This window comes from Ranitomeya imitator, chromosome 1 (assembly GCF_032444005.1).
Source record: "Ranitomeya imitator isolate aRanImi1 chromosome 1, aRanImi1.pri, whole genome shotgun sequence".
Classification (NCBI taxonomy): domain Eukaryota; kingdom Metazoa; phylum Chordata; class Amphibia; order Anura; family Dendrobatidae; genus Ranitomeya; species Ranitomeya imitator.
In genome coordinates, this window is record NC_091282.1 from 770,155,940 (window position 1) to 770,444,297 (window position 288,358).

Below are 288,358 nucleotides of genomic sequence, written 5' to 3' on the forward strand. Positions count from 1 at the left end.
GTCACTCACCACACTGATAACTCAGCACGCCCCTGCTCCAGATGGGATGGCTGAGATGCCACTCAGCACACTGAGTGGAGGAATCAAAAAGATTTTTACATATTATCAAGACTAAAGCCCCCGTCACACATAGCGAGATCACTAGCGAGATCGCTGCTGAGTCACAAGTTTTGTGACGCAACAGCGACCTCAGTAGCGATCTCGCTATGTGTGACACGTAGCAGCGACCAGGCCCCTGCTGTGAGATCGCTGGTCGTGTCGGAATGGCCTGGACCGTTTTTTGATCATTGAGGTCCCGCTGGGTAGCACACATCGCTGTGTTTGACACCTTACCAACGACCTCGTTGACAGGACGTCCCATTGAATTGTCATGAAATAGCATCGTTGTACAGGTCGCTACAGGTCGCCGCATCGCTGCTGCGTCGTTGGGGAGATCTCACTGTTTGACATCTCACCAGCGACCACATAGCGACGCAGCAACGATCCCTGACAGGTCGTATCGTTGTCGGGATCGCTTAAGCATCGCTATGTGTGACGGGGCCTTAAAGTACTGATCAGTCCTGACATGCCTCACCAATTACTCAATAGTAAGTCTATGGTCCGTACAGCACTGTCACAGAGCGGTGTATGAACCCATAGAGTTTCTATTAAAGCCATCTAGCTCTCTTAGCGTGCGCTCGTGCAGGAGCTGTACACTTCAGAGCAGGGTTTTGAGAGATTGATGGGGGTCTCAGGACTCAGACCACAAAGATTGGCACTACTTTGCAGACTCTATAATATATGTAAATACATTTTTGGAAATCCTAATTACCCTTAACTGCAAATAAGCGATTTAACGATTGAACAATGTATTTTCCTGCATTGTATGTCACCCAAAAGTCATCAATGAGACTAAAAGTGCTCAAAACCTTAGATGGTTGTCAGGCTTCATGCATTTGTCTTTCCTTCCCTATACATAATCTCGTACATTTATGAGTGCAGTAAAGGCCGCTGTCAGACAATTATGTCTCCCTTCACACAACTATCCACCTCCACAGTCCAATGTCCCTCTCCCCTGTCCCACCCTCAATTGGCTCTGAAAGGAAGAGTTGCGGTGTAATACTTCATGCCCAGTCCTTCTCTACCCATCTGTCAGGAGGCGCTCATACACATTGGACGGTCAACTGCTCCCATCCATATCAGCAGGTTGGAACATCCTTGCTATAACATGTATAGAGCCTTTAGCTTTTACAGCACCTGGCGCAGATGGAGCCGCAGGGCATAGATCCATAATGCACAGGTTTGTCCTACATGTTTGATTTAGGGTTGTAAGGTGGTTGCTTTTGTACACAAGATCTGGATATTGGCTTCCATGACTCAGGTAACTGCACATTTACACAATCTCACGGGGGTGGCAGGCTCTGCTGTTCTTTTTCACTACTTAATCTCCCTGAAAATAGGACAGAAAAGCTTCCACAATAGCATTGCATTCCTCAGTAATGACTGGGTATTGAGCAATGTTTACAAGCTGGTATAACCATGCCAAGTATGCCACTGTATACCCAAGTGGGTGCCCCCCAGAAGCTCCTTAGCTTGTGCCATCAAATCTGCTGTGCTCTCAGAATGAGTCCTCAAACATGGCAGACATCTGGACCTGGAAGAGCATCAATACAGGTGGCCGGTCATACAGGTATGTTTGCAGTTCGCACTATTGTGGTGCCACTAACAATGCTTTGTTACAAGACTAGCAGGTAATAAGCCATTGAAGGCAGATACAAACAATTAAACCAGTGATTACTAGAGAATACTCTATTATATAGAATAGCGAAATAAAAAAAAAGGTATCTGAAAACGTTATCAGCTACACAGAAGTGCCCACGCATCATCTCCGCCATAACTCCTGGTGTCGTTTATTGTCTGCAGCACTGATGTCACATCGACAGCACTGCAGCCGGGAAATAAAACCCCGCAAGAGTAGACGGCCAAAGCCGCTGATTGACAGCATTGCAGCCAGGAAGTAATACCCCGCAAGAGTAGACGGTGCAAGCTGCTAATCGACAGCAATGCAGCCGGGAAGTAATACCACGCAAGAGTAGACGGTGCAAGCTGCTAATCGACAGTAATGCAGCCGGGAAGTAATACCACGCAAGAGTAGACGGTGCAAGCTGCTAATCGACAGTAATGCAGCCGGGAAGTAATACCACGCAAGAGTAGACGGTGCAAGCTGCTAATCGACAGCACTGCAGCCGGGAAGTAATACCACGCAAGAGTAGACGGTGCAAGCTGCTAATCGACAGCACTGTAGCTGGGAAGTAAACTCCCGCAAGAGTAGACGGAGCAAACTACTGATTGAGAGTAGACCAGCCACTGATCAACAGCATTGCAGTCAGGAAGTAATACCACGCAAGAGTAGACGGCCGATCCCACTGATCAACAGCATTGCAGCCAAGGCGTAATACCCCGTGAGCATCAATGGATGAAGCCGCTGATCATCAACCCAGCAGCAAAAAAACATGCTATGAACAGCATGAGCCACTCAGCACGAGACCCAGGATGGGTGATTAAAGAGCATTTTGTAAAATTTAGAAAACAAAAACAAGCTTCAACTGGGGACAGTTTTCGGAAGCCTGGAAAACCCCTTTAAGTCATTTGTGCCAGCTCCTTTCCCAGTTAGAGTTAGAAAGATAAGCTGGCGATACATATGATAGCTGTCAGCCAAACAGTGCTGCAGCCCATCGTTCTGACGGCTCGACCATGCACAGGAGCAGTCGGTCAGCCAAGAGCTGCTGTTTTCTCTATGAGAAAGTTAACAACTGACATTATCTCCAGAGAACAATGTGATTGGTCGTCCAAAATTAAACATATCCGATCAACATCTCCCCCGTCCATCAGTCAGCACTAGTGCTGGGCAAGCACTTAAATGCTCCTGTGCTCGTTGCTCGGGTCAAGCAATTTGTAATGCTCAGGTACTCGAACAGAACAACAAGCCCAATGTAAGTCTATGGGAGACCGAAGCATTTTTACTGTGATCACCCCCGGGGGTCCTTTTAAAGGGAACCTGTCATCCCCAGGGCATATTTAAGAAAAAGAGCCACCTTCTGCAGCACTAAGGCTGCATTCTGTGTAGGTGGCTCTTATGTTTTTGCTCTCTAATAACGCAGAAATTTTATAAATTGTGTGCCATATCTGTATTGCGTCCGGGGGGTACTTTTTTCTCCCTGGACTTAACTGCCTCCCAGCCGTCAATCATCCCCTCAGTGCAGCGGGCGCCGTCTCCTCTGTTTGTATTCATGTCACCGGCGCCTGTGCTGTGCTCTCATTTTTCGGGCATGTGCCGTGCGCGCTGCCCTGGAACTCACATCAGCTGATCTACTGATATCGCGCCTTCGTGTAGCAGAGGCCCGAGATCCCGCCCCGCAATGTGTTATGATTTATTCACACTGCGGGGCTGGGAATCTGGCGCATGCGCAGTTAGTCTCTGCGGCTGTCCCCATCTTCCTCCGCCTCTTTCCTCCAGTGCTATGAGCTATTCATGAGACAGAAGAGCACCTTCAGTAACCGGCTAATACTTCTGAGGTGTAAGAAGGAAAAATATAGGAAATCGTTTGTGCCAACTGCCATGGGAATGTACAACAATAACATTAGGGTTAAACCACCAAGGTGAATGTCTACTTATTTCTCTACATTTCAGTTCACTCGTTGTGTATGTCCTATTCTGATGTATAATGTATAATGTTCTTCTGTCAACTCCACTGTCATGTCAACTATGTAATTCCTTTATGATTTTTATGATTTAAGTTGTGCTGCTGTGATACCATAATTTCCCACGGGATCAATAAAGTGTATCGTATTGTATCATATCGTAAAAATGATGGGATGCTTATGTATGCGTTTTTTAAGCGTTTTTCCCGCGGAAAACGGCCGAAAAAAACACGAAAAAAACACAAAAAATCCTGAACGTGTGCACATAGCCTTAAGGTCTAAAAACGTCTGAAAATGATGGAAACACTACTGAAATGACACAGGAATACCATGGGGATCGCCCCTGGAAGCATTTCTAACTCCTAGGTCACAGTTGTAAGCAATGTTGTCAGAGTTTCACGCCATTTTTACAGGTGCACCAAAAAACATACAAAACCAAAATGGATTTTGTTGGGAAATATGTTAAGAAACATCCTTTCCAGGGCAATGACTTGTATATAAGGCAAAATAATTAACTCCAAACAAAAATGTTCCTCCACCACATGTGCTATGTTCACATGTAGTGTTTTTGATGCGTTTTTCAAATTTAGCATTGCTTTCAACCAATGCAAATGCATTCGCTGGGTAATGTTATTGTAACATTTAACAACCCTAGCTGGCCATGTGGTGTGTGACACATAAGGTCTCTTTCACACTTTTGTCTTTTGTCTCCGTCGATTTTTGAAAATGCAGGATCCTGCAAAAAAATTTGCAGGATCCTGCATTTTCCCATAGACTTGTTGTAACGGGGTCTACTGTGCTGTAGTACCTCTTTCAGCACCCCCCGTGTTTCAGGAGGTCCACTCTGCTTTTGCTGGATTCTGAATGAAGGACGCTGGCTGTAATTCCTTGATTACGTGAGAGCATATAAAAGCTGACTGCTACTCCACGTATTTCCAGTCTAAAAGAACACACTTTATTCACAGCACACAGAATATATAACACAGATACACAGGGCAGGCCAATAGAAAAAGCAGGCCAGACATACATTACAATAGCTGCAGGGGGCCGGAGCCTGCTGATATTTACTGTGGGAATTACAAAGGTGGGGGAGGTCAGAAGGAGAATATCTTGTCCCCTCTGACCAGGGGCGCAGCCTGTGGACTGATGCATTTCACATGGAACCTATTATACATAATATATACTGCATAACATATTCTTGGTGCTGGGGGTTCTGTAACACGGCTCCCCTTTTCAGCGACGCGATCGGCATACACAGTCTGATCCTTAACGGATCGGTTTGGGGATGACTGAAGTTTATGGGGTTGGTACAAGTTCCGTTTGTCGACTTAGTCCATCGGCATTACCGTTTTGTTTGCCGGATCTGTAGTGGATGGTGAAGTCCAGAGGTTGTAGCGCTAAACTCCACCGCAGTAATCTGGCGTTGTCTCCGGAGACCCGATTAAGCCAGACTAGGGGATTATGGTCCGTTAGGAGGGAAAACTGTCGTCCATACAAATATGGTTGTAACTTTTTGAGTGCCCATACTATTGCCAGGCACTCCTTCTCGATGGCCGCATAGCTCACTTCACGGGCAGTAGTTTCCGACTCAGGTAAGCTACCGGGTGTTCTTGGCCGTCCGGCCCGACTTGGCTTAGTACTGCCCCCAATCCAAACATAGAAGCGTCTGTGTGAACAAGGAAACGTTTAGTTGGATCAGGTGCGGCCAATACAGGGGTATTGGTGAGGGCGTCCTTTAGCTGACGGAAGGCTTCCTCACACTCTGGGGTCCAGGTTACCTGGCGGGGTTGGTTCTTATGGGTCAGATCAGTGAGGGGCTTGGCCACACTGCTGTAATTGGGAACAAATTTCTTGTAATACCCCGCTGTCCCTAGAAACGCCATGACCTGGGTTTTATTGCGTGGGGTGGGCCATTTGGCTATGGCCTCAATCTTGGCTGGTTCTGGTCTCTGTTTCCCACTTCCCACCCAATGCCCTAAATACTGAACCTCTGCTTTGCCCACGTGACACTTGTTTGGGTTCAGGGTGATTCCGGCCTTGTGGATCCTGTCTAATACTGTCTCTAGGTGATTTAGATGCTCTTCCCATGTCACGCTGTACATGGCGATGTCATCCAGGTAGGCACACGTATAGTCCTGGAGACCATCCAGAAGCTGGTCAGCCAGCCTCTGGAAGGTCGCCGGCGCAGTCTTCATCCCGAATGGCATAACTCGAAACTGAAATAGGCCAAACGGGGTGACAAATGCCGACTTGGGAATAGCATCAGGACTAAGGGGAATCTGCCTGTAGCCTTTGCATAGATCGATGGTGGTCAAATACTTTGCCCCTGCCAGCCAGTTTAACAAGTCATCCATACGCGGCATGGGATACGCATCCGTCACTGTTTTCTCATTGAGCTTACGATAGTCTACACAAAACCGTGTTGTCCCATCCTTCTTGGGCACTAACACTACGGGGGATGCCCAGGGACTATCTGACTCTTCAATGACCCCTAAACGCAACATCTCTTGTATCTTTTGTCGCATCCTTTCTCGTTCAGACTCAGGGACGCTGAAGGGGGGTTGTCGCAGGTGGGTCTGATCCTGGGTCTCAACCTTGTGTTGTGCCAGGTGAGTGTACCCTGGTCTTCCCGAAAACATCCTCTGTCGCTGCCTCAACAACTCCTCCGCCTGCTGTCTCTCCCGGGGACCTAAGTCTTCACCCCAGTGTACCTGGTCCCATATTTTAGACTGAGTCCTCTCCCCTAAGACATCAGGCAAGGGAAGTCCGGCTAAATCCTCTGCTTCAGGTGCACAGATGGCCACTACCTCTTCAGGGCGCTTCCGATAGGGCTTCAGCATATTGACGTGGAACATGCGGATAACCCTGGGCTCATCACAATCGGCGACATTATAGGTGGTGTCGGCTATTTTCCCCACTACCTGGTAGGGCCCCTGCCATGCAGCTTGGAACTTGTTCTGCCTAGTGGGCTCTAACACCAGGACCTTCTGCCCTATTTCCAAGGTGCGCTGTCTGGCCCTCCGATCGTACCATACGCGCTGGCGCCGCTGGGCCACCTGCATGTTCCCACGTACAGCCTGGGTCAGCTCCTGTAGGCGGTCCCGGAATTCCAGCACATAGGGTACAATAGGTACCCCTTCTATGATGCCCTCCCCTTCCCAGTGTTCTAGCACTAAGTCTAGGGGTCCCCTTACCCGTCTCCCGTATACCAGTTCGAATGGGGAGAACCCCGTGGATTCTTGGGGCACCTCTCGATAGGCAAACAGGAGGTGAGGCAAGAATTTCTCCCAGTCCCTGTAGGTCCTGGTAAAAGTCCCAATGAGTTGTTTTAACGTCCCGTTAAAGCGTTCACACAACCCATTGGTTTGCGGGTGGTACGGGCCGCTTCTAATGGTCTTTACGCCGCACAGCTTCCACAGTTGGTTGGTCACCTCTGCTGTAAACTGGGTACCCTGGTCTGAGATAATCTCCCGGGGAAATCCAACCCGTGAGAAAACCTGGAGCAGGGCAGCCGCCACTGTCTCTGCCAGTATGTTAGGTAACGCAACCGCCTCTGGATACCGTGTGGCATAATCTACCACTGTCAATATATACCTTTTCCCTGACGGACTGGGTTTGGCTAACGGCCCTATCAGATCGACCGCTACTCGGCTAAATGGTTCCTCCACAATGGGGAGGGGGCATAATTTGGCCTTGCATCGATCTCCCCTCTTGCCAATGCGCTGGCAACTGTCACAGGTCTGGCAGTATTGACGAACATCATAGGTTACCCCCGGCCAAAAGAAGTTTTGTGTCAGACGACGCCTGGTGCGACTGATGCCGAAGTGCCCGGCCAAGGGTATGTCATGAGAGATTCGCAGTAACTCCTGCCTATACTTCTTGTGGAACTACCAGCTGTCGTTTTATAGTGGGGCTCATCCCTGTGTGGTGCTGCTCTGTGATCCGGTAGAGGAGTCCCTGCTTCCATATAAACTGTTCCCCTTCCAGTACCCCTCTCCCCTCCTGTGCCTTCCCACGATATCCCTCCAATGAAGGATCCTCAAGTAACTCCCTCTTAAATTCATCTGGGGTGGCCCAATAAATGTGTCTGGCTATGGGAATACATGTAGGGCTGGGATGTCTTACCTGGGCCTCCTCTGAGTGTGATTCCGCCTCTGCAGCTCGAGCTTGTCTCCGGGTGGTCACAGGATATGTCTCAGCCAGAGGGGCAACCGAGAAGGCAGACAACATGGGCCCCAAGTCATTTCCCAGCAAAACGTCTGCAGGCAAATCCTCCATCAAGCCGACCTCAACAAGGCCATCCCCAACTCCCCAGTTCAGGTGAATCCTGGCAGTGGGTAGTCGATGTATGGCTCCCCCTGCTACACGGACTGCCACTGTCCGGTCCGTCTTCTCTTGGTCCCGTGTAATGACCAGAGGTCCGAATAAGATCCAGTGAGTCACAAACCAAGACCAAGGCAGAAATCTCCAACGGTATTTACTCAAAGGCAAATTAATCAAGGTAATATGGAGAATATTAAGGCAGATGCACCCCAAAGATACACTAATTCAGCAGCAGCTGAAATCACTGTGCCACTCAAAGGTCTCCTGAGAACTGAATACTACAACAGACTAGTAAGAAATTTACCTAACAGGCAACTAAAAACAGGAACAAGTGTAAATTGAATGTAGTGTTATTAAGGGAGCCCCTGGAATGGCACATTGAGTATAACTTACACAACTCTAATATAAGATACACCTCTAAAGTAACAACTTAACACTCTGAGCAGAGATACCCGGGTATCTAGAACTATGGTACCGTATCCTGAGATAGATTTCCTCTCAGGCAGGAATCCGCACAGGCTGTAGCCAGTCCATATCTTCAGCGCCAATAAGTTACAGCAAGCTCCTCTTGTCTTGTCGGCCGATGCCGAGCCCAAACGCCGGGGACTTAGTTAGTGGTCTCACGATGTAGTCTCTGCTTCTGTAGCTCCTAGGAATGCTTCCACGACAATCCGTCCGTCTCTGTATCAGCAGTCTGTCCAGACTTGTTTCTCCACTCAATGCACAGGGAATCCACAGACTTCCAAATTCGTACTGGGTTCTTAGCAAAGTCTCCGTCTTTTCTTAGATAAAGGGTTAGCTCCTCTCCAGGAAACGTTAGCAACACAAGTCTCTCACAGAGTTAAACAAAAGGTTAGCTCTTCTCCAGGGGAACGTTAGCAACAAAAAGTCTCTCAAAAGCTTCTTTTCCTCCAAAAACACTTGCAGTAAATCCACACAGTCTCTTTTTAAGATCTCACAGCAGCCTCTCCTTTTCTTCCCGCCTTCTCTCTCTCAGCTCTCACTTCCTACTTTCACTTTACACTCGAGACACTAGACCCCACCCCGCAGCACACATTGTCTCTGGGAGGTCTGTCCTCTGCTGCAACAGGCAAAAACCACAGGGTCCTAGTGCCCTCTCAGTGGGACTACAGTTCACCCTCTTACATGCCACCCCACTAGAGGTTGGCGTCCTCGACATACCTTCCCACTCAAATTCATCTTGAGCATATCGCTGAGGCGGTATTCCTGCCGTAGATCGTGTAGTTCTCCTGAGTCCTACATCAACAGGTGCGACCTTAGAGGGAGCTAGAGTCTCTTCCGTGGTCGTGTTAGTGGGCGTAAGTGGAGTTGTCTCCTCCTGCGGCTCGATGTCCTGTGATACAGCGTCAGGACCAAGCAGTTGACCTGATGCACTCTCCTCAACAACATCCTCCATATCCCCAACATTCTCATCACCCGAGGCCAGATCGGTCACAGGGGGCAAATAAGCAGGTGCAGGAGTAAGCACACCATCAAACTCGAGATCATTCAGAGCTTCCGCCCCTTGGAACATGGCCTCTGGCTCTAGGGGGGTAGGCGCCGAATCTTCAAACCAGCACCGTTGTAACATGTTACGATGCAAATTACGGGTTGGCCCCCCTGTCCCCACCGGTTCGACCTCGTACACTGGAATCTCAGGGTTCACCTGTTTTTTTATCAGATACGGTATCGCCTCCCATCGGTCACTCAGCTTTCCTGACCGTCGTTTTGTCCTCACCAACACTCTGTCCCCCGGAGAGAACAGCTCTGTTTGTACAGGTCGCGTGTCCTTATGGACCACCTGTCGAAGGCGGTCGCCCACCACCTGATGCACCACCCTCAACCGCCGCCGATGCTCTCGTACCCACTCGGATGCAGTCCGAAGGGGGGCGGAGGAGGGATCTGGCATGTTCAAATCCTCAATGTCTCAGCCAGGTCTACCAAACATCAACATGTGTGGTGAGTAACCAGTAGTACTGTGCACCCTGTTATTGTAAGCCCACATCAATTCGGGGAGATACTCAGGCCAGCATGTCTGTTGCTGACTCTCTAAGGACCTCAACATTTGCAACAGGGTCCGATTAAAACGCTCACACGCCCCGTTACCCTGAGGGTGGTAAGGCGTTGTTCTCGACTGCTCGATACCATAGAGCTGGTGCAACTCTTTCATCAGCGTCCCCTGAAAGCAGGCCCCTTGATCTGAATGTATTCTCTGCGGACACCCAAACACTTGGAAGAAATGTCGGCACACTGCCTCAGCCGCCGACTTGGCCGTCTGATCTCTTGTCGGCACCGCTACAGCATACTTGGTAAAGTGATCTGTCATCACCAGGCAATAGGAGTACCCTGACGTAGAGTACCCTATCAACACGTAGTCAATCATGAGTAGCTCCAGTGGAGCTGAAGTCTTAATAGACTGTGTGGGAGCCCGCTGCTCAGGGCTTTTGTTGAGCCCACAAATTCGGCACTGCCGACACGCGTCGGCCACCATCCCTCCCAACTCAGGGCAGTAGAGGACTCGCTGCAACCACTGAAGTGTCTTTTCACTTCCAAAATAGGCCCCCTTCTCATGCGCCTCACGAGCGACCACTGGCCCCATCCCCACAGGAATTATCAGTTGGTACCGATGCTGCAGCTCCGATGGCAGGTACACCTTACGATACAAAAGACCTTGCTCCACACACAATTTATCCCATTGTCGAAGGAGTTTCATTCCTTCCATGGACAACTGAGCCTTGTCCTCTGCACTGGGCCAGGCCTTGTTTTGTACCCAACTGCGCACAAGTGCAATGTCCGGACACTCATCCTGGACTCTTGTCCAATCTGAGGGTGTTTTACCCAGGACACAGGGCATCCCGGTGGCCACCCCACTTGAGTGTACCACACTTTGGAAGATAGGTATCTGCCCCAAAGCTGGAGTTTCAGTATCCTCAAGTTGTTCGTCAACATCTTCCCCGGATGACCCAAGGGGCACCCTTGACAATGCATCTGCATTGCCGTTCTCTCGACCAGAGCGAAATTTAATGCGGTAATTGAACTTGGCCAGTCTGGCGACCCACCGCTGCTCCAACGCCCCCAGTTTTGCATTCTCTAAGTGAGCTAGCGGGTTGTTATCTGTCATGACTAGCACCTCAGCTCCTGTTAGATACTCGGCGAAGTGTTCTGTCATTGCCCACACCAGGGCCAGCAATTCCAGCCGGAATGAGCTGTAGTTAGCCGGATTTCGCTCGGAGTCTCTTAAAGATCTGCTGCCATAAGAAATCACTCGTTCTCGGCCGTCCTGCACCTGTGCTAGTACTGCCCCCAACCCATGAAGACTACCATCGGTATACAACAAAAAAGGGGTGTCAAACCGGGCGTAGGCCAGCAATGGGGCACTCGTTAGGGCGGTTTTCACTCCATCAAATGCCTTTTTCTGTAGGGGCCCCCATGGAATGGGGCGATTTCGAGGACCCAGCGCTGTCCCTCTCAAAAGTTCATTCAAGGGACTCACCACTTGTGAGAATTTAGGCACAAACCGCCGATAGTATCCTGCTAGGCCCAGGAAGGCCCGCACTTCTCGCAGGTCACAAGGAGGTGGCCACTCTTGTACCGCCTTAATCTTACTGGCTAAAGGTAGTACCCCGTCCGGGGTCACCAGATGCCCCAAATATTCAATCTGGTTTCGTAACAGTTGACATTTTTTTGGCTTTATTTTCAGGCCGTAGCTCTTGAGCCGCCGGAGAACTTGACGCAGCTTCTCCAGATGATCTTCAAATGAGGTTCCGAACACCACAATGTCATCTAGATATATCAGGACTGATTCAAAATTTAGATCGCCCAAGCAATGTTCCATCAGGCGTTGGAAGGTTCCTGGGGCGGTAGTGAGGCCAAAGGGCATCCGGTTGAACTCAAAGAGCCCCATTGGCAAGACAAACGCCGTCTTGGCCCGATCTTTTTCAGCCATTGGGACCTGCCAGTACCCGCTTGCCAAATCCAACATTGAGAAATACTTGGCCCGACCCAGGGCCGACAGGGATTCTTCAATACGGGGTAAAGGATATGCGTCCCGTACGGTGTGGGCATTCAATTTCCGATAGTCCACACAAAATCGGAGTGTCCCATCCTTCTTGCGGACCAAGACTACAGGGGCCGCCCAGGGACTCCGGCTCTCTCGGATCACTTGGTTGTCCAGCATACTGGCCACCATGCTCTTCACCTCTTGATAGAGCGCCGGAGGAATTTGACGATATCTTTCTCTAATGGGTGGAGTATCCCCCGTTGGAATCTCATGCTCAATCGTCTGGGTACACCCGAAGTCCTCTCCATGTCGGGAAAATGTCTCTTGATGTTCCCACAAAACTCTCTCCAACTGCTCCAACTGCACAGGGGTCAGCTTCTCCCGATCCACTCCCATCTGCTCCATGATCACATGAACATTCCATTCCTCCGTAGGAGGTTCAGTCCGGCCTACCTCGACCGCGAATGTCCAGGATGACTGTTGGTCTGGTCGCAATTCGAACCCTGCATTTTCCGGCACCTTCTCTGCCGGCACGAACAGTTCAGCCAGTATGGTCCCAGCGGGAATTGCAACAGCTTCATCTAACACATTGATGCATCGGACCGGCACTCGTCCATTCTTCACAATCGCCAAAGACCGGGCCACATGTACCTTGGCAAATGAGGAACCCTCTCGGGCGGGCTCAAGTAGCACTTCAAGCCCATTCAATCTCTGTGCAGCTCCCACAGGCAGCATTAAGAGTTCCTCTTGTCTGGGTCCCAGCAGGATCGGGGCCCTCGAAGTCACTCGGACCCGGCCCACCCGGCCACCTGGGACCGCACTTTTCAGCAAGTCGCAACTCAGCACTAGACGGTGTAGAATTCTCTGTGTGGGTCGGTGTCTTGTCGCACGGGCCCAGTATCGGGGTCCTTCACTGGCATACATCTGGTGATTCAAATCTCGCAGCACGTTCATTCCGAGCGTCACTTCCATCCCTCTTCTAGGGGGGTGATCCACCAGTACTACCCCTTTCTGCCCCAGCTCTTGACCAAACATTTTTAGTTGCATCCACACGATCCCTTTGACTGACAATTGACCATTATTTGCGGCGGTCAGTCGTATCACTCGGCCATCCTCTGGAATCACTAGTCGACTGAAGTATCTCTCATATACTTCTAGAGGCATTATAGTACATTCGGATCCCGTGTCAACCAAGCACCTCATCTTCCGCCCTTCAAACTCTGCTTCTATCACTGGACTACATGCAAACAAATCTTGTTCATTCCGTCGAGGGCTTTGTGTGGGTGGGGCCGCTGCTGCTTGCCCTCTCATGGCAGCGGCCGGAAGTTTAAAGCCGGCTACGGGGTTTCTGGGGCTGTAAGCGCCCGGCAGTAGCACGAGATGTGTCCCTGGCGGCCACACTTCCAGCAGGTGATTGTTCCTCGTGGGCGAGGGCTTGACTCATTCTGATAGGACGACCTGGCCATTTGCGGGGTCACCGTTCCAGGGGGTGGGGCAGGAGGTTCCCGTGAGGGGATAGAGGCGGGATCAACTGTCAGTTGAGACAATTTCAGCTTCAACTCCTTCACCTCAGCACGCAAAGCTTGTACCACGCTTACAAGCCCCTCTCCCCCCGACCCTGATGACACACCTTCCTCCAGCTGGGCACTGTTCACTGACCCCTCGGGAACATAGGCTGATTTCTCTTCCCTTTCCACTGCAGCTCGGTAAATCTGCCAGAAAGATAACTCTGGTGCAACCCGGGCCATTTCCAACAGCTTGTCCCGGAGAAGTCTATGGGCTAAACCGGTGATGAATTGGTCCCGGAGCAAGCGGTCTACCTCCCGGAACGCCCCCATGGCCCCCGGGTCTAGTCGCTGCATCTCATTCAACATCTCTTGTAAAATATTAGAGTACTGCATCAGGGACTCACACTCTCTCTGGGGACGATTAAAGAATAGGGACCGAAGCTGGGCCACACGCGCTCGGCCCCCCAAACTCCCCTCTAACAGTTCCAAAATCTTTTCTAATGTATCCCTCTCTGATTCTGGGCGCACCATCACCATACGCCTAATATCACCCTCCAGCGCGTAACGCGGGGGTCAAATTACACATGCGCAGAATACTCCGGATTCTTTCAGCCCAATCTTGCAACGCCATATTGCACCCATCGTATTTCGGCATGTGCTGAAGTAAAGCTCCTACAGGCACATACCCTCCCGGAGTCGCAGCGGCTGCCAGGGGAACCCCAACCCCCGAGGAGGATGCGGATACAGCGGGGTCATTTCCACCCTCGCCCTCGTCCATGACAAACACTGGATCCTGCCGACTACGCCAAAAATGTAATGACCAGAGGTCCGAATAAGATCCAGTGAGTCACAAACCAAGACCAAGGCAGAAATCTCCAACGGTATTTACTCAAAGGCAAATTACCGTAATCAAGGTAATATGGAGAATATTAAGGCAGATGCACCCCAAAGATACACTAATTCAGCAGCAGCTGAAATCACTGTGCCACTCAAAGGTCTCCTGAGAACTGAATACTACAACAGACTAGTAAGAAATTTACCTAACAGGCAACTAAAAACAGGAACAAGTGTAAATTGAATGTAGTGTTATTAAGGGAGCCCCTGGAATGGCACATTGAGTATAACTTACACAACTCTAATATAAGATACACCTCTAAAGTAACAACTTAACACTCTGAGCAGAGATACCCGGGTATCTATAACTATGGTACCGTATCCTGAGATAGATTTCCTCTCAGGCAGGAATCCGCACAGGCTGTAGCCAGTCCATATCTTCAGCGCCAATAAGTTACAGCAAGCTCCTCTTGTCGGCCGATGCCGAGCCCAAACGCCGGGGACTTAGTTAGTGGTCTCACGATGTAGTCTCTGCTTCTGTAGCTCCTAGGAATGCTTCCACGACAATCCGTCCGTCTCTGTATCAGCAGTCTGTCCAGACTTGTTTCTCCACTCAATGCACAGGGAATCCACAGACTTCCAAATTCGTACTGGGTTCTTAGCAAAGTCTCCGTCTTTTCTTAGATAAAGGGTTAGCTCCTCTCCAGGAAACGTTAGCAACACAAGTCTCTCACAGAGTTAAACAAAAGGTTAGCTCTTCTCCAGGGGAACGTTAGCAACAAAAAGTCTCTCAAAAGCTTCTTTTCCTCCAAAAACACTTGCAGTAAATCCACACAGTCTCTTTTTAAGATCTCACAGCAGCCTCTCCTTTTCTTCCCGCCTTCTCTCTCTCAGCTCTCACTTCCTACTTTCACTTTACACTCGAGACACTAGACCCCACCCCGCAGCACACATTGTCTCTGGGAGGTCTGTCCTCTGCTGCAACAGGCAAAAACCTCAGGGTCCTAGTGCCCTCTCAGTGGGACTACAGTTCACCCTCTTACACCCGGACGAAATGAGGCTTCACAAGGGTCAAAGTTGCTCCGGAATCTCTTAGTCCCTGCATGCGTTTCCCATTAACCCACACGACCTGTCGATGCTGTTGTCGATTATCTGCCCGGGCTGCCTGCACGGGGTCTACTTCATGCAGCACTTCCTTCATGTCTTCCACCTCTTGGTTAGTTGTAGCCCCCAATGCCGGGTCAGCTTCACCTTGGTAGCAGTGTACAGCGGCCCGGCGGAAGGTAGCTGTTCCCGCCTTTGGCCACTGGGTATGCGGAGTCCGGTTGGGACATTGTCTTTGCAGGTGGCCCAGTTGACGGCAGGTGTGGCATCGCGCCCCAGGGGAACTGTGGTAGGCCGGGTTTCTAGCTGGTCCCCCTACAATCTTCGGTGGTTCGGGGCCCTCCAGGTCCATGGGCGGACCCCTAGTGACCATCTTTGATCCGGACAACTGAGGCCTCCTGGCATCATGATGTTCATCGGCCAGACGAGCGGCTTCCTCAAAAGTCATTGGCCGCCTGTCCCGAAGCCATTCCTGTGTCTCGGGGTTTAGTCCATTAAAGAATCGTTCTAACAAGAAGAGCTGGAGGACGTCCTCCTTAGTGGTTGCTTGGCTCCCTTGTACCCACTGTAGCAGTGACCGCCGTAATTTACAGGCCCATTCAGCGTGGGTATCGGTTACTCGTTTTATAAGTCCGCGGAACTTTTGGCGGTATGCCTCTGGTGTCAGTGCATACCGGGCCAAGATCACTTCTTTGATCCGCTCATAGTCCATACAGTCCTCATCAGGTACCGTGCGATAGGCGTCCGCTGCCCGGCCTGTCAGCTTGCTGGCCAGAATCTGAACCCGTTCCTCCGGCTTCACTTGATGAAGGGCACACTGCCACTCAAAGTCCTGCAGAAAGCCATCAATGTCTTCCTCTGCCTCCCCCAACCGTTGGAAGGCATTATACTGGATCTTTTTGTGGCTTACTGTTGAAGGTACCTGGTCGGAGGCCAGAGCTCCTCTTGCTCGCTGACTCTCCTCTCTCCGCTCTGCCATCTCGGCCAGCTCCACTTTGGTCCGCTCTGCCATCTCCAACTTGGTTAGCTCTCTCCTCGTCCGCTCGGCCATCTCTTCCTTCAGATCAGTACGCACATCAGCCATCACCTCTCGTATGATCTCTACTGCAGGGTTTGGGCCATAGAACGCCAGTCTGTTCTTTACCTCCCTCTGGAATTCAGTCTCCTCCACGTTCACATTGGGGGGCGCTGCACTGTCGTGTTCCTTGATGGCTGCTATCAAATCCGCTTTTGTTTTGTTGCTGGCGATTAACCCTCGGGCTTCCACCAGATCTTTTAATGTAGTCCTCTTTAACTTCTGGTAGTTGTCTTCCATTCATTCCTTTCCTCCTGTAGAAGGGGTATCACATCCCGCTGTCTGCCACCAGTGTAACGGGGTCTACTGTGCTGTAGTACCTCTTTCAGCACCCCCCATGTTTCAGGAGGTCCACTCTGCTTTTGCTGGATTCTGAATGAAGGACGCTGGCTGGAATTCCTTGATTACGTGAGAGCATATAAAAGCTGACTGCTACTCCACGTATTTCCAGTCTAAAAGAACACACTTTATTCACAGCACACAGAATATATAACACAGATACACAGGGCAGGCCAATAGAAAAAGCAGGCCAGACATACATTACCATAGCCGCCGGGGGCCAGAGCCTGCTGATATTTACTGTGGGAATTACAAAGGTGGGGGAGGTCAGAAGGAGAATATCTTGTCCCCTCTCACCAGGGGCGCAGCCTGTGGACTGATGCATTTCACATGGAACCTATTATACATAATATATACTGCATTAACATATTCTTGGTGCTGGGGGTTCTGTAACACTTGTATTAGCGATGTATTGTGACGGATGGCCATCCGTTTCATCCGTCGTGCACTGGATCCGTCGGAAAATAGCAGTCCGTCGTGGAGAGAAAACATTCAGAGGAACGTTTTCTCCTGCACGTCGGAAAATCAGTCAGCGACGGGTCCTGCGCTGTCCGTCGTCAGCTATAATGGAAGCCTATGGACGCAGGATTTGTCGCTGACTGTCACACACAGGAATCCAGCGACGTATCACGTTTTTTCCCTCTGAGCATGCCCGGAAGGATTTTGAAGGCAGGGAAAAAAAATCTCTTTTTCTCTCTCTCGTCCCCAGAATACCCAGTCCCATATCTACACCGGAAAAACACAGCCAACGCATCCGTCATAACACTGGATGCGCTCCCTCCGTTGTATCACTATTTATCGACATCCGTCGCCACGTCTTCCCGACGCATTAGGACAGGACACTGCCGACGGAAGTGTGAAAGAAGCCTTAGGCTACTTTCACACATCCGTTTAAATTTAGCACAACGTGGGCAGCGGATGCATCCGCTGCCCATTGCGATGAGCGGGGAGGAGGGGCGGAGTTTCGGTCAAAAATGGTGGACACGTCGCACAAAAAATGTTACATTGAACTTTTTTTGTGCGTCGCGTATGCCAAAACACGACGGATCCGTCGCACGACGGATGCGACGTGTGCACATCCATCGCGATCCGTCGCTAATACAAGTCTGTGGGCAAAAAACGCATCCTGCAATCACATTTGCAGGATCCATTTTTTGCCCATAGCGACAGATTGCGACGGAGGAAAAAAGACAGAAGTGTGAAAGTAGCCTAAGCAGACACATCTTGTTTCATTAATGAAGGAGGGACTCTTAAAGTCACAGAGCCTATTTTTAGAGGGGCATCAGGCGGCATTAATCTTCTTAAAGGGCCATTAAACAGTGGGTCTCTTATACTGTTATTGCCTATGCAGTGAGTGGCTGGGCTGCCAAAAATTAGGACGCACCCCAATACCCCTTACATGAGATGCACAGGAGGGCCTCCTGAAAAAATGTTGCATTGAATGCAAGACCTGCCTTGCACCAAAGTTACATGCACCCCAATAACCATTTCTGCAGATGTACTTGAGGGCCTCAGGACAAAATGTTTCCCATTAGAAGAAAGTGTGTCTCCCATACTGTTTTCTTATGCCCTTAACCCTGCTGTTCTGTTCGGTCTGGGGAGACCTATTTTGAACTTTGGTATTTTTTGGGGTGTTCAAGATGCGGTTCTGAAACTTGTGGTTGATTGACTTAAATGAGGATGGGTCGGTCGGCCACGGGTTTCAGAGCCGCATCTTGAATATTTTAAAGAATATTGAAGTTCAAAGTCGGTCATTTTTGACCAACAGAACAGCAGGGTTAATGCAAGGCCTGGCCTGTCCCAAAGTTACATGCACCCCAATAACCCTTTCAGCAGACGCACTTGAGGGCCTCAGGACAAAATTTTTCCCATTAGAAAAAAACTGAGTCTCCCATACTGTTAGCTTATGCAGTGAATGCAAGGCCTGCCCTGCACAAATGTTACATGCACTCCAATAACCCTTTGAAACCACGTACTGGATGGCCACATGAAACAAAAGTTCTCATTATTTATTTATTTTTTAATTACCATACATTTTGTTCATGAAGCGAATGCAAGGCCTGGCTGTAATTTGCACTCACCACAATCCTCCTTGGAAGAAACATGGAGGAAGGTCTCATAAAAATGTTTTAACATTACAAACGAGCGCTTCACCGATACTTGGAATGCCCATAAACTAAGTGCATGGGCTGACAAACATTTCCCCATGGGGGGGTAATTGTTTTACATTTTTTTACGGGCCTCAAAGACACCCTTGCAAAAAAATAGACTGGCTGTAGCATCACAGAACATGTTCACCCTGGCGTTCGAGTGGTGGTGGATAATGAGGATGAGGCGAACAAGGAGGACACCAAATAGCCAAAATCAGGAAGCGCATACCCAGGTGTGGGTGTGAAGAGGTGCATGGGAATACACCTCCCAAAAAGACACTGTGTTGGAGGTTATGTTTCACTGTTATCATTTGGTGGTATAGACAAGTCTAGCCCAATCGAGCCCTTGTTCATTTTTATAAGTGTCAGCCTGTCTGCATTTTCAGTTGACAGGCGAATGCGCTTTTCTGTTATAATTCCACCAGCGGCACTAAAAACCTGCTCTGACAAAACGCTAGCGGCAGGTCAGACCAGGACCTCCAAAGGGTAGAAAGCCAGTTCATGCCATGAGTCAAGCTTGGATACCCAATAATTAAGAGGCACATAGAAATCACGTAAGACGATGTTACAATCAGCAAGGTACTCCCTCACCATCTTCCCAAACATTCCATTCCTTATGATATTACCCCGCGCCTCTGGGCCAGGGCGTTGCGAGGGTGTGAGAAAACTGTCCCAAAACTTTGCCAGTGTTGCCCTGCCACTGCTGGATTGGAGTTGTGTCTCTCTCGCCTGTAATGCTTGGTTGTCCAACGCACTGTGATGTCTGCTGCCAGCGTTTTCATATGGGAATTTTTTTTAAATAATTCTGCAACAATGGCCCTCTGGTACTGCACCATTTTAGTACACCTGTCTGCCTCTGGAACAAGAGATTGAAAGTTCTCCTTTTAGCATGGGTCTAAAAGTGTCACTACCCAGTATCGACTGTCACCCAACATTTTTACAATACAAGGGTCACGGGAAAGGCAGCGCAACATAAAGTCAGCCATGCATGTGGATCGCCCCCACGTAAGGGCAATGGGGTACTCGGTACCAGATCCTTCAGTTCCCTCAGCGAGGATGTCACGGTGGCCCGACCCGGACCTTGGCCCTATGAGGGGCGCCCAATAAAAGGCAGAGTTTGTAGATAACGGTAGTGTTCGTGACGCCACCTGTGGTATTCGGTCAGGGTGACCAACGCTGCTTTGGGGTCCGCTGGGGTGATGGAATGGCAGCTAGGTGGTATACATTCCCACAGGTGAAGTATATCCCCAGGGCTTCCCAAAAGTGTAGATGGTGATGGTGGATGGTGCAAGGCGCGGTGAATAACGAGGACACAATGGGTGCAGTCTCTTTACCTTTACTGAAGGCTTCAGCATCCACAGTCCAGAGTGCCGGATGACAGGGTAGGCAGGGTCCGACCGGTCTGATGGCAATTCCAGAGTCCCCTTATCCAGGTGGAAATCAGTAGCCTTCCCCTTGCGCACAGTAACGTAGTAGGTCCCTACTTGCATTAGCTACCATAAGGTCCTCACTCTTGTTACTTCTCTCTCTCTGTCCCCCAGATGGATAGGACATACCCGTATGACGGTGGTGGCCTGAGGTTATTTTATAGGGACCCTAGTGTCGCCCCTCCTCCGCGTTGCCACCTTGTCTGCTTAGGTGTTTAAGTCGGACAGCCAACTTGGAATCGACTGCCCTGCCGGTCTCTGAAGTAAAGAGTAGAGTCTATTACTCCCTCGGTGTTCCGGCCACCGGATCTGGGCTTCAGATGGAGGCAGCCTGCTTCTAGCTGGTCTCCCACTGATGTTTCACTCCTGTTGCTATGACGTCTGTGCTCACTCACTACGGCACACTTCCTTTCTTGTCCTTTCTTAGGAGGCTGCCGTATGGGTTGCAGGCGCAGCTCCGTGTCCTTCTTTCCTACTGAGCCGCTGATGTTCTTTCCTTTTTGTCTTCTGTCTGCCTGACAGGAATTCCCTGGGCTGAGCCCGGTCTGCTTCTCTCCTCTCCTTCCGACTCTCCCTTCCACTGACTATCTCCTTCTCCCTCCAGTCAGCTTCTGTCTGACTTCCTAACCAACCCACCAGTTTTACCCTTTGTGAGGAGTGGCCTAGTGAACAGAACCCTTAGCTCCCCCTGGTGGACTGGCGTGTGAAGTGTGTGTGTGGCTGTGATACCTGGCAGGGTGAACTCCTTTGGTGCCATCAGACGTAACATCGCTCCCCCTGGTGGAAGAACGACATTACTGCAACAACCAGGACTCTGGGGCGCTGCACTCGACCCCCGTTAAATCCAGCACTCCTGGGCTGGGAAAAGAACACAACAATTACAGCACAACTGATGTAGGGATGCCTGTCATAATTCCACTGGACCCAAATGGAGAAGTACATACCAAAAAAAAAGTGAAGGACAGCATCCAATCCAGGTGAAGTATAAAAAGTTCTTTATTGTGCCAGATGCAACGTTTCAACCTTACAGGTCTTTTTCAAGCATACAATACAATAAAAAATGGCGGTTTTATATAGGAAGTGGACTCACAGCCACCAATCACCATCTAAAACATGCCCACATGATTTACATAGTAACAAACAATGTTTACATAGACAAAATATACATAATACAATATCTCACGTAACACATATATTTAGTGATGACCAATAATATATAATATGTACAAAAAGCACAAAAAAACAAACTTAACAATCCCATATAATGTCACATAGCCGTCAGTTGCCATAGTATTCATTCACCAATCAATAAGACTGTCTCATACGTATATAGACTAACGGCCAATGAAATACCCCCTCCCCCATGGTAGCCCACATGTCAAAATCCCACCAATGTGCAATCGGCAACTCATCGTATATAGTTAAGTAAATAAGGCAGCACACTGCAGCGCTAGAATATACAAACTTGAAAAACGAAATTTGAACTACATTTTCATATTTCTAGTGCAGTAATGCAGTTCAAATTTCGTTTTTCAAGTTTGTATGTTCTAGCGCTGCAGTGTGCTGCCTTATTTACTTAAAGGGAACCTGTCACCTGAATTTGGCGGGACTGGTTTTAGGTCATATGGGCGGAGTTTTCAGGTGTTTGATTCACCCTTTCCTTACCTGCTGGCTGCATGCAGGCTGCAATATTGGATTGAAGTTCATTCTCTGTCCTCCATAGTACACGACTGCACAAGGCAAGATTGCTTTGCGCAGGCGTGTACTATGGAGGACAGAGAATGAACTTCAATCCAATATTGCAGCCAGCATGCAGCCAGCGGGTAAGGAAAGGGTGAATCAAACACCTGAAAACTCCGCCCATATGACCCAAAACCAGTCCCGCCAAATTCAGGTGACAGAGTCCCTTTAACTATATACGAGTTGGCGACTCTAGGTTCAGCACCTGTTCACACTGAGTCTATGTTTGGATGTGCCGGTCAGGTTTTTGAAATGTATTCTTTAGCCTTCTGATCGTGCACTCCGCCTCCTAGCTTCAGGTGTTTTAATTACAGCAGGTCGAATACCCCTCCACAGAGAGAGAGAATTTTAGTAAGAGGTTTTCACATGTACCCATTCAGATGGAGACGTTTATTCTCAGCGAGGTAAGGCAAGTTTAGGACCTGGTATAAGAGAGATGCCGTAACGGGGCTACCAGGTACACATAAAATTGGCCATTTTTATGTGCTAAAAGCTCTCATTTTTCTTATTTCTAGTGCAGTAATGCAGTTCAAATGTCGTTTTTCAAGTTTGTATGTTCTAGCGCTGCAGTGTGCTGCCTTATTTACTTAGCATCACCGTTAGACGTTCAAGAAATCTCAGAGATCATCTTGTGCACAGCCATTATCAATGTGAATCCAAGCCTACCTTCTTGGATGGAGGACATCCTGGGTGTGGTTGCGTGCCTTGTGGTCGGTGCGTCGCCTGCCCCAATATTGAACGTACTTCTACATTTTTCAACTCCGCAGGCACGAGAATGTATGACATTAGGAAGCATATTACTTGTACTTCTCGCTATGTGGTCTACTTTGCTATATATCCATGCAAATTAATTTATATCGGTATGACCACTCGCCAATTAAAAGTGCGGGCTCGCGAACATATATTGGGGATTCAGGCGGCGGCTGACCATGGTGACGTAACCACACTCAGGACACTACCACGACATTTTAAATTACATCATGGATGTGATAGTTCCCTACTGAAAATTAGGGGTATTGACATGATCAATCCTGGTATCCGTGGTGGTGACTTGAGCCAAAAATTGGCACGATGTGAGACAAGATGAATCTGGTCGCTAGATACTGTCCATCCTAAAGGGCTAAACGAAACAATAAGTTTCATTCCATTCTTGTAATATATTCTCTCTGGGCTTATTCCACTGGTTTGTTGTGCACGTTTGTGTTTTTATTGTTCTTAACTTCATTTTTATTGTTTTATTCAGTCATCATCCACCTTTCATCCTCCTACGCTTGAGATTCGTGTTATGGTTAAAGAAGACACATTTGCCTTTTCCTTCCGTGGTACGGATATTGTCGTGATTGACGGTTACATCCATCAAGATGTCTATAACTACTTTCTTAGTGTTCAAACATATCCAACTGTGGAATGTACGGTCAATTATATCATTTATATTGTTAAATTTTACTAAAATCTGTACCAATTGGATTTTATGTATCATCTGTACTATATACTATAATGCTATATTATTTGTAGATAATCGATGTCATTATGTGGTCTTATTGCGATCAACTCTCCACACTAAATCTGCAATATCTAGGTGCCTTGGTTTTCCAAACATCAATGCTTATGATTTCTAACTGTAGTGCATCCTGTGCCTTATCATCTTCTCTGCCTATGTTTATTTGCATCGTTGTTCTTATGTTTTTCTTTGCGGTTAGTTATTTGTTTTTCTTTTCTATAATTCTTTTACTCACCGCCAGTACGCATGCATGCTGCGGCTCCCGGCCCGTGGGATGGCTTCCGGCATCTTACATCGCCATGGCGACTGGGATCCCTTCCCCCTGGCACTTGACGCCGGCGCCGCCCGGCGTCCTGGATTTCCTCGGCGACGCATGCGTCATTAGAGGCGGACCTGGTACGGCGGTGTCACGTGCCCGCTATTGCCATAGCACCTCATCATCTATTCATGATGCCGCTTAGACAGATTAATGCTGACTGGATGCAGGATGCATACAGGGAATCACATTGAGGCATTATGAGTGGGGATTGGTGGATGCTTTCTTTTTATACCCGCACTTCCCCTTCTCCCATCACCCCTTGAAAAAGGCTATCACGCCGAAACGCGCGTCGGGGTGGGTGCACTCTGTGGTGTCCGCTGGTCTTAGCTTGCTCAGGTAATTATTTACACCATAATATGAGTTATTTCATGATATTAATAAGATTTGTGACTATCTACCTGGTAATGGATCTTGCAAGGCTGGACTTGGCGTTATACATTTGCTGATACCTGTTACTGGCAGCTCACTAGTTGAGACATATATTTGATACCTATATATGTATTGCTTTGTATATAGTTATCCATATGTGTGCACCCCTGCATTTCCTACGTGCACATCGCGGCCTGAGTCCATTTTCCTCTGTCCTTACAAAATGTCCTTTAAGTAGTCAATAAAGTTTTTTGTAATTTTTAAAAGAACGTTATTTGGGTGTTTTTTTTATCGTATGTTTTCAGTGGTTTGTTTAAAGCTAGAAGTGCATGTATATCTATCCTTGATATAGATCTTCCTCCCAGTATGTGGATGATGAAAAAAATCTCCTTTCAACATGTTGCCACAACAGGCACAACCAAGGCAGGAAAAATTCCCCAATCTTGGAGGGCCCAATATCCTCTGTACAGAAACCCTTGCAGGGCCTATAGCTTATCTAACAATCCTGTCCTTCAGATTTCATCCTCTTTTAAATGAAAAAATAGGAGGCCGGGTGAATTCATCTCTATCCGGAAAACCTTGATGTAACAAATGCCAATGTTTAGTAAGAATACCACTAGCTGTACTGTACGTAGAAACAAAGGGAATGTTTATTTTTAACTTTCTTCTTTCTTACATCAAGTCTTGTCAAGCTCTTTACCTTATTCTTGTAATTTGTCACTTCATTACCAGGGTAACCTCTGTTGGTAATTTTTTACACATCTCATCCAGTCTAGGGTCAAGCAATGAGTCATCTGCTATGATTCTTCGAACCCTCATCATTTGGCTCCAAGGCAGTGACTCAACCATCTTCCTCGGATGGTGTCTGTTAAAGTGCAGCAAACTGTTCCTATTGGTACTTTTAACAAATAAATCTGTTTTCAATGATAGCCCCTCTTTATACACCATAGTGTCCAAAAATTGGGCACATTCACTAGAGTGCGTCAATGTAAAATCCAATTCAGGGAAAACTCCATTAAGTTCCCGATGGAACTCAAGGAGCTCACTTAATTTACCTTCCCACACCTCAAAAACATCATCGATGTAGCGCCACCAGGCTCGGACATGGAACCAAAACCTGGAGTTGTATACATACTGGTCCTCGAATACCGCAATATAGATGTTGGCATATGTGGGGGCCACATTGGACCCCATGGCGGTACCCCTCAACTGCAAGTAGTAGTCATCCCCAAAGAGGAAATAATTCCTCCTGGGGAGATGTAGGGTGATGCTGAACCATAGAGAGGACAGGTAGGGTGGTGGACTGAGACGAGGGAGGAGATGTAGGGTGGTGCAGAACCATGGAGCGCTTTGTGGGTGAGAGTATTAAGTGTATATTGAACTTTGGAGTGGATGGGTAACCAGTACCATAAAGGGATGAATGGCTACAATGTTTTGGTGAGCCTACTGTTCAATCTACAGATACCAGAGGAACCAGGCTGTGCCAAGAACCTCCCCTATGCCCCCCAACAAACCTGCCATTACCACACATTTCTGCAGTGATTAATGCACCTTGCACTACGTATACTCCCATTAGCATGGAACAACAGAGATGCAGATTTATCTGACCAGTCAATGTTCCTCCACTACCTAGTGATACAATTTTTAACATTTCTTCCTCTGCTGTAAACTTAATATTTTCCCTAGACAATTGTGGCACTGGAACTTGCCATCCACCTTTTAAGAAATGTTCAGTTTTGTTTCTGCACACCTTTATTTGACATCAGTACTATATTTGGCTGCCAGGTTTGTTCATCTGAGCAACACTTGTTCATCGGAAATAATATTTGACATATTTTTCTTACCCCTTTTCTCAGAATAATTCATCAAATTCTCCTCTGATCTTTTTACAACAATTCTCCACATCCATCTTTGATCCTTTTATCAGAACGAGTCTTCACATCTTTCTTTCATTATGACAATTCTTCACATCCTCCTCTGATCCTTTAATCAGAACGATTCTTCATATCCTCCTCTGATTCTTTTATCAGAACGATTCTTCATATCCTCCTCTGGTCTTTTTTTTCAGAATGATTCTTCACACCCACTTCTGCTACTTTTATGATAACGATTCTTCACATCCTCCTCTGGTCCTTTTATCAGAACGATTCTTTACATCCTCCGCAGATCCTTTTATCAAAACAATTCTTCATATCTTCCTCTCATACTTTCATAAATTAGTTTTCTTTAACTAAAGTATCCCCCTTTCTCTGGATATTTTCTTTGATCACACCATTTTCACTATACACTCCACACCAATGAAACTCCTGGTCAGGTTAGTCCAGCACCACTGATCAGTTTGAAACAGCCCAGATCACTTGATTTTTTCGATTGTGGTATGGATTCACATTGAAATTAATTAATAGGAAACGGATCAATTGATTTATGTCGCACTTCATGGTCATAGATTTTATCATCCTGATTATGTGTGATAAAGGATGAATCTAAAGCATAGTGTCCTTTATTAGCATAGATTAGCAACCAAAGGAATACTTAGCAAATTGGTTTCATTCTCCTTTTATTCCACTTTGTCATCTACTGTACATACAGAAAAATCACTTAAAAAGAAAAAAAAACATAAAAGATGCTGGACATAGAAATACACATTACTCCACACTACAAAAAGAAGTGAATGCAAATCATCAGATAATATTAGTGTAAATGCCACCCGTGTCTAGATATTTCTCCCTGGCCAAGAAAGAATGGCAGACATGCTGAGCAAGTCAGAAAGAGGTCATCCAAGATTAACTGGCAGCTCACTTTCATCTTTTCTCTGTGCGAAAACTCCCGTAGGGCCAGCTTGTCTTCTGGCTCCAAGCAAACCCTATGGTTGACATGCCTGCTATCATTTCAAGCCTTGGAGGCCTTGCCCAATCTGTCCCATGCTGGTCTTGGAGAACATTTACTAAGTGTCAGCCTGGATGTCAAGTTAATCAGTCCTTTTACATCAAGCCGTGATCATAGACTTTCATATGCAAAACACACAAGCATTGAGAATAAACACTGTCCACAAACACTGGGAATAAACACAGGCTACAAATTCTGGCCACAAACACCAGGAATAAACACTGAGAATAAACACTGAGAATAAACTCTGTCCACAAACACTGAGACTAAACATCTGAAATAAACACTGAGAATAAACACTGTCCACAAACACTAGGAATAAACACTGGCCACAAACACTGGGCCCAAACACTGGGAATAAACACTGGGTATAAACACTGGAAATAAAACACTGGGCACAAACACTGGGACTAAACACTGGCCACAAACACTGGGTATAACGACTGGGAATAAACACTACACTGGCCCCAGACACTGGGTATAAACACTGGGAATAAACAATGGCCACACACACTGGGAATAAACACTGGGGAAAAAACACTACACTGGCCACAAACACTCGGTATAAACACTGGGAATACACACTAGCCACAAACACTGGGTATAAACCCTGGAAACAATCACTGAGTATAAACATTGGGTATCAACATTATGGGAATAAACACTAGAAATTAAAACTAGGAATAAACACTTGGCATAAACACTGTGAATAAATACTGGCCACAAACACTGGGTATAAACACTAGGAACAAACACTCAGAATTAGCACTTGGCACAAACACTGGAAATAAACACTGGGCACATACACTGGGAAAAAACACTAGGAATAAACAGAATAAACTCTTGGCACACACACTGGGAATAACCACTGGGCACAAACACTGGGTATAACCAATGGGAATAAACAATATGAATAAACACTTGGCACTTACACTGGAAATAAACACTTGGCACAAACACTGGGAATAAATACTTGGCACAAACACTGGGAATAAACACTCAGAATAAACACTGGGAATAAGCACTGTCCACAAACACTGGGAATAAACACTGTCTACAAACACTGGGAAAAAACACTGACCACAAACTCTGGGCAAAAACAATGGACACAAACACTGGGAATAAACACTGGCCACAAAACACTGGGTATACACACTAAGTATAAACACTGGGAATAAACATTGGGTATCAACATTAGGTATCAACATTGAGTATAAACATTTGGTATAAACACTAGCAATAAATAATGGGAATAAACACTAGAAATTAAAACTAGGAATAAACACTTGGCATAAACACTGTGAATAAATACTGGCCACAAACACTGTGTATAAACTCTAAGAATAAACACTCAGAATTAGCACTTGGCACAAACACTGGAAATAAACACTAGGAATAAACAGAATAAACACTTGGCACACACACTGGGAATAACCACTGGCCACAAACACTGGGTATAAACAATGGGAATAAACGAATAAACACTAGGAATAAACACTTGGCACATACACTGGAAATAAACACTTGGCAAAAACACTGGGAATAAACATTGGCCATAAACACTGGGAATAAACATTGTTTTTTCCTAGTGTTTGTGGCCAATGGCCACAGACACTGGGCACAGACACTGGGAATAAACACTGGCCACAAACATTGGGTATAAACACTGGCCACAAAACACTGGGTACAAACACTGGGAATAAACACTGAGAATAAGCACTGGGAATAAACACTATCCACAAGGGGTTGGGAATAAACACTGTCTACAAACACTGGGAATAAACACTGTCCACAAACACTAGGAAAAAACACTGGCCACAAACAATGGGTATAAACACTGGCCACAAAACACTGGGTACAAACACTGGGAATCAGCACAGCACAAACATTGGGAATAAACACTGGGCACAAACACTGGGAACATGATTGGTTTTAGAGAAAGTGGGGCCCTGGGCAAAAGTTTAAAATGGGGCCCCAAATGCTAACATATTGCACCATCACACAGAAACATTTCAGTTGTACTTACATGTTCTGAGTTCAACAATATTGAAGTCATTTGATGCTTGTTTCCTGACCTCTTTACACCGGCTGAGGAACAATGGTGGAGACAGAATGATCACTAGCATCATTATAAGCAGCATATCTTCAGTTTTAACTGGACGATGTGCTGCTGAGAATGATTTTTCTTCCAGCATCACCAATCCAATAACTTGATAAATAGGCAGCATAGTACTCCATATAGTATAAGGCACTGCCCAGATTCCTCCATATCATATAATACACTCACCATAGTCCTCCTTAAAGTGTAATACACACCCCATAGTCTTTCATACAGTATGATACACTTCCCATAGTCATGGTAGATCATGAGTAAGACTTCATAGTTGAAACGCGTTGATCCTCCTCACTGGTGTGCCAGGTGTTTGCTATGTAAAGATTTTTCTTGTTGAAGAACTTTTTATCGCTTTAGTTGTCTAATAAAGTCTCACAAAGTCTGAACTGCCTCCACCTCCAGCTGGACCATTTCTCTTTTTGTCTTCATTTGCTGTGGGCGCTCACCCCGAACCGTGCTGGGCATTGGCAGGTCTGGGGATTTCGTCTAAGACCGGTAAGCTGACTACATTCCTTTTTTCTTTACTTCCTATAGTCCTCCATATAGTTAATACACTCCCCATAGTCCTCCATATAGTATAAAACACTCCCCATAGTCCTCCATATAATGTAGTGCACCGCCCATAGCGCTCCATGTAGTACAATGCACTCCCCATAGTATAATGCACCACATAGTCCTCCATATATTAAAATACACTCCTTAGTCCTCCACATAGTATAATGCACCCCATGGTTCTTCAATATCATATACCTACCCTATATCTAAAAACACTTTTATTATTAAAATCAAGGCAAACTATACCACCTATCGTGACCAACCAAAATCAACAAAAACATGCTCAAAACTAAATACCAATGACCTTTCAGGGGGGTTCTAGAAATCCCTAGATGAGGCACCTAAAATTGCCCCTACCTAGCTGCGTAGGTAGACGCCCTAGGGGGGAACGTTATGGCGCCCCCGCTCCACGATGGCTAACCCTACACCCTGCAGTCGCTAGTGAGAACCTCTACCCACGGACTAGAGGAACCCCTACCACTAGACATACATGATACTGTGCTAAGGAAAAACTAGACCCCCCAAAAATATAAAAACAACATATGAACACATATGGCGATACACGGTGTTAAGAATGGGTAATCACTGTTGAAGGTGGACAATACTTATATAGAAGATGTGGTTAGCATTGCATATCCAACCTCCACCTGAATGTACAGCATGAAATCGTGCACCTAGATTTCCATAAACAATTAATTTGTGTCTTTGAATGTTTCTAATACGGGGATCCCCGCTTCCCTCATTCAGACACATAAATCAACAAGGAGTATTTCTTCAATGAGACCATAACCCCGATAAGAATTCACATTTAACATGGAGCATAAAGTTATATATGGAAACCATCGATACTCATCTGCTGCTCAACCCTCTTTTGTTCACCATTGATAACTAAAATTTTAGTTATCATGTATCTAATGTGACACAAGTTATCGCAGTATCAGGCCTCCTGATGAGCCTAAGGCCTCTTTCACACTTCAGTTATTTGGCGTCAGTCTAAAACCGCCATTTTCCTCAAATAACGGATCCGTCATTTTTTTTGACGGATCCGTTATTTTCCCATAGACTTGCATTAGTGACGGATTGTGACGGATGGTCGTCCGTTCCATCCGCCATGCGACGGATCCGTCGACATTTGGCGGACGTTTTCTGAAAATAGACGGACATTGGAACGTTTTTTGTCAACGCCGAAATGGCGGATCGCGACGGATCCGTCGCGTCCGCCATTCCATAGAATGGGCGCCTATGGGCGACGGATCCGCCGCAACCGTTTTTTCGGCGGATCCGTCGCCCCTATCCGTTTTTTCAATTGCGCATGCTCCAAAAAGTAGATACTTCTCCCAGACAACCCCCAAGTAACGGATCCGTCAAAAAAACGGATCCGTTAGAACCGTTTTCGCAACAATTGTGACGGATCCGTCAATCCGTAACTATGTCGGTAGTGACTGACGCCAAAAGACTGAAGTGTGAAAGAGGCCTAAGCAGGCGAAACGCGTTGAGGCGCAAATATTAGATGGCAAATGATTAACAAAAGAGGGTTGAGCAGCAGATGAGTATCGATGGTTTCCAAGACAAATACTACGTGGCCTGTGCTATATACTATGTGGCTGCTATATACATACATATTGTAGAATACCCGATGCGTTAATACAGGCCACGCAATATATAACAGTGGCCACGCAGTATATAACACAGCCACGTACTGTATAACACAGCCCACGCAGTATATAGCAGCCACGCAGTATATAACACAGGCGACGTAGTATACAACACAGGCCACGCAGTATATAACACTGGCCACGTAATATATAGCACAGCCCACGCAGTATATAGCAGCCACGTAGTATATAACACAGCCGACGCAGTATATAGCAGCCACGTAGTATATAACACTGCCCACGCAGTATATAGCAGCCACGTAGTATATAACACTGCCCACGCAGTATATAACAGTGGCCACGTAATATATAGCACAGCCCACGCAGTATATAACACTGCCTATGTAGTATATAGCAGCCACGCTGTACAGTATCTAACACAGCCCACATAGTATACAGCAGTGTGGGCACCATATCCCTGTTAAAAAAATAATTAAATTAAAAAATAGTTATATACTCACCCCCTGGGATCCACCGAAGCTCCGGCGATACGCACACGGCTGCCACCATCTTCCGTTCCCAGGATGCATTGCGAAATTACCCAGATGACTTAGCGGTCTCGCGAGACCGCTAAGTCTTCTGGGTAATTTCGCAATGCATCGCCAGGAATGGAATATGGCGGCAGGCGCTTGCGGCTTGGCGGACTACGGAGGGTGAGAATAGCAGGTTTTTTTTTTTTTTTTAATTATTTTTAATATTACATTTTTTACTATTGATGCCGCAAAGGCAGCATCAATAGTAAAAAGTTGGGGACACACAGGGTTAATAGCAGCGGTTACGGAGTGCGTTACCTGCGGCATAACGCGGTCCGTTACCGCCGGCATTAATCCTGTGTGAGCGGTAACTGGAGGGGAGTATGCGGGCGCCGGGCACTGACTGCGGGGAGTAAGGAGCGGCCATTTTCTTCTGGACTGTGCCCGTCGCTGATTGGTCGTGGCTGTTTTGCTTCCATAACAGACAGAGGCCGCTACCAATGAATATCCGTGACAGAAAGACAGACAGACGGAAGTGACCCTTAGACAATTATATAGTAGACATATATATATATATACGGTATATATACTGTATATATATATATATACTAGCTGAAGAGCCCGGCGTTGCCTGGGCATAGTAAATATCTGTGGTTAGTTATAGCACCTCACTTCTCTTATTTTCCCCATCACGCCTCTCATTTTCCCCATCACATCTTTCATTTTTCCTCTCACAGCTCTCATTTTCTCCCTCACACCTCTTATTTCCCCCCTCACACCTTATTTTCCCCCTCACTCCTCTCATTCCCCCCTAATAATTGTCATTTCGACCTCACATCTGTCATTTTCCGATCACTCCACTATTTTCCCTCACTCCTCTCATTTTGCACTCACACCTTTTCATTTTCACCTCACACCTCACATTTTCACCTCAGTATATACATGTTTGTCATCTCCTTTATATATAGTATACACCTGTATGTCATCTCCTGTATATAGTATATACCTGCTGTGTGTCATCTCCCCTGTATATAGTATATACCTATATGTCATCTCCTCCTATATATAGTATATAATTGTATGTCATCTCCTCCTGTCCTGTATATAGTATATACCTGTGTGTCATCTCCCCTGTATATAGTATATATCTGTGTGTCATCTTCTCCTGTATATAGTATATACCTGTATGTCATCTCCTCCTGTATATTGTATATACCTGTAGGTCATCTGCTCCTGTATATAGTATATACCTGTATGTCGTCTCCTCCTGTATATAGTATATACCTGTGTGTCATCTCTCCTGTTTATAGTATATACCTGTGTGTTATCTCCCCTGTACATAGTATATATCTGTATGTCATTTCCTCCTGTATTAGACCTCGTTCACACCTTATTTGGTCAGTATTTTTACCTCAGTATTTGTAAGCTAAATTGGCAGCCTGATAAATCCCCAGCCAACAGGAAGCCCTCCCCCCTGGCAGTATATATTAGCTCACACATACACATAATAGACAGGTCATGTGACTGACAGCTGTCGAATTTCCTATATGGTACATTTGTTGCTCTTGTAGTTTGTCTGCTTATTAATCAGATTTTTATTTTTGAAGGATAATACCAGACTTGTGTGTGTTTTAGGGCGAGTTTTGTGTGTCAAGTTGTGTGTGTTGAGTTGCGTGTGGCGACATGCATGTAGTGACGTTTGTGAGATGAGTTTTGTGTGGCGACATGCATGTAGCAACTTTTTGTGTGTCGAGCTGCATGTGACAGGTTAGTGTAGCAAGTTGTGTGCAGCAAGTTTTGCGCATGGCGAGTTTTGCGCGTGGCGAGTTTTATGTGTGGTGCCTTTTGAGTATGTGCAAGTTTTGTGTGAAGCAACTTTTGCATGTGTTGCAACTTTTGTGCATGTGGCAATTTTTCCACGGGTGCAAGTTTTGCGTGTGGCGAGTGTTCCCATGAGGTGAGTTTTGCATGTGTGGCGAGTTTTGCGTGAGCCTAGTTTTGCATGTGGCGAGTTTTGCGCGTGGCGAGTTTTGAGCGGCGACTTTTGTGTTTCGACTTTTAGGTGGCGAGGTTGGTGTATGTGTGGTGAAATGTGTGCTGAGGGTGATATGTGTTCAAGCACGTGGTAGTGTGTGGCGCATTTTGTGTGTGTGTTCATATCCCAGTGTGTGGTGAGTATCCCATGTCGGGGCCCCACCTTAGCAACTGTACAGTATATATTCTTTGGCGCCATCGCTCTCATTCTTTAAGTCCCCCTTGTTCACATCTGGCAGCTGTCAATTTGCCTCCAACACTTTTCCTTTCACTTTTTCCCCATTATGTAGATAGAGGCAAAATTGTTTGGTGAATTGGAAAGCGCGGGGTTAAAATTTCACCTCACAACATAGCCTATGACGCTCTCGGGGTCCAGACGTGTGACTGTGCAAAATTTTGTGGCTGTAGCTGCGACGCCTCCAACACTTTTCCTTTCACTTTTTCCCCATTATGTAGATAGGGGCAAAATTGTTTGGTGAATTGGAAAGCACGGGGTTAAAATTTCACCTCACAACATAGCCTATGACGCTCTCGGGGTCCAGACGTGTGACTGTGCAAAATTTTGTGGCTGTAGCTGCGACGGTGCAGATGCCAATCCCGGACATACACACACACATACACACATTCAGCTTTATATATTAGATATATATGTATAGTGGAATAATAGGGAGGCAGCACTTCATAGACTTTAAGTGAAATAATGTGGATTTTATTCAGGCCCACATGGCATGGTGACATTTCGGCTCACACTGAGCCTTTTTCATACCTTGTTGCCATGTGAGTCTGCATAAAATCCACATTTTTTCACTTAAAATCTATGGAGTGCTGCCTCCCCTTTTTTCACTTTATCTGGATTGTGGCAAGTATTGGATGTTTTGCTGTGGAGGCTTGTGCACCAGCTTATTGGATATTTATATAAGAAAAATGGAACAGCACATATCCAATAAGCTGGTGCACAAGCCTCCACAGCAAAACATCCAATACTTGCCACAATCCAGATAAAGTGAAAAAAGGGGAGGCAGCACTCCATAGATTTTAAGTGAAAAAATGTGGATTTTATGCAGACTCACATGGCAACAAGGTATGAAAAAGGCTCAGTGTGAGCCGAAATGTCACCATGCCATGTGGGCCTGAATAAAATCCACATTATTTCACTTAAAGTCTATGAAGTGCTGCCTCCCTATTATTCCACTATACATATATATCTAATATATAAAGCTGAATGTGTGTATGTATGTCCGGGATATATATATATATATATATATATATATATATATATATATATGTGTGTGTGTGTGTGTGTGTGTGTGTGTGTGTGTGTGTGTGTGTGTGTGTGTGTGTGTGTGTGTGTATACTGTATACAGTATATATGTGCATATACATCTATATATAAATACTCACCCCTCCTCGTCGTGATGAGGTGACGTCATCGTGCGCTGGCTGTGTCAGAGGCAGAGGGGAATTATGGGGGAAGGAGCGTCATCTGATGCATTCTCCTCCATCATTGCTTTCAACTATGATGCTGATAAAGTTGAATGCGGTGCATGGAGAGTGATGCTGGCACCAGGCCATCCTGATCCACAGGCCCCTCAGCGGCCGCGTGGTATGTCGCTATTTGCGACACGCCACTGGCTGGGGGGCTCTGGGGCCGGGGGCCCTAGGCAGCTGCCACAAACACTGGCCACAAACATTAGTCACAAACACTGGCCACAAACACTGGTCACAAACACTTGCTGGCAGGGGCCCAAGACGGGCCCATTTGCTTATGCTATGTAGTTGCCACATTTTATTCTCCTTGTCAGCAGGGATAAATGCTGTAAAACATAATGACCCTTGAGCTTTGGAGGATAATGGTGTCCAGTTTGCAAACAAACTAGAATTACAGATAAGTCTGTTATGGGGATAAGGTGATTGAATAGTCACGTGTCTTCATAGAAAAGTCCTGCGTGATACTCAAAAAAACATCTCACAGACCAGAAGAAGCTCCAGAACCCTGTAAACACATTCCTTATCTACAAGCTGTATCTCATCGTCAGCACCTTTCACATTCAGCCACCTCATCTGGCGCCAGACATGGCACTAACATGTGACATAACCCATGTCACCTTTGATCACTGTTGTATAGTTTATTTATAGATATCATCTCCATAAAAAGTTGAGTCTCTATGTACGAGAAAATTATGCCATTATGTTGTACAAAGTCACACTTGTCTCGTAGGCGGATGGGCTCATGCCCTGAGAACATCACATTTATATGCAAAGTAAATATAGCAGTAATTAAAAGTCAAGTATACATATACAATAAAGTTTTCAGATGTCTTGGAGCTTGCAGATTGCGGCTGCATCTTTGCAGTCGCAGCAGTGAACACCTGCACACTTCACAACAGTTGGACGTGCCAAGTAGCTGCGCTCTCTGCATTATACATTTGGGGTGGTGACTGCCTCTGTAGGGAGATGGAGAAATTGAGCTCATCTCTGACATCTTCAGATAGGAGCCAACACAAACAGGCTCATTTATCTTGGCCCTTGGCCTCCAAAATGAACTCTGCCTTTGATGGGAAGGAGTGCACGTTCATGATGGAGGTGTAATGAAATGGACATATTGTCCACGTCCTCCCTTGAATACTAATGCAATGTTGTATTGTATAATGTGAATTGTGACATGTCGCACGACAGTAGGGACAGTTATCGTTAATGACTAGGACTAGCCCAGAGTGGGAGGTGCTATTGGAGACAGGCCCTGGGTCAGGGTGCCTAGCAGTATAGCCCAGAGTTTATAACACCAAGAGGCAACAGGCCAAGACGGGACAGAACATGAGACATGAAAAACACAAAAAAAAGGAAAAATTCAAGAAAACACACCAAAAACAGGCAGAGATGCTTACCTGTCTGAATGGGCCTCAATACAATTGCACAGACAGGGTGCAGAGGACCCAAGTAAAATGGCAAATGCACAGGTGCAATACCTAATGAAACAGCCAGCCTTCAATCAGGGATTGGCCGTGTGGTACACCAATGCACTAAGATATATACTCTGTATGTGGCGTGTTCACACAAGGAATGCAGAGCGTCTGGCTCCAGCCTATTAATAACGCCCTATGGCGGGCTGCCCAGTGCTAAAATGCATCCTGTGTGAACAGAGGCCATAGTATACAGAACCATTTGGGCCCAACTGCACCCTGCAAAAAATACAACGTGCAAAACAAAACATATAAATATATGTAAGGTATTAGTTGATATTCTGGCCATAATATGTAAGCCGGCAACCTGCGTCAATTAGTGCATTGGTGTACCACACGGCCAATCCCTGATTGAAGGCTGGCTGTTTCATTAGGTATTGCACCTGTGCATTTGCCATTTTACTTGGGTCCTCTTTACCCTGTCTGTGCAATTGTATTGAGGCCCATTCAGACAGAACATGAGACAGCAAGAGTGCCCCGGGCAGGAGTTACAGAGAGTGTCAGAGACAGAAGATAAGCACCCACCATATTGGGAATATAGTTCCCCTGAGTGGAAAGAAGAAGCAGAATCACAGGTTGAGAAGAGGACTCTTACTAACTGGGCTGTGGTCCTGATTGAGGCTGTGATACTGATTGGGGCTGTGGTACTCAGCTGGGCTGTGGTATTGATCGGGGCTGTGGTGCTGAGATGGGCTGTGGTACATAGTTAGACTGTGATACTAATCGGGGCTGTGGTACTGATCGGTGCTGTGGTACTGATCGGGGCTGTGGTACTGTTCGGGGCTGTGGTACTGTTCGGGGCTGTGGTACTGTTCGGGGCTGTGGTACTGTTTGGGGCTGTGGTACTGTTTGGGGCTGTGGTACTGATCGGGGCTGTGGTACTGATCGGTGCTGTGGTACTGATTGGGGCTGTGGTACTCAGCTGGGCTGTGGTATTGATCGGGGCTGTGGTACATAGTTAGACTGTGATACTGATCGGGGCTGTGGTACTCATCTGGGCTGTGGTACTGATCGGGGCTGTGGTACTGTTCGGGGCTGTGGTACTGTTCGGGGCTGTGGTACTGATCGGTGCTGTGGTACTGATTGGGGCTGTGGTACTCAGCTGGGCTGTGGTATTGATCGGGGCTGTGGTACATAGTTAGACTGTGATACTGATCGGGGCTGTGGTACTCATCTGGGCTGTGGTACTGATCGGGGCTGTGGTACTGATCGGGGCTGTGGTACTGTTCGGGGCTGTGGTACTGTTCGGGGCTGTGGTACTGTTCGGGGCTGTGGTACTGATCGGGGCTGTGGTACTGATCGGTGCTGTGGTACTGTTCGGAGGTGTGGTACTGAGCGGAGCTGTGGTACTGATCGGGGCTGTGGTACAGATCGAGGCTGTGGTTCTGATCGGGGATGTGATACTGATCAGGCCTGTGGTATTGATCGGGGCTGTGGTACTGAGCTGGGCTGTGGTACTGAGCGAGGCTGTGCTACTAAGTGTAGCTGTGGTACTGATAGGGGCTGTGGTACTGAACCGTGCAGTCGTACTTTGTGAGGTTGTGGTACTGAGTGGGGCTGTGTTACTGATCAGGGCTGGGGTACTAAGCTGGGCTGTGGTACTGATCAGTTCTGTGGTACTGATCGGGCTGTGGTACTGAGTGGGTCTGTGGTATTCATTGGGGCTGTGGTACTAAGCTGGGCTGTGGTACTATGTTGGGCTGTAGTACAGAGCTGGGTTGTGGTACTGACCTGGGCTGTGATACCGAGCTGGGCTGTGGTCCTGAAACTATGTGTGGAAAATGCTTCGTATTGCGAAGGAAACGTCCATCAAGCTGTGTGCTTGCTGTCCAACAAGTTATCATTTAATAAAAAGTTTATTTTTGACTGGTGGTCTCCCTCATTGAACTGGTTAACATCAGGTCCTGGCCAGCTGAAGTCATCAGTAACATGCGGTCTGCAAGGGTGTAGTGCCCTCGTAGCACCAGTCCTCACACCCAGCCAGGACACAAGAGATGATACCTCGCACATGACTACCACCCCGTGCCACATTACACTTGATGTACTCGGCAGGATCGGGTCTTGCTGTAAGAAGAGCAGAGTCATGCGGTGAAGACTCTCACTCTGGGCTAGTCCCAACTTTTAACTCCAACTTTGCCTACTGTCGGGAAAAACATATTACTAACATTATTAATGCATGTCAAAGCTCACATTACACAATTCAAATTACACTTATTTTTTTTCAAGGGAGAATGTGGGCAATTTGTCCATCTCCTTACACCTCCATCATGGATGTGCTCTCCTCCCCTTCAAAGGCAGAGTTAATTTTGGAGGCCAAGGCCCCAGAATAAGGAGCCTGTTTTGTGGTGGCTCCTATCTGAAGATGTCAGAGATGGGTTTAATTGCATATGGTAACAGCAATTCAAAATCAGGCTATACGCAACTTGATGGGTTTAACACTTGCAGAGCCTGCAGCATATTTTGTAATTCTTTGCTTTTGCTTGGCAGCTGCAGCAACACGAGTCAGGGGATTTATTTCACCGTGTTTTTACTGTGGACATGATGTCTGTTATGGGGCAGGAGGTTGAGGGGCCACTTGAATGTTGCTCCAGTCTAAGGAGAAGATGAACATGTTGGTGTGTTTCTTCTACATTTCAAGGAAGATGAGATACACAGTAGCAACGGACTACACGCCCACTGTGGTCTGATGACTGTGAACCAGGGCCCCGCACAGATACATTACGCCATAGTGTAGAATATATGGCCCTGATTCATCAAGGCTAGCGTTTTGTATGACAGCATTGCTAAAGGAAGGACTAGAGCAGTGTTCTCCAACTCCGGTCCTCAAGAGCCACCAACAGGTCATGTTTTGAGGATTTCCTTAGTATTGCACAGGCAATGGAATTATTGCCTGTCTAGGTGATGCAATATTCACCTGTGCAATACTAAGGAAATCCTGAAAACAAGACCTGTTGGTGGCTCTTGAGGACCGGAGTTGGGGAACACTGGACTAGACTAAGGTTCGCCACATTCATTAGGCCTGAGTTTTCTTCTGAACATGTAAGGTGCAATCTAACATGAAGATGCAAATTCTCCTCTAGTCAAGGCGGCTCGAGGTGGCGTCCTGACGTGCTGGCCCAGACTTCCTCTGCAGCTCGCACCACTCACAACATTACAAATAGTCGTAAGTAATTGAAAACAGGGAATGAATCAAAGACTCCTGACAGAAAACGTTTACAGAAAGTGCAATCCCACTATCATAACAGTCCGTCTGTTTACTACTGCAGATTTTCTGGGAACACACATTGGCAGCTCTTCTGCTAGACTTTATAAGGCATGAGCCTCCCACACACTACGTGAAGATGGACAGAAAGGGCAAGAATAATAAAACATGCTGAGATCCAGAGTATGATCAGCTCTCCAGAGACCTCAGCCTAAAATAACAACAACCAAAAAATGCTGAAACACAACAAAAAGTCACAAGACGCCGACACAACACAGAGACCATTTACAGATTTCAATAGTCAAAACGTAATTAAAAAAACTGTAAAGCAAATTATGCAAAGCGAAACTCTGAGAAGCGTCAACTCCATTGTGCAATGTCCTGGTCTACAATGGACCAAGTTACACAGTTATTACGAATGAAAAAAATACCAAATATCCTTCAAGTCCAGCTACAGGATGGTAAAGTATAAAAGGAAGGGATATACATGCAACCGCCCCAGAAGAGATAATTCTCCCCTCCCAATTATCCATCGAATGGACTAAACATCCAACACCTTTACCTAACTATCTATTATTTTCTTCTGAGAAAACATCTAAGCCTTTTTGAAACCATCAATGATTCCCACTGTAACGATTCGTGAAGTCAACTATTCCCCAGAGTAATAGCTTTTATGGTAAAGAAGCCTTGAGAGAAAAGAAAAATCTAATAGGGTGTTATCAAGGTGCAGGAGAGGGACTTGCTCACCTCACAAACAGCTACTGCAGCACCCTCAAGCCAGGGAATCCTGTTGTGTGGAATAAATAGGAGAATAGGGGTGGTAGTCTGTGCTACTGATGTAGGACTCAAGAAACCAAGGATGACAGGGGAATTGGACCAGTGGTTTATTCTCTACACATTTCAAAGTTAAATTAACTTCTTCATTAGAAGAACCAACCACAGTGTCCTGGACTGGAGAAAAGGGTCCTCCAACCTGACCCACATCACATTTATTCTCAGGGAACACTTTGGCACCCAGAACGGTGACCTCAAAACACCTTCTCTAGGAAATGTTCCAGCCGCAATTACAGGTCATTCTCACAAAATTAGAATATCATCAAAAAGTTATTTTATCTCAGTTCTTCAATACAAAAAGTGAATCTCATATATCTCATATATTATATAGAGTCATTATAAAGAGCAAAGAGTCATTACAAACAAATGATCTATTTCAAGTGTTTATTTCTGTTAATGTTGATGATTATGGCTTACAGCCAATGAAAACTCAAAAGTCATTATATCAGTAAATTAGTGAGTGGCTTGACACAAGGAATGCGTCACCTGTAGCCCATGTCCTGGATACGTCTGTGTGTGTGGTGGCTCTTGAAGCAATGAATCCAGCAGTAGTCCACTCCTTGTGTATCTCCTACAAATTTTTGAATGCACATTTCTTAACAATCCTGCGGCTATCCCGGTTGCTTGTGCATCTTTTTCTACCGCACTTTTTCCTTCCACTCAACTTTCCATTAATATGTTTGGAAAAAAGCACTCTGTGAACAGCCAGCTTGTTTAGCAATTACCTTTTGTGGTTTACCCTCCTCGAGGAGTGTATCAATGACTGCCTTCTGGACATCTATCAAGTCATGAAAAACACCAAAAAAGGACACATTCAAGAAAAAACACCAAAAAACAGGCAAAGATGCTTACCTGTCTAATTAGGCCTCAATACAAATGCACAAGCAGGGTGCAGCGGACCCAAACAAAATAGCAAATGCACAGGTGCAATACCTAATGAAACAGCCAGCCTTCAATAAGGGTTTGGCCGTGTGGTACACCAATGCACTAAGATAAAATACTCTGTATGTGGCGTGTTCACACAAGGAATACAAAGCGTCTGGCTACAGCCTATTAATGACGCCATATGGCGGGCTGCCCAGTGCTAAAAATGCATCCCGTGTGAACTCCTTGTGTGAACACGCCACATACAGAGTATTTTATCTTAGTGCATTGGTGTACCACACGGCCAAACCCTTATTGAAGGCTGGCTGTTTCATTAGGTATTGCACCTGTGCATTTGCTATTTTGTTTGGGTCCGCTGCACCCTGCTTGTGCATTTGTATTGAGGCCTATTTAGACAGGTAAGCATCTTTGCCTGTTTTTTGGTGTTTTTTCTTGAATGTGTCCTTTTTTGGTGTTTTTCATGTTAGAGTAGGACTGGCAATACGTAAGGACCCTTGGCGTGGGTTGCCAGCTTCCATATTATGGCCCTAATATCAACTAATACCTTACATATATTTATATGTTTTTTTGCACGTATATTTTTTGCAGGGTGCAGCTGGGCCCAAATTGTTCTGTACACTGTGGCCTCTGTTCACACGGGATGCATTTTTAGCACTGGGCAGCCCGCCATATGGCGTCATTAATAGGATGTAGCCAGATGCTTTGTATTCCTTGTGTGAACACGCCACATACAGAGTATTTTATCTTAGTGCATTGGTGTACCACACGGCCAAACCCTTATTGAAGGCTGGCTGTTTCATTAGGTATTGCACCTGTGCATTTGCTATTTTGTTTGGGTCCGCTGCACCCTGCTTGTGCATTTGTATTGAGGCCTATTTAGCCAGGTAAGCATCTTTGCCTGTTTTTTGGTGTTTTTTCATCTATCAAGTCAGCAGTCTTCCCCATGATTGCGGAGCCTACTGAAACAGACTAAGGGACCTTTTTAAACACTTAGGAAGCCTTTGCAGGTGTTTTTTGCTAATTATTCTAATTTATTGACATTATGACTTTTGGGTTTTCACTGGCTGTAAGCCATAATCATCAACATTAACAGAAATATACACGTGAAATAGATCACTCTATCTGTAATGACTCTATATAATATATGAGTTGCACTCTATGTATTGAAGAACTGAAATAAATTAACTTTTTGATGATATTCTAATTTTGTGAGAAGCACCTGTAGAAGATAATATTGTAAAGAAAGTCACAATGTAATGATGACTCAGTCTTGCAGCATGGGTGCTGTGGGGCACCAGGCCATCCGACCTGCTGGTGCATTGCCGCTGTGGCAGTGGTTGGCACACGGCTCCGCTCCATTAGGGCTATAGGACCCACTACGAGGTTTGACGTGACGTGGCAGTGGGCTTCATACAGTCTGATCAGAATGTTAAACTAAGAGCCTCATGTTCAGTTATATAAAATTTTGCCTAGCAGCTTTAGATCAACGTATGATTTTTTAAGGTGCAGTTCATGCTCTTTTTTTGGTGTAATGATGCCTCTCCCCGCACACATTATTCTCGGGCAGCCATGCCCAGGTGTTCTGGATGTGGAGCCACCTCCCTAACACAACAGCTCATGGTAAAAGAGGTGGTAGAGGCAATCAGCCATGGATAACGAAGCTAGGATAATGGATGCAGAGTAGGTGCTCCACGTGGAACAGTTTAGTACTCGGCCACGTAAATATCATTTATTCCACAGCTCCACAGATATGGCCCACAATCCCATCAACCCAAACTAATCCATTGATTGCCATATAGTTACTACAAGACTTACGTTATGGATCCAGGTGCCACGTTTTACCAATTAGAATATAATTTCCTGTACATTTATCTTCAAATGTTTCTATGTAATAATATTGTACAACCTGCAGTAAATGAGTAAAAAACATTGCCCTCTAAATATGTTGCTCAGCTCTCACAAAAGGACAACTATCACTAGGACTGACAACCATAATATGCTCTACAGAACAATAGCTAGTGGAGTGTCAGGAGAGAGTCCGCAAACAGCCAAACAAGCGTGACACTGCCGCTTTCTAGGCACCAACACAAGGTTAACGTCTCATGCCAAGGACCAAAGGTGGAATCACATCGGCCCCAATTGTGTAGGATGTCATCTTCCATTAAGTAAATGCTGTAAGTTAAAGTTCCTCTGCCATATGTTAGACCTTGTGACAGATGCAGGTAATGACATCCTGGGCCACAAATTACAGCCAAACCAACGTGAAGAGAGTCATTGCACAGCACTTCTACCCTGATTCATCAAGGTCTTTGTCCTTTTTTCGGTGGTAAAAATGGTACAAAACTTTTAAGTACCTACTGGGTTACTTAATATCTAAAAATTTTCTGACTAGTTGGGGACAAATGTGCGACATTTCAATAGATTGTGCAACATTTCACAAAAAAGTAAATACAAAAAAGAGCATCTTTGTTCACAAGATGCATCAATCCTCATGCGTCATGTTGAAGAATTTTGTGCAGAAAGCAGCAACTAATACCACAAGACAAAAAAAGAAAAGTCACTAAAAAAACGACGATACTGATGAATTGGGGCCTTTTACTTTTAAAATAATGTGCGTCATTTAGCCTTAATAATCTTGTACTTAGGGCACATTTGTCTTTAGAAGAGTCCCAAGATTAGAGATTTGTCTACACCTCTCATAAGACCATGGTGAGCTGGTCACTGAGAAAAGGACAAGGGTCTCTCAAGTCCAGTCTCTGAAAAGGTGAATTAGAATGACACTGTTTCTCGAAGGCTTCAGACTACACTTGTCACACAAAGACTGCCAGCTCTAGACAAATCCAAAGCAATCTGAGAGCTGTTGTGCCCAGGGCAAGCTGGCATGACAGAAAGGAGCCAAGTCTGACGTGCTTGGAGCAGGGAGGTTCCAGCTGCACGCAAGAGAAAAATGTTGGCTTCTCCGATCTCTTGAATACTTTGTATTCTTAGAAATTGGAAAAGGACAATTGAGCCAGGATCATTACGTAACATTATGTTTTGCACTTGTTAACCAGCACTGATGTAAGAAACGTCCATGGGAATGAGAGCTGCACAGAGTCCCAGGGATAGACGATCTGTGTATTGTGGGCATTGTATGATCTGGGCACGGTGTATTCTGGGCTTTGTTCATACCGTTGTGTATGGCACATTCAGGCACTGAAGACGATTGTGTCATCCATCCCCAACCGACTCTAAAAACATCCAGAAAATGACAGAAATTAGTCGCCTCCATAAAATAGGGCTATTATATGCTCCCGATATTTGGTGGAGGCTTATCTATGTAGTATTTATACAGAAGTGTTCAAAATAATAGCAGCAAATAATAACAGTGTGTTAAAAAACATGAGTTAATCACAAAACCTTTATACTAGTATTTCCAGCATTGGGAACGTTGCACGCTGTTTTCTAATTCAAATATGAAGAGAAATGTATATAATTTATAACTACAGAAAATAACAAAAAATGAACATTGGGCTGTTCTAATAAATAGCAGTGCCTGCATTTGTCTTTACAAACTCACAATATGTATTTTTTGAGGATTTCTCATTCCTGTGAGTCACTGACCTAATATTTAGTTGTTTCCCACAGTTTTTTAGATCTGCTTCACATCTATGTTGCACAGTCACCAACTTCTGTCCCATGTCACCTGTTATTCCAGCCCAGGATGATTGGACGACTTCCCACAATTTTTTGGCATTTGTTGACTTTGCCTCAGAAACGGCATTTTTTCTGTCACCCCACAAGTGTTCTATCGGATTAAGGTCCGGGGATTGGGCCAGCCATTCCATAACCTCAATTTTGTTTGACTGGAACCAAGATTTTGCTCTTTTACTGGTGTGTTTAGGGTTGTTGTCTTGTTGAAACACCAATTTCAAGGGCTTATCCTCTACAGCATAAGGCAACATGACCTCTTCAAGTATTTTATTATATGCGAACTGGTCCCTGATCCCTGGTGTGCGGTAAATGGGTCCGGCACCATAGTAAGAGAAACCTGCCCATATCATGATGCTGGCACCTCCATGCTTCACTGTCTTCATACTGTAATGTGGCTGAATGCAGAGTTTGGGGGTCGTCTGACGAACTGTCTGCGGACCTTGGACCCGAAAAAAACAATTTTACTTTCATCAGTCCACAAAATGTTTCTCCATTTCTCTTTAGGCCAGTTGATTTGTTGTTTAGCAAACTGGATCCGCTTCAGTATATGTCCTTTTTTTTTTTTTTTTTTTTTTTTTTTTTTTTAACAGTGGGACTTTGTGAGGACTTCTTGCTAAGAGATTAGCATCACACAGGTGTCTTCTACCTGTCACAGTCCTCACAGGTAACTTGAGACGGTCTTTGATCATCCTTGAGCTGATCATTGGCTGAGTCTTTGCCATTCTAGCTACTACTCCATCCATTCAAATGATAGTCCTTCTGTTTTCTTCCATGTCTCTCTGGTTTGGCTTTCCATTTTAAAGCATTGTAGATCATTTTAGCTGAACAGCCGATCATTGTCTGCACTTTATAAGTTTTTCCCTCTCCAATCAACTTTTTTAATCAAAATACGCTGTTCTTATGAACATTGTCTCGAGCGACCCATATTTCTCAGGCTATCAAGGAGAAATGCATGTGCAACATGTCCTGTCTTCACCCCTAAAGGGAACCTATCACCCCCAAAATCGAAGGTGAGCTAAGCCCACCAGCATCAGGTGCTTATCTACAGCATTCTGGAATTCTGTAGATAAGCCCCCGATGTATCCTGAAAGATGATAAAAAGAGGTTAGATTATACTCACCCAGGGGCGGTCCCGTAAGCCTCTCTGACCTTTCCCGACACCTGTGCACTGCAGTACTTTGCTCTGCCCTCAACAGGGCAGACAACATACGCCTGCGCCGGAGCCGCAGCGTGACTACAAGAAGAGGACGTCATCGTAAGAAGATGGGAGGCCTTGGACTGGACCGCGACGCCTATCGGACCGGACCACAGCGGGACCGTCCCTGGGTGAGTATAATCTAACCTCTTTTTATCATCTTTCAGGATACATCGGGGGCTTTTCTACAGCATTACAGAATGCATTACAGAATGCTGTAGATAAGCCCCTGCTGCTGGTGGGCTTAGCTCACCTTCGATTTTAGGGGTGACAGGTTCCCTTCAAAAAAAGGCCACCCCACACCTTGTTCTTCACAGAATGATTGACCTCACTAATTGATCTCCTCACTGTTATTATTGTGAACACTTTCCCCTTTCAATTAATTATTCTAATACTCAGACTCAAAAACATACAGATCATGAATGAGGAATCTGGTGTTTTTCTTAGAATATACTACACCAACTGGTAAATTGTTTGACATGTGGTAATATAATTTATACCAAAAACAGTGATTAATCTGGTTAGCAGGGCTGGCTCCAGGCTTTCGTGGGCCCCGGGCGAAAGAGTCTCAGTGGGCCCCTTTAACACATACCACATTCATGATGCACAGATACGTCAGCGAAATATGGGTATAGGAAAATGCCAAAAATTTCACTTACGTCTTACATTACATGAGTGATATCAATAGCGCAGAAACCAAACAGTTTATTCCTCCACACAGTATTATGGCCACCACACAGTGCTCCACACAGAATAATGAGCCCCATATATTGCTCCATACAGTATTATGGGCACCACATAAGTGCTTCATACAGAATAATGAGCCCCATATATTGCTCCATACTAAATAATGGACCACATATAATGCTCCATACAGTATAATGAGCCACATATATTGCTCCATACAGTATAATGAGCCACATATAATGCTCCATACAGTATAATGAGTGCCATATATTGCTCCATACATAATGGGCCCCATATAATGCTCCATACAGTATATGATGGGCCACATATAATGCTCCATACAGAATGGCACCATATAATACTCTATACAGTATATGATGGAGCCCATATATTGCTCCAAACAGTATCAGCCCCATATAATGCTCCAAACAGTATCAGCCCCATATAATGCTCCATACAGTATATGATGGGCCCCATATAATGCTCCAAACAGTATGAGTGCCATATAATGCTCCATACAGTATATGATGTTCCCCATATATTGCCCCATACAGAATAGGCCCCATATAAGGCTCCATATAGTATGTGAAGGGGCCCCACATATTGCTCCAAACAGAATGGGCCCCCATATAATGCTCCATATATAATTGGCCCCATAATTTGCTCCATATATAATTGGCCCCATATACTGCTCCAAATGTAATTGGCCCCATTTATTGCTCCATATGTAATTGGCCCCATATACTGCTCCATATATAATTGGCCCCATATACTTCTTCATATGTAATTGTCGCCATATACTGCTCCATATGTACTTGGTCCCATAAGATGCTCCATATGTAATTGGCCCCATATACTGCTCCAAACAATAAAAAAATAAAAAATGAAATATTCACCTCTCCTTGTTGGCCGCTGCTTTGCTCCGGACTCCTCAGTGTCTGTGATTGTTCAGGCGTAGAGCGCACACTAGTGACGTCCTCGTGCCCTCAATGTCACAGTCAGAGGTGGAACAGGGAGAGGTGAGTATCGCAAGTTCCGGGACCCTGAGCAAGCGGAGGAACCCACTCATAAGTGCGGACACTGGCACAGCGGGCCCCTATAGCACGTCGGTGTCCCTGATGGCAAGTGGGCCCCCCGCCTGCTCAGGGCCCCGGCACTTGCATTGGTGCGCCAGGTGTTGACGCCTACCCTGCTGGTTAGTCATGTTGGACTGCTGTTATTTAGAACACTACTCATACCTCACATCCGTCTCGGATCCAGCGGGACAGTCCCGATTTTGAGACTCTGTCCCGCTGTCCCATGCAGGATCTGGACTGAGGTAATTTCTGCAGCCAAAGCAAGAAGAACAGTGCCTCCAGAAGCAGCAGTTCCTGTGTGCTCCATTGTGGCTACTCTCTGAGTCCCAGTGTACCTGCATATCATGACAGTCAGTCACGGCAGTGAAGAAGCAGGCACACAGGAGGACTCAGACAGCAGCCAGAATGGAGCATACAGGACCATGAGGAGAAGAAGCGGAGCCGCGTGAGTCCGAGGTGTACAGAGTGGAGCCGCGTGTGTTCGACGTGTATAGAGCGGAGCCACGTGTGTAAAGGGTGTATGGAGCGGAGCCGCGTGTGTACGAGGTATATGGAGCAGAGCCATGTGTGTACGAGGTGTACAGAGTGGAGTCGTGTGCACGACGAGTGCGGAACAGACTGTCCATAACAGAAGTGCTTGGTGTACGCTGCGCACAGAGCGGCGGCGTGTGTGTAATGCTTCGGGTATATAGTCCGCAGTGCAGATACTTGCTGAGTGTGAGGAGCGGGATCCCAGCAATAGTAAAACTACTACTCCCAGCATGCAGTGTTAGTAATCTGTGATAAATCTACTACTCCAGCATGCAGTGTCAGTAATCTGTGGAAAAACCATTACTCCCAGCATGCAGTGTCAGTAATCTGTGGAAAAACTACTACTCCCAGCATGCAGTGTCAGTAATCAGTGATAAATCTACTACTCCTTGTAATCCGTAATAAAACTACTACTTCCAGAATGGTTAAACTACTACTCGAGGAGTAGTAGTTTTATCATTTATCACTGACGGGGAATGGGGGTCATGTACAGGGGAATGGGGGGCATGTACAAGAAAACAGTACGGGGGAATGGGGGGCATGTACGAGAAAACAGTACGGGGGAGTGGGGGGCATGTACAAGAAAACAGTACGGGGGAATGGGGGGCATATACAAGCAAACAGTACAGGGGAATGGGGGGCATGTATGAGAAAACAGTACAGGGGAATGGGGGGCATGTATGAGAAAACAGTACAGGGGAATGGGGGGCATGTACAAGAAAACAGAATGGGGAATGGGGGGCATGTATGAGAAAAGAGTACGGGGGAATGGGGGGGCATGTATGAGAAAAGAGTACGGGGGAATGGGGGGCATGTACGAGAAAACAGTATGGGGAATGGGGGGCATGTATGAGGAAACAGTACGGGGGAATGGGGGGCATGTATGAGGAAACAGTACAGGGGAATGGGGGGCATGTACAAGAAAACAGAACGGGGGAATTGGGGCATGTACAAGAAAACAGAATGGGCAATGGGGGGCATGTATGAGAAAAGAGTACGGAGGAATGGGGGGGCATGTATGAGAAAACAGTACGGGGGAATGGGGGGCATGTACGAGAAAACAGTATGGGGAATGGGGGCATGTATGAGGAAACAGTATCGGGGAAGGGTGCAGAAACAGTGGTGATTGGTAAGGGGTGCAGACAGTATAGGGAGCGAACGGGTCATGTATGCAGACACAGTATGAGTAGTAATGTGAAAAATGTATGGGGAGTGAGGGTGATGGGATGTATGCAGACAGTGTATGGGGAGTCAGGGGTATGTGTGAGCAGGCAGTATAGAAAGTGAGGGGGTAAATATATGAGGAGACAGCATGGTGAACAGGGGGGATGTGAGAGAAGACAGTATGAGGAGGGAGGGGAATAGTGTGAGGAGACAGTATGGGGGAGAAAAGTGAGTAGGTACAGAATAGAAACTGAGTAGTGGGGGCGTGGCATGTACTTTAATTCCTTACTTGTAAATAAATTTATTTTTTCTGTTTATAATTATTGTTTATGAAACAGTGTGATCAGCAGTGCTAAATGGGTTAGGTTGGGGTGTGGATATGGTTGTGACTAGTTGTGAAATCAGTGTGGTCAGGGGCGTGGCCTAAAAATTTGCCGCACACTGCGCCGCAACCTTTGTCCCTCTTTCCCCTCTTCAAAAGTTGTGAGGTATGCACTACTGTAAGTGGTGAGAAGCTTTCTGCAGCCTCCGGATGTTAGATAAATGCGAATACAATTAATATATTTTAAAAAAATAGATAAAGGTGTTCCTGATCAGCTCGTGCTTTACTCAGACAAATTATCTTTCACAAGACCGAGAGCAAAAACAAAGTGTTTGGCAAGCAACAATCAGAGGGGGACAGGCTTCAATGCATGCTTAAGTCATGCCTATCTCCCAATAATAAATATTAATGTGCCACAATGTAAGAACAGCAGATCTGTAACAGGTGGGGTGGATCATCTGACAACAAGGTCAGAATGTGAAATCCCCAAACTGATCCCGTTCTCATTGGACTAATTAGTTGTACATTAGTCATAATCTGTGCATTGAGCATTCACAGTCTCACTGCTCCCAGGATCAGACTCCTGTGAAATGGGGACGCTCACTGCACAGCTCAGTATGCCCACACTTCAGCCGCTTCTGCATTTTTCACATGTACTCTGGTTACACTGGATTCTAACGTTGTACATCCTCCGCATGGTGCATTATGAGAGCTTACAGTGCCTATTGCAGCACACCCAGTGGACTCTTCTATGGACTAGTTTGAATGGATTCAACTTTGATGTTCAAATTACAGTAAGAAAACGTGTCAAATGCATTCTCCATTAAGGATTAGGAAGAATCCAAGAAATCGCTAAAACTTTCCACTGAGCTGGTTGTATGACATGTAGAATGCAATAATAATAATAATGTCCCTGTGACATGCAGAAGTAGTGTTAACTGCTGTTGCTTCAAAAGCATACAGCAACTAAAGGAGTTAACTAGTGATGAGCAAATATACTCGTTACTTGAGATTTCCCGAGCACGCTCGGGTGTCCTCCGAGTATTTTTTAGTGCTCGGAGATTTAGTTTTTATTGCCGCAGCTGAATGATTTACATTTGTTAGGCTACGTTCAGACTAGCGTTGTGCGCCGCTGCGTCGGCGACGCAACGCACGCAAAAACGCGGCAAAACGCACACAAAAACGCTGCGTTTTGCGACGCGTGCGACGTTTTTTGCCGAAAATCGGACGCAAGAAAAATGCAACTTGTTGCGTTTTCTTGGTCCGACGGTTGCGGCAAAAAAGACGCATTTGTCGCAAAACGCAACAAACAAAAACGCATGCGTCCCCCATGTTAAACATAGGGGCGCATGACGCGTGCGTCGCCGCTGCGTCGCCCGACGCTAACCCGACGCACACTAGCACAACGCTAGTCTGAACGTAGCCTTAGCCAGCATAAGTACATGAGGAGATTCCCTAGCAACCAGGCAACCCCCACATGTACTTATACTGGCTAACAGATGTACAGCATTTGCTCATCACTAGAGTTAACAATCACATGAGACAGGGAGTGGTTAGCAATAGCGATGTGTCGATCGCGAACGATCAGACACAAAGAGTCGGCTTCCTGCTGTGAATGATGGGAGCGGCACGCCAGCGAGAGCCACTAAAATCCCTGAATGGCTCTCACTGGGCGTAAAATCCCGGACTTTGGCAGATGTAACCCTGCCCACCTGAGCAAAACTCCACCCACTCCTCAATTTAATTGGTTCCTAGCAAGTGAGCGGAGTTTTTGTGGTGGGTGGGCGTGGTTTCGGGCGCCTGAACACAAATTCAACAAGGATCCATTTAGGATCCAAAGAGAGCCGTTTTGTGAGCCGAAAGAGCCGGCTCTTTTTTTGGTGAGCGGAACCATGAGAGCTGGATTACCAAAAAGAGCCGGACTGCCCATCACTGGTGTAACGCTCGCGCCGAGACTGGTTGGCGTGGGCACCTGGGGGTGTGGCCCCACTGGACCACAGACCGAACTTCCCTGGAAGGGGCGTAACTAAGTAGCTTCCTAGGGGTTCGCTGGAGCCTCTGATGGTGAGGTCAGACTTGTGCAATAGGAAGCTACCAGGTACCACTCCAGGGTGGAGTCGGACTGTGGATGCTGATCCCACCGGGGACAAGACACGGGCAGGCAGGCACGGCTGTGACACTGGCTGACAGACGGGTACGGCAGAGGCCCTGACGGGCGGACTGGCTTGACGGAGATACAGGCAGGCACGGCTGGCACTGGCAGACAGGACTGATACTCTGGTAGGAACTGGTATTCAGATGGATGTGTGGAAACAGGTAAGAACCTGTTCAGACTGGAGAATATAAAGGAACAGGTAGAGACCTGTAGGGAAAGTTGCAGAATTAAGATAGAGCAAGAGTGGAAGAAAAGCTGAATCGCAGGAGGCGGAGTACGAGTAGAAGGTGGAGCTATGAGCAGAAAAGGAGAAGGCAGAGCCAAGGGCGGAGCCAAGAGCGGGGACGCTGGAGGCGGAGCCAAGAGCGGGGACGCTGGAGGCGGAGCCAAGAGCGGGGACGCTGGAGGCGGAGCCAAGAGCGGGGACGCTGGAGGCGGAGCCAAGAGCGGGGACGCTGGAGGCGGAGCCAAGAGCTAAAGACGTAGAACCGCAAGGAGCGGTGCCAGGTGGAACCGCAAGGAGCGGAGCCGTAGAGCAAAGCCACAGAGAGCGGAGCAAGGTCAGAGAGCAGAGCTGAGAGAAAAGCTGAGAGACACAGAGCCACAGGTTGTGGTAGAACTGAGCAGAGAGAAGCAGAGCCACAGACAGTGGCGAACAGAGCAGAAAGATAAGGCAGAGGTACACACAGCTGAGTGGGAAATGACTAATGACAAAGAAGGAGCAGGGATGGACATAGACCAGAGTACAGACAGGAACGGACACGGATACACAAACAGAACACAGATGAAGGCCTGCAAAAGTGCAGCCCTCAGAGACAGGAAACACACGACCTGGCAGCTCAGTAGCAAATGCAAACTGAGGGGAATAGTTTGCTCAGGCATCCTCCAATGGGTGAGGATGCCTTAAGTATCAGAGGCCTCAAGGCTATTGGCCAGAAGCACCTTAGGGAGGTGCACACAGTCTCAATAAGAATCCGGAGTGGCTGGCGCCGCCCCCCTATGCACACAGCCAGGAAGTGTACACAGAGCAGGCCGCCATGAAGCACATGGCATGGAACTAGCAGCAGACAGATCTCACAGCATGGCACTGGGTGAGTGAGTAGATGTAACAGGCAGGTGGGGAATGGAAGGCCATGCAGTGATGCCGGCAGGGTTGTTACAACTGGTTAGCAGAGCCCCAGGGGGATTTTGGGAAACTTGTTGGCTGTTCTGACAGCAGCCGAAGGGATTAGTGGTGTGTGTCTGTGATCTGTCTCAAAAACGTTCATGCAAGTGAATAATAGGGACACAGGATTCCATTACAGAGTGGAGCTGGGCAAACCCCTGGACAGCTAGTTGAGAAAGTCTATCAGGAGCAGGAAGAAAAGTACTCTTAATAAATTGTGTCACAGGGAAAATCTCCTTCAGCAAACCCTCCTCCATTACACTGTGCTAGAAGGAATGCTGTGGTCTGCTGTGCTTTTGTAAAAAGTCTTGATCTGTGCTGAACTGTGCTATCAAAGAGACTGTTAGTCAATGTGCCTCTAAGAAGCAGCTGTACTGTTTATAAAGACTTAAGACGGGGTCCCCAACTCCAGTCCTCAAGGCCCACCAACAGGTCATGTTTTCAGGATTTCCTTTGCATTGCACAGGTGATGCAATTATTACCTGGGCAAGACTAAGGAAATCCTGAAAACATGACATGTTGGTGGGCCTTGAGGACTGGAGTTGGGGACCCCTGAGTCTTAAGAGACTTGATTTGTACTGAATGTGCTGTGACATTAAACTACAATGTTCATGTTCATGATGACTCTCTCAATTGTATCTGTGTGAGCAAGTGGATCTATCTTGGAAGATGTAGGACATGGTCACCCTGAGTAATGGTTCCCCCAGAGTTCCAAACAATTCATGAGACCTGTCCCACCCCTATCTGAACCTAGCGACGTACACGTAACATCCCTCAAACCTACAGTGTGTCTATGGTGTAATCACAGGAGAGGGGGTTGGCTCCGGACCCGTTAATAATTAAAAAATCGGAGATGGTGGCAGCGGATTTGTCCTGGGCGTTTGGGAGTCTTTGCAGCGACTGGTGACGTTGATAATTATTGTTCCCGCCTGAGTGGGAGTAGTTATCGCCCTCGCTGCAGTGTGCCCCTTAGCCAGTACAATTATCCTAGGTGCAGTACCCGGTCTGACCTGAGGGTAAGGGGGTCGCCTGAGACCTGTAAGTTCCAAACCGGAACTGGGAAGTGGGCTATAGATAAATCCCCTTCAGAAAGAACCAGGGGCAACCAAACAACCCCGGTTCATGACAAATTGGTGTGGGTGTTGGGGATGATAAGGGTATCCTCTCTGTGAACCGTGACAACAAGCCATCAAACAAAGAAGAACTGCTTAAATTTTTGCGCCAGAAGCAGTGTGAAAGACTGGTGGAAAGCATGCCAAGACGCATGCAAGCTGTGATTAAAAATCATGGTTATTCTACAAAAAAAATGATTTCTGAACTCTTCCTGAGTTAAATCATTAGTATTGTTGTTTCTAAATGATTATGAACTTGTTTTCTTTTTCTTTGCATTATTTGAGATCTGAAAGCACTGTTTTGTTTTTTTTTATTTTGACCATTTTTCTTTGTCAGAAAAAAAGAACGAAACTTATTGCTTGGAAATTCAGAGACATGTTGTCAGAAGTTTATAGAATAAATGAGCAATTTACATTTTACTCCAAAATATACCTATAAAGAGAAAAATCAGACAAACTGCACATTTTGCAGTGGTCTCTTAATTTTTGCCAGAGCTGTATATTCACCGATTATACACTACCAAAAAAATCTCTTGTTATTCATTGAAAACCTATAAATTCTAGAATATAATGTAAATACACCCCAAAACATGAGAACTCAAAAAGTGATATGATAAATAGAAAAAAAAAATCAAGTAGTGAAGAATAAAGGGGATCACCCTATTTGTCAACTATTCTTGTTCCTACCTGTCTGCAGAGTTTAGCACCCTTTTAAAATGCAATTGGAGCCACCGCTCCTCGTCGACTAGCCCTGGTCATCCTTGCCGCTGCCGCCTCTTCAGCCTCACCTTGTCAGATGCTGGACGCAGACTCCCCTCAGCAGCTTCACCCTGCCGGATGCAGACTCCCCTCAGCAGCCTCCCATCTCCTCACTCCCCTCAGCAGCCTCCCATCTCCTCACTCTCTTCAGCAGCCTCCCATCTCACTCCCCTCAGCAGTCTCCCATTTCCTTACTCCTCTCAGCAGTCTCCCCTCTCCTCACTCCCTTCAGCAGCCTCCCATCTCCTCAGCACCCTCCCATCTCCTCATCAGCTTCCCCTCTCCTCACTCCCCTCAGAAGCCTTCCATCTCCTCACTCTCCTTAGCAACCTCCCATCTCCTCACTACCCTCAGCAGCCTCCCCTCTCCTCACTACCCTCAGCAGCTTCCCATCTCCTCACTCTCAGCAGCCTCCCATTTCGTCACTCCCCTCAGCAGCCTCCCATCTCCTCACTCCCTCAGCAGCCTCCCATTCTCCACTGCTCTCAGCAGCCTCCCCGCCCATCTCACTTTCATCAGCAGTCTCCCATTTCCTCACTCCTATCAGCATCCTCCCATCTCCTCACTCCCCTCAGTAGCCTCCTATACCTTACTCCCCTTAGCAGCCTCTGATCTCCTCACACCCCTGAGCAGCCTCCTATTTCATTTCCCTCAGCAGCCTCCCATCTCCTCACTTCTCTCAGCAGCCTCCTTTCTCCTCACTCCCCTCAGCAGCCTCCCCTCCCCACAGCAGCCTCCCATCTTCTCACTCCCTTCAGCAGCTTCCTTTCTCCCCACTCACCTCAGCAGCCTCCCATCTCCTCACTCCCCTCAGCAGCCTCCCATCTCCTCACTCCCCTCAGCAGCCTCATTTCTCTTCACTCCCCTCAGCAGCCTCCCATCTCCTCAGCATCCTCCCATCTCTTCACTTCCCTCATCAGCCTCACTTCTCCTCACTCCCCTCAGCATCCACCCCTCTGCTCACTCTCCTTAGCAGCCTCTCATCTCCTCACTCCTCTCATCAGCCTCCCATCTCCTCACTCCCCTCAGCAGCCTCCCATCTCATCACTCCCCTCAGCATCCTCCCCTCTCCTCACTCCCCTCAGGAGCCTCCCCTTTACTCACTCCCCTCAGCAGCCTCCCCTTTCCTACCTCCCTTCAGCAGCCTCCAATCTCCTAACTCCCCTCAGCAGTCTCCCATCTCCTCACTCCCCTCAGCAGCCTCCCATTTCCTCACTCCTCTCAGCAGCTTCCCCTCCCCTCCTATCTCCTCACTTCCCTCAGCAGCCTCCCATCTCCTCACTTTCCTCATCAGCCTCCTTTCTCCTCATTCCTTTCAGCAGCCTCCCCTCTCCTAACTCACCTCAGCAGCCTCCCCTCAGCATTCTTCCATCTCCTCACTCTCCTCAGCAGCCTCCCATCTCCTCACTCCACTCAGCAGCCTCCCATCTTCTCACTCCCCTCAGCAGCCTTCCATCTCCTCACTCCCATCAGCAGCCTCCCATATCCTTACTACTCTCAGCAGCCTCCCCTCCCTGTCCTCACTCCCCTCTGCAGCCTCCTCTCACAAACTGCTCACCGTTCCCTCTGCCTGCCCGCTGCCGACTTCAGTGTCTCCTGTTTTCCACGAACATGGCATGCTACTCTGCTCCAGAATGAAGAAGATCGCATAGCGTGTCACAAAACCGGCATCAGGACCATGATGCACTCGGGCCTGCTGCTGCGACTTAATTGTATAGCAACATTTTCTGGCCGCGTGATGCATTAACAACACTTTAGGTGTATTTTTAAATCACCACAGCGTTGTTATGTATCTGGCTTGCAGCAGCCCTGAACTATTGCGCCTGGGGCCCAACGAGCAGAAGCAAGAAAGGAGGGCTTGGGCTGCCAGCATGCCTGGGCCCCCAATTTTGCTACTGCTAACTGGCGGCCCTGGATACGTTTATTATAGGATGATAGTGCAGTAATCCCTGCCCTCATCCTCCAAATAACAGACTGGACTCCGTGACCTCACTGCTCTCACCCTGTTACATCATCAACCAATCACAGATCGGACTGTGTGAACGCACTGCTCTCAACCTGTGACATCAACGGCCAATCACAGATTGGACTGCGTGACCTCACTGCTCTCACCCTGTGGCGTAGTCATCCAATCACCAACTGGACTGCGTGACCTCGCTGCTCTCACTTTCTGTGACATCATCATCCAATCACAGACTGGATTGAGTAACCTCACTGCTCTCACACTGTAACATCATCATCCAATCACAGACTGACCAGCCACAACAGAAGACGTGTGACCTCACTACACTCGACTTGTAAGATCATGCAATTACACACTGACCGGTTATATAGTCTGCAGGTACCAGGCCCCTCATTGTTTAATTTATAATTTATCTAAAAGAAAATTAAATTACATAAAAGGGGTGCAGCGTAAAGCTGCTCAATAAATGTCCGTAGATTTAATATTCTGATGACACCCAAAAATTGTCAGTCATGAGAAATTCCTGTTATGTGAACAAAGATTATAATTACACTAGATCGTGGCCAAATTCTAACGCATCGGGTATTCTAGAATATGCATGTCCACGTAGTATATTGCACAGCCCACGTAGTATATTGCCCAGCCACATAGTATATTGCCCAGCCATGTAGTATATTGCCCAGTCACGTACTATATTGCCCAGCGAACGTAGTATTTTGCCCAGCGACGTAGTATATTGCCCAGCCACATACTATATTGCCCAGCGACGTAGTATATTGCCCAGCGACGTAGTATATTGCCCAGCGATGTAGTATATTGCCCTGCCACGTAGTATATTGCCCAGCGACGTAGTAAATTGCCCATGCACGTAGTATATTGCCCAGCCACGTAGTATATTGCCCAGCCATGTAGTATATTGCCCAGTCACGTAGTATATTGCCCAGCGACGTAGTATATTGCCCAGCGATGTAGTATATTGCCCAGCGACGTAGTATATTGCCCAGCGATGTAGTATATTGCCCAGCCACGTAGTATATTGCCCAGCGACGTAGTATATTGCCCAGCCACGTAGTATATTGCCCAGCCACGTAGTATATTGCCCAGTCACGTAGTATATTGCCCAGCGACGTAGTATATTGCCCAGCGATGTAGTATATTGCCCAGCCACGTAGTATATTGCCCAGAGACGTAGTATATTGCCCAGCCACGTAGTATATTGCCCAGCCACGTAGTATATTGCCCAGCGACATAGTATATTGCCCAGCGACGTAGTATATTGCCCAGCGATGTAGTATATTGCCCAGCCACGTAGTATATTGCCCAGCCACGTAGTATATTGCCCAGCCACGTAGTATATTGCACAGCGACATAGTATACAGCACAGAGCCACGTAGTGTACAGCAGAGCCACGTAGTATACCTCACAGCCATGTAGTATACTGCTCAGTCACGTAGTATATTGACCAGTCACATAGTATAGTGGCCAGACACGTATGCAACAGGTTAAAAAAGACTTAAAATAAAAAATAAACATATACTCACCTTCCGAGGGAGCCCTTGTAGTCCTGTTGCCTGTGTGCGGTGCAGGCGGCAGCTTCCGGTCACAGGGTTGGATGAGCGCAGGACTTGTGATGATGTCGCGGTCACATGACCGTGACGTCATGGAAGGTCCTTGTCGCCTACCATCCTTGCCACCGGAACCCACCGGAGTGTCGCGAGGAGCGGGAAAGGAGCCAGAGGGTGAGTATATGATGATTTTTTATTTTTTTTTATTATTTTTAACATTAGATCTTTTACTAATGAGGCTGCATAGGCAGCATCAATAGTAAAAAAGTTGGTCACACAGGGTTAATAGCAGCGTTAATGGAGTACGTTACACCGCGGCATAACGCGGTCCATTAGCGCTGCCATTAACCCTGTGTGAGCGCTGACTGGAGGGGAGTACGGAGCAGGCACTGACTGCGGGGAGGAAGGAGCAGCTATGTTGCCACCAGACTGCGCCCGTCGCTGATTGGTCGTGGCAATGGTCGTGGGCGTTTTGCCACGACCAATCAGCGACTTGGCTTCCATGACAGATAGAGGCTGCGACCAATGAATATCCGTGACAGAAAGACAGACAGACAGAAAGACAGACAGACGGAAGTGACCCTTAGACAATTATGTAGTAGATGTCACCAATCTGGAGATGACGACATTAGTCTGGAGGCTCTTCAGTCTATTGCAAGGGTGGGAATCCTTTTTTCCACCAAGGGTCATTTGGATATTTACTACATCATTCCCAGGACAAACTAAATTATCAACTTAAAAATAATCCTGTGATCCCTATAATACAACGGCTGGAGCAGATTCTCTTTGTTGAGGTGGTATGGTGCTACTTGCAGCTTTTTCATGTTTGTGTCGATTAGTCTAAAGCGAAGTCGATTCTTTGCGATAAGTTTTAAAAAAACGTCTTGCAGCAGATTGAAATGTGCATGTGTGTTAGGAACAAAATATGTCTCCTCAAAGTGTCATATTTATCACTGCTCACTAGAGATGGGCGAACCCGAACAGTAAAGTTCGGCTTTCGTACCAAACACTTACTGCCTTCTTGAACACCAGGTGTTTGTCACGGTGTCATGTGCATGTCAATGGGGCAAACACGACTTCAAATTGCTGGTAAAATCATTACCGCCAGTCAAACAGCCGCAGTTCCCATGCTCTCAAATGACAGCGTGAGCCCACAGCTGTGACCGTAGGTAAAAGTTTACCTTCGGTTACTGGCGTTGGCTGATGGGACTACTGCTCCCATCAGTCTACTTCTGCTGCCACTAATAACCATCAAGAACAGGAGGCAACTGATGGGAGTATTCATTATTTATTTAGCGCACAGGCGCCAGCTCATGAATATTCCCATCAGCCGCCGTCTGTTCTTGCTGTTATTAGCGGCAGCAGGTGTAGGATAATGGAAGCAGTAGTCCCATCAGGCCACACCAGTGACTGGAGGTAAACTTTTTACCTCCAATCACACCTGTGGGCTCACGCCGTCATTTGACAGCGTGGGAACCGCGACTGTATTAGCGGCGGTAATGATTATACCGTCGATCAGAAGCAATGCTTGCTGTGCTGTCATGCACATGACAGCTTGGCAAACACTGTTTGTTCGGGTCCCCCATTCAAGTGAATGGGGTCCGGGTACTGTTCTAGCAACTAAACTTTTTTAAAGTGTTAGGCCGAACCCACCAGACCCAAATATCCAGGGGTCTGCCCATCACTACTGCTCACCTAACATTTGCAGAACTTAGCAGAGGGAGGTCTGAAGCATATATCACATAGGAGACACTAAGCCTGCTGTATATACATCACATAGGAAACTCTGAGCCTGCTCTATATATCTCACATAGGAGACACTGAGCTTGATGTATGTACATCACATAGGAGACACTGCACTTGCTGTATATACACCACATAGGACACCACATAGGAGACACTGAGCCTGCTCTATATATCTCACATAGGAGACACTTAGCTTGATATATGTACATCACATAGCAGACACTGCACTTGCTGTATATACACCACATAGGAGACACTGGGCCTGCTGTTTATACATCCCATAGGAGACATCATGTAAAAACATCAGTATATGCGTGACATTGGAGACACAGAGACTGATGTATGTATATGTATATTGAGTGTCTGACTGGGCTGCCAAGGGCCCACCAGTAACATTGATTTTGGGGGGAGCATTTTTCATCTGCATATGCAGCGCCCCAGGGTCCTGGTCATTGCAGTAATGTCATTCTTCCACCAGGGGGAGTGATGTTACGTCTGAAGGCAATAAAGGAGATCTTTTTACCAGGTAAAGACAATGCATGCAACATGTTCACACTCCAGACCAGAAGGGGGAGCTCTAAGCCTGTTTTAGGTGAACTCCCCTATAAAACATCCTGATCTGTTCAGAGTTCAGTTCCTGTCAGGAAGACAGAGGGAGAGGAAGGAGTCCTGGAGCCTGAAGTGCTGCAGCTCCTGGAAGAAAACACTAAAGTGCTTTCCTGCACACTCTCTGCAATATGTTCAGAGTACAGGAGAGGAATATCAGGGGGAGACCTGCCAGGAGCAGGCTGCTTCCTTCTGAGGCGCAGGAATCCAGTAGCCAGAACACCGAGGGAGTAATCGTCTTCAAGCCTTGCTCCAGAGACCGGCAGGACAGCTAATTCCATATTATCTGCCCGACCTATACCCAGGAGGCACGGTGGCAACTTATGGGGGCTGGGGTGTGCTAGGGTCCCTGTAAAAAGCCTCAGGCCACCAATCATACGGGTTGTTCCTATCCATCTGGGGGACAGAGAGAAAGACTTAACATCTAGAACACCAACACAGTTGTAAGGACCTTATGAGAAGCTCAGCAGTAAGGTACTACAACATCCAGGCACTAGAGGAAGGCTACTGATTTCCACCTGGATAAAGGGACTCTGGATTTGCCTTCAGACCGGCCGGACTCTGCCAGCCCTGTGATCTGGTGCTCTGGACTGTGGACGCTGAAGCCTAATGTAAAAGGTAAAGAGACTGCAACCTTGTGTCCTCGTTCTGGACTGTGGATGCTGAAGCCTTCAGTAAAAGGTAAAGAGACTGCAACCTTGTGTTCTTGTCCTCGGACATGCCCGCAGGCCTGGCGATAGGCACAGCCGCAGAGCGTGCCGCTCCTATCAGCCAGCCGGGCGCCGCCTCAGCTACAGCGGCCATCATGCCCTTCTCCATGCCATACATACCTGGAGCAGTCTGGCTCCCGCAATATTCCGGGGAATCGCATACGTTAGCTGACTTTAAAGAGAGACTCTGCAGCCTGCTTGAAGTTTATCCCCTGACAGAGCATCAGAAAGTTCACATTGTAATGGGTCAACTGCTTGGAGAGGCCCAGAGGGAGGTGAAATCCTGGCCAGCTGCGGATAAAGAGACTGTGCTTCGGGTCTTTGCCAAGCTTAAGACCACCTTTGACACCCGCACCGCTACGGAAATTAAATTGACGTTCTATAGGTGCAAGCAGAGGCCGCAGGATAGCCTACGGGACTATGCCCTTAATCTCCAGGAAGCACTGCGGGCAATCAGGCAGGTTGACCCTAACAGTGTGCCAGATGAGGACAAACTCTTAAAGGAGCGGTTCATTTAGGGACTCCTGTGCACCTCCTGGCCATGCAGAATCTTGACCTGGCCTTAGCGCAGTTCAAAGACAAGGCCATACAGGTGCTACAGGAACGACAGCTCAGCCGTGCCGTTCCCCCTAGGCGTCCAGCCCTCACGTACCACTAGGAGGTGGCGCCCTATCCTCAAGTCTCTGCTGAGGCCAATGCCCAGATCCTTGAAGATGATTCCCCCGCCGGACTGCGCCTCCAGCTACAGGAGCTGACCAAGAACGGTGCTGCATTAGCCCGGACCGTGCAGTCCCTACAGGAGGCCCCCAAGGAGAAGATCACGCTGGCTTCCAGACCGGAGGATGTCCCCTGGTGACGACAGAAAAGGATCCCACCGACCAGAGGAAGAGACGACGATCGCTATCATCAGGACAGACGACCCATCTGCCGCCGCTGCAATCAGACAGGCCACATTGCAAGGTACTGTGATTTAAACCAGCGATCCCTGGGGGCAGAGGGCCAATCCCCAGGAGTAGGACGACCAAGCCCACAAAACTGGAGAGCCAAGTACGTTGGAGGATGACCTGTTCTCCCCATCGTGATCGCTGGCATCCCCATGAACACTCTGTTGGACACCGGTTCTCAGGTGACCACTATGCCTTACATCCTTTATAAACATTATTACACAGACATTACTCGTGGCCCTGATGATGATTTCACCATAGTAGCCAGTAACGGTCAGCCCTTACCACAAGTCGGTACAAAGAGGTTACCATGAAAGTAGGGCGGGTAGAGTTAAAATCCCAAGGGATCGTGATTGTTGATATTGATCGACGTGAATGTAACCCTATGATGACCATTGGTACTAATGTCATAGAAAATTGTCTTGCAGAGGTTATTGTCTTATTACAACAGGTGGCCGAAACTGCTGGTTCCAGTGAGCAACGTGTTTTGCAGAAAGAAATCAGAGCTCTGGTACAGAGATAGCAGGTAGAACTATCTGGTGGAGAAATTGGCCGTGCCACAGTGATTGATCCAATCCCCATCGCAATACCCCCCATGAGTGAAATGTTAATATGGTGTCGGGCAGCAATAGGCCTCAGAGGTAAAGACTACCAGGCCTTGGTAGAACCTGTGTATTCAGATAGTAGGCCCACAATCCTGACAGCCCGAGGGGTGGTTGAAGTCCGCAAGGGGAGTGTACCAGTACGTGTCCTTAACTGTGGAGAGAAAGAGGTCCACCTAACCAAATATGCCACACTTGCCAAACTGTTTCCTGTTGATAATAATAATGTGATACAGGCAACAGAACCCTTGGTCCCTTCCAACCAGGCGGAGGACAATGGCTCTGCAGGACAAATGGAAGATTGGTGTCAGAAATTACACGTAGGCACTGACTCTACACCATCACACCAAAAACAAGGGGCTTACAGGGTGGTCTATGTGTATGAGCGGGTATTCAGCAAACACCCACTAGATTTTGGGCAGGTAAAAGGGATTCAACATCATATCCCCATGGGAAATCATCCACCCATTAAAGAGAGACACCGTCCTGTACCTCCAGTTCATTATCAGTGTGCCAAAGACATGTTGCGAGAGATGAAGGAGGTAGGGGTAGTTAGAGACAGTTGTAGCCACTGGGCAGCTCCATTAGCCCTTGTCAGGAAGAAGGATGGCACGATGAGGATGTGTGTTGATTATAGGCAGATAAACCGCATTACACATAAAGATGCATACCCTTTGCCTAGAATAGAAGAGTCATTAGCTGCTTTAAAATCTGCTAACTACTTCTCTACCTTGGATCTCACCAGTGGGTACTAGCAGGTTGCCGTAGCAGAGGCGGACAAGGAAAATACGGCCTTCACCACACTGATGGGTCTCTGTGAGTTCAACTACATGCCATTCGGACTGTGCAACGCTCCAGGAACGTTCCAGAGGATGATGGAGTGCTGTCTTGGACACAAGAACTTTGAAACCGTCTTGTTGTATCTGGACGATGTCATTGTCTTCTCCAAGACTTACAAGGACCATCTGGAGCACCTGGCCGAGGTGTTCGAGGCCCTGTCCAACTTTGGCCTAAAGGTAAAACCATCCAAATGCCATCTGTTAAAGCCCAAAGTGCAGTACCTGGGCCATGTGGTGAGTGCCGAAGGGGTAGCCCCAGACCCTAAGAAGGTCACTGTGATCAGAGACTGGCCGAAGCCCAGCAACCTCCATGAAGTCCGGCAGTTCCTCGGGTTGGTAGGCTACTACAGGAGATTTATTAAAGACTTCACCAAGAAAGCCGCGCCACTACAAGACCTGTTAGTGGGCCAATCCAAGTAAACCAAGGGTAAGAATACCCCATTTGACTGGGACGACGGACTGGAGAGATCCTTCACTCATTTGAAGTTGGCTCTGACGGGAGACGTGGTACTGGCTTACCCTGAATATGACCAACCGTTTGTGCTGTACACGGACGCCAGCAACAACATGGGACTAAGAGCCGTGCTGTCCCAGGTCCAGAAAGGCAAAGGGAGGGTAATTGCCTACACCTGCAGGAAACTTCGTCCCACTGAAAGGAACCCTGAAAACTACAGTTCCTTTAAGCTGGAGTTCCTCACCATCGTCTGGGCAGTGACGGAGAGGTTCAAGCACTACCTAACCTCGGCAAAATTCACCGTCTTCACAGATAACAATCCACTGACACACTTGGACACAGCAAAACTTGGTGTCTTGAAGCAACGGTGGATGGCCCGGTTGTCTAATTATGATTTCACTATCAAGTACCGCGCAGGGCACAAGAATGCGAATGCCGATGCATTGTCCAGAATGCCCAACTTGCCAAAAATGGGAGAAGACTCGGAAACCCTTGAAGAAATAGAGTTGCTTTTCATCGCCCCAAGGCCACTCAGTATTCCCATCATGTGACAAACAGGGGCAAGAACAGACAGGACGCCACCCCGAATCCCCTGCCCCACTGTGGATGGGCAGAGACCCAGGACAGTGACCACGCGGTCCGTCGGGCGAAAGAACTCCTGACGCAGGCAGGTTCACACCCTGGCCCAGATGATCCACAAGAGATGCAACAACTGTGGAAGGAGAGAGGCAAACTCTTTTTCCACGATGGTAAGCTGTGCCGAAGAAGCATCGACCCACGCACTCATGGGTTGGTTTGGCAGATAATGGTCCCAAGACAAGATGCGCCAATTGTTCTGGAAGCGTACCACGATGGAGCAGGACACTTCGGATGGAGGAAGTTGGCGAGTCTACTTCGTGGAAGGTTCTACTGGATTGGTATGAGAAAAATCATCGAAAAGTGGTCCCGAGAGTGTGGCCCGTGTAGCTTATGCAGAAAGGACCATGACAGTCAGAGGGCTCCCCTACAACCCATAGTTACCAAACAGCCACTTAAATTGGTCGTGCTAGATCATGTGAAGCTAACACCAAGCCGATCCGGCTATGTTTACGCTCTGACCATTGTAGACCACTACTCCAGATTCCTGGTAGTTGTACCTGTCAAGGATTTGATGGCAAGAACAGCAGCCAAGGCCTTTCAACGGTACTTTTGCAGACCACACGGATACCCAGAGAAGGTCCTTACTGATCAAGGTCCAGCCTTTGAAGCGGAAGTGTTTCAGGAGTTCTGCAACCTGTATGGATGCAAAAAGATCAGAACGACTCCGTAACACCCGCAAACCAATGGGATGTGTGAGAAGATGAGCCAAGTAGTGATTGACCTACTGAAAACCTTACCTATACAGGAAAGGAACTTATGGCCAGAAAAGTTGCCAGACTTGGTAGATTCGTACAACCACATTCCAGTGAATTCCACCAACTGTACTCCAGCATACCTGATGAGAGGAAGATCCAGCAAACTACCTGTTGATCTAGACATGGGAGTCCTAACCCCAGAAAATCCATCGTCTGATGCAGATTGGGATACAGAAAGACAGCAAAAGTATCACCAAGTACAAGAGTGTGTTGAAAGAAGTCTATCTCAAGCCAAACAAAAACAAGAGAGAGACTACAACCAACGTGCTCCTGCAGTTCTCTTGTCACCAGGCAAAGAAGTGTTAAAGCGTAAAAGAAGAACGAACAAACTTGACGATCAGTGGGAAGTGGAAGCATATACCATCTTGCCATCCAACTTTGACAATACTAAAGTGTGTCTTATCAGCAAAGATGGAGGAGAAACTTCGACGGCAGTATCTAGAGACCATCTCAAGAAATGCCCTGATAAATTGAGGAACAGAGAGCCAGACCCAGGAACATCTCCACCTATGGAAGAGAAGATGATACACACTGTTCTTGGAGATTTTCCCCAGTCTTGGACTCAAATAAATCAGGCCATTGTGATACCTGTCTTAACGTTTCCTCAGCTGGAAACACCAGAACAGAATGTGATTCCAGACCATCCTGAAGCAGAAGAGACTCTACACTAACAGGTTCAAACAGCCAGTATCACCCCAGCAGTGGAACCAGAAAATCCACCCTCTGCTATTGGTGAATCTGCCATGCCTACAGTAAGTAGAAGTAGTCCCAGAAGGGGTCCAGTATACCAGTGCTACGTAGGCTCACCAAAAGTGTAGCCATAAGACAGTGCACTACACCAGTGGTAACAAGAACAGTGAATCCTGTCAGGTAACTAGCAATCCCTGTACTGCGTAGGTCTACACGTAGCACCAAGAGTCAAATCCCAACTCGTTACAAGGATTAAAAATGTTAATAACTGCTGTTATATTTTTGAATTGTTTGCTTAGCTTTGTTACAGGTTTAAAAATAGACATTGCGGTAATGAACAATGCTTACCCAAAAACTTTCTTTGTAAATAGTTTGGCACCTCCAAGTGGGAGGAGCCTTTATTCGCTTCATCTGACTAAAGACAGTAGCAGATGTACCTTTGTATAAATATGTTATTGTTTGTGACGTTCAAGTGTCCTCACCTCCCATAAAGGGAAGCTTAGTTATATTAACTTGATTTATAGCATTTCAAAATATTGCATGTCCTTTTGCTAATGTATTGTTGTTTTCTTTTACAAGTCCAGGAGTACTGGGGGGGGGGGAGGAGTGCAGTGCTCCAGGGTCCTGGTCGTTGCAGTAATGTCATTCTTCCACCAGGGGGAGTGATGTTACGTCTGAAGGTAATAAAGGAGATCTTTTTACCAGGTAAACACAATACATGCAACATGTTCACACTCCAGACCAGAAGGGGGAGCTCTAAGCCTGTTTTAGGTGAACTCCACTATAAAACATCCTGATCTGGAGGGAAAAGGGGTTCAAAATTCAGTTCCTGTCAGGAAGACAGAGGGAGAGGAAGGAGTCCTGGAGCCTGAAGTGCTGCAGCTCCTGGAAGAAAACACTAAAGTGAACATATTGCAGAGACTGTGCAGGAAAGCAGAGTACAGGAGAGGAATATCAGAGGGAGACCTGCCAGGAACAGGCTGCTTCCTTCTGAGGCACAGGAATCCGGTAGCCAGAACACCGAGGGAGTAATCATCTCCAACCCTTGCTCCAAAGACCGGCAGGACAGCTAATTCCATATTATCTGCCCGACCTATACCCAGGAGGCATGGTGGCAACTTATGGGGGCTGGGGCGTGCTAGAGTCCCTGTAAAAAGCCTCGGGCCACCAGTCATACGGGTTGTTCCTATCCATCTGGGGGACAGAGAGAAAGACTTAACATCTAGAACACCAACACAGTTGTGAGGACCTTATGAGAAGCCCAGCAGTAAGGTACTACAACATCCAGGTGCTAGAGGAAGGCTACTGATTTCCACCTGGATAAAGGGACTCTGGATTTGCCTTCAGACCGGCAGGACTCTGCCAGCCCTGTGATCTGGTGCTCTGGACTGTGGACGCTGAAGCCTTCAGTTAAAGGTAAAGAGACTGCAACCTTGTGTCCTCGTTCTTCACTGCCCCTTACATCATTCACCATCCACTCACTGGGAGCCCTGGGGACATACTTCACCTGGAAGGTATACCATCTAGCTGACATAACATCACCCCAACAAACCCCTAAGCAGCGTCGGTCACCCTGACCGAATACCACAGGTGGCGTCATGAACATTATCCCTTTAAAGACCTTTCCCTTTTTGCAACGGATGCCCCTAGGGCCATGGACCGGGTCAGCCACCGTGACATCCCCCTTGAGAACTGAAGGGCCCGGCTCCAAGTACCCCGCCGCCCTTGGGAGCGCTCCACATACAAATATTTTACTACCCTCGGTCACAAACTTACCTATAACTCTATGTAATAATAAACTGGGTAATTTGGTTAATGAATGATGAGATGTTGCTTTTTTTCTCTACAGAGTGAATCAAGTGAATTATGCCAAGTACTGCCTATACAGTGGGTTTGGGGGCCCAGATCTGCCTAGGGTCCCACCGGGGGATTCCCCTGTTACCCTGTGGGCCAGTCTGAGCCTGTGTATATTGCTACTACTGCATAATCATAGAGGATACAATGTATGCCATACAATGAGACAGTGCTATTTACAGTGCACAGGTCCCATCTCACTAACTCATCCAGATTTTGGAGATGGGGGTAAAATGACAGGTTGTAACCCCTCTGGTTCTCACAGGAGCAGATTCAGCTCAGAGAAAATGAGGCTGCAGCGCTACAATGGCAGGAGCAGTACAGGAGAGCAGAGCGTGCTCTCTTCACCCACAAGTGTCTGACCTGGCAAGCGTCAGTCTTAGCCCGGTATTGTGTGCGCCATGGAGTCATTCAGTACAGAACACTACGTGCGTGCTCTTCAGAAAGCAGGTCAGAGGCCTACAATGCAGTTGAGCACTATACCCCACTAGTATCTGCCAGGGGGGCCGACAGTCACTACCCCTGGACTATAGGAAGGCCAAATGTCCTGTCTGTGTGCTTCCTCATTAAAAAAGATATGTTAATGAGCTGATAGAGGTGCATGCAAATATTGAAAAACTTTCCTTGTTAAGCTCACACCATGTATATCAAAATGGAACAATAAAAATGGTATATTTCACTGTCATCTATATAATAATCCATGTTCAAAACAATCGATGGATTTTCAGCCTTGCAGAATTCTAGAAATGTAATATTGACCCAAATGATGGAAATGTCATAGTCAGGTTTGGGGTATCAAAGATGGTAAAAATATGCTTGAGAAAACGACGGTCACATCCACTAGGAGGCTCTTATTGAAAATTAAGACATAATTTGAATTATGGTATTTCATGCAACCTTCTTTGCTTGTATACAATTATCCATCCTCCTCTCACGTGACAAGGAGGAAGGTTGATGGGTCTGCTTATACTATCCTTGAAAATTTCTCAAAAGACACCAATGGTCAGATGCAGGAGATGCGATCAAGATTGTATGTACATCTGTCCGAATTTCAGGGTTCTTCTAAGCAAGATGTTTCAGTTGCCTAATTAGTAGAAGGCCTCTGTTTCATCCCGTTTGTTCTAGCTTGGTGTGTGACCTTTTCTATTTTGCCATATTTTTACTTTTTTTAAAAACTTTCCTCATGTGTGCTTGTATGCACTGGTGGAATACCCAGTGCAGGGATCAGGGTAAGAAATTTTGAGAGTACTGGTTTTGGGGTGCACTTAGTTTTTATTTCTAGCCTCCTGTGAAATTAAGTAGATGGGTGGGTGTGAGAAGCTTAGCAACCCTGTGCGGCTGCAGCCGAGTCATATATGCATTTCGTGGGCGATTCGTGACACCCTCCGAAGTGTTTGAAATCCATAATTGACATAGCCCTTAAGTATCATCTCTTTACTGAGGCTTTAATCCACCATATGGGAGCTCAGGACTGAGTATAGCAGCCTAATTGTGAACCACTCAGCTTGGCCCGAGAGATTTCAGAGAAAAACTCTAGATTAGCAGAAGTCTATCAGATTGTACAAAGTGACAGCGGCGTTTCCAGGCCATGGTAAACATGTGCACTAAGAAGACATTAACATACAAATGTAATAAAACTTAAGATGTGCATATTTATCTGTTAACGTCTGTATGGGCTGATGGTTGATCCCGCCAGCTGCTCTCTATACCCTCCAAATGTAATATACATGACTTCAGCAGAAGCCGCGGTGCATCTAGTAATGAGGATGGCTTCCATGGACGCCAAGTACTGTGCACTGCCTGGGCAACTCATGACAGTAGCCACCCTGCACAAGTTATGGCAGATGTCAAAAGTGGGAAGAAACTTTCAAAACTTTTATCTTTTAGTCTGGAGCGCCTGATGGTTTCTACTGGAATTCTTGTTGCCAGAAATTCCCATAACATGAGACCTGAACTCCTGGAATAGGATTTTCTGGGGAGATTTCTGGGTGAGCGAGTTTAATGCATAATAAGTAAAATGCCTAAAGAAAGAAGTGTTCCCCCCCAGAATGCAAACTAGGAGCAGCATCTGGGCAGGCAGCAGGGTGGTCTGGGAAGCTCCAGCTCAGGCAAAAATTAAGGCCGGGTTCACTTTAGCATCTCTGTGCGCAGCATATGATCAGCATAGATCCACATGCATCATGCGTACATATCTTTAACATGGTGTACGCAGGGACATGCATACACATGCGTTGTTTCGTGGTGTGCGGCGGTGTCCGGCGAACGCAACATGTTGCATTTTTTTGAGGCAATGCGGATGATTGCGGATGAGTGTGTAAAAAAAGGCATTACCGTCTATGGGAACGCAATGGTATGCAAGGACATGCATACGCATGCGTTCGATACACATGCGTTCGATACGCATGTGTACATTAGTGTCACGCACGCGCCCAGACTGGTTGGCGCGGGTATACGGGGGTGTGGCCCCACTGGACCACAGACCAAACTTCCCTGGAAGGGGCGTAACTAAGTAGCTTCCTAGGTGTTCGCTGGAGCCTCTGATGGTGAGGTCAGACTTGTGCAATAGGAAGCTACCAGGTGCCACTCCAGGGTGATGTCTGGCTGTGGCTGCTGATCCCACTAAGGAACGGAGCGGGCACGGCTGGCACTCTGGCTGACAGGCGGGCACGGCTGGGACACAGGCAGGCAGACGGGTACAACAGAGACACTGGCGGGCAGGCGGACACGGCTGGCTCTCTGGTAGGCAGGCGGGTATGGCTGGAACATAGGAAGAACCGGTAGGGACCGGTCTGCAGGCAGGTATGTGAAACAGGTAGGAACCTGTTCAGACAGGAGTACTAAGTAACAAGTAGAGAAAGACCACAAGAGCGGATGCAGAGCGAAAGCACAAGAGCTAGAACTAAGAACAGAAACGCAGGAGGCTGAGTACGAGTAGAAGGTGGAACTAAGAGAAGAGAAGGAGAAGGCAGAGCCAAGAGTGGAGACGCAAGAGGCGGAGCCAAGAGCGGAGACGCTGGAGGCGGAGCCAAGAGCGGAGACGCTGGAGGCGGAGCCAAGAGCGGAGACGCTGGAGGCGGAGCCAAGAACGGAGACGCTGGAGGCGGAGCCAAGAGCAGAGCCGCTGGAGGCGGAGCCAGGAGCGGAGCCGCTGGAGGCGGAGCCAAGAGCAGAGACGCTGGAGGCGGAGCCAAGAGCAGAGACGCTGGAGGCGGAGCCAAGAGCGGAGACGCTGGAGGCGGAGCCAAGAGCGGAGACGATGGAGGCGGAGCCAGGTAGAACCGCAAAGAGCGGAGCCAGGTAGAACCGCAAAGAGCGGAGCCAGGTAGAACCGCAAAGAGCGGAGCCACAGAGCAAAGCCACAGAGTGCGGAGTAAGGTCTGGGTGCAGAGCTGAGAGCAAAGCCACAGAGTGTAAAGCAAGGTCAGAGTGCAGAGCAAAGATACAGAGAGCAGAGCTGAGAGAAAAGCTGAGAGACACAGAAGCACAGGTTGTGGTAGAACTGAGCAAAGAGAAGCAGAACCACAGACAGTGGCAAACAGAGCAGAAAAGGCAAACCAAGACAGATATAAACAGACAGTGGAATAGGACTAGACTAAGACAGAGTCAGGAATGAGACAAGACACAGAGACATAGACACAAGCCAGGGTATGATGCCCCTCTGGGTGGCAGACATAGGCCAGGGTACGAAGCCCCGCTGGGTGGCTACACAAGACAGAGACCAGGGTACTAAGCCCCACTGGGTGGCTACACAGGACACAGACCAGGGTACAACGCCCCCCTGGGTGCCAGAAGAGAGAGTAACCGAGACAGGACCTGGCACCTCAGCAGCAAAGAACTGACTGAGGGAGTAAGTTGCACAGGCCCAGACCACAGGGTGGAGCTGCACTATATAAAGGAGGCCTCTTGGTAATTGGTCAGGAACTGATTAGACAGATGCACCTGATTCCTATAAGAACCAGAGAGTTCAGGCGCCGGCCCCCTATACACATAGCCATGAAGCATGCAGAGAGCAGAGACACAGAACATGGAGCTGGCATGAAACAGAAACCACATCATGGCTTGGAGCAGTGGGTAAGATTGTGTGAGAGATGTGAGGCCATGCCGTGATGCCAGCAGAGTTGTTACAATTAGACTGCGCATGTCCATGAAATGATGTCACCACTTCCACCATGCGCATGCCAAGATACATTTAAACGCATGCACACGCAGTGGTTTTTTTTTGCATAATGCGTAAGATGATGTGGAGGCGTAAGCATGTGTTCGCATGCGTTTTGGCATGCGCTTGCACATGCAGATGATACGCTGCGCACAGAAACGCTAATGTGAACCTAGCCTCTTCAGTTTGATTTTTCTCTTTATAGGTAAATTTTTGAGTAAAATCTAACTTGTTCTTTAAAAATTCTATAAACTACTTACAACATGTCTCCAAAATTCCAAGCAATACATTTTCTATTTATTTTCTGAAAATGAGGTCTGCAAGCAATGCATTTTTTGTTATTTTGACCATTTCTCAAATGATGCAAAAAAAAAAAAAAACAAGTTAATAATTATTTAGAAACAATAATACTAATGTTTTAACTCAGGAAGAGTTCAGAAATCAATATTTTGTGGAATAACCATGATTTTTAATCACAGCTTTCATGCGGCTTGGTATTCCTTCCACCAGTCTTTGACTCTGCTTTTGGGTGACCTTATGCCACTCCTGGTCCAAACATTTAAGCGGGTTCTTCTTTGTTTGATGGCTTGTGACTATCCATCTTCCTCTTGATTACATTCCAAAGGTTTTCAGTGGGGTTCAGGGCTGGAGATTGGGCTGCCCATGACAGGGATTTGATGTGGTGCGCTTCATCCACACCTTGATTGACCTAGTTGTGTGGCATGGAGCATTGTCCTGCTGGAAAAACCAGTGCTCAGAGTTGGGGAACATTGCCTGAGCAGAAGGAATCAACTGTTTTTCCAGGATATCCTTGTATGCGGCTTGATTCATACATCCTTCGCAAAGAACAACCTGCCCAATTCAAGCCATTTTCCTAGAATCCACACAGACCCGGTGAAGAGAAGCTGGAGAACCCAAACACCAGACAAAGTTCTCAGCACAACAAATGATTCCACTACACGGTAAACAGCACAAAGGACTAAACAGCCCAAAAAAAGCTCAGGCGGCTGTATAAAGCTCAGCTCCATGTGGTGGCAGCAAGGCTGGGCCCAGAAGGGTGAGCTGGGAGATTGGATGGAGCCAAACGCCAGGTCTGGGTGACAGAGAAGGAGAATTGAATGAACAGGAGCCCTCCAAGAGCCCTCACGCCAGGTGATCTCACCCCAAGATCCCTCAACCAAAGTGTCATTGGAGCGCCCCCAAGGGCTAGGGGTACTCGATACCGGATCCTTCGGTTCTCAGGGGGATGTCACGGTGGCTGAGCCGGTCCATGGCCCTTGGGACGTCCGTGTAAAAGGGATAGAATTTATGTACGTGACGCCACCTGTGGTATTCGGTCAGGGTGACCGGCACTGCTAAGAGGTCCACTGGGGTTATGTTATGGCAACTAGATGGTATACCTTCCCACAGGTGAAGTGTATCCCCAGGGCTTTCCAGAGTGTAGATGGTGGATGGTGAGAGGCGCAGTGAAGAACGAGGACACAAGGTTGCAGTCTCTTTACCTTTTACTGAAGGTTTCAGCATCCACAGTCCAGAGGACCAGATCACAGGGCAGGCAGAGTCTGGCCGGTTTGAAGGCAAATCCAGAGTCCCCTTATTCAGGTAGAAATCAGTAGCCTTCATCTAGCGCCTTGGTGTTGTAGTACCTTACTGCTAAGCCTCTCATAAGGTCCTCACAGATGTCGTAGATGTTATTAATGTGATCTCTCTCTCTCTCTGTCCCCCAGATGGATAGGACAAACCCGTATAACCGGTGGCTTGAGGCTTTTTTCAGGGACTCTATCATGCCCTGGCCTCTAAGCGGTGCCACCTTGCCTCCTGGGTGTAGGGGCAGATCAGTAACTTGCAATTAGCTGTCCTGCCGGTCTTTGGAGCAAGGCATAAAGGACTCCCTCTGTGTTTCGGCTTCTGGGATCCTGCGCCTCAGAAGGAGGCAGCCTGTGCAGGGCAGAACTCCTCCTGGTATCCACTCCTTTGCTATGACTTCTTCACCCTCTCTACACTACAATTCTCTTTTTGTATCCTTTCTTAGGAACTGCCACACTTAGGGCAGGCACAGCCCTGTATCCTTCTGTCTCAGCCTCTGACAGACTCCCACCACTGTCAGGGACCAACTACCTGAGCAAAGCTCAGCCAGCAACTGCCTAACTTCCTCTCCAGGCCACCAGTTTTACCTAAGTGTGAAGAGTGCCCTAATAAATAGGAGCATAGCTCCCCTTTGTGGACTGGAGTATGAAAATGTGTTGTATGTTTGTGATACCTGGTAAAAAGATCTCCTTCATTGCCTCCAAACGTAACCTCACTACCCCCTGGAGGAAAATGACATTACTGCAATGACCAGGACCCTGGGGCGCTGCACCATCACCTCAGGAGCCCTCAACTCAAGTGAAATCACCTCAAGAGCCATGACCACTCACCCCAGGTGCCTTCACCCAAGGTGGCATCACCCCAGAAGCCCTCAACCCAAGAGCCCACCAAACATGGACACAACATCAGTCAGATATACAGAGTACCTCATTTATTTTATATGGTTGGGAACACGGCCAACAACATATGGGAAACTCCTACCAGTGTAGTCACCCTTCACCATTTAGACCCCAAAAGGGAGGGCTGCTGATCGACAAAAACAAATGCAAAAAAAAAATGTTCTCATTTTTCAGGCTTTGTTTAGTAACTTTGCAGGACTGTTTGAAATGTTTGAAAACATACAATAATACCAGATGCAAGAAAGGACATTAATAAACTGCTAAAGACGAGTGCACAGTGTAGAGAATGATCCCCACGTGCTTTGTACACGACTACATTAGGGGCTGGTTATGACATGCATGTCCACGGTGGTCTGGCTACACGTGGCTACGAGGGGCCTGCTGGTGAGGGGACACTCCTAAAGTTCTCATACCCATTCACTGACACATGTCTGTGTGTATGGGCAGAAAATGTAGTGAAAATGTCTGTTCTGACAGCACCCCTTTCCTGAGCAATCAGCTAATTGTGGGGTCCCCTGGATCAACTCTATAATAACAGTTTTGCAAGCTTCAGAGCTGAAATCTCCCTGCTAGCTGTATCAGAACAGCGCTTGTTGCAGTGTCATCTTTACAGCAGCTTATGGCCAGTCATCAGATGAAGGGAATGTTGGAAGCCCCCACATTATAGGAGGATGAGGAACAACATGAGCTATAAAGTCTTGTGGGATGCAAGCCGTGACGATCAAATATTTAGCCTTCATTAACAAAATGAAAAATGGCGTGTGCAGGGTGTGCGTTGGGCAGGGGCGGGTGCGAGGTGCACGTTGGGCAGGGGTGCACGTTGGGCAGGGGCAGACGCATGAGGTGCACGTTGGGCAGGGGCGCGCGGGGTGCGCATTGGGCAGGGGTGTGCGCGGGTTGCACGCTGGACAGGGGCAGGTGCACGTTGGGCAGAGGTGGGCGCAGGGTGCGCATTGGGCAGGGGCGCCTGCGGGGTGCATGTTGAGCAGGGGTGCGCCACATGTGGGAATTTGGCAGGGGCTTGCAGACCTCACGCATAGGGTGCGCCACAAATGGGCGTTGGGCAGGGGCTTGCAGACCTCGCGGCATGAGCAGATATGTAACATCCAATGGACTGTCTATGCCACATTTATAGTATCTTCTGCCATTCATGAGTGGCTCCAGGAGAAAGTAATGGAGCATGGACCGTGATATAACACAAAACACATGGGTGCGCCAGGCGTGGGCAAAGGGCCGGACCTCGCACGTGAGGCATGCGTTGGGCAGGGGCATGCAGATGGGGCATGCACAGGGCGTCTGCATTGGCTATGGGCGCACCACACGTGAGCGCTGGGCAGGGGCACGCACAGGGTGCGCCACATGTGGGCATCGGGCAGAGGCGCACACAGGGTGCACCCCATGTGGGCATTGGTCAGGGGCAGGCATGCGCGTAGGGCAGGGGCGGGCACGTGCGGGGTGCGCATTGAGCTGGGGCGGGCGTGCATGTTGGGCAGAGGAGGGCACACGGGGGGTGCACGTTGCGCTGGGGTGGGCGAGCGTGAGGTGTGCATTGGGCAGGGGCGTGTGCAAGATGCGCCACACGTGGGCGTTGGGCAGGGGCATACGAACCTCACTCGCGGAAGCATCTTTAGATCTTTAACCCCTTTACCCCCAGAGGTGGTTTGCATGTTAATGATTGGGCCAATTTTAACAATTCTGACCACAGTCACTTTATGAGGTAATAACTCTGGAACGCTTCAACAGATCTCAGTGATTCTGAGAATGTTCTTTGATGACATATTGTACTTCATGATAGTGATAACATTTCTTTGATATGACTTGCGTTTAATTTGTGAAAAAAAAAAGAAATTTGGGGATAATTGAGAAAATGTCGCAATTTTCCAATTTTGAATTTTCATGTCCTAAAATCACAGAGATATGTCACACAAAATACTTAATAAGTAACATTTCCCACATGTCTACCATACATCAGCACAATTTTGGAACCAAATTTTTTTTATTAGGAAGTAAAAAGTTAAACGTTGACCAGTGATTTCTCATTCTTACAACAAAATTTACAAACCCACTTTTTTTTTTAGGGACCATGTTACATTTGAAGTCACTTTGAGTGGTCTATATCAGGGGTCCCCAACTCCAGTCCTCAAGGCCCACCAACAGGTCATGTTTTCAGGATTTCCTTTGCATTGCACAGGTGATGCAATTATTACCTGGGCAAGACTAAGGAAATCCTGAAAACATGACATGTTGGTGGGCCTTGAGGACTGGAGTTGGGGACCCCTGGTCTATATGATGGAAAATTCCCAAAAGTGACACCATTCTAAAAACTGCACCCCTCAAGGTGCTCACAAAACCACATTCAAGAAGTTTATTAACCCTTCAGGTGCTTCACATGAATTTTTGTAATGTGGAAAAAAATGAACATTTATCTTTATTTCACAAACAATTTACTTCAGATCCAATTTTTTTTTTTATTTTGACAAGGGTAACAGGAAAAAATGGACCCCAACATTTGTTGTGTAATTTCTCCTGAGCATGCCGATACACCATGTGAGGGAGAAAACCACTGTTTTGGTGCACGGCAGAGCTCGGAAGGGAGGAAGCGCCATTTGACTTTTTCAATGCAAAATTTGCTCGAACAATTGGTGGACGCAATGTCGTGTTTGGAGAGCGTCTGATGAGCCTGAACAGTTAAAATCCCCACAAACTACACCATTTTGGAAACTATACCCTTCAGGGAACTGATTTAGATGTGTGGTGAGTACATTGAACCCTCAAGTGCTTCATGAAAGATTAGAACGTTGAGCCGTAAAAATTAAAAAAAAAATCACGTTTTCCCCACAAATATGATTTTAGCACAAAATATTGCATTTTCATAAGGGTAACAGGAGAAATTGCACCATACAATTTGTTGTACAATTTCTCCCGAGTACGCCGATACCCCATGTGAGGGACAAAACCATTGTTTGGGCACACGGTAGGGCTCGGAAGGGAAGGAGCGCCATTAAACTTTTTGAATATAAAATTTCCTGGAATCATTAGCAGATGTCATGTCCCATTTGGAGAGCCCCTGATGTGCCTTAAAGGGACTCTGTCACCTGAATTTGGAGGGAACAATCTTCAGCCATAGGGGCGGGGTTTTCGGGTGTTTGATTCACCCTTTCCTTACCCGCCGGCTGCATGCTGGCTGCAATATTGGATTGAAGTTCATTCTCTGTCCTCCGTAGTACACGCCTGCGCAAGGCAAGATTGCGGATTGGATTGGATTGCAAGATTCGATTTCGGAACAAACCATCAAAAGAAGCATCTGAAATTGGCAGCGACTGGCGGTTTCTAGAGAAAGTAGTGGGATTTCCATGTGCAATGTGCGGGACAGAAAGCATACTGTAGGCCAAGACAATGTTCTGTCTTTAGGACTGGTTTTAATTCTAGAAACAGCTCCCCACGTGTCTACAGGTTGTGTCTGGTATTGCAGCTGATCTAGTAATATGATGAGACTAGATATTTCCTTAAACTTGTCTTTTTCTGTAGCAAATTGTGACAGAGCTGCAGCCAGGGTCGTGTCATGTCTCCGGATACAACTCGTGTTACATCAGCGCAGATTCCCAGACAAGGAGAGCAGCAAAGTGCACAATCCATAGGACCAGCAGTGCCCAATGATAGACAGGTTCCTCCTCATCATCACTGGGTAACATTGCAACGTGCTTGTAAAACCGAACATGCGCAGCGCTTACAACAACCCTTCCAATTGCGCTTGCAAGTGCTGCTCTGATGCTGTCCGGGTCTGGCGACTTCAGAGACACAGTGCTCACAGGATGGCACAGTGCACATTTGGAAGCTGTGTTGCAGGTTCGATCTGTCAGTGAAGCAGGAACGCAGCTCCCCTGGAAGGTGGGAAGTGGAGGCTCTGTCAGAAGGGGCCGACACTACATCATGAAGTGAGAATAAAGCCGGGGTCACACTAGCGTATAATAAGGACGAGTGCTATGCAATAAACAATCGCATAGCACTCGGACCAGTGTTAATATATGGGGCCGCTCACATCACCGTTTTTTTTACTCTGGCCTATTCAGCATGCAAGTGAAATCGCAGAATGCGGCGATTGTACGCGTATATCGTCCAAGACTCGCCAATGCAAGACTATGGGTGCGAGAGAACATCAGACAACACACTGACCACCGATGTGACTTGCGAGAAATACGCACACATTTTCCTCATTTCGCCCATCGAGCCATTAAATTCATTGGGGAAAAGCAGTGAGAAATGTAAAGTCATACGCATGTCATACGGATACATAGGTGCGAGAAAATCGCATCATCGCATTGCAAACGGATTACATACGGATGACCATACGGAGAACACTTGTGCGTTTCTCAGCCGTCAAAATCGGACCGATTTTTCATACGTTGAGTGTGACCCCGGCCTTATCCATCTCCAATAGTAGGCAGAAGGATGGATACATGATACAGAACATCTGATGGTGATCCACAGCCTAGAGGAATACAATGAGAAATAAATACCACACATCATGGAGCTTCCGCTGTCAATGCTGGAATTTTCCATCTACAGAAGAAAGTCTGAACCTGTGAACTTTATGGTTTTGGCCAAAAGATTTTGCTGAGGTTCAATTCTAGAGCAAAAAGTATGAACAGAGATATGATTATCACCCAATTACCGGATGATCAGTGGGAACAAGGCTGGGATTTATCCAAGATCACACAGAGCGATAGAGAAAACCGCAGATCTGTGTAGCGGGGCACATGGGGTCAGCTCGGGGACCTAGCGCGCACTACTACTTGTCCTTTAACCGCAGGCTGAGTTGACTCTTTTTCTAACCTAATCTTACAGAGACTGCCAAGGATTGTGTGAGAGAAGAATGAAAGCAGACGTCCTGCATCTCTGGGAAGTTAAAAGGCAGAACATCTGCGCACTAAGTCTCAGGATGTGGATTCGGCCAGAAAATAAGAAGTCATTGATTTCAAAACTAAGAGAAGGAGGATTTACAAGCAGTAAGAGCTGTGGGAGAGTCAGGTCCAGCCGCATACAGCACAGGTGCAGGGCAGCAGTCAGACACACTGCGGCAAGACATGTGCTGCACAAAGGCAACCTTGATCTGTCCCCATACACTAACTTGTATCCATTCACATCAATAGCGGAAAAACAAAATGATGATGATTGGCAGTGACAGCACACAGCAGCTTTCAGAAGTGAGGGCTTAGGGTATGAGCACACGTTCAGGTTTTTTCACGATAAAAAATGCTATAAAGACACATTAAAAACGCATACATATGCATCCTTATCATTTAGAAAGCATTCTGCAATTTTTGTGCATATGATGCATTTTTTTCCGCCCAAAAAACGCATCGCTTTAAAAAAAGCAGCACGTTCATTAAGTTTGCGGATTTTTCGCGTTTTTCCCGCTATATAGGGTATGTGTGCATTAAAAACGAGAAAAAACGCATGCGAATTTCTGGCAGAAATGTCCGGTTTTTGTCAAGAAATTTCTGCAAGAAATACTGATGTGTGCACATACCCTATGTGCGCTGTGCTCCAGGTACATGGCAAAGACATGCTGTACCCAGCATCATATGGGGCCATTTTTACTGTACCCAGCATCATGTGGGGCCATTATACTGTACACAGCATAATGTGGGCCCATTATACTGTACGTAGCATCATGTGGGCCCATTATACTGTACCCAGCATCATGTGGGGCCATTATACTGTACCCAGCATCATGTGGAGCCATTATACTGTACCAGGCATCATGTGAGGCCATTATGGAGCACTGTGTGGCCATTATACAGTATGGAGCATCACGTGGAGCCATTATACTGTATAGAGCACTGCATGACCATTATACAGTATTGAGCATCATGTGTGGCCATTATACAGTATGGAGCACTGTGTGGCCATTATACAGTATGGAGCATCATGTGGGGCCATTATACAGTATTGAGCATCATGTGTGGCCATTATACAGTATTGAGCATCATGTGTGGCCATTATACACAATGGAGCACTGTGTGGCCATAATTTTTTGTTTATAATTATTGTTTATGAAACAGCGTGATCAGCAGTGCTAAATGGGTGTGACTAGTTGTGAAATGGGTGTGGTCAGAGACGTGGCCTAGAATTTGCAGCTGAGCGCGCCACAACCTTTGTCATTCTTTGCCTTCTTCAAAAGTTGGGAGGTATGATATATGAGTGTGCTGTGGGCATGCTCTGTGTAGGGGGCATTGTGTAAGGTGGAGGAGGTGAGCTACATCCATCCTCCATAGACTTATTTGGGAGTGTGCTGTGGGCATACTCTCTGCAGGGGGCATTGAACAGGGAGGGGGAAGTGAGTTGCATCCATCCCCCTTAGACTCCTTTGTGAATGTGCTGTGGGCATGCTTTTCAGGGGGCATAGTGCAGGGAGGGGGATGTGAGCTGCGTCTGCAGCGCCCCAGAGATCTGGTCGTTGCAGTAACATCACTCTGCCACTAAGGGGAGTGATGGTACGTCTGATGGCACTGAAGGGATTCTACTGACCAGGTATCACCAGCACACATTACACTTCACACTCCGGCCACTAGGGGGAGCAAAAGGCTTATTTATTGGGCCACTTCTCACATTGGTAAAACTAGGGGTCGGACAGGAAGTTAGGCAGAACGAAGCCTGGGAGAGCTCCAGGGAGGACCTGTCAGAACTGGGAAATCTGGCAGGTACCTAGCGAAAGGACAGATTGTTACGGAACCGCGCCTGCACTACCTTGCGGCGGTATCCTAAGAAAGAGACACGAAGCGAAGGATATTGTGGAACAGTGAGAAACGAGATCAGCACAAAGGAGAGCCAGTAGGAGTCGTGCCCCGAGAACGGCAACATCTTACTGAGGCGCATAGTCGGTGGCCGGAGCACCGAAGAAGTAACAGTCTCCACGCATTACTTCAAACAGCGGCAGGACAGTTGGCTTTCTACCATGCAACACCTAAGAAGGACATAAGAGGCAATCGTGGGAGAGGGGTGACACTAGGGTTCCAGAATAACTCCAGGCCTACCTGTCCTGAAGGTGTGTCCTAGCCATAACATACCTGGGGGACGGAGAAGAGAAAGATCTAGAAAGAACGAGAACAGAAGTTGTGAGGACTATCCTGAATGCTCAGCAGGGAAGCACTACAACACACAGGCGCTAGTGGGTAGACACTGATTTCCACCTGCAAAGGGAACTCTGGATGTGCCTTCGGACCGGCCGGTCTCAGACAGCCCTGTTGACAGTGCCCTGGATTGAGGATCCTGAAACCTTCAGTAAAAGGTAAAGAATCTGAACCCTGTGTCCTCGTTATTCCTCGCTCTACGCACCATCACCCTTTATTGGACGCCCCTTAGCAGGGTCACGACCGGGTCCAGCCACCGTGACAACCCCAGAACTGAGACAGAAAGGACTGGTACCGAGTAACCTGTGGCCCTGTGTCTGGGGGCGATCCAACTTGGCGTCACGAACAGGATAGTACTTAAGCCTGAAGAATCAGGTCCTGTGTGCCTTGGAACTGTGACTTATTGCAAAGACTGTATACCGCTATTTGCCGCCAAAAAAAATCCGCCATTGCCGCGCCGTGTGCAGCGCGAAGGGAGGAGCCATAGCTTCGTGGGTGGAGCCGGCTGGAAAAGCGTGCGGAGCGGAAGACGCGGTGAGGCGCCGACCCCGGAAGGAGAACCTCGACCCCGACAGATTAGCAAGGGGGAGGAACGGCCATGTCGGATCCCGGAGGAGCGGAGGCGGCGGCCACAGCTGCAGACTGGGGAGCACTTCCGGATTCCGCGGTAAGCGCAGCCACAATGCCCTTCTCTATGCCGTACCTACCAGGGGCCACCTGGCTCCCACAATACTTTGGAGAAGCTCATACTTTAACTGACTTTAAAGAAGGGATTTGTAGCCTGCTCGAGTTTTATCCCTTGACGGAGCCTCAGAAGGTTCATATGATAATCGGCCAACTCTTTGGGGCGGCATTGAGGGAAGTAAAGTCCTGGCCCGCTGCGGACAAGAAAACTGCGCAACAAGTATTTGCCAAGCTTAAAGCCACCTTTGACACCCGCACCGCTACTGAAATTAAATTGACGTTCTATGGGTGCAACCAGCGGCCGCAGGATAGCTTACGGGACTATGTCCTTAATCTGCAGGAGGCGCTGCGGGCCATCAAGCAAGGTGACCCAAAGATGAAGATAAACTCCTGAAAGAGCGGTTCATTGAAGGGCTCCTGTGCAGTAACCAAAGGGCCCAGCTACACTTCCTGGCCATGCAGAATCCAGATCTGACTTTCGCGCAATTCAAAGATAAAGCTATCCAGGTGCTACTGGAGCAGCAGCCCAGCCGTGCCACACTTCCCAGGCGGCAAGCCCTCACATACCACCAGGAGGTGGCGCCAGACGCACCTATCTCCGCCGAGGCCGATGCCCAGATCCTGGAAGACGACTCCCCTGCAGGACTGTGCCTCCAGATACAGGAACTGACCAGGAGCGTTGCCGCCCTAGCCCGGACCATACAGTCCCTACAGGAGGCCCCCAAGGAGAAGGTCTAGCTGGCTTCCAGACCGGAGGATGTCCCCTGGCAACGACCAAGGAGGGTTCCGTCGACCAGAGGCAGAGACGATGATCGTTTTCATAAGGATGAACGACCTATCTGCCGCCACTGCCACCAGGTGGGCCATCTTGCAAGGTACTGTCAGTTAAACGAGCAACCCCTGGGGCCAAGGGCCAACCCCCAGGAGTAGAACACCCAGGTCCGCAAAATTGGAGAGCCAAATACGTCGGGGGACGTCCTGTTCTCCCCATTGTGATCGACGGTATCCCCATGAACGCTTTGCTGGACACCGGTTCCCAGGTGAAAACTATGCCCTACATTCTTTATAGGCGTTATTGGGAGGACACTGACATCACCTGTGCCCCCGATGATGATTTTACCATAATAGCTAGTAATGGTCAGCCACTGCCGCAAGTGGGGTATAAAGAGGTCACTATTAAGGTGGGGCGGGTAGAATTGGAGGCCCAAGGAATTGTCATTGTTGATATTGACCGGCGTGAACGTAACCCCATGATGACCATCGGTACTAATGTCATAGGAAATTGTCTTGCAGAAGTTATTGTTTTGTTGCAGCAAGTAGCAGAGACAGCTGGTCACAGTGAACAACGTGCCTTACAGAAAGAAATCAGAGCCCTAATGCGGAGACAGCAAGTGGAGCTGACTGGTGGTGAAATTGGCCGGGTCACAGTGAGTGATTCGAACCCCATTGCAATACCCCCCAGGAGTGAAATGTTAATATGGTGTCGGGCAGCCATAGATCTCGGGGGTAAAGACTATCAGGCCCTGGTAGAACCTGTGTATTCGGAGAATAGGCCTACCCTCCTGACAGCCAGAGGGGTGGTTGACGTCCGCAAGGGGAGGGTGCCGGTACGTGTTCTTAACTGCGGGGAGGAGGAAGTCCACCTAACTAAATATGTCACACTTGCCAAGCTGTTTACTGTTAATAATAGTGTGATACAGGCACCCAGGCCCTTGGCTCCGTCCAAGTTGGCGGAGGACAACGGCTCTGCAGAGCAATCAAAAGATTGGTGCCAAGAATTACATGTGGGCACTGATGCTACTCCATCTCACCAGATACAGGGGGCCTACAGGGTGGTTCACGAGTATGAGCGGGTATTCAGCAAACACCCCCTTGATTTCGGGCGGGTAAAAGGGATTCAACATCACATCCCCACAGGAGATCACCCGCCTGTAAAAGAAAGATACCGTCCTGTACCCCCAGCTCATTATCAGTGTGCCAAGGACATGTTGCGAGAGATGAAGGAGGCTGGGGTAGTGAGAGACAGCTGTAGCCCCTGGGCAGCTCCATTAGTCCTCGTTAGAAAGAAAGATGGCACCATGAGGATGTGTGTGGATTATAGGCAACTAAACCGCATTACACATAAGGACACATACCCCCTGCTTAGGATAGAGGAGTCCTTGGCTGCGTTAAAGTCTGCTAATTACTTCTCTACTTTAGATCTCACCAGTGGGTATTGGCAGGTTCCCGTGGCAGAGGCGGACAAAGAAAAGACAGCCTTCACGACGCCGATGGGTCTCTGCGAGTTCAACTACATGCCCTTCGGATTGTGTAACGCCCTGGGGACGTTCCAGAGGATGATGGAGTGCTGTTTGGGACACAAGAACTTTGAGACCGTGCTGCTGTATCTGGACGATGTCATTGTCTTCTCTAAGACCTATGAAGACCATCTGAAGCACCTGGCCGAGGTCTTTGAAGCGCTGTCCAACTTTGGCTTAAAGGTGAAACCGTCCAAATGCCATCTGCTCAAACAAAAAAGTACAGTACCTGGGCCATGTGGTGAGTGCCGAAGGAGTGGCCCCAGACCCCGACAAGGTCACGGTGATCAAGGACTGGCCGCAGCCCAGTAACATTCATGAGGTCCGGCAGTTCCTCGGATTGGTGGGTTACTACCGGAGGTTTATCAAGGACTTCACCAAGAAGGCCGCGCCGTTGCAAGACCTGTTGGTGGGCCAGCCCAAGAAACCCAAGGGTAAGAATACCCCGTTGGATTGGAATGACGGACTGGAAGGATCGTTCACTTGCTTGAAATCGACATTAACGGGAGAGGAAGTACTATCCTACCCGGAATACGACCAACCATTTGTATTGTACACGGACGCCAGCAACGTGGGGCTGGGAGCGGTGCTGTCCCAGGTCCAGAAGGGCAAGGAACGAGTAATCGCTTATGCCAGCAGGAAGCTTCGCCCCACTGAAAGGAACCCAGACAACTACAGTTCCTTCAAGCTGGAGTTCCTCGCAGTTGTTTGGGCCGTGACGGAGAGGTTCAAGCACTATCTGGCCTCAGCGAAATTCACCGTCTTCACGGATAATAATCCACTTACGCACTTGGACACAGCGAAACTCGGCACCTTGGAGCAGCGGTGGATGGCCCGGTTGTCCAATTACGACTTCACCATCAAGTACCGGGCGGGGCACAAGAATGCGAATGCCGATGCATTGTCCCGAATTCCTCACCTACCCGAAACGGAGGAAGACCCAGAAGCATTTGAAGAAGTGGAGCTGCCCGCTTTCCAACGTCCCAAGGCAACTCAGTGTTCCCATCAGGTGGAGAACATGCGCAGAAACAAACAGGGCGCCCCGTTGAATCCCCTGCCCCACCACGGGTGGACAGAGAACCAGGATGGTGATCCTGCGGTCCGTCGGGTGAAGGAGCTCCTGACGCAGGCAGGTTTGCATCCTGGCCCGGATGATCCACCAGAGACATTACAGTTGTGGAAGGAGAGGGGCAAACTGTTTCTTCACGATGGCAAGCTGTGCCGAGGGAACATCGACCCTCGCACCCATGAATTAGTGTGACAGATTGTGGTCCCCAGACAAGCTGTGCCCATGGTCCTGGGAGCGTATCACGACAGGGCAGGACACTTCGGATGGAGGAAGCTGGAGAAGCTACTCCGTGGGAGGTTTAACTGGGTCGGCATGAGGAAGGCCATCGAGAAGTGGTGTCGAGAGTGTGGCCCCTGTAGCCTACGCTGGAAGGATCGTGACAGCCAACGGGCTCCCTTGCAGCCCATCATCACCAAACGGCCGCTCGAGTTGGTCGCGCTGGATCACATAAAGCTAACACCTAGCCGGTCAGGGTATATCTACGCTCTCACCATTGTGGACCACTATTCCAGATTCCTGGTGGTCGTACCAGCCAAAGATCTGATGGCTAGGACGGCTGCCAAAACCTTCCAGCAGTACTTCTGTCGACCCCATGGGTACCCAGAGAAGGTGTTGACTGATCAAGGGCCGGCATTTGAGGCGGAGGTGTTCCAGGAGTTCTGCAATTTGTACGGGTGTAAGAAGATCAGAACCACGCCGTACCATCCACAGACCAATGGGATGTGTGAGAAGATGAACCAAGTGGTGATCGACTTACTGAAAACCTTACCTGAAGAGGAGCGGAACTTGTGGCCTACAAAGTTACCAGACTTGGTGGACATGTACAACCACATCCCGGTGAATTCCACCAACTGCACCCCAGCGTACCTGATGTGAGGAAGGTCTAGCAAGTTACCCGTCGATCTGGACATGGGGGTTCTGACCCCCGAAAATATATCACCAGATGCGGATTGGGATACCGAGAGGCAGCAGAAGTACCGCAAAGTACAGGAATGTGTGGAAAAGAGTCTCGCTCAGGCCAGACAGAAGCAAGAGAACCAGCATGCTCCCGCGGCTCCATTGGCACCTGATGAGCAAGTACTAAAAAGAAAGAGGAGACTACACAAGCTTGATGATCACTGGGAAGCGGAACCGTATACCATTCTCCCCTCCAACTTCGACAATACCAAGGTCTGTCTCATCAGTAAAGACGGAGGAGAGACCTCAGCGGCCATATCTAGAGATCACCTGAAAATATGCCCTGATAAGCTGAAAGATGGGGAAATAGATCCCAGGACTTCTCCGCCCGTGGAAGAAGAGAAGATGATACACACTGTTCTTGGCGATTTTCCCCAGTCCTGGACTCAAATAAATCAGGCCATTGTGGTACCTGTCCTAACGTTCCGTCAACTGAAACCGCCAGAACTAAATGTGGTGCCAGGGCAGCTGGACCCACCAGCGCAGCCGACCCCACCAGAAGATGCGATGCCAACGGTCGAACCAGCGGGTCCTCCCTCTGTCATCGGTGAATCTGCCATGCCCACCACTAATAGTGGTAGCACTGAGGACGCCAGTATGCCAGTGCTGCCCAGACTCACTAGAAGTGTAGCTAGAAGACAGTGCACTACACTAGCGATAGCAAGCATAGCGGGTCCTGTCAGGCCAGTAGCAACCCCTGCGCTGCGAAGGTCCACGCGTAGCACCAAGAATCAGACTCCACTTCGTTATAGACCTTGGCGATATTAACGATAGTTGTTATTTGGTTGAAAATGTTTGTGTAAATATATATGTGTTATAGGTTAAAAATGGACAATGGTGTGATGGACAGTGAATCACTCCAAAACTTTCACAGGGGCCCCTTTGTTTACCCGGGGTCCCTGCTATTCTATGGTTGCACCTACAGAACTGGGAGTCATGGACTGTGCATGACCAATCTTTTGCAACGTTCAAGCGTCCTTACCTTCCATAACGCAACGCACTGTTATATTTATTTGTTCAGAGTATATATATAAGAATTTTTGTGTGTTTTCTATTAACATGTATTGTTGTTCTTCTTTTCCCAGTCTGGGAGTACTGGATTTAACCGGGGGGGTGGAGTGCAGCGCCCCAGAGATCTGGTCGTTGCAGTAACATCGCTCTGCCACTAAGGGGAGTGATGGTACGTCTCATGGCACTGAAGGGATTCTACTGACCAGGTATCACCAGCACACATTACACTTCACACTCCGGCCACTAGGGGGAGCAAAAGGCTTATTTATTGGGCCACTTCTCACATTGGTAAAACTAGGGGTCGGACAGGAAGTTAGGCAGAACGAAGCCTGGGAAAGCTCCAGGGAGGACCTGTCAGAACTGGGAAATCTGGCAGGTACCTAGCGAAAGGACAGATTGTTACGGAACCGCGCCTGCACTACATTGCGGTGGTATCCTAAGAAAGAGACACGAAGCGAAGGATATTGTGGAACAGTGAGAAACGAGATCAGCACAAAGGAGAGCCAGTAGGAGTCGTGCCCCGAGAACGGCAACATCTTACTGAGGCGCATAGTCGGTGGCCGGAGCACCGAAGAAGTAACAGTCTCCACGCATTACTTCAAACAGCGGCAGGACAGTTAATTACAGGTTGGCTTTCTACCATACAACACCTAAGAAGGACATAGGAGGCAATCGTGGGAGAGGGGTGACACTAGGGTTCCAGAATAACTCCAGGCCTACCTGTACTGAAGGTGCGTCCTAGCCATAACATACCTGGGGGACGGAGAAGAGAAAGATCTAGAAAGAACGAGAACAGAAGTTGTGAGGACAATCCAGAATGCTCAGCAGGGAAGCACTACAACACACAGGCGCTAGTGGGTAGACACTGATTTCCACCTGCAAAGGGAACTCTGGATGTGCCTTTGGACGGCCGGTCTCAGACAGCCCTGTTGACAGTGCCCTGGATTGAGGATCCTGAAACCTTCAGTAAAAGGTAAAGAATCTGAACCCTGTGTCCTCGTTATTCCTCGCTCTATGCACCATCACCCTTTATTGGACGCCCCTTAGCAGGGTCACGACCGAGTCCAGCCACCGTGACAACCACAGAACTGAGACAGAAAGGACCGGTACCGAGTAACCTGTGGCCCTGTGTCTGGGGGCGATCTACGTCCATCCCCCATAGACTTCTATGTGAGGGTGCTGTGGGCATGCTCTGTGCAGGGGGCATTGTGCAGGGAAGGGGAGGTGAGCGGCGTCCATTCCCCATAGACTTCTATGTGACTGTGCTGTGGGCATGCTCTATGCGGGGGGCATTGTGCAGGGAAGGGGAGGTGAGCTGCATCCATTCCCCATAGACTTCTATGTGACTGTGCTGTGGGCATGCTCTGTGCAGGGGGCATTGAACAGAGAGGGAGAGGTGAGCTGCGTCCATCACCCATAGACTTGTATATGAGTGTGCTGTGGGCATGCTCTGTGCAGGGGGCATTGTGCAGGTAGGGGAGGTGAGGTGCGTCCATCACCTATAGACTTGTAGGTGAGTGTGCTGTGGGCATGCTCTGTGCAGGGGGCATTGTGCAGGCAGGCGGAGGGGAGCTGCGTCCATCCCCCATAGATTTCTATATGAGTGTGCAGTGGGCATGCTCTGTGCAGGGGGAATTGTGCAGGGAGGGGAGCTGCGTCCATCCCCCATAGACGTCTATGTGAGTGTGCTGTGGGCATGCTCTGTGCAGGGGGAATTGTGCAGGGAGGGGGAGGTGAGCTGTGTCCATCCTCCATAGACGACTATGTGAGTGTGCTGTGGGCATGCTCTGTGCAGGGGGCATTGAACAGGGAGGGAGAGGTGAGCTGCATCCATCACCCATAGATTTGTATATGAGTGTGCTGTGGGCTGTGGGCATGCTCTGTGCAGGGTGCATTGTGCAGGGAGGCGGAGGGGAGCTGCGTTCATCCACCATAGACTTGTATGTGAGTGTGCTGTGGGCATGCTCTCTGCAGGGGGAATTGTGCAGGGAGGGGGAGATGAGCTGCATCTATTCCCCATAGATTTCTATATGAGTGTGCTGTGGGCATGCTCTGTGCAGGGGCATTGGACAGGGAAGCAGAGGGGAGCTGTGTCCATCTCCCGTAGATTTCTATATGAGTGTGCAGTGGGCATGCTCTGTGCAGGGGCAATTGTGCAGGGAGGAGGAGGTGAGCTGCATCCATCCCCCATAGACGTCTATGTGAGTGTGCTGTGGGCATGCGCTGTGCAGGGTGCATTGTGCAGGGAGGGGGAGGTGAGCTGCGTCCATCTCCCATAGACGTCTATGTGAGTGTGCTGTGGGCATGCTCTGTGTAGGGGGCATTGTGTAGGGAAGGGGAGATGAGCTGCATCCATTCCCCATAGACTTGTATATGAGTGTGCTGTGGGCATGCTCTGTGCAGGGGGAATTGTGCAGGGAAGGGGAGGTGAGCTGCATCCATTCCCCATAGACTGGTATATGAGTGTGCTGTGGGCATGCTCTGCGCAGGGGGAATTGTGCAGGGAGGCGGAGGGGAGCTGCATCCAACCCCATAGACCTCTATGTGGGCATGTTCTGTGCAGGGGAATTGTGCAGGGAGGGGTAGGTGAGCTGTGTCTATTGTTGTGAATTCTGTGGCAGAGTTCACTCCTGTGGTCACAAGTGGTACTTCGGCTGATTCTCTCTGGGAGCTTCCGTTTGTGGAGGAAAGTGGTACTGCAGCTTCTGAGTTTCCTCCCTCAGGTGATCTGGTGAGGTCGTTAGCTGCTTCTCTACTTAACTCCACCTAATGCTTTGATTCATGCTTCCTGTCTATGTTCCAGTGTTGGACTTGTGTTTCTCTGGATCATTCCTGTGGCCTGCTGCTCTGCATAGCTAAGTGCTTCTTTGCTATTTGTTGCTATTTTTTCTGTCCAGCTTGTCTATTTGTTTTGCTGGAAGCTCTGGGACGCAAGGGGTGTACCTCCGTGCCCCCTTTGCGTGGTTTTCTTTAGGGTTTTGTGTAGACCGCAAAGTTATCTTTCCTATCCTCGTTCTTTCTAGAATATCGGGCCTCACTTTGCTGAATCTATTTCATCCCTACGTTTGTCTTTTCATCTTGCTCACAGTCATTATATGTGGGGGGCTGCCTTTTCCTTTGGGGTATTTCTCTGAGGCAAGGTAGGTTTATTTTTCTATCTTCAGGCTAGTTAGTTTCTCAGGCTGTGCCGAGTTGCATAGGGAGCGTTAGGCGCAATCCACGGCTGCCTCTAGTTGTGTTTGGAGAGGATTAGGAATTGCGGTCTACAGAGTTCCCACGTCTCAGAGCTCGTTCTGTTATTTTGGGTTGTTGTCAGATTACTGTGTGTGCTCTGATCGCTATGCACATTGTGTTCCTGAATTGCCTAGCATAACAGTACAGGAGGCCAAAAGTACTAATGTTTCTCAATAGAGGGAAAAAAGAAGTTCTGAGACCATTTTTTTTCCTTTGCACTGTGTTTTGTCTTTTTTTCCCCTAGACATTTGGGTGGTTCAGGACACAGGTGTGGACATGGATATTCAGGGTCTGTGCTCTTCAATGGATAATCTCATTATAAATGTACAAAAGATTCAAGACTTGGTGGTTCAGAAGCCTATGTTAGAACCTAAAATTCCTATTCCTGATTTGTTTTTTGGTGATAGAGTCAAGTTTATGAATTTCAAAAATAATTGCAAGCTGTTTTTGGCCTTGAAACCTCACTCCTCTGGTGACCCAGCTCAACAAGTGAGAATTATTATTTCTTTTTTACGTGGGGACCCTCAAGACTGGGCATTTTCCCTTGCGCCGGGAGATCCTGCATTGGGTAATATTGATGCGTTTTTCCTGGCGCTCGGATTGCTGTACGATGAGCCTAATTCAGTGGATCAGGCAGAGAAAAATTTGCTGGCTTTGTGTCAGGGTCAGGATGAGATAGAGGTATACTGTCAGAAATTTAGAAAGTGGTCTGTACTCACTCAATGGAATGAAGCTGCGCTCGCAGCGATTTTCAGAAAGGGTCTCTCTGAAGCCCTTAAAGATGTCATGGTGGGATTTCCTATGCCTGATGGTCTGAATGAATCTATGTCTTTGGCCATTCAGATCGGTCGACGCTTGCGTGAGCGTAAATCTGTGCACCATTTGGCGGTATTACCTGAGATTAAACCGAAGCCTATGCAGTGCGACAGGACTTTGTCCAGAGTTGAACGGCATGAACACAGACGTCTGAATGGTCTGTGTTTCTACTGTGGTGATTCCACTCATGCCATTTCTGATTGTCCTAAGCGCTCTAAACGGTTCGCTAGGTTTGCCACCATTGGTACTGTACAGTCAAAATTTCTTCTGTCCGTTACCTTGATATGCTCTTTGTCATCATATTCTGTCATGGCGTTTGTGAATTCGGGCGCTGCCCTGAATTTGATGGACTTGGATTATGTTAAGCGTTGTGGGTTTTTCTTGGAGCCCTTGCAGTGTCCTATTCCATTAAGAGGAATTGATGCTACACCTTTGGCCAAGAATAAGCCTCAGTACTGGACCCAGCTGACCATGTGCATGGCTCCTGCACATCAGGAGGATATTCACTTTCTGGTGTTGCATAATCTGCATGATGTGGTCGTGTTGGGGTTGCCATGGCTACAAGTCCATAATCCAGTATTAGATTGGAAATCCATTTCGGTGTCCAGCTGGGGTTGTCAGGGGGTACATGGTGATGTTCCATTTCTGTCAATTTCGTCATCCACCCCTTCTGAGGTCCCAGAGTTCTTGTCTGATTACCGGGATGTATTTGATGAGCCCAAGTCCGATACCCTACCTCCGCATAGGGATTGTGATTGTGCTATCAATTTGATTCCTGGTAGTAAATTCCCAAAAGGTCGATTGTTTAATTTATCCGTACCTGAGCACACCGCTATGCGCAGTTATGTGAAGGAATCCCTGGAGAAGGGGCATATTCGCCCGTCATCGTCGCCATTAGGAGCAGGGTTCTTTTTTGTAGCCAAGAAGGATGGTTCGCTGAGACCTTGTATAGATTACCGCCTTCTTAATAAGATCACGGTTAAATTTCAGTACCCCTTGCCATTGTTATCTGACCTGTTTGCTCGGATTAAGGGGGCTAGTTGGTTCACAAAGATAGATCTTCGTGGTGCGTATAATCTGGTGCGAATTAAGCAAGGCGATGAATGGAAAACTGCATTTAATACGCCCGAGGGTCATTTTGAGTATCTAGTGATGCCGTTCGGACTTGCCAATGCTCCATCAGTGTTTCAGTCCTTTATGCATCACATCTTCCGAGAGTACCTGGATAAATTCCTGATTGTGTACTTGGATGACATTTTGATCTTCTCGGATGATTGGGAGTCTCATGTGAAGCAGGTCAGAACGGTTTTTCAGGTCCTGCGTGCTAATTCTTTGTTTGTGAAGGGATCAAAGTGTCTCTTTGGTGTGCAGAAGGTTTCATTTTTGGGGTTCATCTTTTCCCCTTCTACTATCGAGATGGATCCTGTTAAGGTCCAGGCCATCCATGATTGGACTCAGCCGACATCTCTGAAAAGTCTGCAAAAGTTCCTGGGCTTTGCTAATTTTTATCGTCGCTTCATCTGCAATTTCTCTAGTATTGCTAAACCATTGACCGATTTGACCAAGAAGGGTGCTGATTTGGTCAATTGGTCTTCTGCTGTTGTGGAAGCTTTTCAAGAGTTGAAGCGTCGTTTTTCTTCTGCCCCTGTGTTGTGTCAACCAGATGTTTCTCTTCCGTTCCAGGTCGAGGTTGATGCTTCTGAGATTGGAGCAGGGGCTGTTTTGTCGCAGAGAGGTTCTGATTGCTCAGTGATGAAACCATGCGCTTTCTTTTCCAGGAAGTTTTCGCCTGCTGAGCGAAATTATGATGTGGGCAACCGAGAGTTGCTGGCCATGAAGTGGGCATTCAAGGAGTGGCGTCATTGGCTTGAAGGAGCTAAGCATCGCGTGGTGGTATTGACTGATCATAAGAACTTGACTTATCTCGAGTCTGCCAAGCGCTTGAATCCTAGACAAGCTCGTTGGTCGTTGTTTTTTGCCCGTTTTGACTTTGTGATTTCGTACCTTCCGGGCTCTAAAAATGTGAAGGCGGATGCTCTGTCTAGGAGTTTTGTGCCCGACTCTCCGGGTTTATCTGAGCCGGCGGGTATCCTCAAGGAAGGAGTAATTGTGTCTGCCATCTCCCCTGATTTGCGGCGGGTGCTGCAAAAATTTCAGGCTAATAAACCTGATCGTTGCCCAGCGGAGAAACTGTTTGTCCCTGATAGGTGGACGAATAGAGTTATCTCTGAACTTCATTGTTCGGTGTTGGCTGGTCATCCTGGAATCTTTGGTACCAGAGAGTTAGTGGCTAGATCCTTTTGGTGGCCGTCTCTGTCGCGGGATGTGCGTACTTTTGTGCAGTCCTGTGGGATTTGTGCTCGGGCTAAGCCCTGCTGTTCTCGTGCCAGTGGGTTGCTATTGCCCTTGCCGGTCCCGAAGAGGCCTTGGACACATATCTCTATGGATTTTATTTCTGACCTTCCCGTTTCTCAAAAGATGTCAGTCATTTGGGTGGTCTGTGATCGCTTTTCTAAGATGGTCCATCTGGTACCCTTGTCTAAATTGCCTTCCTCCTCTGATTTGGTGCCTTTGTTCTTCCAGCATGTGGTTCGTTTGCATGGCATTCCAGAGAATATTGTTTCTGACAGAGGTTCCCAGTTTGTTTCGAGGTTTTGGCGAGCCTTTTGTGGTAGGATGGGCATTGACTTGTCTTTTTCCTCGGCTTTCCATCCTCAGACTAATGGCCAGACCGAACGAACCAATCAGACCTTGGAAACATATCTGAGATGCTTTGTTTCTGCTGATCAGGATGACTGGGTGTCCTTTTTGCCTTTGGCTGAGTTCGCCCTTAATAATCGGGCCAGCTCGGCTACCCTGGTTTCACCGTTTTTCTGCAATTCTGGGTTCCATCCTCGTTTCTCTTCAGGACAGGTTGAGTCTTCGGACTGTCCTGGTGTGGATACTGTGGTGGACAGGTTGCAGCAGATTTGGACTCAGGTAGTGGACAATTTGACCTTGTCCCAGGAGAAGGCTCAACTTTTCGCTAATCGCAGACGCCGTGTGGGTCCCCGACTTCGTGTTGGGGATCTGGTTTGGTTATCTTCTCGTCATATTCCTATGAAGGTTTCCTCTCCTAAGTTTAAACCTCGTTTTATTGGTCCGTATAGGATTTCTGAGGTTCTTAATCCTGTGTCTTTTCGTCTGACCCTCCCAGATTCTTTTTCCATACATAACGTATTCCATAGGTCATTGTTGCGGAGATACGTAGCACCTATGGTTCCATCCGTTGACCCTCCTGCCCCGGTTTTGGTGGAGGCGGAATTGGAGTATATTGTGGAGAAGATTTTGGATTCTCGTGTTTCAAGACGGAAACTCCAGTATCTGGTTAAATGGAAGGGTTATGCTCAGGAAGATAATTCCTGGGTTTTTGCCTCTGATGTCCATGCTCCCGATCTTGTTCGTGCCTTTCATGTGGCTCATCCTGGTCGGCCTGGGGGCTCTGGTGAGGGTTCGGTGACCCCTCCTCAAGGGGGGGGGGGTACTGTTGTGAATTCTGTGGCAGAGTTCACTCCTGTGGTCACAAGTGGTACTTCGGCTGATTCTCTCTGGGAGCTTCCGTTTGTGGAGGAAAGTGGTACTGCAGCTTCTGAGTTTCCTCCCTCAGGTGATCTGGTGAGGTCGTTAGCTGCTTCTCTACTTAACTCCACCTAATGCTTTGATTCATGCTTCCTGTCTATGTTCCAGTGTTGGACTTGTGTTTCTCTGGATCATTCCTGTGGCCTGCTGCTCTGCATAGCTAAGTGCTTCTTTGCTATTTGTTGCTATTTTTTCTGTCCAGCTTGTCTATTTGTTTTGCTGGAAGCTCTGGGACGCAAGGGGTGTACCTCCGTGCCGTTAGTTCGGTACGGAGGGTCTTTTTGCCCCCTTTGCGTGGTTTTCTTTAGCGTTTTGTGTAGACCGCAAAGTTATCTTTCCTATCCTCGTTCTGTCTAGAATATCGGGCCTCACTTTGCTGAATCTATTTCATCCCTACGTTTGTCTTTTCATCTTGCTCACAGTCATTATATGTGGGGGGCTGCCTTTTCCTTTGGGGTATTTCTCTGAGGCAAGGTAGGCTTATTTTTCTATCTTCAGGCAAGTTAGTTTCTCAGGCTGTGCCGAGTTGCATAGGGAGCGTTAGGCGCAATCCACGGCTGCCTCTAGTTGTGTTTGGAGAGGATTAGGAATTGCGGTCTACAGAGTTCCCACGTCTCAGAGCTCGTTCTGTTATTTTGGGTTGTTGTCAGATTACTGTGTGTGCTCTGATCGCTATGCACATTGTGTTCCTGAATTGCCTAGCATAACAGTCTATCCCCCATAGATTTCTATATGAGTGTGCTTTGGGCATGCTCTGTGCAGGGGGCATTGTGCAGGGAGGCGGAGGGGAGCTGCATCCATCCACCATAGACTTCTATGTGAGTGTGCTGTGGGCATGCTCTGTGCAGGGGGCATTGTGCAGGGAGGCGGAGGTGAGCTGCGTCTATCCTCCTTAGATTTATATATGAGTGTGCTGTGGGCATGCTCTGTGCAGGAGGAATTGTGCAGGGAGGGGGAGGTGAGCTGCGTCTATTCCCCATAGATTTATATATGAGTGTGCTGTGGAAATGCTCTGTGCAGAGGGCATTGCGCAGGGAGGCGGAGGGGAGCTGCATCCATCCACCATAGACTTCTATGTGAGTGTGCTTTGGGCATGCTCTGTGCAGGGGGCATTGTGCAGGGAGGTGGAGGGGAGCTGCATCCATCCACCATAGACTTCTATGTGAGTGTGCTGTGGGCATGCTCTGTGCAGGGGGCATTGTGCAGGGAGGCGGAGGGGAGCTGCATCCATCCACCATAGACTTCTATGTGAGTGTGCTGTGGGCATGCTCTGTGCAGGGGGCATTGTGCAGGGAGGCGGAGGTGAGCTGCGTCTATCCTCCTTAGATTTATATATGAGTGTGCTGTGGGCATGCTCTGTGCAGGAGGAATTGTGCAGGGAGGGGGAGGTGAGCTGCGTCTATTCCCCATAGATTTATATATGAGTGTGCTGTGGAAATGCTCTGTGCAGAGGGCATTGCGCAGGGAGGCAGAGGGGAGCTGCGTCCATCTCTTGTAGATTTCTATATGAATGTGCAGTGGGCATGCTCTGTGTAGGGGGCATTGAACAGGGAAGCAGAGGGGAGCTGCGCCCATCCCACATAAATTTCTATGTGAATATGCTATGGGCATGCTCTGTGCAGGGGGCATTTTGCAGGGAGGGGAGGTGAGCTGCGTCCATTCCCCATAGACTTCTATGTGAGTATGCTGTGGGTATACTCTGTGCAGGGGGAATTGTGCAGGGAGGGGGTGAGCTGTGTCTATCCCCCATAGATTTCTATATGAGTGTGCTTTGGGCATGCTCTGTGCAGGGGGCATTGTGCAGGGAGGCAGAGGGGAACTACGTCCATCCCCCATAGATTTCTATGTGAGTGTGCTGTGGGCATGCTCTGTGTAGGGGGCATTGAACAGGGAAGCAGAGGGGAGCTGTGCCCATCCCACATAGATTTCTATGTGAATGTGCTATGGGCATGCTCTGTGCAGGGGGCATTGTGCAGGGAAGGGGAGGTGAGCTGCGTCCATTCCCTATAGACTTCTACGTGAGTGTGCTTTGGGCATGCTCTGTGCTGGGGGCATTGTGCAGGGAGGGGGAGGTGAGCTGCGTCCTTCCCCCATAGATTTCTATATGAGTGTGCTGTGGGGATGCTCTGTGCAGGGGGTATTGAACAGGGAGGGAGAGGTGAGCTGCGTCCATCACCCATAGACTTGTATATGAGTGTGCTGTGGGCATGCTCTGTGCAGGGGGCATTGTGCAGGATGGGGAGGTGAGGTGCGTCCATCACCTATAGACTTGTATGTGAGTGTGCTGTGGGCATGCTCTGTGCAGGGGGCATTGTGCAGGGAGGCGGAGGGGAGCTGCGTCCATCCCCCATAGATTTCTATATGAGTGTGCGGTGGGCATGCTCTGTGCAGGGGGAATTGTGCAGGGAGGGGAGCTGCGTCCATCTCCCATAGACGTCTATGTGAGTGTGCTGTGGGCATGCTCTGTGTAGGGGGCATTGTGCAGGGAGGCGAAGGGGAGCTGCGTCCATCCACCATAGACTTCTATGTGAGTGTGCTGTGGGCATGCTCTGTGCAGGGGGCATTGTGCAGGGAGGGAGAGGTGAGCTGCATCTATCCTCTATAGACTTCTATATGAGTGTGCTGTGGGCATGCTCTGTGCAGGGGGAATTGTGCAGGGAGGGGGAGGTGAGCTGCGTCTATTCCCCATAGATTTATATATGAGTGTGCAGTGGGCATGCTCTGTGCAGGGGGCATTGCGCAGGGAGGCAGAGGGGAGCTGCGTCCATCTCCCATAGACTTGTATATGAGTGTGCTGCGGGCATGCTCTGTGTAGGGGGCATTGAACAGGGAAGCAGAGGGGAGCTGCGCCCATCCCACATAGATTTCTATGTGAATGTGCTATGGGCTGTTATGATCTGGTGGCCTTGGAGCAGCATGAGACGTACTCTGGAGAAGGTGGCACCTGTACTGACCGCAAACCCTGAACTTAACAGCGCAACTAGAAGTAGCCGTGGGGGGTACCTAACACTCCCTAGACCCCTCGACACAGCCTAAGAACTAACTACCCCTAAAGACAGAAACAGGAAACCTATCTTGCCTCAGAGAAAATCCCCAAAGGATAGACAGCCCCCCACAAATATTGACTGTGAGAGGAGAGGGAAATAACATACGCAGACATGAAATCAGGATTTAGCATAGGAGGCCATACTAGCTAAAAAGAAAGAATAGAACAGAGTACTATGCGGTCAGTATTAAAACACTAGAAAATATCCACCACAAAAAATACAAAACACCACATCTGACTAAAGACATGGAGGGTATATCTGCATCTCCAGAGACACAGCTAGGCTGCAAAAAATCCTTCACAGACAAAGCTGGACGAGACAAAACATGAAAAATGCACAGAACTATAAGGTCCACAGCAGGTGGACAGCAAAAACAAAGCCAGGACTTATCTTTGAAGAAAAGCACAGCGAACAGGAGAGACCAGAAGGGATGTGAATCCTCCAAAAACAATGGACAACTGGCACTGACTAAAGGAACAAGCAAGGCTATATAGCCCAGCCCAAATTGCAAAAAATAGATACACCTGATAAATGCTGCCATCCAACTACCGCAGCACTACCACTCATAACCACCGGAGGGAGCCCAAGAGCAGAATTCACAACAATGGGCATGCTCTGTGCAGGGGGCATTGTGCAGGGAAGGGGAGGTGAGCTTCGTCCATTCCCCATAGACTTCTATGTGAGTGTGCTGTGGGCATGGTCTGTGCTGGGGGCATTGTGCAGGGAGGGGGAGGTGAGCTGCGTCCATCCCCCATAGATTTCTATATGTGTGTGCTGTGGGCATGCTCTGTGCAGGGGGTATTGAACAGGGAGGGGGAGGTGAGCTGCGTCCATCACCCATAGACTTGTATATGAGTGTGCTGTGGGCATGCTCTGTGCAGGGGGCATTGTGCAGGGAGGGGAGGTGAGGTGCGTCCATCACCCATAGACTTGTATGTGAGTGTTCTGTGGGCATGCTCCGTGCAGGGGGCATTGTGCAGGGAGGCGAAGGGGAGCTGCGTCCATCCCCCATAGATTTCTATATCAGTGTGCGGTGGGCATGCTCTGTGCAGGGGGAATTGTGCAGGGAGGGGGAGGGGAGCTGCGTCCATCCCCCATAGACGTCTATGTGAGTGTGCTGTGGGCATGCTCTGTGTAGGGGGCATTGAACAGGGAAGCAGGGCGGAGCTGCACCCATCCCACATAGATTTCTATGTGAATGAGCTATGGGCATGCTCTGTGCAGGGGGCATTGTGCAGGGAGGAGAGGTGAGGTGCGTCCATCACCTATAGACTTGTATGTGAGTGTGCTGTGGGCATGCTCGGTGCAGGGGGCATTGTGCAGGGAGGGGAGGTGAGGTGCGTCCATCACCTATAGACTTGTATGTGAGTGTGCTGTGGGCATGCTCGGTGCAGGGGGCATTGTGCAGGGAAGCGGAGGGGAGCTGTGTCCATCCCCATAGATTTCTATATGAGTGTGCTGTGGGCATGCTCTGTGTAGGGGGAATTCTGCAGGGAGGGTGAGGTAAGCTGCATCCATCCCCCATAAACATCTATGTGAATGCGCTGTGGGCATGCTTTGTGCAGGGGGCATTGAACAGGGAGGGGTAGATGAGCTGCGTCCATCCCCCATAGACTTTTATATGAGTGTGCTGCGGGCATGCTCTGTTCAGGGGGCATTGTGCAGGGAAGCAGAGGGGAGCTGTGTCCATCCCCCATAGACGTCTATGTGAGTGTGCTGTGGGCATGCTCTGTGCAGGGGGCATTGTGCAGGGAGGCGGAGGTGAGCTGCGTCCATCCCCCATAGATTTCTATGTGAATGTGCTATGGGCATGCTTGGTACATAGGTCATTGTGCAGGGAGGAGAGGTGAGGTGCGTCCATCACGTAAAGACTTGTATGTGAGCGTGCTGTGGGCATGCTCGGTGCAGGGGTCTTTGTGTCGGGATGGAGAGGCCATGAGCTGTGACACTACTGTGTATGATGGAGTCTGTCATACATACATGGGCGATATCTGTCATTGTAATTGTACACGATGAGAATGATCTCTACAGAACATGAAGTATCAGACTATTATCCAGCTCAGTGACCGGATTGAAAACTACGATGTTTTTTAAATGTGGATAATAATTCGTAGAAATTTTTTTTACATAAAAACTGGATGTAAACATTAGGCCATTTTCTGTTGCCACATCACCTTTAATTACCTAAACCATGTATACCCTAAGATGGGATTTGTGTCGTTTCTCAGATTAAAAGATTTTCAAATTCCTCATTAACACCATGTTTAGGTTCTTTCAGCTTAGACTCACATCAGCCTCTTACTCGCATTAAATCCCCTACAAGGAGTATATACTTATAAGCAAGGGATCTTGACAGAAGCCTTCTATTGTATGCGTCCCACTATATAACGTATCCTCTGGTTTCTAGGTCACTTGCACAGCAGGAATACAGGTGTAATTGGTAGTATAGCCAGTGAACTTCAAGTGGGACACTAGGAGGCTTTTTTTTGTTTCTTCACGGCCTTCGGCTCGGTCTCAGGCCTTGACGATTTGATGGATGAACGCTCTGTAGGAAGATGGGTCTTGTGCAGACTAGGTCTGTCACTAGGGTATTCACCGCCATTATCCTGACAGTATTGAGCCATCGGGTCGCTGGTCTTCCTCTACGCCTTGTTCCTGATGTCCTGCTCCAATGATTGCTCTCTCTGTATGATGTGTCCACAAGTCGTAGCTCGGTGATCATTGCTGCGAGCGACACGTCTGGCTTGATTCGTTCTTCTTGCCATCCATGGTATTGATAACATCCTTCTCGAGCACCATATTATGAAGGTACCGATTCTTCTTCTGTCTTGTTTCTTCATTGTCCAGGTTTTCCATCCGTATGTTACTACAGAAAGACCAAACTATGTACCAGTGAAATGTTTCTCGATTTGAAGACCTCGTCCAGTGACTTCATTGTTGATTTGCCCATAGCGATCCTCCCATTGACTTCCTGAGTCAATGCTACATCGTCAGAGATCATTGATCGAAGTAGGTTGAAGTCTTTTATAACTTCCAGTTTGTTGTTGTCCATCTCGGCTGTGTCCTGGCTGCACCTGGCAGTTGTTAGAATCTTTGTGTTCCTTCTATTGAGTAGAAGTCCCATGTTTAAGCTTTCCATCTTCACACTCAATAATACTGGAAGTCCTTCATTCCATGTACGATTGTTGCCATCAATGTTGTATCCACTGTGTATTTAAAATTGTCGATGATTTGTCCGGCAATTTTGATTCCTTCTTCTTTAGGAGTCTAAACAAGGAGGTAATGTCACCATAATACAACCGTACGTCCCATGGATGTAGACAACTTTACAGCAGTTGTCTTTGTGTAGAGCACAATGTGGCAAAAGAGTGCAAGTTACACAACGTGATTGCTTCAAAGCTATGGCTTATTATGACGCAGGCTCATGAGAAAGGAATCACCAAGGTCCTTTGCTTTTTGCAGTCAATACCTCTTGTCCCCCAGTCTCATACTCTGGTTTCAGAAGTCCATTCTTCATATCTACCCTTAACAGGTGCAGAATCAAAGTGTCCAGGTCATAATAGCCAGTGGCAGGAGATCCTCAGAGGGAGAATTCAGGGTTTTCTTGCTGTAATATTGATGTGGACTTTTGGAATCATTAAATTAATGTGAATGACTGCAATCCGTGGAGTTGCTGGCTTTATCCATCGTGTTGAAGGTGTCAGACCAGTGCACAATCAGTATTGACAGCAAGTTTCTGTGACTATCATTCTATGACGTTTATCAGGTTCCTCTTGGCTTTTACTCCACATAAGAAATAATAGGTAAGAGGAGATTGATATAAAGGAAATTACCCCAACACAGACGGAGCAGATTCATCGCTTCAAACATTCATAGAGTGATATATGTGGAGCTCAGGGAAATAAAGATTTACAGGAACCTGATCACAGCATACATGACGGCATGCCAGGCCTATTAACAGGAGATCTGCCAGGAATGCCGGCAGGTTCACCGGGCTCTGGTCCGGTGGCCAGCTGTGTATCCGGTGTACATCTCTATATCCTTTCCACAATATCGGTCAGCGTTCTGGCCTAATAAGGTCACATTCACACGTTCAGTATTTGGTCAGCATTTGACATCAGTATTTGTAAGACAAAATCAGGAGGTGTTCAATCAGAGGAAAAGTATAATAGAAACACGTCATCAAATACTGACCAAATACTGAACGTGTGAACATGGCCTAACTTATCACCCACAGCAGCCTTGCGATACTGGAGAACAAGATCTGGGAAGACAGAAATGTCCTAAGTAACAAGTTTTGTCTGCAGGCTAGTCATTTTTTATTTAGATAATTGTAATTTTTAATGAAAAATTTTCATATTCAACAAAGAACAGACTTGGAAAAGTGAATAAAGATCAGATGATTACAGTGAAATAGTAAATCATCTCTGTGATATAAATGTAACATTATTTGTGATACATACATTTCTTATAAATACAACAGACCTAAGAAAGACAAATGGGGATACATACAAAGAGACAGAAGGGAAAGGGGATCAGTAAAAGGGTTGGGGGGGAGGAGATCTATTGCCTAGCGAATAAGGTGCCTAAATATTCCGAAGTACCCAGAAGGTGTCCAACGGGGACCAGATGAGGTTGAATCTCTGCTCAGTTTCATCATTCAGAGCAGTGCAATAGTCGACGTTTCTAATATCTTTGATCCTGATGTTTAAGTCATATATAGACGCGGGGAAATTTGTCTCCAGTGTGAACTATCAATCACCCGCTAATGACAGTTTACAGCACAATTGCAGCAGATTTAATTCAGTGCCATTAACCTTTTTAGTTTTCCAGTTTTGAGTGCTGATCATTTCACACAGGAACCACATGATTTAGTGTTTGCTACAACTTCCCTAACTGCCAAAAGCAACCTCACAACCTCCGGGCGTACAGCCTAAACCGCCATAAAAGAGGCTATTAGCTCTGTAACATAGAAGCTTAGTCATGAATAATTTCAATGACTCCTCCGGCCGATGACGAGCTTTGCCTTCATGGCTCTGTTCTAGTTTTTCGTAATGATTCGCCAGGTGAAACTATTTGCCAGTCTGGCTCTGGTGACGCCATTACTCATTGATTTGCCAATTATCTAGGTCATATCTTATATTACAAAGAAGCAGCACGCATTTATAGAGATATAATATATATTATCTAATATATAATTGTCTAAGGGTTTTTCCGTCTGTCTGTCTTTCTGTCTGTCTGTCTGTCTGTCTGTCCTGGAAATCCCGTGTCACTGATTGGTCGAGGCCGCCAGGCCTCGACCAATCAGAGACCGGCACAGCATCGACGTAGAAATCCCGCGTCTCTGATTGGTCGAGGCCTATCAGCAATGGGCACAGCGACGATGATGTCATAAAGGACGTAGACATCCCGCGTCTCTGATTGGTCGAGGCCGCCAGGCCTCGACCAATCAGCAACGGGCACAGCGACGATGATGTCATAAAGGACGTAGACATCTCACGTTTCTGATTCAGCGACGGGCACAGTATCGACGTAGATGTCATAATGGTTGCCATGGCGACGATGATGTCATAAAGGTTGCCTCGACCAATCAGCGACGGGCAAAGTCTGCCGCGAATTCTGGAATCATCATTGTCCATATACTACGGGGACATGCATATTCTAGAATACCCGATGCGTTAGAATCGGGCCACAATCTAGTCTACTATATAATTGTCTAAGGGTCACGTCCGTCTGTCTGTCTGTCTGTCACAGATATTCATTGGTCGCGGCCTCTGTCTGTCATGGAAATCCAAGTCGCTGATTGGTCGCGGCAAAACAGCCACGACCAATCAGCGACGGGCACAGTCCGGAAGAAAATGAACTGCTCCTTCCTCCCCGCAGTCAGTGCCCGTCGTCCGCATACTCCCCTCCCGTCAGCGCTCACACAGGGTTAATGGCAGCGTTGACCGCGGTGTAATGCACTCGGTTAACGCTGCTATTAACCCTGTGTGACCAACTTTTTAGTATTCATGCGGCCTATGCAGCATGAATAGTAAAAAGATCTAATGTTAAAAATAATGAAAAAAATAAAAAATCGTTATATTCTCACCGTCCGTCGGCCCCTCGGATCCACAACAGGCCTTTCCCGCTCGCGAAGCTCCGGTAACCGGTCCATGCTGCGATCTTGCGAGATGACGATGTAGCGGTCTCGCGAGACCGCTACGTCATCACCTCGTGAGACCGCAATGCACTCTTGGGACTGGAGCGCGCGAGGACCATCGGTCCTCTTTTTTTTAACAGGGATATGGTGCATACTATGTGACTGGCCAATATACTATGTGGCTGGGCAATATACTACGTGGTTGGGCAATATACTACGTGACTGGGCAATATACTACGTCACTGGGCAATATACTACGTGACTGGCCAATATACTACGTGACTGGGCAATATACTACTTGTCTGTGCTGTATACTACGTGATTGGGCAATATACTATGTGGCTGGGCAATATACTATGTGGCTAGGCAATATACTATGTGGCTGGGCAATATACTATTTGGCTGGGCAATATACTACGTGACTGGGCAGTATACTACGTGTCTGTGCTGTATACTACGTGGCTCTGTGCTGTATACTACGTGACTGGGCAATATACTATGTGACTGGCCAATATACTATGTGGCTGGGCAATATACTATGTGGCTGGGCAATATACTACAGGTCCTTCTCAAAAAATTAGCATATAGTGTTAAATTTCATTATTTACCATAATGTAATGATTACAATTAAACTTTCATATATTATAGATTCATTATCCACCAACTGAAATTTGTCAGGTCTTTTATTGTTTTAATACTGATGATTTTGGCATACAACTCCTGATAACCCAAAAAACCTGTCTCAATAAATTAGCATATTTCACCCATCCAATCAAATAAAAGTGTTTTTTAATAACAAACAAAAAAACCATCAAATAATAATGTTCAGTTATGCACTCAATACTTGGTCGGGAATCCTTTTGCAGAAATGACTGCTTCAATGCGGCGTGGCATGGAGGCAATCAGCCTGTGACACTGCTGAGATGTTATGGAGGCCCAGGATGCTTCAATAGCGGCCTTAAGCTCATCCAGAGTGTTGGGTCTTGCGTCTCTCAACTTTCTCTTCACAATATCCCACAGATTCTCTATGGGGTTCAGGTCAGGAGAGTTGGCAGGCCAATTGAGCACAGTAATACTATGGTCAGTAAACCATTTACCAGTGGTTTTGGCACTGTGAGCAGGTGCCAGGTCGTGCTGAAAAATGAAATCTTCATCTCCATAAAGCATTTCAGCCGATGGAAGCATGAAGTGCTCCAAAATCTCCTGATAGCTAGCTGCATTGACCCTGCCCTTGATGAAACACAGTGGACCAACACCAGCAGCTGACATGGCACCCCACACCATCACTGACTGTGGGTACTTGACACTGGACTTCAGGCATTTTGGCATTTCCTTCTCCCCAGTCTTCCTCCAGACTCTGGCACCTTGATTTCCGAATGACATGCAAAATTTGCTTTCATCAGAAAAAAGTACTTGGGACCACTTAGCAACAGTCCAGTGCTGCTTCTCTGTAGCCCAGGTCAGGCGCCTCTGCCGCTGTTTATGGTTCAAAAGTGGCTTTACCTGGGGAATGCGGCACCTGTAGCCCATTTCCTGCACACGCCTGTGCACGGTGGCTCTGGATGTTTCCACACCAGACTCAGTCCACTGCTTCCTCAGGTTCCCCAAGGTCTGGAATCGGTCCTTCTCCACAATCTTCCTCAGGGTCCGGTCTCCTCTTCTCGTTGTACAGCGTTTTCTGCCACATTGTTTCCTTCCAACAGACTTACCATTGAGGTGCCTTGATACAGCACTCTGGGAACAGCCTATTTGTTGAGAAATTTCTTTCTGGGTCTTACCCTCTTGCTTGAGGGTGTCAATGATGGCCTTCTTGACATCTGTCAGGTCGCTAGTCTTACCCATGATGGGGGTTTTGAGTAATGAACCAGGCAGGGAGTTTATAAAAGCCTCAGGTATCTTTTGCATGTGTTTAGAGTTAATTAGTTGATTCAGAAGATTAGGGTAATAGGTCGTTTAGAGAACCTTTTCTTGATATGCTAATTTATTGAGACAGGTTTTTTGGGTTATCAGGAGTTGTATGCCAAAATCATCAGTATTAAAACAATAAAAGACCTGACAAATTTCAGTTGGTGGATAATGAATCTATAATATATGAAAGTTTAATTGTAATCATTACATTATGGTAAATAATGAAATTTAACACTATATGCTAATTTTTTGAGAAGGACCTGTATGTAGCTGGGCAATATACTATGTAGCTAAGCAATATACTATGTGCCTGGGCAATATACTACATGGCTGGGCAATATACTACGTGGCTGGGCAATATACTACGTGGCTGGGCAATATACTACGTGGCTGGGCAATATACTATGTGGCTGGGCAATATACTACATGGCTGGGCAATAAACTACATGGCTGGGCAATATACTACGTGGCTCTGTGCTGTATACTACATCACTGGGCAATATACTATGTGGCTAGGCAATATACTACGTGGCTGGGCAATATACTACGTGGCTGGGCAATATACTACGTGGCTGGGCAATATACTACGTGACTGGGCAATATACTACGTGACTGGGCAATATACTACGTGGCTGGGCAATATACTACATGGACATGCATATTCTAGAATACACGATGCGTTAGAATCGGGCCACCATCTAGTAGTGATATAATGACTTGATGCTGGTGAATCATCTCAGTCACGGCCTACATCTGTGACAGGGAAATAAAAAAGAAGCAATTACCAATGTTTCTCTAATAGTTGGACAATGTTTACTTTACACATTTCTAAGGTTAAAATTGTCTCGTTATTAAAGGGTTAATTAAATTTGACCAGGTCAAATTTTACAATTCTGAACAGTGTCACTTTGTGGTTATAACTCTGGAGCTTCAACGGGCCCACTGATTGTGAGATTATTTTCTCATGATATATCGTACTTCATGGTAGAAGTAAAATTTCTTCTACATGACTTGCATTTATTTGTGAATAAACAAAGCAGAAATTTTGAAAATTTCCCAATTTTCAAACTTTTAATTCTTATGCTCTTAAATCAGAGAAATATGTCGCAAAATAGTTAATAAATAACATTTCCCATATGTCAACTTTACATCAGCACAATTTTGGAAACACTTTTTTTTTGTTAGGCTGTTATAAGGGTTAAAAGTTGACCAGCAATTTCTCTTTTTTTCCAAACAAAATTTACAAAACCATTTCTTTTTAGGAACCACCTCACATTTGAAGTGACTTTGGGGGATCAATATGGGGGATACCCAAAAGTGACACCATTCTAAAAACTGCACCCCTCAAGGTGCACAAAACCACATTCAAGAAGTTTATTAACCCTTTAGGTGCTTCACGAGAACTAAAGCAATGTGGAAGGAAAAAAAAATGAACATTTTACTTTTTTCACAAAAAATGTACTTTAGATCCAAACTTTTTTATTTTCACAAGGGTAACAGGAGAAAATGGACCACAGAATTTATTGTGCAATTTCTCTTAATTACGCAGATATCCTGTATGTGGGGGAAAGCCACTATTTGGGTGCATGGAAAGGCTCAGAAGGGAGGGAGTGCCATTTGACATTTTGTATATAAAATTTGCTTGAATAGTAAGCAGACGCCATGTTGCGTTTGAAAACCCAAAGAGTGAAAACCACCCACAAATGACCTCATTTTGGAAAACACACCCCTCAAGGATTTTATCCAGGGGTATGGTGAGCATTTTGAACCCACAGGTACGACACAGAATTTGATAACATTAGGTTGTCATATTGAGCCGTCGTTAATGTTGAGCGCAAGTGCTCGCTACTCCAGTTTGCATCGGGTGCACCGAATATCGCTGGTGCTCGAGTGACATGCCTTAGTCCACGTCCCACATGTTTTGAAGCTGTTAGACATAAAAAAAAAACATGCAGGGAACTGCGATACTCCATGTAAACTCGAGTAGTAAGCACTTTCGCTCAACAATTGCAGTTATAGCATTATTTTTATTACTAGATGGCAGCCCGATTCTAAAGAATCGGGAGTCTAGAATCCATATATACTTTATTTATTCAAATGTAAGAATAATACAATTAATAAATAATAGTAAGAAAGAACAAAAAATGGCTGCACTCACCAGCTCTTGACAATTCTTGTTAGCTCTGTGTCATTAGTATCCTTACTATTAGAGCTCATGTTGGCTAAGCTAAACAGCTTTAAGCGTGGTGGTGGCAAACAACAGGTTAATAAGAGGCAGTGTCAGGTAGTAGGAAAATAGCCAGTTAATAATAGGCAATAGTTCTTTGCAGGAATGCAGATATTAATAAATAGGCAGTTTATATTGCAGAGAAATTGCTGGGCAATAATGGACAATGTCCTTATGTGGCAAATAATAGAGCAATATACCCAATGTGGCAAAGAAGAGGTTAATAAACGGCAGTCTCTCAGTATAACAGTCAGTGAATAATAGGCAGTATATGGAGAAAACACCAAACAAAAGTTCAAAATTGGTGTGAAAATGTCACTGAACCACTTCACAACTAAATATATATAGTTTTGGTAAATGGTATTATCATTTTTTTGACGAAATTCGGCAGGAGCTTGAAGAGCAACGTCACTGGGCCCGCCTCCACGCAGTAGAAACTTGCTGTGAGGTAAAAATTCAAAAATCACACCAAAATGGCGGGCGGAGTGTGTCACAGTACGGCACGTTTCTGATTGGTCGCTCGCAGCAGGCGGCAACCAATCAGACACTGGACACTGTTGACGTCACTTATCTCCGGACATTAGCTCCGGACATTAGCTCCGGACATTAGCTCCGGACATTATCTCCGGACATTAGCTCCGGACATTAGCTCCGAACATTAGCTCCGGACATTAGCTCCGGACAAAGCCACGGAAATTGGCACAAATTGCAGGAAGTAGTATTCTAGGCAATTAATCTCCGGACATTAGCTCCGGACATTAGCTCCGGACATTAGCTCCGGACAAAGCCACGGAAGTTGGCACAAATTGCAGGAAGTAGTATTCTAGGCAATTATATATTAGATATATATAAGTTTTTGGCAAAGCCAGCTTACCGCTTTGAAGAAACAGGAATACATCCAACCTGTGGTTACAGTTCGCACGGAAAATGGATTGGGACAAATCCACACATGTAAAGAAAAATGGGTATTAGACCTACCGGTAATTCGGTTTCCAGGAGTCCATCCTGAGAGCACCCTGGAGGATGTCCTCCTCCTCCTTGCAGGGACAGGAAAAACACACGAGAGAGTAAAAGGTCCCACTCCGCCCCCTTTCCTCAGTGTTTTGACAAGTACCACACCATGGATAAATGCAATTTGAATTCTTTTATTTAAACAAATCATATTACAGCATATGAAAATAGTATACATAGGGGGGGGGGGGGGGAATAACGGTACTGTCAGGATGGACTCCTGGAAACCGAATTACCGGTAGGTCTAATACCCATTTTCTAGGACATCCCCCTGACAGCACCCTGGAGAATACCAAAGAAAACTCCATTAGGGTGGGACTACTGCTTGGAGAATTTTTCTCCCAAATGACGTTTGCTGGGCTGCTAACACGTCAAGTTTATAATGTTTACAGAATGTATTCACCCTGGCCCAGGTTGCGGCCTTACATATTTGTTCTAAGGACGCCCCCGCTCGTTCAGCCCATGATGCTGAAATAGCCCTAGTAGAATGAGCTTTTATTCCCACTGGCCAGTCTACCCCTTCTGATGAAGTTTTGGAAGCTTTTTTACCCCTATTTTTTCCCCAAACAGGATAAATAGGTTAGGGTCCCTTCTCCAGGTTCTAGTGGCCTCTATATAGTCTAACACTGCTTATCTTATGTTCAGGGAGTGTAAAGATTGCTCTTTTGCATTAGAGGCATTTTCGCAAAAGGAGGGTAAAATTATCTCTTGCTTCCGGTTTTGTAATGATGCAATTTTTGGGATAAACAATGGGTTTAATTTTAAGATTATGTGGTTACAGTTCGCACGGAAAATGGAGTGGGACAAATCCACACATGTAAAGAAAAATGGGTATTAGACCTACCGGTAATTCGGTTTCCAGGAGTCCATCCTGAGAGCACCCTGGAGGATGTCCTCCTCCTCCTTGCAGGGACAGGAAAAACACACGAGAGAGTAAAATGTCCCACTCCGCCCCCTTTCCTCAGTGTTTTGACAAGTACCACACCATGGATAAATGCAATTTGAATTCTTTTATTTAAACAAATCATATTACAGCATATGAAAATAGTATACATGGGGGGGGGGGGGGAATAACGGTACTGTCAGGATGGACTCCTGGAAACCGAATTACCGGTAAGTCTAATACCCATTTTCCAGGACATTCCCCTGACAGCACCCTGGAGAATACCAAAGAAAACTCCATTAGGGTGGGACTACTGCTTGGAGAACTTTTCTCCCAAATGACGTTTGCTGGGCTGCTAACACGTCAAGTTTATAATGTTTACAGAATGTATTCACCCTGGCCCAGGTTGCGGCCTTACATATTTGTTCTAAGGACGCCCCCGCTCATTCAGCCCATGATGCTGAAATAGCCCTAGTAGAATGAGCTTTTATTCCCACTGGCCAGTCTACCCCTTCTGATGAAGTTTTGGAAGCTTTTTTACCCCTATTTTTTCCCCAAACAGGATAAATAGGTTAGGGTCCCTTCTCCAGGTTCTAGTGGCCTCTATATAGTCTAAAGGTACCGTCACACTTAGCGACGCTGCAGCGATACCGACAACGATCCGGATTGCTGCAGCGTCGCTGTTTGGTCGCTGGAGAGCTGTCACACAGACCGCTCTCCAGCGACCAACGATGCCGGTAACCAGGGTAAACATCGGGTAACTAAGCGCAGGGCCGCGCTTAGTAACCCGATGTTTACCCTGGTTACCATCCTAAAAGTAAAAAAAACAAACACTACATACTTACCTACAGCCGTCTGTCCTCCAGCGCTGTGCTCTGCACTCCTCCTGTACTGTCTGTGTGAGCACAGCGGCCGGAAAGCAGAGCGGTGACGTCACCGCTCTGCTTTCCGGCTGACCGACGCTCACAGCCAGTACAGGAGGAGTGCAGAGCACAGCGCTGGAAGACAGACGGCTGTAGGTAAGTATGTAGTGTTTGTTTTTTTTACTTTTAGGATGGTAACCAGGGTAAACATCGGGTTACTAAGCGCGGCCCTGCGCTTAGTTACCCGATGTTTACCCTGGTTACCAGCGAAGACATCGCTGAATCGGTGTCACACACGCCGATTCAGCGATGTCTACGGGGAGTCCAGCGACCAAATAAAGTTCTGGACTTTCTTCCCCGACCAGCGACAGCACAGCAGGGGCCTGATCGCTGCTGCCTGTCACACTGGACGATATCGCTAGCGAGGACACTGCAACGTCACGGATCGCTAGCGATATCGTCTAGTGTGACGGTACCTTAACACTGCTTATCTTATGTCCAGGGAGTGTAAAAATTGCTCTTTTGCATTAGAGGTATTTTCGCAAAAGGAGGGTAAAATTATCTCTTGGTTCCGGTTTTGTAATGATGCAATATTTGGGATAAACAATGGGTTTAATTTTAAGATTATGTGATCATCGCAAATCTGAAGATACGGATCCCTAATAGATAAGGCCTTAATCTCTCCCACTTTTCCATGTGCGAACTGAGATAGGCATGTTTTCACCTGGGCATAAGGTTCTTTACATAAAGCCCTGAGGACCAAGTTTAAGTCCCAAGAGGGGGTTAACTGCCTAAAGGTGAGACGCAATCTCTGGATGGCTTTAACAAACCTAATTATCCATGGGTGGGAGGCCAAAGGATAATCTAAGAAAGTGCTGAGGGGCGAAATCTGTACCTTAAGGGTACTAGGCCTAAGACCCATGTTGAAACCAGACTGAAGAAAATCCAGACCTCTGGGGACATCCGGGGTCTCTGGCAACACGGCCGACCTGCCACCCTCCATACAGAATTTCTTCCAGATCTTGTAGTAGAACGCCGAAGTTACTGGTTTTCTGCTAGCTTGAATGGTTGAAATGACTTCATCTGATAAACCCCGAGCTTTCAAGATGTCCTTTTCAGGATCCATGCTGACAGGTGTAACCTTCCCGGGTTTGGGGCAAGACAGGACCCTGATAGATGATGTCCTTTCATAGAGGAAGTTTGATTGGGTTCTCTGTAGTCATGGACCCCAGCAATGGGAACCAGCTTCTCTTTGGCCAGAATGGCACAATCAACAGAACTGTTGCCTGGTCTTCCTGGATTTTTCTGAGTACCACTGGAATGAGTGCCAATGGGGGAAACGCATAGGAGAGTGGTTCGTCCCATGTCTGGCTTAAGGCGTTGATTGCTTCTGGCATGTCTGAAGGATTGAGAGAATAGAATCTGGGCACCTTCGAATTTTTTCTTGTGGCAAGCAAATCTATTCTGGGAGTTCCCCAACGGTGGCATAATAGTTGGAAAACTTCTTGGTTTAGTTCCCACTCTGTTGGACAGACCTTCCTCCTGCTTAGGTAGTCGGCCAGGATATTTTGCGACCCTTCTAAGTGTACTACGGTAATTGAAAGAACTGTGTTCTCTGCCCAGACAAATATCTTTTGCGCTAGATCTTGTAGTGCTTTGTGCTAGTGACCTCCCTGGTGTCTCAAGAATGACACTGCTGTCATGTTGTCTGATAAAATCTTTTCATGCTTGTTCTTTAACCGAGAACGGTTTCTTCTTAGGGTCTCCCAAACTGCATGAAGTTCCCTGAAGTTTGATGACTTGTGGCTGATGTCTTTGGGCCACCTGCCCTGGAAAAAACTCCCTTCTAGGTGTGTTCTCCATCCTCACTGACTGGCATCTGTGGTGATTACTACACAAGGGGTCGGAATCCATGAGACACCTGTCCTTTGGTTGCCGGGTTGTGTCCACCATCGTAATGATCTTCTCACTGCTGTTGACAGATGTATTGGTCTGTCCAGAGACATCTGGCAATGATCCCATACCGAGAGAACCTGTCTCTAATAGTCTTGAGTGGGCTTGGGCCCACCTGACACAGGTGATACAGGCTGTCTTTATTCCTAAGATCTTCATGGCTAATCTTATGGTAACTCGATGTCTCAGGAATTCTGTGATCATTTTGCTTAATGATTCCTGCTTTTCTCTTGGTAGAAAGGATTGTCTGCAGGTAGAATCCAGAAGCACTCCAAGGAATACTTTCCGAGATTCGGGCTTCAGGTGTGACTTTTTTCGATTTACTATCCAGCCAAGGTGTCCTAACACCGCAATGGTTCGATCTCTGTGTAGGAGTAAAGTCCTTTCTGATCGGGCTACCAGGAGAAAATCGTCCAATAAGGAATTATTGTAATTCCTTGGTTTCTTAGGTATGCAACTACCTCTGTGATCAGCTTCGTAAATATTCTCGGAGCTAAAGCCAAGCTGAACGGGAGGCATTGAAACTAGAGGTGGCAGGTTTGGTCTAGCAGACTAAAGGTACCGTCACACATAACGATATCGTTAACGATATCGTTGCTTTTTGTGACGTAGCAACGATATCGTTAAGGAAATCGTTATGTGTGACAGCGACCAATGATCAGGCCCCTGCTGGGAGATCGTTGGTCGCTGAGGAAAGTCCAGAACTTTATTTCGTCGCTGGATCTCCTGCTGACATTGCTGGATCGGCGTGTGTGACGCCGATCCAGCGATGTCTTCACTGGTAACCAGGGTAAACATAGGGTTACTAAGCGCATTGCCACTCTTAGTAACCCGATGTTTACCCTGGTTACCAGCATAAACGTTAAAAAAACAAATACTACATACTTACCTTCAGCTGTCTGTCCCCGGCGCTGTGCTTCTCTGCACTCCTCCTGCATCCTGTGTCAGCGCCGGCCAGCCGGAAAGCACAGCGGTGACGTCACCGCTCTGCTTTCCGGCTGACCGGTGCTGACAGTGCAAAGGAAAGCAGAGCGCCGGAGGACAGACACGGAAGGTAAGTATGTAGTGTTTTTTTTTTTAACGTTTACGCTGGTAACCATGGTAAACATCGGGTTACTAAGCGCGGCCCTGCGCTTAGTAACCCGATGTTTACCCTGGTTACCGGGGACCTCGGGATCGTTGGTCGCTGGAGAGCGGTCTGTGTGACAGCTCTCCAGCGACCAAACAGCAACGCTGCAGCAATCGACATCGTTGTCGGTATCGCTGCAGCGTCGCTTAGTGTGACGGTACCCCTACTGAGAACCTCAGAAGTTCCTGAGAGGTTGGATGGATTGGAACCTGATAATACGCACTCTTCAGGTCGAGAGTGCACATTACTGAATTTTTGTCTATGAGGTGGATGGTTGACCTTATAGATTCCATCCTGAACCTTTTGTATTTGACCGAACGGTTTTAGGTGTATGATTGTGCGCTTTTCCCCTGACGGTTTCGGGATTGAGAATAGGGAGGAGTAGTGACCTCTGCCTATTTCTCATGAGGAGACCCGAACTATGACCTTGGAGCTGAAAAGTTCCTGAAGGTCTGAGAACATTTGAGAATTGGCTGCCACGGTTGTTGGTGAGATACACCTTTGGGGTGGGGTAGAAATAAGCTCTATTTTGTAGCCCTCTGATATTATATTTAGGACATATACGTTTTTTGTTATCTGACTCCAGTTGTTTAGAAAAAGACTAAGCCTGCCCCCTATACCTATGGCGTAATTGTCTTCTAGATCTAGAGCTTGATCCGAAAAGGGAATTTTTTCCCCTTCTGTTCTGAGCATAGGAACCTTTATAGGTCCCTCTGTTGGATCTCCACTGCTCTCTATAGTCAGGTTGTTTGTGAGGTGATGGCCTTCTCCGAAGGGCTGAAATTTCTTGGGTTTATCCTCAGGAAACCCTTTTTTACTATCAGACGCAAACTCTAAAGCTGTGTTCACACGTTGCAGATTTTTCGCGTTTTTTTTCGCTATAAAAACGCAAAAAAACACATACAATATGCATCCCATCATTTAGAATGCATTCCGCAATTTTTGTGCAGATGATGCGTTTTTTTTCGCAGCATGTTCATTAATTTTGCTGATTTTTTGCAGATTTCCCACTATATTATTGCATTGGGAACCTCCGGAAAAATCCGAAAAAAAAACGCACCAAAAAGCAGTAAAAACGCAGTAAAAATGCATGCGGATTTCTTGCAGAAAATGTCCGGTTTTGCTCAGGAAATTTCTGCAAGAAATCCTGAACGTCTGCACATAGCCTAAGATGTCATCTAACGCCTGTCCAAACACCCAAGATCCTGCGAAGGGAATGGCATATAATTTATTTTTAGAGGCGTTATCTCCCAACCAAGATTTAAGCCATATAGCTCTAGGGGTCGCATTAGACAAGGAACTATTTCTAGCCGCAAATCTCACTGATTCGGCTGAAGTATCAGCCATGAAGGCCGTGGTGGATTTTATAATGGGAAGGGAAGAAATTATATCAGCCCGCGGGGTTTTATTAACTAAATGTTCTTCTATTTACCCCATCCATAAGAACATGGATCTGGCCACCGAAGTAGCTGCTATATTAGTCCGTATCAGGGCTCCTGACGTTTCCAAAGCTCGATGTAGGAGAATATCTGCCTTGCGGTCCATGGCATCTCTGAGGCTTGAAGAGTCCTCAAATGGAATGGATGTCTTTTTTGGAACTTTGGCCACAGGTACGTTGACTTTAAGGATTTCTTCCCATGTCTTCATATCATCTGGGTCAAATGGTAGACGGCCCTTAAATTCCCAGGACATCACCAGTCTACACTCTGCTATCTTCCATTCTTGCAATATCATCAGCCGGATATGTTCGCTTACAGGGAGCACCGTCTGTCTCTGAGATGTAAGACCTCCAAACATTAGATCCTGTCTGGACTTTGTACGCGGCTCCACCTTCATCTGCATAGTATTTCTCACCGCCTGTACTAGATCTTCCACTGGGAAGAGATATTTCCTTCCTTGATCCTGCTCTTCTAGTGGAAGCTCCCCTTCTTCCTGGTCTGAGCTCTTAAAGTCTGATTCTTCATTTGAATTTATATCAAGATCCTCTCTGTTCTGGGTCCCATCTGGGTCTCTTACGGCTCGGACCTGGACTGGAATGGTGCTGTTGTGATATGGTAGCCAAGGAGGATTGCACTTCCTCCCAGATTAAACTCCTCATCTCAGACAAGAGTGTTGGTTGTTCTTCCCTTACAACTTTGGAAATACATGAGCTGCAGAGAGATTTTTTTGTACGCCTCTGGAAGCTTTAAAGGGCATATGGAGCAACGGTTGCACTTCGCCGAGGCCTTGCCTGGCTTTTTAGACGTTGGGAGGGGTGTCTGTGGGATATCCTTATCCTAAATAATACAACAATAGGGATAATAGGGCTGGGCTGAGTGTCTAAATGCGTGTTCAAGTGCATCTGCGCTATGCGCACTTTCCCCGGCATCCTCACTCCTGAATTCCATATCATCTTTCGTTTCAGGCATTTAGACACTGGTTCCAAGACACACACCCTGTGCCAAACCAGCGACGTTGAACGTTTGACCGCGAGTCCTGTTCACATGCGGACTCTCGGAAGCCTGAGAGCAAACTTAATCAAATTTGCCGCCCTCTTTTTCCCTCCAACTACAATCGCATTCCACGCTGTGAAACGCCGGACGGGATACGCCGCTGACGTCACCGGAAGTGACGCTTGGATATTTTTGCACCCACTTCCGCGTTCCACGATTTGGAACGCAAGCTGGTTCCCCGCAGACATCACCGGAAGTGACGCTCGGTCCCGGGAGTGGTGGCTTCCTGCTGACCGCAGACTCCTCCGTGCTCCTGTATGGAACACATGGTTCCGGGCGCCTCTTCTCCTGCCGCATGGCGCCAGAACTGAGAGCTCTACCCAGGAGCTTGTCTGCTCGACTGGTCTCTGGGGCAGAGGGACTCCCCACCGGGAAGTTTCTACCCTGGGCCACTTGACAGGGGGAAGGATATTGGACCAGCCGCACGATCCCCCTGAGCCCTCCGACAAGCCTTTGCACGCTGCGTAGATCTCTCGTGTGTCCCTCCATGCAGGGACAAGAAAAACACTGAAGGAAAGAGAGCGGAATGGGACCTTTTAACCTCTCGTGTGTTTTTCCTGTCCCTGCAAGGAGGAGGACGACGTCCTCCAGGGTGCTGTCAGGGGGACGTTCTGGAAAAACTTTTTGTTTCTCCAGTGATCAGTCCAACGGTAGAGTAAAATATACCTTTATTTATCCATTAAAAAGTTCCATATTTCTTCAGTAACAATATTGCATACATTCAATCCCTTATGGACGATGTGTTTCAACACCACATGTGTCTTCCTCCAGGTCCCTATTAAATTCATAGCCAACAGTAACCCCTTGCGCTATTGATCCTTCCCCAAGGATTACAACATGAAAAATCGAATGTTTAAAATCCACATTAAATACAAATTAAAATCAAGCTTATCTATAGGATACAAAAAAAAGATCCATATTAAATATTCAGATGTTCACAGCACAAAACAGGAAAAAAAGGGGGTAATAGTGGAATTATTTCATATTAAATAAATTACTGTGACTATAGAGCTTCTATTATAACATCTCAATTCATATTGCATTATCAAGTCCATGTGGCTATTTAAACCACAGGACACTCTAGTTTCCTGTAAAAAAATCCACTCACTTTCCTTTGCCAGGATTTTTTCATGTAAATTGCCCCCCCCTAACGGGCTTAAACACTTTCTCTATTCCTTTGAAGGAAAAAGATTTAAGATCCCCATTATGCTTATTGGCGAAATGTCGTGAAACTGCAGAGAAACCTGCTGGAGGCAAATTAACAGCATCGGACAAGTGTTTACGGATGCGTTTTTTCAGAGGGTTCATGGTACAAACCACATATTGAAGTTGACAAATATTGGACCTGGAGGAAGACACATGTGGTGTCGAAACATGTCGTCCATAAGGGATTGAATGTATGCAATATTGTTACTGAAGAAATCTGGAGAAACAAAAAGTATATATATACAGTGGGGCAAAAAAGTATGTAGTCAGTCAGCAATAGTGCAAGTTCCACCACTTAAAAAGATGAGAGGCGTCTGTAATTTACATCATAGGTAGACCTCAACTATGGGAGACAAACTGAGAAAAAAAAATCCAGAAAATCACATTGTCTGTTTTTTTAACATTTTATTTGCATATTATGGTGGAAAATAAGTATTTGGTCAGAAACAAAATTTCATCTCAATACTTAGTAATATATCCTTTGTAGGCAATGACAGAGGTCAAACGTTTTCTGTAAGTCTTCACAAGGTTGCCACACACTGTTGTTGGTATGTTGGCCCATTCCTCCATGCAGATCTCCTCTAGAGCAGTGATGTTTTTGGCTTTTCGCTTGGCAACACAGACTTTCAACTCCCTCCAAAGGTTTTCTATAGGGTTGAGATCTGGAGACTGGCTAGGCCACTCCAGGACCTTGAAAGGCTTCTTACGAAGCCACTCCTTCGTTGCCCTGGCGGTGTGCTTTGGATCATTGTCATGTTGAAAGACCCAGCCACGTTTCATCTTCAATGCCCTTGCTGATGGAAGGAGGTTTGCACTCAAAATCTCACGATACATGGCCCCATTCATTCTTTCATGTACCCGGATCAGTCGTCCTGGCCCCTTTGCAGAGAAACAGCCCCAAAGCATGATGTTTCCACCACCATGCTTTACAGTAGGTATGGTGTTTGATGGATGCAACTCAGTATTCTTTTTCCTCCAAACACGACAAGTTGTGTTTCTACCAAACAGTTCCAGTTTGGTTTCATCAGACCATAGGACATTCTCCCAAAACTCCTCTGGATCATCCAAATGCTCTCTAGCAAACTTCAGACGGGCCCGGACATGTACTGGCTTAAGCAGTGGGACCCGTCTGGCACTGCAGGATCTGAGTCCATGGTGGTGTAGTGTGTTACTTATGGTAGGCCTTGTTACATTGGTCCCAGCTCTCTGCAGTTCATTCACTAGGTCCCCCCGCGTGGTTCTGGGATTTTTGCTCACCGTTCTTGTGATCATTCTGACCCCACGGGGTGGGATTTTGCGTGGAGCCCCAGATCGAGGGAGATTATCAGTGGTCTTGTATGTCTTCCATTTTCTAATTATTGCTCCCACTGTTGATTTCTTCACTCCAAGCTGGTTGGCTATTGCAGATTCAGTCTTCCCAGCCTGGTGCAGGGCTACAATTTTGTTTCTGGTGTCCTTTGACAGCTCTTTGGTCTTCACCATAGTGGAGTTTGGAGTCAGACTGTTTGAGGGTGTGCACAGGTGTCTTTTTATACTGATAACAAGTTTAAACAGGTGCCATTACTACAGGTAATGAGTGGAGGAAAGAGGAGACTCTTAAAGAAGAAGTTACAGGTCTGTGAGAGCCAGAAATCTTGATTGTTTGTTTCTGACCAAATACTTATTTTCCACCATAATATGCAAAAAAAATGTTAAAAAAACAGACAATGTGATTTTCTGGATTTTTTTTTCTCAGTTTGTCTCCCATAGTTGAGGTCTACCTATGATGTAAATTACAGACGCCTCTCATCTTTTTAAGTGGTGGAACTTGCACTATTGCTGACTGACTAAATACTTTTTTGCCCCACTGTATATATATATATATATATATATACACTAGATGGTGGCCCGATTCTAACGCATCGGGTATTCTAGAATATGCATGTCCACGTAGTTTATTGCACAGCCCACGTAGTATATTGCCCAGCCACGTAGTATATTGCCCAACCACGTAGTATATTGCCCAGTCACGTAGTATATTGCCCAGCCACGTACTATATTGCCCAGTCACGTAGTATATTGCACAGTCACGTAGTATATTGCACAGTCACGTAGCATATTGCCAAGCCACGTAGTGTATTGCCCAGCCACGTAGTGTATTGCCCAGCTGCGTAGTATGTTGCCCAGCCACGTATTACATTGCCCAGTCACGTAGTATATTTCCCAGTCACGTAGTATATTGCCCAGCCACGTAGTATATTGCCCAGTCACGTAGTATATTGCCCAGTTACATAGTATATTGCCCAGTGACGTAGTATACAGCAGAGAGCCACGTAGTATATGGCACAGTGAGGTAGTATACAGCACAGAGCTACGTAGTATATTGCCCAGCCACGTAGTATATTGGCCAGTCACGTAGTATATTGCCCAGCTACGTAGTATATTGCCCAGTCACGTATGTCACAGGTTAAAAAATAAAAAATAAACATATACTCACCTTCCGAGGACCCCTTGTAGTTCGGTCACATGACCGTGACGTTATGGCAGGTCCTTCTCGCGCAGGCGTGCAGGGCCTGTGATGACGTCACCGTCACTTGACCGTGACGTCATGGCAGGTCCTTCTGCCATACCATCCTTGCCACCGGAACTTGCCGCTTGCATGGAGCGGTTACCAGAGCGTAGCGAGGAGTGGGAAAGGCGGCGGTAGGTAAGTATATAATGATTTTTTATTTTTTTTATTATAGTAAAAACTTGGTCACACAGGGTTAATAGCGGTGGTAACGGAGTGCGTTACCCGTGGCATAATGCGGTCCGATACCGCTGGCATTAACCCTGTGTGAGCGGTGACTGCGGGGAGTATGGAGCGGGCGCTGACTGCAGGGGAGTAGGGAGGGACTAATCGGACTGTGGCCATCGCTGATTGGTCGTGGCAGCCATGACAGGCAGCTGGCGAGACCAATCAGCGACTTGGATTCCATGACAGACAGAGGCCGCGGCCAATGAATATCCATGACAGACAGACAGAAAGACGGAAGTGACCCTTAGACAATTATATAGTGGATATATATATATATATATATATATATACATATATATATAAATGTTTTAACCCCTTTACGTCCTCGTTTTATTGTCAATGGTCTTAAGTTGTACATGTTTATTGACCACAGAATTGATTTTTTGTCGTATGGAAAAGGATGGGTCGGTCTGTATTTTTTTTTATAGGTATTTGTGTCAGAGAGCTGTCTCCTAACTTCGGTCACATAGTAGTTTTTATTCATGACAACGATGGCACCCCCCTTGTCCGCTGGTTTAATTATAATGTTCTTGTTCTCACTGAGTAAGTCAAGAGCCTATTTTTCCAGGGGATTAAGGTTGTGGCGGACGGGGAGGAAGCCCAAGCGTTGGTCATGTAAGGTTTTTTTAATGTCTCTGTCGAGTAAATTGACAAAATTGACAAAATCATATCCAACTTTTAAAACAGAGGGAAACGTACTGGATATACACCTTAGACACTCTCCACCCTAGGGGACTGAACCGCGAGATGGATTGGATAACATGATTAACTTTATTTTTTCTAGATGAATTGACCCACTGCAAAAATAGCCAAAACCATTTGCGCACTCGAGATGGTAAGACCCACACCCCGTGTTCTTAAACTAGTGCCCCACATTATTTTCCCATCATTTTATTTTACATATATTTTATTTATTTATCCGGTTGTTTTTTTTGTTTTTTCCCCTTTCTTACCCCCCTTTTCCCCCCCCATTTTTTATACTCTTCATTTTATTTTTATTTATTTGTCCCCAGATTTCTCTTGCCTTTTTGCAATACTCTCCATCTCCCATGGATTCCCATTTTTATTACTTTACCACTCCCTTTATTTTCATTTCTTTAACCTTATTTATCTTTTTCTGTTTGGACTCCTACCATATGTATGTCTATTATATTTGTACTGTTTGCTTTCCCATGTCTTGGTAGGACTGCGAGGTCTCCTGGGTTAATAGGCTTGTATCCCCTTCCACACACAGTTCTCCACATATAGTTAACCTTTCGCTCCGTGTACGAGATGGCATATTGTGGTTCCATCACTAGGAGGCACTGCCCTCTATGTACAATACGCATGCGCCGATGCCATCATATTTCTTAGTCCCTGCATATACAGCACATGCGCGGGCCTTTCACATCATGCCCGGATAATGTTACCGGCAGAGTCCTCACACTGGGCAATTGCGCCGCATAGTACAGCCTTACGCAAGTGCGGGCATACCTCCACATACCACAAGTCTGCCCATCATGAGCGAGACCTCTTTCCCGCACATACTGCGCATGAGTTGGCTCCATCTTGCGCCTCACTGCTCCTCCATTCTCTGCACACACAGCGCAGGCGCCGGGGTCTCACAGTACATCCAGTCAGTTGACCGGCCTGACCTTTATATGGCGCCAGGATGCCACTGGCTGCAGCCTTCTCCTGCGCTTTGACACAGTCGGTGTCAGCCATTCCCACTTGGCCACCAACACTGCCTCTGGCTAGTAGGATCTCTGCCACCAATGTGAGGTATCGCCATCCATCAGATAAGTTACTGGGGTTTCTTTTCTCTAGGGCTACGGTCTACATTTATCCTTTCTCTCACAGCTAAATTCGTGCATACCCCCCTCTGGCTAGTGAAGCACTAAGGAGGAATCCTAGGCTGGCTTTGTTTATCGTACACCTTGGCAGGTAGTGTGCGGCTATATAATCATTATAGATGGGCCCACCAGACAACATACCCACTGTATGCATTTCTTTTCACAGCTATACCCAATATTTATAGACAACCGTACACTACGACGGCAACCTTTTTGCTATATGTCTGGCTTCAGAAATATAAAATATCCATTGGCAAGTACGTTATGGCTATTTTCTTCCACGTATTAGGGGATATACTGGGGCCCTCCCTGTGAGATACGATTTACATGGCTATAATTTTCCTATACCATCACATCCTGGATCTGGGATGTATATCCTTTATGGTCTGTACCCTCTAAATCATGCCATACTAGATCAGCCCATCTGGGTGGTTGGGCTCCTAAAAATACCATTACCAGCCTGCCTTACACACATATTCTGTTCATTGGCTCAGCCTATTCTAAAGGTACCGTCACACTAGACGATATCGCTAGCGATCCGTGACGTTGCAGCGTCCTCGCTAGCGATATCGTCCAGTGTGACATGCAGCAGCGATCAGGCCCCTGCTGTGATGTCGCTGGTCGGGGAAGAAAGGCCAGAACTTTGTTTCGTCGCTGGCTCTCCCGCTGACATCGCTGAATCGGTGTGTGTGACACCGATTCAGCGATGTCTTCGCTGGTAACCAGGGTAAACATCGGGTTACTAAGCGCAGGGCCGCGCTTAGTAACCCGATGTTTACCCTGGTTACCAGCGTTAAAGTTAAAAAAAACAAACACTACATACTTACCTACCGCTGTCTGTCCTCGGCGCTCTGCTTCTCTGCTCTGACTGTGAGCACAGCGGCCGGAAAGCAGAGCGGTGACGTCACCGCTCTGCTTTCCGGCTGGCCGGCGCTCACAGCCAGAGCAGAGAAGCAGAGCGCCGAGGACAGACAGCGGTAGGTAAGTATGTAGTGTTTGTTTTTTTTACTTTAACGATGGTAACCAGGGTAAACATCGGGTTACTAAGCGCGGCCCTGCGCTTAGTAACCCGATGTTTACCCTGGTTACCGGCATCGTTGGTCGCTGGAGAGCTGTCTGTGTGACAGCTCTCCAGCGACCACACAGCGACGGAATCACTGCAGCGTCGCTTAGTGTGACGGTACCTTAACATGTACTCCCTATTGCCCGCTACAGGACTGTGTCTCCCTGTTTCTGGCCTATGTTCTCAGCGACACCGTAGATCTATCTAAAGACAGCGCCACATAAGGGTATGCTCAATGGTTCTTACCGCTTCTTGAGTAGCGTTTTTTGAATACTGTTTTTTGAATAATGTCTTTTCATTATGCGCTCCGTATCTCTGTAAACCTTTCCCTCCATTTTGGTATCCTTATGCCATATGGCATGTATTATGTATTAATTTACATTTGATATCTTGTATGATACGACTTCATATTTGGCATTGATCCTGACATGTTTTCGACATTGTATATATGTAAATTTTATTTTTGTATATTTATTTTTGTATAGTTATTTATCTATTGTTCTTCTATTCTATTTGTTTCAGCGATCATGTGATCAAGGCCACAGGTTGGCCAAAACGTTTTTGCTACATGTCTGGCTTCAGAAATATAAAATATCCATTGGCAAGACTGTGTCTCCCTATTTCTGGCCTATGTTCTCAGCGACACCGTAGATCTATCTAAAGGCAGCGCCACATAAGGTGATAATGTTATCAAGGCCACAGGATGGCCGAAACGTTGTTGCCTATCGCTCCACGACAGCACTATTCCAATAAATGTTTTCACTTGAAAGAAACATTTTCTATATTACGAGTGCAGTGATTATACGATTTTATGATTGATGGAACCTTTGGCTCCGTTCAATGGCACCGTCACGTTCACAACAGTCGAGTGCTAGCCCCCTACGCTCCCCACCATTCTAAATACTGCACCCCTCAAGGTGCTCCAAACCAGATTCAAGAAGTTTATTAACCCTTCAGGTGTTTCACAGGAATTTTTGGAATGTTTAAAAAAAATGAACATTTCATTTTTTTTCACAAAAAATTTATTTCAGCTCCAATTTGATTTATTTTATGGTAACAGGAGAAAATGGACCCCAAAAGATGTGCAATTTGTCCTGAGTACGCTGATACCCCATATATGATGGTAAGCCACTGTTTGGGTGAACGGCAGAGCTCGGAAGGGAAGGAGCGCTGTTTGACTTTTCAAGGCAAAATTGGCTGGAATTGAGATGGGACGCCTTGTTGCGTTGGGGAGCCCTTGATGTGCCTAAACATTGAAACCCCCCACAAGTGACACCATTTTGGAAAGTAGACCCCCTAAGGAACTTATCTAGATGTGTGGTGAGTACTTTGACCCCCCCAAGTGCTTCACAGAAGTTTATAATATAGAGCCGTAAAAATAAAAAATATTTTTTCACAAAAATTAACATTTCACCTCCAATTTTTTATTTTCCCAAGGGTACCAGAAGAAATTGTACCTTAAAAGTTGTTGTGCAACTTGTCCTGAGTATGCTGATACCCCATATGTGGGGGTAAACCACTGTTTGGGTGCATGGCAGAGCTCAGAAGGGAAGGAGCGCCGTTTGACTTTTCAATGCAAAATTGGCTGGAAATGAGATGGGACTCCATGTTGCATTTGGAAAGCCCCTGATGTGCCTAAATATTGAACCCCCCCACAAGTGACACCTTTTTGGAAAGCAGACCCCCTAAGGATCTTATCTAGATGTGTTGTGAGAGCTTTGAACCCCCAAGTGTTTCACTACAGTTTATAACGCCGAGCCATGAAAATAAAAAATCATTAATTTTCCACAAAAATGTTTTTTTTTAGCCCCCCAAATTTTTATTTTCCGAAGGGTAACAAGAGAAATTGGACCCCAAAAGTTGTTGTCCAATTTGTCCTGAGTACGCTGATACCCCATATGTTGGGGTAAACCCCTGTTTGGGCGCATGGGAGAGCTCGTAAGGGAAGGAGCACTGTTTTACTTTTTCAATGCAGAATTGGCTGGAATTGAGATCGGATGCCATGTCGCGTTTGGAGAGCCCTGATGTGCCTAAACAGTGAAAACCCCCAATTCTAACTGAAACCCTAACCCAAACACACCCCTAATGCTAACCACACCCCTAACCCCAACCACACCCCTAACTCAACACACCCCAACCTATTCCTAACCATAACCCTAACCACACCCCTAACCCTGACACACCCCTAACCCTAATCCCAACCGTAAATGTAATCCAAACCCTAACCCTAGCCCCAACCCTAACCCCAGCTCCAACCCTAGCCCCAACCCTAAGTCTAACCCTAACCCTAGCCCTAACCCTATCCTTAATGGGAAAATGGAAATAAAACAGTTTTTTTATTTTTTTATTTTTCCCTAACTAAGGGGGTGATGAAGGGGGGTTTGATTTACTTTTATAGCGGGTTTTTAGCGGATTTTTATGATTGGCAGTTGTCACACACTAAAAGACACTTTATATTGCAAAAAATATTTTTTTACATTACCACATTTTGAGAGTTATAATTTTTCCATAATTTGGTCCACAGAGTCATGTGAGGTCTCGTTTTTTGCGGGACAAGTTGATGTTTCTATTGGTAACATTTACAAGCACATGACATTTTTTGATAGCTTTTTATTCCGATTTTTGTGAGGCAGTATGACCAAAAACCAGCTATTCATGAATTTCTTTTTTTTTTTTTTGGGGGGGGGGGGGGGGGGGGTGTTTATACCGTTCCGCGTTTGGTAAAATGGATACAGCAGTTTTATTCTTCGGGTCAGTACGATTACAGCAATACCTAATTTAGATTATTTTTTATGTTTTGGCGCTTTTATACGATAAAAACTATTTTATAGAAAAAAGAATTATTTTTGCATCACTTTATTCTGAGGGCTATAACTTTTTTAATTTTTCGCTGATGATCCTGTATGATGACTCGTTTTTTGCGGGACAAGATGACGTTTTCAGTGGTCCCATGGTTATTTATATCTGGCTTTTTGATCGCGAACTATTCCACTTTTTGTACGGCGGTATGATAATAAAGGGTTGTTTTTTGCCTTGTTTTTTAAAAAATTTTCACTTCAGTGTTCACTGAAGGGATTAACTAGTGGGTCAGTTTTAGGCCGGGTCGTTACGGACGCGGCAATACTAAATATGTGTACTTTTATTGTCTTTTTTTAAAATTTAAATAAAGGAATGTATTTATGAGAACAATATATACATTTTTTTCTTTATTTAGGAATTTTTTTTTACACATCTGAATATATATTTTTTTACTTTATAACATTGCCCCTGGGGGGGAAGGGGCATCATGTTATAGTGACAGATCGCTGATCTGACACTTTGCAGAGCACTGTGTCAGATCAGCAATCTGACATGCAGGGCTGCAGGCTTACCAGCGCTTGCTGGGAGCAGGTGCTGGTAAACCACCTCCCTGCAGGACCCAGATGCAGACCCGTGGCCATATTGGATCCAGGGCCTGCAGGGAGGAGACGCTCGTTACAAGGTGAGCACATCGCCTTGTACCGAGGGCCTCAGGGAAGCCCGTAGGGAGCCCCCTCCCTGCGCGATGCTTCCCTATGCCCCCGGAACACTGAGATCATGTTTGATCGCAGTGTGCCGGGGGTTAATGTGCTGGGGGAGGACCGTGACCGCTCCTGGCACATAGTGCCGGATGTCAGCTGCGATAGTCAGCTGACAAGAAATGTACAGAGCAATACGGCAACACTCACCGGTCCATGTGTGGTTCAAATCCTTTATTGAAGCATTAAAACAAAGCCATCTTGTTCACGGCCCGGGATGGTGAAACAGGGAAGAAGGTGAGCAGGATGTGACGAAGGGCGTTTCGCGCCTACGTCAGCGCTTCCACGAGACCCATGGAAGCGCTGACGTAGGCGCGAAACGGCCGTCGTCACATCCTGCTCACCTCCTTCCCTGTTTCACCATCCCGGGCCGTGAACAAGACGGCTTTGTTTTAATGCTTCAATAAAGGATTTGAACCACACCTGGATCGGTGAGTGTTGCCGTATTGCTTTGTACATTTCTTGATTGCACACCTTTTTCATACGAGCACCTCTACCTGGATATCAGGCTCCTGTTTACATACTCGGACGGACCGCAGTCAGTCTCTGATCCGGCAACAGCTGTGCGGCTTTGCTTTTTTCTATTTTGGATAGTCAGCTGATACCCGACCACGATCGGCCGTGCTTCCCCCGTGAGTGCGGCTGATCGCTATGACGTACTATCCCGTCGGTGGTCATACAGGCCCACCCCACCTCGACGGGACAGTACATCTGATGTCAGAAAGGGGTTAAAACTTACGGAAATGAAGATTCTTAGTGCATAAATTGGCCAATTCATGTATGTCCATCAACCACGGCAAGGAGATATGTATATACAGTCATGGCCAAAAGTATTGACACCCCTGCAATTCTGTCAGATAATACTCATTTTCTTCCTGAAAATGATTGCAAACACAAATTATTTGGTATTATTATCTTCATTCAATTTGTCTTAAATGAAAAAACACAAAAGAGAATGAAGAAAAATGCAAAACATTGATCATTTCACACAAAACTCCAAAAATGGGCCAGACAAAAGTATTGGCACCCTCAGCATAAAACTTGGTTGCACAACCTTTAGCCGAAATAACTGCGACCAACCGCTTCCGGTAACCATCAATGAGTTTCTTACAATGCTCTGCTGGAATTTTAGACCATTCTTCTTTGGCAAACTGCTCCAGGTCCCTGATATTTGAAGGGTGCCTTCTCCACACTGCCATTTTTAGATCTCTCCACAGGTGTTCTATGGGATTCAGGTCTGGACTCATTGCTGGCCACCTTAGAAGTCTCCAGTGCTTTCTCTCAAACTATTTTCTAGTGCTTTTTGAAGTGTGTTTTGGGTCATTGTCCTGCTGGAAGACCCATGACCTCTGAGGGAGACCCAGCTTTTTCACACTGGGCCCTACATTATGCTGCAAAATTTGTTGGTAGTCTTCAGACTTCATAATGCCATGCACACGGTCAAGCAGTCCAGTGCCAGAGGCAGCAAAGCAACCCCAAAACATCAGGGAACCTCCGCCATGTTTGACTGTAGGGACCGTGTTCTTTTCTTTGAATGCCTCTTTTTTTCTCCTGTAAACTCTGTTGATGCCTTTGCCCAAAAAGCTCTACTTTTGTCTCATCTGACCAAAGAAAATTCTTCCAAAACGTTTTAGGCTTTTTCAGGTAAGTTTTGGCAAACTCCAGCCTGGCTTTTTAATGTCTCGGGGTAAGGAGTGGGGTCTTCCTGGGTCTCCTACCATACAGCCCCTTTTCATTCAGATGCCGACGGATAGTACGGGTTGACACTGTTGTACCCTCGGACTGCAGGGCAGCTTGAACTTGTTTGGATGTTAGTCAAGGTTCTTTATCCAACATCTGCACAATCTTGCGTTGAAATCTCTTGTCAATTTTTATTTTCCGTCCACATCTAGGGAGGTTAGCCACAGTGCCATGGGCTTTAAACTTCTTGATGACACTGCGCACGGTAGACACAGGAACATTCAGGTTTTTGGAGATGGACTTGTAGCCTTGAGATTGCTCATGCTTCCTCACAATTTGGTTTCTCAAGTCCTCAGACAGTTCTTTGGACTTCTTTCTTTTCTCCATGCTCAATGTGGTACACACAAGGACACAGGACAGAGGTTGAGTCAACTTTAATCCATGTCAACTGGCTGCAAGTATGATTTAGTTATTGCCAACACCTGTTAGGTGCCACAGGTAAGTTATAGGTGCTGTTAATTACACAAATTAGAGAAGCATCACATGATTTTGTGAACAGTGCCAATACTTTTGTCCACCCCCTTTTTTATGTTTGCTGTGGAATTATATCCAATTTGGCTTTAGGACAATTCTTTTTTGTGTTTTTTCATTTAAGACAAATTAAATGAAGATAATAATACCAAATAATTTGTGTTTGCATTCATTTTCTGGAAGAAAATTAGTATTATCTGACAGAATTGCAGGGGTGTCAATACTTTTGGCCATGACTGTGTATATATATATATATATATATATATATATACATACATCTATATATATAATTGCCTAAGGGTTTTTCCGTCTGTCTGTCTGTCTGTCCTGGAAATCCCGCGTCTCTGATTGGTCGAGGCCGCCAGCGACGGGAACAGCGACGATGATGTCATAAAGGACGTAGACATCCCGCGTCTGATTGGTCGAGGCCGCCAGGCCTCGACCAATCAGCGACGGGCACAGTATCGACGTAGATGTCATAATGGTTGCCATGGCGACGATGATGTCATAAAGGTTGCCTCGACCAATCAGCGCACAGTCTGCCGCGAATTCTGGAATCATCATTGTCCATATACTACGGGGACATGCATATTCTAGAATACCCGATGCATTAGAATCGGGCCACAATCTAGTCTATATATATAATTGCCTAAGGGTTTTTCCATCTGTCTGTCTGTCCAGGAAATCCCGCGTTTCTGACCAATCAGCGACGGGCACAGTATCGACTCAGAAATCCCGCGTCTCTGATTGGTCGAGGCCGCCAGGCCTCGACCAATCAGCGACGGGCATAGCGACGATGATGTCATAAAGGACGTAGACATCCCGCGTCTGATTGGTCGAGGTCGCCAGGCCTCGACCAATCAGCAACGGGCACAGCGACGATGATGTCATAAAGGACGTAGAAATCCCACGTTTCTGATTCAGCGACGGGCACAGTATCGACGTAGATGTCATAATGGTTGCCATGGCGACGATGATGTCATAAAGGTTGCCTCGACCAATCAGCGACGGGCACAGTCTGCCGCGAATTCTGGAATCATCATTGTCCATATACTACGGGGACATGCATATTCTAGAATACCCGATGCGTTAGAATCGGGCCACAATCTAGTATATATATATATATATATATATATATTAAATAATAAGTTTTATCTAACTAAGGGGATAACAAAGGGGGATTTGATTTACTATTTTTGTTCTTGTGATCTCAGTGATAGGGTCCATCACAGTAATCAAAAGGACCTAACAGGAAAATTTTCCTTTTGTTGCCAGGGACCATCTGGCAGATCTCATGTGCCCACCATTTTTTTCCAGGAAGATGATCCTGAGCTGGTGGAAGGGCCCAGAGATGGCGAAGGTAGCGGGATGGTTTCAGATGGCAACATTTCTCTCTCATCTGATATGTATATCATGTCAGAAGAGAGAGTAATCATTAAAACAGTGGGCACACTTTTTTTTTGTGATCGGGCACAAAAAAAATAAATAAAAATAAGGCCATGTTCATGTTCTCCGGGGTCACAACTACTCCTGGGGGCGCTACAGCCTTATTTCTCTTTAAAACGACAATGAGGTAATAAGTACCCCTAGCCGCCGTTTTAATGTGTATCGGCGGTTGTTAAGGGGTTAAACTGTACTTATTCTAAGGGTATGTGCACATGTTGCTGATTTTGATGTGTTTCTGCAGCGTTTTTGTACGCGCGGAATTGCTTCAAATCCACAGTGTGTTGTGCACACAATGTTAATCAATGGGAAATACAAAAACGCTGCGCACAGACTGCGGGGAAAAAACGTGCGGAATCACAGCGTTTTATTTTAAGCAGCATGTCAATTCTTTTTGTGGATTTGCAGCGTTTGATTCCATTGATTCAGTGAAATCTGCAGCAAAACCGCAGGACCTGTAGTTCTGCTGTGGAGTTGCCTGCGAGAAACGCTGCAGATCGGGAAGAGTGTACGGGCGGTGACTATGTGTGTGGGCGGGGACGATGTGCGGGTCTGTGTACGGGTGTTTGTGTGCATCTGTGTCTCCAGGGCTGTGTGGGGGTCTGCGGGGCAGTGTGTCTGTGTGCAGGGGTCTACGGAGCTGTGTGGGGGTCTGCGGGGCTGTGCATTGGTGTGTGCAGGGCTGGGTATGTGCGGGTCTGTGTGTAGGCAGGCATCGTCCGATGGGACTTCTAGTCCCATCCGGCTATGCCTGCTACAGTAACAGCTAGCCGGATGATGGGCCAGTCCCATCATCCAGCTACTGTGTTCAAGTGTAAAAAAACAAACAAAAAAAAAAAAAACACAACACCACATACACACATACAGTACATACAACAGAGTACATACTCACCAATCACCTAGTTCCCGAAGCCCTCGATCACCTGTAAGAAACATAAAAATAATCCAACAATATACTCCCTGATCCGCAGTAATCCATGTAATAACGAGTGTCCAACGACGATCTCCTGTGGAGAGCTGTCACATCAGCAGATGTGACCGCTCTCCAGGGGCTCTGGTGATACAATGACGGAATGTATCCTTCCGCACTGTATCCCTCCGCCCCTGTGAGTACAGTATAGTTCATACTGTCACATGTGGCACAGCTGTGTGGGAAAATTCTCACGCAGAAGTGCTGTAAAGTGAGAGCAATGAACTTATTGAAGTGATAACACTGCAGGAGCCATTGTCTCCTGTCAGTGTGTCACTGGAGGCCTATAGAGCTGTCACATCTCCTGATGTGACAGCTCTATAGGCCTCCAGTGACACACTCAGAGGAGAAAATGGCTCCTGTAGTGTTATCACTGAGGGTTCAATAAGTTCATTGCTCTCATTTTACGGCACTTCTGCGTTCTGTCTCCTGATGTGAAAGCTCTATAGGGGAGATCATCTTGGGACACTCGTTACTAATTGGACTGCGTCGCACAGGGAGTATACGGTTGGTTTATTATTTTTTTGCAGGCGATCGATGGCTTCGGGGAATGGTGTGGTTGTAAGTATGGTGAAATTAAGAATATTAAAATACTTTTTTCTGGCGGTGTCTTTTTTAACTCTTTCATTACTATAGGATTAGTAAAGTACAGGTGTCTTATTGACACCTCTCCAATACTAACCTGGCTTAATGTCACATTACAATACAAAGGTGACATTAACCCCTTATTACCCCATATGCCACCGCTACAGGGCAGTAGGAAGAGAGAGGCTAAGTGCCGGAATTGGCGTATCTTATAGATGTGCCATTTCTGGGGCGGCTGGGGGCTGGTATTTGTAGCAGGGGGGGCAATATCCATGGTCCTTTGCTAGGCTATGAATATCAGCCCGCAGCTGTCTGTGTAGCCTTTCTGGCTATAAGTTATAGGGGGACCCCACGACATTGTTTTTTTGGGGGTCCCCCTATTTTGATAGCCAGTAAAGGCTGAATATACAGCTGTGGTCTGATATTCATAGCCTGGGAAGCTCCATGGGTATTAACACCTTCCCAGGCTACAAATCGACCCCCAGTAGCTGGCTTTCCCACTCTGGACTTAAAAATTGCGTGGGAGCAATTTTTTTTCCATTTTTTTTTTTTAATTAAACATATTGCGTTTAAGGCCAGGGTCACGCAAACTCACACCTCAATACCCCGCACTGGCGCCGACACTTGGAACCGGAGTGTGTGACTGTATGTATTTCTATGTAGCTGAATGCTCCGGTCCCAGTGCCGGTGGCAGTGCCGGGTATTGAGATGCGAGTGCAGCGCCCCAGGGTCCTGGTCGTTGCAGTAATGTCATTCTTCCGCCAGGGGGAGTGATGTTACGTCTGATGGCAATAAAGGAGATCACCTTACCAGGTATCACAAACCACACAACACACTTCACACTCCAGTACACCAGGGGGAGCTATGCTCCTATTTGGTAGGGCACTCCTCACAATTAGGTAAAACTGGTGGTCTGGATAGGAAGTTAGACAGAAGCAGACTGGGCTTGACCCAGGCAGCACCTGTCAGGTAGACAGGGGAAAGGCGGAACATCAAACAGTTGCAGACAGAAAGGTCCTTGACAGGGGTGGGATCCTGTCAGAGGCCTAGCCAGAGGTTTACGGAGCTGCACCTGCCCCACGTGCGGCAGCATCCTAAGAAAGGATACAAAGGGAATTGCGTTGCTGAGAGTGAGAAACAAAGTCATATCACGAGGAGAGGAATCCAGAAGGAGTGCTGCCTGCAATAGGCTGCCTCTCTCTGAGGCGCAGAAGCCGGTAGCCAGAACACCGAGGGAGTAAGGAACTCTATGCTTTACTTCAGAGACTGGCAGGACAGTTAATTCCAAGTTAGCTGCCCGACCTTACACCCAGGAGGCACGGTGGCAAATTGTGGGGGCTGGGGCGTGGTAGGGTCCCTGTAAAAAGCCTCAGGCCATCAGTTATACGGGTTTGTCCTATCCATACCATCTGGGGGACAGAGAGAAAGAGAAATAACATCTAGAACACCAGCATCAGTTGTGAGGACCTCACCGAGAAGCTCAGCAGGGAGGTACTACAACACTCAGGCGCTAGAGGAAGGCTACTGATTTCCACCTGGATAAGGGGACTCTGGAATTGCCTTCAGACCGGACGGACTCTGTCTGCCCTGTGATCCGGTGCTCTGGACTGTGGACGCTGAAGCCTTCGGTAAAGGTAAAGAGACTGCAACCTTGTGTCCTCGTTATTCACTGCGCCTTACAACATCCCCCTCGAGAACCGAAGGGCCTGGTTCCGAGTACCCCACTGCCCAAAAGGGGGGGCGATCCAACTTGGCGTCACGAACATTATCCCTTTAAAGACCTTTCCCCCCATTTATCAACGGACGTTCCCCTAGGGCCACGGACCGGGTCAGCCACTGTGACATCCCCCTTGAGAACCGAAGGGCCCGGCTTCGAGTACCCCATAGCCCTACACGGGGCGGGCGATTCACGAGACTTGTGCGAGTTTCTCGCAAGTGTGATTACTAAACATCGGGCTTGGTATTAATCTATCTATACATTATTCTTCAATGGAGTATGTAAATGAAGAGGCTGGACAAGAAATTGCATCATAATTCTTTTTTTTTTTGATCAATAATAGATCTTTGTTTAGCTTTCAAAAACGCATACAAATCCGCATAAAAAAAACACATCTAATCCGCACAAACCCCCCCCCAGATTTTTAGATCCTTTTTCTGGCAATAGATGCAGATTCTGTGCGGAAAAATCCGCAGGCAAATCCGCAAAGTGTGTACATAACCTAACTGCTATTCTGAGGAGAGGAGATAGACATTATGCTTCAAACCTGGGGTTTAAATGGGTTTCACATTCTGCTGTACATACTTTTCTTCACTAAAAGTGAAGCGAAACCTGATACTTGCGTTTTTTCACTTACTCATAGCTTTCTATGGGTGAAAAAAACGGACCGCCCCCGACACATTAACCCCCGGCACACCGCGATCAAACATGATCGCGATGTGCCGGCGGTATAGGGAAGCATCGCGCAGGGAGGGGGCTCCCTGCGGGCTTCCCTGAGCCCCCCGCAGCAACGCGATGTGATCGCGTTGCTGCGAGGGTCTCCTCACCTCCCTCCCTGCTTCAGATCCGGATCCAATATAGCCACGGCATCCGGGTCCTGCAGGGAGGGAGGTGGCTTCACAGAGCCTGCTCAGAGAAGGCACTGTGAAGCCTGCAGTGCTGCAAGTCAGATCGGTGATCTGACAGAGTGCTGTGCAAACTGTCAGATCATCGATCTGTGATGTCCCCACCTGGGACAAAGTAAAAAAGTTAAAAAAAAAATTTCCACACATGTAAAAAAAAAAAAAAAAATTCCTAAATAATGAAAAAAATATATATATATATTATTCCCATAAATTAATTTCTTTATTTAAATAAAAAAAAAAACAATAAAAGTACACATATTTAGTATCGCTGCGTCCGTAATGACCCCACCTATAAAACTATATCACTAGTTAACCCCTTCAGTAAACACCGTAAGAAAAAAAAAAACGAGGCAAAAAAACGCTTTATTATCATACCGCCGAGCAAAAAGTGGAATAACACGCGATCAAAAAGTATAAGGGTATGTGCACACGTCAGGATTTTTTCCTGTCAAAATCCTGAGTATTCTGCCAGAAATCCGCGTGCTTTTTTCGCGCAGATTTCTCGCGGAATTTGTGCGGATTTCTTGCGTTTTTTTTTTTTTTCCTGAATGACCTTTTTGATAGGAAATCCGCAAAAAATCCGGAAAAAGATAGAGCATGTCCGGATTTTTTGCGGAATGTGTTTTTTTTGCGGAAAAAAACGCTAACATGTGCACAAAAAATGTGGAATGCATTCTAAAAGATAGGATGCATAATGTTAGCTTTTTTTACCGGATTTATAGCGTTTTTATGGCGAAATTCCGCAAAAAAACGCTAAAAATCCTGACGTGTGCACATACCCTAGATAACCATGGTACCGCTGAAAGCGTCATCTTGTCCCGCAAAAAATGAGCCGCAATTCAGCATCATCAGCAAAAAAAAAAAAAAGTTATAGTCCTCAGAATAAAGCGATGCAAAAATAATTATTTTTTCTATAAAATAGTTTTTTTCGTATAAAAGCGCCAAAACATAAAAAAAGATATAAATGAGGTATCGCTGTAATCGTACTGACCCCAAGAATAAAACTGCTTTATCCATTTTACCAAACGCGGAACGGTATAAACACCTCCCCCAAAAGAAATTCATGAATAGCTGGTTTTTGGTCATTCTGCCTCAGAAAAATCGGAATAAAAAGCGATCAAAAAATGTCACGCGCCCGAAAATGTTACCAATAAAAACGTCAACTCGTCCCGCAAAAAACAAGACCTCACATGACTCTGTGGACCAAAATATGGAAAAATTATAGCTCTCAAAATGTGGTAACGCAAAAAAATACTTTTTGCAATAAAAAGCGTCTTTTAGTGTGTGACGGCTGCCAATCATAAAAATCCGCTAAAAAACCCGCTATAAAAGTAAATCAAACCCCCCTTCATCACCCCCTTAGTTAGGGAAAAATTAAAAAATTTAAAAAATGTATTTATTTTTATTCTCCCATTAGGGCTAGGGTTAGGGTTAGGGCTAGGGTTAGGGTTAAGGCTACAGTTAGGGTTGGGGCTAAAGTTAGGGTTGGGGCTAAAGTTAGGGTTAGGGTTTGGATTACATTTACGGTTGGGAATAGGGTTGGGATTAGGGTTAGAGGTGTGGTTAGGGTTACCGTTGGGATTAGGGTTAGGGGTGTGTTTGGATTAGGGTTTCAGTTATAATTGGGGGGTTTCCACTGTTTAGGCACATCAGGGGCTCTCCAAACGCGACATGGCGTCCGATCTCAATTCCAGCCAATTCTGCGTTGAAAAAGTAAAACAGCGCTCCTTCCCTTCCAAGCTCTCCCTTGTGCCCAAACAGGGGTTTACCCATACCTCCCAACTTTTGAAGCTGGGAAAGAGGGACAAAGTTAGCGTCGCGCAACGTGCACCGCGGCAAATTTTAGGCCACGCCTCTGACCACACCCATTCACTAGTCACACCCATATCCACGTCTCAACCACACCCATTTAGCACTGCTGATCACACTGTTCATAAAGAATAATTATAAACAAAAAAATATGGTCACACAGTGCTCCATACTGTATAATGGCCACACATGATGCTCAATACTGTATAATGGCCACACATGATGCTCAATACTGTATAATGGCCACACATGATGCTCCATACTGTATAATGGCCACACATGATGCTCCATACTGTATAACGGCCACACAGTGCTCCATACTGTATAATGGCCACACATGATGTTCCATACTGTATAATGGCCACACAGTGCTCCATACTGTATAATGGCCACACATGATGCTCCATACTGTATAATGGCCACACATGATGCTCAATACTGTATAACGGCCACACAGTGCTCCATACTGTATAATGGCCACACATGATGTTCCATACTGTATAATGGCCACACAGTGCTCCATACTGTATAATGACCGCACATGATGTTCCATACTGTATAATGGCCACACATGATGCTCAATACTGTATAATGGCCACACATGATGCTCCATACTGTATAATGGCCGCACATGATGCTCAATACTGTATAACGACCCCACATGATGCTCAATACTGTATAACGGCCACACATAATGCTCCATACTGTATAATTGCCGCACATGATGCTCAATACTGTATAATGACCCCACATGATGCTCAATACTGTATAATGGCACCACATGATGCTCCATACTGTATAACAGCCACACATGATGCTACATACTGTATAACGGCCTCCATACTGTATAATAGCCACACATGATGCTCCATACTGTATAACGGCCACACATGATGCTCCATACTGTATAATGGCCCCACATGATGCTCCATACTGTATAATGGCCCCACATGATGCTCCATACTGTATAATGGCCCCACATGATGCTCCATACTGTATAATGGCCCCACATGATGCTCCATACTGTATAATGGCCCCACATGATGCTCCATACTGTATAATGACCGCACATAATGCTCCATACTGTATAATGGCCCCACATGATGCTCCATACTGTATATTGGCCGCACATGATACTTCGTACCGTATAATGGCCACACATAGCTACTCCTACACACGCGGCTGCGCTCCGTACACTTTACATACACGGCTCCGCTCCATACACACGGCTCCACTCCATACATCTCAAACACACACGGCTCCGTTCCGTTCACCTCGTACACATTCAGCTCCGCTCCATACACCTCATACACACACGGCTCCGCTCCATACATCTCGTACACACGGCACTAGGTACACCTCATACACACACCGCTCCGCTCCATACACATTGCAGAAGCTACTCCACTCCGTATACCTTACACACACACGGCTCCGCTGCGTACACCTCATACACATACGGCTCCTCTCCATACATCTCGTACACACACGGCTCCGCTCTATACACATTGCACACATTGCTCCGCTCCGTATACCTTGCACACACATGGCTCTGCTCCGCACACCTCGTACACACGTGGCTCTGCTCTGTACACCTCGTACACACGTGGCTCCACTCCATACACCTTTCACACTCTGCTCTCATCCGAACACCTCTTACACGACTCCGATCCGTACACCTCGTACACACGCGGCTGTGCTCCGTACACCTCGTACACACGACTCCGCTCCGTACACCTTTCACATGCTGCTCCGCTACGTACACCTTGTACACACGCGGCTGTGCTCCGTACACCTCGTACACATGGCTCCGTACACCTCTTACACACGACTCCGCTCCGTACACCTTTCACACGCTGCTCCGCTCCGTACACTTCGTACACACACGGCTGTGCTCCGTACACCTCGTAACACACGCGGCTGTGCTCCATACACCTCTTACACACGACTCCGCTCCGTACACCTTTCACATGCTGCTCCGCTCCGTACACCTTGTACACACGCGGCTGTGCTCCGTACACCTCATACACATGGCTCCGTACACCTCGTACACACGACTCCGCTCCGTACACCTTTCACACGCTGCTCCGCTCTGTACACCTCGCACACACGCGGCTGCGCTCCGTACACCTCGCACACATGCGGCTGTGCTCCGTACACCTCCTACACGCGGCTGTGCTCCGTACACCTCCTACACACGCGGCTGTGCTCCGTACACCTTTCACATGCTGCTCCGCTCTGTACACCTCGCACACACGCGGCTGCGCTCTGTACACCTCGTACACACGGGGCTGCGCTCCGTACACCTCGTACACACACGGCTGCGCTCCGTACACCTCGTACACACGCGGCTGCGCTCCGTACACCTCGTACACACGCGGCTGTGCTCCGTACACCTCGCACACACGCGGCTGCGCTCCGTATACCTCGTACACACGCGGCTGCGCTCCGTACACCTCGTACACACGCGGCTGTGCTCCGTACACCTCGTACCCACGCGGCTGTGCTCTGTACACCCCTTACACACACGGCTCCGCTCCGTACACCTTTCACATGCTGCTCTGCTCCGTACACCTCGTACACACGCGGCTGCGCTCCATACACCTCATGCACACGGCTCCGTACACCTCGTACACACGCGGCTGCGCTCCGTACACCTCATGCACACGGCTCCGTACACCTCGTACACACTCGGCTGCGCTCCGTACACCTCATGCACACGGCTCCGTACACCTCGTACACACTTGGCTGCGCTCCGTACACCTCATGCACACGGCTCCGTACACCCCTTACACACACGGCTCAGCTCCATACACCTCGTACACACACGGCTCTGCTACATCCACCCTGTAAACACCTCTTGACCTCACACATACGCTGCCTTACCCTCCTCCGGCGCCATGGCAACCAGCAAAGTCCTGTACACGGAGGTCCTCCTCCCGAATCCAATCATGTGACCCCTGACTCCTCCCATCCTGTGACCTCATCACAGGTCCTGTGCACAGAGCAGCCGTTATGTGCTGCTGTGCTGGCCGAGTGCAGGGAGCTCTCAGCTGACCGACCGGGTGATTCACATACCTCCCAACCAGTGCGGGACAATTAATGTCCCGCCCGGGATCGCGGGGCTGACTGTCAAAATCAGGACAGTCCCGCTGGATCCGGGACGGTTGGGAGGTATGGGTTTACCCCAACATATGGGGTATCAGCGTACTCAGGACAAATCGTACAACAAATTTTGGGGTCCAATTTCTCCTGTTACCCTTGGGAAAATACAAAACTGGGGGCTATAAAATAATTTTTGTGGAAAAAAAAAGGATTTTTTATTTTCACGGCTCTGTGATATAAACTGTAGTGAAACACTTGGGGGTTCAAAGTTCTCACAACACATCTAGATAAGTTCCTTGGGGGGTCTAGTTTCCAATATGGGGTCACTTGTGAGGGGTTTCTACTGTTTAGGTACATATGGGGCTCTGCAAACGCAATGTGACGCCTGCAGACCAATCCATCTAAGTCTGCATTCCAAATGATGCTCCTTCCCTTCCAAGCTCTGCCATGCGCTCAAACGGTGGTTCCCCCCCCCACATATCAGGTATCAGCGTACTCAGGACAAATTGGACAACAATATTTAGGGTCCAATTTCTCCTGTTACCCTTGGAAAAATACAAAACTGGGGGCTAAAAAATAATTTTTGTGGAAAAAAAATATTTTTATTTGCGCGGCTCTGCGTTATAAACTGTAGTGAAATACTTGGAGGTTCAAAGCTCTCACATCATATCTAGATGAGTTTCTTAGGGGGTCTACTTTCCAAAATGGTGTCACTTGTGGGGGGTTTCTACTGTTTAGGTACATTAGGGGCTCTGCAAACGCAATGTGACGCCTGCAGACCATTCCATCTAAGTCTGCATTCCAAATGGCGCTCCTTCCCTTCCGAGCCCTCCCATGTGCCCAAACGGTGGTTCCCCCCCCCCCACATATGGGGTATCAGCGCACTCAGGCCAAATTGGACAACAACTTTTGGGGTCCAATTTCTCCTGTTACCCTCGGGAAAATACAAAACTGGGGGCTAAAAAATAATTTTTGTGGGAAAACATTTTTGTTTTATTTTTACGGCTCTGCATTATAAACTTCTGTGAAGCACTTGGTGGGTCAAAGTGCTCACTACACCTCTAGATAAGTTCCTTAGGGGGTCTACTTTCCAAAATGGTGTCACTTGTGGGGGGTTTCAATGTTTAGGCACATCAGTGGCTTTCCAAACGCAACATGGTGTCCCATCTCAATTCCTGTCAATTTTGCATTGAAAAGTCAAACGGCGCTCCTTCCCTTCCGAGCTCTCCCATGCGCCCAAACAGTGGTTTACTCCCACATATGTGGTATCAGCATACTCAGGACAAATTGTACAACAAATTTCGGGGTCCAATTTCTTCTCTTACCCTTTGGGAAAATAAAAAATTGGGGGCGAAAAATAATTTTTGTGAAAAAATATGATTTTTTAGTTTTACGGTGGTTCTGCATTATAAACTTCTGTGAAGCACTTGGTGGGTCAAAGTGCTCACCACACCTCTAGATAAGTTCCTTAGGGGGTCTACTTTCCAAAATGGTGTCACTTGTGGGGGGTTTCAATGTTTAGGCACATCAGTTGCTCTCCAAACGCAACATGGCGTCCCATCTCAATTCCAGTCAATTTTGCATTGAAAAGTCAAATGGCACTCCTTCGCTTCCGAGCTCTGTCATGCGCCCAAACAGTGGTTTACCCCCACATGTCGGGTATCGGCGTACTCAGGACAAATTGTACAACAACGTTTGGGGTCCATTTTCTCCTGTTACCCTTGGTAAAAATAAAACAAATTGGAGCTGAAGTAAATTTTTTGTGAATATAAGTTAAATGTTCATTTTTATTTAAACATTCCAAAAATTCCTGTGAAACACCTGAAGGGTTAGTAAACTTCTTGAATGTGGTTTTGAGCACCTTGAGGGGTGCAGTTTTTAGAATGGTGTCACACTTGGGTATTTTCTATCATATAGACCCCTCAAAATGACTTCAAATGAGATGTGGTCCCTAAAAAAAAAATGGTGTTGTAAAAATGAGAAATTGCTGGTCAACTTTTAACACTTATAACTCCCTAACAAAAAAAAATGTTGGTTCCAAAATTGTGCTGATGTAAAGTAGACATGTGGGAAATGTTACTTATTAAGTATTTTGTATAACATATCTCTGTGATTTAATTGCATAAAAATTCAAATTTGGAAAATTGCAAAATTTTCGCCAAAATTTCCGTTTTTTTCACAAATAAACGCAGGTAATATCAAAGAATTTTACCACTATCATGAAGTACAATATGTCTCGAGAAAACAATGTCAGAATCACCGGGATCCGTTGAAGCGTTCCAAAGTTATAACCTCATAAAAGGGACAGTGGTCAGAATTGTAAAAATTGTCCATAATGTGCAAACCACCCTTGGGGGTAAAGGGGTTAAAATTTGCATAAAAAAGCAGCAAAAACGCAGCATGTGAACATAGCCTAAGATTCTAAGATTGTAGATGTTGCAAAGAAAGTAACAAGATGTAGTAACTGCTGGGAATAATTGTTGCCTTGTGACACGAGTGCAGGACACAACTGTAAGGCAAGGTTCATACTGCGTTAAAGCAGCCCTTTCAACGCATAGTGTTGACGGGCTGTGTTAACGCTATAGCATACACGCCATCGCGTTATGCTATACCGCTAGAGCAGATGTTTCATCTGCGCTAGCGGTGACGGAGCCTCAGATGCTGCAGCCCGCGTCCAAGGCTCTGTCACTGAATGATGGCACGTCACTAGCGCATGCCAATTATGGCATGCGTTGGCGCTGCGCCCGATAATAGGGGTTAATGGCAGCGTTAACGGACTGCGTTACACCGCGTTATGCCGCGGTGTAACGCAGTCCGTCTAAGGCTGCGGTCACACTAGCAGTATTTGGTCAGTATTCTACATCAGTATTTGTAAGCCAAAACCAGAAGTGGAACAATTAGAGGAAAAGTATAATAAAAACATATGCACCACTTCTGCATTTACCACTCGCTCGTGGTTTTGGCTTACAAATACTGATGTAAAATACTGACCAAATACAGCTAGTGTGACGGCAGCCTAACAGACTGCCATAATGCAATGTGAACCCCACCTAAGAAATACAGCGCACAGGAACCTGGTCACTAACGGCAGATACATTACTTTAGGTTTAGAAAGAAAAAAAAATCTCTTAAATCTATTGGAGCCAGGTTTTGGGAAGAATCTGCTATTAATCTACAGAAGGAATCACTGACTGTGTGGATCAGAGAAATGCAGTAGAAATAGCAAGCATTTGATAAAATATCTCAAGGCTATGGTTAGGTGGATTCATAACTGGTTCAGTGATCGTACTCAAGTGGTCATAAATGGTTGCACATCCAAGTGTTTCAACTGGGGTAACACAAGGCTCTGTCCGGGCTCCAGTGTTGTTCAACATTTTTATAAATAAAATAAGCGAACTGAAGTAAACTAATCAAATTTGCAGACCATGCAAAGCTTGTATGGATAGCTAACACTAGAGAAGACAGAGAAAGGATCCAGAAGGATCTAGATAAGCTAGAACAATGGACAGCGACTAATAGAATGGTATTTAACAGAGATGTACAATAACAAATTATATTGTGGTACCATGTTGGCCAGAAAGTTGATGTGAATACTTTTCTGCCCAATGATGACAAAAGTATTCTCAGAGTGATACCTTTAGGGTATGTGCACACGTAGAATGGTCCACTGCGGATTTTTCCGCAGTGGATTTGATAAATCCGCAGGGCAAAAACACTGCGTTTTTCCTGCGGATTTATTGCGGATTTACCGCGGTTTTTGTGCGGATTCCACTACGGTTTTACACCTGCGTTTTTTTTATTATGGAGCAGGTGTAAAACCGCTGCGGATTCCGCACAAAGAATTGACATGCTGCGGAATGTAAACCGCTGCGTTTCAGTGCATTTTTTTCCGCAGCATGTGCAGTGCGGATTGCGTTTCCCATAGGTTTACATTGTACTGTAAATGGATGGGAAACCGCTGCGGACCTGACGCTGTGGAAACGCTGTGGATCCGCAGCAAAATCCGCAGCAAAATCCGCAGCATGTGAACATAGCCTTATTGGCTAACCAGAGAAGGGAGAACTGCTGCTGCAAGAACCAGAGCAGGGAGAAAATAGAATTAGACTTACCGGTAATTTGGTTTCTAGGAACCTTCCATGACAGCAGAATCGGAGGATGTCTCCCCGCCCTAATAGGGGACAGGAAACAAAGAGGTTAAATAACCCTCCCCTTCCTGCAACCACCAGTGTTTTTTCTGGACACAGTAGCATGTATAGTTACCACTAGTGTTGAGCGATACCTTCCGATATCCAGAAGTATCGGTATCGGATTGGATCGACCGATATCCAAAAAATATCGGATATCGCCGATACCGATACCCGATACCAATGCAAGTCAATGGGACACAAATAAAGGAATGTAAATAAGCCCTTTCTGTCCTTCTACATCCTGTTCCAGAGGGGGGAAGAGTGTGGGCGGTTTGTGGGCGGACACTGTGCGTGTCTGTGTGTGCGGGCGGAGTCTGTGCGGGCCTGCTGGGGATCTGTACGGGCCTCTCGGGGGTCTGTGCGGGCGTGCCGGGGCTCTGTGCGGCGTGCCGGGGCTCTGTGCAGCGTGCCGGGGCTCTGTGTGGTGTGCCGGGGCTCTGTGTGGTGTGCCGGGGCTCTGTGCGGCGTGCGGGGCTCTGTGCGTGTGCGCTGGGGCTCTGTGTGGCGTGCGGGGCTCTGTGCGGCATGCCAGGGCTCTGTGCGGCGTTCAGGGGACTCTGTGCAGCGTGCGGGGCTCTGTGCGGCGTGCGGGGCTCTGTGCGGCATGTGGGGCTCTGTGCGTGTGTGCCGGGACTCTGTGCGTGTGTGCCGGGGCTCTGTGCGGCGTGCCAGGGCTCTGTGCGGCGTGCGGGGCACTGTGCGGCGTGCCGGGGCTCTGTGCCTGTGTGTCGGGGCTCTGTGCGGCGTGCGGGGCTCTGTGCGGCTTGCCGAGGCTCTGTGCGGCGGGCGGGGCTCTGTGCGGCATGCCGGGCTCTGTGCGGCGTGCCAGGGCTCTGTGCCTGTGTGCACAAGTCCTACAAGTCCCATCGGATGATGCCTACTACAGTGACAGTGATTGACACATTAGCCAATGATGGGACAGTAGTAGTCCCATCATCCGGCTAATGTGTTGAATGAAAAAAAAACAGACATACAGTACATTAAACATAGAGTTCATACTCACCATTACTTGTCACTTTGTTCCCCGAAACCAGTGTCATCTGTAAAAAATATTCTCCCTGTCCGCAGAAATCCACGAGTGTCCCACGACGATCTCCCATAGAGAATGGCAGCATCAGCTGTTGCGACCGCTCTCTAGGTGCTCCAGGAACATAATGATGGGAGGAAGGTATCCTTCCGCACTGTATTACTCCGCAACTGTAAAAAAAAATAGTCACTAGTCTCACTTTTGGCATTGCTGTATGAGAAATTTTCCCCCGCAGCAATTGCCATAAAGTGAGACTTTGTCCTAAGGTAACCTCAGTTTTTTTCCACCGGATCCATTTTTTTCCGCTGGATTAGTTTTTTTCCGCCGGGTCCATTTTTTTCTTCCCGATCCGTTTTTTTTACGCCGGATCCGTTCTTTTCCGCTGGATCAGTTTTTTTCTTTCAGATCCGTTTTTTTCCGCCGGATCCGTTTTTTCCTTCCGGCTCCGTTTTTTTCCGCCAGATCCGCTTTTTTCAAAACTCGCCAGATTGTGCCTGACGGCAAAAACCTGATGTGTGAAAGCAGCCAGATATATGGATAGATACATCTATGTATCTATAGATATATCTATCTATAAATATATTTATAGATAGATATATCCATAGATATATATTAGAAAGGCCGATGTTTCTAAGGCTACTTTCACACTTGCGTTTTTAGCAATCCGTCACAATCCATCGTTTTGGGAAAAAAAACGGATCCTGCAAATGTGCTCGCAGGATGTGTTTTTTACCCATAGACTTGTATTAGCGACGGATCGCGACGGATGGCCACACGTCGCGTCTGTCGTGCAATGGATCCGTCGTGTTTTGGCAGATATTTGGCACGTAAAAACGTTCAAGTGAAGGTTTTTTTGTCCGTCGCGTCAGCCATTTTCTACCACGCATGTGTGGCCGAAACACCGCCCCCTCCTCCCCGGACTTCAGAATCGGCAGCGGATGCGTTGAAAAACTGCGTCCGCTGCCCACGTCTTGCACAAATTTCACAACGTGCGTTGGTACGTTGGCCCGACGCATAGCGACAGACCCGTACCGACGCAAGTGTAAAAGAGGCCTTAATGAGCGTTGAATTAAAAAACAAAACGGAAAAACACGGCGTGGGCTCCCGCGCAATTTTCTGTGCCAGAGGGGGAAAGCCGACGGCCGGGGACCAATATCTGTAGTCTTTAAGATGCGCTAATTCCGGCACTTAGCCTCTGTCTTCCCACTCCCGTGTAGCGGTGGGATATGGGGTAATAAGGGGTTAATGTCACCTTGCTATTGTAAGGTGACATTAAGCCGGGTTAATAACGGAGAGGCATCACTAAGACGCCTATCCATTACTAATCCAATAGTAATAAAGGGTTAATGAAACACACACACATTAGGAAAAAAGTATTTTAATATTCTTCATTTAACCATACTTACCATACTTCAGCGCCTGCAAAAAACGTAAAATAATAAACCGTATACTCCCTGTCCGCTGTAGTCCAATTAATATCGAGTGTCCCACGACGATCTCCCCTATAGAACAGTGACATCGGGTGATGTCACTGCTCTATAGGACCCTCACTGACACACTGACAGGAGACAATGGCTCCTGCAGTGCATCACTGAGGTTACCTTAGGACAAAGTCACACTTTATGGCAATTGCTGCGTGGGAAAATTTCTCATACAGCAATGCCAAGTGACACTAGGGACTATTTTTTTTTACAGCGGCGGAGGAATACAGTGCGGAAGGATACCTTCCTCCCATCACTATGTTCCTGGAGCCCCTAGACAGCGGTCGCAACAGCTGATGCTGCCGTTCTCTACGGGAGATCGTCGTGGGACACTCATGGATTTCTGTGGACAGGAAGTATAATGGTTGTTTGTTATTTTCAAATTTTTTTACAGATGACACTGGCTTCGGGGAACAAAGTGACAAGTAATGGTGAGTATGAACTCTATGTTTAATGTACTGTATGTCTGTATGTATGTATTGTATGTAATGTATGAATGTACTGTATGTAGTATGTATGTAGTATGTATGTAGCATGTATGTATGTATGTAGTATGTATGTAGCATGTATGCAGCATGTATGTAGTATGTAGCATGTATGTAGTATGTATGTAGTATGTAGCATGTATGTAGTATGTATGTAGCATGTATGTAGTATGTATGTATCATGCATGTAGTATGTAGCATGTATGTAGTATGTATGTAGCATGTATGTATGTATGTAGTATGTATGTAGCATGTATGTAGTATGTATGTAGCATGTATGTAGTATGTAGCATGTATGTAGTATGTATGTAGCATGTATGTATGTAGCATGTATGTATGTAGCATGTATGTAGCATGTATGTAGCATGTATGAAGTATGTATGTAGCATGTATGTAGCATGTATGTAGTATGTATGTAGTATGCATGGTTTTTTTTTTTCATTCAACACAGTAGCCGGATGATGGGACTACTACTGTCCCATCATTGGCTAATGTGTCAATCACTGTCACTGTAGTAGGCATCGTCCGATGGGACTTGTAGTCCCATCGGACGATGCCTGCACACAGGCACAGAGCCCCGGCAGCCCGCACAGAGCCCCGGCACGCTGCACAGAGCCCGGCACGCCACACAGAGCCCCGGCACACACGCACAGAGCGCCGCACAGAGCGCCGCATAGAACCCCGACACACACACACAGAGCCCCGCACGCTGCACAGAGCCCTGGCACACACGCACAGAGCCCCGCACGCCGCACAGAGCCCCAGCACACACGCACAGAGCCCCGGCAGGCCGCACAAAGCCCCGGCACGTCGCACAGAGCCCCGGCAGGCCTGCACAGACCCCCGGCATGCCGCACAGAGCCCCGACACGCACGCACAGAGCCCCGGCAGGCCCGCACAGAGCCCGGCAGGCCCGCACAGAGCCCCGGCATGCCGCACAGACCCCCGTCAGGCACGCACAGACCCCCCAGAGTCACGCACAGACCCCGCACACACACACACAGTCTCCGCCCACGTACCGCCCACACTCCATTATAGTGCATCATTGCACTATAGGAACTTCCAATTCCAGTATTCGATATTGCAAAAGTATCGGAACTCGGTATCGGAATTCCGATACAGTGAATATTGGCCGATACCCGATATTTGCAGTATCGGAATGCTCAACACTAGTTACCACTTAAGTGCAGGAATCATCCAATAAGAATATCAGATAGGGAGGGAAATTAGTGCTGTCGTGGAAGGTTCCTAGAAACCGAATTACCGGTAAGTCTAATTCTATTTTATCCAGTCACCTTCCACGACAGCAGTATCGGAGTGATACCAACAGCTAATTTCTTTAGGGAGGGACAACTGCCTGCAGAACACGTCTGCCAAACGATAGGTCCCTATTGAAATTTAGCCTGTAATGCCTGGTGAATGTATGGACTGACGACCAGGTGGCAGCTCTGCATAGCTGCTCAGACGATGCATTCCCTCTCTCTGCCCAGGAAGTCGAGACTGAATGGGTGGAGTGAGCTTTCAGCGATGCCGAGGGTGCAAGCTTCCGGGATGAATATGCAAGACAAATGGCCTGTTTGATCCAGTTAGCAATCGTACTTTTAGCTGCTTTTTTGCCTTTATTCCGTCCTGAGAACTGGACAAATAGGTTTTGGTCTATCCTCCAACCTTCCGTTTGTTGGAGGTAGAAGAGGACCACCCTGCGGACATCCAGGGTGTGAAAGACTTCTTCCTTTGGATTAGAGGGATTTGGACAGAATGAGGGTAGAACGATATCCTGACTTCTGTGGAAGTCCGAGACCACCTTAGGCATAAAGGAAGGGTCTAGCTTAAGGATCATGCTATCCATGGTTATGGTTAAGTATGGCTCCTGTACTGACAAGGCCTGTAGCTCTCCTATACGCCTAGCGGTAGTGATTGCTACTAGGAAGACAGTCTTGAGGGTCAGGATTTTTAACCTGATGGCTGATAAGGGCTCAAAGGGGTCCCTGGTCAGACTATTTAGTACAAGGTTCAAATCCCAAGGAGGGGTCTGGACATGGAGCCTAGGGTGAATCCTAGTTGCAGATGTCATGAAACGTCTAGGGCTGGTTTCACATTTGCGTTAGAATCCGCAGTGTTTAATCCGCATCCTCAAGTACAGGAAAAAATGCATATAAACACGGCGTTTTTTAGACGCATGCAATTAAAAAATGCCGCGTTTGCATGCTTCTCAATGCGTTTTTTCCTGCGTTTGCATTTTTGGTGTGCATGGTGACAAATTTTACAGGAGAAAAATCTAGATAACCAGACATCGCCAATGTGACTACAGAGGGCATGTACTATGGGATATCTTTATATAGAACCTTGAACAGCTGAAATCTTCAGATTTTGCTCCTGTATCCTGTGTCATAATGGATGTTTGCATGGAGAGCTTTTATTTCAACCTGGATTTAAGCATAAAGCTGTTTCTTGCCTGTGCGTTTGCTTGGGAGCAAGACAGAAATCGAGAAAGACGGAGAAGGAGACGTCGTAGGCGTTTTTGGAGACACCCCATTATTGAACTACGTGAGAGCCGTGGAGCATATCACACGCTGTATGGCGAGCTTAATGCCAACCCGGACAAATTCCCAGAATATACAAGGATGTCGCGAGAATCTTTCCAGGATTTGCTTGCTCGTGTCCAAGGAACCATATGGAGACAGGACACCCAGCTCCGTAGAGTGATTCCACCAGAGGAACATCTGCTGGTTACATTAAAGTACGTAACAATTCTAAACCAATGGCAGTGCAAATTTTGGGTGTTATGACATGTATTTTTTTGGTATTTTCCTTTATGTCTTTAGCATAACAACACCATAAATAGAATTGATTGTAATTTCTTTTTTTTTTTTTTCTTCCAGATTTCTGGCAACCGGAGAGAGTTTATTCCAGTACCGGCTTGGAATATCCACCCTGTACGGAACAGTTGCGGACACCTGCCGGGCTTTGTGTAATGTACTCCGGGATGAGTTTATACCCCTACCCACCGCGGACATGTGGATTGGAATTGCGGAAAAATTCTGGAGTGTGTGTGATTTCCCCAACTGTTTGGGAGCGGTTGATGGAAAGCACATCCGCATTATCAAACCAGCCAGAACAGGATCGGAGTACTTCAATTATAAAAAATATTTTTCTGTTGTGCTCATGGCAATAGCCGATACAGACTGTCGCTTCATCGTCGTGGACATTGGAGCTTTTGGCCATGGCAACGATTCCCAGACTTTTAAGAACCCTGATATGGGCCGCCTTGTGTATGGCAAAAATTTTAATTTTCCACGGCCACGACCGCTCCCCAACACTCAAGGTCCACCAATGCCATTTGTTATGGTTGGTGTTGAGGCCTTTCAGATGTGTGAAAACCTACTGAAGCCATATTCCAGCTGGGACTTGAACCACACTAAAAGGATTTTTAACTACAGACTGACCAGGGCCCGATTCTAGTATCAAAATGGCGCATTCTTGCATCAGCCATTAATCTAAAAATGGAGACAGTCGACGAGATGGTCAAAGCCTGTGTGGTTCTGCACAATTACATAATGGCTAAGGAGCGACCCAACATTGAACTGGATGAACCAGTTGCACACCCACTGCCCGATTACCAGCATCACCCGCGGCGGTCAACAGCTGAAGTTGGCCACATGCGGAACCAATTTGCTGCCTTTTTTTATTTGGATATTGGACGTGTGTCATGGCAGGACAATGTTGTGTAAATGTCCTGTTGTTATTTTATCTGTACCAGTTATTTTTTTACATGTTACTAATGTTTCTCGTTAATAAACTTTATTTTTTGGTGTCTTGACCATGTCTCATATGTATTTCCTTTACAAACCAAGGTTGTCCTCACACTAGCAGTATTTGGTCTGTATTTATTATTATTTGTAATCCAAAACCAGGAGTGAGTGATAAAGGCTGAGGTGCTAGATATGTTAATGTTATAATTTTCCTCTAATTGTTCCACTCCTTCTTTTGTCTTACAAATACTGATATAAAATACTGACCACATACTGCTAGCGTGATGGCAGCCATGTTGTTTTAGTGGTAAGGTTGTTGACGTCATTGCGTCCTGATTCTGTTCTGCTATGCATTATCCATTGGACACAGACTGAAGAGACAATGGCTGTCATACAAAACAGATCTATACTCATCAAGTCAGGTGTCAGAAATAATGAATTCATGATGCACATATAACAGCCTCATGAATTCACTATTTCTGACACATGTCCAGGTGAGCATAGATATGCCGTGTATGACCGCCATCGTCCCTTCACTTTGTGTGAAATAGATTACGTACACAGAAGAGAAAAAGGAGGTTATTCAATGCACTTCTCTACTCACCAGGTCAGGCGTCCTAACTAATGAGTTTTTGGACACCTGACCTGTTGAGTATAGTTTTGCATTGTATTGCCACCATTTTCTCTTCCGTCTGCAACACTAGTCACAGACTAAGCAGAATGAAGAGATTATGGAGAAAATACAAGAATAAATTTTTTGGTCCACCTCACAGCTCTATACTAAAGACACACAAAGTGTTGTACTTGCTAACTATTGGAGCTACGATGTGGCCAAAAAATAAAGTGTGCAGCAAAGTGTTTTATTTGGCGCACGGTGTGTGTTGCCGGCAGCGAAAGACACAATTAACCAAACATAATTGGGGGCAAAAAACTTGATTTATTTTAGAACAAAAAAATTTATTTAACTGCGCCTGCTTGGGGTAGAGTGATGAAAACGGGGGGTGTGAAGCTGTGAGGCCTGGCTAACAGTGGACGACGCAGGGGTGGCAGGAGAAGAGGCAATGAAACTTGTGGGGTCTGGTAGTTCGGGGATATGGCTTGACACATGAGAGGCCTGAGATGCAGTGGAAGGGTGAGACAAACCTGACATTACAGACACACTGGGAGGTGAGGGGTGAGGAATACTAAGAGTACGCTGTTTTTTATTTTTCTCCCTTTCTGGGATCGCCGGGTTTTGGTAAGCCTCGGTGGGCTCATATGTCGTGGCATGGTCGTGGTTGATGACCTGTCAGGGTCCGGCTGCACTGTGCCAGAGTCCATAGTGCTCGTAGAGCGTGCAGCCATGCCAGAGTCCATAGTGCTCGCAGAGCATGCAGCCATGCCAGAGTCCATAGTGTTCGTAGAACGTGCAGCCATGCCAGAGTCCATGGTGCTCGTAGAGCGTGCAGCCATGCCAGAGTCCATAGTGCTCGTAGAGCGGAAGGCCATGCCAGAGTCCTTAGCGCTTGTAGAGCGGAAGGCCATGCCAGAGTCCATAGCGCTTGTAGAGTGGAAGGCCATGCCTGGGTCCTGCTGCATCATGGTGGTGGCGGTACGGAAGGCCATGCCAGGGTCCTGCTGCATCGTGGTGGGGGAAGGCCATGCCAGGGTCTTGCTGCATCGTGGTGGTGGCGGTACGGAAGGCCATGCCAGGGTCTTGCTGCATTGTGGTGTCAGTGGAGGAGGTCCAAACAGGAGCAGTGGTTGTCATGGTGGTGGCGGTGGGCTGTCCAACAGCACTCGGCATGGTGGTGGTGCTGTACTGGTGTCCGGCAGTGCTAGGAATAGAGGTGGACGTGCAGTGGTATGCAGCAGAGTTCGGCATTGAGGTTAATCGTGACAGTGAAGGCACAGGTGGATATGCCGCCACTGTCTGCTGAAAATACCGACTCTGCTGCATAGCCTGCACATTAGCAGCATTGCAGGCCTGCATGACACTAAGCTGGAGATCAGGAGTAAGGTATTCCGACATGCCCTGCTCAATTTGGTTAAAAAAATGATGTGCTGGCCTCTGGAGGTCGGTTTTTACTTGGTCAAGGCTTTTGGTGACCTCCTGGATACGTGTATTCATGCGGCTAAGGCCGGCCTCACACTCAGCGTATAAAAATACAGTCCGTTATTTACGGCCGTAATACGCACAAAAGTCCCCAAAATAGTGATCCGTATGTCATCCGTAGGCAGGGTGTGGCAGCGTATTTTGCGCATGGCATCCTCCGTATGTAATCCGTATGGCATCCGTACTGTGAGATTTTCTCGCAGGCTTGTAAAACCGACATACGGACATACAATGGATCCATGTGCTCAAACAATCGTAAAAACATATATACTATATATATATATACAGGGTGGAGCGCGGTAATTTGCTTTTTTGCACTGCATGCTGTGGCGGCACTGTCGGTCGAAGAGAGGGGAGAGTGGGTGTGGCTTACAGTGGCTGATGGGAGATTTGTATTCCTCTGCCTTTCAGTTGCCATCATGCAGTGGACACGTGAGGAGAGGTCATTTTGTGTTGAAGCGTATTTTTCAAATGCCCACTCGATCATTGCAGTGCAGCGTGCTTTTCGTTTACAATTCGCTGTTCCTCCACGCGGACGTGTTCCTGGACGGCAATCAATTGTAAATTGGGTGAATGCATTCAGAACAGCAGGGAATGTGTCATGTGTACGAAGGGGACCTGAGAGAAGGATTACAACACCACAAAACATCGAGAGAGTTAGAGCAGCAGTACTGCAATCTCCGAAACGCTCTGCTCGGAAGCAATCATTTGCTCTTGGCATTTCAAGACGTTCTCTCCACCGGATTCTTCATGATGAACTGAATTTTCACCCGTATAAAACGTGCGTGGTCCAACATTTGTCAGCATGGGACTATTTGACACGGCGGACCTCTTGTGAAGACATGTTAGCAACGATACCCCGTGACGCAATTGTGTTTTTTTCTGATGAGGCACATTTTCACCTCAGTGGGTGTGTAAACAAACAAAATATGCGTTACTGGAGTGAAACAAACCCCAGAGAAGTTCACGAGAGACCTCTGCATTCGGACCGCGTCACTGTGTGGTGCGCCATATCACGAGTAGGCATCATTGGTCCTTACTTTTTTCAGGATAATGGTCGTGCTATAACTGTGAACTCCGAACGGTACTTGTCTATGATACAGGATTATTTTCAGCCGGCTCTTGAGGCAATGGAACTAGAGGATACATGGTTCCAACAGGATGGTGCCACTGCACACACAGCGAGGGTTACCATGAATTGTTTGAGGCAAATGTTTCCTGGACGGCTTATCTCTTTGAAGGGAGATGTGAACTGGCCAGCACGCTCACCAGATTTAGCCCCATGCGATTTTTTCCTTTGGGGTTACCTGAAGTCTAAGGTGTATATCAACCGTCCCAACACCTTGGAAGACCTAAGGAACAATATTGAAGCTGAAATTGGCAGAATACCAGTGGACATGCTTGTTAGAGTTCATGAAAACTTCAGAAAACGTATGCAGCAGTGTGTGGATAGCGAAGGTCGACATTTGCCAGATACACTATTTAAAACTATGTAATTTAAAAATTCCATTACTGTTCAGTTTAATTAAAATAAATTTTTCTAATGATCATAATTTTTTTATTTCATTCCCAAATCAGCAAATTACCGCGCTCCACCCTGTATATATATATATTTATATGTGTGAGACACATATATATATATATTAATATATCATACAGCGCTAGATAGCTTAACCCCTTTCTGTCATTGGACGTACTATTCCGTCCATGTGGGGTGGGCCTTAATTCCCACGGACGGAATAGTACGTCCAGCGTGATCGGCCACGCTCACGGGGGGAGCGTGGGCGATCGCGGCCAGGTGTCAGCTACCTATTGCAGCTGACATCCGGCACTATGTGCCAGGAGCGGTCACGGACCGCCCCGGCACATTAACCCCCGGCACACCACGATCAAACATGATCGCGGTGTGCTGGCGGTACAGGGAAGCATCGCGCATGGAGGGGGCTCCCCTGAGACCCCCGCAGCAACACGATGTGATCGCGTTGCTGCGCGGGTCTCTTACCTACCATCCCTGCAGCAGGCCGGATCCAAAATGGCCGCGGCATCCGGGTCCTGCGGGGAGGGAGGTGGCTTACCAAGTGCCTGCTCAGAGCAAGCGCTTGGTAAGCCTGCAGCCCTGTAAGTCAGATCGCTGATCTGACAGAGTGCTGTGCAAACTGTCAGATCAGCGATCTGTGATGGCCCCCCTGGGACAAAGTAAAAAAAAAAATTTCCACATGTGTAAAAAAAAAAAATATATATTATTCCCATAAATACATTTCTTTATCTAAATAAAAAAAAAACAAACAATAAAAGTACATATATTTAGTATCGCCGCATCCATAACGACCTAACCTATAAAACTGTCCCACTAGTTAACCCCTTCAGTAAACACCGAGCCATCATAAAGCATCATCAGCAAAAAATAAAAAAGTTATAGTCCTCAGAATAAAGTGATGCAAAAATAATTATTTTTTCTATAAAATAGTTTTTATCGTATAAAAGCGCCAAAACATAAAAAATGATATAAATGAGGTATCGCTGTAAACGTACTGACCTGAAGAATAAAACTGCTTTATCAATTTTAACAAACGCGGAACGGTATAAACGCCTCCCCCCAAAAAAAACTCATGTATAGCTGGTTTTTGGTCATTCTGCCTCACAAAAATCGGGATAAAAAGCGATCAAAATATGTCACGTGCCCGAAAATGTTAATAATAAAAACGTCAACTCGTTCCGCAAAAAATAAGACCTCACATGACTCTGTGGACTCAAATATGGAAAAATTATAGCTCTCAAAATGTGGTAACGCAAAAAATATTTTTTGCAATAAAAAGCGTCTTTCAGTGTGTGACGGCTGCCAATCATAAAAATCCGCTAAAAAACCTGCTATAAAAGTAAATCAAACCCTCCTTTTTCACCCCGTTAGGGAAAAATTTAAAAAATGTATTTATTTCCATTTTCCCATTAGGGCTAGGGTTAGGGCAAGGGTTAGGGTTGGGGCTAGGGTTAAGGCTACAGTTAGGGTTGGGGCTAAAATTAGGGTTGGGGCTAAAGTTAGGGTTAGGGTTTGGATTACATTTACGGTTGGGAATAGGGTTGGGATTAGGGTTAGGGGTCCTCATATGAACTCGAGCGTGGGAAAATATTCTGAAAAGTTCCCAGGCTCGAGTTCATATGAGGACATCCAGCAGAGGGCGCATCACCGCGACTGAAGGTTACTACAGGTCATTGACCTACATTCCATTCATTCCCCAGGGTTTTACAGGCAGGAGCACAGCTGCATTAGCAGAGCTTCTACTTGTAAAATTAGTTAACCCTTTCAGATGGATTTACAGTTTGTATGGCAGGCCCACTTGCTGCAGCGCTGCTGGATGGCTGGGACAGGACCTGGGCCAACAGTTCAGCTCCATATGCTGTGAAAAAAAAAAAAATAATAACAAAAATTAACCAGACGCCAACTCCTGTGGAATAAAAACATACAGATTATGGCAATACAACACAACCTAATGCATGGGAGAAATACTTACGTTCTCTGGGCAAGGACCGGTCTTAAAAATGCCAGAACGCGATGGTATTTGTACTTTCGGATCCTTGCTCCTGAACCACTGGGAACACGGCTGTCTTGACGCAGGTCCTTGTTGAAGCGGTCCTTCATCGAACGCCAAAGCGTTTTGACTTTGAGCCAGGGCCGGACTGGGACTAAAATTCAGCCCTGGCATTTGAAGTCACACAGGCCCACTTGTCACATGGTGACTGTATAATATCTTTGTACACTTGTAGGTTACAATAAGTGAGGGGAGTGTAACACGACTATATAACATATAATTACAGCTGTATCCAGCATTACAGCTCAGCCCCCATAGAATGTAATGCAGCCAGTCCACATAGAATGTAATGCAGCACAGCCCCCATAGAATGTAATGCAGCACAGCCCCCATAGAATGTAATGCAGCACAGCCCCCATAGAATGTAATGCAGCACAGCCCCCATAGAATGTAATGCAGCACAGCCCCCATAGAATGTAATGCAGCACAGCCCCCATAGAATGTAATGCAGCACAGCCCCCATAGAATGTAATGCAGCCAGCCCCCATAGAATGTAATGCAGCACAGCCTTCATAGAATGTAATACAGCACAGCCCCCATAGAATGTAATGCAGCACAGCCCCCATAGAATGTAATGCAGCACAGACCCCATAGAATGTAATGCAGCACAGCCCCCATAGAATGTAATACAGCACAGCCCCCATAGAATGTAATGCAGCACAGCCCCCATAGAATGTAATGCAGCACAGCCCCATAGAATGTAATGCAGCACAGACCCCATAGAATGTAATGCAGCACAGCCCCATAGAATGTAATGCAGCACAGCCCCATAGAATGTAATGCAGCCAGCCCCCATAGAATGTAATGCAGCACAGACCCCATAGAATGGAATGCAGCACAGCCCCCATAGAATGGAATGCAGCACAGCCCCCATAGAATGTAATATAGCACAGCCTGTTATGATCCGGTGACCTTGGAGCCGCATGGAACTTTCTCTGAGTTGGTGGAAACTATACTGACCGCAAATCCTGAACTTATCACCGCAACTAGAAGTAGCCGTGGGGTGTGCCTAACAAATCCTAGACACCTCGACACAGCCGGAGGACTAAATACCCCTATAGATGGAAATAGGAATGCTACCTTGCCTCAGAGCAGAACCCCAAAGGATAGGCAGCCCCCCACATATATTGACTGTGAGTAGTAGAGGAAAGGTCACACGCAGGCAGGAAACAGACGTCTGAAACCTTGTCGTTCCGTTCTAGACAGAATCCTATCACACTGCATAGGCTCAGGAATTTGCTCTGAGGATAACGCCACAGCTCACACAGTTCTGCGCTCCCGCAAGCGCCGGTCAATCTGAATGGCCAGAGACATAGAATCACTCAGACCGGAAGGCGTGGGAAACCCCACCATAACATCTTTAACGGATTCAGAAAGACCCTTTCTGAAAATTGCCGCCAAAGCATCATTATTCCATTTAGTCAACACCGACCATTTTCTGAATTTCTGACAATACAATTCTGCCGCCTCTTGACCCTGAGACAGGGCCAACAAAGTCTTCTCAGCTTGATCCACAGAATTAGGTTCATCATATAACAATCCCAAAGCCTGAAAAAAGGAGTCTACATCAAGCAAAGCCGGATTCCCAGATTCCAGGGAAAATGCCCAATCCTGCGGGTCGCCATGCAGCAGGGAGATGACAATTTTGACCCGCTGAATGGAATCACCGGAGGATCGAGGTCTCAAAGCAAAAAAACAGTTTACAGTTGTTTTTAAAACTCAAAAATTTGGACCTGTCACCAAAAAACAAATCAGGAGTAGGAATCTTCGGTTCTAAAACAGGAGTCTGAACAATATAATCATAAATACCCTGTACCCTAGCAGCAAGCTGGTCTACACGAGAAGCTAAACCCTGAACATTCATGCTAGCACAAGGCTCTTCAGCCACCCAGAGATTAAGAGGGAGGAGAAGACAAAGTAGACTGAAGAAAAAAAAATGGCTCAAGACCTTTCTTCCCTTCTTCTGAGATGCATTTAACTCATTATTGGCCAGTTGTACTGTTATGATCAGGTGACCTTGGAGCAGCATGAAAACTTTCACTGGAGTAGGTGGTAACTATACTGACCGCAAACCCTGATCTTATCACCGCAACTAGAAGTAGCCGTGGGGTGTGCCTAACAAAACCTAGACACCTCGACACAGCCGGAGGACTAAATACCCCTATAGATGGAAATAGCAATTTCTACCTTGCCTCAGAGCAGAACCCCAAAGGATAGGCAGCCCCCCACAAATATTGACTGTGAGTAGTAGAGGAAAAGACACACGTAGGCAGGAAATACCGGATTACGTACCGGTAATGCTCTTTTATAGAGCCCACGACAGCACCCACTAGAGAGAGGGGATCCGCCCCTAGGAACAGGAAACCTACAGAGAGATAAAAGGGGCGGCCCCCCCTCGCTCCTCAGTTGTTTTACAGAGAATAGGAGGAACCGCCGCCAGGTTTTAGTTAACAGGTTCGGGTATATCCATATATATACATATTTACAACCTCATTATATCTTTCTAATATTTACACCTCACCAAACAAGCACCATGTGCAACTATATACAGAAAAGGGAGGGATGTGAACGGGTGCTGTCGTGGGCTCTATAAAAGAGCATTACCGGTACGTAATCCGGTATTTTCTATTCGCCACGACAGCACCCACTAGAGAGAATTGCAGAGACTATAGACTGGGTGGGTTTACTGAGTTAAGGACCGATACACCAAAAGTTAGATCAGAAGCAGAGGATAGATCTAATCTATAATGCTTATAGAAGGTATTCGGTGAAGACCAAGTTGCAGCCTTACATATAAGGTCTATTGGCACATTTGCCCTTTCTGCCCAGGAAGTCGACAAGGCTCTTGTAGAGTGCGCTCCCACATGCATTGGAGGATCTTTCCCTCCGGCCTTATACGCCAAGATTATTGCCTCTCTGATCCAGCGAGATAATGTGTTCTTTGTGACTCCGGCACCCTTGGTTTTACCCTGAAAAGACACAAAGAGAGCCCTACTCTTCCTCCAGTCCCTAGTTCTCTCTAAATAGGCTAAGACAGTCCTTTTTACGTCTAGGGTGTGAAGTCTTTCTTCTTCTGGAGTTGAGTGGTTCTCATAAAAGGTAGGTAACTGGATCTCCTGGGATCTATGAAAGGTAGAAGCCACCTTAGGGAGATAACAAGGATCTGTTTTTAAAAGTATCCTATCTGATGTTACCACAAAAAAGGGAGGATCTATAGATAAAGCATGAAGATCACTTACTCTTCTAGCAGAAACTAATGCCACTAATAATACCGTTTTTAAAGAAATATTTTTTAGTGAGGCTGCATGGAGAGGCTCAAAAGGTGATTGAGTCAATGCATTTAGGACTATTGATAGATCCCACTGAGGGACCCGAGGTATGCTAATTGGTCTCGATCTCTCACAGGCAGATATAAACCGAGATATCCATTTATTACCTGCTACATCAAAATTAAAAAGAGCTCCTAAGGCTGACACCTGCACTTTCAGAGTGCTTACAGAGAGTCCTAATTCCAGACCTTTTTGTAGAAATTCCAATATTGGAAATATAGGAATATCAGCGGAAAGTTGTGTAGTATGGAATTGAAGGAATTTCCTCCAAATTCTGACATAAATCCTGGTAGTTGAGGGTTTTCTACTTTTCATCAGAGTATCTATTAACCCACTAGAAAACCCCCTGAGATTTAGTAACTGCCTTTCAAACTCCATGCAGTTAAATTCATGCCTTTTGCCTGAGGATGAAGGAACGGACCCTGAGAGAGCAGGTCCTTGGATTGAGGCAGAATCCACGGGTCCGACACTGACATCGCCCTCAGCCATGAGAACCATGGCCTTTTGGGCCAGAATGGGGCTATTAATAGAATTCTTGTTCCTTCTTCTCTTATTTTTCTTATTACCAAAGGTAGTAGATTCAATGGAGGAAAAGCATATGCCAGGTCGAAAGTCCAGGGCACTTGGAGGGCATCGAGTATGTCCGGCTTGTCCTCTCTGTTTAGAGAGGCAAACATCCTGACCTGTCGGTTGGCTCTTGTGGCAAACAAGTCTATTTGAGGAATACCCCATTGCGCTGTTATCATTTTGAAAATTTTTCTGTTTAGCATCCATTCCCCTTGATGAAGGGTGTGACGGCTCAGAAAATCGGCACGAAAGTTGTCTGTGCCCCTGATGTGAACTGCTGATAGTGATAGCAGATGACCTTCGGCTAATTCCATGATGTCTGATGCCAGCTGCCTGAGTCTGTCCGACCGCGTACCTCCTTGATGGTTTAAGTAAGCTACTGCCGTGGTGTTGTCGGAGAACACTCTTGTGTGAGAGCCGCTGAGCTGAGGAAGAAAGTGAAGTAGGGAATAATATATTGCCCTCAACTCTTTGACATTTGAAGAACTATCTAGTTCCGAACTAGACCAAAGATCCTGAACCCACTGATCCTTAAAATGTGCCCCCCAGCCTTTAGGACCAGCATCTGTGGTCACTATACTAGAGGGGGAAATTATCCAGAGAACCCCTTTTGAAAGGTTTTTCTGATTTAACCACCACCTAAGGGAGTGTAATACTTCCGTTGTTAGATAAACTGTTCTATCCAGACAGCCTCTATTCTTAATGTCCTCCTCTAATATAAATTTTTGTAGAGGCCTAGTATGAGCCTGTGCCCACTGGACCGCAGGGATACACGATGTCAGAGAACCTAGTAATGACATGCTCTGTCTGAGTGACATACTACGATTTTCTATTGCTAAAGATACCTTATCAACTATGGAGATTTTCTTATCCTCAGGCAGCTTACAAATCTGGTCAGCTGAATCTAGAAGGAGCCCTAGGAATTTCTGACACTTAACCGGCTGAAGTCTAGATTTTTCCCAATTAACCAGCCACCCCAGGGATTGTAAGGAAACCACTACTTCCCGTAACCTCTGCTCACACTGTAGGGGGTCTTTACCCACAATCAATAGGTCATCTAGATATGGAATGACTAAAGTATCTTTTACTCTTAGGAAAGACATAACTTCCAATAGCAATTTTGTGAAAACCCTTGGGGCCATGGATAATCCGAAGGGCATCGCCTTATATTGTAGATGACGAATTTGTCCCTCTATACAGACTGCTACCCGAAGGAACTGCTGGAATAAATGATGTATAGGAATATGATAGTAAGCATCCTTAAGATCCAATACTACCATGTAACAGTTTGGAAATAAATTCTTTATGGCTGAACGAATGGATTCCATTTTGAATGTTTTAGGCCTTATAAAGGAGTTCAGCTTTCTTAAATTAATTATGGTTCTGAAAGAGCCATCCGGCTTATTAATCAGAAACAAGGGAGAATAAAATCCCCTCCTCCTCTGGGAAGATGGGACTTCCACTAGGACTTGTTTGCGTAGGAGGGTTTTAACCTCTGTTTCAAGTGCCTCTTGCTGAGGCCTGGATCTTAAGGTGGTAAGGAGGAAGGAGTCCGGTGGAGTTCTAATAAAGTCTAATGTGAGGCCTGAAGATATTAATTTAATGGCCCAAGTATTTATTGTTATCTCTTCCCATTGTTGCCTAAATTGTTTTAATCTTCCACCCACTGGAGGAATATAATTACTGGAATTTGTCGGCTGGCTTGAATGGACGTTTATTAAACAGGTTTCCTTTTTGTTTAAAATCCTTATTGTTCCATCTGTCTCTGAAGCCTCCCTTCTTTCCGAATGGTGGCTTCCTGAAGGCCCTTCTGTAAGATGGAACAAAGGGATTAGGGAATCCTTTTTTCCTTTCACCTGCCTTCTTGAGTATATCGTCAAGGACTGTTCCAAATAGGTACTCACCCTGACAGGGTATGGCACATAATTTTGATCTAGATTGGGCATCTCCTTTCCAGTTTTTTAGCCATAAAGCCCGCCTAGCCGTGTTGGAGATATTAGCTGTTCTGGCCGCCAGACGTAGGGAGTCAATAGAGGCATCCGATATAAAGGCAGCCGCACCCTTGATCAAAGGGATAGACGCTCGTAACTTCTCCCTGGATACACCATTTTTAATATTTTGCTCCAGCTGATCCAGCCAGACTAACATTGATCTGCCAGTACATGTGGCTGCAATTGCCGGTTTGAATGCCGTGACACAGGCCTCCCACGATTTTTTAAGGAGCGCATCTGATTTTCGGTCCATGGGATCTGTTAAGGAACCTGCATCTTCCACGGGCAAGGAGAACCGGCGAGATGTAGATGCAACTGCAGCATCGACCTTTGGTATTTTGGTCCATGTACTTAAATCTTCGTCATCAAATGGGTAGCGCCTTTTACAGGGTATTGGTACAAAACCTTTTTGACCTTTACCCCATTCCTTTTTAACGAGGTCCTTTATGGCCTGGTTTATTGGAAACACGTGGCCTTTCCGTTGGGAAAGACCAGCAAACATGATTTCCTGTGGTGTTTGGGGTTCTTTTGACTCCGATACCCCCATCGTATTTCTCACCGATTTAACCAAGTTGTTTATGCCTTCAGTTGGAAAGCAAACAAAGTCTTCTTCCCCTGAAGAATCAGACAGTTGAGAGACCTCAGAGTCGACCTCCCCGCTCTCTGCTGACGTGTCGGCTCTAGGTGAGGATACTCTTCTTTTCTTTTTCTCGGTATTAATCGAGGAAGAACCGCCTCCTAACGACTGAAGTTCTTCCCTAATTATAAGCCGTATCTCGTTCATTTTCACCGATTCCTCCTGCCGTAAGGTGTTATCTATACATGCCTGACATAGACTCTTAGTATAGGAGTCAGGCAGGGGTTCGGTACATATAGCACATTGTTTGTGCTTACTCTTTCCCGTCCTTTTTGCCTAAAATAATACAAGCAAAGGAATCAATATATACTTCAGTGAAGTATGCGTACACTCACCCAGCGTATTAATTTTACCGGCTGCGGGGTTGCCTTAGTTTGGGATGTGGAACGGGATGATTTTCTTCCCGATTTATCAGTGGAGTCACTTAACTTAAAGTGTCCACTGCTGTTTTTCCTGGTTTCGCTACTAGGTACTAGTGGCTCTTCCATGGAGTGCACACGGACCTCCTCTTGGGATGACATAATGCACACTGACTGCACTTCTCATCCTGACTTTTATAGTGTAGCCACTCCTGCATACATCCCCATCCTGTTTTTTTTTTTTTTTTTTTACTCACAAGACCGGCATCCAGACGCTGGGATCGCATGGGGGAATCCAATATGGCGGTTCCCCCGGAAATGGTACTCTGACACCGCGACCCCGGAAGTTCAAGCTTCCTTCCATGGGACGCCGACGCTACTGCGCATGCGCCCGCGTCTCTGCAAACCGGAAGCGCTCTCAGCGCTGCTTCCCACCATGTCGCCTCTTACCTCTGGAGGGAACGGAGGGAAGATTCCCCAGGGATACCACACCGCTGCTCAGCTCCACTCAGGAGGGCATTCCACAGGTATCCACACTGCGCCGTGCCTTTCATTAGTACTTACCCAACGGTGTCCCAGCAGGGAGACCGTTGGTACCTTCAGGCTTCCCTGTCAGCCGCACCAGATGAGGGGGGAGCCCGCAGGAACATTCCCCCGACACTGTCTACCTGCTCTGGGACCCCTGTCGCTCAGCAGAGTCGATACAGGCGGTAGCCCAGGCAGGTCTTCCTCTTCTTAGCCATAGAGTTCTTCTCTGTGGGTTCCCTTCTAGGAACAGGAAACCAACTGAGGAGCGAGGGGGGGCCGCCCCTTTTATCTCTCTGTAGGTTTCCTGTTCCTAGGGGCGGATCCCCTCTCTCTAGTGGGTGCTGTCGTGGCGAATAGAAAACAGGATTTAGCAAATGAGGCACACACTAGCTAAATAGGAAAGGATAGGACAGGATACTAAGCGGTCAGTATTAAAAATCCTTCCAAAAAATCCACAGCAGAAAATACAAAAACTCCACCATCCAACTAAAGATGTGGAGCGTATATCTGCATCTCCAGAGAATCCAACAAGACTGAGAAAACACTGACACAGTCTAAGCTGGACAAGAGAAAAACAAATGAATAGCACAGAATATAAGCACACTGCATGTGTGCCACAGAAACAAAAACCAGACACTTATCTTTGCTGAATTGACAGCTGAGCAGGAGAAGCCAGAAAGAGATCCAACACTTCAGAAGAAACATTGACAACTGGCAAGGACTAATGAATCCAGCACACCTAAATATCCCAGTCAGAACTGCAATCAGCAGAAACACCTGGCCAGGACTGCGAGTCAGAGACAACTGCATTCCCACCTACAACCACTGGAGGGAACCCAAGAGCAGAATATGACATCATCGCGCACCCGCAGTGTAAGCGGCAGACAAAGCGGGGAATGATGGGAGAGGGAGCGACAGCAGACGCTCTCTCCCCATCATTGCATTCAACTGTACTGTAGTTGAATGCGGGGTCGGGAGTGTGCCGACAGCGGGGGGAGTGTGCCGACAGCGGCACACTCGAGCGGCCCACTACTGCCATCGGCCCTTCTGGCATTTGCCAGAACTGCCCGATGGCCAGTCCGGTCCTGCTTTGAGCACTGTTGAAAAAACAAAAAATTATGGTTAGACAATGTACTTTTGGCCGTGCTCACAAAACTGTGTGTGATGAGAGAAACTCCTGAGAGTTTGTCTCATCACACACAGTTGTGTGAGCACGGCCAAGGTCTCTGCTGCTTCACACTGCATTCTAAGGCCGGCGTCACACTAGCGAGTTTTACGGACGTATGAGAGGTGCAGAAAATACAGATTGCACACGGAACAATAATTCTCTATGGCCCAGCTCCTATCTGCCGTATTTTACTGATCCGTATTATACGGTCTTCTACGGCCGTAGAAAATCACAGCATCAGTGAGACACCTTACTATAGCAAGGTGACATTAACCCTTCATTACCCCATATCCCACCGCTACACGGGAGTGGGAAGAGAGAGGCTAAGTGCCAGAATAGGCGAATCTTCCAGATATGTCTTTTCAGGGGTAGCTGGGGGCAGATGTTTTTAGCCGGGGGGGGGGGGGGGGGCAATAACCATGGACCCTCTCCAGGCTATTAATATCTGCCCTCAGTCACTGGCTTTCCCACTCTGGCGGAGAAAATTGCGCGGGAGCCCACGCCAATTTTTTCTGCGATTTAACCCTTTACTTTAATAGCTAGAGCCCCCAAATTTTACAAGAAGACACTTCTTACATTACTAAAGAGGAATATGTAATAAAAGAAGGGATATGAGATGGTTTACTATATGTAAACCATGTCTCATATCATGTCGGGTTTGAGAAAGAGATAGGAAAAGCCGGCAATTGAATTATTGGCTTTTCTGCTATTTAGCACTGTATGAAATATTCATATATATATTACTCACTGACATTATATATATATATATATATATATATGACAGTATATATTTTTAACAAATATTTGAGACCATGGATCCATTGTATGTCCATTTTGCAAACCTGCGAGAAAATCTCGCAGTACGGATGCCATACGGATTACATACGGAGGATGACATGCACAAAATACGTTGACACACCCTGCCTACGGATGACATACAGATCACTATTTTGGGAACATTTTTGCGTATTACGGCCGTAAAAAAACGGACCATATTTTCATACGCTGAGTGTGACGCCGGCCTAATACTTACAAAATGCAGTTTGGACCAGAGTAGGGGCATTGTCCCAGCCATCCCACATCGCTTTAGCCAACTCATTCCATAGGCGCCAGATCGTCACGTTTTCCGAGTGCTGTGGAACCCGGGTGTCCCACAACGGGACTCGCTCCTGGACCAGTGAGATGAGGAAGTCATTTTCTATGAGGTCTTCATCCCGTTCTGGAACCTAAAAATTAAATACAGACATTAATGTTGGATACATTAACATAAGGAAATGAAAGAAAACAGAGGCTGAGAAATGGCATAAATAAAAAAAGTCAAGATACAAAAGGAGTCCAGAAGAAACATGTAAAGAAAGAGGAAGGTAAAGAAAGGAATATTAAAGAATGCTAAAGTGAGGATACAGTAAACAGTCAGCCTTGTATACGTACATGCTGCCACCTTGCCACCCGACCGTGACTCCGCTGCTCCTGCCCAGCCTCTGCCGCAGTAGAAGTGCTCTAAAAAAATGAAAAAAAAAAATTGTCATATGTGTAGATGTGACAGTGAATACTTACCAATCTGTGGAGGGGAGTACTCACTTCACTGACATGTTCGGCTTCAGAAGGCCCAGGACGTTGCTCCTCATCAGAAGACATTCTGATGCATGCAGAAAGAAAGAAATGGAAGAAATTAGGACATGTAGAGACAGAAAATAGAAAAAAAAGGCATTGGCTAAGACACACTCACATTGTTCTGAGTGTTGATTCCTTCCTATGTCTGGTCTGCTGCGTCTGGAAAGCTTCTCTGTCTGTTGCGTAGTGACCTGCAACTGTCCACCCCCTCCCTTTATCACCTTGTATGTGGGGGGTGGCTTATCAGTGTCTAGACATGTATTTCTCTGGTGCAACGCATGCGTTCACGAATGCAATCAAATGTATGTGCTTGTGAACGCATGCGTTCACATAGACAGCAATGCGTTTTTTTGCGCATTCCTTACGCAATCGACCGCATATGTTTCTAGGCGGCAAATTGACGGCTCTAAAATTACTACATGTAGCGTTTACCGCGCCAACCCGCAGACGACGAAATGACGCATGCATCATCTAACGCGGCCAAAAGCAACCAATTGCAGATGCATGCGTCCCTAATGTTAAATATAGGAATACACAACACATGCGGATATTTGCGGAAGAAACGCTGCGGACAAAAGGAACCCAGTGCCGACACCTGAACTTTTAGGGTGCTAGGCGAGAGCCCTAACTCCAGTCCCTTCTGGAGAAATTCTAATATTTGTGCGATATTGGGATGGAATGGATCAGGTTTGTTTGGGAAACACCAAACTTTGCCATAGATGGCGTTAGTTATTGGTTTCCTACTTTTTTGTAGGGTTTGAATTATGTCATCTGAGAGACCTCTGGCTCTCAGAATCTTGGCCTCAGTAACCAGGCCGCCAGTTTCAGTCTGTGTAAGTCTGGGTGTAGCAGGAGTCCCTGCTGAAGAAGGTCGACTATCTGAGGTAGAAGTATCGGGCCTTCCAGAGACATGTCCATTAATGCGCCGTACCAGCTTCTTCTTGGCCACATCGGTGCTACCAGAATCGTTGTGACTCGGTCTGCCCAAATCTTTTGTAACATTCTTGGTAACAAAGGAATTGGCGGGAAGGCGTATGCCAGAGCAAATTTCCAAGGATGGGAGAAGGCATCCAGTCCCTGTGCTTCGTTTGAGGGGTCGAGGGAGAAGAAAGTGCTCGACTTCGTGTTCTAACTGTTGGCAAACAGATCCACGTTGGGACTTCCCCATCTCCGGACCAGGGATAGGAATACCTCTTGGTTTAGAGACCATTCTCCAGGATGGAAATCTCTCCTGCTGAGGAAGTCCGCCTGGCCATTGTCTGATCCCTTTATGTGCACTGCCGAGATAGACAGGAGGTGTTTTTCCGCCCAGGAAAAAATCCCTGCAGCGGTTAACTTCAGGCTGGTGTATTTCGTGTCTCCCTGGTGTCGGAGGTAGGCCACTGTAGTCGTGTTGTCGGACATTACACGTACATGGTGACCTTGGATAAGGATAGATGCGGCTTTTAGTGTCTCCTCCGCCGCTTTTAGTTCTTTCAGAGTTGAGGATCTGGACCTGATGTTTGGGGGCCACAACCCCTGGAAGTGGGAACCTTCTATCATGGCGCCCCAACCTCTCTGGCTTGCATCTGTTGTGAGCACCTTCAGAGGAATTTGATCATAGCTAACTCCTCGTTGAAGGTTCTGGGAGTTTAGCCACCATGAGAGGGAGGATTTTACATGAGTAGGAAGAGGAATCCTCCTGGTTAATGCATTCTGGCGTCCTTTTGAATGCATCAGGATGTGGGACTGAAGGACTCTTGTGTGGGCCTGGGCCCAGGAGACTGCTTGGATGCAAGACGTCAATGAACCCAGGATTGACATCGAGCATCTTAAGGTCAGAGTCCTCTGACTCCTGAACCTGGAGATCCTGTGGACGAGATCGACTTGATGGTCCCTGGGTAAGAAGAACATTCTTTTCCTTGAGTCCAGAAGAACTCCTAGGAATTTTTTCCTCGAAGATGGATGGAGGTCCGACTTCTCCAAGTTCGGAATCCACCCCAGTGATTTCAGGATATCCAGGACCTTCGTCACATCCTGTTTCAGACGAGGAATGGGTGGAGCGATAATAAGAAAATCGTCTAGGTACGGGATGATACAGATCCCTTGTTGTCAGATGAAGACCACTGCTTCTGACATGATCTTGGTAAAGACCCGTGGAGCTGACGAGACTCCGAATGGAAGGACATTGAATTGATAATGGCTGGCTCTATGGTTTTGGGCCACTGCAAATCTGAGGAACTTCCTGTGGTCGGGATGTATCGACTCATGTTAGTATGCGTCCCTCAGATCTAACGTAGCCATTACTCAGTCCTGACCAATCAGCAGGATTGCTGATCTGATTGATTCCATTTTTAATCTCCAAAATTTGATCATCTGATTTAGGGGTTTCAGGTTTATGATAACCCGGTGTTTCCAAGAGGGCTTTTTTTTTTTTACCAAAAATAGGTGAGAATAGTGGCCCTCTCCTATTTCCTGATGAGGTACCCGGGAGATTACTCCTGCCTGAAGCAGACCGAGAATATCTGCATTTAGGGATTCTCGAAGGTGTGGAGACTGTAGGTAGGTAATTGTTAGACGGTGAGGAGGAGGACTCTCGAATTCTAACCTCAGGCCTTCCTGTATGGTACACAGGACCCACTGATTTGTGGTGATGGCCTGCTATTGGGGAAGAAAACCTGAGAGTCGGCCCCCGACCGGAGAGCAGTCATTGTTTCTCAGGGGTCTGCTGAGGTTGGGGGACAAGGATATTCCTGGCTTTACCCTTTTGGGGTAGCTCCAACGACCCTTTTACCTTTACCCCTGTAATCTCTCTGGAGTACTTGCTCATGGGAGGGACGAAAAAAGCGTTTCCTAGAGCTTCTCTGCTCCGAAAGAGCTTTCTTTTTATCTGTAGCCTTGTCTAGGATGTCATCGAGGGCTGGCCTGAACATATAATGTCCCTGAAAGGGAATACCACATAGTTTGAACTTAGAAGTTATGTCACCTCCCCAGGACTTAAGTCATAGAGCTCTCCTAGCGGAATTGGAGAGAACTGCAGACCTAGCGGCTACCCGTACAGATTCAGCGGAAGCATCCACAAGGAACCCTGTTGCCTTCTGAAGAAGTGGTAGGGAATTTAGAAACTTCTGCCTTGATTTTCCCTGAGAAAGGTGATTTTCTAAGGTACGTAACCAGAAAAAAAGGGATCTGGCAACACATGTAGAGACCACATTTGTTTTCAGTAGATTAGTAGATGTGTCCCAGGATTTCCTTAGTAAGCTCTCGATTTTTCGATCCATAGGATCTTTGAGCTGAGAGGAATCCTCAAAGGGTAGAGCCTTTTTTTGGCTACTTTAGGCATTTCCCATAAAGAACAGTCCCCATCAAGTGGGAAACGATTGTTTAATTCTGATGGGACATTCAAACCTTTCTCAGGTAGGCCTCACTCATGAAGGGCAAGATTTTCAATATTTTCATGTATAGGGAACCCCTTCGGGGTCCTAGGCTTTAATCCTCCAAACATATCATCCTGAATGGAGTGGCTTGCTACTTCCTCCTCCACCCCCATGGTGCCCCTCACCATGGAAATTAGCTCTTCCATATCTTCTGAAGAGAAGAGATATTTTTTATTATCAGATTTGGGGGTGGAAGTAGAACCCTCATTCTCCCAAATGGCCTCTGATCCCGATGTATGGATTTCGCGCAAGTCAGAATCAATAGGAGCCATCTTCCTTTTCTTAGGAGGAGGGGGCTGTGGTGTCATTTCAAAAAAGAAGAGAAAGAAATAGACCAAAAATCACGGCATATAAAGTGAAGCCAAGGGCTGCTGGACACACACGGGACCACCCCTGACGAAGCCACTGAGTGTGGCAACACGCGTCGGGTCAGCGTACCCCCTGTCTCCACTCCCCAGGTGGTCCCGTGTGTGTCCAGCAGCCCTTGGCTTCACTTTATATGCCGTGATTGAGCTTTGGTCATCTAGCCCCAGAGGCTTTGGTAACTGTGTGTATGCCTCTTCAGAATGGGAGTCTCTGCAGCTTTGGCACATTGAGTCTCGTACTTACTCTGCTAATAGATATATTTGTCTTTGAACCTGATTGTGCCCTCAGCTGGGCTGGCTATCTACATCTCTATATGTATCTTTATTTATTTCTATGGCAATTGGGGTTCATGTCTAGATGACTCTTTTTTTTGTTTTTTTTTGTTTGCACCATGGATATTGCCTTCACTATAACATGGTGCATCTAGGCAATGTGGATCTCCTTACAAGTCATTGTGACACATGCTGAATGTGCTAGCTATATGACTATATGTGTACTTACCATTTAGCTCTCTTTAATCAATATCTTCAATATTTTTTGTATGATAAAATAAGGTGCTGTTCACATAGACATCACACTCGGTAATAGTTAGGATTTTCTTTATATTTGTCATCTATTGATACTGGGGAGTTGGCTCATACAGGGGGATGGCTCCATTTTGGGCCTAAGTGTACCATGTATAGGTCACATGGATGACCAATGTTTTAAATGTTTTTAATGTGTGCTCTATGTGGTTTTCTGTGTCCGTTTATACACTTTTGAATAAAATTTGCCTTCTTTTTACCTGATCCGTGCCTCCGGTGATCCCCGATTTTTGGTCTATTTCTTTCTCTTCTTTTTTGAAATGGTTCATATCATATAGACCTGGTTGGATCCCTTGGAATCTGTGGTGCCCCCTCTCTTTCTTATCGGGCTGTGGTGTCGGGGCCTGAGACAGGGCCGCCATAGAGGACTGAACCTCTTGTCTGATGAGGGTTCTGATTCTGTCCAGAAGAGAGGGCTGTTCACTACACAGCACTTCATCCGTGCATGGTTGGCAGAGCTTTTTCTTATAAGTGGAGGGAAGCTTGGACGCACATGCACCACACTTGCGGCTGGGCATCTTATCCTTTCTAGGGGCAGGGACCTTGTCTCCCTAAAAAGAGAGAGAAAGGTGGACTAAGTCACTTCATAAATAACTGGACAGCAAGGGACCTCATCCACTACTTACAGTAGGATGGTGAACGCTGGGCTCTGCAGAAGCAGAGTGCAGGGGTTTGTCGCCGTCCATAGGGTCATTCAGTCACCAGTCACAGAGGGACATAGACAGAGGCCTTACCTGGAGGCTTCCCCCGACCAGGAATATATATGCATCGAGGTCGCCAGCGAATTTAGTGCTCCTCCTCATCCTTAGGGTCCGTAGGGGTGATGTCATCAACGCCCATCAAGGCTGCCGCAGGATCAGGACGCCGGCCGGCGCGCGCGAGCTCCAGCACATGGAAACGAAACCGGAAATTCGGGCGCTTCACTTACGGTGCGCGCGCGCGGCCACTGGCCGCAGCGAGTACGGAGGAGTGAGCCGGGGAGCAGTCACAGGAGGAGGAGAGCGGAGCCCCCTACCTCGACTGCCCGGCATATGAAGGTAGCAGTGCTCCGATCGCCAGCCACGGCAGCACTATCAGAGAACCTCTTCATGCCCCATAGGGGACAGGAAAAACACTGGTAGTTGCAGGAAGGGGAGGGGTATTTAACCTCTTTGTTTCCTGTCCCCTATTAGGGCGGGGAGACATCCTCCGATACTGCTGTCGTGGAAGGTGACTGGAGAAATGCAAGATTCTACATCGGGCAAGAAAACAAAAATTATATCTACAGAATGGGAAGAATAGAATTAAGTTACAGCAAGTGTGAAAAAGACTTAGGTATACTAGTAGATTACAGACTGCACATGAGTCAACAGTGTGATGTGGAAACACCAGTAGGAATGGAATGAAACTGAAAGGGGTAAGATACAGATTAGATATTAAAAAAACCTTTTTGACAGTGAGTGGAAGAGGCAGCCACGAGAGGTGGCGTATTCTCCTTCAATGGAAGCCTTTAGAGGCTGGACAGATATCTGTCTGAGATGGTTTAGTGAATCCTGGACATTGAGCAGGGGGTTAGTCACGATGACCCAGAAGGTCCCTTCCAACACTAACATTCTAGGATTCCACAGTAGTCTGTCCATTACGGCTTGTACTGATGGAGACAAAAATGAAGACTTTACTACAAACTGTATCATTCTTGGGAAAAGAATCAGATCTCATATTCTTTCCTACAGAAACAAGTTGTGTCACCCAATATAAGGATAGAGAGACTATATCACAACAGATACCGAAACACAACTCCTTACACACGTAAGGTACGCCATGGGCTGCAGTTTATAGCAATTTACAGCACAGAGGGGCTCTGATCAGGTGTGGAGTGCAGAGTGCACAGTGCTGGACAGAGGGGTTCAGATCAGGTGTAGAGTGCAGATAGCAGGGTGCACAGTGCTGGACAGAGGGGCTCGTCAGGTGTGGAGTGCAGATAGCAGGGTGCACAGTGCAGGACAGAGGGGCTCAGGTCAGGTGTGGAGTGCAGATAGCAGGGTGCACAGTGCAGGACAGAGGGGCTCAGATCAGGTGTGGAGTGCAGATAGCAGGGTGCACAAAACAGGACAGAGAGGCTCAGATCAGGTGTGGAGTGCAGATAGCAGGGTGCACAATACAGGATAGAGAGGATCAGGTGTGGAGTGCAGATAGCAGGGTGCACAGTGTTGGACAGAGGGGCTCAGAAATCAGATGTGGAGTGCAGATAGGAGAGTGTACAGTGCTGGACAGAGGGGCTCAGATCAGGTGTGGAGTGCAGATAGCAGGGTGCACAGTGCAGGACAGAGGGGCTCAGAGATCAGATGTGGAGTGCAGATAGCAGGGTGCACAGTGCAGGACAGAGGGGCTCAGATCAGGTGTGGAGTGCAGATAGCAGGGTGCACAGTGCAGGACAGAGTGGCTCAGATCAGGTGTGGAGTGCAGATAGCAGGGTGCACAGTGCAGGACAGAGGGGCTCAGAGATCAGGTGTAAAGTGCAGATAGCAGGGTGCACCGTGCAGGACCGAGGGGCTCAGATCAGTTGTGGAGTGCAGATAGCAGGGTGCACAGTGCAGGACCGAGGGGTTCAGATCAGTTGTGGAGTGCAGATAGCAGGGTGCACAGTGCAGGACAGAGGGGCTCAAGTCAGGTGTGGAGTGCAGATAGCAGGGTGCACAGTGCAGGACAGAGGGGCTCAGGTCAAGTGTAGAGTGCAGGGTGCAGAGGGGATCAGATCAGGTGTGGAGTGCAGGGTGCAGAGGGGATCAGATCAGGTGTGGAGTGCAGGGTGCAGAGGGGATCAGATCAGGTGTGGAGTGCAGATAGCAGGGTGCACAGTGCAGGACAGAGGGTCTCAGATCAGATGTGGAGTGCAGGGTGCAGAGGGGATCAGATCAGGTGTGGAGTGCAGATAGCAGGGTGCACAGTGCAGGACAGAGGGTCTCAGATCAGATGTGGAGTGCAGGTAGCAGGGTGCAGAGTGCAGAGGGGATCAGATCAGGTGTGGAGTGCAGATAGGAGGGTGCACAGTACAGGCAGAAGGGCTCAGGTCAGGTGTGGAGTGCAGATAGCAGGGTGCACAGTGCAGGACAGAAGGGCTCAGAGATCAGGTGTAGAGTGCAGGTAGCAGGGTGCACAGTACAGGACAGAGGGTCTCAGATCAGATGTGGAGTGCAGGTAGCAGGGTGCAGAGGGGATCAGATCAGGTGTGGAGTGCAGATAGCAGGGTGCACAGTGCAGGACAGAGGGGATCAGATCAGGTGTGGAGTGCAGATAGCAGGGTGCACAGTGCAGGACAGAGGGGCTCTGATCAGGTGTGGAGTGCAGATAGCAGGGTGCACAGTGCAGGACAGAGGGGATCAGATCAGGTGTGGAGTGCAGACAGCAGGGTGCACAGTGCAGGACAGAGGGGATCAGATCAGGTGTGGAGTGCAGATAGCAGGGTGCACAGTGCAGGACAGAGGGTCTCAGATCAGGTGTGGAGTGCAGATAGCAGGGTGCACAGTGCAGGACAGAGGGGCTCAGAGATCAGGTGTGGAGTGCAGATAGCAGGGTGCACAGTGCAGGACAGAGGGGCTCAGATCAGGTGTGGAGTGCAGATAGCAGGGTGCACAGTGCAGGGCAGAAGGGCTCAGAGATCAGGTGTGGAGTGCAGATAGCAGGGTGCACAGTGCAGGGCAGAGGGGCTCAGAGCAGGTGTGGAATGCAGATAGCAGGGTGCACAGTACAGGCAGAGGGGCTCAGATCAGGTGTGGAGTGCAGATAGGAGGGTGCACAGTACAGGCAGAGGGGCTCAGGTCAGGTGTGGAGTGCAGATAGCAGGGTGCACAGTGCAGGACAGAAGGGCTCAGAGATCAGGTGTAGAGTGCAGGTAGCAGGGTGCACAGTACAGGACAGAGGGTCTCAGATCAGATGTGGAGTGCAGGTAGCAGGGTGCAGAGTGCAGAGGGGCTCAGAGCAGGTGTGGAGTGCAGATAGCTGTGGCAGGACAGAGGGGCTCAGAGCAGGTGTGGAGTGCAGACAGCAGGGTGCACAGTGCAGGACAGAGGGGCTCTGATCAGGTGTGGAGTGCAGACAGCAGGGTGCACAGTGCAGGACAGAGGGGCTCAGATCAGGTGTGGAGTGCAGATAGCAGGGTGCACAGTGCAGGACAGAGGGGCTCAGAGATCAGGTGTGGAGTGCAGATAGCAAGGTGCACAGTGCTGGACAGAGGGGCTCAGATCAGGTGTGGAGTGCAGATAGCAGGGTGCACAGTGCAGGACAGAGGAGCTCAGAGATCAGGTGTGGAGTGCAGATAGGAGAGTGTGCAGCGCCCCAAAGACCTGGTCATTGCAGTATAGCGCTCTGCCACTCAGCAGTACGTCTGATGGCACTAAAGAGTTATCCTGACCAGGTATCACCAGAACACATTACACTTCACACTCCGGCCACTAGGGGGAGCAAAAGGCTTTATTTATTGGGCCACTCCTCACACTGGTAAAACTAGGGGCTGGGGAGGAAGTTAGTCAGAAGCTGACTGGGTTGGAACCAGGCAACATCCCTTGGCAGGGGGTGTTGCAGGGAGAAGGCACAGGGGGGTCCCTGTCAGGCGTGGGAACCTGGCAGGTGCCTAGTGACAGAACAGAACGTAACGGAACCGCGCCTGCACACCTTGCGGCGGTATCCTAAGAGAGAGACAAAAGGGGAAGAATATTGTGGAACAGTGTAAACGAGATCAGCACAAAGGAGAGCCAGTAAGAGTCGTGCCGAGAGAGGAAGGCAACATCTTACTGAGGCGCGTAGTCGGTGGCCGGATCACCGTAGGAGTAACTGACTTCAGGCCTTACTTCAAATTCCGCTGGACAGTTGATTATAGGTTGGCTTTCACACCTACGAAGACATAGGGGGCAACATTGGGAGAGGGGCGTCTCTAGGGTCCCGGAAGACCTCCAAGCCTTCCCGTCAAACGGGTGGCGTCCTAGCCATAACATACCTGGGGGACGTTAGAAACTAGTAACATCTAGAACCAAAGAACGAGAGAGAGAGAGAGCTGTAGAGAACGAACGAACGAGAACAGCAGTTGTGAGGACTATTCCGAATGCTCAGCAGGGTAGGACTACAACATACAGGCGCTATTGGTAGGCAACGATTTCCATCTGCGAGGGAAACTCTGGATGTGCCCATCAGACTGGCCGGTCTCAAAGAGCCCTGTTGAACATACTCTGGATTGAGGATCCTGAAGCCTTCAGTAAAGAGATAAAGAGACTGCAACCTTGTGTCCTCGTTATTGACTGCGCCTTACACCATCACCATCCACCTTACTGGGAAGCCCTGGGGACATACTTCACCTGTGGGAAGGTATACCATCCAGCTGCCATTCCATCACCCCAGTGGACCCCATAGCAGCGTCGGTCACCCTGACCGAACACCACAGGTGGCGTCACGAACCATTGATAGACTGTACAAATCCCTTTACTGGACGCCCCTTAGCAGGGTCACGGACTGGGTCTAGCCACTGTGACAGCCTCAGAACCGAACCAGAGAGGCCCGATACGGAGAACTCATGGCCCTGTGTCTGGGGGCGCTAGAAGTGTACAGTGCTGGATAGAGGGGATCAGATCAGGTGTGGAGCGCAGATAGCAGGGTGCACAATACAGGACAGAGGGGCTCAGATCAGGTGTGGAGTGCAGACAGCAGGGTGCACAGTGCAGGACAGAGGGGATCAGATCAGGTGTGGAGTGCAGATAGCAGGGTGCACAGTGCAGGACAGAGGGTCTCAGATCAGGTGTGGAGTGCAGATAGCAGGGTGCACAGTGCAGGACAGAGGGGCTCAGAGATCAGGTGTGGAGTGCAGATAACAGGGTGCACAGTGCAGGACAGAGGGGCTCAGAAATCAGGTGTGGAGTGCAGATAGCAGGGTGCACAGTGCAGGACAGAGGGGCTCAGATCAGGTGTGGAGTGCAGATAGCAGGGTGCACTGTACAGTACAGAGGGGCTCAGATCAGGTGTGAAGTGCAGATAGGAGAGTGTACAGTGCTGGACAGAGGGGATCAGATCAGGTGTGGAGCGCAGATAGCAGGGTGCACAATACAGGACAGAGGGGCTCAGATCAGGTGTGGAGTGCAGACAGCAGGGTGCACAGTGCAGGACAGAGGGGATCAGATCAGGTGTGGAGTGCAGATAGCAGGGTGCACAGTTCAGGACAGAGGGTCTCAGATCAGGTGTGGAGTGCAGATAGCAGGGTGCACAGTGCAGGACAGAGGGGCTCAGAGATCAGGTGTGGAGTGCAGATAGCAGGGTGCACAGTGCAGGTCAGAGGGGCTCAGATCAGGTGTGAAGTGCAGATAGGAGAGTGTACAGTGCTGGACAGAGGGGATCAGATCAGGTGTGGAGCACAGGTAGCAGGGTGCACAGTACAGGGTGCACCCATAGTTTGTAAGCTTGCGAGCAGGGCCCTCACTCCTCCTGGTATCTGTTTTGAACTGTATTTCTGTTATGATGTAATGTTTATTGTCTGTACAAGTCCCCTCTATAATTTGTAAAGCGCTGCGGAATATGTTGGCGCTATATAAATAAAATTATTATTATTATTATTATTATTACAGTACAGAGGGGCTCAGAGATCAGGTGTGGAGTGCAGATAGCAGGGTGCACAATACAGAGGGGCTCAGATCAGGTGTGGAGTGCAGATAGCAGGGTGCACAGTACAGTACAGAGGGGCTCAGAGATCAGGTGTGGAGTGCAGATAGCAGGGTGCACAGTACAGAAGGGCTCAGGTCAGGTGTGGAGTGCAGGTAGCAGGGTGCATAGTACAGAGGGGCTCAGATCAGGTGTGGAGTGCAGGTAGCAGGGTGTACAGTACAGAGGGGCTCAGAGATCAGGTGTGGAGTGCAGATAGCAGGGTGCACAGTACACAGGGGCTCAGGTCAGGTGTGGAGTGCAGGTAGCAGGGTGCACAGTACAGAGGGGCTCAGGTCAGGTGTGGAGTGCAGATAGCAGGGTGCACAGGACAGATGGGCTCAGAGATCAGGTGTGGAGTGCAGGTAGCAGGGTGCACAGTGCAGAGGGGCTCAGGTCAGGTGTGGAGTGCAGATAGCAGGGTGCACAGTACAGAGGGGCTCAGGTCAGGTGTGGAGTGCAGATAGCAGGGTGCACAGTACAGAGGGGCTCAGAGATCAGGTGTGGAGTGCAGATAGCAGGGTGCAAAGTACAGAGGGGCTCAGATCAGGTGTGGAGTGCAGGTAGCAGGGTGCACAGTATAGAGGGGCTCAGGTCAGGTGTGGAGTGCAGATAGCAGGGTGCACAGTACAGTACAGAGGGGCTCAGATCAGGTGTGGAGTGCAGGTAGCAGGGTGCACAGTACAGAGGGGCTCAGAGATCAGGTGTGGAGTGCAGATAGCAGGGTGCACAGTACAGAGGGGCTCAGAGATCAGGTGTGGAGTGCAGATAGCAGGGTGCACAGTACAGAGGGGCTCAGGTCAGGTGTGGAGTGCAGATAGCAGGGTGCACAGTACAGAGGGGCTCAGGTCAGGTGTGGAGTGCAGATAGCAGGGTGCACAGTACAGAGGGGCTCAGAGATCAGGTGTGGAGTGCAGATAGCAGGGTGCAAAGTACAGAGGGGCTCAGATCAGGTGTGGAGTGCAGGTAGCAGGGTGCACAGTATAGAGGGGCTCAGGTCAGGTGTGGAGTGCAGATAGCAGGGTGCACAGTACAGTACAGAGGGGCTCAGATCAGGTGTGGAGTGCAGGTAGCAGGGTGCACAGTACAGAGGGGCTCAGAGATCAGGTGTGGAGTGCAGGTAGCAGGGTGCACAGTACAGAGGGGCTCAGAGATCAGGTGTGGAGTGCAGATAGCAGGGTGCACAGGACAGAGGGGCTCAGAGATCAGGTGTGGAGTGCAGATAGCAGGGTGCACAGGACAGAGGGGCTCAGAGATCAGGTGTGGAGTGCAGGTAGCAGGGTGCACAGTACAGAGGGGCTCAGAGATCAGGTGTGGAGTGCAGGTAGCAGGGTGCACAGTACAGAGGGGCTCAGAGATCAGGTGTGGAGTGCAGGTAGCAGGGTGCACAGTACAGAGGGGCTCAGAGATCAGGTGTGGAGTGCAGATAGCAGGGTGCACAGGACAGAGGGGCTCAGAGATCAGGTGTGGAGTGCAGATAGCAGAGTGCACAGGACAGAGGGGCTCAGAGATCAGGTGTGGAGTGCAGGTAGCAGGGTGCACAGTACAGAGGGGCTCAGAGATCAGGTGTGGAGTGCAGGTAGCAGGGTGCACAGGACAGAGGGGCTCAGAGATCAGGTGTGGAGTGCAGATAGCAGGGTGCACAGTACAGAGGGGCTCAGAGATCAGGTGTGGAGTGCAGGTAGCAGGGTGCACAGTACAGAGGGGCTCAGAGATCAGGTGTGGAGTGCAGATAGCAGGGTGCACAGGACAGAGGGGCTCAGAGATCAGGTGTGGAGTGCAGATAGCAGGGTGCACAGTACAGAGGGGCTCAGGTCAGGTGTGGAGTGCAGATAGCAGGGTGCACAGTACAGAGGGGCTCAGGTCAGGTGTGGAGTGCAGATAGCAGGGTGCACAGTACAGAGGGGCTCAGAGATCAGGTGTGGAGTGCAGATAGCAGGGTGCAAAGTACAGAGGGGCTCAGATCAGGTGTGGAGTGCAGGTAGCAGGGTGCACAGTATAGAGGGGCTCAGGTCAGGTGTGGAGTGCAGATAGCAGGGTGCACAGTACAGTACAGAGGGGCTCAGATCAGGTGTGGAGTGCAGGTAGCAGGGTGCACAGTACAGAGGGGCTCAGAGATCAGGTGTGGAGTGCAGATAGCAGGGTGCACAGGACAGAGGGGCTCAGAGATCAGGTGTGGAGTGCAGGTAGCAGGGTGCACAGTACAGAGGGGCTCAGAGATCAGGTGTGGAGTGCAGGTAGCAGGGTGCACAGTACAGAGGGGCTCAGAGATCAGGTGTGGAGTGCAGATAGCAGGGTGCACAGGACAGAGGGGCTCAGAGATCAGGTGTGGAGTGCAGATAGCAGGGTGCACAGGACAGAGGGGCTCAGAGATCAGGTGTGGAGTGCAGGTAGCAGGGTGCATAGTACAGAGGGGCTCAGAGATCAGGTGTGGAGTGCAGGTAGCAGGGTGCACAGGACAGAGGGGCTCAGAGATCAGGTGTGGAGTGCAGGTAGCAGGGTGCATAGTACAGAGGGGCTCAGAGATCAGGTGTGGAGTGCAGATAGCAGGGTGCACAGTACAGAGGGGCTCAGAGATCAGGTGTGGAGTGCAGATAGCAGGGTGCAAAGTACAGAGGGGCTCAGATCAGGTGTGGAGTGCAGGTAGCAGGGTGCACAGTATAGAGGGGCTCAGGTCAGGTGTGGAGTGCAGATAGCAGGGTGCACAGTACAGTACAGAGGGGCTCAGATCAGGTGTGGAGTGCAGGTAGCAGGGTGCACAGTACAGAGGGGCTCAGAGATCAGGTGTGGAGTGCAGATAGCAGGGTGCACAGGACAGAGGGGCTCAGAGATCAGGTGTGGAGTGCAGGTAGCAGGGTGCACAGTACAGAGGGGCTCAGAGATCAGGTGTGGAGTGCAGGTAGCAGGGTGCACAGTACAGAGGGGCTCAGAGATCAGGTGTGGAGTGCAGATAGCAGGGTGCACAGGACAGAGGGGCTCAGAGATCAGGTGTGGAGTGCAGATAGCAGGGTGCACAGGACAGAGGGGCTCAGAGATCAGGTGTGGAGTGCAGGTAGCAGGGTGCATAGTACAGAGGGGCTCAGAGATCAGGTGTGGAGTGCAGGTAGCAGGGTGCACAGGACAGAGGGGCTCAGAGATCAGGTGTGGAGTGCAGGTAGCAGGGTGCACAGTACAGAGGGGCTCAGAGATCAGGTGTGGAGTGCAGATAGCAGGGTGCACAGTACAGAGGGGCTCAGAGATCAGGTGTGGAGTGCAGGTAGCAGGGTGCACAGTACAGAGGGGCTCAGAGATCAGGTGTGGAGTGCAGATAGCAGGGTGCACAGGACAGAGGGGCTCAGAGATCAGGTGTGGAGTGCAGGTAGCAGGGTGCACAGTACAGAGGGGCTCAGAGATCAGGTGTGGAGTGCAGATTGCAGGGTGCACAGTACAGAGGGGCTCAGGTCAGGTGTGGAGTGCAGATAGCAGGGTGCACAGTACAGAGGGGCTCAGAGATCAGGTGTGGAGTGCAGATAGCAGGGTGCACAGGACAGAGGGGCTCAGAGATCAGGTGTGGAGTGCAGATAGCAGAGTGCACAGGACAGAGGGGCTCAGAGATCAGGTGTGGAGTGCAGATAGCAGGGTGCACAGGACAGAGGGGCTCAGAGATCAGGTGTGGAGTGCAGGTAGCAGGGTGCACAGTACAGAGGGGCTCAGAGATCAGGTGTGGAGTGCAGATAGCAGGGTGCACAGGACAGAGGGGCTCAGAGATCAGGTGTGGAGTGCAGGTAGCAGGGTGCACAGTACAGAGGGGCTCAGAGATCAGGTGTGGAGTGCAGATAGCAGGGTGCACAGTACAGAGGGGCTCAGAGATCAGGTGTGGAGTGCAGATAGCAGGGTGCACAGGACAGAGGGGCTCAGAGATCAGGTGTGGAGTGCAGGTAGCAGGGTGCACAGTACAGAGGGGCTCAGAGATCAGGTGTGGAGTGCAGGTAGCAGGGTGCACAGTACAGAGGGGCTCAGAGATCAGGTGTGGAGTGCAGATAGCAGGGTGCACAGTACAGAGGGGCTCAGAGATCAGGTGTGGAGTGCAGATAGCAGGGTGCACAGTACAGAGGGGCTCAGAGATCAGGTGTGGAGTGCAGGTAGCAGGGTGCATAGTACAGAGGGGCTCAGATCAGGTGTGGAGTGCAGGTAGCAGGGTGCACAGTACAGAGGGGCTCAGATCAGGTGTGGAGTGCAGGTAGCAGGGTGCACAGGACAGAGGGGCTCAGAGATCAGGTGTGGAGTGCAGATAGCAGGGTGCACAGTACAGAGGGGCTCAGAGATCAGGTGTGGAGTGCAGATAGCAGGGTGCATAGTACAGAGGGGCTCAGAGATCAGGTGTGGAGTGCAGGTAGCAGGGTGCATAGTACAGAGGGGCTCAGATCAGGTGTGGAGTGCAGGTAGCAGGGTGCACAGTACAGAGGGGCTCAGATCAGGTGTGGAGTGCAGGTAGCAGGGTGCACAGTACAGAGGGGCTCAGAGATCAGGTGTGGAGTGCAGATAGCAGGGTGCACAGTACAGAGGGGCTCAGAGATCAGGTGTGGAGTGCAGATAGCAGGGTGCATAGTACAGAGGGGCTCAGAGATCAGGTGTGGAGTGCAGGTAGCAGGGTGCATAGTACAGAGGGGCTCAGATCAGGTGTGGAGTGCAGGTAGCAGGGTGCACAGTACAGAGGGGCTCAGAGATCAGGTGTGGAGTGCAGATAGCAGGGTGCATAGTACAGAGGGGCTCAGAGATCAGGTGTGGAGTGCAGATAGCAGGGTGCATAGTACAGAGGGGCTCAGAGATCAGGTGTGGAGTGCAGATAGCAGGGTGCATAGTACAGAGGGGCTCAGAGATCAGGTGTGGAGTGCAGGTAGCAGGGTGCATAGTACAGAGGGGCTCAGATCAGGTGTGGAGTGCAGGTAGCAGGGTGCACAGTACAGAGGGGCTCAGAGATCAGGTGTGGAGTGCAGATAGCAGGGTGCATAGTACAGAGGGGCTCAGAGATCAGGTGTGGAGTGCAGATAGCAGGGTGCACAGTACAGAGGGGCTCAGAGATCAGGTGTGGAGTGCAGGTAGCAGGGTGCATAGTACAGAGGGGCTCAGATCAGGTGTGGAGTGCAGGTAGCAGGGTGCACAGTACAGAGGGGCTCAGATCAGGTGTGGAGTGCAGGTAGCAGGGTGCACAGGACAGAGGGGCTCAGAGATCAGGTGTGGAGTGCAGATAGCAGGGTGCACAGTACAGAGGGGCTCAGAGATCAGGTGTGGAGTGCAGATAGCAGGGTGCATAGTACAGAGGGGCTCAGAGATCAGGTGTGGAGTGCAGGTAGCAGGGTGCATAGTACAGAGGGGCTCAGATCAGGTGTGGAGTGCAGGTAGCAGGGTGCACAGTACAGAGGGGCTCAGATCAGGTGTGGAGTGCAGGTAGCAGGGTGCACAGTACAGAGGAGCTCAGAGATCAGGTGTGGAGTGCAGATAGCAGGGTGCATAGTACAGAGGGGCTCAGAGATCAGGTGTGGAGTGCAGGTAGCAGGGTGCACAGTACAGAGGGGCTCAGAGATCAGGTGTGGAGTGCAGATAGCAGGGTGCACAGGACAGAGGGGCTCAGATCAGGTGTGGAGTGCAGGTAGCAGGGTGCACAGTACAGAGGGGCTCAGAGATCAGGTGTGGAGTGCAGATAGCAGGGTGCATAGTACAGAGGGGCTCAGAGATCAGGTGTGGAGTGCAGGTAGCAGGGTGCACAGTACAGAGGAGCTCAGAGATCAGGTGTGGAGTGCAGATAGCAGGGTGCATAGTACAGAGGGGCTCAGAGATCAGGTGTGGAGTGCAGGTAGCAGGGTGCACAGTACAGAGGGGCTCAGAGATCAGGTGTGGAGTGCAGATAGCAGGGTGCACAGGACAGAGGGGCTCAGATCAGGTGTGGAGTGCAGGTAGCAGGGTGCACAGTACAGAGGGGCTCAGAGATCAGGTGTGGAGTGCAGATAGCAGGGTGCATAGTACAGAGGGGCTCAGAGATCAGGTGTGGAGTGCAGGTAGCAGGGTGCATAGTACAGAGGGGCTCAGATCAGGTGTGGAGTGCAGGTAGCAGGGTGCACAGTACAGAGGGGCTCAGAGATCAGGTGTGGAGTGCAGATAGCAGGGTGCATAGTACAGAGGGGCTCAGAGATCAGGTGTGGAGTGCAGATAGCAGGGTGCATAGTACAGAGGGGCTCAGAGATCAGGTGTGGAGTGCAGATAGCAGGGTGCATAGTACAGAGGGGCTCAGAGATCAGGTGTGGAGTGCAGGTAGCAGGGTGCATAGTACAGAGGGGCTCAGAGATCAGGTGTGGAGTGCAGATAGCAGGGTGCATAGTACAGAGGGGCTCAGAGATCAGGTGTGGAGTGCAGGTAGCAGGGTGCACAGGACAGAGGGGCTCAGATCAGGTGTGGAGTGCAGGTAGCAGGGTGCACACAGGCTGGACACATAGGTGAAGCTCTCCACCCTCTGGCAGCCAGGTAAAGCACCGCCAGCTGCTGCCTGAGAAGTTGTGAGATGATGAAGGAGGAGTCGTTCTGCTCCTCTCCTTTAGTAACAGTCCCGCCTTGCAAGTTTTTGAGCGGCTCTTTCCCTATTCAGAGCATCCCCAGCACTAATGCCCTCTCCTCCCCTGACGTCAAAGAGCAGATCACAGGAAGATTAGGGTTTTTCATTTCTCTTATTGCAGCAATTAGCCCGGGACTGTATAAAAGGACTAGAGCAAGGGGAGGGAGGCAGAGGGGAAACCTGGGGACAAAAAGAGACAGCGGAGAGGCAGAGACAGCGGAGGAGGGAGGGAAGGAGAGAGAAAGAAAGGGGAGAGAGAAAGAAAGGGGAGTGCAGCTTCTAACAGCTGAAAAAAATCCACCTGGTCCGACAAAGTTCAGAAACTTTTTCCTAAAGGCAATGAGAGGAAGCAGCTGAGGTGAAGTCACGCTGCAGACGCTCCTGTGGAAGGACAGCAGTGGTACAGACCCCCCTGGAAGGACAGCAGCGCTGCAGACGATCCCCTGGAAGGACAGCAGCGCTGCAGACACCTGCTCAGCTGGAGCGCCCTCAGTGATGGGGCTGCTCAGTGTGGACCTGCTCATCACTCTGCAGATCCTGCCCGGCTTCGTCTCTAACTGCCTCTTCCTGGCTCTCTATGACTCTGTGGTGCTGGTGAAGCACGTGCTCCTGCAGCTGAACCGCTCCCGCTCCCGGCAGAGCCCGTGGCGGCGGATGCTCACCCCGGAGGGGCTGCGCTGCGTCTGGAACAGCTTCCTATTGGACGCCTACAAGCAGGTATGACCGGCGCCGCTTCTAGGCAGAGTCCGGTGCGGCCGCCGCATGTTCGCCGTGTGTCAGAGAGCTGTCACGTGCTTAGACATTGCATTTTATTGCATGCTGAGTGTATTGATTTACATGAAGAGGGGCAGTGAGATGTGACATTGCGAGGATTTCATGACTGACACTTGGCAGGTGAACATTAGACCCTCTCTGGAGACAACGTTACCACGGCCACCAAAACCTTTCCCCTGGTGGAATCTGTAGGGATTTTGCTTTCCACAAAGTGCACATCATCCGCACTGTCGTCGGTGGGCGCATCCGCACTGTCGTCGGTGGGCGCATCCATGCTGACGTCGGGCGCTTCCAAGCTGTCGTCGGGCACATCTGCACTGTCGTCGGTGGGCTCATCCGCGCTGACGTCGGGCGCTCCCAAGCTGTCGTCGGTGGGTGCATCCGCGCTGACGCCGGCGCTTCCAAGCTGTCGTTGGGCGCATCCGCACTGTCGTCGGTGGGCTCATCTGCGCTGACGTCGGGCGCTCCCAAGCTGTCGTCGGTGGGCGCTTCCAAGTTGTCGTTGGGCGCATCCGCACTGTCGTCAGTGGGCTCATCCGCACTGTCGTCAGTGGGCTCATCCGCGCTGACGTCGGGCACTCCCAAGCTGTCGTCGGTGGGCGCATTCATGCTGACGTCGGGCGCTTCCAAGTTGTCGTTGGGCGCATCCGCACTGTCGTCAGTGGGCTCATCCGCACTGTCGTCAGTGGGCTCATCCGCACTGTCGTCAGTGGGCTCATCCGCACTGTCGTCAGTGGGCTCATCCGCGCTGACGTCGGGCACTCCCAAGCTGTCGTCGGTGGGCGCATCCGCGCTGACATCGGGCGCTTCCAAGCTGTCGTCGGTGGGCGCATCCGCGCTAACGTCGGGCACTTCCAAGCTGTCGTCGATGGGTGCAGCCGCGCTTTCGTCGATGGGCACATCAAAGCTGTCGTCAGTGGGCACATCCAAGCTGTCGTCAGTGGGCGCATCCGCGCTTTTGGCGGTGGGCACATCTGTACTGAGAAGAGTCCTGCAGAATGAAGAGGTGCTGTTGTAAACAATCCCTATGTTGTGCCACCTACAGCTGGCATCAGGTCATCATATATCAATACTGCCCTCTGCTGGTGCACACATCTGATCAATCATTACTGCAGCTGCAGGACTTTATTGCCTGGGCAGTTTTACTAAACTGCTCTGGAAACACAAGGTTTTGAGTGCATGAATGAACAATTTAATTAGTGGATTCCTCCAGAAATTTGCTGCTCGGTTAATTTTTTTGGGGTGTTGTTTTCTATGGAAATTCCACCCGAAGGAATAAGTAAATGACAAACACAGGAGTACAAAATTCAGACAGAACCAAGTGTCCTCATGAAGAAGAGGCCACAATGCAGAACTGACAAGTGCAATGTTATATCTGGCAGCCAGGGCACCGCTGGGCACCTTTAGATCCTTCATTGCCCACCGGAGTAGGAATGTTCTTGTATTTGTAGCTAATGATGGGCAGGATGACAACGTCATCAGAACCATCTCAAGATGCAGACTGTAATGTATGCTGTGAGATTGAGTATGACGTTTCTATGGTGCTGTCCATCTCCTAGCGTCGGCTATAAGTGTCCCATCGCACAGCTGATAGTACCAGGTTTGCCAGAAAGGCTTTATGTGACTGCGTGCCTCTCACTGGCAAGTACACCACTCATTCAAGAGAAGATCATGCGCTCTGGGTCCAGCGAAACACCAAACAGGAGGTGGATTAATATTCGGGATGATCTGGCGTCCAACACATGCCAACGTCATAGGTCTCCATTCATGCTGCGCTGCCACGTGTGGGAGGCTGGGGCGATGGTGCAGAGCCGGTCAGCGCACCTACCAGTAGAGGAGCAGACAGTTTGTTTGATTTCCTTGAGAAATCTGGCAGCGCGAAAGGTGAAAAGAGAATATGTTCTTCCATGCCAGCAGTAAAGGCTTGCCATTCCGCAGGCTGAGATTGTAATTTTTCTCTTGTGGTTTATTTTTACCACGTATTTGCTGAATAAGGGAAAATACAATTTGTACATAACTTGTTGCAATGGGTGGAGATGCAAGGCGTAATGTTACTTTATTTCTTATGGTGTTCTCGAGTAATCTCTTGGCATTCATTAATGGGCAAGATCCAGAGTGTCTCCAGGGAATGACTAAACCATAGTGAACCTGCCAGCTGTACAAGAGCTCCCCTTGGGCAGATCCGTCTGCTTTGGATTAGTGCTGAATGTGTGTGCAAAAGGGGGAAAAAAACCTTTTCTGCAGAAATGTCCAAATCCCAGCTGATAAAGAGAACATGTGGTGGAGTGTCTGGGCTCGGGAACACACCGTTACCAGAGAGCCGCTCTGTGCTGTTTTGCTTTCCATTCTGTTATAGATGGAAGTTTGAGCAATTTGTCACTTGTGCACCACATGTAATACTCCACCAAGTAATTTATGACTTGGTCCCGATACATATTTCTACATTTCCCCGAGAAGTGATACAGGTGTTTCTCTGGTACAGAGGAAATCTTTCCAGCTCTTTCTGCGGTCTGTGAAGGAGCACCAGTAGCCCCGGCTTCTCATGTGTGTTCCAGTTTAGACTTTCTTGGTCGGCGTTTTGGACTGTGCGGTGCGTCTGAAACTCTAGATTCCCAAAAATGTGTTTCTGGAATATACATTATTCAACGCAAGGGAAAAACAATTAAAAAAAGTAAAAAGGACACCAGGCACAAGTAACCGGCATGTCTCCATCAACTCATGATCAAGAAAGGGCGGCTCAAGATGTGACCATGATCCGGTGAAAGCGGCTGAAGTCAGTGGGACAGGTTACTGTACGGAGCTGTGACCGCTGGAGTGGAGCGATGGGGAACAGAACATTTGGCTTCATTCTTTGCATCAAACACAATTGTCTTCTAAGCGAAAAACCCAGCACTTATGGTTAAGTTGAGTTAGTCTTATTAGTCTTAAAAATAAAACAAAACCACACACACTATTTATAACAAGATATCAGCCAGGTGACACAGGTACAAATGGCAGAAAGTAATCTTGTATTCCTGTCACTCCTGAAATAGATAGAAATGTTTTACAGAAATATTCTGAAAAGTTGCTAAAACATCAGCCGCAAATTATTTAATTATTATTTCGATCAATAAAAAAATGGATAAGCGGAAAATATTTAGCATTTCCTATTACCAGTTTGATATTCTCACATTACTTTTCGGATAGTTTGTTGCATTCGCCGCAGGACCTTGGTTTTCTACTTATCTGAGGTCAACGACTGACAGAAAGGTCAGAAAAAAAATAACCTGCAAACAGCCAGAATTCTGATCTCTGTCTTATCGGTAAATGATCGCAATATGGAGAGGCGTTCTATATTCTCCCCAGCCCCTTGATGAATAATATTGTAGCGTAACCCAGAATCCAAGTATCCTCAGGGGTAAGAAGCCAAATGCAATCAGGATACAGGAAAACATTGCATAAGCAGGAAAAAATGAGCATGAAATGGTGAGTGCCAATGGCTTTGGTGTTTACGATGCCGTAAACTTTTAAGTGCTTTTCTCACAAAAGTTTTCCAAAGCCCGTGTGAAGCGTGAGAACAGAACGTCGCTCACAAGCCAAGAAAGGAGAGTCAGATGGAAATGGTTTGGCCATGCTTTGGGGTCAGCGACCGAGCAGCTGATGGCTGAGTCACATTGGACAGAGCTCATCCACTAACCCAGGACCTGGAGAGCAGTTACATCAAATCCTCCTATGAGCAGAGAAGCAAAACTAATAGGAGTAATATGCCAGAAAGAAAACTACTAAGAGTCTGCAATTTTCATGTGGACATACCAGCCAAAATCAGACAAGCAAAGAAAATAAATGGGTTTGTAGTCCTGCTGTTTTACATTGCACCTGCGTTGTTGCTTCTTAACAGCCATGTTATTAGGTGGTTTACACAGGATGGAGAGTGAAGTGAGAGGATTCACAATATAGATAAGACCACGTAGAATAGATCAACGGTCGCCACTTTACAACAATGAATCTGACTACAATAACAGACAATGAAAACAGATGTCCACAATAATGCCGTCCAAGTGCATACAGCCACTAAACCTCAGCTGAAAACATGTGCTGCACAGCCGGGAAACACGCCAGCCAATTCTATAGTGCAGCCCAAGCTGAAGATCTGCACCAAATACACGGATCACATACGTCCTATCCATCCAAAGTTGACATTTTTGTTGCTGACTGTGTGCAAGAGAGAGTGTACAATTGAAGATGAGATTCCCCAGGGGTGTACACCATTTGTGATCAGAGACTGCCACCTACTGCTCAAACGGAACCAGAAGAAAGAAGAAGTGTTGCAGGAAGGACGGGTCCAAAGGGAGCACCGGGTCAGGTGACAGCTCTTCAGTCTAAAAGACCAGAGTGACAAGGCGGGAGTCAGTTTGGTGCCAATAAGATGGGGTGCTGAGGGATCAACTTGTGGCGAGCATGAGACCCCTACTCGATACAGGCCCTGAAGGAACACCTACGCTCCCACCCCAATATGAGCTGTCGGGGTGCAGACAAGGGTGCGAGGACGAGAGGATTGTGTCCTGACTTGTATGGTCTGGAGCCATGAAGTGTCCATCTCTGAGTCATCCAATACTTAAGAGGACTGGACCCGAGAACTATGACAGGAGATCCGGGACATCAGAAGGGAATTACACACTATTAGGAGACCCCCTGCTAACACCACAACGTCTGGCCCTATGGCCCGATATGAAGGGAAGTCAGAGCTAGAATGTCTTCCTCCCTGTGGTCAACAGCCTCAGACACACAATCCATCAGAAGAACGTGGGGTAGAATACTAGGCTTGTGGCGGAAGGGGACATTTCTGGAACTGTCCAACTCAGGAAAGAAAACGGAGGAAACGTCCATTAAATTAACGTGCCCAACAGTCAAGGAGCACGCCGTGAGGCTTCACAAGCCTGAAAGAGGGTATGAAGACTCTGAAGATATAGTTTCTTAAAGACCTACTACATGGGCCAAGTTCAATGGGCAACGCATCTGCTGTTTGATGGACACTGGGTCCCAGGCGACTGTTATGCCAGAATAACACTTTTGGGGCTACTTCGCAGACTTCGCCCACTCCAGAAACCATCTGACTGGTGGCTGCTAACCAGCTGCTTATTACTGTGGCTGGAGTAGTATAAATGTCCATACAAGTGTGCAGGAAAGATCTGGACAAGAAAGGGATCATATTAGTGAAAGGCCCTCGAGGGGGGAACCCATTGTGACCCTGGAAATGATTGTCTTGAAAGAAGTTTGACTGTTCATGGCTGACGAATGACAAAGAAATAGCTGGGTCTGTGTAGCCAGACAATGTTAGCAAGAAAGTGTTCCAGCAGCTTGTATGAGTCGGCCAGATTCAGAGGTTAAAAGCCGCCTCCCAGTGCCTCGGCAAAGTGGTAGTACCCCTGAAAGCTACCAGTGGGGCAGGCTGTGCTCACCTTGCCAGTACAGGCCCATGTGTCATTGGAACAAGTGAACTACAAATTGAACCCACAGAGGGATTGCTAGTTACCTGCAGCCTTGCCACCGTGCGTCAAAAATGCGTACCTGTGCGCTGTATCAACCCAAGTGGAACAAGATTACAGTTAACTCCCTGAAAGGAAGTGGCTCGAGTGCACATAATCCCAAAAGATCTCACAATGTCTGACGCCCCCTGGGCTGCACCCATTGCACTGATTCAGAAGACGGATGGGACATTGAGATTCTGCAGGGACTAATGACAACTGAATGCCTGCACCGTACGAGACTCTTACCCACTGCTAAGGATAGAAGAATCCCTTAACACCTTAGGCAAGGCCAAATACTTCTTGTCCCTTCATCTGGTCAGTGGCTATTGGCTGGTCCCCTTAGCTGCTAAGGACAGACCGAACACTGTCCTCATCTTTCCTCTGGAGATGTTAAGAGTTCAACTGGATGCTGATCTGGTTAACTACTGCACCTGGAATGTTTCAACGCCTGATGGAAAGGTGCCTCAGATTCCTCAACTTTGAAGAAACTTGATATATATCTTGATGACATCATTTACTCTGCCACCTTCAAAGACCATCTGTCAGGTTGGAATGACTCCAGAGGCATGGACTGAAGATAAAGCCTAGGAAGTGTCACTTGTTTCAGAGGGAGATAAGTATCTGGGGCAAACAGTCTCCAGCACAGAGGTCTATCCTATCATGGAGAAAGTAGCTGCAGTACAATAATGGCCTACGTCTACAACACTAATGGAGCTGAGAGCGTTCTTGTGGCTGTCTGGGTACTACACAAGACCTATGAAGAGCTTTTCCAAAACTGTGGCACTGAGTTATTAAGAGGAACAGAGTTAGGGACCAAGCAACAGCTGATCCGGTGGGGTCCCAGGCAAGAGGAAGCTTTCAGGGCACTGAAGCTGGCCCTGACCAATGCCCCCATCTTGGCATACGCCATTTTCTCCCAGCCCTTCATACAACACTGGAAGCCTGTATGTGTTAGGGACAATGTTGGCTCAGGTACAAGAATGGAGCGAAAGGGTGATTGCCTTTGCCAGCCAGTCGCTGAAGGACTCTGAAAAGAAACATGATAATTACAGCTTGTTCAAGTTGGAATTGCTGGCACTGGTGTGGCCCAAGATTGAAAAATGTGTGGATTACCTGTTGGGACCATGAGACCATGAATAAGACATTTTAATCGAAATGCGTCGGTTTATGCTCAAGGTTTTATGCTCAAGGTTATCAGTGGTATGGCTGTCTGTCTGGTTTTATACAAAGACTTACAATAATAAAGATGAGGTTTTATCCTTAATCAGCACTGGAGATGACTTTTTACTTTGTCGGGAACGCTAGTACATGTATGAAAGGATAACAATCCCCTCACCCAACTGGAGAATGCAAAGTTGGGCTCATTGGAACAGAGGTGGGTTTCAAGAATGTCCAAATACTCGTACAAGATCTCTAGTCGGTCAAAGTCTGAGAACGCACATGCAGATGCATTGTCACAGGGGACTCAGGAGTGCCTAAAGAGGGTTGCAGATAGGGAGCTGAAGAGTGATGGAATCCCTGACTGCAATCATTTTGGGGCAGCTGCAGTAGCCACCCAAGAAGCAGGGGAGGAACCAAAACTTACTCAGATCCTAAGCTGCCTGAAGGACGAGTGGGTGCAACTGCAGAAGTCTGACCCTGAATTAGCAAAATTACTGAAATGGGTCACTCTAGGATAGAAACCAAAGAGGGAGGAAATAATGGTTTTGTCTGCCAGATCCTGGAGCAATGGAAAAGGCTTCATGAAAAATAGTTTGCTCTACTGAAGAATCCAGCTAACTCAAGTGTTTGGCATCACCTAGCAAGTAGTGATCCCATAGAGGATAGCGGTAAACCTGGCCAAGGAATCCCACGAGAAAGGCACCCAATTTGGTCTTGAAAAGTCCTTCCGGTGGCTGCAGCATCTGGTGTATTGGCCTCAACTATGTCAAAAGATGGAAGAGGTCTGCCAACGATGTTAGTTGGTCAAACCTCCAAAACAGAGAGCCCTTACCCAAGTAATTCAGACCTCTGCACCCCTGGAATTATTAATGGTCAACTACCTAATAAAGGGACGTCTCATAATGGCTACGAATATTGTCTGGTGATAACCGATCATTTCATTAAGTTCGCAGTGGTGACTCCAATCAAGGACCAGACAACTGAGACTGTGGCCAGGGCCATATGTTGGGGAATTCATTAGCATATATCTGTTCCTGAAGAGGATACATTTGAACCAAGGGACCTGCTTCCAAAGGAAGGTAATGGAAGAATTACACAGCCTATTCAGTTGATAAGTATCGGATGACACCATACCACCCGCAAGAGAATGAAGACTGTGTGCTCTTCAACAGAACGTTACTTCCTACGGTACAGGGTTCGATCTGGGGCGGTGCAGCAGATGGGACGGAGGCCGGCCAAGCTTTCATTGATTTTGTGAGAAAGGCTTGCGGCCTAGCGGGAAAACACGGTGACCCCCTTTAGAGCCTGTAACTTGAGTAGAACTACCTTTATGACACATTTTATCCCTGTGGACGCTACACCCACTGTGAAACAGCTAGATAGGGAAGAGGAGTTCTACTGTACGAGTTCTTTTGTGGTTGTTGTCAACTTTGCCAATATTGTATTCTGACATTCTGTCCGGAAAACATACAGTGGGGCAAAAAAGTATTTAGTCAGTCAGCAATAGTGCAAGTTCCACCACTTAAAAAGATGAGAGGCGTCTGTAATTTACATCATAGGTAGACCTCAACTATGGGAGACAAACTGAGAAAAAAAAATCCAGAAAATCACATTGTTTGTTTTTTTAACAATTTATTTGCATATTATGGTGAAAAATAAGTATTTGGTCAGAAACAAAATTTCATCTCAATACTTTGTAATATATCCTTTGTTGGCAATGACAGAGGTCAAACGTTTTCTGTAAGTCTTCACAAGGTTGCCACACACTGTTGTTGGTATGTTGGCCCATTCCTCCATGCAGATCTCCTCTAGAGCAGTGATGTTTTTGGCTATTCGCTTGGCAACACGGACTTTCAACTCCCTCCAAAGGTTTTCTATAGGGTTGAGATCTGGAGACTGGCTAGGCCACTCCAGGACCTTGAAATGCTTCTTACGAAGCCACTCCTTCGTTGCCCTGGCGGTGTGCTTTGGATCATTGTCATGTTGAAAGACCCAGCCACGTTTCATCTTCAATGCCCTTGCTGATGGAAGGAGGTTTGCACTCAAAATCTCACGATACATGGCCCCATTCATTCTTTCATGTACCCGGATCAGTCGTCCTGGCCCCTTTGCAGAGAAACAGCCCCAAAGCATGATGTTTCCACCACCATGCTTTACAGTAGGTATGGTGTTTGATGGATGCAACTCAGTATTCTTTTTCCTCCAAACACGACAAGTTGTGTTTCTACCAAACAGTTCCAGTTTGTTTTCATCAGACCATAGGACATTCTCCCAAAACTCCTCTGGATCATCCAAATGCTCTCTAGCAAACTTCAGACGGGCCCGGACATGTACTGGCTTAAGCAGTGGGACACGTCTGGCACTGCAGGATCTGAGTCCATGGTGGCATAGTGTGTTACTTATGGTAGGCCTTGTTACATTGGTCCCAGCTCTCTGCAGTTCATTCACTAGGTCCCCCCGCGTGGTTCTGGGATTTTTGCTCACCGTTCTTGTGATCATTCTGACCCCACGGGGTGGGATTTTGCGTGGAGCCCCAGATCGAGGGAGATTATCAGTGGTCTTGTATGTCTTCCATTTTCTAATTATTGCTCCCACTGTTGATTTCTTCACTCCAAGCTGGTTGGCTATTGCAGATTCAGTCTTCCCAGCCTGGTGCAGGGCTACAATTTTGTTTCTGGTGTCCTTTGACAGCTCTTTGGTCTTCATCATAGTGGAGTTTGGAGTCAGACTGTTTGAGGGTGTGCACAGGCGTCTTTTTATACTGATAACAAGTTTAAACAGGTGCCATTACTACAGGTAATGAGTGGAGGAAAGAGGAGACTCTTAAAGAAGAAGTTACAGGTCTGTGAGAGCCAGAAATCTTGATTGTTTGTTTCTGACCAAATACTTATTTTCCACCATAATATGCAAATAAATTGTTAAAAAAACAGACAATGTGACTTTCTGGATTTTTTTTTCTCAGTTTATCTCCCATAGTTGAGGTCTACCTATGATGTAAATTACAGACGCCTCTCATCTTTTTAAGTGGTGGAACTTACACTATTGCTGACTGACTAAATACTTTTTTGCCCCACTGTATGACATTCATCAATAATATTTCCAAGTGGTCAGTGGAATTCATTTTACCATAGAACAGATTCGGTATTTAGACTTCTTTATCTCTCTTCTTGGAGCCCAATTTAACCTCTAACATCACCCAGTAGGACTCAATCCATCCAGCAATGGTGTCCCTGCGTGGTTTATGTCCCTTGGGGCTGAGCTAGACCACCATCTTGCTTCCTAGATCTTCATGTAGAGTCTGAATAATACAAAGAACATTTCTGAGAGCCAGTAGATGGCATTCAGCCTTATTTTTTTATTTCAGATTCTCATAAATGGATAGTAACTTGAGTCTACAGCAGGGGTGGGCAATTAATTTTCCCGAGTGGCCACATGAGAGACCGTGATTGTTGTGGAGGCCCGAACCAATATGCCGAAATTAATTCTGCTCAATATTAATATTGATATATTATAATTATTATATTATTGATTTTATTATTATTAATTGTAACACTTAATATTGAGCAGAATTAAATATGTTGACATCCCCTTATATCGTATAAGAGCCCCAACAGCCCACTATATGTAGCACCGATCCCACACAGCCTCCCTATATACACTGTATGAGCCCCACACAGCCTCCCTATATACACTGTATGAGCCCCACACAGCCTCCCTATATACACTGTATGAGCCCCATACAGCCTCCCTATATACAATGTATGAGCCCAACATAGCCTTCCTATATACACTGCATGTCGCCGCCATATGCAGCAAGATGTGCATCATGTCCCCCCATGTGCAGCACCGTGTCACCCCCCCATGTGCAGCACCGTGTCACCCCCCCATGTGCAGCACCGTGTCACCCCCCCACGTGCAGCACCGTGTCACCCCCCACGTGCAGCACCGTGTCACCCCCCACGTGCAGCACCGTGTCACCCCCCACGTGCAGCACCGTGTCACCCCCCACGTGCAGCACCGTGTCACTCCCCCACGTTCAGCACTGTGTCACCCCCTCATGTGCAGCACCATCATCCCCCATGTGCAGCACCATGTCTGTCACACCCCATTTGCAGCACCATGTCACCCCCCAAATGCAGCACCAAGTCATCTCCCACGTGCAGCACCATGTGACCCCCCCCCCCCCCCCCACGTGCAGCACCATGTCACCCCCATTGTGCAAGCACCATGTCCGTGGACCTCGGATTTCCAGCCCCACGGCTGTCTCGGTCCACGGGCCACACTTTGCCCAGGTCTGGTCTACAGTATTTCTGATAGCTTACCTAGAATACGAGGTAATAAAGAATCATCTAAGACAGGCAAAATTAATTTGACATCCTATATGGGCGAAAAATAAAGATAGTCTTGAAATATAATTTTCGATTCCAAAAATGGTACTGAGAGCACAAATCTGTATATCAATTCGTCTGTGTGCACACGTTGCAGATTTGGTGCGTTTTTGTCTGATTTTTTTTTTGTGTTCGGATCTGTGACAAAACCTGATGCCAGCAAAGTGAATGAGAAACCTGATGTTTCACGCACATGTGGAGTATTTTTAACTTGCAGAAAATGATCTTCAGCGTCAATTCTCTGTGCGTTTGGCCAGAGTTCTTTCACCATTGACTTCACTCAAATCAATCAAAATGCACCAAAACACGCGTTTTTGCAGCTGCCTTTTTCCTGCCAATAGATGCAGAAATTTTACTCAATATCTGCACATACCCTATGAGTTGACGATGATGAGCTTCTCCCCAGGTAGAAAATATATCTGACTCTTATTAGGCACTTCTCACCACCAAGCTTCAGGAACCACGGCTCTTGGCTGAAGAGATGTTGACTTGAAGTCTGGATTTTCCACTCTCTGTGTCATACAAGGTAGTACTGATTATGGGGGATCCCATCTCCATGTCCAACTATCAGGAATAATGAAGCTCGTCTTCTCCAGGTTATCCTATCCCATGTATTGTTAGGCCATATTACCTACTGAGTATAGTCTATGCTGGATGCTACGTTTGGTACATCTTTAGGTATTGGTCTCTTGGGTGACTTACCTTTGGACTTTTTGACACCTAATATTTCATAAACGTTACTATAGTTAAAGCTACAAGTTGTTTCTGGTCATGAATCCAGTCTCTCTTTTAGAGTACGGCACAAACCCTGTTCTAAACACATAATAATAGGACTAGATGTGACTATTTGCTCCAGCATTTGGTGCATGTATCCAGCAAAGTCAATGTGCAATCATTGCAGTAAAACAGCAGCATTGTCCAAGTGTTCCCAACTAGAGGGAAAGATCCAACACATAGGAATAATTGTGGAGCGACCGATACGTGTGGTGCCACTGACAGATCAGATCTCTGCCCACCGCAGGGCCATAGCAATGGGGTGGGATCGAACCGCTCATTCCCCGCACGCTGACCTTGTGCTGGAGTTTGCCTGGGAGACGCCAGGTGCACAGACAGATTTAGGGGCTTGTCCCTCCCAGTAATGATGTGAATTTACTAGCTGATATTTCTGGCTTGATTTCAGTAATAAATATTAACCTATTATATGACAGCGGCTTTCCTGTCACACTGAGCCCTTCCATCCATTCTTGTATCAAGGCTGGAAACCTAATGACTTGTCGTGTGGAGCAGAATTCTCTCCAGCACATTGCACTTTTCTTTATGTTTAGTAGGTGGTAATGAAGTATGTCCGGCCGCTGCAGGCTCCAGTGATATTTACAGCGTGGCTCTTTTTTTTAACACAATTTCACACTTTAATTCTGCACATAATGATAAGTAAGCTCACTATGTTTACTTACAGCGCTCTGCTCACATGTACGGCTGCATTCTCAATTCTTCCAGTTGCCCTTTCAGACAACGCATCTTCATTTTTGCTCAAATTAAAACTTTGCTTAGTTGTGATCTTCTTGTTCTGGAACTAGGTGGGCTAGGTTTTCTTCTTATGTCACTGAGTCCCGAGCGCTTCCTATTCTTTGGGCCTAGTTGTACAGTAATCTGTATAACTTCATAGACTTGCTTGTAGGGGAAGAACTGTGCCATCTGCGTATAAAGATGTTTGCTTCATATACAGTCGTTATGCACCACCATGCAGGGTTTGTACCAGTTCAAATCCAAGCTTAGTATTTTAAGATTAAGGCCACGTTCACACATTCAGTATTTGGTCAGTATTTTACCTCAGTATCTGTAAGCCAAAACCAGGAGTGGGTGATAAATACAGAAGTGCTGCATATGTTTCTATTATACTTTTCCTCTAATTGTTCCACTCCTGGTTTTGGCTTACAAATACTGAGGTAAAATACTGACCAAATACTGATGGTGTGACCGTGGCCTTAGCCGGATCTTAAAAGTTCATAATGCATGCAAATTATTATTTTTTTTTTGTAGCCCATTCACATGCTGCAGAAAAAAAAAAAAAATCAGTGCAGGTTTTATGATGTAAATTTGTGACTGCAGCCCTCCAAACGCCATCCATACAGCCTTCTTATGGGTCTTGGGATGTCACTGGAATGAACATTTTGGGGACAGATGGTGCAAACTTACAAACATACACAAGTGATTAAAAAAAAAAATGTAACCAGTGAAATAAACATCTGCTGGCGTAGTCCAGACAGGAAGATGCAGAAGCACAGAGCTCTATGTAGGTACCCACAAGCCTCGTATATCGTCCTACATGATGATGGGGGCAGCGTGTGCTGCACAGAGGGCCCCCCGTAATGCCTGGTGTATCGTCCTACAGAGGGATGATGGGGCAGCGTATGCTGCATAGAGGGCCCCCGTAATGCCTGGTGTTTCGTCCTACAGAGGGATGATGGGGGCAGCGTGTGCTGCACAGAGGTCCCGGTAAAATCTTTGACCCTGACTTATCTTCTGCAATGACCAGAGATCTGGCCTCAGCCATAATACACAGAATTATATCAGCACAGTTGGAGCCACTTAGAGGCCATGTAGCCACGTCCACAGCTAATAATAAGACTATTGTGGAAAGAAAAGGCTCCAAATACTGTACATACAGAACACAAACAGGCATTGGAGATTTACTAGCCATCTGACAGATGAGCGGCCACCTACCCGCTGACATACACATTGATGGATGATCAGCGGCCTCCTACCCCACTGACATGCACATTGACTGATGATCAGCGACCACCTTACCCACTGACACGAACACTGACTGATGATCAGTGACCACCTACCTCACTGACATGCACACTGACGGATGATCAGAACCAGCCTAACCCACTGACATGAACACTGACGGATGATCAGCGGCCGCCTACCCTACTGACATGCATACTGACTGATGACCAGCAGCCGCCTACCCCACTGACATGCATACTGACTGATCAGCGGCCGCTTACCCCACTGACATGCATACTGACTGATGACCAGCAGCCGCCTACCCCACTGACGTACACACTGATCGAAGATCAGCGGCAGCCTACCCCACGGACATACACGCTGACTGATGATCAGCGACATCCTACCGCACTGACATACATACTGACTCATGATCAGCGGCAGCCTACCCCACGGACATACACACTGACTGATTATCAGCGGCATCCTGCCCCATGGACATACATACTGACTGATCAGTGGCAGCCTACCCCACGGACATACACACAGCAAAAAGGCCATCACAGACCTTATCAGGAGCCACTTATCCCAGAAGATGCCACATTAGAGAGCATTTGATTTGCACAATCATCTTCCAGTGAATGAGTATTGTTGCCTAGAACTTAAGAATCAATGACGTATTGACATATCTGCTGATTGGTGGGGGTCGTAGGTGTCAAAGCCCCACTTACCTGAAATTGATGGCATATCCTATGCATCTGTGCTGCACTGCCATACACGGCTGTATATCAGCCATACAAGTGAAGTGAGCAATGTATGGGGCTCCCAGGCAGCTAGGTTACACTTTATGACCAATGTCGCATGTCCGAAATGACAGAAATGCTTAAATAGGATTCTGGAGTGAAACACACCAAACTAAAACACAAGAACTAGGGAGTCACAATGTAAAACTAACTGGTTGGAGGGAAAAATAGATGCAACCTCCAAAATATTAATGTACTCAGAGTAGTAGTGATAGAAATCTATCCCAATATGAAGATAGAAATAGAATAAGATCCATGTGCTCCTCTCCTACCGTCAGTCTTCTAGGTTTTTATGTTTTACTGTCATTTGCATTTACCTTTTGTTCTTTATTTTCTTCTGCTTTACACTGTATGTTACTGACAGTCATCCCTTCTCTCATTTTCTGTAGGTAAAGTTAGGAGGAGACGCACCAAACTCCAATGTCATCCATGTGTCCTGCAAGAAAGCAAGTAGCATCTCGGCAAAACCAGGGGCACCATGTAACCTTCTAGACTTTGCCAGCTGTGAGCGCCCCTTGGTCGTCAATTTTGGATCAGCCACATGACCCCCCTTCATAAGCCAGCTGTCAGTCTTCAGCAAGCTGGTGGAGGAGTTTTCCAATGTAGCCGATTTCCTTCTGGTCTACATTGATGAAGCTCATCCCTCGGATGGCTGGGCTGCTCCTGGTGTGGGCTCCTATGAAGTAAAAAAACACAGAAACCAAGAAGACCGATGTGCTGCAGCCAACAAACTCCTGGAGAAATACTCCCTCCCGCCACAGTGCCAGGTGGTTGCTGACTGTATGGACAATAATGCCAATGTTGCCTATGGTGTCTCCTTTGAAAGGGTATGCATTGTGCAAAGGCAAAAAATTGTTTATCTGGGAGGTAAAGGACCTTTCTTCTATAACCTCCATGAAGTGCAACAGTGGCTGGAACAGACATTTGGTGACAGAAGGCTGAACGGTTAAGTGGTTACAGCTGGGCCCGGAGAAACGACTCCTGAGGATGACCCAATGCACGGCCATCTTGGAACACTTGTTGACACTTGATATTTCAGACCTTTGACTTTGGAAATGAACACGTGAAAACTACCACACTACACAAAGTCACAATCCAGATGTGTGACATTAGCCTCACTATGACCCCATCTCTGCAGACCTCAAACCGCTGATCCCTCTTGTTCAACAGCAATACACAGCAGTATGGGCAGAACGTAGGAAGACCAGGGTGTGATAAAGGCAAGAAGGGAAAGAAATCAAAGAAACCCCCCCACTTGACAGCTGTTGGAGAGACAAGTGGCCTTTCCATGATCCTGGGAAACAGAATGACATCGAGAAGGAAGAGGGAGAAGCAGCAGGACTTATTACTTCACTCTTCAGGTGGACCTCATCCAGTCGCTTCAGATAATTTATTGTGTTTTCATGAGTCGGCAGCATCCACACATGACACAGTTACCTCACAATTGATGCGCTCCCAAGAGCAAGGGTCGGCACGATTCTCACTGGTAGTTTTTATTATCATTTTGGAGGAAGTTGGAGTTTTACTAATTAATGTGTGGAACATGTAGGTACAGCCATAAATAAGTCTCACATGTGCTCTGATCCCCACAAAATGACATTTCCGGCATCAATTAGACACCAGCTTTAGGCAAGGTTTTGACAGGTGATATTGACATTAAACACTAGTCCTATCTTAATGGCGGGTGTTTAGTCCTGAGGGCTCACACATGGGGCTGCACGCATCTCAGGGCCCTGACACATGGACATAAAAACCACAAACATGCAGATTTACATCATAGGCTTCCATTACTGCAAACTTATTCATGGTCTGGGCTCAATGTCACATCTTAAAACAAGTCTGTAAAGCAGGGATCAAAAGCAACAGATATACCCTCCTTTGTGGGGTTTCCCTTTATAGATACCAGCAAGCGGCCCCACAGAGCGACTGCATTACAGTGAGCGAGCATCCCTCCGGAGCCGTTTATATGGCTATGTAGATTGTAGGAAGCTGAATACAACCTGATATCTGTGATTTGATGTCTTATTCCAGAGAAATCCACGTTTTTCTTAATATGTAAATGAGCTGAAAAAATCTATAGGCCAAACAGATCGCCCTGAAATTCCACCTCCATAGCATATTTTAAATAAAAGGGGGTGTTACCAGTGTGAGATATGCAATGACTGACAGTTCGCTCTCCTTATCTACATGTCTCTCCCTGGTAACGCCCCTTTTCATTTAAAATAAACTGGAGGCGGAGTCTCATGGAGATCTATGTCCAGCCCATAGTATTTAAATTAAGTGTTAAGATCTAAGAAAAACATGGATTTCTCTGGAATAAGACTTCGGATTGTAGATATCAAGGTGTCATTTTAGTTAGCTTCCTATAACCTACATGGCCATATAGACGGCTCAGAATGGATGATCGCTGACAGATCTCGACATCATCCAGCCATATTAGATGGGAGTATGCAATATTGGACCTCCAGAATCATCTGGTGATGTTAGGACAGTAAGACAGTAGTAATGTGGGGTGACCTACTGCAGCCGCGCTGAGGTGCTACTGCAGAAATCTCACCTGTGTTCTATAATGAGCTGTTCACACTTTGCTGCATACAGTCTCATCGCACTGCAGGAAATGACAGTGATCTTCACTATAAATTATAATAAATAGCTTTACATTGCTTGCCAGTGACAGTCTGAACATGATGGATTACTTCTGTATTTTACTAATCCCATGCTGCCCGAGCATGGTTCCTTGAAATTTGCAGAACTTCAGGAAGGTTTCGATAGGGCAGGATCAGCAAGGAATGGCAGTTCCTAATTAAGAGGGAAGTCTTATTCCAGAGGACATTGAATCTTTAGGAGCATTATAACAAATACCTCAGCAATGCATGTGCCCACCAAGGGTAGGACAGTGGAAAGAAAGGTTGAGGAAAGGATTGAGTTCCCGTTTAGGCGCCAGGTGACATGTCATACGCCGGGCACTCCCCTCCATGTTGTGTGTGACTACTGCAGATCATTCTCCGCGTATACCTTTGCCATTCAGGGATAAGAGCTTTTTTGCATGCTGCCTGCGATATGAGCAGATACTGACACACTGTGCCGTATATTGTGTGCTGTATCCATATTCTGTTTTACTGTAGCTCGACATGTCAGCTCTCTATCCCTATACCTGAGCAAGGTGGACGGACGGAGAGAGACGGAAACCTGGTTGTTTTGGTGCAGGACTGAAAGAAAACTGTGTGTGCCTGGATGATGAGCACGTTCACATGGATGTAATTTGTAATTTACACTTTTATACGACATTTCAATGTCCCTGTTATGCTGTAATCACCAAAGGTGTCTTGATACTTAGCAGTCACATTGGCTGCGGCCTCCAGCACCAATGTCACCACCACCAGTGCCTCCAGCACCAGTGCCACCACCGTGCTCATTTATCTCCTTAAGGGCAGGCTGACAGTTATCTACGAGTATGTATATTTTATATCATTTTTTTATAATTATCCACTTTCATAGAAGACTCTTCATTTTGCTCTCTGTGCTATCACTTTGTTTTGTTTTATATGATGCACCAGCAATCGGCCACTGGCAAACAGGTGTCGTAATCCTGTGCCAGCCAAGATATTACCAATATATGTATACAGGGAAATGAAACGTGAGCGTTAAGCCAATCGTGAGCCGAGAGGTGAGGAGGCCATGCTCCTGCCGGGCGGCTGCTGTGATGTGGGTATGATGGGCACCATTGAAAGAGATCAGCTCTCTGTTGCTGCCTGGATGGAGTCACATCATTGCTGCCCTCGGCAGGCATTGTCTTCTTCCCTTCAGACCTGTTGGCTTCAACACTCATCTTCTCCTCAATAATAGAGATGACCAGAACCCAACCTCTACAATATGGTGCTTCAGCAAGTATCAGTTAGCCATTGTCTTAACTTGTATTTTAATAAAAAATTGAAGAAAGCCAATTGTTTGTTTCCTATATTAACTCACACATTTACACTCAACCAACAAGCGGACATCATGTCAGACAAGAAGCAACTGACATGATTCTCCTCATGGAAAAACAGAAGGGAAAAGAAGGAACAAGTAAGGAAAGCATGGCTCTGCAGTCATGGGTTACTCATCAGGGTCTGAAAATTAGTCAGAAAATAGATTATAAATGAAGGAGGCCATATCTGTAAATCCCTCTGCAACCGAGGAACGTTCTTTACATATGAAACTGAGAGACGTTCTGGAGATGACACAGCTAGAGATGAAAGAACCTGAACTTCAAGTTCGGGGTTTGTACCAGACACGAGGTCTGGTGCTAAACTCTGAACATGGACTTCTCCCTGAAGTCCATTTTAATATTCGGAGTTTTGGGGGAAGGAGAGTGAGAATTTTCCAACTCCAAAGTTCGGATCTCGATTGTTTTCAATGTGGTTCATGTTCATGTTCATGTTTGAACTAAAGTTCGGGTTGGGAACCAGAACCCAAACTTCCTCAGGTCTGCTCATTCCTAGACATGACGCTTTTCCTGATGGCGGATTGTAGGGGTCGTTGTGATGCCTGAAAACACCTCACATTGTCAGCAGTACAGCAGGTAATAATAAGTCTTGTACTCAGGTGCAGAAACATAAATGATGGCCTCTGCCATGTCGCCACTATTATTTCCACCATTTCAAATCTCACGCTTTCCACAATTGGGGAGAAAAGTAGATGGGGTAAAGCACCAGTGGGGGCGCACAGATTACCATCACTTAGCACAAGTCTGTTATATTTTACAGTGGAGAAGATGTACAGTCAAGGATGGGCTAAAGGTAAAAACAGTGAAGCACAAATCTCTCCTCTAGCAGAAACCATTTTATTAAACTAGAGCATTGCTTTAAAAACTTGTATTGAATAATGAAAACATGGCTGTCTTCCAGAAATGGAAACCACAGGTTATGACTAGTACTGCGGCTCAACTCCATAGAAGGTAATGATGCAATGCCAGACACAACCTGTGAACAGGGGTGGTGCTGTTTCCAGTCTAGCTCATCAACTATATTCCGGCCAGTAAACCATCTGGCCACTTTAGTCATAGTCTGTTGGAATTCAGATTTTTGTTCCTGGCAGCTTTGTGCAGCAGCGACTGCTCAGTGTTGCAATGTCTCGTCATAAATCCCAGACCCCACCACACTAATTAATTAATCATTGGTGATTATTGTGATGCAGCAGCTGGAAGCTCGTAGGTGCTAATGTGAGATGTGTGCGCACCTGGCGGCCGTCACCTCCTACACCGTGAATAATTAGCCAACAGCAAAGGAAGCTCGCAGAACCACTCCTCACAACCTGCAAGATCTTATCATATAAATCTGACTTTATTCCAGATCCTGAATTACATTTCCGTTAAAGTCCCAACAAACATGATGAATGGGTGTGCAGAGAAGTTTTCTGGGCCCAGACAGTGATGGAAATCAACCACAAGTTACATGTGAGAGGGAGATCAGGAGATTCCATGCCCCCCAGCCACTAAGGGAGAAGAAGGAGCCACAGAACCTGGAAATAGTTACAAAATTTAGCTCTTGAGGGTTAATGAGCTGGATTTTTTCCAGCAGGTCTTCTATAAGATAGCTGTTGTGAATTCTGTGGCAGAGCTCCCTCCTGTGGTCACAAGTGGTACTGCGGCTTCTGAGTTTCCTTCCTCAGGTGATGTGGTGAAGTCGTTAGGTGCTGCTCTATTTAACTCCACCTAGTGCTTTGCTCCTGGCTTCCAGTCAATGTTCTAGTATTGGTCTTGCTTCCTACTGGATCGTTCCTGTGGCCTGTCTGCTCTGCATAAGCTAAGTTTTGCTTGTGTTATTTTTGTTTGCTATTTTTTCTGTCCAGCTTGCTTAATTGGTTTTTCTTGCTTGCTGGAAGCTCTGGGACGCAGAGGGAGCACCTCCGTACCGTTAGTCGGTGCGGAGGGTCTTTTTGCCCCTCTGCGTGGTTGTTTGTAGGGTTTTGTGTTGACGGCAAAGTTATCTTTCCTATCTTCGGTCTGTTCAGTAAGTTGGGCCTCACTTTGCTAAATCTATTTCATCTCTGCGTTTGTATTTTCATCTCTACTCACTGTCATTATATGTGGGGGGCTGCCTTTTCCTTTGGGGTATTTCTCTGAGGCAAGGTAGGCTTATTTTTCTATCTTAGGCCTAGCTAGTTTCTCAGGCTGTGCCGAGTTGCATAGGGAGCGTTAGGCGCAATCCACGGCTGCCTCTAGTGTGGTTGGATAGGATTAGAGATTGCGGTCAGAAGAGTTCCCACGTCTCAGAGCTCGTCCTATGTCTTTTGGTTATTGTCAGGTCACTTTGTGTGCTCTGAACTTCAAGGTCCATTGTGGTTCTGAATTACCTAATCATAACAGATAGCCCCATGGAATAATATAAGACCGTCATCATCAGTCTGTGCATAGCTGGATATGAGCTCAGGTGAATACCACCTTGAACATGAAGTGATGACATACTGGCAAGAAGCAAAGTTCTTCCATGATGGAGGAAATATGAGATTATTTAACCCACTCTCTGCTTTCTGGGGGTGATCGCGCCACTAAGGGGTTTCTCCACTATGAGATTGCGGACTAATGATAGTGTGCAAAATAGCAATGTGCAATAACCCTATAAATCACAGCAAGGACGGGTGGTCACAGGACTCCATGTGCGCAATGTAAACACCTATGGTCACTTGTCGACTAGAGTCCCCTGCTTGGGAAAAGAAGCAGAGACATGTGACTTCAAGTATCAAAGCGCACATGCAGTCATGTGACCGCTCATTTATGCTGCGAATATAGGGAAATCATGACAGTATGTGCATTGCAAGATGATCGGCAGTGAACAGCCTACATTTAGGCAGACCACCCACTCTTCACTGTGCAAAGAACAACCCTTATTATGATCGTTTTTCTGCATAGAATGACATTGTTCTTGGCAGAACATGTCCTGTATGATCACAAGATAAAGTGCTGCCTAGAAGGATATATGGCCCCTAATGACGTATGGAGGCTAATAGTCAAGAACCGAATGGGCCCAAAACATCATGACAGCATGTACGTTTCAGGTCCAGATCACAGGCCAAAATTAGCTGTCCAATTCTATGGCTCCATGAAAATCACGGACAGCACACAGATGACGCCAAAGAGCATGGAGGACGCCAGGGAGCACAGAGTACGCCGGGGAACACCGAGGACACCAAGGAGCACAGGGAACGCCAAGGAGGACAGAGGACGCCAAGAAGTATAAAGGATGCTGGGAAGCACGGAGGGTACCAGAGATGATGTCAAGAAGCAAGGATTGGGCCAGGGAGCACAGAGGACACTAGGTAGCATGCACGGTGCCAGGTAGCACGGAGGACGCCAGGAAGCACGGAGGATGCCAGGAAGCACGGAAGACACCAGGAAGCACTAAGTATGCTGTCCGTGATTAACACTATGATGTTTGCTGTGCAATTTATTTTATCTGTGAAAATCACTAATGAAACATTGATGGTAAAAAACTGACATACTGACCAAAAAGGCCCGTTTCACACAACAGTTTTTTTGCCATCATTCGCAATCCGTCGAATTTTGAAAAAAACGAATCCGGCGACTGATGCCGCCAGATCCTTTTTTTTCTTATAGACTTGTATTAGCAACGGATGGCCTCATGATTCATCTGTCGCTTGCCGGATCCGTTGAAAAAAGGTTTGTCAGGCGGCCGGACACGACGGACAAAGTAACATCTTTTTGGGTACGTCGAAAATACGGACAGCACCGGATCCATCGCCGTCTGTCGTTTGCTTGAATGGAAGCTTATGAGCGCCGGATCCATTAAATGACGGAATCCGGCGACGGATTCCATTTTTTTAAACCAAGCATGCTCAGATACAATTAGCAAGCCCTCAATTAGGAAAGGTATATAAATCCTGCCAGGTAGGGCTTCACTCATCCATGTAGCCAGCAGAAGCCAGGCCAATCAGCCACAAAGCCAGGCATGCCAGCTACAGAGCCAGGCCTGCCAGCCACACAGCCAGCGACCCAGCCAGGCCTGCCAGTGACCCAGCCAGGCCTGCCAGCCACACAGCCAGGCCAGTCAGCGGAAGCCAGGCCTACCAGCCACAGAGCCAGGCCAGCCAGCGACCCAGCAAGGCCTGCCAGCGACCCAGCCATGCCAGCCAACGGAAGCCAGGCCTACCAGCCACAGAGCCAGGCCAGTCAGCAGAAGACAGGCCTACCAGCCACAGAGCTAGGCCTACCAGCCACAGAACCAGGCCTACCAGCCACACAGCCAGGCCAGCCAGTCTCAGTAATGTCTTCTTCTGGGAGCCCTCCCTCACATCATCAGCGAAATGAGGTAAATATATATATATTAGATGGTGGCCCGATTCTAATGCATCGGGTATTCTAGAATATGTATGTATGTATATAGCAGCCACATAGTATATAGCACAGGCCACGTAGTATATAGGAGTACTACGTGGCCTGTGGTATATACCATGTGGCTGCTATATACATACATACATATTGTAGAATACCCGATGCATTAATATAGGCCACGCAGTAAATAACACAGCCCATGTAGTATATAACAGCCCACACAGTATATAGCAGCCACGCAGAATATAGCAGCCACGCAGTATGTAACACAGCTCACGCAGTATAGAACACAGCCCACAAAGTATCTAACACTGGCCAGGTAGTATATAGCAGCCACGCGGTATCTAACACAGCCCATGTAGTATTTAGCAGTGTGGGCACCATATCCCTGTAAAAAAAATAATGAAAGTAAAAAATAGTTATATACTCACCCGCTGGGATCCAGCGTAGATCCAGCGAACCTCTGGCGATGCGAGAGTGGCAGCCGCCATCTTGCGTTCCGGGAATGCATTGCGAAATTACCCAGATCACTTAGCGGTCTCGCGAAACCGCTAAGGCAGGCGCGAGCGCATCGTCGGACTACGGAAGGTGAGAATAGCAGGTTTTTTGTTTTTTTTATAATTTTTAACATTAGATCTTTTTACTATTGATGCTGCATAGGCAGCATCAATAGTAAAAACTTGGTCACACAGGGTTAATAGCGGCGGTAACGGAGTGAGTTACCCGCGGCATAAAGCGGTCCGTTACTGCTGGCATTAACCCTATGTGAGCAGTGACTGGAGGGGAGTATGAAGCGGGCACTGACTGCGGGGAGTATGGAGCGGGCACCGGGCACTGACTGCAGGGGAGTAGGGAGGGACTAATCGGACTGTGGCCGTCGCTGATTGGTTGTGGCAGCCATGACAGGCAGCTGTCGAGACCAATCAGCGACGCGGGATTTCCGTTACGGAAGTTGCCAACAGAAAGACGGCCCGCTCCGTAATCCCCTCCAGTCACCGCTCACACAGGGTTAATGCCAGCGGTAACGGGCCGCGGGTACTGCACTCCGTTACCGCTGCTATTAACCCTGTGTGTCCCCAACTTTTTTACTATTGATGCTGCCTATGCAGTATCAATAGTAAAAAAGATGTAATGTTAAAAATAATAAAAAAAGAAAAAACCTGCTATTCTCACCTTCTATAGTCCGATGATGTGCACGCGCCGGCTGCCATCTTCCGTTACCAGAGATGCATTGCGAAATTACCCAGAAGACTTAGCGGTCTCGCGAGACCGCTAAGGGTACCGTCACACAGTGACACTTTGGTCGCTAGGACGTTCCAGCGATATAATTACGATCTCGCTGTGTCTGACACGCTACTGCGATCAGGGACCCCGCTGAGAATCGTACGTCGTAGCAGATCGTTTGAAACTTTATTTCGTCGCTGGATCTCCCGCTGACATCGCTGAATCGGCGTGTGTGACGCCGATTCAGTGATGTCTTCACTGATAACCAGGGTAAACATCGGGTTACTAAGCGCAGGGCCACGCTTAGTAACCCGATATTTACCCTGATTACCAGTGTAAATGTAAAAAAAAACAAACACTACATACTTACATTCCCGGTGTCTGGTCATGTCCCTCGCCGTCAGCTTCCCGCACTGACTGGTGAGGGCCGGCCAGCCGTAAAGTACAGCGGTGACGTCACCGCTGTGCTTTCCGGCTGTCCGGCGCTCACTGTCAGTGCAGAGAAGCACAGCGCCGGGGGACAGACACGGAATGTAAGTATGTAGTGTTTTTTTTTTTTTACGTTTACGCTGGTAACCAGGGTAAACATCGGGTTACTAAGCGCGGCCCTGCGCTTAGTAACCCGATGTTTACCCTGGTTACCAGGGGACTTCGGGATCGTTGGTCGCTGGAGAGCTGTCTGTGTGACAGCTCCCCAGCGACCACACAGCGACGCTGCAGCGATCGACATCGTTGTCGTATCGCTGCAGAGTCGTTTTAGTGTGATGGTACCCTTAGTCATCTGGGTAATTTCGCAATGCATCCTGTGAGCGGAAGATGGCGGCAGGCGCGCGCATCGCCAGAGTTTCGCTGGATCCGAGGGGGTGAGTATATAACTATTTTTTATTTTAATTATTTTTTTAACAGGGATATGGTGCCCACACTGCTAAATACTGCGTGGGCAGTGTTATTTACCACGTGGCTGCTATATACTACATGGGCAGTGTTATATACTCCGTGGGCTGCGTGATATACTCCGTGGGCTGTGCTATATACTACGTGCCCTGTGTTATATGTTACATGGGCTGTGTTATATACTGCATCGCCTGTGTTATATACTGCGTGGCTGCTATATACTGCATGGGCTGTGTTATATACTCCGTGGGCTGTGTGATATACTGCATGGGCTGTGCTATATACTACGTGCCCTGTGTTATATACTGCTTGGCCTGTGTTATATACTACGTCACCTGTGTTATATACTGCGTGGCTGCTATATACTGCGTGGGTTGTGTTATATAGTATGCGGGCTGTGTTATATACTGTTTGGGCTGTGTTATATACTGTATGGCCACTGTTATATACTGCGTGGCCTGTATTAACGCATCGGGTATTCTAGAATATGTATGTATGTATATAGCAGCCACATAGTATATAGCACAGGCCACGTAGTATTTGCTATATACTACGTGGTCTCTGCTATATACTATGTGGCTGCTATATACATACATACATACATACATATTCTAGAATACCCAATGCATTAGAGTCGGGCCACCATCTAGTATTCTAATAACCATACAAGGAGGTTTCTACCAAATTGTCATCCATGGCAATCTGTTCCTTGAATATTATGAAATTGTGCATTCTTCGCGCTCATGTTAAGTGTTAATTAAACACTCTTTTTGTTGGCGTCAAGCCACTACTTGAGTATGGCTTCAGCAGGTGTTGCGAGAGTTGGAACGCTTCATCTCCAACACATACAAACGGCATTGGTGGCCCAGAGGTTTCAGGAAGCGGTCTTGGTGGTGGAAATTGGAAGCTGTTTCCATGTAAATGATGCCCCATTGCAGACAATTTAAATATTTGAGTAATTGGAGCGGCCATAAGCCCCAATATCGACCAATATGAACTTGTATTGTGCATCTGCAATGGCCATAAGCAAGATGGAGAAATATTTCTTGTAATTGAAATATTCAGAGCCAATGCAGCTGGTTTGACGGTCCGAATATGTTTAACGTCCACTGCACTCAAGCAATTGGGAAACTGACAAATTTTTGAAAGTTTTCAGCAATGTCTAGCCAACTCTCCGTTTTGGGATGTGTGATATATTCCTCATGTATACAGTCCCACAATGCGCTTTTAAGGTGTGTTTAACAAGCCCCGATATGGTCGAAATCCCGAGTCAGAATTGGAAATGGAGTGAGGAAAGGGATTCGCCAGTTGCAAGGAATCTGTTAAAAAAGGCAAGGCAATAATTACTACAAACTACCAGCAACAACATTACAGTTATAAGTCTGCTTTAACAGTAGGAGATACAATAAAAATGGCTTACCGAAGAGTAATCATCAAACGCTCTGCCGGTGAAATTGAGAAGAGGCAATACGTGTCATTTGTACGGATGAGTTCTCCAACATGTGCAACCAAAAAAATCAAAGTTTTCCGCTTTCATCCAAACATAGTTAAAAAAAAACTTCTTGGGGTTTCCTCTCAACTCCATATATAACTTAGAATACACCCCACGTGTCATTTTCAGTGCAGTGATTGGGTGAATCCAAAAACGACACCGGCGCAGACTCATGAAGTGCTGTCTTTCTCGCTCCTTTTCAAGAACGATCGCATCCAAACGATTCGCCTCAAAATTAAAAACCACATAGCTCTTCACAATGTTCGCAATCACACCTTCCATTTTTGCCACTTGCTCTACAACCAATCAAAGATGGGCTGTAGAAACACTGTGTATATAGGTTTTCATTAGCCCATAATGTTTGGGAGCCTCCCATTGAGAGTTTTTGAAAAACAGATCCGTTGTAAAACGGATAAAAAAAAGGGAGGAAACAGATGAAAAACTGATGCGTCAGATCCGTTTTTTCGCTATTCGGATACCTCCATAAGTTTTTCACAATCTGCCACGGATCCGTCGATACAAACGGATTTTGACTGACGGCAAAAAACTGATGTGTGAAAGGGGCCAAACTGATAAAAGTCTGATCCAAAGCACTGATGATCAACAGATCAGGTTTTAACGGACAAGAAAAGTCATAGATTTCTGAATGAGGCCTTAAGGAGAGAAGTTGACCCCTGACAGATATGTGGAGTAACAATAGTTCATTACATTGGAGATACTGTACATTTACAGAAATCTTTACAGCCAGAGATAAAGGTTGGATAACCAGAAATGTTGCATTTTTGCTGCTTTTTTCTGTAACCAAAACCTGATCTTTTGGCAGCAGAATACCAGGTTTTGCTGGTTTTTTTGCTGCGATTTTCAGGATCTTAAAGTTCAGCTTTGCTTCCACCATAGAAGAATGAATAAGGTGTTCACTATCAATGCAAGACATGTGAAACCAGAAAATATTTTTGGAAAAAAGGGCTATTTGATCAAATTAATCTAGTGGAAAATGATTTTTAGGTCACTAATCTGAACAAAAAAGTTCATGAAAAAATATATAATTACAAATGTAACAGAGTGGGAGGGATATTGGTCGGGCATAGTTTACTTAAGACATTGGTGGGGCATTGTTTATTTTCACACATTGTCAGGGCCAATGTATCTGTCAGGCTTAGTTTATCGTTAATTTAATTAACCCCCGGAGCTGTTTTTGGTTTTGCATTTTCGTTTTTCGCTCCCCTCCTTCCCAGAGCCATGTGAGGGCTTATTTTTTGCAGGACGAGTTGTACATTGGACCGACACAATTGGTTATGCCCTGTCTTGTACTAGAAAATGGGGAAAAAAATTCCATGTGCTGTGAAATTGCAAAAAAAGTGCAATCCCACACTTGTTTTTTGTTTGGCTTTTTTGCTAGGTTCACTAAATGCTAAATCTGACCTTCCATTATGATTCTCCAGGTCTTTATGAGTTCATAGACACCAAACATGTCTAGGATATTTTTTATCTAAGTGGTAAAAAAATTCCAAACTTTGCTAAAAGAAAAAATTGCGCAGTTTTCTGAGACCCGTAGCGTCTCCATTTTTTCGTGATCTCAGGTTGGGTGAAGGCTTATTTATTGCGTGCCGAGCTGACTTTTTAATGATACCATTTCGTTGCAGATACGATCTTTTGATCTCCCATTATTGCATTTTAATGCAATGCCGCGGTGACCAAAAAAACGTAATTCTGGCATTTTGAATGTTTTTCTCACTCCGCCGTTTAGTGATCAGGTTAATTCTTTTTTTATTGACAGATCGGACGATTCTGAACGTGGCGATACCAAATATGTGTAGTTTTTTTTTTTTTTTTTATTGTTTTATTTTGAACGGGGTGAAAGGGGGGTGATTGGAACTTTTATATTTTTTTATTTTTTTAAAAACATTTTTTTTTTTACCATGATCGGCTCTGCAACATAAGTGGAATGCTCAGATTGCCCCTATGTAGCTGATTTACAACATTGCTATGAGCGCTGACCACAGGGTGGCGCTCACAGCCATCTGGCATCAACAACCATAGATTTCTGCAGGAGACCTCTAGTTGTTATGCTGACGCACTGCTGACCCCCAATTACGTAACGGGGGTCAGCGGTGCGCGCATTTCTGGCCAGATGACTGGAAGCGCTTGTTAAATGTCAGAGTTTGACAGCGGCATTTAACTAGTTAATAGGCGCAGGCGGATCGCGATTCCGCCCGCGCCTATTGCGGGCACATGTCAGCTGTTCAAAACAGCTGACATGTCCCGGCTTTGATGCGGGCTCACTGCCGGAGCCCGCATCAAAGCAAGGGTTCTGCCACCAGACATATTAGTCCATCCGATGGCAGAAAGGGGTTAAACTGCACTAAAACTAACATCCGACTCATGTGCGGACACCAAGACAATTTGATTTTAACTTGGGAAAATCACAATAATAAAAGGATTTCAGATCCCTCTGTACCTGCTTCTTTCACTAAAAACACTGCAGAAAAAGATGGCAATGTTTTTTGCTGCTTTTTTGCACTTACCCAATACTTTCTATGGGTGAAAAAATGCTGCAAAAATGCTGAAAGAAGTGACATGCTGCAGTTTTCCAATTCAGTCATGTAAAAATATAAGTATATGCATGAGATTTCTGAAATCTTACAGCTTTTGATGATACTGTAAAAAAGAAGCTTTTAATTTGCATTAAAAAAAGTAGCAAAAAAACGCAATGTGTGAACGTACAGTTGTGCTCAGAAGTTTACATATCCCGGCAGAATTTTTGCTTTCTCCATGACTCACAATCCAGAAACGTCAGTGGCTGGATGAAAGATGCAAGAGTCTGTCTGGATCCCAGAAACTCACTCAGCTTTTATGCGCACACACTGATTACCGGCAAACAGGTCACAGGTGAGGATGTTGCCTTTAGTAGCCATTCAAACCCATTTGTGTAAACTTCTGTGCATGTTATTAGGCCAAAATCACCAGTGTATGTGAACTTTTGATCAGGGCCATTTGGATGTTTTGGGTTGTCATTCTGATTTAAGCAGAGAAAACACAGTAGTTTGACAATAAATGGCTTTCACCCAACCACCAACCATGAATGGGGAAAAAGTTTTGGTGTTATCATTCATATTCTCTGAAAAAAGGCCAAGAAAGCAAACAGTCTGTAAACTTATGGGCACAACTGTAGCCTTAATGTGGATTACTCTGGACTCCATTCTAATCCATGGCTCCATCAGGGTCATGTCTTAACTCCGTTTTTAAGCTATATGGAAATTAACATAAACACACTGCAAATCATAATGTAACCAGGCCCTTACAGTTTTTTTTTTTTGCTCTCCTAAGGAATAAACTGAAGAACATGTCTATTTGGGATTCCATCTATCTACTCTAATCTTTGCCTAGTTCCCGTATTTAAGAAGCTGGTGCTTGAGCTCGTGATCAACAGTACATGGAGACAGTTGTCGATTAGCAGCGGGACAGTGGATTTCACACACAGCTCAAACAACGGGGGCTCAACAGTGCATGAGTTACATCAAGAAGACCCCCGCCTCAGCTCCTGCTGCAGATAAGTCACAAGGTCTGGAATTAGGGGCTTCATCCCTTCTTTATTCAGCCACTGAAAAGGCAGCGTTAAAATGGTATCAGATTTCCCTGAATAAACCAAGTATTTCATCCTGAAATGTGGGGACAGTAGTCAGGAGAGGCTAATGCCGTTAAAGGGTTGCAATCAACAGCAAATTGGGCGCAGCTCATACACCAGAGCACCTTACAGAGCACTACCTGACCTGCTTACCTCGGCAGCATGCGTGGATTGTAATGTCTCGCCATGGAGGTGAACAGACCCTCAGTGTTTGGGCAGACATTGTTCATGGTGTTTATGGTTAGCTATCTTGTTCTGCTTCCTTATGAGGGGCGACTATTTGCAGATAAGAAGAGAATGTGATGTTTGTTACCTGCAGCCACAGATTCATCACATGATAATCCTACAAGTGATCATTGCCGATCCTGACACAGAACAGGGGCTCCGAGGTCCTACAGCATCTCGGAGCAAGTGCAAGGTCAGTATAAAGGCCGCTGAGCCCTGGCGCAGTGTGCTACGACTGCCAGGGTGAGTGAGCATAGTGCGCAACCCCTTTTGAACACCGTTTCTTTAATTTGGAGAATTTGTGAACACTGCAGCCAATCAGTGGCTGCTGATTGGCTGCGGTAGTCATGTGACGCCCCCGACAGATGTTGATTTCTGGTGATCAGCGGGGGGACACAGCGCAGAGTACAGTAGAATGTTTGCCAGTGACCACCTCTGAGGACATCACTGACTGCTGCTATTACGTGGCAACCTCCCCCTTCCCCCCCCCCCCCAGGATTCTGCATCAGCCAAGGCCGGGCATTATGGCGGATCTAATCATATCATTATCCCCTTTAGGTCCCAGGTCCTGAGTGCAGCTCAGATAGAAGATTATCATGCGGTCTGTAGACGTGACACAGCGCTACTAGCAGCAGATCCAGACTCTGAACCATGGACGTGGGGTGGAAAGGTGCTTGCCTTGTAAGCTGTCACTCACCGTACTGTCAAGTGATGGAGGCTAGGGGGGAGGGGTCCTTGTTCGTTAGCACCATTATAAAAGCCCAAGCCCAGAGACATTTACAATTTTCTTCTCCCTTTAGGATAGTCTTCTTATTTCATCAGTTGGCAATTATACAAACATTCTACTTCATCTTTTTAATTACTGAAAATATAGAAAGCCAAAGTTCATTTCTGCTATAAAGTAGTAGTTTATGGCATTGTGCGGAACATCTTGGGGGTGCAACATGGAGCTGTAATCTAGATGTGCCTGCTGACAGCAGGTTACACAGCAGATACCTGCCTGCTGCCCACATCTGCCCAAAACGTCAGCCGGGTGTGAGGAGCAAGTACTACAGGACAGGGAGTTTCCAAAACAACGCAACTAGAACAACGATTGCAAAAATGTAAATTGCTAACATCACAAGCAATTTTATGACTACAATAAGCCAATACAGCTTGCACTGCGACAACACAAAAATATTGTGCCACAAAACAATGGCATAACATAAGACAACCAATTGGTGGTAGTGTTCTAGAGATGTCTGAAGACGCTCCTAATATATATTTCAGTATGAGTCCATTTGACAAAGAAGGAGCAGTCTAATGTACATTCTATTAGGGTTAATTCACACGTCCAATTGTCGCGTACGGGTGCTACGAATAGTTTCCATGGATAGCACTCGTACCTGTGATCGTCTATGAGGCCATTCCAATGTCTGATTTTTCACAGACTAAGCAGGCCACAGAAAATCGCAGAGACATGTCGGATATTGATCCGAGAGCCAGATCAAAATCAACAATGCAAGTCTATGGGTCTGTGAGAAAATCTGAGTGAACTAGGATGCCATCACTGTGTGGTCATCTTTTCACAGACTGTCACATTGCAACATTTCTCCACATACAAGAAAAGTTGATCACACCCATCAGTCCATTTTTCTCATAAATGAAAAATCAGACGTGAATGAGCCCTTGGAAAGGATTAGACAATTCACACTCAGCTTTTTCCAGATCCATGAGTCTGCTGAGACCTAGAAACAGGACATGAGAGGCATAGGTGGGAATAACCATATTTACAGTAGGATGGATGACAATGGTGCTATTAATACCACTTCTCCCTGTCCATACAACATTTGTCGGAATCTGCCAATACGTTTTGGTACCCTAAACCATTAACATGTTGTTTACATTGTTGAGGTGCAGGGCTGCCACTAGAAATTTCAGGGCCCCATACTGGCAAAATTTCCGTGGCCCCCTTGAGACTCTGCCCAGGCTCCACCCCAGCCCCGCCTCCACGCTCCACCCCTCAAACTGTCCACAGTCCCACCGCTCTCTCTTGGAAAAACTCCACTTCTCACCTATCACACATTAACAGTTCCCATCACCAGATCACACATATAGCCGGCAGCTTTTGTTTTGGCCAAAAGATTTTTTAAGCCACCAAAATGACAAGGTAGACACTTTTGGCCAGGCCCTACTCTACTGTAACCTATTAAATATTTGTTAAAATATGCAATACAATTTAGGTATATTTTTATTTATTTTTCAATTTTTAAAATGACCTATAATACCACATACAAGGAACAAATACCACAGCACCATGACCAGACACCATATCACCACAGTGACCTATAATACTATCTACAAGGCACAAATACCGCCACACCATGACCAGATGACATATTACCACCACAGTGATCGAATAATATCAAATACAAGGAACAAATACCACAACATCATGACCAGACCACATATTACCACCACATAGTGACTGAATACTACAATACTGATCAATAATAAAAAAAAAAACACAATACTATCACCATCAGTGCCATTATACACAGGAGATCTGTACTTAGTATGCAGTGTCTGTGTACAGGTAATACAGTGATCACCAGTGACATTATACACAGGAGCTCTGTATATAGTGTATAGGTAATCCAGTGATCACTGGTGACATTATACACATGACCTCTGTATATAGTATACAGTGTATAGTGTCAGTGTATAGGTAACACACTGACTCACCAGTGATGTCTCTAGGTGAAGTCCTTCATCTTTCATCCAGCACAGACCGCCATCACTTCATCCAGCCAGGACTCGTCTCTGCAGGAAATAACACCGTTATCTCGAGTTCCACTTGCAGAACACATTACTTAATTTTCCCAACTTCTACATTATACCACATGAAGAAGGCGACAAAGTATCACTCTACATCAGGGCCGCCATCAGGGCATTACAGCCGTGACTGGCGTATGGGGCCCGGTGAGCAGAGGGGGCCCGCATGGCTGAACCGGGCCCTTAACGGCGGCCGGCGCTGCAGCTATTTAACGCTATTGACGTGCGGGCCCGCGCCCGCACGTCAATAGTTAACAGCCAATCTGAGGCTGGCAGCTGACGTCAGCCGCAGCGTGCAGGTCGCCGGTGTCTGACGTCATTGTCAGTCGCCGGCGAGTGCACGCTTCAGCTGCGTGGAGAGAGCAGGAGCGCGGCAGGTAAGCAGAACTTGTTTTTTTTTTTATTGAGAGTGGCGATCCGGGGGGGCCCAGGGCAGTAAAGCTGGACACAGGGAGGGCAGAAAGCTGGACACAGGGGGGGGCAGAAAGCTGGACACAGGGGGGGCAGAAAGCTGGACACGGGGGGGCAGAAAGCTGGACATAGGGGGGGCAGAACGCTGGACACAGGGGGGCAGAAAGCTGGACACAGGGGGGCAGAAAGCTGGACACGGGGGGGCAGAAAGTTGGACACAGGGGGGGCAGAAAGCTGGACACAGGGGGGGCAGAAAGCTGGACACGGGGGGGGGGCAGAAAGCTGGACACAGGGGGGAAAGAAAGCTGGACACAGGGGCGGGCAGAAAGCTGGGCACAGGGGCAAAAAGCTGGGCACAGGGGCAGAAAGCTGGGCACAGGGGCAGAAAGCTGGGCACAGGGGCAGAATGCTGCACACAGAGGCAGAAAGCTGGACACGGGCAGAAAGCTGGACACGGGCAGAAAGCTGGGCACAGGGGCAGATTGCTGGACACAGGGGCAGATTGCTGGACACAGGGGCAGATTGCTGGACACAGGGGCAGATTGCTGGACACAGGGGGGACAGAAAGCTGGACACAGGGGGGACAGAAAGCTGGACACAGGGGGGGCAGAAAGCTGCGCACAGGGGCAGAAAGCTGGGCATAGGGGGGGCAGAACGCTGGACACAGGGGGGCAGAAAGCTGGACACAGGGGGGCAGAAAGCTGGACACGGGGGGGCAGAAAGTTGGACACGGGGGGCAGAAAGCTGGACACAGGGGGGGGCAGAAAGCTGGACACGGGGGGGCAGAAAGCTGGACACAGGGGGGAAAGAAAGCTGGACACAGGGGCGGGCAGAAAGCTGGACACAGGGGCAAAAAGCTGGGCACAGGGGCAGAAAGCTGGGCACAGGGGCAGAATGCTGCGCACAGGGGCAGAACGCTGGACACGGGCAAAACGCTGGACACGGGCAGAAAGCTGCACACAGGGGCAGAAAGCTGGTCACGGGCAGAAAGCTGGACACGGGCAGAAAGCTGGGCACAGGGGCAGATTGCTGGACACAGGGGCAGATTGCTGGACACAGGGGCAGATTGCTGGACACAGGGGGGCAGAAAGCTGGACACATGGGGGACAGAAAGCTGGACACAGGGGGGGCAGAAAGCTGCGCACAGGGACAGAAAGCTGGGCACAGGGGCAGAAAGCTGGGCACAGGGGCAGAAAGCTGGGCACAGGGGCAGAATGCTGCGCACAGGGGCAGAACGCTGGACACGGGCAGAACGCTGGACACGGGCAGAACGCTGGACACAGGGGCAGAACGCTGGACACAGGGGCAGAACGCTGGACACAGGGCCAGATTGCTGGACACGGGCAGAATGGAGAAACGGGGCATGATTGGAGACACAGGGGGCATGATGACAGACATGGCGGCATGACTGGAGACACTGGGGCATGACTGGAGACAGATGGGGCAGGATTGGAAACAGATGGGGCAGAATTGAGACACAGGGGGCATGATTGGAGAAGGGGCAGAATGGTGATACGGGCATGATTGGAGACACTGGAGGCAGGATTGGAGACAGATGGGGCAGGATCATGGGGCAGGATGGATACGATGGAGACAGATGGGGCAGGATGGGGAGATCATATGGGGCAGGATGGATACTCATTAGGGCAGGATGGGAGAACATATGGCTGACGCCAGGAATGAGATACACGGGGGCTAGGATGGCAAATATTATTACCAGAGGGGCTAATTAAGGGAGATTATTACTGCAGTGATGTATTTATTTTATTTTTTGAGTATACTGTTCTAAATGGGGCGGCGGTCCTATTACTGTGTAGAGCAGGGCTGCCACTAGAAATTTCAGCGCCCCATACAGGCAAAATTTCCGGGGCTCCATCACAACTCTTAACAGTATTGGTGTCTTGAGAACACCGATTCTGTTAAACAACGAAGCAGACAAGGTGGCCCACAACCAGAGAGGCCCTTCTGGCATTTGCCAGAATTGCCAGATGGCCAGTCCGGCCCTGCCCCTTGGAGTAGGGCCTCATAAAACAATTTTCACATTATTTGGAAGTGTGTCTCCCATACTGTTTGCCTATGCAGTGAATGCAAGGGCTGACAAAAATTGGAACGTACCCCAATACCTCTTGGAGGAGACGTGGAGGAGGGCCTCATAAAACCATCTTCTGTAGTGTGGCTATGGGTCTCATAGTCAATGGGAGGTATGTGTCACAGAGATGGCTTGTGTCTGTGATGAAGCCCGGAGTGTTTCTCTAGTGCATGAAAGCACTAAGAGGTTTGTTTGTTGCACCTGGGTCCGGGTTGTGGGTAGCTATGGGAGATGGGCAGCTCTGGCTACACACATACCTCACCTCTGGGAGTGGTTACAGCCTATACAATGGAGGCTGTTGTTTGGCACATGGTCTGTGTGTTGGGAGTGAGAAGGCCTCCTATATGTGTGTGTGAGGCTCCAGACTGAGCCTGAAGTATTAGACATTATCCCAGCCTGTGTGCCCACAGGCCTGGAGAAGCAGATCCCTGCTATGGACATTTATACTTTGTTTTGCCTGAGCTAAAGGCTATTTATTTTTTATTTGTTCTTCTCAGGTTTATGAAGAAATAAACCCACATGAACATTTAAAGGAACGTGCCTCCTGTTTTCCTCCCGTCGCACCAGAGCGAGTACAACCCCTACAATTGGTGGAGAATGCGGGCAGTGTTCACAGCAGAGACGTGAGACTGCTACAGGAAGGACTGCATGTCCTTGGTCAAGTCTGTCGCAAGACGATAGGCATTGCCAGACAAAATGAAGGACCTGCTGAAACACCTGGTCCAATCGCAGCTGCAGTATTGAGGCTGAAGATCCTGCATTGGAGAATTTCAGGGTTGAGGCTGAAGAAACTGCAGTGGAGAATTGCAATATTGAAGCTGAAGAACCTGCAGTGGAGAATTGCATTGTTGAAGCTGAACAACGTGCAGTGGAGAACTGCATTGTTGAGGCTGAAGATTCTACAATGGAGAATTGCAATATTGAGGCTTTCCTGACAGTGTTTGAAAGGGTCGCCGAGAGGGAGAAACTCCTGCCAGAGCAGTGGGCAGAGTTACTAGCACCATACTTGATGGGGGAACCCCAGAAAGCATACTATGATTTAGCTTTGCAGGACGCTAGAGTATGGCAAGCTAAAAATGGAGATTCTTGCACGCTTGGGGGTAACAATGACTCTCAGGGCACAACGGGTTCACTATTGGGCATATCACTGGGACAAACCACCGCGCTCTCAAATGTTTGACCTGTTGCACCTGGTCCAGAAGTAGCTGCAGCCAGAGTCCTCTATGCCTGCGCAGATGGTAGAGCAGGTGGTGATGGACCGGTTTGTGCACTCCTAGCTGAGGCCCGTACAGACTTGGGTCCCCTGGGTGATCCCCGGAATGCCGATGGACTGATCGAGAGATACCAGGGGATGGAGGGTTTCATGGGAAAGCAGCCCACTCCATACTGGGCCTCCCAACTGGGGGCGGAGGCCCAAAAGGGGGTGGGGTTCCCAAGGTCCAAAGGGGCAGGGGAGGTGGTGACCAAGGTCTCTACAGGTGATGTTATTTGCTGGAGGTGCCATGGGCTGGGACATATAGCCGCCCGTCGTCCCCTGACCACCGAGCAGATGGACCCTACAAAGTCTTCAAGTGTGGGTCAGTTGTCTCCAGACCCTCGGCATGGTGGGAGGAAGGAGGATCAGGGTGAGGAATATGCAGTGCAGACTCACGGCTACTGAGACTTGAACATGTGGAAGAACAGGGTGGTGGTGATGGTGGCAAAGTGACTGGAAGCATTATCCGCTATCCAACCAACAACCTTTTGACACTGCTCTGGGTTCAATAGGGTGTGCTGCTGTGGTCCCCTAGTAATTGGGACAGGAAGGTTGGGCGAGACGATGTGCGTGTTTGTTGTGGCACAATTTCAGATTGCAAATGGCCTCAGGCCTCTACATGCACCATCACCATCACGTCTACTTCCCATCCCTTGCCACATGCCTTGCCCATTTTAAATTGAGTAAAATATTTTCCAAGTTCCCTACAAATGGCTGAATTTGGAGCGAAATTATATGTTATCCGTGTGACGGAAAACCACAGTTTAAAATATCTGGCCTGTAGGTAACTATTTTTTTTTTCAGCAAGCTGGTGTCAATAACTTGGGTAAGACACTGCAAAAAAATTAAATGTAGGCCTGAAATGGCTAAATTTTGAGTGCACTGATATGTGATCCGTGTGATGGACAAACCCCAGTTTCAAATATCTGGCCTGTAGGTCGGTGGTGTCAGCTATAGTTTCTGCCTACGGTGTGTGAAGCTGACTCTGCGTACCCTGATTCGTCATGCTGCTTTTGCTGACTGTACCCATGTCTGTTTACTCTCCTCTTCCCGTCCCCACTCTGTGTTCTCCTTTTGAGGTTGCGGGAGAAATATCTCCTATAGAACAAATATCTGTAATAGGCAGCAGCAGCCAGAACTAGAATGGACCCTCTTGCAATATGCACTGAATTGTACCACATACACTGTCTGTCTGCCTAGCACTGATATCTCTGCAGCTTTTTTAGTCCTCAGAAGGACTGTTAGTGGCGATGGATATGTTTATTATTTATGGTATACCCACACTAAGCACGAAGCAAACAAATCTCTCCCTAGCTCAGCAGCACCCTTCCCTACACTGCCTGATTCCGGAGCAGACTGTGACAAGCATGGCGGCGCCAGGTCTGATATAGACCTGATGACGCTATGTGGCCAGCAAGTCACTGTAATGCAACAACCAACATGACAACAGCATTACAGTGTGGCAGACAATCCCTGCATGTTCATTGGCTCTCTAAAGAGCGCCAAACATGCAGGGCGGTGACCTGAGCTCCCGCTGAGAAAACCCGGAAATACTTGTCGAGCTCCGAGCATCGCGAGCACTGCGATGCTTGGCCAAGCACCGAGTAGTGGCGAGTATGCTCGCTCATCACTACTTGTAATGCTTTACCTACAGCGAACCTGAGGGCTGCCGAGTGTTTTAGATGTGAAGAGCCGGACTTAAGGCGATATTCACATGTCCAGTAATCATTCTTTAGAATGGATCCAGCAGCAGTCAGTGAGTTCTGTAGAGACAACTTTTTGTTCTCATGAAAAAAAATGATTTCAACTAGATGTAGATGTTAAACATTTATTTTTCCACCTCCGGTAGGCCCTCTTTTCACATGGGAGAACACCGATGGCTATTTCTTGAATCTGTTTTCCATAGGCTTCAATTTAAAAATAATTGGGGGACTTTTCTTTAATCTCTTTTTATTCTGCTGCTTGTGAGGTAGGATGCAGAAAAAGATGGCAATTCTGCTAATGGTTTCTATTATGTGACTATACGGCCCCTTCACACAACCGTGTATCATGTTTTTCACGGATGCCACGTGTGCCCTATTTAACCCACGGTGCCGCACTCATGTCCATGTTTTCCCAGCAGAACAGATGACAAAGGCCAATACAAGTCTATGGGTCCATGTAAACATGCCGTCCGTGTGCCGTCCGTGTGCTGTACGTGTTTAACATGGAAAGTATGTGAGAGTCTTTGTAATTTAATTTCCAGTATCCATACCGGAAAAACACGGATGGCTCATGGGCAACACACTGATTGAAAACACTGGTGACATCGACATTGGTGTAACACGGACGTGTTTTATATATTGACATGTGAAGGGGGCCTAACAGTGTTGTTGGTGGGGCAAGTTTGATGTGCTGCTTCAGTCGTGCTGCTGGGTGATCCCAGCATATTCTCAACCTTCTTTGAGCTAATTTTGTGTATTTGCATTACTGAGCAGATGCTAAGAATATGCTGAGATGGCTTTTAGGCAATTTTGCTTTCCAATTTTTAAAAATGGGAAAGGTTAAATTCCTATTTCTTTGGGAATTATACATTTTGTTTAGCAAAGTCGGTTTTATATAATATTTATTTTTATCTAGTAAATAATACTCATTTTTTGTTATTGCACTTTAATGGGTACTCCCATATTTCCAGGATGTGCCACAATAGTAGATGTGGTTCTCACAAATGGAACAGGCATCTGCTTCACTGTTAGTGGAGAGATGGCCAGAATTTTGTCTACCTCACCACTTACATCACTGTGTGACGGGGCCCTGTGCTCAAAATAGATGCAAATTCCATTTGTGGGACTTATGCTTTAAGGAAATGTACCTTGAAAGTATTTATTGTTGTGTTATGCAACTTTCCAACAGGCCCTAAACGAGACATAAGTTTCTGTTTTGCCTGGAGTATATCTTTAGTTTGTTATTTATACATTAAATTGGTTATTTATTGACTAATTATTATTATTCACTATTATAGCGTCCTTTACTCCATGGCGCTTTACATGTGAAAAAGGGGCATACATAGACAAGTACAATAAACATGAGCAATACAAGGCACACACAAGTACAGAAGGAGAGAGGACCCTGCCCGCGAGGGCTCACAGTCTACAGGGGATGGGTGAGGATACCCTAGGAGAGGGTAGAGCTGGTCGTGCGGTGGTTCAGTAGACTAAGGATCACTGCAGGTTGTAGCCTTGTCAGAAGAGGTGGGTCTTCAGGTTCCTTTTGAAGGTTTCCGTGGTAGGCTAATAAACACATTGATATTACCTAATTTTGCAATAGAATTGGTATTATTTCTATATAACTGCAAGGTGGGCCCTAAGAATGATTTTCTCTGGTGGGCCCAAGGTACTCCAGCCGATGCTGCACGCTCACAATGCAACCTCCATGGCCTCTATGCAGACTTATCATGCAAGACCCCATGGACTGTATGTACGCTCACCATGCAACCTCCATGGCATGTATGTGTAAGGGGGTACAGAAACTGTTCCATGTTTCTACCCCCTTGAAGTAGAGTATGATGTTTTACTGATGTGTATATGTGTCATTCTGCTATGTCTCCATGTATGTAAGTAGAGATAGGGTAAGTGTAGTACCGCGAATCGGACACAACAATATGCAACAACGCCAGCAGCAGAACTTCAGCCAGCCCGATGGGACCCTGACAGTGCAGAAGGTGAAGCAGAAGGTATGCTGCAGAGGGGACTTTATATTCATGTGACGGGAGACCAGGGCGCATTAAGGCACATACTCTCAGCCACAATCATGGCCCTGGTGCTCTCTCACATTCGCATGCTCACCACGCAACCTCCATGACATGTATGCACACTCACCACACAAAACTCCATTGCTGAACAAAAACACGATCAAGTGCATTTACAGTTTGCTCAACAATATTTAGAGAGTGAAATAATGGAGAATATAGCCTGATCAGATAAAACAAAATGTAACTCCTTGCCATATTAGACACCATGGTCAGAGGCCAAAATTCTGAATATCACACCAAAAACATTATACCAAAGTGAGTGTGGTGGTGGGAACATCATGGAGTGGGACTGGTTTTCAGCATACGGCACTGGCAAACATCTTGTATCAAATGATGAATGGACAATTGTACTGAGACATTCCTGATAAAAATCTGCTGCCATCTATCAGGATGATGAAGATGAAATGAGGGAGGACATTTCAGGAAGACAATGATCCCAAACACACAGCCAAGGAAATGCTCAACTGGTGTCAGAGACAGAAAATAAAGCTACCAGAATGGCCGAACCACAATACCATTTCTGGCACTTAGCCTTTCTCTTCCCATTTGTCCTGGTGTGGTGGCAAGTGGGATGATAGCTGGGGGGGTTGATGTCACCTTTGTATTGCCAAGTGACATCAAGCCCAGAGGTTAGTAATGCAGAGGCATCTATAAGACGCCTATTTATAACTAACCCCATAGTCATATTGTATAAAAACCATACCCAAAGTAAGGTCCTTTATTTGAAATAATGACACAGAATCCTTTATTGACTCTAATTTAACCCCTTAGTGACAGAGCCAATTTGGTACTTAATGACCGAGCCAATTTTAACAATTCTGACCACTGTCCCTTTATGAGGTTATATCTCTGGAACGCTTTAATGGATCCCGCTGATTCTGAGATTGTTTTTTCGTGACATATTGTAATTCATGTTAGGGGTAACATTTCTTCAATATTATTTGCGATTATTTATGAAAAAAACTGAAATATGGCAAAAAAATTAAAATTTTGCAATTTTTAAACTTTGAATTTTTATGCCCTTAAATCAGAGAGATAAGTCACACAAAATAGTTAATAAATAACATTTCCCACATGTCTACTTTACATCAGCACAATTTTGGAAACAAAATTTTTTTGTTAGGAAGTTATAAGGGTTAAAAGTTGACCAGCGATTTCTCATTTTTACAACAAAATTTACAAAACCATTTTTTTTAGTGACCATCTCACATTTAAAGTCACTTTGAGGGGTGTACGTGACAGAAAATACCCAAACTTGACACCATTCTAAAAACTACACCTCTCAAGGTGCTCAAAACCACATTCAATAACTTTATTAACCCTTGACGTGATTCACAGTAACTGAAACAATGTGGAAGGAAAAAATGAACATTTAACTTTTTTTTGCAAACATTTCAATTCGGAACCAATTTTTTTTATTTTCACAAGTGTAAAAAGAGAAAATGAATGACACAATTTGTTGTGCAATTTCTCCTGAATACGCTGATACCCCATATGTGGGGGTAAACCACTGTTTGGGCGCACGGCAGGGCTTGGAAGAGAAGGAGCGCCGTTTGACTTTTTCGATGCAGAATTGGCTGGAATTGAGATTGGACGCGTTTGGAGAGCACCTGATGTGCCTAAACAGTGGAAACCCCCTAACAAGTGACACCATTTTGGAAACTAGACCCCTTAAGGAACTAATCTAGATGTGTGGTGAGCATTTTGAACCGCCAAGTGCTTCACAGAAGTTTATAACATAGAGCCTTGAAAATACAAAAAATCAAATTTTTTACACAAAAATGATCTTTTCGCCCACAAATTCTTATTTTCACAAGGGTAACAGGAGAAATTAGACCATGAAAGTTGTTGTGCAATTTCTCCTGAGTACGTTGATACCCCATATGTGGGGGTAAACCGCTGTTTTGGCGCACAGCAGAGCTTGGAAGAGAAGGAGCACCGTTCGACTTTTTCAATGCAGAATTGGCTGGAATTGAGATCAGACGCCATGTCGCATTTGGAGAGATCCTGATGTGCCTAAACAGTAGAAACCCCCCACAAGTGACCCCATTTTGGAAACTAGACCCTTTATGGAACGTGTCTAGATGGGTGGTGAGCACTTTAAACCTCCAAGTTCTTCACAGAAGTTTATAACGTAGAGCCATGAAAATAAAAAAATCACATTTTTTTCTACAAACATGATCTTTTTGCCCCAAAATTTTTATTTTCACAAGGGTAACAGGAGAAATTAGGACCCAAAAGTTGTTGTGCAATTTGTCCTGAGTACGCCAATACCCCATATGCGGGGGTAAACCACAGTTTGGGTGCACGGCAGAGCTTGGAAGAGAAGGAGTTCTGTTTGACTTTTTCAATGAAGAATTGGCTGGAATTGAGATCAGACGCCATGTTTCATTTGGAGAGCCCCTGATGTGCCTAAACAGTGAAAACTCCCAACAAGTGACCCCATTTTGGAAACTGGACCCTTTACAGAACTTGTCTAGATGTGTGGTGAGCACTTTAATCCCCCAGGTGCAGAATTTATTTTCCTTTTTACCTTGATTGGAATTCTTTCCCTTTTTTCAGTTTTATATCATGAATGGTGTCATTGAAAAATATATCGTCTGTTAAAAAAACAAGCCCTCATATGAGTATGGTGACAGAAAATAAAAAAAAAATACTAAGCTTTGAAGAAAGGGAGAAAAATATGAAAAAAATATATATCTATATTTCCTATCTATATCTCCAATCTATATCTATATCTCCGATCTATAACTACTTCGATCTATATCTATTTCTCCAATATCCAGTGGGTACGGAAAGTATTCAGGCCCATTTAAATTGTTCACTCTTTGTTTCCTTGCAGCCATTTGGTAAATTAAAATTTTTGCAAATTTAATAAAAAAGAAAAACTGAAATCTCACATGGTCATAAGTATTCAGACCCTTTGCTCAGACACTCATATTTAAGTCACATGCTGTCCATTTCCTTGTGATCCTCCTTGAGATGGTTCTACTCCTTCATTGGAGTCCAGCTGTGTTTAAATAAACTGATAGGACTTGATTTGGAAAGGCACACACCTGTCTATATAAGACAGTGCATGTCAGATCAAATGAGAATCATGAGGTCAAAGGAACTCAGAGACAGAATTGTGGCAAGGCACAGATCTGGCAAAGGTTACAACAGAATTTCTGCAGTACTCAAGGTTCCTAAGAGCACAGTGGCCTCCATAATTCTTAAATAGAAGAAGTTTGGGACCACCAGACGTTTTCCTAGACCTGGCCGTCCAGCCAAACTGAGCAATCGTGGGAGGAGAGCCTTGGTGAGAAGAACCCCAAGATCACTGTGGCTGAGCTCCAGAGATCCAGAGTTCCACAAAGTCGGCTATCACTGCAGCCCTCCACTAGTCAGGCCTCTATGGTAGAGTGGCCTGACAAAAGCCTCTCCTCAGTGCAAGACATGAAATCCCGCATAGAGTTTGCTAAAAAACACATGACGGACTCCCAGATTATGAGAAATAAGATTCTCTGGTCTGATGAGAAGAAGATAGACCTTTTTGGTGATAATTCTAAGCGGTATGTGTGGAGAAAACCAGGAACTGCTCATCACCTGCCCAATACAATCCCAACAGTGAAACGTGGTGGCAGCATCATGCTATGGGGATGTTTTTTAGCTGCAGAGACAGGGCCGTATTTAGAGTTTATGCTGCCCTAGGCACTTTTAGTGCTGCCTCCCCCTTTGGTGAATATGACACTATCGGCAGTGACTTTGGCAAGAATCGCTGATGTGAAAGTAGCCTTTTGCAGCAGATCGGGCAGTTTTTCTGCATCTGCCGCATAACGGATCACTTACAGCAACACTGCGTTTGGCCTCATTCATTCCCTATGGGATTTGCGACACTTGCAGCGATCTGGCAAATGCGGAACCATACCTCCCAACTTTTGAAGAATGGAAAGAGGTATAAAGTTTAGGCCATGCCTCTGACCACACCCATTTCACAACTAGTCACATCCACATCCCAACCACACCCATTTAGCACTGCTGATCACACTGTTTCATAAACAATAATTATAAACAAAAAAAAATGTGGCCACACAATGCTCCATACTGTATAAAGGCCACACATGATGCCCAATACTGTATAATGGCCACACAAGATGCTCCATACTGTATAATGGCTACGCAGTGCTCCACATACTGTATAATGTCCCTATATGATGCTCAATACTGTATAATGGCCACATATGATACTCAATACTGTATAATGGCCACTCATGATGCTCCATACTGTATAATGGCCGCACACAGTTCTCCATACTGTATAATGACCCCACATTATGCTCAATACTGTATAATGGCCACACATGATGCTCCATACTGTATAATGGCCACACATGATGCTCCATACTGTATAATGGCCACACATGATGCTCAATACTGTGTAATGGCCACACATGATGCTCCATACTGTATAATGACCACACATGATGCTCAATACTGTATAATGCCCCCCCATCCTGTATGCATGGCTCATATCCCCCCTCCTGTATGCATGGCTCATCTCCCTCCCATCCCATCCTGTATGCATGGCTCATATCCCCCCTCCTGTATACATGGCTCATCTCCCTCCCATTCCATATGCATGGCTCATATCCCCCCCTCCTATATGCATGGCTCATCTCCCTCCCATCCCATATGCATGGCTCATATCCCCCCCTCCTGTATGCATGGCTCATCTCCCTCCCATCCCATTCTTTATGCATGGCTCATATCCCCCCTCCTGTATATGCAGCGCCCCAGAGACCTGGTCGTTGCAGTATGGCACTCTGTCGCTAAGGGGAGTAGCCGTACGTCTGATGGCACTAAGGAGTTCTCCTGACCAGGTATCACCAGAACACATTACACTTCACACTCCGGCCACTAGGGGGAGAAAAAGGCTTTATTTATTGGGCCACTCCTCACACTGGTAAAACTAGGGGCTGGGGAGGAAGTTAGTCAGAAGCTGACTGGGTTGGAACCAGGCAACATCCCGTGGCAGGGGGTGTTGCAGGAAGAAGGCACAGGGGGGCCCCTGTCGGGCGTGGGAACCTGGCAGGTGCCTAGCGAACAGAACAGAACGTAACGGAACCGCGCCTGCACACCCTGCGGCGGTATCCTAAGAAAGAGACACGAAGGGAAGGATATTGTGGAACCGTGTAAACGAGATCAAGCACAAAGGAGAGCCAGTAAGAGTCGTGCCGAGAGAGAGAGAGGCAACATCTTACTGAGGCGCGTAGTTGGCGGCCGGAACACCGTAGGAGTAACTGACTTCAGGCCTTACTTCAAACTCCGCTGGACAGTTAGCTATAGGTTGGCTGTCTACCTTACTACACCTACGAAGACATAGGGGGCAACATTGGGAGAGGGGTGTCTCTAGGGTCCCGGAAGACCTCCAAGCCTTCCCGTCATACGGGTGGCGTCCTAGCCATAACATACCTGGGGGACGTTAGAAACTAGTAACAGTTGGAACCAAAGAACGAGAGAGAGAGCTGTAGAGAACGAATGAACGAGAGCAGTAGTTGTGAGGACTATTCCGAATGCTCAGCAGGATAGGACTAAAACACACAGGCGCTATTGGTAGGCAACGATTTTCATCTGTGAAGGAAACTCTGGAAGTGCCCATCGGACCGGCCAGTCTCTGAGAGCCCTGTTAAACGTACTCTGGATAGAGGATCCTGAAGCCTTCAGTAAAGAGGTAAAGAGACTGCAACCCTGTGTCCTCATTATTGACTGTACCTCACACCATCACCATCCACTTAGCTGGGAAGCCCTGGGGACATACTTCACCTGTGGGAAGGTATACCATCCAGCTGCCATTCCATCACCCCAGTGGACCCCATAGCAGCGTCGGTCACCCTGACCGAATACCACAGGTGGCGTCATGAATCCCTGACAGACTGATTAACTGCTGTCATTGGACGCCCCTTAGCAGGGTCGCGGACCGGGTCTAGCCACAGTGACAGCCTCAGAACCGAACCAAAGAGGCCCGGTACCGAAACGCGTGGCCCTGTGTCTGGGGTCGCTCCATATACATGGCTCATCTCCCTCCCATTCCATATGCATGGCCCATATCACCCCCCTCCTGTATGCATGGCTTCATGAACTTGGGGGGCATTCAGTCGGGAGGTGACCTAGGGCTTAAATTGAAAAACAAAACAAAACTTGGAACCGCCCTCCCCCTTTCCCCCCCCCCCCCCCGCATCATCCCGCCCTGGACATGTGCCCTCCAGTGCCTAGTGGCAAATACGGCGTTGTGCAGAGACAGGACGACTGGTTGCCATGGAAGGAAACATGAATGCGGCGAAGTACAGAGATATCCTGGATGAAAACCTCTTCCAGAGTGCTCTGGACCTCAGACTTGGCCAAAGGTTCACCTTTCAGCAAGATAGTGAACGTAAGCACACAGCTAAAATAACAAAGGAGCGGCTTCAGAACAACTCTGTGACCATTCTTGACTGGCCCAGCCAGAGCCCTGACCTAAACCCAATTGAGCATCTCTGGAGAGACCTGAAAATGGCTGTCCACCAACGTTCACCATCCAACCTGACGGAATTGGAGAGGATCTGCAAGGAAGAATGGCAGAGGATCCCCAAATCCAGGTGTGGAAAACTTGTTGCATTATTCCCAAGAAGACTCATGGCTGTACTAGCTCAAAAGGGTGCTTCTACTCAATACTGAGCAAAGGGTCTGAATAGTTATGACCATGTGAAATTTCAGTTTTTCATTTTAATAAATTAGCAAAAATTTCTACATTTCTGTTTTTTTCACAGTCAAGATGCGGTGCAGACTGTGCATTAATGAGGAAAAAATATGAACTTTTTTGGATTTACCAAATTGCTGCAATGAAACAAAGAGTGAAAAATTTAAAGTGGTCTGAATACTTTCCGTACCCACTGTATATCTTCGATCTATATCTATATCTCCAATATATATATCCGATCTATATCTATATGTCTGATCTATATCTATTTCTCCGATCTATATCTCCAATCTATATCTCCAGTGTATATCTCCGATCTATATCTATATCTCCTATCTATATCTTTAATGTATATCTCTGATCTATATCTATTTCTCCAATCTATATCTCTGATCTATATCTCCAATGTACATCTCCAATGTATATCTATATCTCCGATGTATATCTTTAATGTATATCTCCGATCTATATCTATTTCTCCAATCTATATCTACAATCTATATCTCGATCTATATCATCGATCTATGGCTCTGATCAGTAGCGTAGCTACCAGGGGGCAGAGGGTGCAGTCGCCCAGGAGCTACACTACTCTTAATTATATCAGCGTGCACAGCCCGCCAATATAGCTAAGCTCCATGCTCCGTGGTAGAGCAGGGAGACACGATCTCTCTGCACTACCCTACCGCAGGCAGTGGCCAAAGAGAGCCAGAGGAGCATATGCCTCCCCCCCAATATATAGGAAAGAGATATCCTCATCTGTGGAGTCCACAGCCAGGGTTACATCTAGCAGTGCACATTACTGACCAGTCTTGTCAGTTTGTATATATATATATATATATATATATATATATATATTTATATTTATTTATATATACAGACACTGGTCTGATAGGACCCCGACCCCGGATATACCGTAGGATATATATCTATCCTGTAGGTGGGGTCAGGGTCCTATCAGATCACTGTCTGTATGACCTCATATCAGTAAATCCCAGGTGATAAACACGAAACCCCATTATAAAACCTTTTATTAAAAAAAAAAGTTGAGGCTGAATATATATGATGATACATAGCCAGACAGAAGTAAATAGAAACAGCAAGTAGGTGCGTGTAGAAAGTCACATATGAGTACAGGCCCCTGAACATATACTCTGGCTAGACAACAAGACCCCCAAAGGGGGAGAAGGGGAAAAAGAGAGGAACAGATGAGCCAGGGGGTGTACTTTTTTCTTTAGATTGGTAATATCTACATCCCTCTCTTTCATCTGGTTCCCTCGTTTCCGTTTCCCTCTTTGGGTTCTTGTCCAGACAAGAATATTCCTTTAGAGTTACCTTGATACATTTAGAGAGGTGTACCCATATGCTGGCCTCTGTACACTCCTACTAGCTGTTTCTATTTTCTTCTATTTAGCTCTTTTTCATATATATCAGAGCTGTGCAAGTAACAGCCCAAAGAAAGGGATGAACAGAGACCAGAATCTAAGGAGTGGGAGCTATTGCGGGTTATTATTATTATTATTATTATTATTATAGCGCCATTTATTCCATGGCACTTTACATGTGAGGAGGGGTATACATAATAAAAACAAGTACAATAATCTTGAACTATACAAGTCACAAGGGATGGGTGAGGATACAGTAGGTGAGAATAGAGCTGGTCGTTCCTCGGTTTGGTCGATCGGTGGTTACTGGAGGTTGTAGACTTGTCGGAAGAGGTGGGTCTTCAGGTTCTTTTTGAAGGTTTCGATGGTAGGTGAGAGTCTGATATTTTGTGGTAGAGAGTTTCAGAGTAGAGGTGATACGCGAGAGAAATCTTGTATACGATTGTGGGAAGAGGAGACAAGACCCCTCTTTATTTCTGCACCTTTCTCTTTATCTCTGCTCCCCTCTTTATCTCTGCACCCTCTTAATCTTTGCTCCCCCTCTTTATCTCTGCTCCCCCTATTTGTCTCTGTCCCCTTTGACTCACTATCACGATATGTAGTAGGTGTAATAAAATTAGCAAATACTTCCAATTAGAAACATAGGATAGTTCTTCTGATTTGCCATATTACTTACCCCATGTGCAGGCATTGCCGTAGCTAAGTATCCTTTATTACAACCACTACCAACTGTCACTCTATAAGTGGTTGTAACCATGGATACCTAAGCTACTGCAATGCCTACACATGGGGAAAGGATCTTGGAGATGGGAATACCCCTTCAATCTTGCGCAGACTCTTCTTTACAGCCTTCTCGCGCCGCTCTGAAGCCGACTGCATTACTGCACCTGGTAGCTTCCATCACTCTTCATTTTTCTTATACTTCTGATAGCAGCTTGGTAAAGTTTGGACCCGTGCAACTATCCTGCCGGTCAGAATGGTCAATCATTAGGATTGCATCACCCCCAGCAAAGCAAGAAGCCAGGGGCAGGGAATAATGGAGATGTATCTTCAGACTTGGATATTGGGGTTATCCCAGCTCCATAAATTGGTGTTGTCAGGTAGTGCTTGTTATTTCTTTTTAACGTATTCACCTGTTTATGAGGTAGTAACTTTTTTCTTCTTTTTACAGCTTGTTGCGTTGGAGATTGACCACCACTGAGAACCACCTATAACTTGATGGCATCCCGTGGATTCTTTTTTGGTTAGCTGGCCTGGCGAGACATCATCGTACGGTACGTGTGGCATCTCGCAATGCCGTCTAAGTAAAACAAGAGAAGCGGCTGCCGTCAGGTACTAGGCCCATCACACCCATTCTGCAGCTACAGATTACTGACGTGACAGACCCTTTCCTCTGAATCGCTGTTTTGAGGCTGGCCAGAGCTGATGAAGTGCTAGTCTAATCTTGACCATCTTCAGTGCCGTGCTTATAATTTGGACGGCAGCAGTGGTTGGTCTCCTAGGCAACAAAATGAAAAATGTTGATACCTCGAGAATGTCTGCAAATTTCAATAAGGTGTAAATTGCAAAAGTGCTTGTTTTTACTATCATTATCCAGAAATATCTATTTAGGAAGATGCGAAGAACCGGTTTAAAAGCGGTCCATGGGGTCTGAACCCAAACACCCCAGTGGTGAGCTGTCACCATGGGAACTAGAATATAAACAAAATTACATTTTAAATGCAAAGTGTGAACCCTCCTAGGAGTGGGCCATCTTCCCACAGTGCTCCTGGCTGTGACAACTCACCTGGGCCTGCCTTCACTTTATATCTGGTCCCATGAACCTTCATTGCCTGGGCTAACAAGGGGAGTGTGGGGGCCACCAGTTATGTACAGGTGGCTCTCCGGTATCTCATCCTACCAGCACTTCATCCACCCCAGGGAAGCAGACCTTGGCTGCCTCAGATCTGTAGGACACGTTGCAGCCAAGACACATGTGCCTCTCGGGGCCAGCTGCAGAAGACAAACACGAATTCCACACCTGGGTCCAATGATAAATGAGATGGATTCTCATTCATCATTCCTGGGAAACGTTTCATCTGCAGCAGATACATAGGAATGTCCAGACTTGTAGAATAGAAGACAAATTCCAATTCGAGTGTCACCCCAGCAGCTGCAGGCTCCTCTCTCCTCCTCCTCCTCAATCAGGACACTGCATGGAGGTGTGACTGGAACTGATCATGGGGCCACATAATGTGTAGAAAGTTCTATCCACTAATTAAATAAACACTGTCATAGACACCATATATCCCTGCACTCTTCTACGAGACAGCCATGAAGCTTATTAGACCTTCGCACGGTCACCTTCGCGTTAGGGCTTCGCCTTCCAATGCAGCGTATCCTGCGCCACACGTTTCATATCCACTACACAGCCATGTTCCTTCTTTTCTGGATAAATTCTTCTTTTTCACCTTGAACTTCCCAGTTCTTTAATAGAATTGTGCAATGAGCATGGAAACTGCTCAGGACAGTGGAGGTCGTCCGGCAGGCAGTAGACCGCACACATCGAACATTGGGGTGGGAGTTGTTTTTGATTGTAGCCTTTATAATAATAGTTTAAGCCCTTTGCGAAAATAGACGAACCAGAACCTCAGGGGTCCGCATGTGTGGAGGGGGTTCAGGTGCTGAACCCGCCCCACTTGTGGGAGATGCTGACTGTGTCACACAGCCGTCACCTGTCTCTAAGAGCAGTGGAACTTGCTTCAGTGCTGCTGTTTAATCATTTAGATGTTGGAGCATTTAAAGAGAAAAATTCAGAGGCCTGCTCAAGGGACCGATGGCTACCATCTTGGTACTGCTGAAATGGGCTGGAAGTAAAAAAGGAGAAAACACTGTGCCTCATGGTGCAATAAACTCAAGATGGGTTGGTAACCCCAGTCTAGTGGAAACCCGCCACAGAACTGCCCACCCCGGAGGTTGTGCATTGAGCAGGTATAACTCTGGGGGTCCGCATATGGCATAGATCTCAGTTCACAAGGAACCAGCTGCAGCAGCCGCTTAGGACCTTGTGATCTCTGGGCATCCAAGCAAAATACTTAACGTCTGTAGGAAAACGCTGAGCCTTGGCCGCTACTGGTCGAGGAAGTCCTGATGGAAGGAAACGTGGATCCAACAGGATGTGAAGTTAAAAATGGCTCAAAGGGTTTTAAAAAAAAGGTAAGGAGCCAGTGCAATGCCGATGCTTGGTACTGCGACTCTCAGCCACTGGAAACCCTGGTGTACAGAATATACTTCAGTACTTAATCACAGAACATGAAACCTTCACACTACAGAAGACACTTCTCCCGCTCAATCTTCCCATTAAAATAAATATAAAAAGAATAAACGTATTTGGCATCTCTGCGTCCGTCAGCGTCCGGGCTATATAGTATAAGCGTAAATCCAGACAAAGACCCTGTGCACACCATGAGCACTGCACACTATTTCTGCTGTGCAAAAACCGCCACGTCTTTCACCTCCAGCAAAGCAGATGAGCGTTATAGGATCGCCTGCGCACATCCTATCCACTGCGCGGCGATTCCTCCTGCGGGAACCCGACTTACCTGCAGATTTTCCTCACAGAATTGCATTAGATGCAGAAAATCCGCAGGTAAAATAAAAACACATGCGATCCGCACATGACTGTATCAATAAAGCTTTGTCCAAGTCAAATACTGGACCAAGTGTCAAATATAAAGTAGCTTTATTTAAACTTTGACATTGCCAAAAAGAGACAAAACCTGCAGCATCAAAAACAAGCTGAAAACATACAAAAATGCAATGAAAACCCAAATTTACCTAATAAAAAGGACAACATCCAAAAATCATCATGGGAACAATAGAGAAAAAAAATCTCCCAGTCCATAAGCAGTTGTCCCTTTTCTAAAAACTAACTTTTCCCTGCTGGCGCAATTTGATGTACAAAAGAAATAACACACGAGCCAAGGTTTACTTACCCTCCATGGTTCCAGTGCAGTATCTCCGGCACTGATTGTGGACAGTCTGCTGTGGTGATATTACTATAACAGCACTGCAGTCAATCACTAGAGTCATCAGTCGCTGTCCTCTATACAGGCAGAGCCACTGAGCTCAGCAATTGGCTGCACTAGTTACGCAACAACGACATCGCTGCAGCCAATCACTGGGCTCATCAGTCCGTGTTGTCTACATTGGCTGAGCCGCTGGGCTCAGTAATTGGCTGCACTAGTTACGTAACAACGACAGCGCTGCAGCCAATCACTAGACTCATCGGGTAGGGTAGTCTACATTGGCAAAGCCACTGAGGTCCCCAATTAACTGTTTCAGTGTGACTTTACTGCTACAGCCAATCACTGGGTTCATCAGTCTGTGTCATCTACATAGGCAGAGCAACTGAGCTCAGCGATTGGCTGCATTAGTTCCAATACAACAGTGTTGCAGCCTATCATAAGCATAGCAGGCCATGCACATCTACAACAGCAGAACCACTGAGCTCCCTGATTGACTGCAGCACATTCATTGTGACTTCATTGCTGCAGCCTGCAGACAATCAGTCCCGCAGTGCGAAGATGCAGCGCTGGAATCGGGGAAGGTTTCTAAAAGGGAATATCCTCTTTTCCGTCCTTCACTCATCTTTTTATGGGTTTTTCAATGTGGCATTCCAGGAGCCACTGTGAGAATTCTGAAGTCTGCAGCCACCTACTGCAGTGATTGCACACTTTCATCTTAAACCTGGACGAGACTTAAATGAAGAGCTGTAGCCAATCCTAACAGCATGTAATATACTCTCTGTCAGGGCCAGTTTTAGACAAAGTGGGGACCTGGGCAAAAGTTTAAAGCGTGGCCCCATAAGCTCACACATATTGCACCATTGGAGCGCCCCCTCGGGGCCGTGGGGTACTCGGTATAGGGTTCTTCGGTTCACAGGGGGATGTCACGGTGGCTGACCCGGTCCGTGGCCCTGGGACGTCCGTGTAAAAGGGAAAGATCTTTAAAGGGATAAAGTTTGTGTTCGTGACGCCACCTGTGGTATTTGGTCAGGGTGACCGATGCTGCTTTAAGGGATCCGCTGGGGTGATGTTATGGCAGCTAGATGGTATACCTTCCCACAGGTGAAGTATGTCCCCAGGGCTTCCCGGTGTGTAGATTGTGGTATGGTGAGAGGCGCAGAGAAGAACGAGGACTCAAGGTTGCAGTCTCTTTACCTTTACTGAAGACTTCAGCATCCACAGTCCAGGGTACCAGATCACAGGGCAGGCAGAGTCCAGCCAGTTTGGAGGCAAGTCCAGAGACCCCTTGTCCAGGTGGAAATCAGTAGCCTTCCTGTAGTGCCTTACTTACTGCCTAAGGCTTCACATAAGGTCCTCACAGATGTAATGTCTCACTCTCTGTCCCCCATATAGGATAGGACAAACCCATATGACTGGTGGCTTGAGGCTGTTTATAGGGACTCTAGCACGCACCGGCCTCTAAAGGTTGCCACCGTGCCTCCTGGGTGTAGGTGCGGACAGGTAACTTGCAATTAGCTGTCCTGACGGTCTCTGGAGCAAAGCATAAAGGTCCTTACTCCCTCGGTGTTCAGGCCACCGGGCTTCTGCACCTCAGAAGGAGGCAGCCTGTGTAGGGCTGGTCCCCTTCTGGTATCCTCTCCTTTGCTGCGACTCCCTTCACGCTCGCTGCAATACAGTTCTGCCTTTCATTGTCTCTTTCTGGGAGCTGCAGCTCTGAGGGCATGCACAGCTCCTTTAACCTTCCATCCTCCTCAGACTCTGGTCTGGAACGTTCTACTTTCCCTACAGACTACCAGTTATATATATATATGGGGAGTGACCTAATAAATAGGAGTATAAGCTCCCCCTGGTGGTCTGGAGTGTGAAATGTGTTGCATGTTTGTGATACCTGGATGCAGTTATCCTTCTTTGCCTCCAAACGTAGCATCACTCTCCCTGAGAGGAAAGCAATATCACTGCGACGACCAGGACCCTGGGGCACTGCACCATCACACAGAAACACTTCTGTTGTATTTACAAGCGCTAAGCTCAGGCCGGTAAACGAGCGCGATCGATAATATTGAAGTCGTTCGACACTTAAACACTTGGCCTCTTTAGGGTAGGTGCACACTTTCAGTAATTGTCAGCGCTTTGGATGCAGCACATGTCCGCGGTGTCCAAAGCACTGCCAGCTATTGAACGCAGGTGAACGTTCATGTGTTCGTTGAACCGAGTGGATTCACCGCGTCCAATATATTGTATGGGTGAGACTTCTCTCGCGGAGACTACAGTCTCCGCAAGATAAATAGATATGCTGTGGTCTGGAACAACGCGCCGCATGTCCATCTCCCCTGGTGAGCTGCGGGCGTCTGTGCACGCATGGGATTTCTTGAAATCTTATCCACTATGCTGTAACATCTGGATGTGCACAAGTATGCAGCGTCCAACCCGCATAATTTACTGACCGTGTGCACCTACCCTTACTCTGGCTGAGGAAGAATGATTGGTACAGATAGTCCTTGATACATTATAATGCAGGTCCCATATAGTACATATAGTATAATGCACTCCCCATGGTCATTGATAGAGTATAATGCAGCCCCCCTCAGAGTATACTGCAGCCCCCCTCATAGAATATAATGTATTACCCTCATAGAGCATAATGCAGTCCCCCTCAGAGATTAATGAAGCCCCCTCAGGGTATAATGCTGACCCCCATATACAGTATAATGTAGCCCCCTCAGAGTATAATGCAGCCCTCTCAGAGTATAATGCATCCCCCACACACACAGTATAATGCAGCACCTTCAAAGTATAATGTAGCCCCCTCAGAGTATAATACAGCCCCCTCAGAGTATAATGCAGCCCCACACACAGTATAATGCAGCCTCACACAGTATAATGCAACCCCCAGAGTATAATGCAGCTCCTTCAGAGTATAATGCAGCCACTTCAGAGTATAATGTAGCCCCCTCAGAGTATAATGCAGCCTCTTCAAAGCATAATACAGCCCCACAAACAGTATAATGCAACCCCCAGACTATAAAGCAGCTCCCTCAGAGTATAAGGCAGCCCCCAACAGAGTATAATTCAGTCCCCCACACTGTATAATTCAACTCCCCCACACAGCATAGTTCAGCCCCCTCACAAACACACACAGTATAGTGCAGACCTTTAAGAGTATAATGCAGTCCCCAAAAAGTATAATGTAGTCCCCAAAGACTATAATGCAATCCTCAAAGAGTATAATGCCGCACCCTAAGAGTATAATGCAGCACCCAAGAGTATAATGCAACCCCCTAAGAGTATAATGCAGCCCCTCCACACACACATTATAATGCAGCCCCTCCACACACACATTACAATGCAGCCCCCCAGAGTATAAGTCAGCCCCCTCAGAGTATAATGCAGGCCCCCACACACAGTATAATGCAGCCCCCAAAGTATAATGCAGCCCTCAGAGTATAATGCAGCCCCACAGTGTAAAAAGCAGCCCCCCAGAGTATAAAGCAGCCCCCAGTGTATAATGCAGATGCTCAGATTTGTTGTGAATTCCGCTCTTGGGCTCCGTCCGGTGGTTGTAAGTAGCATTTTTGTGAGTTCTGCTCTTGGGCTCCCTCCTTTGGTTTTGAGTGGTATGGCTGCTTCTTGGATTTAGCCTCTGCAGCTGTTTTCACTGATCGTCTTCTTGACTCGGCTATATTAGTCTGGCCTTTTCTCTCATTCAATGCCAGTTGTCAATTGTTCCTGCCTGGAGTCATTGCTCTTAGGATTTCCTGACACTCTGACCAGCTCTGCAAAGGTCCTAGGCTTCGTGTAGGGGATTTGGTCTAAATGTCCTCTCGTCATGTTCCTATGAAGGTTTCTTCCCCTAAGTTCAAGCCTCGGTTTATTGGTCCTTATAAGATTTCTGAGATTATCAATCCTGTGTCTTTTCGTTTGGCCCTTCCAGCTTCTTTTGCCATCCACAATGTTTTCCATAGATCTTTGTTGCGGAGATATGTGGTGCCCGTTGTTCCATCTGTTGATCCTCCTGCCCCGGTGTTGGTTGAGGGGGAGTTGGAATATGTGGTTGAGAAAATTTTGGATTCTCGTTTTTCGAGGCGGAAGCTTCAGTATCTTGTCAAGTGGAAGGGTTATGGCCAGGAGGATAATTCTTGGGTTGTTGCCGCCGATGTTCATGCCGCCGATTTGGTTCGTGCTTTTCATTTGGCTCGTCCTGATCGGCCTGGGGGCTCTGGTGAGGGTTCGGTGACCCCTCCTCAAGGGGGGGTACTGTTGTGAATTCCGCTCTTGGGCTCCCTCCGGTGGTTGTTAGTAGCATTTTTGTGAGTTCTGCTCTTGGGCTCCCTCCTGTGGTTTTGAGTGGTATGGCTGCTTCTTGGATTTAGCCTCTGCAGCTGTTTTCACTGATTGTCTTCTTGGCTCGGCTATATTAGTCTGGCCTTTTCTCTCATTCAATGCCAGTTGTCAATTGTTCCTGCCTGGAGTCATTGCTCTTAGGATTTCCTGACACTCTGACCAGCTCTGCAAAGCTAAGTCCTTGCTTGTCATTTTGCAGTTCACTTGTTGTGGACTTTGTTGATCAGCATTTTGTTGTTTTTGCTCTTTTGTCCAGCTTATCAATATGGATCTATTCAGCTAGCTGGAAGCTCTGGGCAGCCGAGTTTGCCCTCCACACCTTTAGTTAGGTGTGGAGACTTTTTGCATTTCTCTGCGGTGGACTTTTTCTAGTTTTTTTTACTGACCGCACAGTGCTCTTTTCTGTACTTTTTCTATCTTGCTAGAAGTGGCCTCCTGTGCTAAATCTTGTTTCATACCACGTATGTCATTTCCTTCCTCTCACAGTCATTACATGAGGGGGGGATTTTCTCTGAGGCAAGATAGTTTTCCTGCTTCTGTCTTTAGGGGTAGTTAGCTCTTAGGCTGTGACGAGGGGTCTAGGGAGTGTCAGGTACCCCTCACGGCTACTTCTAGTGTTGTGTTGAGCTTAGGGACTGCGGTCAGTATAGCTACCACCTGCTCAGAGCTAGTCACATGTCGCTCCTTAATCACCAGATCATAACAGTACAACTGGCCAAAAATGAGCTGAATGCATCTCAAAAGAAGGAAAAGAAAAGGAGTTCTGAGCCATTTTTTTTTCTTTGGTTTGTTTTGTCTTTTTTCTTTCTCTTAATTTCTGGGTGATTCAGGATTTGGATGCAGGCATGGATGTGCAGGGGTTATTTTCTCGTGTGGATCAGCTTGCTGCAAGAGTACAGAGTATTCAAGATTATGTTGTTCAGACTCCGGCCTTAGAGCCTAGAATTCCTACTCCGGATTTGTTTTACGGGGATAGATCTAAGTTTTTGAACTTTAAAAATAACTGCAAATTGTTTTTTTGCTCTGAAACCCCGTTCCTCTGGTGATCCTATTCAGCAAGTAAAGATAGTTATTTCTCTGCTGCGTGGTGACCCTCAGGACTGGGCATTCTCTCTTGAGTCAGGGAATCTGGCATTGTTTAATGTGGATGCATTTTTTCAATCGCTTGGATTATTGTATGATGAACCTAACTCTGTAGAGCATGCTGAGAAAACACTGTTGGCCCTGTGTCAGGGTCAGGAAGCGGCAGAATTATACTGCCAGAAATTTAGAAAATGGTCTGTGCTCACTAAATGGAATGAGGATGCTCTGGCAGCATTTTTCAGAAAGGGTCTTTCTGAAGCCCTTAAAGATGTTATGGTGGGGTTTCCCACGCCTGTTGGTTTGAGCGATTCTATGTCTTTGGCCATTCAGATTGATCGGCGCCTGCGCGAACACAAAGTGGTGCACCATATGGCAGTGTCCTCTGAGCAGAGCCCTGAGCCCATGCAATGTGATAGGATTTTGACTAGAGCGGAACAGAGGGGATACAGACATCAGAATGGGCTGTGTTTTTACTGTGGTGATTCTGCTCATGCTAATTCTGGTTGCCCTAAGCGTATTAAGAGGGTCGCTAGATCTGTTACCATTAGTACTGTGCAGCCTAAGTTTCTCCTGTCTGTGACCCTGATTTGCTCATTGTCATCTTTTCCTGTCATGGCATTTGAGGATTCAGGTGCTGCTCTGAACTTAATGAACTTAGAATTCGCTAGGCGCTGTGGTTTTTCTTTGCAGCCTTTGCAGAGTCCCATACCCTTGAGGGGTATTGATGCTACACCATTGGCCAAGAATAAACCTCAGTATTGGACTCAGCTGACTATGTGCATGGCTCCTGCACATCAGGAAGATTGCCGTTTTCTGGTGCTTCATAATTTACATGATGTTGTTGTACTGGGTTTTCCATGGTTACAAGTACACAATCCAGTGCTGGATTGGAAATCAATGTCTGTGACTAGTTGGGGTTGTCAAGGGGTACATAGTGACGTTCCTTTAATGTCAATTTCCTCTTCCCCCTCTTCTGATGTTTCTGAATTTTTGTCAGACTTCCAGGATGTATTCGATGAGCCCAAGTCCAGTTCCCTTCCTCCACATAGGGACTGTGATTGTGCTATTGACTTGATTCCTGGCTGTAAGTTCCCTATGGGCCGACTTTTCAATCTGTCTGTGCCAGAGCATGCCGCCATGCGGAGCTATGTTAAGGAGTCTTTAGAGAAGGGGCATATTCGGCCATCTTCGTCACCATTGGGAGCGGGATTCTTCTTTGTTGCCAAGAAGGATGGTTCCTTAAGACCCTGTATTGATATCGCCTTCTTAATATAATCACGGTCAAATTCCAATACCCTTTACCTTTGCTCTCTGATTTGTCTGCTAGGATTAAGGGGGCTAGTTGGTTTACCAAGATTGACCTTCGAGGGGCATATAATCTTGTTCGTATTAAACAGGGTGACGAATGGAAAACTGCATTTAATACGCCCGAAGGCCATTTTGAATACCTAGTGATGCCTTTCGGGCTTTCTAATGCCCCTTCTGTATTTCAGTCCTTTATGCATGATATTTTCCGCAATTATCTTGACAAATTCTTGATTGTGTATTTGGATGATATTTTGATTTTTTCCGATGATTGGGAGTCTCATGTGAAGCAGGTCAGGATGGTATTCCAGATCCTTCGTGATAATGCTCTATTTGTGAAGGGGTCTAAGTGCCTATTTAGAGTTCAGAAGGTCTCTTTTTTGGGGTTTATTTTTTCTCCTTCGTCTATAGAAATGGATCCTGTTAAGGTCCAAGCCATTCATGACTGGATTCAACCCACATCTGTGAAGAGCCTTCAGAAATTTTTGGGCTTTGCTAATTTTTATCGCCGTTTCATTGCCAACTTCTCTAGTGTGGTTAAACCCCTGACCGATTTGACGAAGAAAGGCACTGATGTGACTAATTGGTCCTCTGAGGCTGTTGAGGCCTTTCAGGAGCTTAAACGCCGATTTACTTCTGCCCCTGTCTTGGGTCAGCCGGATGTTTCTCTTCCTTTTCAGGTTGAGGTTGATGCTTCTGAGATTGGGGCAGGGGCCGTTTTGTCACAGAGGAATTCTGATGGTTCCTTGATGAAGCCATGTGCCTTCTTTTCCCGAAAGTTTTCGCCTGCGGAACGCAATTATGATGTCGGCAATCGGGAGTTGTTGGCTATGAAGTGGGCATTTGAGGAGTGGCGACATTGGCTTGAGGAAGCCAAGCACCGCATTGTGGTCTTGACCGATCATAAGAATCTGATTTACCTTGAGTCGGCCAAGCGGCTGAACCCTAGACAGGCTCGGTGGTCCCTGTTTTTCTCCCGTTTTGATTTTGTGGTCTCATATCTTCCAGGATCTAAGAATGTTAAAGCGGATGCCCTCTCTTGGAGTTTTTTGCCTGATTCCCCTGGAGTCCTTGAGCCGGTTGGTATTCTTAAGGAAGGGGTGATTCTGTCTGCCATCTCCCCTGATTTGCAGCGGGCGCTTCAGGAATTTCAGGCTAATGAACCTGACCGCTGTCCTGTAGGGAAGCTGTTTGTTCCTGATAGATGGACAAGTAAGGTAATTTCTGAGGTCCATTGTTCTGTGTTGGCCGGTCATCCTGGGATTTTTGGTACCAGAGATTTGGTTGCTAGGTCCTTTTGGTGGCCTTCCTTGTCGCGGGATGTGCGATCTTTTGTGCAGTCCTGTGGGACTTGTGCCCGGGCTAAGCCTTGCTGTTCCCACGCTAGTGGGTTGCTTTTGCCTTTGCCTATTCCAGAGAGGCCTTGGACGCATATTTCCATGGATTTTATTTCGGATCTTCCTGTGTCCCAGAGGATATCTGTTATCTGGGTGGTTTGTGACCGGTTCTCTAAAATGGTCCATTTGATACCTTTGCCTAAATTGCCTTCCTCCTCTGATTTGGTTCCATTGTTTTTTCAACATGTGGTTCGTTTGCATGGCATTCTGGAGAATATTGTGTCTGACAGAGGTTCCCAGTTTGTTTCCAGGTTTTGGCGGGCCTTTTGTGCTAGGATGGGTATTGATTTGTCTTTTTCTTCGGCGTTCCATCCTCAGACAAATGGCCAAACTGAGCGAACTAATCAAACCTTGGAAACCTATTTGAGATGCTTTGTGTCTGCTGACCAGGATGATTGGGTGACTTTTTTGCCGTTGGCCGACTTTGCCCTTAATAATCGGGCCAGTTTGGCTACTTTGGTTTCGCCTTTCTTTTGTAATTTTGGTTTCCATCCTCGTTTTTCTTCAGGGCAGGTTGAGCCTTCTGATTGTCCTGGTGTGGATTCTGTGATGGACAGGTTACAGCAGATTTGGACTCATGTGGTGGACAATTTGACGTTGTCCCAGGAAAAGGCTCAGCGTTTTGCTGACCGCCGTCGGTGTGTTGGTCCTAGGCTTCGTGTAGGGGATTTGGTCTAAATGTCCTCTCGTCATGTTCCTATGAAGGTTTCTTCCCCTAAGTTCAAGCCTCGGTTTATTGGTCCTTAGAAGATTTCTGAGATTATCAATCCTGTGTCTTTTCGTTTGGCCCTTCCAGCTTCTTTTGCCATCCACAATGTTTTCCATAGATCTTTGTTGCGGAGATATGTGGTGCCCGTTGTTCCATCTGTTGATCCTCCTGCCCCGGTGTTGGTTGAGGGGGAGTTGGAATATGTGGTTGAGAAAATTTTGGATTCTCGTTTTTCGAGGCGGAAGCTTCAGTATCTTGTCAAGTGGAAGGGTTATGGCCAGGAGGATAATTCTTGGGTTGTTGCCTCCGATGTTCATGCCGCCGATTTGGTTCATGCTTTTCATTTGGCTCTTCCTGATCGGCCTGGGGGCTCTGGTGAGGGTTCGGTGACCCCTCCTCAAGGGGGGGGTACTGTTGTGAATTCCGCTCTTGGGCTCCCTCCGGTGGTTGTTAGTAGCATTTTTGTGAGTTCTGCTCTTGGGCTCCCTCCTGTGGTTTTGAGTGGTATGGCTGCTTCTTGGATTTAGCCTCTGCAGCTGTTTTCACTGATTGTCTTCTTGGCTCGGCTATATTAGTCTGGCCTTTTCTCTCATTCAATGCCAGTTGTCAATTGTTCCTGCCTGGAGTCATTGATCTTAGGATTTCCTGACACTCTGACCAGCTCTGCAAAGCTAAGTCCTTGCTTGTCTTTTTGCAGTTCACTTGTTGTGGACTTTGTTGATCAGCATTTTGTTGTTTTTGCTCTTTTGTCCAGCTTATCAATATGGATCTATTCAGCTAGCTGGAAGCTCTGGGCAGCAGAGTTTGCCCTCCACACCTTTAGTTAGGTGTGGAGACTTTTTGCATTTCTCTGCGGTGGACTTTTTCTAGTTTTTCTTACTGACCGCACAGTACTCTTTTCTGTACTTTTTCTATCTAGCTAGAAGTGGCCTCCTGTGCTAAATCTTGTTTCATACTACGTATGTCATTTCCTTCTCCTCTCACAGTCATTACATGTGGGGGGCTATCTATCCTTTGGGGATTTTCTCTGAGGCAAGATAGTTTTCCTGCTTCTGTCTTTAGGGGTAGTTAGCTCTTAGGCTGTGACGAGGGGTCTAGGGGGTGTCAGGTACCCCCCACGGCTACTTCTAGTGTTGGGTTGAGCTTAGGGACTGCGGTCAGTATAGCTACCACCTGCTCAGAGCTAGTCACATGTCGCTCCTTAATCACCAGATCATAACACAGATTATAATGCAGCCCCCAGAGTATAATGCAGCCCCCTCACAAACACAGTATAGCGCAGCCCCCACATAATATAATGCAGCCCCCCACACAGTATAATACAGGTCCCTATACACAGTATAATGCAGCCCCCCACATACACAGTATAGTACCACCCCCACACACAGTATAATGCAGCCCCCCAAATACACAGTATAGTGCAACCCCCCCACACACAGTATAATGCAGCCCCCCACATACACAGAATAGTGTAGCACCCCCAAATAAAGTATAATGCAACCCCACATACACAATATAGTGCAGCCCACACACACAGTATAATGGAGCCATCTCACACAGTATATTGCAGCCCCCCACACACAGTATAGTGCAGAAGACACACACATAACACAGTATAGTGCAGTACCCCCACACACAGTATCGTGCAGCCCCTCCCACACACAGTATCGTGCATCGGACACACACAACACAGTATAGTGCAGTACCCCCACACACAGTATCATGCAGCTCCCCCCACACACAGAATAGTGCAGCAGACACACACACAACACAGTATAGTGCAGTACCCCCACACACAGTATCATGCAGCAGACACACACACATACACAATACTTACCTCCCCTCCTCATTTCCTTGCTGATCTGGCTTCTGCACTACAGAGCATCTCATCAGCTCCCCTGCTGGCACATGCTGAGTTAGAGGCAGAGGGGAAGTGATGGGAGAGGGAGAGTCACATGGTGCTCTGTCCTCCATCACTGCTTTCAACTGTATCATCATCTATGATGCCGATAAGACACAAAAGAGCATAGTAGAACCAAAAAAACTCAGTTTCAAAAAATCACAGTAATCCGCAAGTGCTAGTAAAAAGATGTAAAAAACAGGGTATTTGGTTGATAAGTTTTTTGCAAAAAATGTATGCTAAGCTGCTCCACCAAACGTCAAGGTATACCCATATCAGAGCAGTCTTAACTGATGTGTTATGATCTGGTGGCCTAGGAGCAGCATTAGACGGACTCTGGAGAAGGTGGTCCCTGTACTCACCGCAAACCCTGAACCTAGCAGCGCAATTAGAAGTAGCCGTGGGGGGTACCTAACACTCCCTAGACCCCTCGACACAGCCTAAGAACTAACTTCCCCTAAAGACAGAAACAGGAAACCTATCTTGCCTCAGAGAAAATCTCCAAAGGATAGATAGCCCCCCACAAATATTGACTGTGAGAGGAGAGGGAAATAACATACGCAGACATGAAATCAGAATTTAGCATAGAAGGCCATACTAGCTAAAAAGAAAGAATAGAACAGAGTACTATGCGGTCAGTATTAAAACACTAGAAAATATCCACCACAGAAAATACAAATCACCACATCTGACTAAAGACATGGTGGGTATATCTGCATCTCCAGAGACACAGCTTGGCTGCAAAAAATCCTACACAGACAAAGCTGGACAAGGCAAAACATGAAAATGCACAGAACTATAAGGTCCACAGCAGGTGGACAACAAAAACAAAGCCAGGACTTATCTTTGTAGAAAAGCACAGCAAACAGGAGAGACCAGAATGGAAGTGAATCCTCCAAAAGCAATGGACAACTGGCACTGACCAAAGGATCAAGCAGGACTAAATAGCTGAGTCCAAATTGAACACACCTGATGAATGCTGCAATCCACAGACAGCAGCACTACCACTCATAACCACCGGAGGGAGCCCAAGAGCAGAATTCACGACAGTACCCCCCCCCCCCTTGAGGAGGGGTCACCGAACCCTCACCAGAGCCCCCAGGCCGATCAGGAAGAGCCAAATGAAAGGCACGAACCAAATCGTTAGCATGAACATCGGAGGCAACAACCCAAGAATTATCCTCCTGGCCATAACCCTTCCATTTGACCAGATACTGAAGCTTCCGCCTCGAAAAACGAGAATCCAAAATCTTCTCAACCACATACTCCAACTCCCCATCAATCAACACCGGAGCCGGAGGATCAACAGAGGGAACAACGGGCACCACATACTTCCGCAACAAAGATCTATGGAAAACATTATGGATGGAAAAAGAGGCCGGAAGGGCCAAATGAAAAGACACTGGATTGATAATTGACAACTGGCACTGACCAAAGGATCAAGCAGGACTAAATAGTTGAGTCCAAATTGAACACACCTGATGAATGCTGCGATCCACAGACAGCAGCACTACCACTCATAACCACCGGAGGGAGCCCAAGAGCAGAATTCACAACACTGATGTATGCAATCCCTATCTGATGTATTTAAAAACCTGATCATCTGTATATTACCTGTGTGAACAGGGTTCAGAGAGGAAAAGTCCATGTGGACATGCTGAGTGGAACAGCTTTTGTGCAGATAGCCCAAGAGGAGTGGTGGGTAACTCCTTAGTCTTGTAGACACAAGAAAACAATTATGGAAACAGGAACACATGGGCTACTTGCACAGTGAACAAGTCTGTAGGAACATGCTCACACACCACCAAGAAACTTGAAGACACAAAAGAGCATAGTAGAACCAAAAACACTCAGTTTAAAAAAATCACAGTAATCCGCAAAAGTGCTAGTAAAAAGATGTAAAAAAACAGGGTATTTGGTTGATACGTTTTTTGAAAAAAATGTATATTAAACTGCTCCACCAAACGTCAAGGTATACCCATGTCAGAGCAGTCCTAACAGATGTATGCAATCCCTATTTGATGTATTTAAAAACCTGATCATCTGTATATTTCCTGTGTGAACAGGGTTCAGAGAGGAAAAGTCCATGTGGACATGCTGAGTGGAACAGCTTTTGTGCAGATAGCCCAAGAGATGTGGTGGGTAACTCCCTAGTCTTGTAGACACAAGAAAACAATTATGGAAACAGGAACACACTACTTGCACTGTGAACAAGTCTGTGGGAACATGCTCACACACCACCAATAAACTTGAAGATACAAAAGAGCATATGATGCCGATAAGTTGGATGCGTGATGTGGGGGGGGGGGGGGTGGCGGCACCAGGCCCCTCTAGTATTGGTGGCATGCCACTTGCTGAGGGCCCCTGGATAAGCGTGGACCCTAGGCACCTGCCTGGTCTGTCTGCCCCTAACGCCAGCCCTGCTCACAGTCAGCATTCAGCTCTGCAGATTCCAGCAGTCATCACATGGTCACTTCCCTCATATGCGATTTTCATACTTACCATCAGGTGACAACAAGCTTCACTTCTAGCTTCTCTCAGCTTTTTACGGAATCCGGAGAATTATGGTAAGCAACTCATCAGCACATGACTAAGGCTACTTTTACACTAGCGTCGGCCCAACGTACCGATGCACGTTGTGAAAGAAATGAACAACGGGGGGCAACGGGGGCAGCGGATGCAGTTTTCCAACGCATCTGCTGCCCCATTGTAATGTCTGGGGAGGAGGGGGAGGAGGAGGAGGAGTTTCGGCCGCGCATGCGCGGTCGAAAATGGCAGACTCGACGCACAAAAAAAGTTACATGTAACTTTTTTTGTGCCGAGGGTCTGCCAAAACACGACGCATCCGTCGCCAGCTGCCTGTCCTGGCTTCCGCGACCAATCAGCGACGGGCACAGTCCGGCCGAGAATTAGTCCCTCCCTCCTCCCCTGCACTCAGTGCCCAGCGCCTGTATACTCCCCTCCAGGCGTTATGCCGCGGGTAACGCACTCCATTAACGCTGCTATTAACCCTGTGTGTCCGCAACTTTTTACTATTGATGCTGCCTATGCAGCATCAATAGTAAAAAGATGTCATGTTAAAAATAATAAAAAAATAACAAAAAACCTGCTATTCTCACCTTCCGTAGTCCGCCCAGGTGCGTGCGGCTGCCGCCAGCTTCCGTTCCCAGAGATGCATTGCAAAATTACCCAGAAGATTTAGCGGTCTCGCGAGACCGCTAAGTCATCTGTGTAATTTCGCAATGCATCCTGGGAACGGAAGATAGCGGCAGCCGCTCGAACATCGGCACAGTTTCGCTGGATCCCGGCGGGTGAGTATATAACTATTTTTTTATTTTAATTATTTTTTAACAGGGATATGGTGCCCACACTGCTAAATACTACGTGGGCTGTGTTATATACAAAGTGGCTGCTATATACTACCTGGCCAGTGTTAGATACTATGTGGGCTGTGTTATATACTGCGTGGGATGTGCTATATATTACGTTGGCAGTGTTATATACTGTTTGGGCTGTGTTATATACTGCGCGGCCACTGTTATATACTGCGTGGCCTGTATTAACGCATCGGGTATTCTGCAATATGTATGTCTGTATATAGCAGCCACATAGTATATAGCACAGGCCACGTAGTATTTGTCTGCTATATACTACATGGCTCCTATATACTACGTGGTCTGTGCTATATACTATGTGGCTGCTATATACACACATGCATACATATTCTAGAATACCCGATGCATTAGAATCGGGCCACCATCTAGTATGAAAATAATGTGTTAATAAATAAAGCAACTAAGCAAGGTAGAGCAAAAATTGGACTCTAAAGCAAACGCTCCAAAGAGTCAGAGAGCGCACATAATAATGCAGTATATGACCTTGCTGCATGAGTGAAATAATGCACTACCACCAGAAAAATAGCTGAAGCATAATCCAAAAAATAACCATTATCCTATATACAGCCTCATGTCAAATGAATGCAGCATGCAGTACTGAAAATAGAGTACACCCCCAAAGAAATGATTCACAAGAAAAGGTCAAAAGTGCAACTGATGGGGCAAGTCACGTTCTTAGGACCCATGGTCGCTCGCTCCTAACTCAGATCTCGGCTCTCATCATAAAACAACAAAATTAACAGAGCGATGGCTCATATCTCCGAAAATTCATAAGCAGATGCATTCGTTAGTCAAGATGTTACTGAACCAGCGTCTTACAGGATTTCTCTCCTGTGTATGTACTATATTTTTCCATAGGGGGCATTTATTGATTAATATAATGCAGGTTACATATACAGTAATGTAGAGTCAGAGTAACGGTTAAGGATTTGTACTCCATAGACCTTAGAGGCCAGGCTTGCTTTTTTTGGAGACCTTGGAGGCCAGGCTTGATTTTTGGAGACATTGGAGGCTAGGCTTGCTTTTTTGGAGACCTCGGAGGCCAGCAGGGCCGTATTTGCCACTAGGCACTCGAGGGCACATGCCTAGGGCGGTGACGATGCGGGGGGCGGCACCAGAGCAAGGTTTTTTTTTGTTTTTTTTTTATAATGTCTGGCGGGGTCACCTTAATTCTCCCCTCACCCCCGCCCGCCCGCCCTTGCCCCGACATCATACAGTGTATGAGTCATGAGTCGTGAGTCATCATACATACTCACCTAGTTAGCTTCAGCGATGCCTGGTCTGGTTTCCGCGTCGGCTGGCGGCAGTTCTCCCTGTGTGAGCGGTCAGGTGGTACCGCTCATTAAGGTCATGAATATGCGCATATTCATGACCTTAATGAGCGGTACCACCTGACCGCTCACACAGGATGAGGGTGCTGCGCCGCCACCGGGACAGAGGTGGAGAGAGAGGATTCCGTTCCATGCGGTGTGGAAAAGGACTAAGGACGGTGAGTATGATGTGACAGCCAGGGTGGGAGGACGGCGGGGGGAGGATGAAGGAGGACCGTGGATGGGGAGCAGCGAGCCGAGCCATACGATGGGAGCGCGGAGCGGCGGGGAGCCTCAGCCGATGAAGATGAGCCATGCATGGAGCCTGGGGGCGGCTGGCCAGGGGGGAGAGATGATGCCCATGCATGGAGCCTGGGGGCGGCTGGCCAGGGGGGAGAGATGACGAGCCATGCAAGATGGGAGCTGGCGATGAGCCACGCATACGGGGGGGTATGGGAGATGAGCCAGAGCCACCCCTGCATACAGGGAAGGGGACATGAGCCACGCATATGGGGGGATGGGAGATGAGCCAGAGCCACCCATGCATACAGGGAGGGGGACATGAGCCATGCATAGGGGGGATGGGAGATGAGCCAGAGCCACCCTGCATACAGGGATTGGGACATGAGCCACGCGTACAGGGGGGGATGGGAGATGAGCCAGAGCCACCCATGCATACAGGGAGGGGGACATGAGCCACGCGTACAGGAGGGGATGGGAGATGAGCCAGAGCCACCCATGCACACAGGGAGGGGGAGATGAGCCACCCATGCATACAGGAGGTGTGAAATGAGCCATGCATACAGGAGGGGGGGAGAGATGAGCCATGCATGATGGAAGCGGGGAGCCAATGAGCCATGCATACAGGGAAGAGGGGGAGATGAGCCATGCATACAGGGAGGAGGGGGAGATGAGCCATGCATACAGGGGGGGAGAGATGAGCCATGCATGATGGGAGCGGGGAGCCGATGAGCCATGCATGGGGGGGGGAGATGAGCCATGCAAACAGGATAGGAGGGGGGTGGGCCATTATACATCATGCGTGGAGCATCATATGTGGCCATTATACAGTATGGCGCATCATGTGTTGCCTTTATACAGTATGGAGCACTGTGTGGCCATTATACAGTATGGAGCTGTTATGAACTGGTGGTTTAGGAGCAACATGGGACGAGCTCTGAAGGAGGTGGTACCTGTACTGACCGCAGTCCCTAAGCTCAACACAAAACTAGAAGTAGCCATGGGATGCTCCTGTCACTCCCTAGGCACCTCGTCACAGCCTGAGAACTAACTACCCCTAAAGATAGAAACAGGAAAACTATCTTGCCTCAGAGAAAATCCCCAAAGGATAGATAGCCCCCCACAAGTAATGACTGTGAGTGGAGAGGGAAAAGACATACACAGAATGAAACCAGGATGTAGCACAGGAGGCCAGTCTAGCTAGATAGACAGGACAGGACGGAATACTGTGCGGTCAGTATTAAAAACTACAAAAATCCACACAGAGTTTACAAAAATCTCCACACCTGACTAAAGGTGTGGAGGGTAAATCTGCTTCCCAGAGCTTCCAGCTTAACTGAATTAATCCATACTGACAAGCTGGACAAAACATAGAATGCACAGAACGAATAAGTCCACAACATGTGGACAGAAAAGAGCAAAGAAAGGACTTATCTTTGCTGAACTGGTCAGGATATCAGGGAAATCCAAGAGAGATGTGAATCCAACCAGGAACCATTGACAAGTGGCACTGGCTGAGGGGAAGAGCCAGGCATAAATAGCCGAGCAGAAAGACAATCAGTGGAAGCAGCTGCAGACTGCTAAATCCAAGGAGCAGCCATTCCACTTAAAACCACCGGAGGGAGCCCAAGAGCAGAACTCACAAAAGTGCCACTTACAACCACCGGAGGGAGCCCAAGAGCGGAATTCACAACAGTACCTCCCCTTGAGGAGGGGTCACCGAACCCTCACCAGAGCCCCCAGGCCGATCAGGACGAGCCAAGTGAAAAGCACGAACCAAATTGGTGGCATGGACATCGGAGGCAACAACCCAAGAATTATCCTCCTGGCCATAACCCTTCCACTTGACAAGATACTGAAGCCTCCACCTCGAAAAATGAGAATCCAAAATGTTCTCAACCTCATATTCCAAATCTCCCTCAACCAACACCGGGGCAGGAGGATCAACCGAGGGAACAACGGGCACCACATATCTCCGCAACAAAGATCTATGGAAAACATTATGAATGGCAAAAGAGGCTGGAAGAGCCAAACGAAAAGACACCGGATTGATAATTTCAGAAATCTTATAAGGACCAATAAACCGAGGCCTAAACTTAGGGGAAGAAACCTTCATAGGAACATGATGAGAAGACAACCAAACCAAATCCCCCACACGAAGCCGGGGACCAACACACCGACGGCGGTTAGCAAAACGTTGAGCCTTTTCCTGAGACAACGTCAAATTGTCCACCACATGAGTCCAAATCTGCTGCAGCCTGTCCACCACAGAATCCACACCAGGACAATCAGAAGGCTCAACCTGCCCCGAAGAAAAACGAGGATGAAAACCAAAATTACAAAAGAAAGGTGAAACCAAAGTAGCCGAACTAGCCCTATTATTAAGGGCAAACTCGGCCAACGGCAAGAAAGACACCCAATCATCCTGATCAGCAGACACAAAGCATCTCAAATAGGTTTCCAAGGTCTGATTAGTTCGCTCAGTTTGGCCATTAGTCTGAGGATGAAACGCCAAAGAAAAAGACAAATCAATGCCCATCCTAGCACAAAAGGCCCGCCAAAACCCAGAGACAAACTGAGAACCTCTGTCAGACACAATATTCTCCGGAATGCCATGCAAACGAACCACATGCTGAAAAAACAATGGAACCAAATCTGAGGAGGAAGGCAACTCAGGCAAAGGTACCGGATGGACCATTTTAGAGAACCGGTCACAAACAACCCAGATAACAGACATCTTCTGGGAAACAGGAAGATCCGAAATAAAATCCATGGAAATATGCGTCCAGGGCCTCTCAGGGACCGGCAAAGGCAAAGGCAACCCACTAGCGCGGGAACAGCAAGGCTTGGCCCGGGCGCAAGTCCCACAGGACTGCACAAAAGCACGCACATCCCGCGGCAAAGAAAGCCACCAAAAGGACCTAGCAACCAAATCTCTGGTACCAAAAATCCCAGGATGACCAGCCAACACTGAACAATGAACCTCAGAAATTACCTTACTTGTCCATCTATCAGGAACAAACAGCTTCCCCACTGGACAGCGGTCAGGCTTATCAGCCTGAAATTCCCGAAGCACCCGCCGCAAATCAGGGGAGATGGCAGAAAGAATCACCCCTTCCTTAAGAATGCCAACCGGCTCAAGGACTCCAGGAGAATCAGGCAAAAAACTCCTAGAGAGGGCATCAGCCTTAACATTCTTAGATCCCGGAAGATACAAGACCACAAAATCAAAACGGGAGAAAAACAGGGACCATTGAGCCTGTCTAGGATTCAGCCGCTTGGCCGACTCGAGGTAAATCCGATTCTTATGATCAGTCAACAACTCCTGATTGCCGACATCATAATTGCGTTCCGCAGGCGAAAACTTTCTGGAAAAAAAAGCACACGGTTTCATCAAAGAACCATCAGAATCCCTCTGAGACAAAACGGCCCCTGCCCCAATCTCAGAAGCGTCAACCTCAACCTGAAAAGGAAGAGAAACATCCGGCTGACGCAACACAGGGGCAGAAGTAAATCGGCGTTTAAGCTCCCGAAAGGCCTCAACAGCCGCAGAGGACCAATTCGTCACATCAGCGCCTTTCTTCGTCAAATCAGTAAGGGGCTTAACCACACTGGAAAAGTTGGCAATGAAACGGCGATAGAAATTAGCAAAGCCCAAAAATTTTTGAAGGCTCTTCACAGATGTGGGTTGAATACAGTCATGAATAGCTTGGACCTTAACAGGATCCATTTCCATAGACAAGAGAGAAAAAATAAAACCCAAAAAAGAGACCTTCTGAACTCCGAATAGGCACTTAGACCCCTTCACAAATAAAGCATTATCACGAAGGATCTGGAATACCATCCTGACCTGCTTCACATGAGACTCCCAATCATCGGAAAAAATCAAAATATCATCCAAATATACAACCATGAATTTATCAAGATAATTGCGGAAAATATCATGCATGAAAGATTGGAACACAGATGGAGCATTAGAGAGCCCGAATGGCATCACGAGGTATTCAAAATGGCCTTCAGGCGTATTAAATGCAGTTTTCCATTCGTCACCCTGTTTAATACGAACAAGATTATATGCCCCTCGAAGGTCAATCTTAGTAAACCAACTAGCCCCCTTAATCTGAGCAAACAAATCAGAAAGCAAAGGCAAGGGGTATTGGAATTTGACCGTGATCTTATTAAGAAGACGATAATCTATACAGGGTCTCAAGGAGCCATCCTTCTTAGCAACAAAAAAAGAAACCCGCTCCCAATGGTGATGAAGACGGCCGAATATGCCCCTTCTCCAAAGATTCCTTAACATAACTCCGCATGGCGGCATGCTCTGGCACAGACAGATTGAAAAGTCGGCCCTTCGGGAACTTACAACCAGGAATCAAGTTAATAGCACAATCACAGTCCCTATGTGGAGGAAGGGAACTGGACTTGGGCTCATCAAATACATCCTGGAAATCCGACAAAAACTCAGGGACCTCAGAAGAGGGGGAAGAGGAAATTGACATCAAAGGAACGTCACTATGTACCCCTTGACAACCCCAACTAGTCACAGACATAGTTTTCCAATCCAGCACCGGATTATGATCCTGTAACCATGGAAAACCCAGTACAACAACATCATGCAGGTTATGCAACACCAGAAAACGGCAATCTTCCTGATGTGCTGGAGCCATGTACATGGTCATCTGCGTCCAGTACTGAGGTTTATCCTTGGCCAATGGTGTAGCATCAATGCCCCTCAAAGGAATAGGGCTCTGCAAAGGCTGCAAGGAAAAACCACAGCGCCTGGCGAATTCTAAGTCCATTAAGTTCAGGGCAGTGCCTGAATCCACAAATGCCATGACAGAAAAGGACGACAATGAGCAAATCAGGGTCACAGATAAAAAAAATTTAGGCTGTACAGTACTGATGGTAACAGACCTAGCGACCCTCCTAGTACGCTTAGGGCAATCGGAAATAACATGAGCAGAATCACCACAGTAAAAACACAGCCTATTCTGACGTCTGATTTCCTGCCGTTCTGTTCTAGTCAAAATCCTATCACATTGCATAGGCTCAGGACTCTGCTCAGAGGACACTGCCATATGGTGCACAGCTTTGCGCTCACGCAGACGCCGATCAATCTGAATGGCTAGAGACATAGATTCGCTCAAACCAGCAGGCGTAGGGAAGCCCACCATAACATCTTTAAGGGCTTCAGAAAGACCTTTTCTGAAAATAGCAGCCAGAGCATCCTCATTCCATTTAGTGAGCACAGACCATTTCCTAAATTTCTGGCAGTATAATTCTGCCGCTTCCTGACCTTGACACAGGGCCAACAGGGTTTTTTCTGCATGATCCACAGAATTAGGTTCGTCATACAATAATCAGAGCGCTTGAAAAAATGCGTCTACATTCAGCAATGCCGGATCCCCTGATTCAAGGGAGAATGCCCAGTCCTGAGGGTCACCACTCAGCAAGGATATGATGATTTTAACTTGCTGAATGGGATCACCAGAAGAACGGGTTTCAAAGCAAAAAACAATATGCAGTTACTTTTAAAGTTCAAAAACTTGGATCTGTCCCCAAAAAACAAATCAGGAGTAGGAATTTTAGGCTCCAAAGCCGGAGTCTGGACAACATAATCTTGGATAGTCTGTACTCTTGCAGCAAGTTGATCCACACGAGAAAACAAACCCTGAACATCCATGCCAGAGCACAAATCCTGAACCACCCAGAGATCAAGAGGAAAAAAAAGACAAAACAGAGCACAGAAAAAAAATGGCTCAGAATTTTTTTTCCCTTCTTTTGAGATGCATTTAATTCATTTTGGGCCACTTGTACTGTTATGAACTGGTGGTTTAGGAGCAACATGGGACGAGCTCTGAAGGAGGTGGTACCTGTACTGACCGCAGTCCCTAAGCTCAACACAACACTAGAAGTAGCCGTTGGATGCTCCTGTCACTCCCTAGGCACCTCGTCACAGCCTGAGAACTAACTACCCCTAAAGATAGAAACAGGAAAACTATCTTGCCTCAGAGAAAATCCCCAAAGGATAGATAGCCCCCCACAAGTAATGACTGTGAGTGGAGAGGGAAAAGACATACACAGAATGAAACCAGGATGTAGCACAGGAGGCCAGTCTAGCTAGATAGACAGGACAGGACGGAATACTGTGCGGTCAGTATTAAAAACTACAAAAATCCACACAGAGTTTACAAAAATCTCCACACCTGACTAAAGGTGTGGAGGGTAAATCTGCTTCCCAGACCTTCCAGCTTAACTGAATTAATCCATACTGACAAGCTGGACAAAACATAGAATGCACAGAACGAATAAGTCCACAACATGTGGACAGAAAAGAGCAAAGAAAGGACTTATCTTTGCTGAACTGGTCAGGATATCAGGGAAATCCAAGAGAGATGTGAATCCAACCAGGAACCATTGACAAGTGCCACTGGCTGAAGGGAAGAACCAGGCATAAATAGCCGAGCAGAAAGACAATCAGTGGAAGCAGCTGCAGACTGCTAAATCCAAGGAGCAGCCATTCCACTTAAAACCACCGGAGGGAGCCCAAGAGCAGAACTCACAAAAGTGCCACTTACAACCACCGGAGGGAGCCCAAGAGCGGAATTCACAACATGGAGCATCATATGTGGCCATTATACAGATTATACAGTATGGAGCACTGTGTGGCCATATTTTTTTATAATTATTGTATATAAAACAGTGTGATCAGCAGTGCTAAATGGCTGTGGTTGGGACGTGGATATGGGTGTGACTAGTTGTGAAATGGGTGTGGTCAGAGGCATGGTCTAAAATTTGCCGCAGCGAAATACGAGCGCCCCACAAACTTTATACCTCCTTCCCTTCTTCAAAAGTTGGGAGGTATGTTACCGCATTTGACAGATCATGGCAAGTACTGCAAATCCCATAGGGAATGAATGAGGCCAAACGCAGTGTTGCCGTAAGTGATCCACTATGCGGCACATGCAGAAAAACTGCCAGATCTGCTGCAAAAGACGACTTTCACATCAGCGATTTATGGCAAAGTCACTGCCGATAGTGTCATACTCACCAATGGGGGAGGCAGCACTAAAAGTGCCTAGGGCAGCAGAAACTCTAAATACGGCCTTGGAGGCCAGGCTTGCTTTCTTTAGAGACCTCTAAGGCCAGCGCAACCCTCGTGCTCCATGCCGTCTTCGCTGACCTTTTCTGCACATGTGGTAATCTGGCAGTATTCGGAATATCTTACCTGCATTTCATTGTAGCTTTTGAGGTGAAATTTTGTCCCTGATACATTGGAGATCACTCGGGCCAGACTAACAATGCACATTACTCAGCTCTATAGGACCATTTTGGCCAGTCCTTGCTGTTTTTGGCCTGGTCACAGACCGCTTTGCCCTCGATCAGAGGGCATCTTTGGTTCGGTGACTGAAATGCTGCTGTGAGTTTTTTGTGCTTAAGATAATACTTAGAAGCCATATTTCTTCCCTCCTTTCCACCTGACACACATGTAATGAAGGTGTCTGGGTGATTTAAGCCTCTTTCCGAATCTGAAACGACCTCATCCCGCAGCCCTCGCTGTTGTGTTTGTGCTGGTGTGGGCACAGGTAAATAGATAAGGAAAAGCCATTACCAAGCTCGTTTGGTCCGGGTCATTACCCAGAATGCTTGCTGTGGTATTTGATCATGCTCGCTCTATTAAAGTGTCATTATGTTGCATTCAGCACTCAGTGATGTGTGAGCGGTAAATTAGGCGGTTGGCAGCCGGATAGTAACTTCTCATGTCACCACCTCCGGCTCATCACTTCCTCCACCCATTGCTTGCCACAGAGGTGCAGCGCTCCGACTAGAACAGTTTTCAGACTAGTAATTCACTGGCTTTTTACTAGTAGAAGGCCAATGATTTCCACCACCACAGGAACGCTCCCTTACATACTCCTTGTTGGGTGCGATTAGGCAATGCGTGATCCTTGTGTGGCAGTGCTTGGGTCCCTGTATGGCGAGATGACAGCAGCCCATTATCTGGGTAGTGTATACCAGTATTACCTGGCCACTGAATGTTTTACGGGAGACAGAATTCCACGTTTATATTTTTATAACTTTAAAAATCAGAATCAGTACTGACCTCATCATAACAAGGAAGATGCTGTCTGTAATGAAAACACAAAAAATTAAAAAAAAAAATAAAGCTACCGGGAGTATAAGCAGAAAGCTCGGAGCACCCAGTGGTGACATGGCGACCGGCTGATCAGAAGAATGTATTGAAGTGAAGGACAGCATCCAATCCAGGTGAAGACAAGAAACACTTTATTGTGCCATATGTGCAACGTTTCAACCTCAGGGGGTCTTTGTCAAGCAAATGCTTGACAAAGACCCCCTGAGGTTGAAACGTTGCACATATGGCACAATAAAGTGTTTCTTGTCTTCACCTGGATTGGATGCTGTCCTTCACTTCAATACGTTGGTATGTACCTCTCCACTTGGGTCCTGTGGAGTTAGGACGAGCAACCATTTTATGCTGCAGTAGTGCTGTCGGCCGCCATTGCATTATTTCGGCTGATCAGAAGAGACATCAGGGATGTGGCCAATAGCACTAGGCTCACATTCGGTGGCCACAACCAATACGGCCACTGGCCAGGACCCACAAATCTTATTACTCAGTTATAATTAATAACAAATCTAAATTAATATCATCAACCATTTCCAGAGCTACGTGGCCCCTCACCAGCCTAGAATACCAAGACTAGATTAATATGTTCTCATGTACTATACAGTAGATAGGGAAAGTATTCATACTCCTTTACATTTTTCACTCTTTGTTTCATTGCAGCAATTTGGTAAATTCAAAAAAGTTCATTTTTTCACATTAATGTACAGTCTGCACTCCATCTTGACTGAAAAAAACAGAAATGCAGTATTTTTTGCAAATTTATTAAAAAAGAAAAACTGAAATATCACATGGTCATTCAAACCCTTTGCTCAGTATTGAGTAGAAGCACCCTTTAGAGCTACAACAGCCATGAGTCTTCTTGGGAATGATGCAACAAGTTTTTCACACCTGGATTTGGGGATCCTCTGCCCATTCTTCTTGCAGATTCTCTCCAGTTCTGTCAGGTTGGATGGTGAACGTAGGTGGACAGCCAATTTCAGGTCTATCTGGAGATGCTCAATTGGGTTTAGGTAAGGGCTCTGGCTGGACCAGTCAAGAATGGTTACAGAGTTGTTCTGAAGCCACTCCTTTGTTATTTTGGCTGTGTGCTTAGGGTCATTGTCTTGTTGGAAGATGAACCTTCGGCTAAGTCTGAGATCCAGAGCACTCTGGAAGAGGTTTTCAACCAGGATATCTCTGTACTTGGCTGCATTCATTTTTCCTTCAATGACAACCAGTCGTCCTGTCCCTGCAGCTGAAAAACACCCCATAGCATGATGCTGCCACCACCAAGTTTCGCTGTTGGTATTGTGTTGGGCAGGTGATGAGCAGTGCCTGGTTTTCTCCACACATACCACTTAGAATTATCACCAAAAAGGTCTATCTTTGTGTCATCAGACAAGAGAATATTATTTCTCATAGTTTGGGAGTCCTTCAAGTGTTTTTTAGCAAACTCTATGTGGGCTTTCATATGTCTTGCACTGAGGAGAGGCTTCCGTCAGGCCACTTTGCCATAAAAGCCTGACTGGTGGAGGGCTGCAGTGATAGCCGACTTTGTGGAACTCTGGATCTCAGCCACAGTGATCTTGGGGTTCTTCTGTACCTCTCTCACCAAGGCTCTTCTCCAACAATTGCTCAGTTTGGCAGGGACGGCCAGGTTTAGGAAGACTTTTGGTGGTTCCAAACTTCTTCCATTTAATGATTATGGAGGCCACTGTGCTCGTAAGAACCTTGAGTACTTCAGAAATTATGTTGTAACCTTGGCCAGATCTGTGCCTTGCCACAATTCTGTTTCTGAGCTCCTTGGGCAGTTCCTTTGACCTCATGATTCTAATTTGGTCTGACATGCACTGTGCGCTGTGAGATCTTATATAGACAGTGTAACGGGGTCTACCAAGCTGGGGTACCTCTTTCAGTACCACCCCGTGTTTCAGGAGGTCCACTCTGCTTTTGCTGGATTCTGAATCAAGGACGCTGGCTGGAATTCCTTTGTTACGTGAGAGCATATAAAAGCTGACTGCTACCCCACGTATTTCTAGTCTCAAAGAACTCACTTTATTTACAGCATACAGAATATATAACACAGATACACAGGGCAGGCCAATAGAAAAAGCAGGCCAGACATACATTACAATAGCCGCAGGGGGCCGGAGCTTGCTGATATTTACTGGGGGAATTACAAAGGTGGGGGGAGGACAGAAGGGGGATATCTTGTCCTCTCTGCCTAGGGGTGCAGCCTGTGGACTGATGCATTTCACATGGAACCTATTATACATAATATATACTGCATAACATTCTTGGTGCTGGGGGGTTCTGTATCAGACAGGTGTGTGCAGTTCGAAATCAAATCGTATCAGTTTATTTAACCCCTTCACCCCCGGAGCTTTTTCCGTTTTTTCATTTTCGTTTTTCGCTCCCCTCCTTCCCAGAGCCATAACTTTTTTATTTTTCCGTCAATATGGCCATGTGAGGGCTTATTTTTTGCGGGACGAGATGTACTTTTGAACAATACCATTGGTTTTACCATGCCATGTAACAGAAAACGGGAAAAAAATTCCAAGTGTGATGAAATTGCAAAAAAAGTGCAATCTCACACTTGTTTTTTGTTTGGCTTTTTTGCTAGGTTCACCAAATGCTAAAACTTGCCTGCCATTATGATTCTCCGGGTCATTATGATTTCATAGACAGCTAACATGTCTAGGTTATTTTTTATCTAAGTGGTGAAAAAAAATTCCAAAGTTTGCTAAAAAAAAAAAAAATAATAACTTTGCGTGATTTTCCGATACCCGTAGCGTCTCCAATTTTCGTGATCTGGGGTCAGGTGAGGGCTTATTTTTTGCGTGCCAAGCTGTCGTTTTTAATGATACCATTTTGGTGTTGATACGTTCTTTTGATCGCCCGTTATTGCATTTTACTGCAATGTTGCGGTGACCAAAAAAACGTAATTTTGGCGTTTTGATTATTTTTCTCGCTACGCCATTTAACGGTCAGGTTAATCCTTTGTTTTTATTGATAGATCGGGCGATTCTGAATGCAGCGATACCAAATATGTGTATGTTTGATTTTTTTTTAATTGTTTTATCTTGATTGGGGCGAAAGGGGGGTGATTTGAACTTTTATATATTTTTTATTTTTTTAAATATTTTTAAACACTTTTTTTTTAAATTTTGGACTACACGATCGCCTCTGCTACATAGAGGTGAAGTACAGATCACCTCTATGTAGCAGAAATGCAGGGTTGCTTTGAACGCCTACCACAGGGTGGCGCTCAAAGCAATCGGCCATCACCAACCATAGAGGTCTCAAGGAGACCTCTGGTTGTTATGGCAATGCACCGCTGACCCCCGATCATGTGATGGGGTCAGCGGTGCGAGCACTTCCGGCCGTGCGGCCGGGAGTGCTAGTTAAATGCCGCTGTCAGCGCTTGACGGCGGCATTTAACTAGTTAATGGGCGCGGGCGGATCGCGATTCCGCTCGCGCTCATTACGCGCACATGTCAGCTGTACAAAACGGCAGACATGTCGCGGCTTTGAGGTGGGCTCACCGCCGGAGCCCACCTCAAAGCAGGGGATCTGCCAGCTGACGTACTATTCCGTCAGCTGGCAGAAAGGGGTTAAACACAGCGGGACTCCAATGAAGGAGTAGAACCATATCAAGGAGGATCACAAGGAAATGGACAGCATGTGACTTAAATATGAGTGTCTGAGCAAAGGGTCTGAATACTTAAGACCATACGATATTTCAGTTTTTCTTTTTTATTAAATGTGCAAACATTTCTACATTTCTAGTTTTTTTTCAGTCAAGATAGGGTGCAGAGTGTACATTAATGTGAAAAAAACTTTTTTGAATTTAACAAATGGCTGTAATGAAACAAAGAGTGAACTGTTGTGAGTTCTGTTTTTGGGCTCCCTCTGGTGGTTACTGATGGTACTGGGTGATTTGTGTTCTGCTGTCTCTGGTGTCCACCTGTTCTATTAGGATTTGGGAGTTTCCTATTTAACCGGGCTTTCTTGTCATTTCCCCGCCGGCTATCAAGGTTATCAGAGTGTTTTGTTACCTCAGCTTCTGGCTTCAGTAATCTTCAGGACAAGCTAAGTTTTTGATTTTCTTGTTCCACATTTTGCTTTATTTTTGTCTTGCCCAGCTTGCATGTAATTGTTTCTTTTCTTCTGGTTGCTCTAGTGGGCTGTAATTGCTCCTCATGTTCCATGAGTTGGAACATGAGTTCAAGTAATTACAGGATGGTTTTTTGAAGGGTTTTTTGCTGACCGCGCAGTTTACTTTTGTATCCTCTGCTATCTAGTTTTAGCGGGCCTCATTTTGCTGAATCTGTTTTCATACTGTGTATGTGCCTTCCTCTTATTTCACCGTCATTATATGTGGGGGGCTGCTATTTCTGTGGGGTATTTCTCTGGAGGCAAGAGAGGTCTGTGTTTCTTCTAATAGGGGAAGTTAGATCTTCGGCTGGTGCGAGACGTCTAGGATCAACGTAGGCACGTTCCCCGGCTATTGTTATTTGTGTGTTCAGGTTTAGGGTCGCGGTCAGCTCAGGTTCCATCACCCTAGAGCTCGTTGGTGCTTGTCCTTTTGTGATTCCCTGCCATTGGAATCATGACAGTATAGCCGGCCCAAAATGTTTGGGCTGAAGTAGGAGGATAAGTAGTCTGAGGAAGTTTTTTTTTTTTTTTTCCCTCTCCTCTGAGGTTGCTGCCTAGCCTTAATTGCAGCCTGGCTGATTTTTTTTTTTTTTCCTCCTCTTAATCCTTGAATGGCTCTGACCTTAGCTGTTTATCATGGACGTCCAGAGTTTAGCTTCCAGCTTGAATAATCTTGCTGCTAAGGTTCAAAATATACAAGATTTTGTTGTACATGCTCCTATGTCTGAACCTAGAATTCCTATTCCAGAGTTCTTTGCTGGAGATAGATCTAGTTTTCTGAATTTTAGGAACAATTGCAAGCTGTTCCTTTCTTTGAAATTTCACTCTTCTGGAGACCCTGCTCAGCAGGTTAAGATTATTATATCTTTCCTGCGGGGTGACCCTCAAAATTGGGCATTTGCATTGGCACCAGGGGATCCTGCGTTGCTTAATGTGGATGCGTTTTTTCTGGCATTGAGTTTGCTCTATGAGGAACCTAACCAGGAGATTCAGGCTGAAAAAGCTTTATTAGCTCTCTCTCAGGGGCAAGATGAAGCAGAAATATATTGTCAAAAATTTCGGAAATGGTCAGTGCTTACTCAGTGGAATGAGTGCGCCCTGGCTGCAAAGTTCAGAGATGGCCTTTCTGAGGCCATTAAAGATGTTATGGTGGGGTTCCCTGCGCCTACGGGTCTGAATGAGTCTATGACTATGGCTATTCAGATTGATCGGCGTTTACGGGAGCGCAAACCTGTGCACCATTTGGCGGTGTCTTCTGAACAGGCACTTGAGACAATGCAATGTGATAGAGTTCAGTCTAGAAGTGAACGGCAAAACTATAGGCGGAAAAATGGGTTGTGCTTTTATTGTGGTGATTCAGCTCATGTTATATCAGCATGCTCTAAACGCACAAAAAAGGTTGATAAGTCTGTTGCCATTAGTACGTTACAGTCTAAGTTCATTCTGTCTGTGACTCTGATTTGCTCATTATCATCCATTTCCGTCGATGCCTATGTAGATTCAGGCGCTGCCCTGAGTCTTATGGATTCGTCATTTGCCAAGCGATGTGGGTTTAGTCTTGAGCCTCTGGAAGTCCCTATTCCTTTGAAGGGAATTGACTCTACACCTTTGGCTATGAATAAACCTCAGTACTGGACACAAGTGACCATGCGTATGACTCCCGTTCATCAGGAGGTGATTCGCTTCCTGGTATTGTATAATTTACATGATGTTCTAGTACTTGGTCTGCCATGGTTACAAACTCATAATCCAGTCCTTGACTGGAAAACAATGTCTGTGTTAAGCTGGGGATGTCAGGGGGTTCATGATGATGCACCTCCGATTTCTATCGCTTCATCTACTCCTTCTGAGGTTCCTGTATTTTTGTCTGATTATCGGGATGTTTTTGAGGAGCCTAAGCTCAGTTCGCTTCCTCCTCACAGGGATTGCGATTGTGCTATAGATTTAATTCCTGGTAGTAAATTTCCTAAAGGTCGTTTGTTCAATCTGTCAGTGCCAGAGCATACTGCTATGCGGGATTATGTTAAGGAGTCCTTGGAAAAGGGACATATCCGTCCATCTTCGTCCCCTTTGGGAGCAGGTTTTTTTTTCGTGGCCAAAAAAGATGGGTCCTTGAGGCCTTGTATAGATTATCGTCTTATGAATAAGATTACCGTAAAATATCAGTATCCTTTGCCTTTGTTGACTGATTTGTTTGCTCGCATTAAGGGGCTAAATGGTTCACTAAGATTGATCTTCGGGGTGCGTATAATCTTATACGAATAAAGCAAGGTGATGAGTGGAAAACCGCATTTAATACGCCTGAGGGCCATTTTGAGTATTTGGTAATGCCTTTCGGACTTTCTAATGCTCCTTCAGTCTTCCAGTCCTTTATGCACGATATTTTCCGTGAATATCTGGATAAATTTATGATTGTGTATTTGGATGATATTTTGGTTTTTTCTGATGACTGGGAGTCTCATGTTCAGCAGGTCAGGAAGGTGTTTCAGGTCCTGCGGGCTAATTCCTTGTTTGTAAAGGGCTCAAAGTGTCTCTTTGGAGTCCAGAAGATTTCTTTCTTGGGGTATATTTTTTCTCCTTCTACTATTGAGATGGATCCCGTCAAGGTTCGGGCTATTTGTGACTGGACGCAGCCTGCATCTCTTAAGAGTCTGCAGAAGTTCTTGGGCTTTGCTAATTTCTATCGTCGTTTTATAACTAATTTTTCTAGTGTTGTTAAGCCTTTGACGGATTTGACTAAGAAGGGTGCTGATGTTGCTGATTGGTCTCCTGTGGCTGTGGAGGCCTTTCAGGAACTTAAACGCCGGTTTTCTTCTGCTCCTGTGTTGCGTCAGCCTGATGTTTTGCTTCCTTTCCAAGTTGAGGTTGATGCTTCCGAGATTGGAGCGGGGGCGGTTTTGTCACAGAGAAGCTCCGATTGCTCGGTGATGAAGCCATGTGCGTTCTTTTCTAGAAAATTTTCGCCCGCTGAGCGGAATTATGATGTGGGTAATCGGGAACTTTTGGCCATGAAGTGGGCATTTGAGGAGTGGCGTCATTGGCTGGAGGGTGCTAGACATCGTGTGGTGGTCTTGACTGATCACAAAAATCTGATTTACCTTGAGTCTGCCAGGCGTCTGAATCCTAGACAGGCTCGTTGGTCACTGTTTTTCTCTCGTTTCAATTTTGTGGTTTCATACCTGCCAGGTTCAAAGAATGTGAAGGCGGATGCTCTTTCTAGGAGTTTTGTGCCTGACTCCCCTGGAAATTCTGAGCCCACTGGTATCCTTAGGCATGGGGTGATTTTGTCGGCCGTCTTCCCAGACTTGCGACGTGCTTTGCAGGAGTTTCAGGCGGGTAAACCTGATCGTTGTCCGCCTGAGAGACTGTTTGTTCCGGATAGTTGGACCAGTAGAGTCATCTCCGAGGTCCATTCTTCTGCGTTGGCAGGTCATCCTGGAATATTTGGTACTAGAGACTTGGTGGCCAGGTCTTTTTGGTGGCCTTCCTTGTCGAGGGATGTGCGTTCTTTTGTGCAGTCTTGTGAGGTTTGTGCTCGGGCTAAGCCTTGCTGTTCTCGAGCCAGTGGATTGTTGTCACCTTTGCCTATCCCGAAGAGGCCTTGGACGCACATTTCCATGGACTTTATTTCGGATCTCCCTGTCTCTCAAAAAATGTCCGTCATCTGGGTTGTGTGTGACCGCTTTTCTAAAATGGTTCATCTTGTACCCTTGCCTAAGTTGCCTTCCTCCTCTGAGTTGGTCCCTCTGTTTTTCCAGAACGTGGTTCGTTTGCATGGGATTCCGGAGAACATCGTTTCTGACAGGGGATCCCAGTTTGTGTCTAGATTTTGGCGGACGTTCTGTGCTAAGATGGGCATTGATTTGTCCTTTTCGTCTGCATTCCACCCTCAGACGAATGGCCAGACGGAGCGAACTAATCAGACCTTGGAAACTTATTTGAGGTGTTTTGTTTCTGCTGATCAGGATGACTGGGTTACCTTTTTGCCGCTGGCCGAGTTTGCCCTTAATAATCGGGCTAGTTCTGCTACCTTGGTTTCTCCTTTCTTTTGTAATTCGGGGTTTCATCCTCGTTTTTCCTCTGGTCAGGTGGAGCCTTCTGATTGTCCTGGAGTGGACATGGTGGTGGATAGGTTGCATCGGATTTGGAGTCATGTGGTGGACAATTTGAAGTTGTCCCAGGAGAAGGCTCAGCAGTTTGCTAATCGCCGTCGCCGCGTGGGTCCTCGACTTAGTGTTGGGGACTTGGTGTGGTTGTCTTCTCGTTTTGTTCCTATGAAGGTCTCTTCTCCTAAGTTCAAGCCTCAGTTCATCGGTCCTTATAGGATCTTGGAAATTCTTAACCCTGTGTCGTTTCGTTTGGATCTCCCGGCATCGTTTTCTATTCATAATGTGTTCCATCGGTCGTTGTTGCGGAGGTATGAGGTACCTGTTGTTCCTTCGCTTGAGCCTCCTCCTCCGGTGCTGGTGGAGGGAGAATTGGAGTATGTTGTGGAGAAGATCTTGGATTCTCGTGTTTCCAGACGGAAACTCCAATATTTGGTCAAGTGGAAGGGTTATGGTCAGGAGGATAATTCTTGGGTGGTTGCCTCTGATGTTCATGCTGATGATTTGGTCCGCGCTTTTCATAGGGCTCATCCTGGTCTGTTCTATTAGGATTTGGGAGTTTCCTATTTAACCGGGCTTTCTTGTCATTTCCCCGCCGGCTATCAAGGTTATCTGTTATGTAGGCAATCCAGTGACACAGTGTGCCAGCAATCAGAGCACATACAGTGATCTGACAATAACCCAAAAACAATAGAACGAGCTCTGAGACGTGGAATCTCTGTAGACCGCAATACCTAAACCTATCCTAACACAACTAAAGGCAGCTGTGGATTACGCCTGACACTACCTATGCAACTCGGCACAGCCTGAGGAGCTGACTAGCCTGAAGATAGAAAAACAAGCCTGACTTGCCTCAGAGAAATATCCCAAAGGAAAAGGCAGCCCCCCACATATAATGACTGTTAGCAAGATGAAAAGACAAACGTAGGGATGAAATAGATTCAGCAAAGTGAGGCCCGATATTCTAGATAGAGCGAGGATAGCAAAGAGAACTTTGCAGTCTACAAAAAACCCTAAAGCAAAAAACCACACAAAGGGGGCAAAAAGACCCACCGTGCCGAACTAACGGCACGGCGGTACACCCTTTGCGTCTCAGAGCTTCCAGCAAAACGAATTGACAAGCTGGACAGAAAAAGTAGCAACAAAAGCAAAGAAGCACTTATCTAAGCAGAGCAGCAGGCCACAGGAAAGATCCAGAAGCTCAGATCCAACACTGGAACATTGACAAGGAGCAAGGAAGACAGAATCAGGCGGAGTTAAATAACAAAGCAGCCAACGAGCTCACCAGAACACCTGAGGGAGGAAGCTCAGAAGCTGCAGTACCACTTGTGACCACAGGAGTGAATTCAGCCACAGAATTCACAACAGTTATCAGAGTGTTTTGTTACCTCAGCTTCTGGCTTCAGTAATCTTCAGGACAAGCTAAGTTTTTGATTTTCTTGTTCCACGTTTTGCTTTATTTTTGTCTTGTCCAGCTTGCATGTAATTGTTTCTTTGCTGCTGGTTGCTCTACTGGGCTGTAATTGCTCCTCATGTTCCATGAGTTGGAACATGAGTTCAAGTAATTACAGGATGGTTTTTTGAAGGGTTTTTTGCTGACCGCGCAGTTTACTTTTGTATCCTCTGCTATCTAGTTTTAGCGGGCCTCATTTTGCTGAATCTGTTTTCATACTGTGTATGTGCCTTCCTCTTATTTCACCGTCATTATATGTGGGGGGCTGCTATTTCTGTGGGGTATTTCTCTGGAGGCAAGAGAGGTCTGTGTTTCTTCTAATAGGGGAAGTTAGATCTTCGGCTGGTGCGAGACGTCTAGGATCAACGTAGGCACGTTCCCCGGCTATTGTTATTTGTGTGTTCAGGTTTAGGGTCGCGGTCAGCTCAGGTTCCATCACCCTAGAGCTCGTTGGTGCTTGTCCTTTTGTGATTCCCTGCCATTGGAATCATGACAGTGAACAATGGGTCTAAATACTTTCCGTACCCACTGTATATATTATACATACAGTTGAAACCAGAAGTTTCTTTACACTATATTAAAGACACATATGCATGTTTTTCTCAATATCTGACATGAAATTAGAATAAACCTTTCCCAGTTTATGTCAATTATGATTACCATAATTATTAATATTTGTCAAATGCCAGAATAATATGTGAGAGAGAGTGTTTTAAAGCATTTTTTATCACTTACTGTAAAGTCAAAAGTTTAAATACACTAAAATTACTATGCCTTTAAACAATTCTTGACTGCCCATATGAAGATGTCATGTGTTTGGAAGCTTCTGACACCTGTGGATGTATTTTAATGCACACCTGAAACACACTGCTGCTTCGTGTAGCATCATGGGAAAGTGTAAAGACATCAGTCAAGATATCAGGAAGAGAATTGTGGACATGCACAAGTCTAGCTCATCCTTGGGTACTATGTCAAGATACCTGAAGGTGCCTCTGTCATCTGTAGAAACAATTACACGCAGCAACAAGCAAGATGGGAATGTCCAGCCATCAAACCGCTCAGGAAGGAGACGGGTTCTGGGTCCCAGAGATGTATATGCTTTGGTCTGACAAGTGCATATCAACCCAAGGACAAAAACCAAAAGATGCTGTGAAGATGATGGTGAAAGGTGGTAAGATTGTGTCAATATCCACAGTGAAACGAGTACTGTATCAACATGGCCTGAAAGGTCACACTGTCAGGAAGAATCCATTACTCCAAAAGAAACAGAAAAAAACAAAACAGATTAATGTTTGCAAATGTACACAGGAACAAAGACCTTCATTTTTGGAGACATGTCCTTTTGTTTGATTAAATTAAAATTTAACTTTTTGGAGTAAAAAGGGAGAAGCTTGGAAGCCTAAGAACACCATCCCAACTGTGAAACATGGGGGTGGCAGCATCATGTTGTGGGGTTGTGTTGCTGCTGGAGGGACTTGTGCACTTGACAAAATAGATGGTATCATGAGAAAAGATTATGTGGCAATACTGAAGAAACATCTCAATTCATCAGCCAGGAAGTTAAAGCTTGTGCGGAAATGGGTCTTCCAAATGGACAATGACCCAAAGCATACTGCCAAAATGTTAACAAAGTGGCTTAAGGATAACAAAGTCAGTGTTTTGGAGGGGCCATCACAAAGCCCTGATCTCAATCCTATTGAAAATTGATGGGCAAAGCTGAAAATGCCGGTGCGAGCAAGGCGACCTACAAACCTGCATCAGTTCCACCAGTTTTGTCAGGGAGAATGGGCCTAAATTCTGACCAACTATTGTCAGAAGCTTGTAGAAGGAGATCCCAAACGTTTGACCCAAGTCATTCAGTTTAAGGGCAATGGTACCAAATACTAATGAAATAGATGTAAACTTTTGACTTTGCAATAAGTAAGAAAAATGCCTTAAAACATTCTCTCTCGTTATTCTGCCATTTGTCAAATATTAATAACTATGGTAATCCTAATTGACCTAAAACATGAAAGGTCTATTCTGATTTCTTGTCAGATATTGAGAAAACATGCATGTTTTTTTTATATAGTGTACGTAAACTTCTGGTTTCAACTGTATAAACACATTGATATATATATATATATATATATATATATATATATATATATATATATATAGCTAAAAAAAATAAAATCCTATATCCTAGATATCACTGAATGAAATATTCCAGTTGTAAATCTTTATTCATTACATAGTGGAATGTTCTGAGAACAATAAAACATAAAAATTATCAAGTAAGTAATATCCCATGGAGGTCTGGAGTTGGAATGATGCTCAAAATCAAAGTGGAAAATTAAGTTACAGGCTAATCCAACTTCAGTGGAAATGTCTCAAGACAAGGAAGTGATGCTCAGTAGTGTGTTAGCCTCCACGTGCCTGTATGACCTCCCTACAATGCCTGGGCATGCTCCTGATGAGGCAGCGGATGGTCTCCTGAGGGATCTCCTCAGAGACCCAGACTAAAGCATCCGCCAACTTCTGGACAGTCTGTGGTGCAACGTGACGTTGGTGGATGGTGTGAGACATGATGTCCCAGATGTGTTCAATCGGATTCAGGTCTGGGGAACGGGCGGGCCAGTCCATAGCTTCAATGCCTTCATCTTGCAGGAACTGCTGACACACTCCAGCCACATGAGGTCTGGCATTGTCCTACGTTAGGGGGAACCCAGGGCCAACAGCACCAGCATATGGTCTTACAAGAGGTCTGAGGATCTCATCTCGGTACCTAATGGCAGTCAGGCTACCTCTGGCGAGCACATGGAGGGCTGTGCGGCCCTCCAAAGAAATGCCACCCCACACCATTACTGACCCACTGTCAAACCGGTCATGCTGAAGGATGTTGCAGGCAGCAGATCGCTCTCCACGGCGTCTCCAGACTCACGTCTGTCACATGTGCTCAGTGTTAACTTGCTTTCATCTGTGAAGATGAAGAACACAGGGCACCAGTGGTGAATTTGCCAATCTTGGTGTTCTGTGAGCACAACCCCCATCTGTGCATGTCGGATACTCAGACCATCCTCATGGAGTCGGTTTCTAACTGTTTGTGCAGACACCGGCACATTTGTGGCCTGCTGGAGGTCGTTTTGCAGGGCTCTGGCAGTGCTCCTTCTGTTCCTCCTTGCACAAAGGCTGAGATAGCGGTCCTGCTGCTGGGTTGTTGCCCTCCTACGGCCCCCTCCATATATCCTGGTGTACTGGCCTGTCTCCTGGTAGCGCCTCCAGCCTCTGGACACTACGCTGACAGACACAGCAAACCTTCTTGCCACAGCTCACATTGATGTGCCATCCTGGATGAGCTGCACTATCTGAGCCACTTGTGTGGGTTGTAGAGTCCGTCTCATGCTACCATGAGTGTGAAAGCACAACCAACATTCAAAAGTGACCAAAACATCAGCCAGAAAGCATTAGTACTGAGATGTGGTTTGTGGTCCCCACCTGCAGAACCACTCCTTTATTGAGTGTGTCTTGATAATTGCCAATAATTTCCATTTGTTATCTATTCCATTTGCACAACAGCATGTGAATTGTCAAACAGTGTTGCTTCCTAAGAGGACAGTTTGATTTCACAGAAGTTTGATTTGCTTGGAGTTATATTCTATTGTTTAAATGTTCCCTTTATTTTTTTGAACAGTGTACATATACACACACACCTTCCCACCATCAATATATGAACCTCATCCATTACTCCGTTATGGATCTATATCTGCATAGAGCAATCCGACCAAATCTCCAACCTCCTTCACACCCCCTAAATATCGAAGCTTAGTGCTAAGGGCACAAATCCAACTTTAGCACTGACCAAGGAATATCATAATGCCACTCACTGTGTCCACAGAATATCATAATGCCATGTCTTGTGCCACCAGATTATCATTCCACAAACCCTGCCCCTATAATTAAGCAGTCAACCATGGGCTCCATAATGGTCAATAGAGCAGATCTGTATTTTTCCAGCTTGGGCGGATATCTTTAACCTGGCATCTCCTGTAGATTCAAGTCTGTGTCCCTCTTGATGGAGCCATGGCGTCCTGGCAGCTATCCTGTAGAGTGTCCCTGGCTGAGGTTTTGTAAAGAGTCTCTCCCTGATAAAGAGGCAAATCCCTTTTTATAGTTCACAGCTTTTAATAAGGCATTTTATTCACAGGATTGGGGGAAGGTAGCAGGGGCTCATCTCTTATTGTTTGAGTATTTAATCAATCTGCTTAGTTTGTTTTACTCTTTTTTGCAAGTCCACAAGCTACATGAATTCAGTCAGACAATGGACAATCAACATATTATCAAGCATCGATTGTTCAATGACCCTACATCCCTGTCTTCCAAAGATAGCAGATACTAACCTGTAGGAGCTGATATAAGAGGTAAACCTCAGCCATTCATCAATTTAGAAACAACAATTCAAGAGTCAAACAATTTAGTCTATGATTCTTGACCTACCGAAGAAAAACACAAATTCAATAGTCAACATTCAGACAATAGCATATGTCTCAGGGCCCACTGAAAATAGACGTCTGGATAATTAAGATTAAATGCTGTGTCGTAACTTTGAAGCATGAAAACTGATGCCAAATATGAAAAATTAGATTATGGGTGACATAAAGACCACCACATGGATGTGAAATTGTTAGTTTTTCAGAAAGTAACAAACAATTTTACGCCGTCTGAACCAGCCTTAGAGACCACTTTAGGAACACTCAAGGCATCAAGGGCTGGAAGGGCAAAGACTTCAGCTCACAAATGCGCTTTCTTCCCCAGATTTTCACATGAAGTTTGGCTTCTTACCTCCCATTCTTAGCATGGCTGTTCTGCATACAATAAGTCGCTGATATTTACAGGACCTTATTAGGCTATGTGCACACATTGCGGATTTTGATGCATTTCGGCAGCTTTTTTGTATGCGTGGAATTGCATCAAATCTGCAGTGTAGTGCACAAGCAATGTTAGTCAAAGTGAAATTGAGGATTGTTGTGCACATGCTGCGGAAAAAAACGCGCAGAATCGCGGCTTTTTATTTTCCGCAGCATGTCAATTCTATTTGCGGATCTGCAGCTTTTCTGCACCCATTGACTTCCAATGTGTCAGGCCAATCTGCAGCAAAACCACAGGTTTAAAAAAGATCTGCAGATTTGCTGCGGAAGTGCCTGCGAGAAATGCTGCAGATCGGGAGGAGGAAGCGTGTGTGGGCGGAGTGAGGGCGGACGTTGTGTGTGTGGGCAGAGACTGTGTGTGCGGGGAAGATGAGTGTGTCTGTGTGCGGGTGTTTGTGTGTATCTGTGTATGTCTGCGGGGGTCTACGGGGGGTGTATCTGTGTGTGTGCGTGGGTGTGCGGGGCTGTATGTGTATCTGTGTGTGTGCGTGGGGGTCTGGAGCTGTGTGTGCGTGTGAGTCTGTGTGTAGACAGGCATCGTCCGATAGGACTACGAGTCCCATCCGGCTATGCCTGCTAAAGTGACAGGTAGCCAGATGATGGGACAGTAGTAGTACCATCATAGTACCATCATCCAGCTACTGTGTTCAAGTGTAACAAAAAAAAAACAAAACACATACACACATATACAGTACATACACATAGACTTACAGTACATATAGTACATACAACATACAGTATACACTCACCACACAGCTAATCCCCGAAGCCATCGATCACCTGAAAATAAAATAAAAATAATAAACCAATAATATACTCCCTGATCCGCAGTAATCCATGTAATAACGACGATCTTCCGTGGACAGCTGTCACATCGGCAGATGCGACCGCTCTCCAAGGGCTCCGGCAATACAATGACGGAAGGTATGCTTCCGCACTGTATCCCTCCGCCGCTGTGAGTGCAGAGTTCATACTGTCACTTGCGGCACTGCGGCATGGGAAAATTCTCATGCAGCAATGCAATAAAGTGAGAGGCCATTGAAGCCTCAGTGACAACACTGCAGGAGCCATTGTCTCCTGTCAATGTGTCACTGGATTCCTATAGAGCTATCCTTCCTATCTCCTGATGTGACACCTCTATAGGGGAGATCGTCGTGGGACACTCGTTATTAAATGGACTGCGTCGGACCAGGGAGTATACTGTTGGTTTATTATTTTTTTATTTTTTTCCAGGAGAACAAGGGTGTCGCAGGAAAGAGCGTACAATAAAGATAGCAAAACTGTGTGGTGTTTTATTTCATTAAAATTCTTTATTCTGCATGTGTGTGTGTTTATTTAACCCATTACTATAGGATTAGTAATGGATAGGGGGTCTTATTGAAGCCTCTCCATTACTAAGCCGGCTTAATGTCACCTTACAATCAAAGGTAACATTAACCTCTTATTACCCCATATGCCACCGCTACAGGGCAGTGGGAAGAGAGAGGCTAAGTGCTGGAATTGACGCATCTTAGAGATCTGCCATTTCTGGGGCGGCTGAGAGCTGGTATTTGTAGCTGGGGGGGGACCAATATCCATGGTCCCTTCCTAGGCTATGGATATCAGCCTGCAGCTGTCTGCATAGCCTTTTCTGGCTATAAATTATAGGGGGACCCCACGTCATTTTTTTGGGAGGTCTCCCTATTATAATAGCCAGTAAAGGCTAAATATACAGCTGTGGGATGATATTCATAGCCTGGGAAGATCCATGGATATTAACCCCTTCCCAGGCTATAAACATCGGACCCTAGTCGTTGGCATTCCCTCTCTGGTGCAGAAAATTGCACGGGAGCCTACGTCATATTTTAAAAACATTTAAAAAAAAAATTAAACAGATATTGCATCTAAGGCCAGGGTCACACTTGTGAGAGACTCGTGCGAGTTTCTCGCATCAATACCCTGCAGCAGGGACCGGAGTGTGCAGCTGCATGTATTTCTATGTAGCTGAACGCTCCGGGCCCAGTGTCGGCGCCAGATCTGGGTATTGAGGTTCAAGACTCGTGCGAGTTTCTCGCAAGTGTGACCCCAGCCAATGCAAATTGTGTGTGTGTGTCTTTATTTAACCCTTTATGTACCATTTTATTAATGGTTATTACTAAGCATCGGGCTTGGTATTATTTATCTATCTATCTATCTATAGATGTATCTCTCTATAGATCTATCTATCTATCATCTATTATCTATCAATCTTTCTATCAATCTATTACTATCTACTGTCTCTGTCATCTATCTATTATCTATCTATATATCTATCATCTATCTATCTATCTATCTATCTATCTATCTATCTATCTATCTATCTATCTATACATGATCTATCTATCTATCTATTATCTATCCATTATCTATCATCTATCTATCCATTATCTATCTATCTATCTATCTATCTATCTATCTATCTATCTATCTATCTATCTATCTATCTATCTATTATCTATCTATAGATCTATCTATTATCTATCTATCTATCTATCTATCTATCTATCTATCTATCTATCTATCTATCTATCTATCTATCTGTGTGTAAACATTATTCTTCAATGGAGTATGTAAATGAAGAGGTTGGACAAGAAATGACATCACAATTCTTTTTTTTTGTTCAATAATAGATCTTTATTTAGCTTTCAAAAACGCTTACAAATCTGCATGAAAAAACTCATGAAAATCCGCATCAAAAAAGCATAAAAAATGCATCAAACCCGCACCTGCGTTTTCTGCCAAGAGAGGACGAATCTGCACAGAAAATTCCACAGGCAAATCTGCAACATGTGCACATACCCTCATATATCTATTAGGCACATGAGTAGTTAATTAATGGAGTAGCATTGAATGTAAATGTGGCAGTGCTTGGCGCGAGTCACAGTACACCGTGTTATACCCGGCTCATATACTGCTGCAAACATTGCTCTCACTCGCTGTTTTTTTTTTTAGGATTGTGAAGATTGTACAGCGCTCAGTTATCTGTCAGGCATTGAATGGAACTGCAGGGACATGTGTGACTTTAGGCACCTGGGTCGGGGGTGCACAGCCACCATTCATTTATCACCTTTCCTGACGATAATTCTTTTTGTGGCAAAATCACATTACTATAAGATTCTTAATAAAAAACCTGTTCATATGATGTGTTAAACTGAATAAAATTTGAAAAAATTGTGTAAAAACCAAATAGCAGAAGGATTTATAGACATGTCTGAAGTCTGACATGTTGGATAATGCCATTAGCAGGCAGATACAGGGTCTGTGCTTGTTCACACAATAATAAATAGCTTGTTCACACAATATTATATGGCGTATCATATGGAGGAGTGCAATGTGAGGAAACATCTGTCACTCAACCCAGTGTTATTCAATGACGCAGATCCGAGATTTTTTTCTCAAGGCAGTGTATCTCGCACGAAGCGCACCCATACAAGTCAATGGCTGAGTGCAAAACATTGGACTGCACTCGGATTTTCATCACAGTCCGATATACGCCGAGACAGGCCATGGAGGAGATGGAGAGATTAATCTCTCCCCCCTGTGGTCAGATGCTCACAAGCGGAGGATCGGAGCACAGCGCACGGACACTCGGATCACGGTCGCTCAGAGCTTGAGCCAAGTGGCATTAGCAAGCCGCATCCGATGCTTTACACTAATGTGACCCCGCTTAATAGCGTGATGATGGTGCTCGGCTGCTGCACTGGGAGTGCGGCTCCCAGGCTTTAATGAACTCTGTTCCTCCCGGGAGCTGCCGGCTTTTAGTCATACAGTCAACGCTCAGTACACTGTCAGCAGCAGCTGTAGGCGTGCCCTGGCACTGACTGACAGCCGCTCTGTACTGATGCACTGCTGAGAGTGGAGTCAGTCAGTGCCGCGGCATCCTTACAGCTGCGGCTTACAGTGATGGAAGTGGTGCCAACACGCCTGTATGACTGAAAGCCAGCGGCTCCAGGAGGAATAAAGTTCTTTTTCACCCTGGTCCGCACATTCAGTATAGTGGCCAGGGACTTTCATAACACTAGTGACCTGCAGATTAACCCCGTACCCACAGGTTAATAGTGTTATCTCATGTGACAGGTTCCCTTTAAGTTGAATTGTGTCAAACAGCGCCGGCAGCAGCTGAAATAACAAATACGATCATGTGGTTCATCAGAAGATAATCGCCAGGAAAGCCGACATGTTACCAGAATGAACTGTGAGATTTATCCAGCTTTATGCAAAGATTAAACACTATTCATCCATGCAGTTTGGAGAATGCGTTATTGGGGTATATAAAAAGGACAGTTACTTTCCGGAGTCCCCATGGAGACATGCATCATTGCTTAGCAGTAAAATATGATGACGATCCTCTTACAAATCTCTCTGGTCCGTGCAGATTACAGTGAGGATTCTAGTGCGCACCATTGCCATGAACCAAGGGAAATGGTGCTGAAAGCTGCATCGTTAAGGAGGAAAAACATGGCTGTTCTTCTAGTTTTAGTTCTTCTAGTTCACAGGGCTCTTTACAACATCAATCTCTTCATCTTTTGGATCCGCACTGATGGTTTCCGCTCACAGTTTTGGTGGCGTTTTCCCACAAACCAGGATTTGGAAGTCAGCAGATAAAGTAAAATGTTCCTCACTGCTATCACTTATCCAGTTCATCTTAGGAAATTGCACTGTGTGACCGAGACCTAAGTTATAAACATTGTGTAATCGGATACTGTGTAAATCAAGGGTCTCAAATGAGTGAGGCCTGGAGACATCATGATCCTCTCCTGGGAGGAAGCGGACCCCCAACACCAGTGCTTTTTTAGCTTAATGTGCATCCCAGATGCTCATTCAGTTGAAATGCATTGTGGTGCAGTGACCGGCTCTCAGATGCCAGATTATCGAATGCCAGTCTTTCAGATGCCAGCAACCATCGTGGGTGTGTGAGGGAGGGCCAGGGCCGTAATCATGGCTGAGACTAATGGTTCCTGCGTGCCCTGGTCTCCCGTCACATACAAACAATGTCCCCTTTTTAGTGTACCTTCAGCTACATCATCTGCACCGTCAGGGTCCCATCTGAGCGGCCGACGTTCTGCTGCTGGTGTTGTTGCACATATACTGTATAGTAACATAGTAACATAGTTAGTAAGGCCGAAAAAAGACATTTGTCCATCCAGTTCAGCCTATATTCCATCATAATAAATACCCAGATCTACGTCCTTCTACAGAACCTAATAATTGTATGATACAATATTGTTCTGCTCCAGGAAGACATCCAGGCCTCTCTTGAACCCCTCGACTGAGTTCGCCATCACCACCTCCTCAGGCAAGCAATTCCAGATTCTCACTGCCCTAACAGTAAAGAATCCTCTTCTATGTTGGTGGAAAAACCTTCTCTCCTCCAGACGCAAAGAATGCCCCCTTGTGCCCGTCACCTTCCTTGGTATAAACAGATCCTCAGCGAGATATTTGTATTGTCCTCTTATATACTTATGCATGGTTATTAGATCGCCCCTCAGTCGTCTTTTTTCTAGACTAAATAATCCTAATTTCGCTAATCTATCTGGGTATTGTAGTTCTCCCATCCCCTTTATTAATTTTGTTGCCCTCCTTTGTACTCTCTCTAGTTCCATTATATCCTTCCTGAGCACCGGTGCCCAAAACTGGACACAGTACTCCATGTGCGGTCTAACTAGGGATTTGTACAGAGGCAGTATAATGCTCTCATCATGTGTATCCAGACCTCTTTTAATGCACCCCATGATCCTGTTTGCCTTGGCAGCTGCTGCCTGGCACTGGCTGCTCCAGGTAAGTTTATCATTAACTAGGATCCCCAAGTCCTTCTCCCTGTCAGATTTACCCAGTGGTTTCCCGTTCAGTGTGTAATGGTGATATTGATTCCCTCTTCCCATGTGTATAACCTTACATTTATCATTGTTAAACCTCATCTGCCACCTTTCAGCCCAAGTTTCCAACTTATCCAGATCCATCTGTAGCAGAATACTATCTTCTCTTGTATTAACTGCTTTACATAGTTTTGTATCATCTGCAAATATCGATATTTTACTGTGTAAACCTTCTACCAGATCATTAATGAATATGTTGAAGAGAACAGGTCCCAATACCGACCCCTGCGGTACCCCACTGGTCACAGCGACCCAGTTAGAGACTATACCATTTATAACCACCCTCTGCTTTCTATCACTAAGCCAGTTACTAACCCATTTACACACATTTTCCCCCAGACCAAGCATTCTCATTTTGTGTACCAACCTCTTGTGCGGCACGGTATCAAACGCTTTGGAAAAATCGAGATATACCACGTCCAATGACTCACCGTGGTCCAGCCTATAGCTTACCTCTTCATAAAAACTGATTAGATTGGTTTGACAGGAGCGATTTCTCATAAACCCATGCTGATATGGAGTTAAACAGTTATTCTCATTGAGATAATCCAGAATAACATCCCTCAGAAACCCTTCAAATATTTTACCAACAATAGAGGTTAGACTTACTGGCCTATAATTTCCAGGTTCACTTTTAGAGCCCTTTTTGAATATTGGCACCACATTTGCTATGCGCCAGTCCTGCGGAACAGACCCTGTCGCTATAGAGTCCCTAAAAATAAGAAATAATGGTTTATCTATTACATTACTTAGTTCTCTTAGTACTCGTGGGTGTATGCCATCCGGACCCGGAGATTTATCTATTTTAATCTTATTTAGCCGGTTTCGCACCTCTTCTTGGGTTAGATTGGTGACCCTTAATATAGGGTTTTCATTGTTTCTTGGGATTTCACCTAGCATTTCATTTTCCACCGTGAATACCGTGGAGAAGAAGGTGTTTAATATGTTAGCTTTTTCCTCGTCATCTACAACCATTCTTTCCTCACTATTTTTTAAGGGGCCTACATTTTCAGTTTTTATTCTTTTACTATTGATATAGTTGAAGAACAGTTTGGGATTAGTTTTACTCTCCTTAGCAATGTGCTTCTCTGTTTCCTTTTTGGCAGCTTTAATTAGTTTTTTAGATAAAGTATTTTTCTCCCTATAGTTTTTTAGAGCTTCAATGGTGCCATCCTGCTTTAGTAGTGCAAATGCTTTCTTTTTACTGTTAATTGCCTGTCTTACTTCTTTGTTTAGCCACATTGGGTTTTTCCTATTTCTAGTCCTTTTATTCCCACAAGGTATAAACCGCTTACACTGCCTATTTAGGATGTTCTTAAACATTTCCCATTTATTATCTGTATTCTTATTTCTGAGGATATTGTCCCAGTCTACCAGATTAAGGGCATCTCTAAGCTGGTCAAACTTTGCCTTCCTAAAGTTCAATGTTTTTGTGACTCCCTGACAAGTCCCCCTAGTGAAAGACAGGTGAAACTGTACAATATTGTGGTCGCTATTTCCTAGATGCCCGACCACCTGCAGATTTGTTATTCTGTCAGGTCTATTAGATAGTATTAGGTCTAAAAGTGCTGCTCCTCTGGTTGGATTCTGCACCAATTGTGAAAGATAATTTTTCTTGGTTATTAGCAGAAACCTGTTGCCTTTATGGGTTTCACAGGTTTCTGTTTCCCAGTTAATATCCGGGTAGTTAAAGTCCCCCATAACCAGGACCTCATTATGGGTTGCAGCTTCATCTATCTGCTTTAGAAGTAGACTTTCCATGGTTTCTGTTATATTTGGGGGTTTGTATAGACAGAGTTCACGTTCAACTTTAAACAGATGACTTTACTGGTTTCTTCTCTCAGCAGATCCATGTCTTTTGCAGCAGCAACATAAGATTCCACACAGCACATTTCCTTTGCCTTTTCAGTTACAGCATCAACATTAGGTGCCACACAGCACATCCTTTGCTTTCCCTGTGCTTTTCAATGTGCTCCTGGGATGTCCCGTCCCATTCGGTATCACAGCGTCCTCCCTGTCCAGCCTGGCTACCTTTAGAAGTTCCCTTGTCTGTTTCACATCAGACATAAGTGCATCAGCCCAAGTAGCAAGCTGCCACATTTTTGGATCGACCTGCGGTACTGTCCTGCTGTGACTCTTGCCTGCTCTCATTACTACTTTCACGGCTACTTGCACTGCTGCTGTCACTGCTTCTTGCACTGCTGCTGTCACTGATGCACTTCCGCTGTCACTGCTTCTTGTACTGCTGCTGTCACTGCTGCACTTCTGGTCCGCTGAACCTGGATGTCTGGTCTTCTCTCTTAGAACGTTTACGTTTTGAGGCCCACTATGTTGGCCTGGGATCTAAGGCCCTACGGGACTGCCTGGGCCCTCTGGTCCTTCTGGCCTGTCTTAGTCAGCTCCCAGGCTATTCTAAGTCTGAACTCAAATCAGGCAATATCCATATCTTACCCACAGCTGGCCCCTCCTACGTTAACTATTTACTGTTCCTGAGTTCCTATCTCTAATCTCAGCATGTTTTAATGCCCCCCTCTAGAGGCTAACCCGATAAGTATGCTTTCCCAATATGCAATATACAAATGGTAGCATGAAGAACATAACATTGCTACAAAACACAACATACAAAAAAGGGAGAACCTGAGTCACCATATATGAAAAATATGTACATTTTTTATTGATACAGAGTACGCTAAATAAATACCAAATACTTTAAAAGACTTTTACATGTATGGATAAAAGTGTGATCCACAAGAATGACAAAATTTCAGCAGCCGCAAAATATGACCAGAATAGCATAGTGAAAACAAATATTGCTTGTCCTCCATGTAATAAGCCCCATGATAAACGAATGAAGTGGATCAAGGTCGTCCACTCACATGAATGAGAGGGACTAAATGAAACCACCCAGACTAAACCATGCTGCTGTAACTGTTTTGCAAAAACTTGATTACATATATTATAAATCTCTCTGCCATAGGAAGAACGTAACAAATAATCAAATGGGTTAATTACCCATGAGAGCGGTAACTCCTGGTCCAAGATGCGGCCATAGACCCCAACGCAGGTTTCGCAAGCGTTACTGTCGCTTCCTCAAGGGGGAAACACAACACAAAACACAACATTATGTATATACACATTGAACATTCAGCATTTAGTACCAACTTCAACCGGGACGTGCTTAAAGGGGTGGGGGCATTCACCAGTCTCTGTCACCCCTTTACAGGTGCTCCCATCGCGGGCGACGAATGACGTCACTGCCATGAGGAGGAGGGAAAGGACGCTGTTTACCGTGGGAGCGAGGACAGATGACATAAATCATTTTTCTTATTTCTTTAATGTGTATGCGATGAGTGGTAGAATGGGGAACATTACTACAAGCTGGGGGCCAGTGTGGGGGATTATTAGAAACTAGGGGCCAGGGTGGAGGACATTACTAGATGCTGGGGGCCAGGGTGGGGACATTACTACACGCTGGGGGTGTTGTGTCCCTTGAATGATGCTGCTAGGGAGAAGCCTGCCCCTTGAAGTTTGTCCCTTCTTCTCTAGTTGCTTATGTTCATCCTTTGCTTTTCCTTTCTTTCTCATTATCGGTTTGCTGTAGCCATCTTTGGATGTACATGTGTACTTCTTTTGTTTGGATTACTCTTTCCACCTGCTGCATTGTACTTAAATACAAGATTTCAGAGAAAATCAACTCTGTTTCTCCAGGACTCTTTTTACAAGTCATTGTGGCTGAGTTGGAACTATCTGAGAATGCATCGCATGTGAGTACAACAATCATACAGTTATCTAAAGGATTTTTGACTAAGGATTTAGAGACTCATACTGCATCGAAGAGTCAGAATTTGGGGCCAGGATGGGGGACATTACTACAAGCTGGAGGCCAGAGTTGTGGACATTACTACAAGCTGGGGGCCAGAGTGGGGGAAATTACTACAGTACATGTTGGGGGTAAGGGTGGGGGACATTACTAGAAGCTGGGGGCCAAGGTGGGGGACATTACTACAGGCTGGGGGCCAGGTAGGGGACTTTACTACAAGCCGGAGGCTAGGGTGGAGGACATTACTACAAACTGGGGCCCAGAGTGGGGGACATTACTAGAAGCTTGAGGCCAGAGTGGAAGACTACAGGCTGGTGGCCAGGATGGGGAACATTAGTACAAGCTGGGGGCTATGATGGGGACATTACTGCAAGCTGGAGACCAGGATGGGGGACATAACTAGAAGCTGGGGGCAGCACGGTGGCGCAGTGGTTAGCACAGCAGCCTTGCAGCGCTGGGGTCCTGGGTTCTAATCCCACCCAGGACAACATCTGCAAAGAGTTTGTATGTTCTCTCCGTGTTTGCGTGGGTTTCCTCCGGGCACTCCGGTTTCCTCCCACATTCCAAAGACATACTGACAGGGATTCTAGATTGTGAGCCCCATCAGGGACATTGATGATAATGTGTGCAAAACTGTAAAGCGCTGCGGAATATGTTAGCGCTATATAAAAATAAAGATTATTATTA

At 46.9% G+C, this 288,358-nt stretch overlaps 1 protein-coding gene and 1 long non-coding RNA gene across 2 annotated transcripts; both read left to right on the top strand.

Moving 5' to 3' along the window:
* The first annotated feature begins 1,123 nt into the window (after window positions 1–1,123).
* On the top strand, window positions 1,124–152,189 carry LOC138658099 (uncharacterized). The gene is made up of 3 exons (XR_011317341.1): window positions 1,124–1,185; window positions 102,549–102,710; window positions 151,551–152,189. It is a non-coding gene; the product is annotated as an uncharacterized lncRNA (long non-coding RNA).
* Window positions 152,190–186,073: 33,884 nt separating this feature from the next.
* On the top strand, window positions 186,074–205,209 carry DIO2 (iodothyronine deiodinase 2). The gene is made up of 2 exons (XM_069735757.1): window positions 186,074–186,621; window positions 201,660–205,209. The coding sequence occupies exons 1-2, from the start codon at window positions 186,400–186,402 to the stop codon at window positions 202,218–202,220; spliced, it is 783 nt and encodes a 260-aa protein (XP_069591858.1). The 5' UTR covers window positions 186,074–186,399; the 3' UTR covers window positions 202,221–205,209.
* Window positions 205,210–288,358: the final 83,149 nt, after the last annotated feature.